At 34.5% G+C, this 275,823-nt stretch overlaps 4 protein-coding genes across 13 annotated transcripts in view; 1 reads left to right on the top strand and 3 right to left on the bottom strand.

The window, feature by feature from the left end:
• The window catches only part of Gpm6a (glycoprotein M6A), a 313,002-nt gene extending 297,789 nt beyond the window's left edge, over positions 1-15,213 (bottom strand). For both annotated transcript variants that reach the window (XM_026389725.2, XM_026389726.2), the window contains exon 1: positions 15,060-15,213. Coding sequence is in view for 1 of the 2 variants with exons in the window: in XM_026389726.2 (XP_026245511.1) it covers positions 15,060-15,063 (4 nt within the window). In the remaining variant the exon portion in view is untranslated. The remainder of the gene's footprint in view (positions 1-15,059) is intronic.
• Positions 15,214-75,100: 59,887 nt separating this feature from the next.
• On the top strand, positions 75,101-157,179 carry Wdr17 (WD repeat domain 17). 7 transcript variants are annotated; one of them, XM_077792598.1, is made up of 30 exons: positions 75,101-75,174; positions 89,962-90,090; positions 94,474-94,657; positions 97,309-97,539; positions 110,672-110,872; positions 112,812-112,934; positions 115,595-115,779; positions 119,468-119,636; positions 122,351-122,442; positions 124,863-124,945; positions 126,583-126,669; positions 128,990-129,154; positions 131,606-131,808; positions 132,854-133,003; positions 133,098-133,228; positions 133,525-133,650; positions 134,737-134,892; positions 137,520-137,584; positions 140,499-140,631; positions 141,096-141,187; positions 142,247-142,346; positions 143,261-143,400; positions 145,040-145,060; positions 146,934-147,045; positions 150,665-150,806; positions 151,092-151,194; positions 151,959-152,060; positions 154,316-154,414; positions 154,733-154,913; positions 157,060-157,179. In XM_077792598.1, exons 1-30 carry the CDS (start codon positions 75,109-75,111, stop codon positions 157,177-157,179), a joined length of 3,891 nt encoding a protein of 1,296 aa, XP_077648724.1. In that variant the 5' UTR covers positions 75,101-75,108. The 7 variants fall into 7 exon arrangements, with proteins under 7 accessions (XP_077648724.1, XP_077648722.1, XP_077648721.1 ...); XM_077792596.1 differs by having other exon boundaries at positions 110,621-110,872; XM_077792595.1 differs by having other exon boundaries at positions 110,621-110,872; positions 146,910-147,045.
• A 4,686-nt stretch (positions 157,180-161,865) lies between these two features.
• Spata4 (spermatogenesis associated 4) lies at positions 161,866-171,104 on the bottom strand. Its single transcript, XM_026382339.2, has 6 exons — positions 170,893-171,104; positions 169,936-170,065; positions 169,440-169,558; positions 169,115-169,335; positions 165,219-165,340; positions 161,866-161,970 (listed from the first exon to the last, which is right to left on the bottom strand). Exons 1-6 carry the CDS (start codon positions 171,102-171,104, stop codon positions 161,866-161,868), a joined length of 909 nt encoding a protein of 302 aa, XP_026238124.2.
• A 16,293-nt stretch (positions 171,105-187,397) lies between these two features.
• On the bottom strand, positions 187,398-230,742 carry Asb5 (ankyrin repeat and SOCS box containing 5). Of its 3 annotated transcripts, none has more exons than XM_077792610.1 (7): positions 230,424-230,742; positions 196,685-196,764; positions 193,021-193,128; positions 192,213-192,363; positions 191,913-192,047; positions 188,874-189,065; positions 187,398-188,055 (listed from the first exon to the last, which is right to left on the bottom strand). In XM_077792610.1, the coding sequence occupies exons 1-7, from the start codon at positions 230,617-230,619 to the stop codon at positions 187,928-187,930; spliced, it is 990 nt and encodes a 329-aa protein (XP_077648736.1). In that variant the 5' UTR covers positions 230,620-230,742; the 3' UTR covers positions 187,398-187,927. The 3 variants fall into 3 exon arrangements, with proteins under 3 accessions (XP_077648736.1, XP_077648737.1, XP_026238123.1); XM_077792611.1 differs by lacking the exon at positions 230,424-230,742 and adding an exon at positions 209,408-209,564; XM_026382338.2 differs by lacking the exon at positions 230,424-230,742 and adding an exon at positions 201,754-201,850.
• Positions 230,743-275,823: the final 45,081 nt, after the last annotated feature.

The following is a 275,823-nucleotide window of genomic DNA, read 5'->3' as shown; positions in this document are numbered from 1 at the left end:
CTCATTTCTAGTTGTTTGCAATCTCTTTAAGCTACTATGTAGACAAGTGTATAATCTTCATTAATGGAAGAATGGCCATTTCTTTCTAGTTTTTCCATTCGTAATTATTTTTTTTCCTTTTCTGATTCTCCTGGTTAGAAAATGAAGGATAGTGAGAGTAAACATGTTTAACCTGTTCTTAACATTTTTTTATGCTTTTAGTGTTTTGATGTTAAATTTAATGTTACTTATTGATTTATGTAGAAAACTTTAATCAGTTTATAAGTATCTATTCTTTTTTTTAATTTGCCTCTAATTTTTACCATATATTATTATAAAATTTCATTAATATTTTTTTCTGTATCTACTAAGATAATTATTGGGTATTTCTTCTTTAAACAGAAAATGAAATTTCAGACCTTTCACTACCCCTCGGTTCCAGTAACTTTTATTTGAAAATAATTACTAGAAAATATTTCTATATTTTTAGGATTTTGTTTGATAATTTAAAATCTGTTCTTAAAAATACTTTCTTATACTTTTTGTTGTTTCTAATATCCCACTCATCATATTCAGCTCCACTGCTGCTAAAACTGTTTCTAATTATCTTATCCATCCTGCAAATACCCAACAGCGCCTCCTCTGTCTAATTGCAGTAAAGGCCAACCAGTTAGTGCATCATTTCAGACTCCTTAACTATCTCTTGTTTACCTCTTCAGTCTTCTAAATCAGTGCACATCTGCCCCATTTCTATTCTTCAGTTAACTGTATTCAGCTTACAAATCATTAAACACTTCCTTTGTTGCTTTAATACTTTATTTGTACTACAATAGTCCCCTCTTATTCATGGGAGATACCTTCAAAGATCCCCCAGGTGGGTGGATGCCTAAAATCACCAACAGAACTGAACCCTATATATACTATGGTTTCTCCTACACATACATACCTATGATAGAGTTTAATTTACAAATAAGGCACATCAAGAGATAACAATGATGATAAAATGATGATAAAATAATACAGTGCTAGTCCACTACTAACCTTCTTATAGCTGAAATCACAGAGAGCAAAACCATAGGTAACGGAGGACTAATCTTCTTATCTGGCTAGAATGCTTTAACTCTGATCCATATGCCAGGCAAACCATCTTCAAGTTTTATAGGTCATCTCTAACAAAACTCTAGGCATCCCAAACCTACATTTTAGGAGAAATTTTAACTAGTCTCTTCTACTCATATACAATATATAAACTTCTACCTCAGCCTGTGTTATACCAGGTAACTCCTAATGTTTTCTTACAATATACCAGGTATCATATTTTAGCTTTGTATTGGCAATATCTAGCATTAAGTGTTCTGTCTAGCAGGCAGCAAGTTTAAAAATCACTTGATGAATGGATTATGTCTAAACCTTATAATTCTATGCCACAAAGAGATTTTTTTAATTGCTTTTATTTTTTAAATATATGACAACCGAATGCATCACTATTCTTATTACATATATAGAATAATTTTTCATATAAAGTATGCTCACACCAATTCATGTCTTCATATATGTACTTTGGATAATGACGTCCATCACATTCCTTCATCATTGCTAACTCTCTGACCCCTTCCTTCCTCTCCCACCCTTCTGCCCTTCTAGAGTTCATCAACTCCTCACATGCTCCCTCTCCCTACCCAACTATGAGTCAGCTTCCTTATATCAGAGAAAACATTCGCCATTTGTTTTTTTGGGATTGGCTAACTTCACTTAGCATTATCTTCTCCAACTGCATCCATTTACCTGCAAATGCCATGATTTTATTCTCTTTTATTGCTGAGTAATATTCCAATGTGTATATATGTCACATTTGTTTAATCCATTCATCTACTGAAGGGCATTTAGGTTGGTTCCACAGTTTAGGTATTGTGAATTGTGCTGCTATAAACTGTGTCCCTATAGTATGCTATTTTTAAGTCCTTATAAAGAGATTTTATATAGGGAGAAATTACAATTATTTGTGACTTGTAAAAAAGTGAAAAAAATCCACTTTTATTCACATTTTATATAGTAGTAAAATTTAATACAGGTTTTCTTCCTACATCTATCTTTCTCTAGAAAAATAAAGTAACCATAGCTATCATCTTTCTGTAATCAACTTTAATATATTTTTCTTGTTATTGATGAGTATGTTTAGCTTTGTAACCTAAGGAATGGCCCCAAACCACTTGGCAATTAATAATTTTAAAAATTAAAAGATTATATCCATTGAAAGTCTAATTACGAAAATTGGAAGGAAAAAAGGAAAGGAAGAAATACAAACAATTTCTAGCTTACTTGTTCAGAAATGAACACTAGAAAAGAATTCCTAATGAACTCTATGAAGTTGTTCTCCAATGAAAGGAAATATTCATCTTCCCCAGGAGATGAAACTTTTTTGTAGTTATATTTTCAAAGACTAAAGAAACTTAATTGAGATGCCTAAAAGATAGTAAGTAGGACCTGTTGCTATGACTTCCACAAGCAGCATGCAGCTAATCAGCATCCATTGCAACCACTGAAAAGGAACTGGCTATTTCGGTCCTTAGCATTACTTCTAAAGGATGCAATGATCAAAACTGAAATTTGACCTAGAAGCTGTCATGAGTCTAAAGATGCATGACAAAAGGTTTGGCAAATGTTAATAAGAATGGGAAAACAACAACCAACAAAGCAGTCAGATTTCTCAAACTTTCAGGATAGTGAAGTACAGCAAAACCAGCCAAGAACCTAACAGGCAAAGATTATACCCAATCTAGCGTGATGGGCAGGCTCATTACTCTGATTTGTTGTCGATGTTAAAAGACTAGATGTTTTTCCATACTAAACAGCCAATAAATAAACAGTGAGCTACAGCCACTGGGACCAAGGAAGAAAGCCAGTGACAAAGAAAACAGGACTCAACTCGAGGAGAGCAAATAGCTACTTGTACCTCAATTCTGAAATCCTTGCAAGAATTGGAAGACCATATTAAAGTTCTACCAGTAGGGACATACTCCCTGTGTACATCGGCTTCACAAAAATCCTCTGCACATAGCACTATGTATTAAGAAAACTTGAGTGAAAAATGAACAGGCATAATCACAAATATCCAATTAGATTTTTTTTTTCAATTACCTATTCAGAATGCTTTGTTTTAATTATGTTGTGTTTTATTTTAATTGTGCTATTTTGGATCAGTCCTTGACACAGAAGATAGGAGAGAACTGAATGAGTCTTTCAACCCCAAGATAATAGCCTTCTTCAAACATTCACCATCTGAATTTTAAAAGCCATCAAAAAGCAAGAAAGTGGGGGTGGGGGTGGGGGCAGGGTAGCAAAAAAAGAAAATGCAAGAGAAGGCTAGGATTATACAGACCTAAAGGTAAGAATGTGAATTTTTTTTAGTTGTATATGGACACAATATCTTTTTTTTTTCTTTTCTGATTTATTTATTTATTTTTATTTATTTCTTGCATACATGCTAATAGTGGAGTGTATTATTACATTCATAATTATCCATTCACAACAAAATTTTTCATAACTCTATATATAGAGTATGTTCACACCAAATTATGCCATTATACATGAGCTCTCTTATTTTTTTTTGCATCACAATTCTTAATACATCTTTATACCAAAATTTATCATATCTCTGTTTGTATAGAAGGTATGTTGACACCAAATTCACATCTTCAAACATGTATTTGATCTTTATTTATTCATTTGTATGTGGTGCTGAGGATCGAACCCAGTGCCTCACACGTGCTAGGCAAGTGCTCTACCACTGAGCCATAATCCCAGCCCAAGAATGTGAAATTTAAGTTGCTAAGAGAAAGGGATCTTTCTTCTTTGCCCTTCCTCCCAATTAAATCATGCGCATATTTCAGAAAAAAAGAAAATATTTTGAAATAACTGTTGATATCTTATTATTCATTATCATATTGGATTCTACCACATTTTCTGATAAGTGAAGTTTATAATTTTTATTTTTAAGACTTTTTCTGTAATACTGGCAATTAAGCTTAGAGATACTCAACCTTTGAACTGCATCCCCAATCCTTCTTTTTTATCTTATTTTGAGTCAATTTCTTCCTAAGTTGCCAGGTAAGCCTCAAATTTCCAATTCTCTTGCCTTGTTTGTGCTTATTCTAGGTGACTCCTTCCTCTCTGCCATAGGGAATACCCTATCTACTGGTTTTGCATTTTCTTCTCATTATTTTTAGTATTTCTTTCTTTTCTGTTAACATCTCTAACCGAATCTGTTCAGATGGCTATCCCTCAATGTTGGAAATGGGCAACCATGTAATAGAATGATTTTCTTAATCCTATGTCAAGCCTTCCTCCATAGTATGCTACCATAAGCCATGTGTTTTGGAACAAAGAACTAGAGAGTGAAGAATTCTTGTGTAAGAATGAAGCAAGAATTAAAGACAGGCAGTTATGTCAACAGGTGATCAGGTCAGATGGAGAAAATGGGAGATTGGAATGTTCATGTCTCCAGAGCCCTTTGATTACCAAGATTCCCTGCCTATACTACCTCTTCCAAAAGGATGTTAATGGAGCAGCTCCTGAGCAGACTGGGAGCTGCTAATTAAGGCCCCCTGGGCTGCCAATTCTCTTCCTGCCCAGCAGTCCACCTTGGCCCTTCCAGCCCACCTGCTCACCTTCTGGCCACCCCAGCATCCTTCAGTCATGTAAGCAGCATTGGGGGAAATGAACAAGATAAAGGACAAGAATGAAGGAGAACAAAGGAAACTTCAGATGTATAAAAGGGATGGGACTTCCTCATTCCACGGATTCCACCTTTGGATTCCCATCTTCCCCCTTGAGAAGTCTGTTTTACTACTCTTTAAATAAAACTTTTTATTTTCTACTCTATGCTTGCCTTGGTGTTTCTCTGGTGTTATACTTCAGTATTTCAGGAAGCAGACTTTTCAAGGTAACTGCCGCATCAAGAATAGCTGGATTGCTGACTAAGGTCTAATTGAACAGAAAGAAAGTCATGATGATCAGAGTACACACACAGCAAATAGAACAAGTCTGTAAGTGCTCTGTGGGGAAACAAGGAGACTTAGAGTTGGAGTATCAGGGTGAGAGAACAGGAAGAGTAAGGTGCTGGGGTTAGCAGAACCCCTCCTTTGCATACCACCAGGTCACTTTTTGCAAGGTTTCTACAATTTCTATAATAGTGTGGCCCCAAAACCATTTCCAGAAGATGGAAAAATTAGTAGCCTTTGAATAAGAGCTGGAGGGAAGCTAATTCAGATGGGTTCTGAAGACCATGTTCATCCCACCTCCACAGCTTGTCCCCTGCTCTTCTTGGGCTACTCCCACACCCCTACTTCCAAAGTCACAAGCCCTCCAGCTTCTCTTCAAGAGTCTCATTCAGAAAAAACTATGATTGTAACCTCCAATCCATTCCTGGCCAATGATTTTAGCAATTATTGTGTTTAATCATATCGTTTTCTGTGGTTATTTTGTTGTTTTGTTTTTTTGTGGTGCTTGGGATTGAACTCAGGCCCTTGTGCATGGTAGGCAAGTACTCTACCAACTGAGGTATACCCGCAGTCCCTCATATAGTTTTCTGTGTGCAAAGTTTTATATTTCCAAAAGAGCACAAAGTGCTATGGAATTAGAAATTATCCTTACTCTGTATCATTGTGTCATTTGGGGTAGAACCAGAGTGAGCATGTGGCTTGGAAATACCTGTCCAATCAAATCAACAGGCTGATATTTTCTGAGAGGAGTACTCTTCCACTATGGACTTGTTGGTGGCTCTACTATATACAAAAATTCTGCAACAACAGAATTTTAAGATGATGAAATGAGATTTGCGAATTATTATTGGTATTCTTAAATTTTTACCTGTTTTGAGTTGAATATCACTTTGCATCTTGGCTTATTGAAACCACAAATATTAGTTAAAGGGATGCCATTAAGGTAATTACTATGAGATGAATAAAATTAATTAAAGCTAATTTTTTCTAGTGATTTCTATATCATTTGTATATTAAAGATTCAAATTGTGCACTTGCATCAATAGCTGCTCTGACACTTTTCTCTCCAGGAATAGCATCTTGAGTTTGCTTTCTGATATCTAGTTTTAAGAATAAAATTGTATTCTTTTTCATTTTTTAAAAGAATGAAATAATGAAAACAGAAGATATTCTTTGTCACCCTCTCATATGTATAGTATGTAGACTTTTATTTTACCCTTTCTGTACTACTTAATAGAAAAATCAAAAAAGAATGCAGAAAGCTCCCTAAGTAGGCAGTGCTCGTAATCTGTTCTTCAAATATTGACTAGATGGTTGGCCTATCTTAATAGAAAATGCCTACTAAATATTATACAGTGTCCAGAATTTGTGAAAGCTCAGCACCATTTCAGCACTTTTCTTTTGAATATTTATGTTTTTCTTTACTAAAAGAAACAACAAACACAAAAAACTATATCCAAAAGGTATAAGTTGGCAATGAGTTATGTTCTATCAGATATCAATACCCTCTGTATGCCTTGATATTTATAATGAAAGCAATATATTTGTCTGGGATTTAGACTCCAGGATTTAACCAGGGAGGTAATTTTTACCATTAAAGAACAGAGAAAGTCCTTAAAAATACCATTTCTAGGACTTGTGAAATGATCCCTCTTGCATTATATTGGCTTCATAAGACACTGTCTTAGACTCACATATAAAAGTAAAAAAAAAAAAAATGTAAAAGAAGAAACTCTCTCCCACATACACAAACACAAGTATCAATAAACATTAACAGTTTAGGGTGCTAGCTACTGGCAAAAGAAATAGAAACTTACTTGTTAAAATATGGCAATTTATTCTCTCATATATGAAAAATAAATTGTTAGTACATGTTAATTGTTTATACAAAGTAATACACAATGAATTTAAAGTGAGCAATGTGTATGTGGACTAATGAAGCTTCAGATAATTCCAAGAAATATTGCATGCATGTTTGATTTTTTTTTCATTTCAGTTGATTTTTTTAATCCTCTTTGATATGAGTTATTTTTAAAAATCTACGGATACCAAAAAAAAAAAAAATAGAAGAAGAAAAATGCCAAATCTTGTGGTTGAGCACTAGGAGTCTCTGATTAAAAGTCAGGCTTGAAACCACAAAGCATTGCTAACAAGGAAAGATCTATATGGTGGTTTTGATACACATGCTATGAAAGTATCTCCTCATCATCTGATAAAGATGTGGGGCTGAACGTACTTTTTTTTTTTTAATTTAGTCAGTTAGGTACTAGTTTACAAGCAATTAGAGCTGACTAAACTCATGCTGAACATTTAATCCAAGTCCTTCATTTACACCTGTGGAAAAAGGTAGCACTTATCAATAATACAAAGTTACTGAAATACAAATGATCGTCATCTAACTTCTGGCCTAATGAAAGTTTAACCACAATATATTTAATCTCTGTTGACCCATTTGATAGTTTGAACACAGATCATGTATTGATCTGTATATTCCTACTATTCAAGGTATAACTACGCTCTATAAATAAAATAAAGAATAATAAAAAAAACAATACAGTTATCAAAATGGACATGATACCTCTCAACTGGGCAATTATAACATAATGTAAAACAACCAAAAAAACTATATGAATTTTAGTAGGCTTATATCAATTTTTAAAATTCCTTAAAGAAAAATAAGTTTTACTCTTCTCTGTTCTTTCTATTGTACTGAACTCTATAGGTCACATAGATCAAAACCCTTTCCTTCTTTGACTCTCTTGAAATTGCACTGTTTCTAAGATCCACATCTCAGTTGAATCTTCCAAGTCCTTCTTGTCTTAATGTTTCTTATTTCATAAAGGCCTCTGGTCTAGTGTCAAATCCTTCTCACAGTAGTATCCCTAACCTGTTCTGGACAGATACACTCACTCCACAGTCTTGCCCTCTTTTGTGTCTCCTGCCATTACTAAAGCTAAATGCATATTCTGTAAAAACACTCAAATTTTGTGTTTCTGAAACTTTCTACGTTAGCATGACACTCGACCTTAGACAAAATAGCATAACGGTATAGGTATTTGATGATTTCTTTGCTGTCTAGAAGTTACTGCCTTCGGAGTCTAGATGTGACCTCAAATAATGAAGAATAAAATACATATTAACAAATAACTACAACACAGAGAGGATAGCTGCCAGAACAGATGCCCAGGCAAGACATTGAGAGCATGCAGAAAAGGCAGAATTTCACTAGATGCAATGGTTACTAAACTCCAGGTGTTTGTGCTCTGTATTCTTGGCTTGACCATATTCTAACAATGTGTAAAAATTTAATTATCTCTTGAGCATTTATCACATTCAAATCATTTTCCCAGTGTCCCTTCTGCTGGGAGTTGCCCTGGCTCCAAAGACTAATTTCCCCATCCCCCAAGAAGAGCCTTCCAATGGTGACCCCTACTGGCTCACATGATCCTTACCCACAAATCAGACTAGCCCTGCTGGCTCACATGATCCTTACCCACCAATCAGACTAGCCCTTCTGGCTCACATGATCCTTACCCACCAATCAGACTAGCCCTGCTGACTCATATGATCCTTACCCACCAATCAGACTAGCCCTGCTAACTCACATGATCCTTACCCACCAATCAGAAAGCACCCATGCCAACTGTCAAACCCTTCAACCATTAAACTGTCATAAATGCCCAACCACCCCCGGCTCAATATGCAGAGCTGTTCCTCAATAAATGGGCATTTTCTCCGACGACGAGCCTTGATAGTTCTTTCACCTTCCTTTTTCTACTAGCACCTCTCTACAATAAGTATTGAAGAGGAAGGAGAGGGGATGGAGAATGGAGAGAGCTAGTCAGATCTTGGAAGGATGATTTCAGTTTTGAACATATTGATATTGAAGAACTAGAGGGACAACTAGGTGAAGACAGTTGACAGCTAAGCACAGAAAAACAGATCTAGAATTTACATAAACATAAATAATACTCAAAACCCTGAAGATAGAAGTTGTTAGTCATTTTCAGGAAAGACATTTCAGTATACTCTGGAGAGCATCACCCCATAAAGCTGATGGGTGACTTAGTAAGGACAAAGTGTCAGCAACTATAGAGACTTAGGAAGTTTATAGTGAAATGAAATAGAAATGTAAATGGAGCTTTTGATTATATTTTTTGAGTCCTAACCAAATAATGAATTTAAAACAATGTATTACAGATACAAGTAAAGGAATAACATTTAGCTTGTGAGGGAGACAAGCATTCTGGAGTTCCAATCTCAAAGCACACCCCAGACTTCCTGCCTGGAAATCAGTGGGACTGTACACTAACTAACATTATAGGGCCAGCTCTGCAGCCTCAGCCTTCTGAATCTGGAGCTTCAGAGTCAGGATCCAAGAATCAGTGTTTAATATATTCTGTAAGTTTTTTCAAGTATACAGTAAAATTACAGGTTCTAGGAAAAGAAGTTTTACAGAAATAGCAAAAGTATTTATTTAACTAATATATAGTTTAGGTATAGATCTCTTATAGTGAATGAATATCTTAACAAACTATAGATGAATTTCTCTTAACTACGTGTCATATTTCCTCCTGAATTTTCATATGTTATTCCAGTCATAGTGTTTACATAACTAGTTTTCATTTCTTGTTGGGATGCTGGGTTTGGGGCTTGTTATATTATGGACAGTGCATAATGAGTATATGGCTTCCCATCATCTATCCTCATTTTCTTACCTCTTTTCAAACAGTTGAAAATAGAATGACCTCAAGTCAAATGAGTTGAAACACAGTTAAGAATCTAATTTTTTTTAAGGCCTGTAAGTTTCTAGGTTGAAACTAATTCTGTCCTTAAATTTAAACCCAACTCATCCTAATTTTTTTTTATTTTGTTTTTCAATTGTCTCAGAAAGGACCTATATTTTTTCCTAATCAAATTGACACTTTTAATTGCCAATTAAAAATTACATGAAAAGTTTTATGAAGTTGAATCTTACCATAATTAACTATATCTTTTCCAAAAATAAGTATATTTAAGTCTCTAATGACTCCATACCCACTCAAATAATGTTATGTAAAAGTAGCCCATTCTTACAAAATAAAGCCAGCTCCTAAGCCGATCATTATAAAGCATTTATTTATTGTAACAAAAAATAGTTAATATAGATTTTTCATAATTCATCTATATTCCAATTTATGACACAAACTCAATTATAAATAAAATGAACAATAATTTATAATAGTCTTAAAACTTCAGATTTAAATGAAAATAGAAAGATTAACTGCTTTTATTTGAAACTATATTGAGCAGATTTTATCCCAGTATTCTACCAACACATTTCCTTCCACCCAGGCATGAATTTCCACACTGAAATGTTTTGCTGTGAGATTTTAGTGTGACATATTTCCTCATATTTGTAATTAAAAGTTCAGTCATTGATCATATGCATATGCAAAATTTCAGAGAAATTACAGAGATTTTAGTTGTAATGTGAAGCACACTTATGGGACATAACTTTTAGGAATGAGATCAATTAGTTGATTAATTAGTTAATTGCTTCTTTCCTCATGTAAGCATGCTACTCTTGATATCAAGAGGACAGGCCTAATCTCCCTACCCTTGAATCTTACTGCTTTTTGATGACTTTTGTGGCTAATGGCATGCAGCAAAAGTCATGTTCTGATGTTTCCCTGATGCTAAGTCCTAAGAATTCTTGTAGCTTCTGTTTAGGTTTCGTGGGATACTCATTCTTGAAGTGCTTGTTCTTGGAACCCTGCCATCATTTCACGAAGAAAAAAAAAAAAAAACAAAAGAGTAGGCCCAGATAAACTCCCAACACAAGCAGAGCAGCATCAACTACTAGCTGTATGTGCAAGCAATCTTTTTTTTGGTCCTGGGGATTGAATCCAGAGGGATTTTACCACTGAATCACATCCCCCAGTCCTCCCACCCCTCTTCTTTTATTTTGAGACAGGGTCTTACTAAGTTGCTTAGGGCCTTGCTAAATTGCTGATGCTGACCTTAAACTTGGCAATCCTCCTGTCTCAATCTCCTGAGTTGCTGGGATTATAGGCCTGTGCCACTGCCCCTGGTTTGTGTGAGCTATCTTAAAAGACCAGTTCAATCAAGTCTTCAGATGGCTGAATCCCCAGCCAACATCAGATGGTAACAGCATGAGACTTCAAATGAAAATTGTTCATCAGAGAGTCAGCCCACAAGAACCATGAGAGAGAATAATGAATCATTATAATCCACTTGTTTGGGGGATGTTATTATGCAGCAATAGATGCCTACATTAGTTTATCTTTCTCTCATTCAGAATATAATCAGATCATTATAATCATCTCAGAAAAGTAACATACTAGAGATCAAATGATCCTTTAAGTATTACCTAGTAGTCTAGAGTCATAAAAAATATGTTCAATTTTCTTAATAAAAATACTTCAACCTTATCTTTTGTCCATGTTTTTCCTCTAATTATTATTGAATTAAGATCTGATCTACAAAAATAAAAAAAAAGAGAGAGAAAACAAGATTTCAGAGGTTTGAGGGTCCATCCCGAAACACATGGGATTGTCCTCTGCCTCTCCTATTTCAAACCTAAGCACTTTGTACTTTATTCATGACTGCTTGTAAAGTGTCATATTTTTCCTGAAATAAAAGCATAAATTCAGGATAATATTGTATCTCATTAATTTTTACCTAAATTCGTAAACAATTTTATAGATCCACAACCAATCCACTTTTACTAAAGTTGAACAACCATTTCCATCTTGTTTTTTTCTTATCAAAATATATGGACTCTTGAATCTAATGTCAATCATATAAGATGTCACATTTCATTGTTCTAATTTGGGGGCAATTAGAACATATTAAGTAGCTTGTATTCTTCTTCTTCCTCCAAACTAGTTGAGAAAGGGTTTATCCTTTCTCAACTAGTATTTCCTATGCTCTCACCTTCAAACAGATAATTCAATAAGTGGCTTTAGCTCTCACTAAAGGTTGGTAATCCTCAAATCATATTTTTACTTTCTTATTCTTTTTCCTTTATTAAATTTAAATCTTTATTATGTGTTTCCAATCTACCAAAGATTTCACCTCTTCCCTTCCCAAATCCTTCTCATCTCCAAATCAAATTCAATATTACTCCCTTCATGAAACTTCTATAATAATACCTGTTAAACTAAATAATATTCAATATCATTTGATAAACAAAACAAAGATTAATGGTGTCAGAGTAAATATTTATGACATAAATGTGGTCAAGTAGGGCAGTGAGTATCATGGTTAGGAACTAAATTAAATATATTCCTTGACTCTATCTTTCTACTGGAGCCTAAAATTCCACAATTAAGCAGCTTGATGGTTAAAGTCAGTCTTATAGCTGACCTGTAAACACTCTTTGCAAATGGTGAGCTCTGCCTTTTTAATATGAAATACTTTGCTGTATCCTTTCAGGAAAGCCGAATTTTGGAGCAAAGGAAAACCTTCCTGCATACCCACACAAGCCAAGGGCATCACTGAGGAAAGAGAAGAGAACAAAAAGAAAAAGTAAGAGATGCCAAAAGAGATGCCTCTCAATATGCCTACTTTGCAAATAAGTTCTGTTGAGAATTGGCCATGTGCATTATAAATATGACTATAAATTATTCAGAAAGTTTGATTAACCAATTACTCTCACTCTTCCACAATGCTACAGGAGGAATTTCTTCTTCTTACACAAACAAGAAACATATTCACCCCATAGCACCATCTTTCTTTCTCTAAATGATAAATTTCAGTCAGCATAACAGGAAAAAGATGGATCCAGCATTCTCCTTCAGTTATTCCCCCTTTTTCAAGCAATCCTGACTCCAATTTTGAACCTCTACTATCCCTACCCTACTACCACTAAATAAAAGAGGTATGAAGTAATGAAATTCTGCTTTACACAGCAAATTTAAAGAAGAGTAATATGAATTTAATGACCAAATGTTCTCTTGTTTCTGGAGGTGTTTCCCTCCTTCTTTCTCTCATTCACCTCTCATCTGCTAATTGGCTCTTCCTAATTTATTTTGCACTGCTTTTCTGAGTCTCTGCCTGAGCCCTGACTTCAGGCTCCCACTATTCGTAGTTACCTGTTCTTTCCTTTACTTTCCTGACCTCTGATTTCTCACACATCCTCTGCACTCCCTTTCTCCCACTAGGTACCTGACATCTACATGAGTTTGGGTCACCTCAAGGACAAGAGGAAAAACATAATCCATTCCTGACAGAAGAAAGAATCAACAAATTTGGGGTATCTGTGAGATTATAGATAGTTTCTGAGAGTTACAGGCCAAGCTCCAGATTATTGTAACAACTCAGTTGTTAACTCCGCCCCCTTCCCAGGATACTTATCTGTAATTTGGCATGGACAATTTATCCGTAGAGATTGAAGCAAAATCCAGGACTAATTGCTCTTATTATAGTCTGGAAAAGCAACTTAAAGAAATCATTAACTATAAAATTGTGAGCAGTTTAAACCCTCAAGCTCAAGTTTATAAGGGTAAATTATGTCATTCTTTGTTGATACTTTATTATGTTGGATCCAAACAGCATCTTAATGCATTTAGTAATCAATTAATAGATTACATTGAGTTAATTATTTTGGCTTTCCATTTGTAAGAATCCCCCTCCCCATGTTATTCTAACAAGAGTTTATATGCTGAATTAAAAAAAAAAAAAGCCTAAAGTACAGTTCTGTCCCATTTGAGAGAATGTTTCTCTCTTATACCCTGAAAATATTGTTTCCTTTTTGGAAAACATCTTTAAAAAAATCTATTTTGTAGATCATTCCCAACAGTGTTTTATTCAAAGATCCTAAAAATGGTTCTTTCTAAGGCTCTTCCAGGGTCAAGCAAGAAGAGACTATGAATGTCTTGATCAGAGCTAACATTCATAGGCAAAAATGTCCTCAGCCTTCTCTTTTTTCCTTTCTGCCAAGTTGGCCAGTGTCTATAAACTCCACCGATTAGTAGTCAAAGCATCCCCTAACCCTCGAGCCTGTGGGAATTTAGGAATTTCAACAGGAGCACATCAGTCCCAAAGGCCTCCTTTACTCTTGAAGAAATCCCTCACAACAAAGGACAAGGGGGTTGCGGGGGAGGGGTGGGTAAAGGACTTGGACCGGAAGAAGTGAGTATTCTGGCGTTTGAATAGTAAACCCCAATCACTGGTGGATAGCTAATAAGTAACCGTGGAAATGCAGTATTGCCCGGGTACAGATACGCTGAACAAACCACACCAAGTCTTAAGGGAGTGGGTGATTTCTTCCCTCCGGCCTCTCTCTCGCTCTTCCCTGAACTTTTTCCACCACCTCCTCCTGCAGGGTTTGGATCCACCGACACCCAGTTCTCCGCCCCTCCAGCCCACCCCTCCAACATTCCTGGGACTTTTCCAAGCTGCGCTGCTGAACTCCCAGGAGGAGGACTCCTAGAAACGCCAGTGAATCTAAACGGCTTGGAGCTGTACCTTCCAGTGACCTGAGCCAGTCTGGACGTCCTTTAACCATAATGCTTATTTATCCAGGTCTAGCCCTGGGTGAATCAGCCTTAGGACTCCAAGCGTTTTATGCAAATGAGCACTCACTTGACGCGAGGGCTGCAACTTGTCCCCAATCTCAGCTCCCCTTGCCCCAGCGCCTCCCTCTACTCAACCTGTGCGAGCTGGAAGTTTTAGGAAGTTTCCATCTCTTGTGCCCGTCTCCACTTGCTCCCCAAACCCCACAACAAGTAAGAACGACGATCTTCCTGGAATCCATCCACTACTTCTAATCCTGTCTTTATTCCTCAGACACCGTCCAGAGCACTGAGCACCGTACACCGAACGCCCCCCGGGCTGCAGGATGATTGCCCTCGTCCATTTTAAATGGCCCAGCACCTGCCCCAGCCTCTAGCCGCCACCTTATCCCTTCCTCGCCTGCGGGAAAAGTCCGGAGGCAGGCTCTCCGCTGTGGGTGCGGGTTGGGGGGGCTCGGGTGCTCTGTGCAATCTGAGGACTGCAAACATTCACTTTCTCTAGCACTCGTCCCCACGCCCAGCCTTTAGGCTACTTATCCGCACCAGCTCGCACACTCACCCATGGCCAAAGGTCCTCCTTCTTCTGAGGTCCCCAGAGGAGTGAGAGTGACCAGATTCTCCGGAGGGCCAAGTTTTCCAAGCGCCTCTCCGGCTTCTAACGCCCCAGCGAGTGACAGCCTCGCCCCTCCCAGCGGAGACAGCTCACACGCTGCCTAGAGACTCTGTGCGCATGCAGACCCCTCCCTCTTTCCACCTGCCTGCCCTGGTTGAAACCTATTTCCCAGGCTTCAGAGCACCCCTCCCTAGAGGTCTCTACCCTGCCCCCTTTCACTTTCAGATTAGCCTCATGCAAATGTCTCCCTCTTCTACACATTAAGTACACATTCCACAACACATCTCAGAACCCCATGAATGACCCCTTATCCAAAATAATGATCCCTAAAGTGGGGTCTCAGAAAAGATTGTTCGGAAAGAAAAGATGGTTTGATAGGATGCTTTTATATTCCCTAAATTTTTCTCTTGTCTTCAGTACAACCAATTCTTCTTAATAATAATGTTAATAAAGATAAGTATAAGAGAAAAATCTCCCTTTACTTTATCCTTTATCATCTCTTCTTTCTCGTAAAGTTTGTTTCTGTTATCTCACAAGGCTGTGAAGTTCTAAAACACACACACACACACACACACACACACACACACACCCCATAATATGCAGATATCAACTGGAAAATAAAGCGACTCAATCTTGAAAGTGGGTGGATGCTGTTGAATGAGCACTGGGGCTTATCAGTTGCAAGGATGGATGGTGATTCTGTATCTGCCCCTGGTATGCTGGGACTCAGTTTCCTAATGTGTAAAATGAAGGATATGGAAAAAGTCATCTCTAAGGTCCCTTCAACCAAAAAAAAAAAAAAACATTATATAATTCTATGGGTTTTTGACCTAGTTCTTTTAGGATTCCTCCTGGAAAAGTTATTTCAGTAAGTCAGTCCCCAAAGTGTCTTAAGATTTTTTTTTTCTTGCAAAACACACCCTAAAGTATACAGATCTATACCATGCTATACCATGAGCAACCGGAAGAACAAAATAAAGTGGAAATGATTCTTAATTTGAGGGATATTGCTGTCTAATGAAGAAGAGTTGATAGGAAAAATAAAAATATCTTTAGTAGAATATATGGTTAAATGCAGATAATATTCATTAAAATGGCACAGAAACATTTGCACAATTATTTATCATGTAATGAAAGAAGTACACTCCCTGCAGGGATGTTGTAAATGCATTTCAGTTAAATGGAAACAGGAAGTCTTTCTTGTGGGAGGGGAAGGGAAGTAGTCCATAAAAGTTAAAAGTGTTCAACATATCATTCAGAAATGCATCACCATTCTAGAAACTAATAAACGTGAACTGTAACTGTAGCAAAGTATATCACTTATATGTTGGGTCAATAATGATGTTAGTAATTTTGGAGATTAATTTATAAAATCAAATTTAGAATTGCCTCCAACAATTTACTGCCTATTTATTAAGTGCCTATTCCAAGTTAATATTCTAATTCTGAAAGTTAGAACCATTCAAGACTTTTCCAGTGTAATTCTATCATGATTCTGAAATACAAAATAATAATAACAATAACACAAACTGAGTACAATTGGTTGTATCAGGCAATATTCCTAGGACTTTGTACCACCTCATATAATTTTCACAGCAAAAGAGAAATACTGTTATTTTCACTTTACAAATGAATAAACTAAGGCACTATAATATTAATCATTTTTCCAAATTCATATATGTAATAGAAAGGTGAGATTTATACCCAAACAGAAATGCTCCAGAATCCATGACCTTAATCAATTCAACACACTCACAGTCTCCAAGTGGAATGTCAGCTGCTTGAAAAAATATTGTGGAATCCTTCAACACTGAATATAATTCATAAATATTTTAAACATTCTCAATAAATAAGAATTTCAAAATTCAATAAAGCTATAAATCATATCCTGCCATCTAATAATCAAAACCATAATGTTATTTCTCTTTTGGACTATTGTAAGTGAATACTATCAAATTTTTGATATTTAAGTATTTATCTTACAGTAACCATATAAATTGGAAGCCATTATCTCGTCTGAGATTTTACAAATTATATAATTTTGAGATTTAATAGATATGCCAATTAATCCACTGTATCAGTGAGTGTATGCTCTTTTTATGACTCCAACTCTTTAGTATTTCTGCTTTCCATTCTTACCAATGAATTGTCCATTAAATCTGAAGGTTCTGCCTCTAAAACAACTTCATACATACCCTTCATCTCTAGTCCCATTGTTTATACCACCTTCCATCAAGTCCTATGGAGATACTATGAATACATCTTTTTTAGAATATTAAGTTCTTAACAACTATAAACTCAAAATTGAGGCTTTAACTGAAATTCTAAACTTCTGACATGAATGGAAATTTTTGATTACACAGCCAAATTACAGATTAAAGGGACTTCATCTAGGCACAGAGTAATGATGGGTTTCTTGAGCATTTTATGGCCCAGCTAGATATCATTTCAACATTACTAATGGTTTGATTCATTGAGGGAGAATGTCAAATAAGAAGAATACCAAAAAGTGAGAAATCAGAGCTCACAAACATTGAATAACTGTAGGCAAGAGGAGCTCATAAAAATCAGTACAAAAATAATTACGGGCTATGGTGAGAACCCAGAGAAAGTTATCTAAGGAAAATTTCAAGAAAAAAATAGTCAACTGGATTGCATACTGCAGAATGAGCAAATTAACATGAGGACTACCAAATTGCCTTTTGATTGGCAATTCAGAGGTCACTGGTAAAACATTAGCAAGAATATTGTCAAAGGAGAAGGAATAGAGAAATTCAGAAGAGAATGAGTAATGAGGAAGAGGAGGGTAGGAAGAGTGTAGACAACATCTTCATAGCTCATCAGGAAAGCAGTAGGGTGGTGCCCAGAATGTGTGTGGGGTAAAGGAAGTTTATTTTACAAAAATAAAAGAAATGGAGAATGTTTAATATGCTAATGAATATAGAAGATGATGCTTTTAGAAATAAGTTGACTAAGATGAAAGGACAGTGAAAATACTGAGAATATAAATGAAATTTAAGAGCAAATTCAGTGGAAATAAAGCATGAAAGAGGAGGATGGATGGAATAGATAAACCATTATTGCTATATTTGCATTTAAGATTATAGATATTGAATAAAAATGAAACCCAGAGTAAGACCAAAGGAGGAAATCAATAAAGGTGACAATCCTTGATATTGAGGCAAGTCTTTGGAAATGAGTATTAGGAGTGTCATCAACAAGGATACTAAAGTATAATACCATGATTGTAGGAAATGGTGAGAAAGAAAAAACAGTCTAAGTGCAATTAAAGTGACCTAATGCATTTAGAGACTGAAATGTTAATGAGTTACACAAACGTTAATCACAATTATAAATATTATTTGAGAGAATAAAATGGAAACACTCCATGGATGGCCATAAAATTCAATGATAAGTTGTCATCATCTACATATGGATAAACAATCAAGAGGAAATCACAGATCCTCAAGCAGGGTAACAAATGATAAAAGGGATACTGTAGAGATCAACCTGTTTTTTTAGAAAATGAAGTTTCCATCCTTAAGGCTTATGTCGTTTCATTGATGATAGGTTTTGTTTGCTTGGTTTCACTTTTGTTGAGTTGTTTTAGTCTTATAAATATTGTAGTGGTTATATGTTAGCTCCCATGCTGTGACAAATTACTTGAGCAAATAACTTATAGGAGGAAAGTTCTATTTTGGCTTAGTTTAAGAGGGTTCAGTACATGACCACTTGTACATTGGTTTTTGGACCCCTGGTGAGGCAGAACATCATGATGGTGAGCACATGGTAGAATAAATCGCTTACCTCATGACGTTCAGGAAACAAACAGAGAAGAGTGAAGGGACTAAGGTTTGAATATACTCTTTGGAGGGCACAACCCCAGTTACCTAACTTCCTTCCACTAGGCCCCACACCTTCTGAAGGTCCTAACACCTCCCAATTGGGCCAAGGCTGGCAACCAAACTTTTAACACATGAGACTTTGAGGGACACTCCAGATCCAAGCTACAATAGGCTGTTTCACAGCAATTTTGTCATACATATGTGACCCTCAGGGGCCTTTTTTACCCAGGAAGAAAAACTAACACCTCAGCTCCCAGATATAGTCCCCAATTATGATCCATTGGCATTTGTTCCATTCTTAAGGATGATTTCCTTTGAAGGAAGTGTTTTTTTTTTTTATTTTCAGTTTTGTTTTTCAATTGGGTCACAAGAGAATTTTTGAAAGAGTCAAGGCCTCCTCTTCAAAAAGATATAAGGAAGGATCTTATGAGAACTGTAACAATAAAGCGGGGATGTTTTTAAATTTCTTTCCTTGAAGTATTTAAACACAGCATGTTTTAAATTTTCTTTCTTTTTTTTTTTTATTTTTATGGAACAATCTTCTCTCCCTCATTTAAAAAAAAAAAAAAAAAAAAGACAAAGACAAAGAAGAGTAAAGGAGGGGAAAGTGCCTCAGAGAATAGTCCAGTATCTGAAATTTCACCCAGTTGGGGGCCAAAGAACCAAGCCTACAGGTATGGCCAGAAGTCTATTCTGTTAGCCTCTAATGGCTACTAGCAGCCCCTTAAGCTTAGAAGTTATTGGAGATAATGCTTTTGAAGACATTGAAGAGGCCGGATATCATATTAATTTGAACCCTGTAGAGAAGATGCCTTCCACAGAGTTTGCACACATTCATCCACCACTGCACAAAGCTCTATCTGTTGGATTTTACGTGCACAGCAACTTGTACCTCTTGCTCAACTTCATTTGCAGTTGTTTGCATCCAGCTCCTGACTGATCACCCATAGCATCACAGTGGGCTCCATGGCGCTCATGATCCTCACGCTTTTTGTAAAGCACAAGAGTGCAGCTTAGATTCCTGATATTGGTGTTGATTTTGTCACTGTCTTGTGTGCTTCTGCTGCCCACCATGTGATGTTTGATTGCTCTACTCTGCTCAATTAGAGAGATTAATTGTAGATATATAATATGGAGCTTCTTTTCATATGCTTATTTTACATACTATAATATCATCTTGGTGAGGTATCTGTTTGGATCTTTTGTCTATTTTTAACCAGGTTGTTTTCTAATTTTCCAGTTTTAAAAGTTCTTTGTATATTTTGGATAACAGTCCTTTATAAGATATATTTTTACAAATATTTTCTCCCACTGTGTGTCTTAAGAATCACATTTAGCATACTTTGATAATTAAATATGATTACACATTTAAACCAGACCACATAAAAGCTGCATAGTGAGTATTGCTTTGCTGGAAACAACTGCCACTGAAGTTTCTGCAATAGTGAAAATAAATATTCACTGGTCCCTTTAGTAGTAAGTGAATTGCATGAATTTGTAAAAGTATACGCATGAGACCAAGAGTTCCAGTTTCACAATTTCCACACATTAGCAAGATATTACATGTATGTTATCTTAAACATTGCCGAAATACAAATGTGCCAAGTATTAAGACTTTAACTCTACCAGTACTTTTTTTAAAAAAAAAATTATTTTTTAGTTGTAATTTGACACAATACCGTTATTTTATTTTATTTTATTTTATTGATTGTTCCAAACATTACAGAGCTCTTGATAAATCATCTTTCATACATTTGACTCTATTGGGTTTTGAACTCCCATTTCTACCCCAAATACAGATAGCAGAATCACATCTGTTACATACTCACATTTTTACATAATGGCATATTAGTGACTGTCTTAATCTGCTACCTTTCCTAACCCCTACTATCCCCCCTCCCCTCCCCTCCCACCTTCTCTCTCTGCCTCCTCAGCTGTTGTTCAATTCTCTCCCTTTTTTTTCCCCCCTCCCCCTTGCCCATCATAACCTCTTATACTTTTGTGTATCATTGAAGGTCTCCTACCATTTGCAAATCCTTTCCCTTCTCTTTCCCTTTCTCTCCCCCCATTCGTCTTTGTTTACAGTTAGTCTTTTCCTCATGCTCTTCCTTCCTGTTTTGTTCTTTGTTGCTCTCTTTATATCAAAGGAGACATTTGGCATTTGTTTTTTAGGGCTTGGCTAGCTTCACTTAGCATAATCTGCTCTAATGCCATCCATTTCCCTGCAAATTCTATGATTTTGTCATTTCTTATTGCTGCATAATACTCCATTGTATATAGATGCCACATTTTTTTTTATCCATTCATCTATTGAAGGGCATCTAGGTTGGTTCCACAGTCTAGCTATTGTGAATTGTGCCGCTATAATCATTGATGTGGCCGTATCCCTATAGTGTGCTCTTTTAAGGTCCTCAGGGAATAGTCCGAGAAGGGCTATAGCTGGGTCAAATGGTGGATCCATTCCCAGCTTTCCCAGGAATCTCCATACTGCTTTCCAAATTGGCCTCACCATTTTGCAGTCCCACCAGCAGTGTACAAGTGTACCCTTTTCCCGACATCCTCGCCTACACTTATTGTTATTTGACTTCATAATGGCTGCCAATCTTACTGGAGTGAGATGGTATCTTAGGGTAGTTTTGATTTGCATTTCTCTGATTGCTAATGATGGTGAGCATTTTTTCATGTACTTGTTGATTGATTGTATGTCCTCCTCTGAGAAATGTCTGTTCAGGTCCTTGGCCCATTTGTTGATTGGATTATTTGTTATCTTATTATTTAATTTTTTGAGTTCTTTGTACATTCTGGAAATTAGGGCTCTATCTGATGTGTGGGGGGTAAAAATTTGTTCCCAGGATGTAGGCTCTCTATTTACCTCTTTTATTGTTTCTCTTGCTGAGAAAAAACTTTTTAGTTTAAGTAAGTCCCATTTGTTTATTCTTGTTGTTAACTCTTGGGCTATGAGAGTCCTATTAAGGAATTTGGAGCCCGACCCCACAATATGTAGATCATAGCCAACTTTTTCTTCTATCAGACGCAGTGTCTCTGGTTTGATATCTAGCTCCTTGATCCATTTTGAGTTAACTTTTGTGGCTGGTGAGAGAAAGGGATTCAATTTCATTTTGCTGCATATGGATTTCCAATTTTCCCAGCACCATTTGTTGAAGATGCTATCCTTCCTCCATTGCATGTTTTTAGCCCCTTTATCAAATATAAGATAGTTGTAACTTTGTGGATTAGTCTCTGTATCTTCTATTCTGTACCATTGGTCTACCCGCCTGTTTTGGTACCAGTACCATGCTGTTTTTGTTACTATTGCTTTGTAATACAGTTTGAACTCTGGTATCGCTATACCTCCAGATTCACACTTCCTGCTTAGAATTGCTTTTGCTATTCTGGGTCTTTTGTTTTTCCATATGAATTTCATGATTGCTTTATCTATTTCTTCAAGAAATGCTGTAGGGATTTTGATTGGCATCGCATTAAACCTGTAGAGAACTTTTGGTAATATCGCCATTTTGATGATGTTAGTTCTGCCTATCCATGAACAGGGTACATTTTTCCATCTTCTGAGATCTTCTTCTAATTCTCTCTTTAGGGTTCTGTAGTTTTCATTGTATACATCTTTTACCTCTTTTGTTAGGTTGATTCCCAAGTATCTTATTTTCTTTGGGGATATTGTGAATGGAGTGGTTTTCCTTATTTCCATTTCAGAGGTTTTGTTGCTGATATACAAGAATGCCTTTGATTTATGCGTGTTGATTTTATATCCTGCCACTTTGCTGAATTCATTTATTAACTCTAGCAGCTTCTTTGTAGACCCTTTTGGGTCTGTTAAGTATATTATCATGTCATCCGCAAATAGCGATAATTTAACTTCTTCTTTTCCTATTTTTATGCCTTTAATTTCTTTTGTCTGTCTAATTGCTCTGGCTAGTACTTCGAGAACTAAATTGAATAGAAGTGGTGATAGAGGGCACCCCTGTCTTGTTCCAGATTTTAGGGGGAATGCCTTCAATTTTTCTCCATTTAGGATGATGCTAGCCTGAGGTTTAATTTTTTATGTGGTGCTGAGGCTCGAACCCAGGGCCTCACACGTGCTACTGCTGAACCACAACCCTAGCCCTCTACCAGTATCTCTGTATTGAGTTAACTGATTTAAAAACTAGATGTGTGTCCAGTGATCAAAAACAAGTCCTAGTAGAGTTGTAGACAATGCTGTATTTTTTTACCCAAGAATATTGGCTCCTCTTTGTACACATTATTACAGAGTTTAAATATCCAACTGGGAAAGGGAGTTTTCCAACATCTGCCTCTATGAAGACATTATCTGACAGATGTAAAACCATATTAGTACTTGCACTGAATCTGTCACATGTTCTAAGCACAAAGGGATTTGTAGCCTCCTCTTCTACTGATCAGTGTTAATAAACTCACTCCTAAGCTAATAGAATTCTTATGGTTTTTATTAATGATATTAATTTCTCCTTGAGTTTTCCACAATTGCTTTTAAAATCAAATTTTTATTATTCTCCACTCCTCATACGTTTAGTCTAGGAAGCAGACATATAATTGGAAAAGAACTGAAAGCATTTGTAAAAGCTAATGAAAATAGCCTTACATATTTTCAAAATAAATAGTTGACAATTTAGTTAAAGAATTTCTGATATTCCTTTTTTTACTACCATTGTTATTTTATGCATTGTGCTCTAGAAATTACTAACCATTATTTTGTACACTGATAAGTGTGTTGGTGGGCACTTAAAACCTGGCCTTTTATCTAAGTCTGAGGATGCTGACTTTCATATAAAACCAATTACAGCAAAGCACTCCTCTTTCACCTTTGGCTATACCAGTGGTTCTCAACCCTGGCCTCACTTGCCCCAGAACTTTTAAAATAATACCTGGAACTCACCACAGTTTAAATGTATTAGAATTTTGCATCATGAGCATTGTTTGATACTGGGAAAGGAACCTAGGAGTGCTTAACCACTGGATCACATCCCCAACCTTTTTATGGAGGGGGGGATTTTATTTAGAGGTAGGGTCTCCTAAGTTGCTTAGGGCCTCACTAAGTGGCGGAGGCTGGCTTTGAACATGTGATCCTCCTGCCTCAGCATTCCTGAGCCACTGGAATGACAGGTATGTGCCACTTTGCCTGGCTCATGGGTGTTTTTTTGTTTTCTCTTTTTGTTTTTTGAAAGCTTTCTAGTGCAACCAGGGTTGAGAGTCACTGTGCTAAACCACCTCACCTAGTTGGTAATGGTTTAGCCACTGTGCTTTGAGAGTTAGAAAGTTGATATTTGGTTTCCTGAGCATTACTTCCAGAATACATGCTGATAAATGTTTAGTCAGTAAGTTTTATTGAACATACTCCCTTAGCCTTTTTACATTTTTCATTTCTGAAAACCTTACAACAAAAGAGTAAGTAATGCATTAGCATAATTCACAATGCAGATGAAAACACTGAGATTCAAATATGTCAAGTGGTTCCCCAACATTATGCAGCTACTAAATTTCAGAGTAAGAACTGGCACAGAAATCATCATTCCTTCTCCTGAACAATGCTGACCCTAATCTAATTCAAATCTCTCAATGGTGACTTCATTCCTCTTTTGTGCTTGTTCCCATTATCCCTCTGTTCCCAGCTCTAGCTACTGAAATACTCCCCCATTAGTATCTGATCTGCTTCCAGAGATTTTGCAACCACACCACTCCAGTAGTTAAAGCTGATACTCTTAAGGGTCTTGAAATAGCAGACCTATTTTGCATTCATGCATATGTAAAGAATATACTATATTTCTTGCCTTGTCCTTGAGGCAGTAGACAATTATAATCATTTTAGATTCTCTTTCAAGTTAGTCTTATTTGTATAACTTTAAAATAAACTTTAAAAACCCCTGTGCAATATGATCCCTTCAATCATTTGGATCTGAAATGTCCCAGAAAGGCCCATGTGTTAAAGGTTTGGTTTCCAGCTTGGTGGTATTGGGAGTGGAAGGTGATAAAACCTTTAAGAGGTGGGTTTTCAGGGGGAGGGCTTCCTGTGTTTGGGAGTATGCCCTGAAAGGTGATAGTGAGAACCTGGGCCCTTTGCTTTCACACAATGAGGTAAGCAGCTTGGTTTGATCATGCACTCCCACCATGATATGCTTCTGGTCATGGATAAACCTTTTCTCTTTATAAAATTATTTGTCTAAGGTATTTTATATAGTAATAGAAAGCTGATTAACACAATCCCTTAGTATAAACTTCAGTCCTTTTTAAATTTCATGTATTGTTCAGACATTAAAACTAAAAATTATTTTCTAACTTTATTAGCTCCTTCCCTACCACACTTTGTGGGGGATAAAAATTTTTGAAATAATATCCTCTCACTATAACAATATCTATAGTTTCACCAAGCACCAACAACTGCCACTAAATGCTTCTCATAATATTTGTAATAAAACTTCAGAATACAGACTCTCTGTTTTGTTGTTGTTATTTTTAGGTTTTGTTTTGTTTTGTTTTTAGTGGTGCTGTGGATGGATCCCAGAGCCTTGTGCATGCAAGGCAAGAACTCTACCAACTAAGTCATATCCCAGCCCCTACAGAATGAATACAAGGTCTCTAAGAAATCACTTAGTATGGAGCAAGGCTACTGAAACTGTCATGTACATTGAATGAAGATCTAATTAAAGTACTATTCTAATACACTATACAAATTGTACCTGATTATAATTTCTTCTTTCCCATGTATTAATATGTACCATTTTATTTGCTAAGTACTTTGCCTGGATTACCTACCTTTTGTCGCAAAAAATAACCACACTATTCCCTTGTTGCAGATGAGAAAACTGAGACAAAGGAAATTTAAGTAACTTATACCAAGTTCACAAAGAAACCCAAAAAAGTCTGATTCCATCACTCACATTGAGTAAATACACTTAACTTGCTATGAACTTCAAAGTCAGATTGTCAACCATATCTAAAAATTACACAAGTCTTTTAGAATATTTTATCTATTTCTGCTCAATCTGGATGGAACATGTACCATCCCTGAGCCATGACTTGTAGGACCAAGGAATGGTAGCATATGATTTCATATTTGACAGTCTGATCAAAATGAAATGGATTAAGGGACTTAGCACTTTTTTAAAAAAAGCAGTCTTAGAAAGGTGTACATGATGGCTTACTGATAATTATTTAGAAGAGTTGCCAAAGGCCAGTGTATGTCTATACATTAATAATTTCAATAAATAATACTTTCAAATTTAAAATCTTTTATCCCAGACATGTAGGAAAAAAATAAGAAATATTTTTTGAGTGTTTGACACTCACTGACTTATAAGAAAAATTAGGAAATATGACCATGATCTATAATTTCATCCATAGGTGTTAGGTCACATAATGCATTAAAAATGTTCATGTATACTCCTAGTATAAATAAGTACAGCAAATAGTTTTCAAGTCACATAAAAATTTTTTAATAAATGACACAGAACCTCCAGATAACAAATGTGGAAGTGTGAAAGACAGAAGTTAGAATGATTTATGCAAGAAGAATTGTAGGTTCTGCATATAAAAAAGGCTTTTTAACAATATGTCATTCTGTATGCACCAAAGGATACAGGGAAACTTAAGAAACTTCACTTTAAATTTATTGTAAAATATGGCCCAATTACCAAAAGCAAATGAGACATAATTTTCTTTCTGCCAATAAAGCAGTTTTAAATGTTGTTCATTTTACTTTAGACACCATAAGGATAATTCCTGAAAATTTTTTGAAGAGTTTCACAAATCAAATGTATTTATGCTATAGTAAATTATTTCCAGGACACCAGAAATATGCAGCTAAAATACAATTCAAATGAGATCTACATTTAACGTACAAGAACTGGAAATCCTGTATCTATATCAACACCCATATCACTTCTGTGGACTATAAAATGACAAGGTTAATTTTTCGTGGCTATAGAGCCAGAATTCAAAGCCCCATTTAAGATACATCACTTAAGTCACACCTCATACATTTCTTTAATAAAGATAAGCACTTTCAAGTTTCTGTATTCATTTGCATCTTTGGAAATGCTGGATACTATATTTTTTTTTACTGCTGTATTTGAGTTTTCATTTTCTTTTATGTTGACAGACCTAAATATGGTAAGAAGTTATTTTGATTAGGCAACTGGGGAAACAAAAGAACACTCAAGATAAGATAAGATAAGGAACTCAAGAAAGGTCAGATAGGTTGAAAATAGTAAATATGTTTCATTGTAATGTCTTCTATGTGCCTGGTCCTTTTGTATGAACATAATAAAATATCCCAACAACCCTGAAATGGTTATATGTGTGTGTGTGTAGAGGGATACACAAATAGGAAAGAGAGGCTGATTCAGAGGAGTTTTTATATAACTAACTGAGTTTCAAATACTGAAGTTACTCCAAAGTTGTACTCTGTGAATGAGAATGATGGGTGGCATCTATGTCTCTAATCACTGAAGGTATCAGACTAAATCACTCATCTTCTAGCTTGTGTATCAAAGAAAACTGTTATCTAGAAACCTAAATAATTCTCTTGTGCTCATATATTAGGTAAAGCTTATTGATTATAAATCTCAGTCTATAAATACAGATATGCAAAAATATCACTTATTTTCTGAAAGTTAACTCTAATATCAACTTCAATCTAAACTGGAGTGGCTGAGCATTCAACCTTGGGAGTACCAGGGCTCCTCCCATCTCAGGGATATTGCAGTCTCTGGAGTCCTACTGGTATCCTTTAAGTCCTGTTCTCAGGCTTTCATATCTCGTAAACCCTCCAATCCAGCCACCTCTGTATCTTCCACATCATGCTTGGCTATGGTCTCTTTGGAATTCAGGGTCTTATTTCTCATAAAACACCACGCTGCCATTTCTTTTGAGGCACAACCACCTCCTCAGGGTACCTAACTAGAACAATATCAGATCCCTACTGATCTTTCATCCACTCTTCTTCCAATTTAAAGTCTGAGCAATGCCACTTTAATATTGCAGAAATCTTTCATTCTCTCTTCAGGTTTCTCACAGAGGGATTCTGTCCACTCACTTCAAGACCCTTGAACTTTGGTCCACAAAAGCCAAGAATAGAACGGAACTGCAGACTTTCTTAGCGTTCTGCTATTATTAGTTAAAGCCTTTCTGACTGCAAGTGAGCACAGCCCAATTCATACAACTTCATGCAAACAAATGGGTCACAACACTGAGAAAACCAAGGTATAGCTCCATCTTCCAGCAAGCAGGATTCCAGGGCTTGCATTATGTCAAAAAGGTATGGTTTTTCCTGTATTCAGCTTTTGGTTCTACTTTGTTTCATTCTATTTATCCTCTAACTGATTTTCTATTTATCATCTCTGGATAACAGAACCAACTTGCTTCAATTCCATTAAGAGAATGAGAGTCTCTTTCCCAAAACCAACATAAAAATAAACTTTATTCCACCTGCTTGATTTTCACAAGATCATGTTTTCATTCCTGAACTCAATGAGCCAGACAATATGTCATACCCTAACGGCCTTAAATTCAGGTTCCATACTTTGCATTTGCTCTAGGGACAGTACTTTATCCAAAGCACATGTACAGAGTGTAGAAAGAACAATTTTCTGATGGGGAATGATATTTGCTGAAAAACAAGAAAATTTAACCTGAATAACATAATAAGATAATTGCTTTCCTATAGAGAATTTAAGAAATTCGGTGCCAATATATTATCCCCTCCTTAGGTTCATGTAATATATTCATTGTACATATAAGTGGAGTCCATTTCTCCTGGTTTTTAATCAGGCTGATCTTGTGAAGTCTTATGCCCCCAAAAGTATAGTGGAAGTAGCACTCTGCCAGCCCACTACTTTGTTCCCTTGAATCCTTGGTTAAAATGTCCAGGGCATCCTGATGGAAAGAGGACCCATGTAGAATTAGACTACCTGGAAAATGAGATGCCTCAGACAACAGAAAGCACTACGGGCTTGGGATCTCCCAGCCCATATAGTTATCAGTGGAATGCAGTGATATTGAAGACCCTAGCCAACCCCTTATGGAAAGAAGAACAACTCAGGTGGTCAATCATGAGAAAGAAGAAATCATTGTTGAACTAACAAACTTTGAGGTGGTTGGCTACATATTGAAAGGTAAACAATCTATTTCTTTACTTCTTGAAAGAATATTCCACAGATAGAAGCACAGATTCTATCATCTGATAAAAGGAGAAGCAAAGGGAGAAAACCAACATGTCTAGTGTCCTTGTCAACTCATCTTCCTGGAATCACAGTGACTGCTGTCACCTGATCGGTTCACTGGGACAAGCATACACAACTGCTATATGTGATCTAGATTGAAAAAAAGGCCAATACCAAAATTTAGATTCTGACCAAAATAAATAAATAAATTGGAGAGCTAATGAGATCATTCAAGAAAAAAACTTGAAGTTTGACAAACATTGTATAACAAATTTGATATTTTTAATTGACCGGAGAAAACTGATAAAACTATATTCTGGTTTGTCTTACTTACAGAAAATAAATAAGATCAAAAGACAGTTGTGAGGCTATGGAGACCTGTCATTACTATGATGTTTCTTTTTGCTTCACTGATCTCTAAAAATCATATGAAAATAGCCTCAAGATCTACTAACAAATCATTTAATCAGAATAAGAGATGTCTTACCTGTTGGCTATAGTTACGTTAAAAATTACAATGAGCATATATTCTGAGTATATATTCTAAAGAACATTTAATTTGTTATATATTTTATATATATAAAAGACTATGTTATTTCAGGGCCAATGGTATACTTTAAGAATGAGATTGTTTAGAATTTGTGAAATGTGATTTTAAAAATAGAACTCTTTAAATACTTGCACTTAAATATATTTAAGGGTTTCTGTTAAATTTGAAAAATTTCTTGGTGATTGGAATAAAGATTCCATATTCTGTTCCATAAATATATTCAATCTGTGAAAAATTACATACTTCAAACATACATCTCTGAAAATAAAATCGATTCTAGTCAATTAACAGAGTAAAAATGCAACTCACAGGATGGGGAAAATATTTTAAAACATATATTTAATAAATACCCAGAATATAAAGAACTCCTAAACTCAATACCAAAATACAAACAACCTGATTCAAAATGGGGAAAGGACTTGAGTAGACATTTTTTAAAGAAAATACACACATAGCTAATAAGCACATGAAAGATGCTCAATGTTACTATTAGTGAAACACAAATGGAAATTAAAATGAGATACATCTCACACTTATTAGGATGGCTATTATTTTTTTATTTGTATTTGTTTCTTAAAGAAAAATTTAGTATAATCATAGTATCATATTTTTTAATATCTCCTCAAGTACAGAAAAGATACACAAAGAAAAGGAGATAAACTTCTTACAATAAACAAAAGCAATAGTTAAAGAAAAAAGTTTACATTTTTCTTCAGAAAAAGGAAATAAGAACACAATTATGCTCCTATCCAGTCTATAAACAATGATTTATGACTCTTCCTTCATTCTTTCTTTGCATATTTATGCTAAAATCCTGAAGTGCAAAAGAGAATAAAAAAAACTTTATTTCACATCTTTAGCTTATTATGTGATGATGTGTGAAAATAATCAGATTATAGTCATAAGTGTAAAGAAAGCTATTATAACTTACTATGCCACTCAGTTCATAAAATTGAAATGAAGACAAGATATGACACAGCAAATAGAGCCTAAGAACAGACTAAATAAATGCTAAATAAATTGCCAAATTAAGACTCCAAAAAAAATCAAAGTTCCATTACATATAACATGATTATTTAGAAAAATATCTGGTATTTTATTTTGCTGATTGATCCTTGCCTTCTTATACTTAATATTGTACTCAGTAAGTTAGTTCAATCTTTTTCCATCTTTTATAGTTCAAGGAGAAAATGTGCTTCAAGATTTTCAGATGCACCAAATCACAAGTAATATTAGTTCATATGTGGTAACAACGATAAAAGGATAAACCTTGATAGGAAAGTTTGGTATGTAATTTTTAAGAGAATAGTAATTTATTTTTTATTTATATGTGACAGTGGAATGCATTAAAATTCTTATTACACATATATAGCACAATTTTTCATATCTCTCATTGAATACAAAGTATATTCACACCAATTAGTGTCTTCATACATGTACTTTGGATAATAATGTCCATCACATTCCACCATCATTATTTTTAAAAAAGAAAAGATAAGAACAAGTGTTAGGATATAAAGGCATTGGAATCCTTGTGTACTATTGGTAGGAATGTAAAATAATACAGCTGCTGAAAAAAAACAATATGGTGGCTCCCTGCCCAATACTAAAAATATAATGACCACATGATACAGTAATGCCACTTTTGAGTATATATTCCAAAGAATTGAAAGCAGTGTATATAGAAGAGACACTTGTGATCCATGTTTATAGCATCAATATTAGCAATAGCTAATCCATTAAAGCAACCGGGATACTGACAGAAGAGAGGATAAGCAAAATGTGGTGAATATCCACGAGGGAATGCTATTTAGATTAAAAAAGAGTGAACATTCTGACATATGCTACAACATGGGTACAATTTGAAGACATTTTGCTAAGTGAAAGAGGCCACTCATAAATATAAGACAAAAGCTGTGTAATTACACTTATAAGACATAGTTATCATAGTCAAAACCATATAGGCAGAAAGTAGAATGGTGTTTTCTGGGGACTTGTGGTGAGGATAACGGTGAGTTATTGTCTAATGTGTATAGAGTTCAGTTTTACATGATGAAAAGGGTTTTGGAGGTAGATGGGTGGTAATTGTTATATAATATTATGAATGTGTTTAATACCACTGAAATGTAAGCCCCAAAATGGTTATGAAGACACATTTCATGTCATTTGTATTTTACCACAATAAAAAGAGGGGAAAACAAAGCTAGTTGTAGTTACACTATAAGAAAAGCAGATCAGGAATGTTTAGGAATTGAAAAAAATGATGGAAATGGAGTGGATATGCGGGGGGGGGGATGATATGGGACAGGGTTAACTATAAAAATCTTTATAAAGATATAAAGGAAGGAAAGAGAACATATACATGATTGCTATCCTCACAAAATTATGATTTGTCCTCTTTGCCATAAATATTATTTCCTCATTGGAATGTCATCCAATTTCATTTTGGACAAAAAAAGAAAGTTAACATCTTTTTGATAAATTTATTTCCTCAAACTTTGCAAAGCAAAGAAAGAAGAAACAAAAAGAGTAAATCTGAATTATCAAAAACCATGAAATGTATATCTAAGATGCTATAATTTAAATCATTATCCCCTTTAGATACATTTATAGTGACAATATGGTAGAGATTCAAAAGTATAACAAGTTATACAAAAAGTATAGACCTGAAAGTAATAACCAAGCATTCATCCGGGCATTGTTTGATGACTTAAAAATAAAATAGATATTAAATTTTATTATCAGTAAACCATGAATAAATGTCACTCCAGAGTTCCATGATAAGATTTTTTTTCCCATTTGTCACAAAATAATTTTCATTGTACAAAATTATATCTCATCTTAAAAATGAAGACTTATTCCATCCCTTTCAAATAATTCACTAAAATTTAGCAATTATCACATTTTAAAAACCAGAGGTAAAGTATATAAATTTAAAAATAATGTTTGTATATTGCTATGCATTATCTTTCCCCTTCATATCCCTATACTATGAGTAAATAAAGAGAAAAATTCCTAGAAAACAAAGAGAGTCTAGCTTTGGTTAGTAAATTTAAATGCTGCCATTGCTGTGTCTATTCAATGATACTTTCAAAAGTTTTTGCTCAGTGGTATTATTACTTAAGTGACATTTTCTTTAAACTATGATTCATAATATAAAAGTAAACTGTTGGTTGTATCATGCAATACTAACCACATGGTGCCACATTATTAAGAAAAAGAGACATATTAAACTGAACTACCAGGTGCTGTGGCTCACGCTTGTAATCCCAGTGATGCTGGGAACCTGAAGCAGGAGGACTGAAAGTTCAAGACCAGCCTCAGCAATGTAACGAGACCCTGTCTCAAAAAAAAAGTACAACAACAACAACAACAAAGACTAGGGATGTGGCTCAGTGGTTAAGAGTTCAATCACTGGTACCAAAAATAAAAATAAAATGGGGCTGGGGATGTAGCCCAGTGGCAGAAGACTTGCCTGAACTGAACATCATTTGTGAATTAAAAAAAAAAATCTTTTTATGGCTTCTGCTCTTCACTCTTATTATTATAATACTGTTTAAAAAACCTGACCCAGATGTGGTAAATTAAGATTTATGAAGAAATCTAACCCTAAGTCTAATGAAAAACATTCAACTGTCTCAAGAACATTCTGTTTTATATAAAAGTGTCACACTCTTAAGATATTAAGCATCATTACTTTAAAAATTATTAAAATAATACGGTTAATGGAAACAATTACTTATTGTATAAGAAGGAAATGAACTATAAAGTCAGTAGCTTTTTACCAAATGACCTGTGCAAATTTTAGAGAACTTTTAGATAAAACTAGCAGAGGAAAAGAAATAGGGATATAAAAATCCATTAAGAAAATAATTAAGCTACTAAAGGATAAAAACAATTATAGAATATATCTTTTTTTCTGATTAAAACAGAACTATCACAAAATAAGATAATCACCATTTGGCAGCCATTGTAGTAATAATTGATTCCAAAGAATAATTAGCAGATTCTTAAACCAGTGGAGGAAAGTCTGATGAGTAATAGGATATTTATACAACTAAATTTCAGATTATCCCACATAATATTCTTGTTAGTTACCAGGGAAAAATGTAACTTTGCATGGGGTCAATGGCAGACAGTAAAATCTTGAAATGATCAAAATTAATATCACTAGTAATCAGACAAACTGACATCATACACTTCCTGATAAAATGGACGGGGAATACAATGCACTTCTGTGATATTCCTACTCAAACACATGAACTGAATCTAGTGTAGAAGTGCCCCATATGCACAAGTTTCAGATTCTAAAAAATAATAGAGTTATATTCTTTAAAATTACTAAGTGCTGAAAGCCATAGCCAAGTAGGAATGACGCATGGCAATTTCCTTGTCAGCCTACCCAATGTTGCTTAGAGGGAGGACTCTCCATTATGGAAATGGGCTTGCCTTGGACCAAGGTCATTTGCAGCGACATTGCATGAATGTTTGAGAAAGGTGACCCTGCTCAAGGACCAGGGCGGATCCGGGTTTAGGGTGTGGATCCTGCTGGGAATAGGGCGTATCCTGCTGCCTCAGGCGCCCACTCCTTGAGTTCCAGTTGAGTTCTCGGGGGATTCAGAGAGTATTTGGGATGCAGAGCCCAGTAGAGGTGTGGATTTTTCCACAGAACATGCGTGTAGAGTGCCGGTGAGAGTTCGGGAATAAAGAGTTGCTGTTGGAATCTACAAGTTTTTGTGGTGGCTCGGTTATTTTGTGTCCAGCCAGACTGCGGCATTTGGTGGCCTGTATGGGGAATGTCTGAAGCTTGGAGGTAAGTGAAATTGCTCGCCCCTGAGGGAAGGCTAGAGAATGGGTGACCATTTCAAAAAACAATATGTTATTGTTTTGATTTATTTTGTTTTTATTTCAAGTTGCCTGTCCCTAGAACATTATCAGGCAAACTGGGGAAAATGGTTGGCTCAAAGTTTGAAGTTGTTCGCCTCTGAGGAAGAGAAATTGTTAGAGGAAGGAGGCACCCCAGTAAGACCAAGAATAATTAGGGCATATGTTGATACAATACAAAAAATGTAGCCCATGGCTTTTTAAAGATGAGTTATTAAGTATATCAATGGAACCATCATGGTATCCTGTAGAAGGATTTTTCTTCAACAAGAAAGAGATGGCTAATTCTGTTTACTACATTTGTCCAAGATCTTGGTTTTTACAGACATCTGATTAATTTACGAAGCTAAAGTGTTAAATATCAACCACTAAATATAAAATCAAGTACTCTTTACTTATTAAGATCCATAAGGTAATATATTTAAACATTATGTGTGTTTTCATAAATTGGTAAATGGAAAAAAAGTTTAATATTGCTTTGTGTCTATGTCTTTGCTGAAACAAGGTTACTAAGAGTTAAGATTCTCTCAGGTGAAATTTACATACAAAGAGTATAAGAAGTTTCAGTTGGGTTTCAATTATAGTATTATAGTACCATAAAAAAAACATGAAAGTATTTCATCTTATTAAAGTGGAGTAATTTGTCTAAATCAGAAATTTTATAAGAGTTTTTTTCAGAATGTGAATTTATAAAAAGGGTTAACAGCTAAAAAAGAGATATAAAAAGATTCAAGATGTGGAAATGTATTTTAATATAAGAAGTTAAAGAAAATAGAAATGTTTCTAGATGAGATAATCTCTGTGTGGTAAAGTAAAAAGTTGTAAAATGCCATTTAAAAAGATTTTGAGGAAACTAGACTTACTTTAAAAGCTTGAGAAAGGAAGAAAGAAGAAAAAGGTATTTGTACATGTCAGATTGAGACAAAGCTTCTTAATGGAGTAAAAAAAAAAGCCTTTAGTTGAAGGGCAGCCAGGTAAACTAACATTAAGTGTTTAAACAGAATTTAAGCTTCGTTTAAAAGAGTGAAACTGTAGGTAGTGAAAAGGTACATTTAAAAGTACAGTATAGATGATAATTGGAAGACTTTAAAAGGTTAAATTGAAGGTGGTTGAGATACCTTCATGGCAGAAAAAAGAAAATAGAGATATAAAGATTCAAGATGTGGAAATATATTTTAATATGGAAGGTTAAAAGAAAAAGAAATGTTTCTAGATGAGATAATCTTTGTGTGGTAAAGTAAAAAGTTGTAAAATGTCTAAGTAAGTTGCAAAAGGCTTTAAAAGGTTAAATTGAAGGTGGTTAAGATACCTTCATGACGGAAGAAAGATTGCATCATTCTAAGCCTAGTTAATCTTAAAAGCATTACTTAAGAAAAAACATGAAAATGGGAAGATAATAGGATAAAAGGAATTTGGGGAAAGAATATTAGAAATTTGAAGTGAAAAACTTTGAAGACAGAAGTATAGGAAGGTAAAAAAAAGAAAAGATGTAGGAAGATAGAGAAGATGTAGAAAGACAAGAATTTTAAACCCACAAAATGGGAAACAAAAGAAAACTAGGAGGAAAAAAAGCAACTAAGGGTGAATGTACAAACCTTAAAAAACAAACAAACAAACAATAAAAAACCTAGAAGATAGAAATAAGATAGAAAATGGTTGAAAATGTCAAATAAAGGTATTTCAGATAAAAAATACAAAAAGCTAAGACAATTATTAGATACAGACATTCAAGATAGAAAAAGGTAGAAGAGAGAAGTTTAAAGTCAAATATTGGATAAAATAGAAGAACAAGGAGATTATTAGTAATTTTTTTCAAAAAGCCCATTTCGACAATGGAGAGTCCTCCCTCTAAGCAACATTGGGTAGGCTGACAAGGAAATTGCCATGCATCATTCCTGCTTTGCTATGGCTCTCAGCAACTAAGGTTATAAAAACAAATCAAGAATCCCTAAGAATATTCCAGACTACATCTGATCAAAAAGACAGACAACAGAGAGCAATGTATAATTCAGGAATTTCATTTGCTATAATGAACATTATTGGGAAGACTGGTAAAATTTGAATGTCTTGAATGTCTGTAAATTAAGTAAATTTTTAATGTTAATTTCCTGATTTGGATAATTGTAATTGGGTCATATAAGATATTGTCTTTGAGTTTAGGAACTACTCACAGAAATATTTAGAAGGAACACCAAGTCTGCTACTTTGTCTCAATAGAGGGAAAAATTATGTAAAGAGAAAATTATATGTGTGTGTGTGTGTGTGTGTGTGAGAGAGAGAGAGAGAGAGAGAGAGAGAGAGAGAGAGAGAGAGAGAGAGAGAATTATATGAAAGAGAAAGAACAATAAAACAAAACATATGTGGCCAATGTTAACATATGGAGACATCTGGATAGAAGGTATGTGGAAGTTCTGTAGATATTCTCAAAGCTTTCTCATTGGTCTGAAACTGTCAAAGTAAAAACTTGAAAAAAAAAATCTTAAGAACAATTTTTTTTTATCTGTTTCAAGAACTATTAATTATGATCATCTCAGGCACATTTTTAGTTAAAAGTCCAAGATTCCATAAGTAAGTCCTGTTTAATCAAAGCATATTAACAAAGAAAATAGTTCTTATTTCCTCTCCAATATTAAAAGCATATGACATGGATTACTGTAAGGTTTGTTTGTATGTTTTCATGTCTACACACCAGGTATTTTTTGAAATGAGTAATAACAGTTAGAATATATAACAATGGTATTATTAATCTATATGAGGTAAACATAGTTTGAATAGCAAAATATGTGTGCCTAATAATATTCCAGGCTATTAAAAAGTTTTAATATGTATTCAGTATATTCAGATAAATGAGAAAAGACTCTGAAAATATTGTTTGACTTGATTTATAAAACAAAAAGTAGAAATGATAAAAATGAACACAAAATCTACAACCTTTCTATGAACAAAAATGCACAGAAAGCCCTGGTATTAACATGAACAAAAGAAAGAGTTTTCATCATTGTGCTTAAAGAGCTTTCCAACTGATTGAGATAACACATACTTATGAGCCATAACAATAAATATGCAAATTAATGTTGTGGCTCAGAAAAAGATACCCCCAAAGGATGAGGCATTCACATGCTGAGTAACTTGAACTGAAGAACATTGGAAAGGTCTTAGAAATAAGTCTCTCTTGGACCTTCTCCTGCCTTTCTTTCTTCTTCTCCCCTTTCTCCTCCAAGGCAGTCCGTAAAAAACTAAAAATTCCTCTTCCACAAGGCAAATCATAAAAACTAGAACCATGTTCCCCAAAGCCAGTCATAATACTAGAAATATTGCTCTAAAGGTCCCCTGACTTTCTTTGTCAGATCTACCCATAAAGAAATTCTCTGACCTACCTGGTCTGATTAGTAGGTCTAATTTGGGAAGAGGGAATGCTACATGGAGAAGTGAAGAATATTCCCAACAGAAAGGCCTTCCTGGGTTTCCCCTTGCTCAGTCTATTATCATGAGCTCATACCCTTTTTTGTCCAACCACATTTCTAGACAGATGTCCATTTTTTGTTGAAATTAAGCATAAAAATAGACCCTGAGTCTTAAGATTTTCACTTCTGAAGTCTCCCAAGTCATTGAACTTTTGATAAAATAAATGTCCTGTTTTTCTCTTGTTAACATGTCTTTGGTAAAGGGGCATTGGCCTTGACTCTTTTTTTTGTTTTTAATTTTTTTTTTTAGTTGTAGATGGACACAATACATTTAATTTATTTGTTTGTTTGTTTGTTTACTTATATAATGTGGTGCTGAGGATTGAATCCAGTGCTCACACATGCTAAGCAAGCACTCTTCCACTGAACCACAACCCCAGCCCAGCTTTGACTCTTACGTGGAAGAAAGGTATCACATCTTCTTGTCCCATATCTGTATATAAACAATTAATGAATACTCTGAAAATAAATATTGTCTCATTTGGATACCTGTGTTGGAATACAAGATTCTCTATTTAAACTGATATTCGAGGTGATCAATAATTGGTCCATGAAAATAAGTTTAACAATTGTTGCTTGAAATAACTCCAAAAGGTTATTTAATTTATTACCAGATTTCCAGTTATCGATATTATAAACCATTAGATGACACAGAACCATTTATAAAATCTTACTGTAATTAGTACAGCATAAAAATAATAAAATGTTGATCTACTGCAAAGCAGTTTTTTTGGTATGAGACCAAATAATTAATACAATTGATGATGAGGTCTACACAGAATATTTCTAGAAGGGACTTTAAACCAAATAGCAAACAAACAAAAAAATCCCCCCAAACCTGTGGATTATAAAATAGAAAAAAAACACATAATTTTATTATGGTAATTTGATTTTGAATAACTAAAAGAACATACACATGGATTCCCTGCTCATTTAAAAGAAGTTCAATAGGTGGTCTAAAGTGATAACATCTGTAAGTTTCAAAGCATATCTGCTTTTGTCTTCAACTAATAAATGAAAAAAGAATCTAAGAATCTTGTGGTGCTCTAGAGATGTGGTATGATCATATTTTCATATTTTACCATGCTGGTCTCTGATCATCTGGCCAATTGGGATATAGAGATATCAGGAAAGAATGGGAATGACTAAGTTAGCATTTGGAATGTTGAAAGTGGAGATTTCATGTGGAAGGTGCAGTGAGACACATATAGAATAGATTGGAATTTAATCAAATTTCTGATGCCATGAATTGCCCTAGTCATGTGTGATTTTTTTTTTTCCTTTGGTAACAGGGATTGAAGTCAGGGGCACTCAACCACTGAGTCACATCCCCAGCCCTATTTTGTATTTTATTTAGAGACAGGGTTTCACTGAGTTGCTTAATGCCTTGCCATTGCTGAGGCTGTCTTTGAACTTGCAATCCTTCTGCCTCAGCCTCCCAGGCCACTGGGATTACAGGTGGACTGAACCAGGCCTCATGTTTGGTATTTTAATGTGCCTAGACTATTTATATGCAACAACTACAACTTAAAATAAAACAGCACAGCTAACACTAAGTTCTTACAATGTGACAAATGTGTCTTTATAATAGATGATCTCACTTATTTATGGAGCATTATTATGAAGCAGTAAGTAAACTTGTCACATTTACATAGCTATTTAGTCCCTAAGCAACTGACCTCACACAGAAATGCTTCTGTGATTTGTCCAAACCATTATGGAGCCTGGCCTAATTGTCTTGCCCCTCTTTTTTTCTTCCTCTTTCCTAATTATTGATTTAGTTCATCCAGTTAACTTGGAACTTAATGTAGCTTTTCTAGCCCTGATCTCCTGATCTCTGGGCCCACATAATTTATAACTTACATGCAGTTTGTGGCCACTCAAGAAAAATATTTTAACAAGTCAGTCTTACATTTGGGGTCTTGTACAGTCTTCACAGTCAGCATGCCTCTGGGCTTGCATGAGTGACACGTTATCATTACCGCTCTAGCTACTTTTTTCAAATTAGGTAAATAGGTCATTTACTTCTGAAAGGGCAGTTTGCAGTGTGATTTCTTTTAACTAAAACTTTCTTTGCAAGGACTCAAGCATTGTGTGTAAGAGTTGATATAATGCTAATTAAAAGCTGACATTCATTTATTCATTCAATATATATGTGTACCTATTGGTACCTGAGTAGATGTGTTGTCCTAGATACAATGAATAATAGTAGATAATACAGTCAAAGTCCCTGACTTTATATTCTAATTGGAATAGTGAGAAATTGACAGATACCAAGATAGAAAGAAAGACAGACAAATGGATAACAGGTGTAGCTAGGTGTTCTTAAGAAGACTAAAGCAGTATGAAAATGAAAGAAAGCATCAGGGAAATATTTGTTATTAAATGCAATGATCACGAAGGAGTCTTTAACAGGTAACATTTGATCAAAGATCTGAAGGAAGCAAAAGAGAAATGCACGTGGAAATCTGGGAGAAAAGTCAAGGGCATGCCAAATGAGAAGACCAGTACTTAGAGTCTCAATTTTCAATTACCAATCCTGTTATGGATTTCACATTAAATAAGATTCTCCCTATTAATAACTAAGAACATAGGGTACTAATAACACCAATGAGTAATCTTTTCCCTATTCTTATTACATAGCATAGGCTCACAGCATGATAATATACATCTGCAGAATAACTACAGAACTTCCTCCATAAGTTTAATATTAAAGGAGAAACTTCATATGAAAAATATTTCATTCCTAACAGAAAAAATTAAAAGACAGAAAACTTTAAAGAATGATCAGAATCCAACTCATCCATAGTATCTGCTTTCAAATAATTGTAGTCGAAAGCACATTCCCACCAGAGGTCAGCCTAACCACAGAAAAGGATTGTTAACATTTTCAAAGCAAAGATTCTTTAGGAAATACAGTATTAGTGAAATTGTAACTTAAATCTCTTATTTTTCTTTCTTATTTACCAATGCCTATTTGAAAAACTAAGACCTTGTAAACATTGTGTGGTCTTGGTACAATAGCTAAATCTTCACAATATATTCTATTTATAGGGTGATTAACTACTCTAGAGAACTCCAAGGTCCAAGGTCATGGACTTTGCAGTATTAAAACCATGAAAGCCCTGGATAAACTAGGGGAAGTTGTTCACCTTATTGCAGTGACTCTTAAACTTTTGAGTTTGGCTAGTATATATATATATATATATATATATATATATATATATATATATATTTTAATTCATTTAGACATCTGGGCAATACAGAATATTGTTTCAGAAGGTAAAAATTTTAAAAAGCATCTTTTAATCATATTGATATAAATAGACCTTGAGTCAGAAGCAATATTGATAGAATTTTGTATTTACTTTCTCCCAAGAAAGGGTATGTAGTATTAGCTTAAGACTATAAACACACAGATTAATTGAATAAAATCATATATTATAATGACCTTGTTTCATCACCCCTAAAAAAATTTATTTTACTTGGTAACAAGAAGTTATTTATCCTTTACTAAATTGATTTCTTATAAAGATTAGTGTTTTATTTATTTTTTCAGAAGAGAAAATCAGTAATATAAAGATAGTATTGCTATCTAAATTATTATATAGTGATTATTTATTGATTGCCTACTTACTATGTATTATCTCTGTTAGCCACATTTTAGTCTTTTCTCATTTAATCCTTAAAATAATAAGTAGGTATAGTATAATTTTTTATAATTTACAAATTAGGATATTATAGTTCAAAGAAGATAAGTAAGTTTTTTACACCATACTAAAATAGCAATTTGAAACTTAGCATAGGTCTATGACTAAAGAACCCATTTTCGTTTTTCTAAAACAACCATTTCACCTCCAGACTAACCTTGTAACATGTCTCACTGTCTCTCCAGGCACTCGTGCAGAAGTTAAAGAAGCTGTATTTATTACAAAGTAAATCTCTAAAATATTTCTCCATAAGAAATCATTAGCCAGATACAGATTCTATACCTCTGGGAAAAAGTCTAAATCCAAACTCTCAAACTTGCTTACTGGTCTCCATTGACATAAGTCCAAGTGCTGTCTGTTTGAATTTCAGCCTTGAGGTATAAATGATCTCATTATTAGGTTTAAAAAGAAAAGTTAGATCTAAGACTATGCTGAGTTCAATCTAAACCAATGATGGTCAACATATAGATTATTGCCCATATAGAATTGACTCATTGGTTAAAGCTCATTATTACCAAGAAGTGGGTCTAAACAAAGAAGGAAATGCCAATGGACTCCTGCCTGGATTTTGTCTTCATAGTTGCCCACTCCATCCATGATATCTTTTGTTTTATCAAATTATTTATTTATTCTAACTTGCTATATATGATGGCAGAATGCAATTCATCTCATATTACACATATAGAGCACAATTTTTCAAGCCTCATTTGTATCTTCATATATGTATTTAGGGTAATGATGTCTAACATCCATGATATATTACAATTTATTTACTTATTTTAGATCATAATACTCCACTTTTATTTTGCTACTATAGTCTCTGTATCTGACTTTAATCTGTAGTCTATCCATCAAACCAAGACTCCATTCCACTCTGTATTAGTCAGGATTCTTTAGAGGAATAGAATCAACAGGAGATAGATAGATAGATGGATAGATAGATAGATAGATAGATAGATAGATAGATAGATAGATAGATTCTAAAATGGCTGTCTGCACAGTGAAGAGCTGGAGGAGCCAGTAGCTACTCAGTCAGAGAATCTGGAGCCTCAGAACAGGAGGGACCATTGAAGCATCCCCAGTTTGAGACTGAAGTTCCAGAACTCCTTGGAGAATTGCTCCAGGGAAGAGTGAAAAATCTGGAGTTCAATATCCAGGAGCGATGGCAGCAGCAATAGATGTACCTGCCCAAGAATCTAGTTTGGCGGTGGCTATTCCTATAATCCCAGTGATTTGGGAAGCTGAGGCAGGAGGACACAAGTTCCAGGGTCGTCTCAGCAATTTAGCAAGACCCTGTCTCAAAATAACAAATAAAAAGCAGGAGAAGGGGACACACAAAGGGAGCTTCCATGGAACATTCTATCCCTCCCAAACAAGAAAAAGGGATAGGATTACAAAAGAATAGGTGAGTGTAGCTCAACCCCAGGGGTATGCCTATTCAGAAGCCTGGCCTTGCTCTCCAAGCAGGGCAATACGCAAGTCACCATGAAATGTAGTGATGGATCAGAGCCTCCTGATTCAGGACTGGAAGTTATGGTCATTCAGAGTGGCTCCCTCTCAGTTTTCTACCCCATATGTCAGTCCTATATGGAACTACTCGTGGAGACACACCCACATGCCTCTCAGTCCTACGTGTATTCAGTCCACATTGACACTCCTGATAACTATTACACACTCGTTCTTGGAGTTGAGAATTTACCTTCATCTTGTCCAATTATATTATGCTAGGAGAGCTACCAGGTGCTACATGATATATGGGTATAGATTCTCCTTGAGATAGAAGTCTAGAGATACCATTTTTTGTCTGTTTCTATACAACTAACCTTTGTAGCTACATTGAGAAACTTCTTCATACTCTCAGAGAAGAGGTTAAAAAGTTATATTTTTCACCCTCTCCCTCAGGTCTTCCTTTTAAATTGTTTTTTTATTATTGTATTAGAATTATACTTAATAGTGGGATTTGTCATTACATATTTGTACACGTGCACAAAGAGTCTTACATTTTTTTAATCATCTGGCAGTTGGGAAGTATAGATCTGTTACCTGTATTTTCTTTTTCCCTTACACTGCAGTCTCTTTCCTCCCTATTTTTCTTGCTGTTCTCCCTGTAAGCCTGGCTCAAGAGTGGGGTGTGGTCTCTGCTACCCCTCATCCTCCATGGAAACCAGTATTTGGTATTTAGGAAATCACTGCTAATTGATTCTGTTCATGGAGTACCTAGTGTTTGAGACCTTTCATTTGGAGTTGGCAGAAATTTGATGGACCATTCTAGGGATCAGTAGAAGAGCTGGGTTCAGAGTCTATACCGTAGACCAAGGATATGCAAACTGTACCCAGGAACCTCTCAGGTTCCTGAGATCATTTCCATAACATCAAGATTTCCACACCAAAAAAAAATAATTTTTCTCTCATTTTTTCAAAATGTGTTCCAGAGGCCATGATGTGTGACATCACAAGATTGAATGCAAAGCAGATATTGGAATCTAAGTCATGTTCTATTAAAATGTTCATTAGGGGGATTTCAAACATGCTAAATTTGTTTGCTCTTCTCACTTTTGTTTTAAATTGGCAAAGATAACAATTTTAATAGAAACTATGTTATCCTATTTTTTATGTGTAACAAGTTTGTGTCTTAAAATAAGTTGATAAATAAAAATTTTAACTCTCAATTTTAATTTCTAACACTATAAATTTCAATAAACAAAGCCTACATATATACAGGCTCTTTGATTCCTCAATAAATTTAAGGATATAAAAGTCTATATATAAGACTAAAACCATGAGAACTGCCACTGTAGACCATTAGGGCAAATATTACTTAAAAAGGAAAAAGTAGGAAAAAAACACAGAATTAAAAATTAAACTTACAGTCAAATACAGTATTGATGCAAGAAAACCAGCCAGAAATAAGATAATATTAGAGCAACCAAGAATAGATTGAGCTGGTATAAAAATCAAACTACAATTGGCCTGAAAATGGTACAGTCTAGATTCAGGAAACTTGTTATGGTTTATTAGCCAGAGTTCTCCAAAGAAATAGAGCAGTAGGACATATATGGATAGATAGGAGGGCTGACAGGTAGACAGATGAAAAGACTTGATTTAGAGAATCGACTCACAGTTATAGAGGCTAGGTCCCATGATAGACTTGTCTGTAAGCTGGAGAACTGGGACCAGTAACATGATTCAGTCCAAATCCCAGAGCCTCAGAAACAGGGGAGCTAATTAGTATAAGTCCCAGTCTGAATCCAAAGGCCTGAGAAACCCGAGTGGGGGTGGGGGCACTGGTACATGTTGAGAAGTTCAAAGGCTATAGAACCTAAAATTCTTGTGTTCAAAGGCAGGAAAAGGGGGTTTCAGCTCCAAGGGGAGAGAAAACTTGCTTTCATCTCCCATGTTTTTCTAGCCAAGCCCCTAGCTGATTGGATGGTGCTTACAGACATTGAGAACAGATCTTCCTCATTCAGTTGACAGATGCACATATCAATCTTCTCTGGAAACATTCTCTCATATAAACCCTGAAATAATGCTTCACCAGTTATCTAGATATCCCTTAATCCAGCCAAGTGGACACCTGAAATTAACCATCACCCCTGGGTAACTATGGTCTCACTGCAGGGGGGGTAAAGAGCTATCACTTCCTGACAAACAATTACCATGATTACAAATAGAGCAGGTTTATAACCCAAGAAAGCCTCTAGTCTTGTGGTAAAATACTAAAAATTTTTTTCTAGGTAAGGATTACAGTTATGAATTAAAGTGAAAGCTGTTATTTCACTTCTGTGATTTTTTTTCCACCAAAATTAAAACACTTGAGTGCAGAGAGAAGGTTATTTAGGTGTTTGCAGGATAGAGGGAAGAATAGTAGAATTGAATATATTATAAGTGAGCAATGACAATGATGAGACATTATATTTAGGCTGAATTAAAAGAGAGGTGAAGGACATGTTGGGTTCAATAGTATTTATTTTAATCCTAACACAAAACAAACAAAACCACAGTGAATTAGACATCTTAAAGAAGACAAGAATGTTTGGAGTCCAGGTACTCGAAAGAGTAAGCTAGAAAACTGGAGCAGCTGATTGGAGAATGGGATGCTCAGAACTGCAGAGATTTTAGAGGTTGTATAGAAATTCGTTTTGGCAAGGCAGTCTTCCCTATGTTTCTGTAGGTTCCTCTTTTGTCAGGATCATTCTGAACAATGACATATTACAAAGCTAGAAACTATGCCCTCTCCCCTAGAGACAATTGCTCATCTTTTATGGATCGCTAAATCTAAGGACAGTTTTTTTAATCTTCCTCAGAGACAGTTGTTTACATTCCAGAGTAAAGGCTTTCCATCTTTCTCCAAGAGAAGATTTGTTTACATTCTAGAATAAAAATTCAAGTTGTTTTCCTATCCTCTGCCCCATCCCCAGCGGTTCTAAGGTTCTAATGCAAGTTCCCAGTTCCTTTCTTATGATACTCTCCCCTTCAGGTATATCTGACTCTTGCCAAATCTTCCCATGGGGATATGGAGCATGAAGAACAGATGTTCTGTGAGTAAACAAAAGATGCATTCTCAGATCCAGAGATTTCAGGTTTCTGTTTACTTGTGCGTACACATTTACGCAGAGAACTATATACTCAAATGTATGTCTGTATGAATGTGGCAAGGTAGCTTTTCACCTTGCAGGTAGGGTAACACCTTATACTCTTCACAGTTCCAGTTTTAACACTGATGACCCAAAGAGTCATGGAATGAAGCTGAGTGTGGTAGAGAAAAATATAGGAGATAAAGATGCTGAACTAGTAGGCCTGACTGCAGGTCATTCATAGCAGGTGGACATCATTGATTACAGAAGCAGATTTAGAAAGGAAGACCGTGTGCCAGGAGCTAAAGTCTTCAATGTGTCAGGAAACAGGAAAATTGACAAGTGAAAGCCAGATTGCCATATTAATTAAGGGCAAAGCTTCAAAAAGGTGTGATTTTTGTTCACCTCATTTTCTCCTCTGAGAGAATATGTGCTCCAGAAGTTTAGGGATACCAATATACTCATCTTTGTACATTGGTACTAAGACTAAGACTTCCAGAATGAGAATGGGGAGAGGCAAGGAAAGGAGAAGAGTTAGGAAAGGAAGACCCTCAGAGATGTAGCTAATATGGGTTATGCCTGTGGGGTCCACATGAGTGCAACAGGGGGTCAGTAGAAAAGTTTCAACTTTTCTAATGATATGAAATAAATTATATGAAATTAGACTAGTATTTAATGATACAAAATTAGAATTGTATTTCTGTTTGTATAAAAACCAGAGATGAAACCCAATTGTTCTGCATTACCCTTATTCTTAGATGTCTTTGTATCTCATTAAAACATTTAGAAAATAATGAAATTTTGACATGACAGTAATTTTCTTTATGAAGACATCCCTGATTCCCCGAATCCCCCTCCAATTCATGCTGATTCTATTAAAATGCTTACCATATTGTGTTAGAGTTGTTTTTCAGTGTTTCCATTAGATTGTGACATCTTAAGCCCAGGAAATTAGTCTTCCTGAGTTTATTATCTCAGAAACAAGCACAGACCTATGCCACAGTCACTAGTCAAAAGGTTTTTGAAGAAAAGAAAGAATGAATGAACATGACATCATGAAGTCAGCACTAATTAAAGCCAGCCCACTTTGTTTTACATCTTCAAAATAAACAAGTAGTTATTCTATTTAGTTTTTGCCCCTATATTTTTATTATAATTTATTATAATTTTATAAAGCTAGGTCCTCCAGTTGTTTTGTTTTAGAATTTCTACCAATTATTACTGGGGGAACCTGAATATATCCCTGAATGAGTTCCAGAGATGGTTTCAGGAAAATTGATTCAAGATATACATTTTATTCTATTCCTTTTGGTTTAACACAAAAAGATGACTGAAAGATGGTTCAAAAGGGGACTGAGGAACAATCACTTCTGACAACAGCTGGAATTTTTGTATGGCCACAATGTCAATCCATTAACCAATCATATCCAAGCATATCTCAGAAAACTGTAACATTTTCTATTTGCTACCTCTTAAAGCACCTACATAATATCCTCCCAATTTTGCCCCAGCAAGAATAGACATTTCTGTTGTTCATTCCATAGAAGCAATGTTTCCATATTGTATGACTTTGACACATCCATGAAAGAAAAAAAGAAAGCCAACAAGTTCTAAATATTACTATTTGTTCCAAATTTCTTGAAGCTAAACAACCTTACCAACCTTTTTGTTCTTCAAAATGGAAGGTAAGACTAAACTTTGCCACACAAAGAGTTCTCCAGTGTTGGTGGGAATGTCAAATGGGAGTAGCTTTAATCTTCGATACCACAGAAAGCCAAAGATATATCAGTCTTAAAGTTGCATAGAGTCATAAAGTTACAAAGGATGCAGGATCGTGTTTGAACCAAAGAAAACTGCATACTCACTAGCATAGCCACCAAGTTGTTGGTGAGCATATTAGATAAGGAGAAGAGCAGATTCTTTTGTTTTTGCTTTTCCACCCAACAATATACTATACTCCATACAACCCGCCTACAACTCTGAAGGCTTGGCAGGAAGAAATGGCTTTACCCAGAGGTGCCAAGACACGAAGGCCTACATTATGGTCTAGCATAGTCTCATTGTAAATACTGAATGTAGTCATCTTAACTATTACTTGTGTTTTACTGTACTCCTTTTCTCATAATTTGGTTTCAACTTGCCACAGTGGTGTTGCTGTTACAATCACCACAATGTTACAACAAGATATGCCACTGAAATTGCTCTCCTTGGTAGCACCTAAGACTAAGGCTATGGTATGCCATGGCCAGGCTGATGTTAATCTGCCTCTTCATGCAAAAATAGTGATGCTGAAGCAAAGGCTGATTCTATCAACATGTTGACAACCCTTGTATGGATTGTTGCTTAGAGGTCTAGCCTGAAATGTGCATATTGCTCTAGCCTTTGTGGTATGTAGATTGCAAAGCAACCAGGTTCCACCAGTTGGTTATTAATTAGTCACATCTTAGATTTTATTCTTCCTTCAGTTCTCCTTCTAGGAATGCAAAAATACTCAAATTACTTAAAATTCCATAATTGCAGCCATTACTCATTATTGATACTGGACACTCTGAGGCCAAGGCCATGTACTTGAACTTCCCTTATTTAGAATGTTTCTCAAGAAGTCCTTTATGCAGTGGCCTGTTTCTTAAAGTCCATTTATTTCCAAATCCAAGGATAAATAAAACTACAACATGTCACTTGGTAGATGAGAATAATGATCATTTGAAAGACTAGTTAATTATCCAAGATCACACAAACTTATGGCTGTGTAACCATAAGATAAAACACTTCACTTTTTTTAACTTCTACTTCAATATCAATAGGTTGTTCATACAACTAAGAGAAGAATCTTTTGAAATACATTGCTGAACAGTGGGTTTATACTCTTGCTTTACAGCAAAAAGTTATTAGGAAGAGTCACATGACTAGATCAGAGTTTGCAAACCTAAAAAAAAAAAAAAAACAAAAAAAAACAGTAGACCAGCAAATGTTGTAAACAGGTAGTGGGCCATAAAAAGACAGGATGGAATAATGGCTGGTGAGAGGGTGATTTGCCTCATCTTAAGAGTCAGTGACTACACAGCTCTGGTTGATTGATGCCATTGGAATAAGGGCCCACAATTGCCCATAGCTCTTATTTGTGTAGAGAAGCAGGAATCATGAAGTTCTATGGTCAAATAATCTGATTTTTACATGTTGGCTCATTTTAAAACAAATCACATAAGCCTGTAAGCTAAGCAGCATATATTATGTTGGCCAAAAATAGCCTGAGTAATTTCCAGTCTCTCCTTAACACTTTGCTGACTCTGCTAGTTGTTATTTGTCTTCAGAGATGTGCTTGTATCTTCCAAATATGCATGTTGTGCACCAGTGTTTGTTTTCTCTGTGACCCATTTGTCTATCTGAAGAAAGGAGCATTCCAACAAGTTCAGTGCTAAAAGATTGTGGATAAGGGGTAGACTTCCCTAGATACCGGGTAGAGAGTCTAACCACAGAATATGGAAGAAGGAAGTAATTATATGGGGTAGGCATTAGTGAGGAAGGAGTATCAACATTAGGAACTCTAGTGTACTCTTGAAGCAATACCCTAAACCTGCAAAATTTGATTTCTCTGATGTTTTGCCTTCTGATGGTAATGAAAGGCATATTTGGCATGCAGTTTGAAGTTTGCTTCCCTCCTATATTATAGTTACCTTGTTCTACCTGTTCATGAGAAAGTTTGATGTACCTTTCAGCATTAGGTAGAGGTGGTGAAATAGGAAGGGATAGAAAGGTCAAATGAACTCTGGATGCTCCATATTCACCTCTTGAAGCTGCTTCCAGAAAATAAGCAGCATCCTATTAGGGGCACTATGTCTGTGCATTCCAGGCAATGATCACAGCTGAGTGGCAAGCAATTGGAGGAGAACTGACAGGTAAGCACTAGCTAGCTGTGACAATACTACTTCTGCTTTGCATATATAGCAAGACATTTTCTGGAGGAAAACAGGCTAATACATGTGTTTCATTGATTTGACTCCAAATAACAAGGTAGAATTACAGTGGTGATATTGCCATATCGTTTCAGGGTCACAAAAACAACAAGTTTTCATTGATTGGTGGTGATCTGAGTGAAATTTCATGAACAAGCAAACAGGATTAAATGAAGGCGCTAGAAATCAAGCCTGTCCTGACAGAACTTGCATTTCCTTCACATTCACCAAACAGAAGAGAATCAACTACTACATTAACTCTACAAAGGAGGCAAGAGTGTCATCTAGTGGCAACTCAAAATTGTTGCTCACTTAAAATTCATTTGCTAGGATTGTCCTGCTAAAATGATCTATACATTATTTCAGAGCATATCAGAATCTTTATTTTATAAACTCCATGCCTTAACCAAGCAAAGAGTCACAATTTTTTATCACTGTTTCATGCTTTTCTCCTTAGAGAGTAATCATCATATTCTCTTCCCTGTTCCCTGTCACTTTCTCCCCGCAAAATATCTTAGCTAGGAACCACTTTAAGTTGGACAATAAATATTTGAAATAGCAGTGGTGAATAAATACACTAAAATCCTCTTAATAATTTTGATAGTTATTAGATGGTTCTAGTTTACAATTATGGCAATGTGCTATTTTAAGTTAAGCTTTAAATGCTGTTTCAGTCCATTTATATCCTGAGATTATCTTTTACCTCCAGTGAACCTGGGTTGATTAGAGTCTGCAAATTTGCCACCTCAGTGAGTATGCTATGTCCTAAGCTAGCTCCTCAAATACCACCTTAACCTATTGGAAAAACAATGGAATACTCGGCAATTATAGTGTACTATTCTGGCTGGCTGCATCTAGCCTGCCCATTGTCTGTGAGCAGTTAGAGAACTGTACTTTATTGTAATTATTATTTATTAAAATTATTTGATTTGATGTGTTATAATTATACATAATATTGGGATTCATTGTAACATATTCATACATGCACAAAACATAATTTGATCAATTTCATTCTCAGTCTTAGGTAACTGATGAATATGTAAATTCTGTCTTGTATGGTAAAGATTTAATTGACTTCTTCCCCTCTTCCCAAAAGACAGTTTTGCTTCCAATTAAAATTGATCTTAATATTCCCTCAAATATCATATGATATTTGGTCTGCTTAGAACATTTGCCTGATTCCTTCGTATAAGCATTAAAGACTTAGAACTCAGGAAATGGTATATAGGTTGAACAAGAAATCAAAATTAATCCATAGTTTTCAAATGAACTATAGAGAAAAGTACCTTTGCATAACAAAAATAATTACATTAAAATGCTCTAGCAATTAAAGAGTTAGACATATAAATCTATCCCTAGGGATCTTGTCTCATGATCATTCTCTAAGCTTCAACTTAAAAATAAAATACTATTCAATTCAAAGTCTTTAAAAGCTAAATATAACCATCTTCTTAAGTATTAATTGGTCAATGCAAAGTTAAAAGTTTTGACATTCATTTAAGAAAAATTTATGAGTGATTAATATTAGGTATTTACTGAATTACTTGCTTTTTAACTTATTTACTTAGATCACACTTTCCTTTTCAGGAAAAAAAAACACTGAATTTTAACTTTAACTTCTTCAGAAAATAATTTGGATCAGTTACTTATTTTTCTTTCGAACTCTAAGATAAACAAACAAACAAACAAAAACAACCATGATGAATAAAAGGAGTTAGGAACTAGAACTAGCTGGTGTGGACAAAAAAAAATATGAAAAATAAAAGACTTTTCTGTAACTTATTCTTAATGTAAACAATTTCACTCCTTTAAAAAACTCAGGGTCATAAAATCCATCTATTTATCATTTTGTCATTGAGAGAAACATAGTTAGCTGTATTACTTTCATTATTTTTGTGACAATATATACTGAAGTGATTTTCTTTTCTTTTTATTTTTCCTTTTTTTTTTTTTTTTTGGCAAGATTTCTATGAGTTGGGAACACAGTACACAGAGGAAACCCTCTGAGGTAAAGTTTTATAACTGCTCCCAAGAAGCATAGCCAAAGGGAATTTGGCCACGCCCCAAACAAGATTTTATGAAGGGGAGGTTTTTACTTATAATTGTTACTTAAAATTGTTTACAATCAAAAGTTTTTAAAATCAAGTGGTCCATTAACTGCCCTTCAACCTGGTATTAACAAAAGATTTAAACTTTGAAATAAAAATGGGTGCCAACAGTCAATTTGAAGCAAAAAAAAAAAAAAAAAAAAAAAGCCTTATTTTAGGGACTCAGAGTCTTCTGAAATGTTTTCTAGAGATTGCTCCACATGAGACTCCCATTCATAGCAACGTCTTGCCTTGTTTTCATAGCAAAGTGGCCTAAGGCATATTTTCTAGAACCAGAAATCTGAACTTCTCTAAGATCACACTTTCCTTTGCTTAGATCACACCTGGGCTCAACCTCCTTCACTATGCCAGTGTATTATATATACTTCATGAGATTTTAATAAATTTTATTGAAGTACCTAGTTACACACACAAACACACACACACACACACACACACACACACACACACGGGGTGGGGGTGGGAGAGGGAGGGAGGGAGGGAGAGAGAGAGAGAGAGAGAGAGAGAGAGAGAGAGAGAGAGAGAGAGAGAGAATGAATGCCCATATTGGAGAGTTTAGATCTAAGAAGTTAAATATCTCAGATAAAATTTGCCTGTACCTTATATCCTCAAATAATCAAATACATACATATATATTTGAGATATGATAAACTTTAATATGATGAACAGAGTCCAATTAAAAGCCTAAGCTCAGCAGCTGTCCAAGTAAACAAGAATTAATTTTCTCATTGTTTCTATTAACTTTCAAAATTCAACATAAATATATGTTCAAATAGGATTTTCCATGTTTTTATAAAGAAGTGTATTCCCATAACTTTCCTTTAATTTGATTGTATGGCTTTGTGATATTTGGATATTAATTGTGAAAAATTAGTTATTTTCCAAAGTCAAAAAAATTATGAAGATAAAATTTATGCAAAGTGTCGTTTTTGTCACAAATATGATGGTAGTAGATTCTGAGCATAGCAGCTAATGCTATCTATCCTTTATGCTTCCCACAGCTGCAGAGAAGTGGCAAATTTTTAAGGCCATGACAGGCAGATAGATTTCCAGATAGATGGATAGTAAATGGATCCATAACTGGTTTTAAAAACAACAAGTTTATAATGCATTCTTTGTATTTTAAGTCAAATTAATTTGCTCTTATTTTTGTAAAAAAAAAAGGTTATTTGGGGGCACAACCATACTCATTCATTTATGTGTTGTCTATGACAGATTTCACACTAGATACAGTTCTTGTCACAACAGAGTTGAGTGGTTGTGATAGAAATGGTATGATTTGCAAAACCTAGAATATTTACTATCTACCTCTTCAGAGAGAAAGTTTTCTGACTTCTGAACTCAGCAGAACTTACCAGTAAAACATTAGCAATAATGAAAATGTTCTTTATCTTTTATTTAATACAGTAATGGCTTAGCCACAGATGACTACTTAGTACTTGAAATAACTACTCCTACACTGGGGATTGAAACCAGCCAGGGACATTCTAATGCCAAGCTACATCCCCAGCTCTTTTTAAAATCTTTTCATTTTGAGACAGGATCTCCCTAGGTTGCCAAATCTGGCCTCAAACTTACTATCCTCTTGCCTGGGCCTTCAAGGCTTCTGGGATTTCAGGCATGTACTGCCACACCCAACTCTATTTCGTTTTAATTAGTATGTTTTTCTAGTAGCTACTTCACTAAATAGCTTAGGTCTAGATAGTTCCTCCCCCCCAAAAAAAAAAAAATTATCTCCTGATTTGTAGAATTTGCTAAGTTTCAAGGTGTAAATAAACTCACTATCACCAGTTTCAAGTACAAATGTTATATCACTGAACAAGGGAACAGTAGAGTAGAAGAAGGGAAACAGGGTGAGGGAGGAGGCAAGGGAAAGAGAGTACTAGGGACTAAATGGAACAAAATGTATTTCAAAGCATGTCAAAATGAGCCCCATTGTTATGTATAACTAAAATACACTAATAAAACCTTTTTAAAAAACAAAAAGAATAGTTAAGTTTTGAGTATTTATTATTTTCATTTTTATCTGATTTAATTATAAGTTTATATAATATATAATAACTATATTTTAATTTTTATTTGTTTATTTTAGTTACACATGACAATAGAATATATTTTGACATATTATACATACATGAAGTATAACTTCCCATTATACATCATGTGGAGTCATACTGGTCATGTATTCATATGTGAACATAGTAAAGTTATGTTTGATTCATTCTACTGTCTTTCCTTCCCATTTTCCCTCCCTTCATTCCCCTATCTAACCCAATGAACTTCTATTCTTCCTTCCTGGCCCCCTACCCTTATTGTGTGTTAGTATCCACATACCAGAGAGAACATTAGTCTTTGGTTTTGAGGGATTGGCTTATTTCACTTAGCATGATAGTCTCCAGTTTCATCTAATTACTGGCAAATGTCATCATTTCATTCCTCTTTATGGCTGAGTATACATACACATTTTCTTTAATGTGTTTAAAAATGGGTTTCAAAGATCCTGAAAAGTTGTCTTTATTAAACCAGTACAATCAGTTTCAAAAGACCATTAAGTGAAAACACCATGCTCTTTATTACTATACATAAAGTAAATTGAACATGGGAAAAAAAAGAGGTGATAAGGAACTAAAGTGAGTCAAAGAAAAAGTACAAAGAATGTATTTGCTTGACACTCAGTTTGGGAAAATAGATATTTTGTCAACGTGTAGGCATTGTTAGTAGTGCAAAAAAAATGTCACAGAATGGGTCAATACAGTCGGGATTTATAAATTAGGGTCACTGTATCCTTGATAAATTTTCAGAAGGTGAACCCTCTCAATTCATGTGGAAATTTTATGTGAACATAAACAAACATTTTCCTAGGCCTAAATCAACATTTCATGTGGGTTGGGGAATCATGATTTTTAAAATTTGAATACAAAATTTTTTGTTTCACTCAGAAATATCATAAGCATGTTTGTGGATTAAACTTGATGAGTTAGGGCTAAAACTACAAATCTGTTGAATTCTAATCTGCAGAAGGCAAAAGTGGCTAAGAGTTAGCACATGCAGAGAAATGATGCTTGAGCAAGAACAAGGATCCATGCTTGAACCAAACAATTTTATATGTTGGAATACAGTGCTGAGGGAATCATACAGAGGTCATATAGAATTCAACATGAAAGGACAAAGAGATTAAAGTATGGAAAAAAGTGATGAAGACATGACAATAGATTCAACAACTCTAGGTCCATTTTAAATTTTAGAAATGGAAAATAGAATAAATATTCAAATAAGTAATGACTGAGAATTTTCACAACTGAAGATGTGGAGAGGTTTGCAATGGATATATCTAACAACAATTAACACCTGAATCTGTAACAAACTACAAATCAATAAGGAAAATTTGAAGAAAAATAAAGGAAATGAACAATCAATTTATAAACACAAAAAAGATGTTCCATTTCAACAAATTCAGAAAATAAAAATTTAAAACATGTGGAGATGTTCATTGATTAGATTGGAAAAACTGATAATATGGCATTAGTGAGAACATTGAAAAACATTCCTGCATTGCTAGTTGCAATATAAATGAAGAGCGTTTTTGGTAATAGTGGTTATACTTAAAGATGCATATGTATAATTAACTAGAAATTTCATTTTATAATCTGAAAAACTCATAGACAAGATATATACAAAGAGGCTAGCTAGCTATATCTTTTTAATTAGGAAAAGTCTATACAACTAAATATTCATCAATACTTAAATATATATTTGTGATAGTGTTTTATATTTTTAATATGAGATATATATTAATTAAAATGAATAAACTATATCTACATATAACAACATGTATAAAATTTAAAAACTAATAAAAGGAAATATGCAAATTTTAAATGTTATGTTTTAACATAACAATTTCTAATTTTCAATTTAATCATGAAGAACCCCTTGTATTTGAAATGTTAAGAATAAGGATTGTCCTTAAACTATTGGCCTGAATGACTGACACTTTATTCCTCATGATATAAAAACTTCACATTAAATATTTGTTGCATAAAATATTACAGTGAAGAGACCTTTTTTTTTTTTTTTTTTTTTTTAGAGAGAGTGAGAGAGAGAGAGAGAGAGAGACAGAGAATTTTTTTAATATTTATTTTTTAGTTCTCGGCGGACACAACATCTTTGTTGGTATGTGGTGCTGAGGATCGAACCCGGGCCGCACGCATGCCAGGCGAGCGCGCTACCGCTGAGCCACATCTCCAGCCCCCAAGAGATGTTTTCTTTAGTTAGCTCATTTTTCCCGAGCTAACTGTAGTTGCAATTGTCAAAATATTCTGTTTAATATTAATAAAATAAATTATGGTAAAGGAGTAAAAGTACCGAAAGACTGGAATTATGGTATCAATTCTGTTACTGACATAGATGGATACACACACACACACACACACACACACTTACACACACACACAGAACAAATTATATAACTTTCTGGGCCTCAAAACCTTCTTCATCTTTACATTGTGAGTGCACAACCAGATGGTTTCTAATGTCTCACTTAGCTAACGTTCTTTATTTTTTTTTTTAATTGTTGATGGACCTTTAATCATTTATTTATCTGCGGTGCTAAGAATTGAACTCAGTGCCTCCCTCAAACATGTGAGGCAAACACTCTACCACTAAGCCACAACCGCAGCCCTGGTTGTATGTTCTTAATTAGAGTTTTCTCTTTAGGCCATCATGGACTCTGTAACTAGAAAATATCAGTTGTAAATCAAAGTTGTAGTACATTTCCACAGAGCTGTTTTTTTGTGATCTTCCTTCTTCACCATTCTTATTTTCCTTGTCTTAATTCGGACTGTAACCATCTTTTTTTTTCCATGAACCTTAACTTTTCTTCTAGGTAGTTATGCTTTTCATCTCTCTGCATCTGATGTGCTTCTATGTCCAAGGTATCTTTCCTCAAGTAATAAAAGCCTGATTTTACTAATTGAAACGTCTCCCCTTGGATTATAGTGTGAAGTCTTACCTAAATATGAAATTCTGTCTTCCCCAATTTACTTTTCTAGTTCAACCTTTTACCAGTTTCCATCCCCCTTCCAATCTTTAGATACTGAGCCTCACCTTCTCCAGAGAATTCAAGTCAGAATCAGTTAAATCAATTGTGTATTTCCCCACTTTGTGCTTTCCACAAGGTTGTTCTTGCTGCATAGTATGTAGTTTTTTCCTTTTCTATCAAGTGAAATCCTATTTATTTATTATATCCCCGTTCAAATACCACTGTGATTGAAAGTTTCCCTAAATAGCTAAGAAGAAAAAATTGCTCCCTCCTTCCTTCCCTTTCTCACCTGCTCATCTCTATTATAGTATTTTCATATTATCCTATTTTAGAATTTAATGTGCTGATACATTTATTTATTCATCCATAAAACAATTATTGAAGACCTGCTATTTATTAGACTGTTGAAATGCCGGGTACAGAATTATAAGTGCTGATCGTATCTTTTAACAAGTTTATTGTTTATGTGGAGACAACTTTTAATTTTAATGTACAAATGAGGATAAGCAATAGTCTCCGCAGGGAATACACTGGAAAAAAGCAAGAGAAAAATCCTCCACATACTGCAGAGGGAGGTAGAATCACGTCCAGGAAATTTCCTTAGTTAAGGTAGATCATTAATTTATAACTACTTAGAGCTTGGCATATAATTAAAACTTAATAAATGTTATTAAATACACTGTATTCCTAGTGTATGAATGCCTATTTTCTGTACTGTTGAATAAAGGTGGTTGGTAGTGAGGAGATTTCAGAGGTATATAGAATCCAACATCAATAACAGTATCAAATATTTCCATCTAACCGTATTCCACAGGGGAAGTGTCAGGTTTGCACGCTGTGAGAACAGATATTAACTACATACAACCTGAATAACAGAAAAAATCTCATCCACAGAGGTTCCCCAAAGAGCTCCTCAGGGCCCTGTAGGACACACAATAAGAAGTGCAGGAGTGACAGTGTTCTGCATTCCAGGTGATGATGGTTCAAGACAGTGCAACCCCGCCTTCGAAGGAGGCTCAACTTATTCCTCCAAGATTCCCAGAAGGAGAAAGGGTGATTTGTTCATTGTATAGTTGACTCATTTTCCTAGAAAGTACAGACTCGGTAGAGAATGTTAGGTGGTGAGACCGCTGGTGGCTCATACTTTTCCCCCACTTTCTTTTTTTTTTTTTTATTGTTGGTCGTTCAAAACATTACATAGTTCCTCATACATCATATTTCACAGTTTGATTCAAATGAGTTATGAACTCCCAATTTTATCCCGTATACAGATTGCTGTATCACATCGTCACTGCAGACCCTCTGTCTGAAGCCTGGTCCCAAAGCCGCCGCGGAACCACGTTTTCTGCACAGCCGCCCGCCCCGTTGCCAGGTAACCGCCTCACCCTCAGCCAAGTCTCCAGGGATCACGAGCCGCTTCGCCTCCCCTCCCAGACAGTCCAATCAGCGAGCAGTGTGGGTATCACGTGATCCCCAGGGCGGGACCTGGAGAGCGGCCCTCTCCAACCCGCTCCACAGAGGGCTTTGCGGAGGCCGCTTCCCCGCCCCTCAGAACTCGCAGCCGGGCCGCCCCGCCCCCGGGAGCCCCGGGCCGGAGGCGAGGAGGGCGGGGCGGGACCACGCACGGGCCGTGCTCGCACTCTCGCTGCCTGCTTCAGCACCTTCCGCTGTCCACAGCTGCAGCCACCTCCTTCTCCAGGTAAGGAGCCGGTGGGGCCAAGGGGTGTGAGACCTGGGCCAGCGCTGGGCTGAAGCGGGTGATTCTTGAATTGCTGTGGCGTCGTGTAAGGACGCCGCTGAGGGCCCTGTGATCGATCACAGGCTGGGCTTCTGTGCGTCCTACCAGGCTTTGCACACCTTGGAGCCTAATGGGCTAATCCCCTGAGTTTTAGAGTCACACACCTGATTGTTTCCAGGCTCAGTAGAAGCCAACATTTATGTGTGTGAACTATCACTGGAGTGTAAACTATGCCCATTTCGGGGACATTGTTTTATTTTTTAACGTTGTTAAGCATGTGTATGTCTTAGAGTCTAGATTGTTATTCTCACTAGTGTGCCGGCCAAACACCATACAGATTACTTATCCTGTTGAAGACAGTTTTAATATTAGGGTTATACCAAGAAAGCTTTGATCAATAAGGGAATCTGTTCTAGTAAAATGACAGTATCTTAAGTACTAAGTAAATTATAAAAATACACTTTCTTGTTCCATTTCCCAAATACCCAGACTATGCATGCAATGCAGATATTAAAAGGAACAAAAAATTTGAGCCACCTTTTATACTGTGCTAATTGAAAACAATTGATTGTAATGAAATTTAGTGAAAAGTTTGATCATGTATAAGAAATGAATCAGATTTGTTTCTGACGAGAAATACTACATTCCTAGTTCTTTCAGAAATATCCTTCCAAGAAAACTATCAAAAAAAAAAAGTAAGTTCATTATTTAATAGGTACAAAATAGAGGTAATTTAAAACTCAGCAACTTGAGATTATAATTGTTATTTTTAGCACTCTAATAGCATTTCTGTGTAGTAATGATCAGAAAATAGATAAAAAATGAATTTCAGTATTTATACATTTGAACTCAACAGGGGTTTAAACATTCTGTTTATTTTTAGATTCATGAATTGTCTTATTACCCTGCATGAAGGGAGCTTATACTGGACTAGTGCTTATTATAACCCACAGGGAAAAAGCATTCTCTTACATCCTTTGAAATTTTGCCTCACTGACCTAAATGTGCAAGGACATGGATGTAGTTGTACCTTATCCATTTGAAGGCAGAAGTCTGAAATAAGCCAAGAACTCCTGTTTTATGATCTAAAATTCAGTGTAGTAATTACATGATTATGAAAAAATCAGTTCAACAATATTAGGGAAAACATGATTTAGTAGATTAGAGATTAATTTAACAAATGGTAGCTTTATGTTATTTAATCAGGAGTTCCAGAGAAGTTTTCTAAACTGGAATAAAGCCATGACCTATTTCAAAGGGCATACATGGAAACAAAAATCATATATTTCTTAACTGAGCTCCAAGAACTTACGTTATATAAAAAGATGGGTTGAACTGTATTATTTGTATTGATATGACTTTCTCCTATGTCGATATTAATAGAAATGTTTAAAGAATCAAGGGTTGCTCTGAAAAAATATTAAATATGTATGCTTGAACGTTTTAAAATTCTTTATTCTTTTTGTTTTTATAATGAAGTACTGCTGCGTTAAAATTTTTAAGTTATCCACTAGTCACATAATGATGTCATGTATTAGAAAATCATACATTAGTTTTGCTTAGAAGAGCAAGTTTTTAAATTCCTCTGCTCCTAGGGCTAGACTATTTTTGTTGTTGCTGTTTTCTATAGATTCTACCTTGTAACCCTTAGCCTGAGCAAAAAGGGGCCAATGGTAGTTTCTGTTATTGAAAAAAGATGAAGAACTGTTTGTTTGTTTGTTTGTATGTTTGTTTTGCCCTGATGGATAGTAGAAGTTCAACTTCAAGAATGATTAAGTTGTCGCTATTAATAAAATATGTAGAAATTTTCCAGTTTTTATTTTCCTAAACATAATGAAGACTAAAATGAAATTTCCAACAATTTTGAAGGATTCACATTTTCTTTCTGTAGTCCAGAATTTATTTGAAATATATGTCAGATCAGTAACAGTTTTATCAGGTTACTGAATAACCAGTTTAACCAGCCTTTCATGGTAATGATATATATTATATTCAAGCATCACTGCTACGTCCTACAACTTTTGAGTTATTTTTAATATTTTGTGTATCTGTTCAATTTAACAGATCAAACTATTGAAGTCATATAACTTCAAGTTTGTCTTCAGGAACAAAAATTTCACTGATAGTATTTTAATTCTTAGAAGAATTTCTTATTAACTAAGGCTCCTTCTTTTGCAGTAGAAATGTGTTGAAATAAGAATTGGCTGGCACTTTTCAACATGCAAGACCATGCTTTATTCTATGATAATAACATAGTAATTATTCTCTTACTGTTGGACAGACTATTCCTTGGAGATTTGTGAGCAAGAAATAAGATGGATACCTGAAGAGAATTTTAGAAATTCCCAAAAGAATCTATTCTGTAGAGAAACAAAATCTAGAGGAAAACTTTTTGCTTATATGATTTTATTTAAGGACTTCTAACTTTGGTCATAAAAATTGGTAGGGAAATAGTATAATAAAATGACTAGCTTTGATCTATGCCATTATATTGAAAGAAAAAATATATATATAAAGAAAAAATCCAATAATTATTGATTAGAAAAAAGTTCACATGGTAAAATATGAGCTGTCGCAATAGAAGGTAGAGTTCAGGGTGTTTTCACATGATTTCAATGAATAGACAAATGGAATTCAAAAGAACTTGGAGCATTTCAATTAGGCTAGATTTTGCAAAACAAATACAACCCGAACTTGAAACCACATCTGGCATTTGCATTCCAGATATCATATTACCAACTAGTTGAGGAGAATAAATTTTTTGTGTATAATGATAAATGTCTTACTTATTACAAAGTACTGTTTTGTAGGCTAACTATCTCCTGAAGTTCTGGAATTCTGCACTCTGGAATTCTGCATTTTAAATTAAGAAATGTAGCATAGAAACAGAAATATAAATCTTCTACAGTAAAACAATATGTGATATAATTCATCCTTGTTATTTTTTATTATTAGGATGTTTAATAATTGGCATGTTCAGGGAAGGCCTGGCAAAAGATACACCAAATAAATTCCCATTGTGGTAAGGATGTTATAACATTCAATTCTTTCTTTCTTTCCTTTTTTTTTTTTTTTACAGATTAAAATGCTCAGATATGGAGAACTCACAAAACTCACAATGGAGTTCTTTAAACAATTTTCTTTATGCTTAGGTGTGTTGTTTTCTTTTTCCAAAGTCTTGACACTTTAAATTGTAACCAGGTATTTGTATTTCATTTACAATTATGTGTGATAAGTTCAATTCCACATCACTCATACAAAAAATTTTCCTTTCAAGTTGGAAATTGGAAAATAATTCTCAGTGCTCAGAACTCTCATGTTTAATGTGCTATGAAATAACCTTAATTTTCTAATGGAAACAGCTCCATATGGAGTCTTGAAAGTTTAATAGTTGCTTAATAGAAAACGGCTAATAGTTAATTTTTTAAGGTACATTTTGAATGTCTTTCAATGAAAAGTGTTATGAAGCATTTTCTTAAAGGTAAACATAATTGTAGGTTTGAAGGAGCCATTCAGAACTTAAGCTAGAAAAACCCTTAGAGTTGAAGTCAGCTTGTTAGACAAGCATGATATCAAGATAGACCCCTAAACATTCCTTCTGAGGAAGGGCCCGGGAATGTGTATGAACAATCTTCAAGTGAATCTTAGGCAGAATTGAGTTTGAGAAATACTGATAGAATGTACAGGACACTATTAGAGGCAGTCAACTCTCAAGCTCTTAATTTCCGTGTACAGTTCCACTTTTGAAGCTTTACTTGGTCATACCCTAAACTACTAAATAAATCAACTCCTTTCTAAAAATGTAATAGTGGATAGCTATATTACATTAGCATTTATATATCACTAGTAACTTTTTAAACATAATGTTTTACCTTTGTAATTAATCACATTAGTTCATGATTAGGGAGAATTTTATGTTGACTAAAACCAGTTTTTGACAGGTAGATTATCAAGTAGGTTAGCCACCTATCTAATCTATCCATTGGCCCCAAACTAGAGGATACAGTCCGTTCGTTACTTAGCAAATTTTAAGACCAATTTTAGGCCTCTGTCAGTATACTGTATACAAAATTGAAGTGCTTTTTAGTTATTTTAGGTAAGCTATTTCTATTAATTTTTGAGCTTGCAGGCTCCCATTTGATTTCCTTTTCTGTTTTTTTTTTTCCAACTGACTTGCAGAAACAAAATTTAACACCTTTGCTTAGAGTATGAAAATGTCAGCATGCCAAATGGGAGTGTAGATATTCAGACAGATACCTGAGAATGTTTACTCTATTTTAAAAAAATCATGTACATAACCCAGTTCACATTTATATTAATTAGAAGGGCATGTGGGGTTTCTTAGGTTTTCAGAACAATTTATGGCATAGGTCCTTGAGTCTTCCTTCATGAAAAATGATTCTATTTAGAAAATAAGCTTATACACTTTTTGTAACAATCTTTTAAAGAAATAATCTTATATATTTTCATGACAAATATTTACTTATTTCACAATACTTTCTCAAGAACATATTTACTTCTAGCTTTCTTAGTTTATGAATGAAAATATGTGATTTCCCTCTGCTGTAGTTTTCTTTGATTTTCAATCACACCGAAGGTATTATAAATGAGCCTGTTTAAGTAAAAGTGGATTAGTTCTTCAGTCAAATCAAAAAATCATTTCCATATTACAGCACAGAAGAGTTTGTGATCCTCTAAAGTTCTAGACAATCTAATTTCATAGTTCAAATGCATGTAATTTTAAAATTTTGATTGTTAAAAATAGGGATATAAAAACCTAAACATATGTAGATGGATGGCAAAGATTACTAAATTCACATTCCCACCTCTCTGAATTGGGATCTTGCTTTTCTGATGATATACAGTTTATGTGTGTACTAACATATGTCTCCTAGGTTTTGATGACCAAATTGGAACTTATACTGGCTAAGTGGTCATTTTGTGAGCCTAAATTAAAACTGCCACTTTGATCTTTTCTACATGCTACCTAATCCAGGATTTTAATGTAGGCTAATGCTGTACTTGTTGTGACCTATTTTATCATCTAAGCTTTTAAGAACATGATTTGACATATAGTGAGAATGCTTAGATAAAATTGCCCTGTTAAGCATGAGAAAAAGATAACCTCAGGAATAACATAAATTTAAGAGATTAATCTTTGTGAATAGATGATACCAGAGGTAATTTTTCTGCTAAATTATCTCTGTTGTTGTATAACTAGGTCAATAAATCTCTAGCTTTACTGTGCATATAAGTTATCTTGGGGTAATTTTGACAAGTTCTACTCCAAGATTCTTTTTCATTAGATTTAGGACCTGCTACAGAAATCTGCATTTGTAGCAAGTTTCTAAGTTATTCTGCTTTAAAATACCTGAAAAACATGTCTAAATGAACTGATTTAGAGATTTAAAAAATCCTATTTATGCTTAATAATCTATGACTCCACATATCACGATCAAAATAGTGTTCATATAGAATTACTAATATAGAAACAGGAAGATCTCAAGTGAGCCAGTGGCTGGCTGATGTGGGGGTTGCAGGAAAGTTCTTCAAATTTCCTGAAAAAAGTTTTTTACAAAATAATATAACCACACATTGATTACACAATTACAAAATATTTTTGTGTTAACTCTTAGCATAAAGTATATTCAAATTTTAAACCCTTTTAACAAGATATTTTGAAGGTTTTATTTTTTAATTAAAAAGGCAATATATGTTCTATTACACAGAAATTTCCAAATTCAGAAGAGTGTAAATGTGAGTTTAACAAACTTTCTTTAATCTCTGACTCTTGGTTCATCTCTGGTATTTTAATACACTTTTTAAGTACTTGGATTGATTTTTCTTACTATTTCTTAAACGTGTCAGGAACATATCAGAATCTTTGCTTTTGTTACTTCCTCTATTTCACAAACTTTTCCATCACCTTTCTTTATACTTTTGTTCTTTTGTTTCCTTCAAATATTTGCTTAATTTCAGTGTGGGGCATTCGTAGATTATCTTTTAAAGGATTCTACTATGAGCTGTATCTCTAGAACTTCTTTTTCTGCACCATTTTTCTCTACATTAAAAATTATCTTAAGGCTAGGGATATAGCTCAGTAGTAGAGTGCTTGCCTTGCATGCGCAAGGCCCTGGGTTCCATCCACAGCACCAAAAAAAAAAAAAATATATATATATATATATAATTTACTCATTTGTTTTGCTCATTTTCTGATTACCTGGTGTAAAAATAAAATCTCTGGGAAGACAGGGCTTTTATCTGTGTATTGAATACTTCTTTAATGCCTGTCTAGAACATAGTTATGAATCAATAAATATTTGTTGAACAAATAGAAGAAGTAATTGTTAAAATTATAAGTAATTATTAAAATTATAAAACATAAATTAGGTCAAAGGAATATTATGTTTCTATATTTCCCAAAATCTTACCATTCAGAAATAGCCAACTGTTTACCTTACATTGTTTTTTTTTGTTTTTAGTTTTTAAAGTATATCAATGTTTATAGGTGTATATATGTAAATTTTAAAATACACAAAAATGTAACGCGTCATTTAACTACATAGTTTTTCAAATCATTAACTTTTAATTCCTTGTATATTGATATTTTATATAAATTTTCATATCAGCATTGTTTATAATAAATTTTTAAATAATAAGATTTTTTATGATTTGTCTATTATTTAATGTTTTTTGTTATAAAAATGACTTTGAGTCAATTTCTCCCTAATATTTCTCCCTAAATATCAAGAAGCAATTTGTATCTATTGATTACATCTTTAAATATAAAATGGAAAAGTTTTTATATCTTTGTATTCTGCTCTTCTTTATCTAAATCCTAGTACCTGGAAAACAATCTGAGACTTTTAGTTTTATTTTAAATTAACATTTTATATTACCTATCTTTTTCATAAAATTATTTTATCATTTGCATTTTCAAAATCATACTCTGGTTTCTTTGCTTAATATATTTTAAAAATTACATTATCTTCTATAGTTGATTTCTTTTCTTTGGTTAATTTTTTGAAAGAATTTAATTTTCTTCAAGTAATCTTTTAGAAAGGTTAGGAAGGTAAATTGTCTTCTGAATCCTTACATTTATGAGAATACCTATGTTTTTTCTTCACATAGAATTCACTTGTCTATTTACAAAATTGTAATAACACAGCATTTCTTCAGTTTAATATAGTTATTATATGACTTATTTCTTAATAAGTGATAGGAATCTAACTTCTCTTCATTAGTACATACCATCTTAAATTTTTCTACTTGCTAAAAGAATTATAAAATATTAGTTTCTGAATTTGTCCGAATTTTATTTATGTTCCTGTGTATGTGTATGCATAACATGGATGATAACATTTAGGGAAATGTGAAAAAGTATTTCTTTGACTAATTTATATCTTTTTATGATTTTAACAATTACTTCTCCTTTTATTTGTTCAACAAATATTTATTGATTCATAATCATATTCTAGGCAGGCACTAAAGAAGCACTCAACAAACAGATAAAAGTCCTGTCTTCCCAGAGATTTTATTTTTACACCAGGTAATTAGAAAATGAGCAAAACAACCAGTAAATTACTTATTTGTTTTATATGCATATATAAATTTTTTTTTTGCTTGAAACAAAACAAGCAGTTTTGATCTCTTTTGGTTTATCTCATCAGCATCTTTTCTTTTCCAACTCAAGAAATATTTTGGGGCTGTATCTTGGACTGTTGCTTTGTTTTAGTTATTTTACTTGAACTTTAACATTCTCTAAAAATTTTTTAAATTAGTTCCAGTTTTCATCCCTTGTATAACATTTCTTTCAATTTTTCCCTAATCTAAAACAAAACAAATCTACTTTCCCACTGTGTTTTGGAAGAGTTTTGTTCTCTGAATGACTGATATGTTTGCATTGATTTATTTTTCCAATTTTCAATTCTGTCCTTTTTCGCTCTTTCATGTGGATTTTTATTCTGCTCTTGCCTTTTATTTTCTTCACAATCATTATTTCAGCATCTCATACTGCAGTCAATTTATCCTACCCACTGGTACACTCATTTCTGTTCTTGAATGAGAGGAGGCCCACATAGGCTATTCATTACCAAAAGAGAGAATCTGCAGATTTTTGCATACCCCCCCAATTTTTTCTTCTTGGGTACTAGATTAATTATATCACCATTTGGTCATAGCAAATTTTATATCAATATCAATAGAAATCTTACTTCAATGTCATAATGCCATTGTTTAAGACTTTTTATTATCTGCTATAATGCTGTGTTAGTGACATAGAATTTTCTTTCTTTCTTTCTTTCTTTTTTTTTTTTTTGTGTACTAGAGATTGAACTCACGGGCACTTTACCATTGAGCTACATCCCTAGCCCTTTTTTTAGATTTGATTTTTAGACAGAGTCTCACTAAGTTGCTGAGTCTGGCCTTGAACTTGCAGTCTTCCTGCCTCAGTCTTCTGATGTCAAATTTTCTTCTATTTACCGTGAACAAATTGATAGAGAAAATACCTGAAAAATAAAAATCCTGCTTCTTTTATGCCTCCATCTACAATGTATTGTGAAAAGTAGTACTTCCCTAGGGTATAGATATCTTATTTCATCTTTCTCTTATTTTTTGAGCTGTAGTCACTAAGTAGATAAAAGGAGGGACCATGAAGTAGGGTTAGAGAAAGATACAGTGCTATGGATTCCATGCCTATAAGCAGGAAAAGAGACAACTGAGCATAATTATTTGTTAGACAGCATAGTATATGCCATGTGCCTTGTTGGGTCTATCATCTTGTTTCTCTGTATGTTTAGTAACTAGCATTGGTGCCTACCCATGATAAATATGCAACATTTGCTGAAATGAATGAATAAAATGATATAGCAGATATACATGGATTAATATATTTTTACTAAATAATATATGGTTAATGAGATGAATACTGTATTTCTTTTGTTTAGAGAGACAGAATTTTTTAATATTTGTTTATTTATTTTTTTAATTTTCGGTGGACACAATATCTTTATTTTATTTTTATTTTATTTTTATGTGGTGCTGAGGATCGAACCCAGCACCCTGCACAAGCCAGGCAAGCACGCTACTGCTTGAACCACATCCCCAGCCCAATACTATATTTCTTTAGCCAAAGTAGTTAACACCAACCCTGGCTTTTTATATTACTATGAACAATAACAATGCAGTGTTTGTAATAGTATATCCCTGGGGTGATGAAAACATGATAATTAATTATATTTAAAGAAAATTAAAAAGGCTACATCTAATTAACATTATTGACTTCCCCTTTCACAAATGATTTGAAAGTATGCATTCTAGGAGTCTACTTGAGGTTTAGTAGCATATAAAAGGGAAACGCAAAGTAATAGTGGCTTAAAACAAAATAGAAGTTGATTTCTCTTTTTTTTTTTTTAAAGAGGGGGTATTAGTGTAGGAAGTTTTGAGGCATTCAGACTTCTCATTTATTTTTTTGCCATCCTTTGGGTGTAACCCTCATCCTTATGATCCAAAATATTTTCTAGAACCTCAAATGATAATATTAAGGCAAAGTTGCAGGAGGCAGAAAAAGGGTGAGTGGGGAAATGGTATTCCCTCTTTCTTAATGTGAGCAACATGTCCTAATGCTATTTATTGTCAGACTTTTTTTTTTTTGCAAATATAGTATTTAGTAATATGCTTTCTTATATCATTAAAATTGTTTTCTTTAATACTGTTTATCTGCATTTTACAAAATATTTTTCAGAAGACATTTGGAATTTTCCCTAGATTTTGTGAATTAGCAAAGGTAAAGATGAATTTTAGACAGAAAAATAAATATAAAAAATTAAAAATAAGTATATATTTTGACAACTTATTATACTTTGCTGCATCAAACCACTTTCATAAAAAAGATGCCAATTATATTTCTTAGAAATATAGTGTCTTTAGAAATTGCTTAAAATAGATTTCCTTGAAAAATCCAATTATATTAAATGGATTTACCTTGAACCCCTTTTTATATCCTAAAAAGTAGAAATGTTCAATTTATGGTACACCATAAGATGTTCTGGACATTTTAGACTTGTTAAATTACCCTAATACAAGTCATTTGTTTTTCCTTATTTGTAATTTAGAACAATTTAGAGATTCTGGTTAGGACTGTCATTTAAAATATCAGGAGATGGGGATTCAGTTTTAAATGAGAATGGGATAATATTTTTAAAGTGCTGAGAAAACGGTAACTATACATTCAGTAAAAATATTCTTCAAAAACTAAAGGCAAAATTACAATGTTTTTAAACAAACAACATCAAATGAATTCATTATTTGCAGGGAATTATTAGCAGGTGGTAGAAAAAGGGTGAGCTGAAAAATGGTACACCCTTTCTCTTAATGCAAATAGCACATCCTAATGCTATTTACTATTAGATTTTTGTGCAAAAATAGTATTTGATAATACACTTTTCTTGTGTCTTTAAATTTATTCTCTTTAATATTAGTTCATCTGCATTTTATAATATATATATATATATATATTTACAAAATAATTCATTTAGTTTATGGTATCCCAAAGCAGAATTTGATTGCAGTTTATCTCAGAGATAGAGAAGGTCTACTTCTCAGGGGAGATTTGGGTATGTTTTTCTGTACATCCTACTTTCATGACAGCCAGACTCTGCTTTGGATTCATGATTGTTATTGACTGGGAAAGAAAGTCTTGTACTTTCTTTGAGTAGTGGCAGACTTGTGCTTTGTTTTGGTACAGGATTGGGACCTGAGATGTTTTCCTCCTCAACTCCAGAGGCTGACAGCTTTCACTTCTTCCCTCCTCCCAGAAGCATTGATTTTTGCCTAATTCCTGGGATTAGCAAGGAGGATTTCCTTTCCCTCCCAGAGGCAAAGAGGTTTGCTTTCATTACTTTCTCATTTTCCCTGAGAGTGAGGGTGTTTGTTTCTCTGCTCCCTGCAATTGAAGGATTTTTCTTCATTTGAAATAAGAAGTATACCGTGTTTCATGCCTGTCAGCCATCTGATTGCCTCCTATATGATCAAGCCACTGAGGGGCTGATTCTCATCCAGTGTTTTTCCTGAGCACCCAATTGAAACCTGTGGAGGAGATTTTGCAAGTGAGTGCAAACTGAGTTTTTATCTGGACCTTCCAGTTATTCTAAACTAATATTCTAGTTCACACTTGGCTTTTAAGAATTAACTGCATTTCTAAAAATGGCTTTTCCCTACCATATTTTATGGTAGTTACCTTTTTTTTCCCCCATGCTTTGTCAAATGTAAAGAGGTAAACATTCCCTGTTTCTTTTTAGAGGGGTTCATCTTCTTCTTCCTTGATTGTTTTGCAACCTCAATTAGTTAAAGAAAAATTACACTTTTTACATTATTTCTTTTTTTCTTATTATAGTATAGGAGTGATATTTGTGGGTCCATACTAATGTACTTATAATTAAGTGGAAGTATAATTTCCAGTTTTTGTATTTTTGCCTACCTGGTCATTAGTTTATTGAATGCCAATGATTTAATGTTATCTTCCTCCAGAGAGATGTCCTTTTGCTTTCAGAAGATACTAAAATATGGTGGATTATCTTAATCCAGTCATTGAATCAATGTATTTGAAGCTGAATTTCACTCTTCAGAGGGGTGGTATATGTCCATTTCTTTCTTAATGTATAGACCCAGATGGTCCTTACTGGAGAACACCATTTTCCTTAGCAGTATCTGAATTCTAATTGTTGTCCCTCTAGCACCATGAAATTACCAGAAGTTCTTCTTAGCTTCTCAGGATTTCATTCACTACTTTTATGTAGGCACATTCTCCTGGAGAAAAAGTAGCATACATGTGCATGCATGCTCATGAGTGAGTGTGTGTAATGATTTTCTAATTCATCAAAATTCAGAATCATTCTGACTTCAAAGAGCACTGAATAAACTATACATTTACTCTCTAACTCAGACTTTCTTCGATATTTTTATGTGAGGTTTTGAGTATAGTTAAGATGGACAACTCCACAGAACTATGGTGATACATTACTGTTGATATCTATCTTCCTTTAATTCTGACTTCTCAAAAGGATCATCTATTTATATTAAAAGTAGACTGACAGGTGATCCCAGATCTGTATCAACTTGTGCAAGTAATCTTTGGCATAAGGAACATTTACACTTCCTAAGTCTCTCTTTCACAAGCTCTCCTCCTCTCAACTCACTTAACTGTGATTCAACACAGAATAAATACAAAAAATAAAGCAGATGATTTTAAATAATATCAAATATTCTATATTTGATTTATACCCTGGTTGTTGAAAAAGTTATGGCCTGTGCTTATTTTATATGTTCATCTAGTTTGTTAGGAAGTTTTAAATAAGTATCATTGCTCTTATAAGAACCAGGAGACAAGCCAGCTGGGCATGGTCATACACACCTGTAATCCCAGTGGCTTGGGAGCCTGAGGCAGGAGGATCTCGAGTTCAAGGTTCAAGGTCAGCCTCAGCAACTGAGTGAGACCTTAATCAACCCAGTGAGACCCTGTCTTTAAATAAAATACAAAAAGAGCTGGGGTGTGGCTCAGTGGTTTAGTGCCCCTGGGTTCAATCCCTGGTTCAAAAAAAAAAAAAAGATATAGGAGACAAAGCTGAGTCTAAGAACTATAGATAATATAGCAGGTAAGAACTTGGCAGGAAGGAATTTAATAGAAAAAAAGGGTAGCCTTCAAATGCCAACATTTCAGAGGATTAGGCCAACATTGTGATGTCAGGTATCAGGTAAAAACAGATGGAAAAATTTTAAGTGTAGAATCAAAGTATAAGTGACTCAGGATGAGTCTTAGAGAATAAGCAAAAATATCATTTTACTCAGGTTAAGAATTTTAATCACTTTTTATTTTCTCATCATTCTTGGACCAATTGGGTAGCTGTGAAATGTTCTTTCATTGATGTCAGCAGCACAAAGGAGTGAATGAAAATAGCCTTTGAATCTGGCCCTAGAATTGAAGCCTTTTAACTTCGGCCCATATATCCTTGAGCAAAGCAAGCTTCGTGGAAAGACCCAAAGATAATAAGCAAAAATACATAGTCTACCTATTATGAAGTTATGGCAAAGATATAGATGCAAAGATGGATATAAGAAAATAAGGATCAGTAACCAGACTATGCATGTTACTTGTGTTTCGATATTTAATGCCTGCAGTAAGTTGATTGTCATTTTCTTTATTTTACATGGTGATATCTAGCATTTGATTATTGCCATTTCCTTACATCACTAATTTTAATAGGTAATAAGTTCCATGGATTTAGTTAAGTTTGTGATTTTAATAAAATATTAATTAGATACACAGACATAGATATAGAGATGCGAAGATATGGAATAGGTGCCATCACAACTCTTTCCTCCTTGTCTTAGTTACTGCTAAGTGATCATGACATGCTTTCTCTCTGAGGTCAACTGAAGGTTTCAACTCTCCACCCCAGGGAGGTATGAAAGTTGAAACCTATTTACCATTATTACCTTAAATTATCAGATTCCCATCCACATTCAGATACTTGGAATACAACCAAGGTCCTGGAGTATAACCAAGAAATACATTTTTTAAAAGCAAGGTAACATTTAATCTTAGATGACATCATGTGAGATTTTCTTCTTTTTTTAATTCTTGGAAATATAGTGAAGAGTACTCATGAAAAAAATCAAGAAATAACTATTGTATGCCCTATAAACAAGGTATTAATTTTAATATTACTGGACTTTTAATAGTATAATAAATATACTCTTAGTGCTTAGAGTGATTACAAAATATTCTTACTAATTCAAGTTTGTATTTAGACCCTAAAAATATTTTCCAAATGATTTCCTTCCTAGAAGAAAGTATATAGTAAATTACTATGGGATTACTAACCCATTTCACTTGGATACATTACTTTGGATCCTTTCCAAGTTTCAAAAATATGTGCCTTAATTTCATATCAAATACCACTGGATGACAAATATTCTTAGCACTATATATGTCAATTCACTTATCATTTTGTATGTTTTATACAAAGATGAATAAAGCATGATTCTTTACATTTATAGTTAGCTACACAAATAATCATTATTCATTGCTTACAAATATGATATTAAGACACACAGATTAGGAGAATTTGAGCAAGACTTCAAAAATGGGTATTTAAGGAGGGTCTTAAAAAATAGGAAAAAACACATTCTTCACAGAAAAAAAGTAGAAAGGAAGTACAGTTTAGGCAAGAGCATTTCAAAGCTTCAAGGCATGAAGTCCAAAAGAATAGAACACCACATGTTTGGGAATTGAAATAAAAGCAGGAAACCAATAAGTAAACCATTTTGGTAGTCTGTACAAACACCATGAAAGGTTTCATTAGAAACACTGGCATGAGGGATGGAGATAGGTCTTTTGAAAAGATATTTTAAAGGTAGTTTAATAAGACTTCGTGATCAGTTGTAATAGGAAGGAAAGGTGACATTAATGAAAGAATCAAGGAGAGTTTGATGTTTTCATCTCAGGTTACTGTCTAGAGTATAGCAGTCATGGAAATAGGGCATGCAAGATAAAGAATAGTGGTGATAGAGAAGGAAATCTCCCTTGAAAAGATCTTAAATTTTACACGTTAATATTGGAATGAAGAAGTGAAAGTGTGAGGGAACTAGGTTTAGTAGGTAGCTTGAAATAGAGTTTAGGAGCTTGGCTTGAGTCAAATTAGGTTAAGTTTTATTAGGAGAGAAATGAACCAGTGAGGCAATGGCAAGGTGTTTAGAGTGTTTGTGTCAGGGCTCTCTCTAAGTTAAAAAGCATATGGCAGAACTGAGATCAAGAATTTCAAGTTAGTGTAGGATAAGCATTAGAACAGAGACAATAATGAGGAGATTGACAATTCCAGAAGATGGGGTAAAACTGAGCAGATAGGCAGGAACAAAGGGCTCTGCAAGAATTATAAGGACAGGGAAAATAGCCATGGTTCAAATTCAAGGAAGACATCAAAATGAAAGGAAATTGAGCAAGAGACTTTGCCAAAAGCAGAGCCAATTCCCAAGCATTTTGACCTGATGCTTCAAGCAGATATTAAAAATACTTCTAGAATATAAGAAATCTCAGTAGAGATAAGACCATTCTCAACTAACTACAGTGATACATATATTTCATACAAGTGTATCTTTCTATTCCAGAAGAAAAGTTGCCAGGCTTTTTTGATGTGAAGGGGAGACACTCAGATTTTTCTGTTTCTCCTGGGGTCCCTCCTTTCCTTCCTATTTTTGTTTCTTTCTTTTTTCCCCCACTCTTTCCCTGCTTCATTCCTTCCTCTCTTCCTCCCTCTTTCTCTCCTTCCTTTACTTCTTCCTTTTCTTTGATCTCTATAGCATTGTAAAGGTTTGAAGAGTTTGGTCAGGAAAAAACCTGTTAATTGTTGGGTGAAGCATCTAGACTTTATACAGGATATTCTGAAGTCCAACTGTTCTCATGTACACCTTTTAACCTAGAAGCTTTGTATATCCAACTTTGTGTCCAACTCCCAAGGTTGGAATTAGAACTAATCTTTTGCTTACTGTTTTATGATTTTTCTTTTAAAAAAACTCATTAAATTTTAGAAATCATTTGCTTATTTCTTACAAAAGCTATACTTAAGATGTTTTTAGAATTTAAACAGAAAGCCTAATAGAATATTTGATCTAGCATTCTCTAGAACTATGTAACAAATTAACTATTTGATTTTTTTTCCGTATTTTAATATAGTCTTTTCTAACTTAGCATTCTTTTCACAGATATTATTATGTGTAAATTACGAGAACTGTTTCAGCTGAAATTTTTTTGCAATATTAGCCTCTCCTTTTCACAAGGGAAATTTTGGTAAAGCTTGTTTGGTTGAAACACATTATTGTTACTTTAGGTGCTGATTATTCTGATGCCGAGTTTCCAATTGCCTTGATTAAAGTAGACACATTCTATGGCTTGGATGACTTACATTTCACATTGGTTTGAACAAGATGATTGGTATGAAGGACTACAAAGAGTAAGACATATTTATGTTGTAATTATGATTTTCTGTGATTTTTTCTGCTTTGCTTCTCATGTAGCTATATTATTTCAATCATATTTTGGACATTTTTGTATTCCAAAAATCTGAGGTTATGAATAAGATAGTTTTAAAGCAGAAGTAAGAATATGATTTATAAAGGTAATAAGTACTGAAGAAAAGACATTTTTTCCTATCCTGATTTCAGATGCATTCTTAATCATGTTTTCAGATTGCCTTCTGGCTTAAAATATAAAATAGCGTTTTGTATAATGAGATTAATGTGTTAAAATAGCAATAATTTGAAAAAAGTCATTTCATCTGAAGAAAAAGATTTAATGGAATAGAAGTTACATGCATGCTAATACCACGTTATAATAATATTATAAAAGGACATGCAAAAAGTTTCTGAGGAAATATGCCATATTGCATCTGATAAATTTTTAGACAATTATGTTTCAAAAGGAATTGCACTGTTACCACGGTAACTTTTGCATAGCATTTTGAAAATAGTATTCTGATCTCTTGTTGCAATAGTAAAAAAGAAAAGCTATTTTAAAATGTGCATGTAAAAATGGATTTAATTTAGAAAAATATGATCTCTTATTTTTTCATCTTTTTAATGGGAAATTTAGTATTATTTAAATGAAGACTGTGTGGATTTTTCTTTCACTTAATTCTCTACTAAAGAGCCAGAATATCTTTACACAGTTTGACCACATTTTTCCTCATTGTTGTTCCAAAGCATATGCTGTTAAAGAAATGCAGTAATTTATTTTTCTTCCTCCTTTTTCACATTTCCATTCTAATCATATTAATCACACAGAGATATTTTCTCCTTAGTTTGTTCATTTATAAATATAAATCCTTAGTATGGTGTAGCCTCTTTGATTTTTGTCCAGATACTTTTGCTTTTCCTTTTCTTCATTTTTTTCTTTAAATTGTGGAATGAGCTGGTAGACATCTCTGGAGCCAATAGATATCTGCCTCTGAAGAATGAAACTCATACTGTGAATTCTAAAGCATTCTTCAGAAAAGATGTTGAGAATTCGTGAGTAGCTTTTTATCCTGAATTTCAACCTTATCCATAATTGGTGGAAATATTTCAGCTTATAAGTTTAATAGTAGTGTTCCAAGCACCACTGATACGACTGATACACATACACACACTCTCTCTCTCTCTCTCACTCTCTCGCACGCACACACACACGCACACACACACACACACACACACACACTATAGTGCTGGTATCCTATGTGAGTACATTTTAAATGTAATAGCAAATACATTTTGATGTTTCAATACAGGAGATATATTTTGGTTTGTTTTTGTTTTATTCCCATGCATAGTCCATATATTTCTCCATCGAGGAGATAGGGGTGATAGTCTAATTTGGGAGTCAAAGGGGACTAATGTTAATAAAAATGCTTTGTACTAAAATGTATATTTCTTAGTGCCTTTGGAGCATCTTATGGAAATTATGAGGATTCAAAATCTTTCTTTCCTTGCCCTTTACTATTAATTTAGGCCTCTGTACATGAATTCCTGGTTTTGAGACATATTAAAAAAGGAGATATTCTTAAATATAGAAATAAAGTAGTCCTAAATTTCACATAATCTTTATGAGTTTGATCATCTTGCCCAAGTTTTGATAAGTTCTTACATAGACATACATGAGAATGAAGATCCTATTCTAAATGAAGAAAATTGGCACAAGAATATTAACTTTCATTTCATCTAAAAATCTAGATTATTATTTTTTAGTTTTGTGTTTATGCATTTATACATATGTATATACATTGTGTAATCATTGAGCATAGAGATGTTTTGAGTGCTTTTAAATGTTCACAAGATTCATTGTATTGATACACCACAGTGAATCTCATGATCTCGTATATCCAAAAGAAATTAATTAAAAAAAACAACTATGAGTAAATGGCAGAAAGATCAATAGAGGAAAGGGAGCTAGGAATGGTGAGGGGTAGGGGAAAACAGATGTACTCGAGTCTGAATTAGAACAAGATATATTCCATGCTTTTATAATTATGTCAAAATGGATTGTACTGTCATGTATAACTAAAGAGAACCAATAAAAATAAATAAAATGTTCATAAGAACAGACAAGTTGGACTTTTGAATTAAAAATTATAAATTAGCAATACAGTGTTTGAAAATCATATACAAATATGAATTTAATCTTTAGACTACCAAGTCCACATTTATATTCTAACATTATTAATATTTGTGGCATATTATATAATTATACAATCTATAAATATAAATTTTGATTTTAAATTTACTTCTGAAATTTGGTTTGGGCTATATTGTAACTCTACATTATATATATTTAAAATTTTAGTATGATCATTTCATATCATAATAATCTTGCATATTTAAAAGTGAGCTTTTTAAAACTATACAAAACTTATGAAGATGTTCTTCTATCACTTGTTTTTTAACCTTTTATTCACTTACTGTGTAAAACATATTTGCCATATATATTCTCTATTAAACCTAAGAATAACAGTATAATTTGTGTGTGTGTGTGTGTGTGTGTGTGTGTGTTTCATGTGGTATGAGATTGAAACCAAAAATAAATCTGAGTTAAAAAAAAATTAATTATGCTTGCAAAGAGGGGAGTTGCCAGGTTACTGACACTGTTAGTTACCTGTGGGATGACACAGTGTTCACGCTTTCTTCATGAATCCATTAAAAATATGCATTATTCAGTAAACTGCAATGTTCAGCACTTCATCAGTAAAGTACATGTGTTATTTCTGGGCCAAAAAGTTTAATTTCTGAAGAAATGTTTAAATAGACATGAAAATTCTTAAATGGAATTCTGAAATGAGCATAATGAAAGGTTCATAATTCATATGCAATATGTTACTTGTCATAATTAAATGTTTATTTATCTTTATATGTGACATATTTTGAAAATTACATACAAGTATGAATTTAATCTTTAGATTTATATTTAAAAATTATAAATATGTATTTCAAAATGTACCTTCAATTAAATATTTTCTATTTCCAGTAACGATGAATCATTAGTTATATAATCATTCATGCTGATAACAAAGATAGTCAAAGAAAACTTCTGGGCATTTCATCTCTTTGGCAACTGTAGATAATCACTGAATAAAAACTAGATATCTATATATTTCATAAACCTGTTGAAAATATATTCTAGAATTTTCAAATTCTGGCAGTCATTGAATATATAACGCACATTTTTAAATGCAGTGGAATTTGTATGTTTAATGATGCATGACCTGTTTTTATATTTTATTCAAAGTCATAGGTTCTTCATTTCCTTTTTGCTGAGTTTTATGCATTCTATGTAGATTTTAGATAAAAGCCCTTTATTAGGGTTTTTTTAAAAATAAATTGATACTTTATATTGTCCTATCTATTATTTTAATGACTGGTTTAGACAAGTTATTCATCTCTGAACTTTAAAAGGAATTTAAGTTCTTGAACTATAAGACCTATAAAAGCTTTTTAAGAACAAAAACATCCCAAATTTTGTGCCAGCATATACTAATTTAGAAAACTTAAAAATATTAGATAGGATAGTTTAAGTAAGAATAGTTTAAGAATGCATAGGTATAATATTTCCAAATACTTTATATGCTTATGATAAATAAGAATTTAGCAGAGGAACTTTGAGAGATCAGTCCAGTATGTTAGAAACATAGAAGTGGCCACTCTATCTTAACAAGGAGTAAAATCATAAGCAAACCGAAAAATTATCAGAGAAAACCAACTCCAGCCTGCTTTAGCTTTCCGCACTGAGCAAAGGGGAATACATAACTCTTGCTGCCTTCAGCCATCCTGTTCCACCTGAGGAGTGTGGTGTGGGGAACTGAGAAGCACTGGTTATGGGCATGGACTCATCAAAAGACTGAGACCTAATTATAGAACTAGAGAGTGCATTCCCTATCTCTGCACTTTACCATTGTATTGCTAAGAGCCTATTTAAAGCATTCCATTCACATGATACATCATGTCCCCTTCGCAAAAAGCTGCAAAGCATACTAGAAGGCAAAACACAGTTTGAAGAGACACGCATTAGAATCTGTTATTGTTTCACCCCAAAATGAATTATGTAGGTGTAAATTTAACAAAATGTGTATAAAATCTGCTTAAGGAAAACTATAAAACTGTGAAGAATAGAGTCAAAGAGCAGGTAAATAAAAGGACATTCCATGTTCATGGATAAGAAGATGCAATATTGTTAAGATTCCATTTCTTCCTAAATTGATCTAACAAACCCAATCAAAATACAGCTAGCTATTTTATAGATATCATAAATCTACAAATATCTACACAATAAAATGTCTACAAATATCTACATATATAAATTTACATAATCTAAAGTTTAAATATCCAGAATAGCTAACTTAATATTTAAGGAGAACAGAATTCTAGGATTAATATTACCTAACTTTAGACTTATTATAAAGACAGTGTGATATTTTGCAAAAGTATATGCAAATGGAAAAGAATAAGAAATCTAGAAATGCACACACACATAATTATACTCAACTGAGCTTTGCCAAAAGAACAAAAGTAATATTGTGGTGCAGAAAGAGCCTTCTCAATTAATGGTGCCAGAACAACTGAATATATTAAAAATCAATCTAGACACAGGCTTCACACCTTCCATAAAAACTAATTCAAAATGGATTATAGAACTACATTTAGAATAAAAAATGCTAAAAATTCAAGAACATACAAGAAACCTAGATGTCTATGGATTTAGCTGTGATTTTTTAGACACCAGAGGTGCATTCTGTGAAAGAGATTTTTAATAACCTGGATTTCTTTAAAGTGAAAAACTTCAACTTTGTAAAAGGTAAGATCAAGACAGTAAGACAAGCTACACACTGGGGAAAATGTTGCAAAAGACACATCTAATAAAGGGCTTTTATCCAAAATATACACAGAAGTCATAAAACTCAGCAATAAGGAAATGAAGAACCTGACTTAAAAATGAGCAAAAGGCCTGAGCAAATCAAAGAAGATATGTAGGTTTGGGGTTGTGGCTCAGTGTTAGAGTATTTACCTAGCATGTTTGAGGCACTGGGTTCGATTCTCAGCACCACATAAAAAAATAAAGACATTGTGTCCATCTACAACTAACAAAAATAAATAAAGATATGTGAATGGCAAGTGAACATATGAGAAGGCATTCAGAATCATCTGTCATTAGGTAATTGCATATTGAACAATGATGAATGACTACAAACAAATTAGAATACTCAAAATCTAAATATTAAATGTTGGCAGTGTGGAACAATAGGAGCTCTCATTCATTTCTGGTGGAAATACAAAATGAGTATAGACACTATAGAATAGTTTGGTAGTTTCTTATGAAAGTAAACATATTCTTATCATACAAACCAGCAGTTACACTCCTTGATATTTACTCAAATGAACTGAAAATTTACATTTATAGAAAAACCTGCATGTGGATGTTTATAGCAGATTTACACATAGTTGCCCAAATTGGAAAGCAGCCAATATGTCTTTCAGTAGATGGGCAGCTAAATAAACTGCACGAAGACAAAAGAATATTATTCTGTTAAAATGAAATGAGCCATCAAACCATGAAAAGCACTAGGAATCTCTTTACTTATCTGGACAACAGTTGCACTAACAGAATCTGTCTGTTGTGATTATTTGTAATTATTTTGGAAAACTGAAGTCTCTGCAACTTCCAGAGAATGGTTTGGATGTTAAATCTCAGTCAGTTTCAGCTCTTAACACAGTAGCAGCTACTTGTCCTCTACCTCAAGCCCTATAGTAGGGAACTGTGCATATATTATGGAAGTAGCTTGCATAAACAAAATACCCTGTCCTTTAAATATCAGGGATAACTGTTCTGATCACTAACTATTGCTTCTGATCATAGAGATAGAGACAGAAGCAGGCACTGCTGCAACCTTCCCCCATTGTTGTAAGCCCCCCCTATCTACCTAAAATGATCAAGAGGCTTTTTGTTTTAGTTTTTTTTTTTTTTTTTTTTTTGGACTGGTAGATATTAAACCCAGGGGTTATTTACCACTGAGCTACATCTCCAGCCTTTTAAATTTTTTTATTTTGACACAGGGTCTTACTATGCTTTGGGCCTCACGAAATTGCCAAGGCTGACTTTAAACTTGCCATCCTCCTGCCTCATCTTCCCAAGTCGCTGAGATTATAGGCCTGTGGCATACCACCTGGTTAAAGAGGATTTAAAGGGTTGACACCCTGCCCCACGGCCCCACTATTTTAACTGTTAGGTTTTTTTTTTTTTGTTTGTTTGTTTGTTTTCTTTTTACCATTTTGGGAGCCAGCTATTGCTGACTGGAGAATTGAAAAGCAGCCACATATGCAGAGAAAGTTAGAAAGATACTATGCATACCCAGGGAAAGCTACAAGCTTAGAAAAAACAGAGAGCCACTAAGTTTTCTGCTAAGGCTGATCCTTGACAAAGAGCGAAAACAAAAGCAATAATAAGAAAATAAATAATAACAATAATAAATAATAGCAAAAACAAAATAAGTAAACACTGGGGAGATGGAACATCTGATTTCTAGAGTTAACCACATTATTAGATTTAATTAACCCGTTTTCAACAATAATAAATCTTAAGTACTACAGAGAAGCAGGAAAGTATACTTCTTTTAATGGAAAAGAAAATAAATCAAGATAAAATTTTCCTGAAAAAGTTCTTATGACAGATCTATTAGACAAAGACTTTAAAACAATTGTTTTCAAGCTGTTCTAGGAAGTTGTGAAGAAAATCAAGAAAGAGTGTATGGACAAAATGGAAATACTAACAAAGATAGAAAACTGTATATGAAATTTCAGTGAACTCCAATAGGTCCACATTGGGACACATTATAACTACATAATCATGTACATGTTATGTAATTATAATTTAAAACCAAAGAAAAAGAGTGGATCTTGAAATCAGTAAGAAGCAACTCATCACATAAAGCTATCCTTGAGAAGATAATCAGCAGGTTTCTTATCAGACACTTTGAAGACTAGGATGTAGTAGGCCAGTTTATTCAAAGTGAGAGAAGAAAACAAATTGTTAACAAAATTTCATATATAAACAAACTACCTATCAAAAGTGAAGGAGACAAAGTAAGGGAGAAATTATGATACCCACACAAACATAAACTAAGAGAATTCATTACTGGGTGACATTTCTTGGAGTAGACATGCTCAAAGGAATCCATTTGAGGGAAATGAAACACAAAAGACAGTAACTCAAAAGCCCTACTGTCACGACCCAGGTGATGTTTATGCAGTTTCCCAGAGCTAGGATGATGGATGAGTCAGATTAGAAATATTAAAGGATCACATCGGTTACACATCCACTGTTTTACATATTGCCATACTAGTGTCTGATGTATTCTGTTGCCTTTCCTATTCTCTACCGATGTGATTCTGCAATCTGTATATGGGGTAAAAATGGGAGTTCATAACCCACTTGAATCAAATGTATGAAATATGATATTGTCAATAGCTTTGTAATGTTTTGAACAACCAATAACAAAAATTTAAAAAAAAGAAATATTAAAGGTATGAGAATTTTGAGAAATAAGGACAACTTGGAAATAAGTGAAAAGTGGGATCTGATGGGGACCAGCTCTGATGGATACCAGTTTTAACAAAGAATAAGAGCCTGTGTTTTATTTTTATAGGTAGGAACATCAAAAAGTTTTACTGTGACAGTCTTCTCGAGGAAAACAGAATATGGGAAAAAACATATTGTTTGGGGCTTGTCAGTTTATGCCTACCTCCTCTCTACCCCCGTGGATGGGCTGCATTTGAACCTAGGGCTGTCCAGCCAAGGCAGGGTGTTGGCATAATCTGAGCAGTCTCCATGGGTGGAATTTCACTTAGAGTTTTCAGAAAAGCAACACTCCTGTCTTGTGACGGCTCAAACATAGCCATAATTCATACACAGCCTCTGACACCCTACCAAAAAAACCAAAGATCTCAATAAAGGTGGACACAAGGGTAATTACAAAAGCTATTATTTTGAAACAGTGGTTTATAACTCCACTTTTTATGTTCTCCATGATTTATGAGCATAAACCTTAAAAATATAATATTAGTCTACAGGTAATATTGTTTAAACCTTTATTTGTGATTCTACATTTTGTTTCATACTAATTTAAAAGACTAATACATTTAAAACTATTTATGTTTTGTGGCACATAGGCATCTGCAACTGAAGGGCATAAAGGTAGAGTATCAAAGAACCCAAGTTATACATATATTATTGAAGTTAAGCCAGTAAAAATTCAAATTAGTTCCTTATACATTTAGAACATAAAATATAATCTTCATGGTATCCACAAAGAATATAGATGTATAATGTAACCAAAAGGAAGTGAAAAAGAAATTCAGAGTATCCCTCCAAAAATTAAATACAAAAGGCAACCGTAATGCAGGAAATGAGAGACAAAAACAAAAGATTATAAGGCATATAGAAAACAAATAAAAAATGAAAAAGGTAAGTCCCTCCTGATAAATAGACATAGTCAACCCCTCAGCATTCATGAGGGATTGTTTCCAGGACCCTCCAGGGATAACACAATCCATGGATGCTCAAATCTCTTATATAAAATGTCATAGTATTTGCATATAATGTACACACATCTTTCCATATACTTTTTTTGAATCTTATTTATTTTTGTGATACTGGGAATTTAACTCAGTGTCTTGCACATGCTAAGCAAGTACTCTATTACTGAGCTTCACTCCCATCACCTCCAGTACAGTTAAAAGCATCTGTCAGTGATTTATAATACCTAAGATGATGTAAATACTTTACTTAATAGTTATTTTACTATAATGTTTAGGGAATAATGACAAGAATGTTGTTCAGTAAATGTTCAGTAATATACTGTTCAATAAAAGCAAATTTTTAAAAATATATATATAAAAAATTATTCCATCTATGATTGAATTCACAGATGTGAGATCCATGGATACAGAGGGCCAGCTGTACTTGAAATGTGAATGGATTAAACTTTCTAAACAAAGACCGAGATTTGCAGAATGGATTAAAATGATTAAACTATATACTATCTACAATTAATACACTTTAAATTTGAAGACACAAATTAAAGAAAGTAAAAAGATATTTCACAAAAAAGTGACAAAGAAAGTAGGGTGGCTGCATTAATACAAGGTAAAATTAACTGTAGTTCAAAAAAAAAGTCTAGAAGAGACAAAGAACATTATAAATAAAAAGCTGAATATATAAGAAAGACATAACTATATGACATTTATCAAAACATTAAATAATAACTGACTGCAATAAGGAACAAATTCTATAATAAGAGTTGGAGAATTCAATATCACATTCTCAATGACCAGAACATAGATAATTAAGGAAATTAAGGATTCGACCATCAAATCAGTCCAGCTAGATCCTACAGACATGTACACAGAGCACCCTGCTTAACAACTTCATATACATTATTCTCAAGTACATATGGACATTTCTACTTTAAAATAGATGTTACACTATGAATAAAGTCTCAGTATATTCTTAAGAAATAGGTATTATACAATGTATCTCTGTAATCACAAAAGAGAAGGATAGAGTTAGAAGGCAATAACAAAAAAAATAACTGGAAAATTCTCAAATTCATGAAATTTAAGCAACATACCCTCAAAACAACTTATACGTGAAAGAAGAAATTACAAGGGAAAATAGAAGATACTTAGAGATGAAAAGCAAAAACATAACATACCAAAACATAATAAAAAAATAATAAATTTCAGAGTAAAAATAAATGAAATGGAGAATAGAAAAACAATGGAGAAAATCAATGAAACCAAAAGTTTATTCTTTGTAAAGATTAACACAATTGAAAAACCTTTATTAAGATAGATTAAGAAAAGGAATGAGTAGATTTGAATTATTAAAATCATAAGGAAAAGTGGGGATATTACCAAACAATACTAAGAAGTATACACCAACAAATTAGACAACTTTGATGAAATCAACAAACTCCTAGAAACAAACAATCAACCAAGACTATACCATAAAGAAATTAAGAATTTGAATAGTCCTATAAGTAGTAAGGAAACTAGATAAAATAATAGAAATTCAAATTGGTTTGATAGCTCAAGTCTTTTTTTCTTCAATTTTTTTATCGTGGTAAAATAAATATAACTTAAAATTTACTCTTAACAATTTTAAGTGTACACCTCAGTGTACTATACCTCAATAGTACTAAATGTACTTTATTATGCAACCACCAACCATTACTGCCATTCATTTCCAAAAATCTTTTCATTTTGTAAAACTGAAACTCAAAAGCCATAAACAATTATCCCTCACTGCCTCCTTCTTCAGCACCTTACAACTGCTATTCTAAAGAGTATATATGTAATATATATCTCAGAGTGTGGTGCGTGGTGTGTGTGTGTGTGTGTGTGTGTGTGTATCCTTGCATAAGGTTACCTGTTATTTAAAAAGGGTGCTGTGACTGTTTAATGGGGGATAGGACAGTTTTTTCACCAAATGAACAACAAAGGAATGATGACTCTTATAAAATATAATGTACAAAAATTAAAATGACTCAAAACCTGAATGTAAGACCCCAAACTATAAGTCTCTTAGAGGAAATAAGGGTAAAAGCTTTACAACATTGGATTTGACAATAATTTCTTACATATGATACCAAAGGCATAGGCATTCAAAGAAATAATAGATAAGTTGGATTTTATAAATATTAAAAAGTTGTTCATCAAGAAAAACAACCAACAGATCAAACAGGGAATCCACAGAATGAGAAAATAAGTTTGCAAAACATATCTGATGGGGCTGGGGATGTGGCTCAAGCGGTAGCGCGCTTGCCTGGCATGCGTGCGGCCCGGGTTCGATCCTCAGCACCACATACAAACGAAGATGCTGTGTCTGCCGAGAACTAAGAAAAAATAAATAAAATATTAAAAAATTCTCTCTCCCTCTCTGTCCCCCTCTCTCTCTCTCACTCTCTCTTTAAAAAAAAAAACATATCTGATAAGAGACTACTATCTCAAATATGTAGAGCACTTCTAAAGCCAACAGCCAAAAAAAAAAAAAACAAGACTTACTAGATTCAAAAATTGGCAAAGTATTCAAATAGACTTTTTTCCAAAGGAGATATGCAGATGACCAAATAAGCACATGAAAATATTGTCAGCATCACTAATCATTAGGGAAATGTGAGTCAAAGAAACATATCTTTAGAGTGGTTACTATTAAATAATAGAAAATAACAAGAGTTGGTAAAGATGTAAAGCAATCAGAACACTTCTGGTGGGAATGTAAAATGTAGCAGCTGATTTGGAAAATGTGAAAATTTATCAAAATATTAAAAATAGAATAACCACATAATACAGATATTTCCACTTTTGGACATATATCCCAAAGAATTAAAAGGAGCATCTTAAAGATCTCCCTCTGTCTCTCCCCACTCTACATATTCATAATAGCATATTTGCAATAGCTAATGTAGAAGCAATTCAGCCATCTATTCACTGATGAATGGATAAGCAAAATATCATGTATTGGATAAGCAAAATATCACATTACAATATTATCCAGCCTTTAAAAAATGGAAATTCTAAGATACATTACAATCTGGATTAAATCTAAGCATATTATGCCAAATGAAATAAGCCACTAACAACAAGACAGATATGTATTTTTTCACATATATAAGTTACTTTAGCAGTCAAAATCATAGACAGCTTTAGAATAGTGGTTGTAAAGGGCTGAAGAAGGGGAGAATGAGGGATAATTGTTTATGGATTTTGAGTTTCAGTTTTATAAAATGAAAAGTTTCCTGGAGATGAATAGCAGTGTTGGTTGATGGTTGCACAATAAGAATATATTTAATACTACTGATGTGTACACTTAAAATTGTTAAGAGTAAATTTTAAGTCATATTTATTTTACCATGATAAAAAAAAGATTCTAAGATTGAAGAAGAAAAGAATTGGGTTTTTTCAAACCATGAAAAACATAAAGGAAACTTAAATGTATATTGCTAACTGAAAGAAGCTAATCTGAAAAGGGTAGGTCCTGTATCATTGTAACTATATGACACTTTGGAAAGGCAAAAGTATAGAGAAAGTAAAAAGATTAGTTGTTACCAAATTGGCAAGGGACAGGAATGAATAGGCAGAGGTCAGAAGACATTTTAGGGCAGTAAAATCACTCTAAACAATATACTACAGTGTCATTGTACATTTGTCAGAACCAATAGTAGAATACTAAGACAGAACCCTAATGTAGATTATGGACTTTGAAAATGATACATTAGTATCACTTCATCCATTGTAATAAAAGTACGACCTCATACTGAATGTTGAAAGTTGGGGAGCTTGTGTTATAAGGAAAGGGAAGGCTACAAAGTGTATTTGGGGATGCTTTATATTTTTGCTCAATTTTGCCATGAACCTAAAACTGTTCTAAAAATGACTTATTTTTTAAAAATGTACAAATTTAGCAGAAAGTTAAACTTTTTAAATGACTCTGATTTACATTTGTTTTTAAAGATCTCTATATTTCCTTTCTAAATATAAACTCAATATTTTATTAAGCAAATCAGCAGTCATTTTTACTTACATAGAAATGGTATAATTGCTATATGTGTATATATATATATATATATATATATATATATATATATATATATATCAGATCTCTAGCACAATCTACAAACCTATTTCATTTATACTGAGGCTGAAATGACATTTTCAATGAAAAGAATATTACTGTAAAATAACCAATTGGAAAAAACCCACTATATATATTTAATTTATACTGAATGCTAGCTCCTGAAGAAATGTAGTGTCATTAGAGGAGGAAGAAATGATTTTTTCTGTAGAAGTTTTGGAATATTTGTAAGCACTCAAATATTGATAGTACTGCTTCTTTATCATGACAATTTTTCACTTCAAATAATTTATTTACTTCTGGTAAACTTTTCACTGGTTCTATCCAGATAAGGGGTTTTGTGGGACAAGAACAAAGAACTGGAGAAGAAAGTAGATTATTTCCAGATGCAGAAGCATGAAAGAGTAAAGATAAAAGAAAGTAGTGTTGTAAATTAATGTTAATGGTACATTGGAGAAGATATAACTGATTGACATTTACTAATTTCTTAACATTAAGGAAGAAGAGAGCTGGGAATGTATTCAGTGGTAGAGTGCTTTTGTAGCATGTGTGAAGCCCTGTGTTCTGTCCTCTGCAACACACACACAAGCACACACACACTGAAGAAGCTAATGAGAGACACCAAGAAAGCAGATAATAAAGAGACACTAAGTTATGGTTTCCATAACTGTATGAGCTATCAATGATTTGGGATAGCTTGCTTTAAATGTCTGGGTAGCAGAGTAGAAAGAGAAGACTATAGCTATTATTAAGTTTTAGGGTTCCAGGGAATACACTGAACAAGCACCTAGAAACTTTTACCCTACATCTTACATGGATATATTTTGTATATGTGATAATTTTACATATTTTGATTTTGACATTAACATTATTCTGTTAAAATAATATAAAGCTTTTGAACATCATAAACTAGATGTAGACTAGATATTGGCTATTAACTATATAATGATGGTATGAATTCTACCTTTTAAAGGAAGTTTTTTTTTGTCAATAATTTTTTTGTGGATGTCATTCATGAGATAACTATATATAGTAGTACTCTGCCTAGGTATGTTTTTGGCCTTAGTATTATTTTCCAGTTTGATGGATTTTCAATATGATCATAAAACTTACAATCAGACTCACTTCTATAAATATAAAACAACTATGGTGTTTATACTTTCTTCTCTCCAGTATTTTAGAAGAATCTTGAGTTTACACTTAAATTCATAGAATTTTTTGAACTGAGAGAACTCTTGTAGAAAATGCAGTTCAAAAGTATATTTTAGATTCAAGAAATGGAGACCTAAGGTTGATGGCTGACTCCAAATTGTATTCTATGCTTGATGCAAAGCTGGGTCTCATTTCTTATTTATTTAGTCTTGGCTTTGGGCTGCTTCTGCCATGCTTCATGGTCTGATTTCTGGGACTGGTAACTGAAACATCTTCTGCCTTGTGCCATAATCCATTCTTATTCAAATATAAAGTATTTTCCAACTTTTTTCTGACCCCTCTTTTAAAAGTGAGCAATGTTATTGATCCAGCTTCTATATCTATCTTGTGTACTTCAAATACTTTTTATGAGCATAAAGAGACAATGTAAAACGCATGTAGTTCTGTGACAAGAGGTCAGAATCCCACCAACACTAGCCCACACTGTTTTAAATTTGAATTTGCTGCCTTAAATGAATTACCAGTATTTAAAAATTGGTACATATAACAGAAAAATATGGATATTTCAGTTTTTCTCAGAAGTTTCATTTATCTGGCACATGGGATGGCTATTTCCAATGGCACTAAAATTGTTTACATAGGTAAAATGTGTGCCTTCTCTTCCACTATAGTTCCTATAACTCCTTATAGGTTTCTCAGCCTTTGGCCAAGTATCTCATGTAATTCATCATTTTATGATCTCTTGCTCCTGTAAAATGTTTTGAGGTCTACAAGTATTGGGGAATTTCAATTCCTTTTCTCTGAAAATGTATGGTGAGATCCATAGTAGTAACATTTTTTCAGGGCACAAAGGTGTGGATTAGAGAAGACATGAAAAATGATAGTGTTTGTCCAATAATGAGAATTACTGAAACTTTCTTCAAATTTGTTTTTCAAGGCAAGAATGTCCCAGGTAAGGCAAGTGGGATTGCTGGCTGCTGGATGTCAGCCGTGGAACAAAGATGTGTGTGCTGCCAATGGAGACAGGTTTGCATATTGTGCTACTCTGGCTATCTATATTTATCAGGTAACATAATGCTAATTCTTTTCAATTTTTAATTGTAACAGTTAAAATGATCATTTAATTCATAGTTGTTTAAGCTTTTTCACATGAAAAGCATAATTGCTATAATTTAGTTGCTATTTTTATTTTCTGTTTTTTATTGGGCTTTCAAATGCTCAGAAAATGTTTATATCATCTTATTAGTAAATTTGAAATGAGAAAATTATATCAGTTGAAGGATGTGGATAGTCTATTAGAAATCATCACATGAAAATTAGTGTGGATACATTTCAAAATATTTTTGGGAGAAAAATCTTTATAACTACTTCTTTAAAAAATTCCAGTTGTTGGGGCTGGGGATGTGGCTCAAGCGGTAGCGCGCTCGCCTGGCATGCTTGCGGCCCGGGTTCGATCCTCAGCACCACATGCCAACGGGGATGTTGTGTCCGCCGAGAACTAAAAAATGAATGTTGAGAATTCTCTCTCTCTCTCTCTCTCTCTCTCTCTCTCTCTCTCCCTCTCTCTCCTCTCTCTTTAAAAAAAAAAAAAAAAAAAATTCCAGTTGTCACTTATCAATTCCCAATGTACAAAGCCAGTGTCTTCATGAATTTCTCTAAATAGAGGAGCCATAAACATCTTAAATCCAAGTTTAGTCTTTCTCCTGAACCCCAGAGTCAAATTCTCAAAGGGCTAACCTTTCATCTAAACCAGAAATGTTAGTCAGAATGACTCACTTCTACGTACCTCCTTTGCCCTTGGAAACCAAGAGTAATGTGATATCTTGTATTTTTCAGTATTTTTCCTACCTGAACTATATAATATTCTCTTAATAGTCTCTCTTCCTTTCATTTGTTTTTTTCCATGATTTATGCAAATATCAATTTTAAAATCTTTAATTGCCATTCATACCATAATATTACATCTAAACTTCATATTATGACTTTTCCCCCCTGGTATCAGGAATTGAACCTAGGGGTGTTTAACCACTGAGCCACATCCCGATCCCTTTTTCCAATTTATTTAAAGAAAGGACCTTGATGAGTTGCTATTGATCTTGCCATCCTCCTGCCTCAGCCTACTGAGCTACTAGGATTTCATGACTTTTAACATCTTGTGTCCTTTTTCTTTTACTCTGTGCTGCAGACATACCAACCAATTGCATTTTATAAAACATCTTAAATTCCTGTCTCCTTTTCATTAATTTATCAGTTTGCCAACATTGCCTGTGGGAGGAACATTTTCTCATCTTTCAAATCTCACCTGAAATGTAAATTCTTTTTCATATTCTACTTTTCCCCCTTCCTTATGAGAGAGGATTTTCATAAAATGAACTCTATTTTTCCATTTATTATAAATGAGGCTGCCTTACCTTTGCATTCTTAAACATTTGTACACTCTCTAGCACTTCATAGATAATTTATTAAATGTCTTAGATGAATGAGACCACTGTCTTTTAATCTTCAAACATCAACTATTTCAGTTGACTGAAAAATAATGCTTTATTCTGAAGAATAAATAAGAGTAAAATAATGCTTTATTCTGGAAAATACTTTTTATTATTACATAAGTTTATTACAAATTGTGCAATGGTTTATTGAAAACTGAAGAAACAATAGCATTCATCCATAAAAACAATTCATTTCCACAATATAGAATAAAATTGTGTGTAGTCCACTTATGAAGACTGGAAATGTCTAGCAATGAAGGTGTGATTTTAATATCACTCACAATCTTTCACTTCCCATCCCTTCTCTATGTAAGACAATAGAAAGCTTCCTTTTTTTTCCCCCTCTCATCTATGTCCTTGAAACCCTGCATGTACTACCATGCTTCTCACTCCCAAATTCCTTCTATAACATTTTTTTGCCTAGCTAGTCTCAAGTCCCCCTCCTAAAGAAAAGAAGCATGTCAGGCAAAGCAGACTGTTCCTCTCAGAGGTAAGGATGCTAAGAAACTGAACAGGTTTAGGCAAGACAATTTTTTCAAGTTTTTATGCCTGAAATTTTATGATAGCATTTTGTGACAAATGTTTAGGAAGTTAAGCTAAAATTATGAACATAAACTTATGAATGAACTCAAAATTATGCTCATTTACAAATTAACTTGGGTGTCAGTTCATTACAATGTGCACTGAAGCAACTTGTTTCAAAATATTCCAGTAAACAATTGCATTACTAAATGATAATATTGACATTAAATTGATGTTAATATAAATTTATATTTTAAATTATATATAATTTATATTCACTTTCATGTGACCTAATTTATATAATTATACATATAAATTTATATAATAAATTAATATTGTGTTATGTGATCTAAAGAGATTTGAAAATTCTGCTACATAAATAGAAAATGTTATGATTTCAGAATAGATGTTTATTAAATAGTACCTTGTACAAACAGACTGAACAGTCAAAGTCCAAAAGTAATGTCAAATTCAAGATAATGACTGTGATGTATTATAAGATTTTTCTGAACATTAAGTAATATTCCTAAATGGCTTTTGAATTTTTACTTTATAATGCACCAATATATTGTATTAAAGTTCTTTAACATTAATTTATGCTCCCTCTCGATGTAACAGTACAGTTACAACACCAAATTGTAAATATCATAGGAATTCATTAATAATTTAATCCCTACAAGTAGTTCAGTATTCTCTAGTGTGCTTACAAATACTATTGGATACTTTGTGGTAAAATCAAAGAAGGTCACTGATTTTTATATTTTTATATTTATTGTATTTATAGATATTTATAGACTGAATTTCTAATATGTATATACCAGATTTTTCTGTTACATTGTATGTATTCACAGCATCTACCACGGCTAACATAAATTTCTGAATAATTTAAAACTTAAAAACCTGATCATTTGTAAATAGACAAAAAACACAATTATGTATTTAAATAGGCTCAAGTAAAATTATTATTGCTGTAGTGTCATTCAGATTAAAACCAGTAGTACTGGGTTATCTTTAATAATGCTTTCATCAAAGTTGTCTAAGAATATTTGAAACTATAAAAGAAAAAGAATTTATAGGAGACAATGCCTTAGGAAATAATTAGGACATTAGTCAAAATTTTATATATAAAGATGTTTACTGTACCATAAATGTGATAGCAAAAAGCAGAAGTTACTTAAGTGCAAAACCATAACATCAAGGTTTGTTCTTCAATATCAACTGACCCTCTTTTCATATCAGATTAGTTTGGCAAGATAGCAGAAGTTTGATCATATAGAGTACAAAGCATTACATGACACTAGAAATGCAACTGAGAACAAACCAGGCAAAATCTTATTGTGGGAACAGAGGACAGGGAGAGGTCATAAAATCAGTAAACAAATAATTAAGTAAATGTTTCAGGAAGTAATGTGTTCCATGAAAACTACAAAACAGATAATAAGATAATGGGATAGGTTCCGAGGAGAGTTATTATTTTAAATAGCATAGTCTGAAAACATCTCTCTAAAGTGGTACTTTTCAAATCAGACCTGAACAGGTAAATGAATAATCATGAGCAGATCAGTGGGGAGAATATTAGAAGAAAAGAAAACAGTGAGTATCAGGCTGTATGTAACATGGAAATGATTTTACTGGGAGGAATTTTATATCAGATTAGTTCGGCAAGATAGCAGAGGTTTGATCATGTAGAGTACTGAAGGTTCTGTCAGCAGTTAGGATTTTACTGCAAGTATATGGTTAAATAAATATTGGAGTAACATTTAAGATAATGATTTTTAAAACTTTCAATAACCCTGAAATGATCACTACAAGATAACACATATAGTACAATCCAAAACATGGTACAAAAGGTAGAGAAATTACTTAATCTACTAATTAATTCAGGCACATTTACAAATGAAACAGGAAAATATGGGCTATTCATTTTATTCACTTACATATAAAAATACAACCTAATTTAAAAAATGACACAAAAAGGGTCAAGGATTCATTGCTCTGGAAGAGTTGTATATCTTAATAATATAGGGATAAGCATTTGATTTATTTAAAATCCTAATTTTTTGTACAACATAGTTTAATTTTTAAATTTAAATATAAGTAAAAATGGCAGAAGAAAATTCCAAAGGGGTTTTTTACTCTTCATAAATGGATATAGCCATGGAAAATGTAATAAAGCTCTGAATTCTTGTGCATTTGAATGTAAAACATTTTTATTAATTTTAATTTATGTTTTATTTTTCATTCTCTCATTTTACCCCAAATGTTTTTTTCTGCTGATTGAATATACTTAAATAGACCAAGACTTAAAATTTGTTCATCTATTTATTACTAGGTGAAATAATTTTCATGTATGTAGCTTTTGTTTATATAACATGATTATTAATGGATAATGCATTATTTTTAAAAAGTACTAAAATGTTTTATTTATTTTGTTTTAGTTGGATCACCGTTATAATGAATTCAAACTTTATGCAATTATGTCTGAACATAAAAAAACAATTACAGCAATCTCTTGGTGTCCACATAATCCTGATCTGTTTGCAAGTGGCAGTACCGATAATTTAGTGATCATTTGGAATGTTGCAGAACAAAAAGTCATTGCTAAACTCGACAATACAAAAGGTACATTTATTATTGAAATTTATCTTACTGGATAAAACCTTTTATTTTAACAAGCACAATTAGTTTTATTAATTTAGGTTTTTAAAATTGTGTTTTAAAATTTCTAATAGTAACTGATATAAGAAATATATTTCACATGTTTGTACATGTGTGCAAAACTTGAAATAGAATTTCATGAAATAATTATACTTGGAACATAAGATAAAAACTTAGTACCAAATCATTTTATTAATTTTTAAATATAAAACTTTCAAAACTAATATGAAAACAATAATTAGAAAAGATATTCTTAATGGGACAAGTAAAAAGCCTTGCCTGTTTACTAGTGTATTTAATTTATTTCCTCCTAATAATGCAGACAATATTCTGAATTTATTTAATGTATTGTTTAACTGTTTTCATGCCTTTATGTGTAATTCAGTTCAAGGTAGAAAGTCCTAGTTAAAACAACAAATAAGATCATTGTGAATTTGGATAATGTCATATTCTTTCTAATTATCATTTGGAACTCCTATTTAATCTTAACCCATAATGATGATAATTGTCATAATAGTAAATGTCGTAATAATGTACTCTTTCTGAGCACCAAGCATGTAGCTCACTTGATGATGATTTTGTAAGATAATGCTGGATATGTTTTCTATATTAAGCTTTTTCTCTGCAATTAATGAAAATAAAGTAAATAAGTGAGATATGACAATTTTACTAACTTTATTTTATTCAAAATTTCTTTATAGTGGGTATGTAGCAATGATATTAGGAATTCGTAGGCAATTAAAATTTTGCTTCCATAATAAGAATAATGCCTCTTAAAACCTTTAGATATATTTAATATACTTGTTATGTTGCTTTTCTTGTCTTTTCAAATTTAGGTAATTAAATATGCTGAAAATTATCAGTTAAAAGATATCAATTTTGTTTTTCAGTCATCATCTTAAAATTATTTACCAAATGAGGTTGATTTTCATTTATAAAAAAATGTGCATTTAATTCCCAAATTCATATAACCTGTTTTTTTTTTAATTTTCAAATTCTCCTTTAAGTTTTTTAAAATTTTACATGAAATAAACTACAATGTTGCATATCATTATTTCCATTAAGTTGTAACCCCAAATCTACATCAGCCTATAATTGCAAATAAACATTTTTCTAAATATTATACAAAAGTACAGATTAGACAACCTATAATTGTATTATCACCTAGTTTAGCTAATGGTTTATCATGTCATCATACACATTATATCCTTTTATGAGGGAAATAATTTTTTTAAATTCATCAGTTGAGTGTATCATAATTTCCTTTGCCACCCAATATATAATTAAACAAGATTTTCAATTAACAGTGGTAGAATAATAAATTATTGTAGTAGCAATTTTGGTAAATAATTGCTTTCTTTGGAAAATTCAAAGATTAGTAATAACTTTCCCATGTTATTTACAATTACCTTTTTATTTGAAGACTGAAAGCTTCAATATTGTATTTAGAAAAAATATGAACATTTTTAGTCATTTTCATTTTAAATATCCCCTTTTGAATGTTAAGACACCTTTTTTTTTTTTTTTTTTTTTTTTAGAATTTAGGTTAAGCAAAATAGAAATTTGCATTAATTCACCTTTTTAACCTCTGCATGTAGTACTTGACCTTGATCTTTCCTCAGTAGTTTTCACTTCATTTTTCTTTTTCCTAATAAACAACAGGTTTAAAGAAAAATGAGTATTAGTTTGTCCAATTGTTAAAATGTTAAAATTGTCACCAGTTTTAAAAATGTCACATGTTGAGTGCCAAAGGAAAATATTAATTTTTACTTATCTCAGAATATTGTTGGGAGAATTAAATGTTGATATTTGCAAAACTCTTAAAAGTATTTGTACACAGTAAGTCACCACATAAGTATTTTCTTCTATTATTATTATTATTATTTGAAATTGTTAACAATTAACTTTTGTATTTTATTTATGATATAAAAGGTAATTTTACATACATTATTATATTTTCTTAACATTCATGTGAAATAAGTAGTCAATTTTATTATTATTTCCCTTTTATAGATGAGGTAACAAAAGTTTAGAGAAAGTAATTTCTTTAGCTCATCTGAGGCAAAGCTAGAATTTGAATCTAAATTCAATATAGACTGTAGCATTGTTTGTTATTATTAAATCTTTATAGTAGCATTGATCTCTTTATGCATTTATTTCATTCTCCTCAATTTATATTTCAGAACCTTTACTTTATTTCATACTGCATTGTATATCTAGGATGTCTAGAAATCTTAGATACACATAATAAGTATTTGTTGCTTTAATATATAGTGTACTAAATTAAGGGACTCTATAAATTTCTTTGAGTACATGAAACATGACAATTTTATTAATATTTGAACCAAAGTAGGTATTTTTCCTTTCATTCTGAAAGTTTCTACATATAGTCTCTGTAGTTTGGGGGATTAGTTTATAAATCCTATTCAAAAATAAGAAAGTAATGTATTTTTAAAATAATGAACATACTTTTGAATTTTTATTAGTTTTAAAAATGTACAGTACAAGGAATATTTAATGGTACAATCTTGTGCTATATCTTTCTATTAATTTAATTTATTAAATTAATAAATTTATTTATTAATTTATTAGTTTATTTATTTAATTTATTCCAGGAGTGCCTGCCTCTCTTAGCTGGTGCTGGAATGCAGATGATGCTGTAGCATTTGTTTCCCACAGAGGCCCACTATTCATTTGGACCATATCAGGACCAGATAGTGGAGTGACTGTACACAAGGAAGCCCATAGCTTCTTGTCTGATATCTGTATTTTCAGATGGCATACACAAAAAAAGGGGAAAGTTGTGTTTGGTCATATTGATGGAAGTCTATCAGTTTTCCAGCCAGGTAAGAATTTAATGAGTCTAGTTTCTTAATTATATATTTTATAGAAGATATGCTTTCTTATTTACATGCATGTATTAGTTTGCTTCCCATTACTATAACAAGTATCTGAGACAAATAAGCTTAAAAAGAAGAAAGGTGTATTTTGGCTTACAGTTTAAAAAGTTTCAGTTTATGACCAAATGACTCCATTGCTTGGTGACATAGTATATCCTAGTGGGAGCATCTGGAAACAAAAAGAGGGAAGTGTGATGTCCCACAAATATGTTTGTGAGTATGACTCATTGACCTTTTAGCTTCCCACAATGCCCCTCCTTCTAAAGGTTCCATTACCTCCTCATAATGCCATGGGTTGGGGGCCAAACCTTTAACACTCTCTATATTGTACAATATATAGAGTGAACAGTAACAAAATTTTAATTTTAAAATATTATTTCTGAAAATATTATTTAAAATTGGGGCTGACTCCAAATAGTCATTGAAGTAAATTTTATTTATAGGCATTGTAATTTCACTTGATTGTAAAAGTTTTGTTTTGAATTTATCCAAATCAGTCATTTTCCCCATATTTATAATTTTTAAGTCTTTATTAAGTCTTTATTTCTGACTAAGAAACTAACATGAACTAAATGAAACTAAATGAACAAGAACATGTTGCTGAAAGATATGACAATTTACTAAAACCCTCCAAAATATTTTCTTACCTGCTGATAAACATGTTGGTTCCATGGTTCCTTAAAAATGGATTTAAACCTATCATAAAAACACATAGTAACTCTTTGAACCCCTAATTAATTTAGCTGAATGAAAGGACTTGAGAAATTAGTTTTTATTCATTTTAAAAATTTAGACAGTAACAAAATGTATGATCTTAAAAATTACCTGAATTGCTCTATCCTCTAGATAAGCATTGTTAACTTTTTGGAAAAACTATTTTTAGCCTTCTGTCATCTCTGTTTCTGTATGTGACTATTGGATAGCTAGATAGATAAAAGAACTTTTTCAGGAAGCAATAATTACTTTTATAAAACATTACATTTCAAATTATTTGAAATTAATAGAAAAAGAAATTAAAATTGAACAGAAGGAATTGTGAAACTTTAAATAAATCTTTCTTTAGTAAATAACCTTTTTTAATTTAAGAAAGGATTATATAAAATATTGGTAAACTGAAGCCATTATATCTTAGTACCATTTAAACAGAATCTAAAATAGATACAAATATTTTTCTTTACCAATTTCCCCCTCTGTTCTTTGTACACACCCTCTGTTCTTTCTAGTTAAATGAATTGAACATAGGGAACATTTCATGTACTTGGTAGATTAGGTTGGGGAGAGTTCAATGGCTATTGCTTCATTTAAATTTTTGTCTTGAATACCTGAATCATCACTTCCTCACTATATCTTCTACATTGGGAGCAAAGTCTGTTGTAGAGTTGGTCATTAAGGCTCACAGTTAAATTAAGCAAGAAAACTAACATACTTTCTCTGCTTTGATCTTGTGAAGATCACTTTTCTCTCCTATGCTCTCTCTTCTGAGAATTTTAGGAGGTAATATATGTACAGCCAAATGGCTATATGCTGTGTGGTTTCTCCTCTTACCTCTCTGCTTTCTGAGTTATTTAACCAGATCTCATTAAGGATATTACCCAATTTAGCTTCTGGTGTCTTTAACCCAGAGATTTCATCAGTGTGGTGACACTTTTTTCTCAAGGAATCTCAATGCTGCCTAAGATCTGAAGAGGATTATGAACAGTGTTTTGTTTTGGTTTTTTTTGAGGGGAGGGTGTCTAAAATGCTGTCTCTGTTTTTCTTATATTTTGTGATTTGTCGTTATGGCCATCTCCTTTTTCATTGACTAAGGCTTTATTTTTTCTTATATTATTATTATTAGGCATCTTTAAAGGTATGAAAATCATAGATACTGAGACATTATTTTATATATCTAAGACATAAAACATTGAGACATCATATGCTTATTTTCACATAAGAAATGAGGGAAGAGTAAAGAGATCCCTTGTTTTTCTCTGACCTAGATTTATATCAGGATAGAAAGTAAAATATTTGAGCAGACTGATGTGGCTTCTTGAAGAGGTCACTGTTTTCCAATTTGTGCATCTGTACCTAAGTCATCAGGGTTGTTTTTCTTCATCTACCCATATGTTAACGTATTTGGGCTGATGTAAAAAAAAAAGTACCCAACTGAGTGGCTTAGAACAAGAAAAACTTACATATGAAAATGTGGTGTTATAGGACCATGCTTGCCTGATGATAAGGAAAATCTATTTTAGGCCTCTGAAAGTTTCTGATAGTTCCTTGACTATTGGCAACCTGACACCCATCTTCACATGGAGTCTTCCATTGTTTGCTAATATGTGTTTGTGTTCACATTTTCTTTTTTTACAAAGATGCAATCATCCTAAGGTCCTCCTCTTTACTTGGCCATTTGCAAAAAACCTATTTACAAAAATTTACAGGTATTAGAGTTAGGATTTCAACAATTTCATTTAGGGAGAGGGAATAAAAATTTGAACGCATACAGACTTTTTTTTGTAGTTATAGATGGACAACTACATATTTTTATTTATTTATTTATTTATTTATGTGTTTGTTTGTTTGTTTGTTTTGATACAAGGGATTGAACCCAGAGGCACTTAACCATCCAGCCACATCTCCAGTCCTTTTTTAAAAATGTTTTATTAGAGACAGGGTCTCACTGAGTTGCTTAGGGCCTTACTAAGTTGCTGATTCTGACTTTGAACTCGCAATCCTCCTGCCTCAGCCTACTGAGTCACTGGGATTACAGGCCTGTCCACTGTGCCCAGCCCTGTTTATTTTTTATGCAGTGCTGAGGACCCAACCCAGTGCCTCACAAGTGCTAGGCAAGTGCTCTGCCTAGCAGAGCTAAAGCCCCAGCAGTCTTTTTTTTCTTTTAATTTTTTTAGTTATACATGGACACAATATTTATTTTGTTTATTGAGTTTTATATGGTGCTAAAGATTGAACCCAGTGCCTCACATGTGCAAGGCAAGTGCTCTGCCACTGAGCCACAACCTCAGCACCCCCACAGAGTTCTTAACTTTATTTATTCTGTAGGATTTATTTAGCATAAAAATACATAAAACATTAACAAAAGATAAATCCTACTAGGTATTTTCCTTTTGTGTAGATATTGAGTTAATAGATCATGGGGAAGCTCTACCTTTTAATTCTGTCATTGAATTCTGGATTGTGACTTTGGAATTGTTAGCATTAATAGTTGTAAGGTTTTGTTAGGCTTCTTATTTTTATGAGACGTTGTCAACTATACCTTCTAAATGACTTTATGGCATCATAGATGATTCCCATTTTACAATATAGGATTTCTGTCTTCTAGGTTATTTCAGGACGTTATGATCTCAAGCTCTCTGTTGTCTGAAATTTCTATTAGAAAAATATTTATGGACTATTGTTCAATATAAAATGCATTTCATCTATCATTTTAAATATTTCACTTCTAAACGGTGTTTTGTATGTTTGTATATTTATGTGTACATTGGGGATAAGGGACTTGTTAGGAAATCCAGATGGACTCTAAGCCTTCTGTTCCCTTTCAGCCTAGAAAGCACCATTTTATTCTGATTTATATATTTTCATGTAAAAATTCTCTTAAAAAGTATTGTAGGAATGATGGGGTTGTGGCTCAGTTGTAGCATGCTTGCCTAGCATGTGTGAGGCAGTGGGTTTGATTCTCAGCACTGTTATGCTCGAATTCGGGACCCCCAAAAGACCACCAGAGACCAAGATCGATGTAAACAGCAAAGAGGTGTTTATTGCGAGCTAACTCAGTCCTCTGCGCACACACAGCAACTGATGACGCTGAGAGGCCCCGAGCCCAGGGTTTGCAGAAGTTTTATATATTCTTTGGAGAAGGCAGGGACTTCACATGCATCATAGCATCTCTTAGCAAATCAAACACCTTGGGAAAATCAAATAACAACTCTAAAACATGATTAGCACATTCACTGGCGGGAACAAGTTGGGTAAGGGTGATTGGTCATACAAAAGGGGTATTCATTTGAACTGACTGGTTTAAGCCAAGAGGGGTGTACGTGCTGAACTACGTGGTTTCCCAACATGTTATCAACCACCATAAACTACTGGAAGGGTCATCTGGCATCCCAGGTGTTTCCCTGTCTCATGCTGATTGGTGGCTGCTAGGGAGTTGCTATGGATCTCCACCTAGCCTGACTGAGTCAGGGACACCTGGCGCAGCAGATCTCTCCTGTTATTTGTAGATAAACTACTTATCAGGGTGGGAATGTGCCTAGGAGTGCTCTGTGGGTTTTTCCAAGGACAAAGGTGATGTCCCTTCCTTGGACAGGATTTGCTCTGAGGTAGAGGCTGGTTTTTCAAGCACTACATACAAATACATAAAATAAAGGTCTATCAATAACTAAAAAATATTTTTTAAAAAAGAGTATTGGAGGGCAGAAAAAGTTATAAACTTTTTTAGTTAATTCAAATTGTGTTTTTAGACCAAGTTCAGCAAAGAACTTCCTTTTTTAACATTCACTGTAGAGTGTTTAATTGGTCATTCATTTACTATTTCATGAATATGCATTAATAAGATTTATATGTTTTTAATTTTAGAAATGTTGTTAATGACATTATCCCTGTGTAACACTGTCTACCTTTTTAAAGCACACAGAAGATATTTCTGATCCCAAATGTAGGAAAAATTGTGCTTCTCCCAAGTATATTTTTTGTTTATTCTTTTTGTTTTTATCCTAGAGACATTGTGAATTGTACAACCTTTCATCATAATTTCCTCTTTGCTTTATCCACCTTATCTCAAAATCAAAATTTTGACAGCTATATGACTATATTATCCTTATATTTTAATCCCAATTTTTCCTTGCTTTCATTTTAAATTTTTCTGTAGAAATTGTCAAAATTATCTTCTTATTGATTTATTCATATCATACGCTTCTGTCCTTATCTAACAAATTACCTGATTTTGCATAATAAAATAGAGTATTAACATGATAACATAAAAGTAAAACAATTACCTGCTGTTCCCATGACTGCCTGCAAAATTTTATAGATTTATTTCTGTTTTACAATAAAAATACCAGCCTACCAGATAGAAAATGAAATAGGGAATATAATCCACTGTGATTTTGACTATAGGATAGGACTTTGAAGCAAGCTAATTTAGATGTTATAGGATTAAACTATAAATTCTCCCATTTTGTGTTGCTGTCATTTGATTGTTTTACATGTCAGAATATTTTTAATAAATCATAAATATTGACTGACAAGAAAGCCACAAATTTACTTAAGAAAGGGTAGGAGAGGGAAGATGGCGGCGAAGGGAGTGCATCACCCCGTGTGCCGAGTCACTGTGCGGGAGAATGACAAGGTGAAACAGCTGAAGGCTGTCTTGTTGGGAATTTACAGCGAAATTGAGGTGCTCCAGAATCTAGTGGAGGGATTTTCATCGCGCGAGGTTCGGCTGCGGGGGCTCAGACGTGGGCGATTTCTCCGCACGGAGGGTCGCATTGCTTGATCGGCAGATCGCCCCACGGCTGGAGTCTGCGGCGCGCTCTGGGAAGTGGCGAGGTGCCGGTGCGGGGGTGCAGCGATGCGGATTCTGGTGGCTCCTGCCAGCAGTGCAATGGCCGTGCTCAGTGCTGAGTTCTGGGTTTGAGACGGAGGAGGGAAGCGGTCCAGTTCGGTTCTCCACACCGGTCGGACCACAGAGGAGGCCAGCGGCTGCCATCTTGGAGAGCTGACGTAATCATCCCTGTTTTCTACTGATCTCAGCTCATTCAGCTACGGAACAGGTGATTTCAGGCTGGTATTTGCCTGCGTCTCGCAGACAGATCGCTCAGGCTCAGGGCTAGAGCACCCACGGAGACTACTTCTTGGGGCTTGCTCCTAGCAAAGCGTGCACCGAGCTCTGAGTGGCCAGGTTCTTGCTCCTGGAGCTGCTTTGGCCCAGGGCTGGGGAACCCTCGGAGACTGCCTCCTGGAGCCAGCTCCTAGTGGAGCGTGCACAAAGCTTGAAGCGGCTGGGTTCTGACTCCCGGAACTGTTTTGGCCCAGGGCTGGGGAACCCGCGGAGACTGCTTCTTTGAGCCTGCTCCCAGCAGAGCATGCACCAAGCTTGGAGAGCTTCGAGCGGCCAAGTTCTGGCTCCCAGAGCTGCTTTGGCCCAGGGCTGGGGAACCCACGGAGACTGATTCTTGGAGCCTGCTCCTAGCAGAGCGTGCACCGAGCTCAGAGCGGCCGGTTCTGGCTCCTGGTGCCGCTTTGGTCCAGAGCTGGGGAACCCACGGAGACTGCTTCTTGGAACCTGCTCCTAGCAGAGTGTGCACCGAGCTCGGAGCGGCTGGGTTCTGGCTCCCAGAGCTGCTTTGGCCCAGGGCTGGGGAACCCCGGAAACTGCTTCTCGGTCTGGGTCCTGCAGGGTGCTGTGGGGGCCAGAGGGGCAGAGTGGAGCTGCCGCCTGCGCCCAGAACAGGCCAAGCGACCCGACGGCATGGTAGTCAAGTCACCCCCTTTGGAGTAGGGGCCATGCAGAGCCGCCGCCCGAGCCTGCAAGGTAGGCAGACCTGCGACCCACTGGCAGGACAGGCCCGGTGGCCTGCCAGCGTGGTGGATACGTAGCACCGAGGCAGTCACATCACACTGGTTAGAGTGGGGGTGGAGCAGAGCCGCCGCCTATGTCCGGAAAAGGCCCAGCGACCCGCCGGAGTGGCAGTCAGGTAGCCCCATTTGGAGTGGGGGCCAAGCAGAACTGCCGCCCGAGCCCGCAAGGTAGGCAGACCTGCGACCCACCGGCGGAACAGGCCTAGAGGCCTGCCAGTGTGGTAGACACGTCACACCAATTGGAGTACGGGCCGAGCAGAGCCGCCGCCCGCATCCGGATCAGGCCCAACGACCCGAGGGCATGGTAGTCAAGTCACCACAATTGGAGTGGGGGCAGAGCAGAGCCGCCACCCGCGCCCGCAGGGTGGGCAGACCTGTGACCGACCGGCAGAGCAGGCCTAGCAGCCCACCAGCGTGGTAGACAGATCACCCCAATTAGAGGAGGAGCACAGCCACTACCCGCCCTGCAAGGGAGATTTTACAAGTATACAAGAGCAATATAAATAAATAGGGGGAAAATTTAAAAAACACAACAGTTTCACCAAGCAGAAAGAAATGCGAGCAGTATGAAAAGACAAGGAAAGAAAGGACCACAAGCAATGCAGGTCAACTCAACTTTAGAAGAGGTAATAGCTGCAACAGATGGAATGTCAGATAAAGAGTTCAGGATATACATGCTTCAGATGATCTGGAGTCTCAAGGAAGACATGAGACAGCAAAATCAGACAATGAAATATCACTTTGACAAGGAATTACATAAACAAATCCAGGAAGCAAAAGATCAATACACAGGGAGATAGAGGTAATAAAAAACAAACAAATATAAATCCTAGAAATGCAGGAAGCAATAAACCAACTTAAAAACTCAATTGAGAATACTACCAGCAGAGTAGATCACTTAGAAGAGAGAACATCAGACAATGAAGACAAAGTATTTCAACTTGAAAAGAACAAAGACAGCTCAGCAAGACTGCTAAGAAACCATGAGCAGAACATCCAAGAAATATGGGATAACATAAAGAGACCAAACTTAAGAGCCATTGGGATACAGGAAGGAATAGAGCTCCAAACCAAGGGAATAAACAATCTATTCAATGAAATAATATGAGAAAACTTCCCAGACTTGAAGAATGAGACAGAATCCCAAATCCTAGAAGCCTACAGGATGCCGAATGTGCAAAATAATAAGAGATCCACACCTAGACACATTATAATGAAGATGCCCAACATACAGAATAAGGAGAGAATTTTAAAAGCTACAAGAGAAAGGAAGCAGATTACATTTAGGGGTAAACCAATCAGGATAACAGCTGATCTTTCAACATAGACTCTGAAAGCTAGAAGATCCTGGAATAACATATTTCAAACACTGAAAGACTATGGGCTCCAACCAAGAATTGTGTATCCAGCAAAATTAAGCTTCAGGATGGAAGATGAAATTAAAACCTTCCACGATAAACAAAAGTTAAAAGAATTTGCAGCTAGAAAACCATCTCTTAAAAAATTCTTGGCAAAATATTACAGGAAGAGGGAATGGAAAATAACAATGAAAACCAACAGTGGGAGGTAGGACAGTAAAGGGGGGAAAGTAATCAAAGAGGAAAACAAATCAGGTTTAGTAACATTAATAAACAAATATGGCTGGAAGAACAAACCATATCTCCATAATAACCCTAAATGTTAATGGCTTAAACTCACCAATTAAGAGACACAGACTAGTTGAATGGATCACAAAACAAGACCCAACAATATGCTGCCTACAGGAGACGCATTTGATAGGAAAAGATATACATAGACTGAAGGTGAAAGGTTAGGAAAAATCATATCACTCATATGGACTGCGGAAACAAGCAGGAGTGTCCATACTCATATCAAATAAAATAGATTTCAAGCCAAAGTTAATCACAAGGGATAAAGAGGGACACTACATACTGCTCAAGGGAACCATACACCAACAAGACATAACAATCATAAATATATATGCCCCAAACAATGGTGCAGCTATGTTCATCAAGCAAACTCTTCTCAAGTTCAAGAGTCTAATAGACCACCATACAATAATCATGGGAGACTTCAACACACCTCTCTCACCACTGGACAGATCTTCCAAACAAAAGTTAAATAAGGAAACTATAGAACTCAATAACACAATTAATAACCTAGACTTAATTGACATATATAGAATATACCACCCAAGATCAAGTGGTTACACTTTTTTCTCAGCAGCACATGGATCCTTCTCAAAAATAGATCATATATTATGTCACAGGACAACTCTTAGATAATATAAAGGAGTAGAGATAATACCATGCATCTTATCTGATCATAATGGAATGAAACTGAAAATCAATGATAAAAGAAGGAAGGAAAAATCATGCATCACTTGGAGAATATGAACAATAGGCTACTGAATGATCAATGGGTTTTAGAAGACATCAAGGAGGAAATTAAAAACTTCTTAGAGTTAAATGAAAACACAGACACAACATATCGGAATCTATGAGACACAATGAAAGCAGTTCTAAGAGGAAAATTCTTTGCTTGGAGTTCATTCCTTAAAAAAAGAAAAAAAACCAACAAATAAATGATCTCATACTTCATCTCAAAATCCTAGAAAAAGAAGAGCAAAACAACAGCAAAAGAAGTAGAAGGCAATAAATAATTAAAATCAGAGCTGAAATTAATGAAATCGAAAAAAAAGAAACAATTGAAAAAATTGACAAAACTAAAAGTTGGTTCTTTGAAAAAATAAATAAAATCGACAGACCCTTAGCCATGCTAACGAAGAGAAGAAGAGAGAGAACTCAAATTACTAGCATACAGGATGAAAAAGGCAATATCACAACAGACACTTCAGAAATACAGAAGATAATCAGAAATTATTTTGAATCCTTATACTCCAATAAAATAGAAGATAGTGAAGGCATCGATAAATTTCTTAAGTCATATTATCTGCCCAGATTGAGTCAGGAGGATATAGACAACCTAAACAGACCAATAACAATAGAGGAAATAGAAGAAACCATCAAAAGACTACCAACTAAGAAAAGCCCAAGACCGGATGGGTATACAGCAGAGTTTTACAAAACCTTTAAAGAGGAACTAACACCAATACTTTTCAAGCTATTTCAGGAAATAGAAAAAGAGGGAGAACTTCCAAATACATTCTATGAGGCCAACATCACCCTGATGCCTAAAGGAGACAAAGACACTTCAAAGAAAGAAAACTACAGACCAATATCTCTAATCAACCTAGATGCAAAAATCCTCAATAAAATTCTGGCGAATCGGATTTAAAAGCATATCAGAAAAATTGTACACCATGATCAAGTAGGATTCATCCCTGGGAAGCAAGGCTGGTTCAATATACGGAAATCAATAAATGTTATTCACCACATCAATAGACTTAAAAATAAGAACCATATGATCATCTCAATAGATGCAGAAAAAGCATTTGACAAAGTACAGCATCCCTTTATGTTCAAAACTCTAGAAAAATTAGGGATAACAGGATCATACCTCAACATTATAAAAGCAATCTATGATAAACCACAGGCCAGCATCATTCTGAATGGAGAAAAATCGAAGGCATTCCCTCTAAAATCTGGAACAAGACAGGGATGCCCTCTCTCACCACTTCTGTTCAACATAGTCCTGGAAACACTGGCCAGAGCAAATAGACAGACGAAAGAAATTAAAGGCATAAAAATAGGAAAAGAAGAACTTAAATTTTCACTATTTGCAGATGACATGATTCTATACCGAGCAGACCCAAAAGGGTCTACAAAGAAGCTATTAGAGCTAATAAATAAATTCAGCAAAGTGGCAGGATATAAAATCAACACGCATAAATCAAAAGCATTCCTGTATATCAGCGACAAATCCTCTGAAATGGAAATGAGGACAACCACTCCATTCACAATATCCTCCAAAAAAAAATAAAATACTTGGGAATCAACCTAACAAAAGAGGTGAAAGACTAATACAATGAAAACCACAGAACCCTAAAGAGAGATATAGAAGATGATCTTAGAAGATGGAAAAATATACCCTGTTCATGGATAGGCAGAACTAACATCATCAAAATGGCGATATTACCAAAAGTTCTCTATAAGTTCAATGCAATGTCAATCAAAATCCCAACGGCATTTCTTGTATAAATAGATAAAACAATCATGAAATTCATATGGAAAAATAAAAGACCCAGAATAGCAAAAACAATGCTAAGCAGGAAGTGTGAATCAGGCGGTATAGCGATACCAGACTTCAAACTATACTACAGAGCAATAGTTACAAAAACAGCATGGTACTGGTACCAAAACAGGCGGGTGGACCAATGGTACAGAATAGAAGACACAGTAACCAATCCACAAAACTACAACTATATTATATTTGATAAAGGGGCTAAAAGCATGCAATGGAGGAAGGATAGCATCTTCAACAAATGGTGCTGGGAAAACTGGAAATCCATTTGCATCAAAATGAAACTGAATCCCTTTCTCTCACCATGCACAAAAGTTAACTCAAAATGGATCAAGGAGCTTGATATCAAATCAGAGACTCTTTGCCTGATAGAAGAAAAAGTTAGCTATGATCTACTTACTGTGGGGTCGGGCTCCAAATTCCTCAATAGGACACCCATAGCGCAAGAGTTAACAACTAGAATCAACAAATGGGACTTACTCAAACTAAAATGTTTTTTCTCAGCAAAAGAAACAATAAGAGAGGTAAACAGGGAGCCTACATCCTGGGAACAAATCTTTACTCCTCACACTTCAGATAGAGCCCTAATATCCAGAATATACAAAGAACTCAAAAAATTAGACAATAAGATAACAAATAACCTAATCAACAAATGGGCAAAGGACCTGAACAGACACTTCTCAGAGGAGGACATACAATCAATCAATAAGTACATGAAAAAATGCTCACCATCTCTAGCAGTCAGAGAAATGCAAATCAAAACCACCCTAAGATACCATCTCACTCCAGTAAGATTGGCAGCCATTATGAAGTCAAACAACAACAAGTGCTGGCAAGGATGTGGGGAAAAGGGTACACTTGTTCATTGTTGGTCGGACTGCAAATTGGTGCAGCCAATTTGGAAAGCAGTATGGAGATTTCTTGGAAAGCTGGGAGTGGAACCACCATTTGACCCAGCTATTCCCCTTCTCGGTCTATTCCCTAAAGACCTAATAAGAGCATGCTACAGGGACACTGCTACATCGATGTTCACAGCAGCACAATTCACGATAGCAAGATTGTGGAACCAACCTAGATGCCCTTCAATAGATGAATGGATAAAAAAAAATGTGGCATTTATACACAATGGAGTATTACTCTGCATTAAAAAATGACAAAATCATAGAATTTGGAGGGAAATGGATGGCATTAGAGCAGATTATGCTAAGTGAAGCTAGCCAATCCTTAAAAAACAAATGCCAAATGACTTCTTTGATATAAGGGGAGTAACTAAGGACAGAGTAGGGACGAAGAGCATGAGGAGAAGTTTAACATTAAACAGGGATTAGAGGTGGGAGGGAAAGGGAGAGAGAAAGGAAATTGCATAGAAATGGAAGGTGATCCTCAGGGTTATACAAAATTACATACAAGAGGAAGTGAGGGGTAAAGGAAGAATAATACAAGTGGAAGAAATGATTTACAGTAGAGGGGGTAGAGAGAGAAGAGGGGAGGGGAGGGGAGGGGGGATAGTAGAAGATAGGATAGACAGCAGAATACATCAGACACTAGAATGGCAATATGTAAATCAATGGAAGTATAACTGATGTGATTCTGCAATCTGTATATGGGGTAAAAATGGGAGTTCATAACCCACTTGAATCAAACTGTGAAATATGATATATTGAGAACTATGTAATGTTTTGAATGACCAACAATAAAAAAAGGAAAAAAAAAGATTAGAATGTAAAAAAAAAAGAAAGGGTAAAGCTTTGATTAATAAGTTCTTTTTTTCAATCACTCTCTACTTCGTAATAATTAACTATATTAATATGCATCACTCTTTATTATAGCAATTATCATCATCATCCTCTCATTCTCAAGGTCTATGCTTTTAATCACTGTTTGATATTCTTCATTTCTATAAGGACTTTCCTATTCCTTTGTAGTATTAATTAGGTGAAATTTTTGTTGAAAAGATTAAGTACATTATTTACCTGTGTCTTTTTCTTATAGCTTTTCATTCACAAATAGAAACATTTAAGGCACTAGAGATTTCCAAAGCAAAGCATTTCAGTCTGACCTTCATTATTTGGACAAACTAATTCCCCTGCATTTATATGTGAATTATACCTTCTGCATAAAAATGCCAGATTTGCATTCTCAGGCCTCCCCGAGATTGGTGGTACACTAGGAGAAAATTAACATGATTTAAATTATTGACCTTCTTGTGACTCTTTGAGAAATAATTTTCTTTATATTTTAATAGGTAATAAAAATCAGAAACATGTTTTGAGACCTGAATCTCTTGAAGGAACAGATGAAGAGGATCCAATTACAGCCCTGGAATGGGACCCACTCTCTACTGATTATCTTCTCGTGGCTAATTTGCATTATGGAATTCGCCTAGTAGATTCTGAATCACTTTATTGCATAACAACATTTAATTTTCCAAGTGTAGCAGCTTCTATACAGTGCTTAGCCTGGGTTCCCAGTGCTCCTGGCATGTTTATAACTGGAGGTATACTCATCCCTACTCCTCAAAATGTTATTTATGTATACATTCTTCAAATGAATAAGGGAAATTATAGTTAATTTAGTAGTTAATTTGTGTAAGACTTGTTAATTTCTCAAATATTTTCTTTAAATATAGTAAATGCTGAATTTACTTTTAATTTGTATGGTTATGTCATTTATATAATTACAAATAAAAATAAAATTAAGACCCAGTGTTCTAAGTATATGGAAATACAGTGTGATATATTATGTATGGGCACACATGTGTATCTGTGTTTATGTGTGTACAGAAGACAAAGTTTAACTTCAGGAATGGTAGGATGACCAGAAAAACAGTTTGCCTAGATAGGAGTTCCATTAGCCTCACTAATAATTTTGATAGCTCCTGACCAGATTCGCTTCGGCAGACCCAAAGGTTTTCAACCCAAATTGAAAATGGTTCAGAGAAAGAGGCCTCTGAAGAAATAGTACTTTCAGCTACTGTATAAATGTTTCTTATATTTGCTTAGTACAAAATAAATAAGATTTTTATCACCTCAACATTTTTTAAGAAATTCTTTACTTCTTTAGTACTTAATTTCCACATAGAAGTAGATGGAAGTAGATGTATGGATACACACACACACACACACACACACACACACACACACACACATCCTGTCATTTCACAGAACTTAATGAATAAAAGCATGTATCTATTGTTGTTATTTATGAGATATTTCACCTATCATAACATTTTCCAGTTTTGAAGGATACAATTCATTGGTTTCTAGTACATTTACAAAGTTGTACAACCATTATGACTATCCAATTCCAGAACATTTCATGACTCCCAGCAAACCCTGTACCCATTAACAGCCATGTTCCATTACTCCTTCTCAATAGCCCCTAACATACCAATGGACATATATAAACTGATCATCCACTTTCTATCTCTGTGGATTTGCCTACTCTGGACAATTAATATAAATGAAATCATTCCATTTGTGACCTTTTTTTGTCATGTTTTACTCAACATAAATATTTGAAGTTTTATGCATATTGTGGCATGTATCTGTACTTCATTCATTTTTATGGCTCAATAATATTCCATTATGTGGATTTGCCAGATTTTTATTCATAGATACTTAGTGTTTCTATTTTATGCTTTTATGAAAATATTGTCAAACATTTATGTATAAGTTTTAGTGTAGACATATATTTATAAATCTATTAAGTATATGCCTATGAGTGGAATTGCTGGGTCATATGGTAATTCTGTTTGAAAGTTTGGGGAACTTTTCAGATTCTTTATCAAAGTTTCTATTAAGGTAGGATATTTGGAAGGAAAACTTTCTGTTGGTCTTCAAGTATATTTGAAAATCCTTATTGAGATGAACATGGACAATGGAGCGATTTACAAACATTTCAAAATAGGAAGGATTATATAATGGTTAAAAGTAAATAGTTTTGGGACTGGGGTTGTAGCTCAGTGGTAGAGCACTTGCCTTGCACGTGCGACACACTGGGTTCGATCCTCAGCACCACATAAAAATAAGTAAATAAAACAAAGGTATTGTGTCCGTCTACAACTAAAACAAAAAATAAAAAAAAAGTAAATAGTTTTCTGTAGCTAACAGTTTCCTAGAATAAGTGTATGTCAATGGAATGGTTTTGTGATAAAACTGTTATAATGATCTTTACCACGGGAAGCTGAAAAAGTAGGCAGAGTCTAACCCTATGAAAGGGTTTGTAGCAGCGGAAAAATAGCTCCAGATTTAAAAATTGAATAACATTTTTGTAGTTTCTTTGATTGCAATACCATACTATATTATTGTTCAAACCATGTCAATAATCAGTGTTAAAATTTTGCAAATGGAAGTTTTTGTTTTTATTTTTACATCTGGACATTTTAAATTTTGAACAAAATTTGTTAACACTTGGTTTTTTCATCATCTGACTAGATTCTCAAGTGGGTGTTTTACGCATTTGGAATGTTTCAAGAACAACACCTATTGATAATTTTAAATTAAAGAAAACGGGATTTCACTGCTTACATGTACTTAATTCTCCTCCAAGAAAAAAGTGTAAGTAAAAAATATTATCAAAATGTTAATATTTTAAATTATATTTCTTATTAAAGTGATGTGTAGTGATATAAATGTATCAAATAATAAATGCAACTGAGATGCAATTTCTTAGAAATATTCTCTACAGATTTATATATATATTCTCTACAGATATATACGTGTGTGTATATATAGAGCAGTAAAGAAAATAAAGGAACTACCAAAGCTACAAAATAACTAATATTACTGACAATATATTTTTTCAACGAGTGTAAGATTCTTTTTTTAAATTTTGTTTTTTTACTTTTTATTTTTACATGGTGCTGAGGATAGAACCCAGTGTCTCACATGTGCTAGGCTAGTGTTCTACCACGGAGCCACAACCCCAGCCCTAGGTTTACAATATTTGGAGCCAAAGTGCTGTTAATTGTATTCAAATAATCTTAAATTATCTCTGTGAGGAAGATGAAATAATGATAGTGGTAAAAAAAAAGTTAGAAATATCAAGAATAATGGGATAAAACAAAATTGGTTTGACTAGGAGAATTTGTTTTAAACATGGCTCATTTACCATCTGTATAGTTTATAACAAAGATAAAATAACCTAAATATTCAAATTATGGAATCTAGAAAATATATTTCATGTTTGAAGCCTGTTTTTCACTGGATTAGTATTTAGAACTGGGCATTCTATATACTCTTCATTTATTTTCATATATTTTTTTCTGATTATCATTCATTGCTTCTATAATTAAGAAAAATAATAAAGCACACTTAAGTTATTATAAATGACAAGATAGGGAACGTAGAGGAAGTTCAGAATTGGAATTTTTATTAAAGGTAAGAGAAAATAAATTGACTTCCTCTTAGGTCTGTCATGATTAAACTATGCAAATGGTAATGTTTCCATTTGGCATGGATCATAAAAAACATGGAGGGGGGAAATTTGTGTTTGGAAAATCTACAGCTATTGATTCCTCCTTACTCAAGCCTTTTTACCTTTATAATATACTAATAATTAGTAGTGACTACTTAAAGTCATATTATTTTGGTATCTAATTTAGTTGACAGTGGTACATAGAGGAAAAAAACCTCTCTATTTGAATCCTTGGACTTTCCACAAATTTCAGCTTTTTTTTGGAGTTCTAATATTTCTAGACTGGAAACTTGAGAGTCTAGAAATATCAGGACTGATGAGGTGACATACCCAAAGCTGGCATATCATTTATATTTCATACATTTTTATGTCAGGATTTGTTACTTTGTTCAGTGGATGTGAATTTCCATATCACATAATGATTGAGATAGCTCAAATTCTTTTCATTGATATTTTTTTCTTATTCAAAAAGAAGTCTGTATCCATCAGACAAAAGTCAGAATATAAAATTAAGTCAATGTTGTTATTTTTGAGTATTGCCTTTTGGATGACCTATTGTTAGACATTTATGAAAATAAAATTTTAAAATATGGACATACTCACTGAATTCTAAAAGTAATAAATTATAAATTAATGTATAAATGTCATCAAGACCACTCATGATATCAAATAATAAAATTATTAGAAAAATAGTCATGGATCATATTAACTTTTAACTCAACTCTCAGAAATATTTTATCAAAACTATTGCTACCAAATGTCTCTTTTTTATTCATTGTTCAGTCTAATTTGGACTTCCTATCACTCTCAGGTTCAGAGAAATGAGTATTGCCTATAATGAATATGATAAGGAAAACTTTATTGTAGTTCAATTAAAAAAGAAAGATCTGATAATTTATAGTGGCATCATTATTTTGGATTCTGTTTGCAAGAAAATAGTCATACTCTTAAGAAAAATCTAGAAAGATAAAAATACAAAAAAATAACTGAACAAGGAGATATTTATATAATGGAAAATAAGAGAAACAGAAGTCAGAAAAATTAAAAAACTGAGGAAGAAAAAATAATAATTGAGGGCTGGGGATGTGGCTCAAGCGGTAGCACACTCACCTGGCATGCGTGCAGCCCGGGTTCGATCCTCAGCACCACATACAAACAAATATGTTGTGTCTGCCAAATACTAAAAAGTAAACATTAAAAAAAATTCTCTCTCTCTCTCTCTCTCTCTCTCTCTCTCTCACTGTCTCTCTTTAATAATAATTGAGATGCAAATGTAAGGCAGACACTCTTGTGATTCTTATTTTGAGTGCTGAATTATAAATAATCTCAAAAATAATTGTTTTTATTCACTTGGAATTTAGTGACAAAGAATTTTTAGCTTTAAGAAGAAAAAATCAATACATGTAGAATGTGGAGGGGAGAATATTAAAATGCTATGTCAATATTTTAAAGGGAGATTATATTTAAAAATAATCATGCTGTGCATTAATTTATGGGGAGATAAGAAACCAAATATTCACAACAGATTGTGATTCCTTGCACATTTACTTTCATCCATTTCAGTCCATCTGCTCTCCTATACACCTTTTCAAAATAAAATCCAGTTCTATGCTTATATTTCCACATTTTCTGGATAATGTTGCCAAAGTGCTCATGTAGCAGAAATTGTGATTATTGATATAGATTCTGGATTTTAAAACAAAATGAAGCAATGAAGCATCTTTAAATTAAGACCGTGGTTTCATTATACTGGGAAGCTATTGACATAGATGCTTACTTTTTTATTCATCTTCTTTTTTAGTTTCAATCCAGTCTTCAAACAAAAATCATTATACATCCTCAACAAGTGAAGCAGTTCCACCCCCTAGTTTGACACAGAATCAAGCATTTTCTCTTCCTCCTGGTCATGCAGTGTGCTGTTTCTTAGATGGTGGAGTTGGTCTCTATGATATGGGAGCCAAGAAGTGGGATTTTCTTAGGGACTTGGTATGTCTATGATCATTCCTTCTATTACACAAAACACTTAACTTTGCATAAATCTATCATGTTTACTTTTGCCTCTGTGTTGATATTCTTTAAAATTATTTTTGTAAGCAGTGATTTTTTAAGACTTTTTCTTAGTTGACTGAAACATTTGAAAATGCACAGAATAATGACAAAATTATTAAAATTATTTAAATGTTAATAAATAAACTTAAAAATATTAATGTCTGCTAACCATGTGTTTTATGTAGTGAAAAAATACAGAGCAGGAGCTTGAGATGTAGCTCAGTGGTAGAGTGTTTGCCTAGCATGAATGAGGCTCTAAGTTCTAGCCCCTGCAAAACAAGAGAAAAAAAAAGTTAGAAGCAAAATAAGACATAGAATATTGCTTCAGGAGGAAAGAAATCAATCCCTGTCAGTTATTCCAAACCTTATTGTTTTCATTTCCTCTATGAATTGAGTAAAATTGGATTAGGCGTTTTATAAGACTTATTTCTATGAATGAATGATAATAACTCTTCTATAATTCTATGAATTCTGTTCTTATCATCATTAAGCCCTGATATAAGATGCAATACAGTCTCTTTGTGTTTTTACACTTTTGCATCCCCACTACCCAGTACAGTGCCTAGCACATAGTAAGACTTAAGTTTTGTTGACTGAATGAATGAAAACATGCAATAATGGATTTTATGTTGTAATTCATTCATCAAGAATCATCTTCCTTCATCTGCCTTCATTATAAAAATAATCCTGTTACCACAGGTTTGAAATAGATTAATCTAGACACTTAAGAAACTTTGTTGTTAATTACTTTCCTGTGATCTTACTTAGGAATGGACTCTAGACTTAAATTGAGCTTTTAATAAAAGAAGAACTAAATAAGATTGGATCATTTTAATACTGCTCCTTTCATTTTGTTCCCAAATTTAAAAATTAAATTAAAAAATTAAATTGAACTCTATCAAAAATATTTCTGAAACAATATGTAGCTTAGTTATTTTAAAATATTTCTTTTTTAGATGTTTATTTGAAAATGATTTAATTTTATTTTTACTTTAACTTTTTTTTAAACTCTTTCCCAGTTTGAAACTTTTTCTATACTTTAAATTACCATTTATTTTCAAACAAATTTATAACAGGGAAGAGAGAAAAATGTAACACCTTGAAATATATAAAATGTGCTTTAGTAGAAGAGAAATCATGCAATTGAATTTAATAAATTTTCTATTAAGTATATAGGTTTAAATGTTTCATATTTAAACATTTTATTTGAAAACCTATGTTAAATTTGAAAATTTAATTAATACTAAAAGTTTTTGTTTTATTCTAGTGGCTTTTCTCCTTTTAAAAATATCTTTCAGTCAAAAGAGGCTGTCATTTTTCTCCTTATAACATTCTTTTAACACTGCTACAAATTTGAAACTACTAGGAATATTACTAGAAGAAATATTTCCTCCAAAGATTCCAGTTTACATAATCCCATTATACATTATAAAAGAATATTTCCATAATAATGTTTATCTGTTTAAATTCATAACTCACTTGAAACTAATGTTTGAAACATGATATGTCAAGAGCTCTGTAAGGTTTTGAACAACCAATAAAAAAAAATAAAATAAAATGCATCTCTTACAACTGCAAAAAAATAAAATAAAATAAATAAAACTACCAAAAAGAAAAAAGAAAAAAAAAAGCTATGTTTTCCTCTTTATCCTTACTTTCCTTTTGGTTAGAAGAATACAGAAAAAAATATTTCTATTTAATTTCTTCTAGGTGAATTTTCAGAATTTCAAAAATGGAATTTGAATGTGTAACATTAAAATAACATTTAAAAGTGCACATGTAGGGGGATAGTAGACAATAGGACAGACAGCAGAATACATCAGACACTAGAAAGGCAATATGTCAATCAATGGAAGGGTAACTGATGTGATACAGCAATTTGTATACGGGGTAAAAGCGGGAGGTCATAATCCACTTGATTCAAACCGTGTAATATGATGTATTAAGAACTATGTAATGTTATGAACGACCAATTAAAAAAAAAAGTGCACATGTAGACAATTACTGCCTTAAGTATGTTCTTATCATGAGAAAAGGCCAGCTAGAACAACTCCAGCCAGGTGAACCAGTGGCTATAACAATTTCATTTCGTTTTTTTCTAACCTTTAGGATTTTTCTTTTCAACACCTTTACCTAAGTGAGAGACCTTATAGAACTTCTGCATTTTCCTAAGGGTTGTGATTTCTGGTGTTAATAGAAATACATGGAGTAGAAAGGATGTCCTTTTCTAACTTTACAACATTGTTGAGGAATAGAAAGCCTTGTCCTTGTATTTTAACTCCCTCCCTCCATCCCAACATATTGCAGTTCTGCTTAAAGCAGGGATTTCAATTTCCATTTCCTAATATTTGGAGGAAGACAAAATATAAATCTGGCCATTTAATTTGGTTTTTAACAGATGTTGGATAGGCACATAGTGATTATTTGTCACTTTCCAGGTATATGTTTACATGTATCTGTTATATATACCACTTTACACTCTCGTGGGTGTTTGGAATCTGAATCACCCTGTAACATTAACAATTATTCCAAATCCCAAAGAGTAGACTTTAGAAATTTTTAGAAAAAATTCCATTAAAAATTGGAGCCATGTCTGATTCTATATCTGCTGAAATTCAAAATGCTTTTGGGGTATGTCATTTGTATAAAAAAGGAATATTTTCATTAATGGGCTTATAGCTTCAACATCCTTGTTGTCTTATGTTATACTGCAAGAATTATATATAATAACTATTAAGAGTTAATTACTTTAGGCTGGATAAAATGACATATGCCTATAATCCCAGAGACTTGAAAGGCTGAGGCAGGAGAATGGCAAGTTTGAGGCCAACCTCAGCAATTTAGCAAGGCCTAAGCAACTAGTTAGACCCTGTCTCAAAACAAAAAATAAAAAAGACTGAGGATGTGACTCAGAAGTTAACCCACTCCTGGATTAAATCTCTAGTACTGGGCAGAGGAGAAATGTCTAGCTTAGGATTCTGTACATTCAAAAATCAGAAGAATGTTTTGCATTTAATTAAAATTGAAAAATAAAACTTTTGAAAATCTTTGAATTTAGTTGCTGATTTGAAGAACTGTGGTTTAGTAAAATCCAGGTCTGTACAAAATCCAGGTTGAACATCCCTAACTGCAAAATCTGAAATCTGAAACTATTTTGAATGTTAATAAAATAATGCCTCAAGTGGAAAATCCCACAGTTGACAGGTCATCTGTGACTTGTAAGGTTACAGTAAAAAGTCACATGTGCTAGAAACATTCCATAAAATTATTTCAGCCTAAGCATATAAGGTGTTTATGAAACATAAATGAATTTCATACTTAGATTTGAATTGTATCCCAGAGATATCTCATTATGTATATGAAACATTTCAAAATCTGAAATCTGTAATACTTCTGGTCCAAGCATTTTGGTTAAGGGATATGCAACCTGGAATAAAACACCACAAAGAACATTAAACCCTAGCAATGATTCCACTTTATATTTTTTGTTTGCCTATGTATATTTGCATTAATATCTGGAAACCATATTATATGTATCATATACTTTGAATTATACATTATGGGTTGTTTTTTAGTAATGTAGATTTTCCTCAGTAGTTGTGACTTTTTTATACTGCATTCTCAGGGACATGTGGAAACTATCTTTGACTGCAAATTTAAACCTGATGATCCGAATCTTTTAGCAACAGCTTCATTTGATGGTACTATAAAAGTTTGGGATATAAACACATTAACAGCAATGTATACTTCCCCCGGTAATGAAGGGGTTATTTATTCCCTTTCATGGGCTCCAGGTAAGAAACATTTTATTAAAATAGGAATGCAATTAAGTGACTTTCCTAAACTTTATTTTCATTTGAATTATCTTTTTTCAACTCCAGATGTCTTTTGTTCCAAATGCTCATAGAGGCAAATTAGTACCAATGTTTGGTTAGTTCAGTTCATGTTAGGTTTTAAAATGAATATTGGCAGAGACACTTTGATTCCTGAGCCCTTTAAAATTATATAGTCATGGCTGAGGATATAGCTCACTTGGTAGAGTGCTTGCTTCACATGCCTAAAGTCCCTGAGTTGAACCCCAGCACCACAAAAAAAAAAAAAAGAGTCATACAGAGAAAAGCCACAGTAAAACTGAATGAGCTTGACTTTTACAATTTTTGTATAGCTATGTGGTTAAAGATATGATGTTTTACATGAAAAAAAGATTTCCTGAAATTTTTATGTGAACCAAATTTGTGAAAATAAAAACTTTTTTTTTCTTTTTTGGTACTTGGTACTGAACTCTAGAGTACTTAACCTTTGAGCCACTTCCCCAGCCCTTTTTATTTCTTTGGAGATTGAGGTCTCACACTAAGTTACTTAGGGTCTTGCTAAGTTGCTGAGGCTCTTCTTGAATTTGCAATCCTCCTGCCTCAGCCTTTCAAGTTGTTGTGATTACAGGTATGCACCACCAAGCCTGGCTCAAAAATTTATTTTCTAAAAATTATAAAAGACTATTGCACCTGTCACATCAGTTTTGTAAGTATGGGTGATTATATATCAAGTAATAATTCAATTGTAACAACTTAATTCTATATAAATTATACTTTTGTAATTTTGAAGAATTTTTATGCCTTAATGTGATTTTTCTTTAATCTTAGAAAGATGCTACCTTATACCTTCTTATTTATTAAGATACTGAGGATTGAACACAGAGGTGCTTTACTACTGAGCCATATTCCCAGCCCTTTTATGAGACAGGGTCTCACTAAGTTGCTTAGGGCCTCCCTAACTTGATGAGGCTGGCCAAACTCAGCCTCCTGAGTCATTGGGATGTAGCTGGGCACAACCATGGCCATACCTTCCTATTTATAAAGGAGAAGTATCTTACATAATCTGACACTTCTCCAAAGACATTATTTTTCCATAAAAATTATGTTTTACCTTTAAATGGATTTTCACTTTATACAATATATATGCTCACTTATTTGTCATAATATATTAATTTAATTATAATGTATAACCAGGATATAGCTTACCCTTTTTAAAAAAACTTATTTCATTATATAAGGGGATTCTGTAACCTTGAATTTATGTGTCCCCAAGGTATTTAGATGTCTTCAAGGAATCTGAAAATCTCTTGAGATTTTATGAATAATTTTTAGTTTGTGTTTGTGTGTGTGCGTGCACACACGCTTGCCTATATCTATCAAAAAATGTAATAGTAATCAGATTTTCAGAGGTTCATGACACAAAAAAGGTTAAGGACTTTCTGTATTTCTCATATACAATGAGATGTCTAGAAAAAAATATTTTACTTATAATTCTTCATGATAGTTGGTGTTTGTCTCTTTATTAAATAGAGTATACCTAAGCTTGTGTTCTTAATCATTTCAGTACACAACTGTGTGGCAGGTTCTCCTGGCCAGCAGTATGCAACTGGACCAGCCTATCAGCTGAACATACAAAATGTATATGTCTCAAACTTAAAACTTAAATAAAGATTTTGAATATGAGAACCATTGTTTCAAGTTATAACACAGACCTGCTCTTACCGAAAGCAGTCTTTCATTCTCTACATTGATAATTTGCATCAAGAAAGTAAAAAAATGTTAAAAATGGAAATTCTGTCATGTTTTACTGTGTGATTAGTTATGAATCATGGTTTTTAGGTAAGTGTGGATGAAATTTAAAAGATGAATGTTGACAGGAATGGAAATAGGATATTGATTATTACATAATTTCTTCCAAATTCTAGAATATATACCCCAAGAAAAGAAAAAAAATTGTAAAAAAGTTTGGAAGTGATTTGAGAACCCAAAGGGAGCAATAGAATAAAAATACTATAAATATGATGACTTTTAGTATTCATGATAATTTATCACAGGGTATTCCTGCATGTTCATACTTCCAGCTAGTAGATGACAGCTGTTCCTTCCTTCTAGTGGGAAGAAACCTCTACTTTCATTGTCTTGCAAAAAATACTTAGGTCCTTGACCATCTGCTAACTTAATAGTAGTTTTATTTTCACAGATATATTTTATTTCTTAAAAATAGAAGGTATTGTTTATGCTTTTGAAAAATATTTTTTCATGTGATTTGTTTACAAAAGTATTCTCCTCATTACTAAAATATTATTAAAGAAGAATGAATAGTCATTAAATATATGATAATATTGAGGAACTATTGATAATTTTTGTGGTTTAATTATGTTAGTTTGTTATTGATAATAAAACCATCCATGTCTTTTAGATATATTTATTTATTAACCAAATAATATGATATCAGATATGTTCCAAAGATGTCCAGTAAAGGATAGATGAAACAGGATTGACTATATTTTGATAATTGTTGAAGTTATATAGTGGATACATTCATTGTATTCTCCTCTCCAGATCTGATGCATTGATAAATATATGCAATTATAAATTACAAATCTCAAGTTTTACATTAAAAAATTACATATTTGAAAGGACTTACATTTGTGGCACATATTTAATATATAATGTCTAATGTATTATTTCCTAAGGAGGCTTGAATTGTATTGCTGGGGCAACTTCCCAAAATGGTGCTTTTATCTGGGATGTTCAAAAGGGCAAAATGATACAGCGATTTAATGAGGTAAGCTATGTCTACCACTACTAAATAGCATGGTATCTTATACTACCTATTTTGTAAATGTTTTCTTTCTTAATCAACAGATGATAGCCTGGTGGCATATTATTCTGTCAATTAGAGGAATATGCAAGGAAGTATTCACATGCTAAAATTCATTGTGAGAATTATAGCTAAGACATAAAAATTCACCTGAAGTCTCATTACAGATTCAAAAGACTGTTAAGTCATCCTCCACTAAAGCTAGACAAATATTAAATAATGAGAGGAAAACTAAACTCAGAAGTCCCAAATTATAGTCCTGGTTCTGTTTTATTGTCTTGAATCTGTTTTTCACCTATAAAATTATAAAGTTTTATTCCATAATTTCTTTAATTTCCTCAGTCCTAAATTCTGTTATTGCATGACATGCTCTAAAACTGGCCCTTTTCCTGTATGTAATGCCACAGATTGTATTTATCCTTAGGCTTAAATTATCATTCTGTGTTTTACTGAGTTCCATTAATACTTGAAAAATTTATATGATCTCATTGTAATGTTGTGTATGATTGGGACAACAGGAATAGGATCTAGCATTGTCTCAATATCTTGAAATTTAATTTATTTTAAACAATTTCTGTTGAAACTTATTAAATATATAATGCCTTGGGAAATTATTTATTTATTTGAAACTTTAAAACCATTTATACAAAAGACTGTTAATACCATTAAGGATGGCATTTCATAGCCTTGATCTCCCAGAGGATTCTATAGTAATGTAGCAAATGCATTTATGAGAAACTTTTCTAACCACCAGTAAGCAATTTTGTACTTAAACAAAGAAACTTTCATAAAGATGACATGGATTATAACCTTCCCTTTCTCTAAATATAATGAACAATATTCTTTCAGCTCAGCAATGCCCCAACCTGTTCCCATCACCAGAACAATCTATCCCATAACAAATAATGAGATAAAAGAAACGAGCAGGAAGATGAAAGTTTTGATCAAGATTTTAAAATGGTATCCTTGCTTAGCAGATTTGTTGATTTCTTCTTATTGCATCTTTTCACCTTTTGACCTATAATATCTACCCATTAGCACTTAAGAAGTTCCAATTGATTCTAACAACTCAGTCTCATAGTATCAAGCACATTTCTTAGGTTCATTCAGTATTTCCCCAGCACTCGATCACAGTTAAGACCAACATCAAAATTACCTCAAGCCCATGTTATAAATATGAGGAAATTTAAAGCTAGCTTTAATTAACTAAGCTATGTGAGTCCCCGCAAAAGAAATGCAAGGAATTAGACAGCCATAAATGCCCTTTTCATGGAAAAGAAAAATGAAGGCCTCTCTACCCCTCAAACTAAATAAATATGTGGATTATATTTTTCATGTTCACTTGTACAAATTTACCTTTCTTGATGCCCAAAGAGGTAAAGACAAACTGGACACTACCTTAAGAAGTGGAATCTGTATATTTTTAAAGCAACTTGAAAATGCAAAATAAAAAGCCACTTTAGCCAGGTGCATTGGTGCTCACCTATAATCCCTGTAGCTCAGGAGGCTGTAGAAGGAGGATCTCAAGTTCAAAGCCAGCTCAGAAACTTAGGACGTAAGCAACTCAGTGAGATCCTGTCTCTTACAAAAAAAAAAAAAAAAAAAAAAAATTGGCTGGGGATGCAGCTCAGTGGTTACATGCCCCTGGGTTCACTCCCCTGTACTAAAAAAATAAAAATAAAAAAAGCCACTTGAGTTTTTCCCTTCATGGCTGTCACAATTTAAATCCTACTTACATACATATAAAATAGAAATATTTTAAATTTATATTTAGAAATGGACCGATTATAATCTTTACTTATTCATTCATCACACAGTAGTGGATGGCATTCCTATGTATATTTGTGTTTTAAAATTCTCATCACACCCCTAGACTATTGCGTTGTCCCAGAATGCAGAGGAACAAGTAAACAGACTGATTTATTATAGGAATAACTTTAAGTCTCCTTTTGTAATTAGAAGTCCTTTTGGGACTTAGAAGGATGACCCAGTAATAACAGTTATTTGCAATATTTCTTATACTATAATTGTAGTAGCCTGTTTTTGAAAGCAGATACATATATATCTTCATCTACAGACTGGCATTCATATGAAAAGACATTAAGCACAGCTTAGTTCTGTGGATAACTGAAGAAGCAGATTTTGACTCTTCAGCTGTATTCAAAAAAAAAAAATAGAGCCACCCAATATGTGCCTTAAACACTGGATTTGTTTAAGTGTGACACCTGTACACATTTAAAGTATATATTCAGGTTTCTGATATCTACAAGAATGTCTTTTAGAGTAAGTTCCTAATAGAAAAGCAATACTTAGAAGAAGTAAATAAATAAGAGAAAAAAGAGGTGAATTATTTCTTATTGATAGGAATTTTGCATTTTTTGAAGCATGGAAAAAATGGAATATTCTGCATTGCCTGGAGTCACAAAGATTCCAAAAGAATAGCAACCTGCAGTGGTGATGGGTTCTGGTAAGTACTGTGTATGATATTATGAAATTATCCTATTTATGAAAGACCCAGTTTATCATTCCAATTGTGTATCAATGAGATCTTATTTGTATAGCTATACCAACTATCATAAATATTATTTACAGGTCAGTATAGGCACCTACTATATTGCTGTGATTTATCATTAACAAATAACAATCTAATGGTATTTTAAAAATGAACCAATCATTTGCGTGCTAAATGAAGATATTACATGAATTACAGCTAAAAGACTGAATTGCCTCAAGGAAACTTGAAGGACTCATCACATTTTTGGGGAAACTTTTGATCATTTGAGGGAAGTAGTTCAGGAGACATCAAGTGCTCTAGAAATTTGTTCACAGTTTTGTAGATTTATTATTTATAAAAGTTTAAAACATCTTTGTCAGGAGGAAAATGGTGATGCAAGTGAGAAGTTCATTTTTTTTTAAAGGAGCTAACTTCATTGATTCTGTTTTTCAGAAATATGTTCTTTCTTAATTCTGTTAAACCCCAGGAAAAAATTAATTTTTATGTAAAAAAATACAAAACTACATAAGAATTGCCGTGGTATTAAAACTTTTTTAAAAAAAATCATATTATGCTACCTTTGGCTATTAGCATAGTAATCTTTGACAGATATAGACACTCAGGGTTGCTAAGAAGATAGAAGTTTGTCTTGTTGGATTTTTCTAGACTTAATCCAACTTTCCTATCCTCAGTTTTGAATTTTCATAGAAAATACAAAAGCTGTGTAAACAAAGGATTCTTTACCAAGAAGTTAAAATTCTTAGAATTAATAACATTAGTTGATGGTTTTCATTAAAGGAACTATTTACAAATTGGAAGATACTAAACTGCAAAAGATACACATGAGAATTTTTGACTAAGCAATACATAGTTAAGTTTGTCATGTATTTTCAAGGCATTCGTTATTTGATAAATGACATATTCAATAACTAAATATTTCTAAGTCTTATTCACCTGACTCACCAGGAACCCCCAAAGTTTTGGGGGACCTAATGTCATTTAAGAGTGTCTTTTCCCTTTGGAACTTATAATACATTAATTTACACATAGCTTTTCCCCCCCCCAATGGAATTGATATTCCTTGCATTGTGACAATAGAATAGGGTACTAGAGCTTTTTAAAATAATTAAATAATGTAGACTCCTTTACAGGAGCTGAGAATTGGGGGTGTTCTCTGAATAGCTCATTATATAACTGAGAATATGCTATCAAAATGTTATAACTTATAGGTCTTAGTGTAATGGTGTATACAACCATCTTTATAAATGAATACTATAAATCTCAAACCACCTAATTATGAAGCTAAAAGTCTAATGCTCATGTTAGTTGCATCATTATATATTAAAATGTATTGTTATATTTTTCCTCAACTAAAAAATAATTCCCCAAATTTGTCACACAATTAATATTACCATGATTAATATTATCTGTGCAGATGTATTTGTAACTGACAATATTATTTATGTAGTACTTTTAAATGTTTCTTTTAATTTGCAAAAAACACTTCTATCCTAGAATTCCATCTTTGAAACTTACAATTTTGACTTTGTTCCCTCAAATAATGTATTTAGAATGTCCTTTTCCTATTAACATGTGATAATGAATTTCAGTATTATCCGAACAATTGATGGTAAAGTACTACACAAATACAAACATCCAGCTCCAGTGTTTGGTTGTGATTGGAGCCAAAACAACAAGTAAGTGTTTTTTTCCTGAAATAAGTAATAATCTTATATCACAGATTTTAAATTACCATGAAATTTAGTTTTATTTCCATAGATAATACTCATCTCTCTTTTTTGATATTTCCCTGCCTAGAAAATGAGAAAGAGCTTTGTAATTGCTAATTTATTTTAGCTGTTTTTATTTCATAAAGTTTTTACGTGGAAATTCTTATTTACTGCTCTCAAGACAACTTTCTGATACTTTGGAAAAAAGCATACTTCTAAATAAGAAAATGGAAATAAGTCCACTCTGTGTGTGGCTTCTACCATAGAAATGTGGTCCTTTCTCTAATTTCTTTTAGGTGTCTCTGTAATGGTATTGTTCCATCTTGGCTTTATATTGGTCTTCACCTCAGGTTAATGGCTCTGCATTGAGTAATTTCCCAAGATGCAGAACTTAAGTGGATGGGTTTTTTATTGTTGTTGTTGTTGGTGGTGATGGTACTAGGGATTGAACCCAGGACCTTGTGCATGTGAGGCAAACACTCTACCAACAGAGCTATGTCCCCAGCCTCCCAAGTGGATAGTTTTGAAAAGGCACCATTGCTTAAGAGCTGAGTATATATTATGTAAAAATAATCTAAGACTTAAATTAAATCCAAGTAAAATTTTACTAAAACTAGACCCTTAACTCACTTCACTTCAAGAATTTTGTGTTTCAAACCACTCTTTGATATGATATGGATTATATTTTAAAATCCAAACATTTGACATTTGTCAAACATCATGAATTATCTTATTTTTTTCATACTACATGTGGGTAATATATAGATAAATAAGAGCCAGATGCAGTGATGCACACCTGTAATCCCAGAAGTTAGGGAGGCTGAGGCAGGAGGATTGCAAGTTCAAAGCCAGGCACAGCAATTTAGCAAGGCCCTACACAACTCAGGGAGACCTTATCTCAAAATAAAAAGGGCTGGCTGGGGATGTGGTTCAGGGGTTAAGTGCCCCTGGGTTCAATCCCTGGCACAAAAAAACTTAAAGCTTTATTATTATTGTGTTCTGAATCAAATAATGGTATGATACAAAACAATTGCCATGTGTATTTGTTCCAGTAAATATTGAGGAATTTGTTAGCACCTTGTTAGGTTATACACAAAATAGGCTGGTGACCAGCACATTCCCCACTGAGCCAGAATTCTTGCCTCTTTCTACCTTATAACTTCTCAGTTTCTAGAAGCCATCAATGCCTGTCATACTCTTTCCAAACATCCCCCTGCCACTAAACCAATGATATTTATTTGCATTTTCCTTGCTTTTGGATGCCCTCAAAAGTCTTCTGAATCAATTCCAGAATTTACATTTTTGTTACCCCTTCTCCCCACCCACCTCTGTTTGCTGATATAACAGCCATTTAAAATATAGATCTAAGAATCCATTCTACTATTTAAATCCTTCAATAGTTTCCCAATAATTACAGGATAAAATACAAACACTTAGGCCCTATGAGGAACCACTATAAATTGGGGTTGGTGTACTTCATTAATCTCTTTCCAAGCCTTGCTCCCCCTTCTCCCTGCATCTACTCACATTAGCTTTCAGTTCTTTGTATTGTCCAGCTGATTTTCAGCTCAAGGCTTTCACTCAAGCTGTGCCTGTTAGCTAGGATTCTACTTCCCACCACATTCTACATACCACACACCCCACCTGGGCTGGACAAAGAACTGTCACCTATCCTTCAGCTCTGAGCTCAAAAACTTTTTACAAAAAAGTCTTCCCTGACCTCAATATTGTGCCTTTGGATTACTTATTATAATAAAATTGGATTTTGAATTGTGTGATTGTTTGCATATTAACTATCTCATATTCTATAATGTAAGTTCCGTGAGATAACTATGTTGTCTATGTTTAGCAGAATATTATTAACAAAACACTGGGTTGCAAAACTTTATTGTCCTTTGAAGAGATAATGTTCAATAAATATTTGTTAAATATGAATAGAATTGCATTATATCTGAAAAATAAAATAGTTCAATAGAATAGTTCCACATTCTTATTTGTCTCTTTTAAGCATTTGGGAAGTTGGAATAAAAATTAGATTTTCATGCAATATAATTAGTTGTTTAAGAAACACTGAGAAAGGAATTTTTTTCTATACTGGGACAGTTGCTGCAAATGAGCAGTTAGCATAATTATATATGATGTTTTTTTATATGTAAGGTTTTAGTCTTCACCAAAGAAGCAAACAATGATTTCTTTAGAAATTAGAACTGTTGTACATTTTTAAAATTATTAGTAGAGAATAATATCAAAGTTATCATATTTTAATGTTCCATGGATGACATTTCAGAGACATGATTGCCACTGGCTGTGAAGACAAAAATGTGCGTGTCTATTATGTAGCCACGAGCTCAGATCAACCATTGAAAGTCTTTAGTGGACATACAGCAAAAGTTTTTCATGTTAAATGGTCTCCCCTGAGAGAAGGAATTCTTTGCAGTGGATCTGATGATGGGTATGTATTTTTGGATTCTAATTTTCTAGTACTTAAAATCATAAACATATTTCCCAGAGATGCACATATTTATATGATCAAATTATATGTGGGTATACTTTAAATTTGTGCTTAAAATGCAGGCAGCCAACAACTAAAACTAAATTCAGTAAAAAATGTTAAATTCTTCCGTGCTTATGGTATCATTATAGTCATAGCTTTTATTTTCTTGTATATTTTGCTTATTATGAATGCTTATTTCTAGCATACTGGCAAGAAAATTAACAGAAACAAATTTTAAAAAAATACATAGGGAAAGGGAAGATCTGAAAAAAACTATAAAATATGAAGAGTTTTTAATAATGTTCTTATGTTTCATATGAAAACCAGCTATATTGTTTCATCAAGAATAGAATAAAAATTGATCATAAATTTTAGCATGAAAAGAACATTTTAGAAATGAGATAGACTTAAGATTTTTCTCTATTGGTGGCAGTTTCTAACATTTTGTCCATATTTTATATTCAAAAAAGATACATTTATACAGAATGGTATGTTTAATAATTACTTGAAGATGGGATAAATTTGGGTAAGAAAAAATCTTGCTTTTTATCAGTACAAGTCAGAGTGCATAGTATCCATGGGCTTAAAATTAAATAATTAAGCATTTTCATCTTAAATTTTTGGCATAAATTCAAATTTAATAGAAGAAACAATTATGAGGTTTTGTGGTTTATTACTTAAAATATTATTTCAAATATGGTTATTATGTAAAAGTGAATATTATTTATGAAATTATTCCAGTCTCTCAACTTAGACTTCAATGTCTAAATTCTGTTCCATATGGAAAAAGGCATAATCTTAATTATTATCTAAGGATTATTTTCAGAAAGACAGCAGTAAGCATTTTACTTATTTATGGTAGTGAAAATTGAAAGGCTTTATTAAGATTATTCTATCAGTAGTCACTGTTTATATATATAATTGTTATTCCTCACTAAATTTATCTAGCACTTTTAAATAAAGGTAAAAATGTAAGGAAACTATTAATTACTAATGTATTCATCATAGCTCACAAATACTATACCTCATCCTGGGAATCCTAGACAATTCTCATGTATAGTGGGACATATAAAAATCTTTCTAATGTTCATTCAGAAAACATATATGACTTCAAAACCTAACTGACTCCTTTCATGAAAGGAAGGACCCCATTCTAGTGAGTCCCCAACAATAGCATTTGATTATTTTGATGGAAATCATTTTAACATATTCTTATCTATGAAAGCATGATAGTAAACTGTAAATATTTAAATGTTAACATATATAGGAAACTAGCACTAAAACGTGTAGGTTATAATATGTTCAGATATACATTCATCCCTGAGTATTCATAGGAGATTGTTTCAGGATACCACATGCACACCAAACTCTGAATATTGAAGTCCCTCATAATCTATGGACATGTTCCAATTATACTTTAAGTCATGTATGGATTGCTTACAATATTCAATATACTATAAATATTATGTAAATAGTTGTTGGACTGTATTGTTTAGGGAATAATGACAATTAAAAGTCTGTTCATGTTCCATACAAATGCAGTTTTAAAAAATATTTTCTCTCCATACTTGATTGAATCTGTGGATGTAGAACCCATGGATTTGGAGAACTGATTTTATTATCTTGTACTAGGAAAATGGGAGAATGAAGGGAGCCTTTTTATATAAAGTACAAAGATATGCTTTAAAGAATACATATTGTATCTCCCTTATAGTGCAATATAATCTTTGACATACCAATGTTTTGATATTGTCAGGTTGGTATAAGTTTTCGACTAAAAACTTATTAGCATTTGGAGGTCTTAAATTGATTTTGAATTCAAACTTTGATTTCAGTAACGTTGTTTGTGGTTTGTGCAATTAGTAGATCCAAGTAATATCATGAACCTACTTATATTTAAATTTTTACTTGTCTGAGATTGACTCCACATTGACCAAGAAAGTTATTTTACTGACCCTAAGCCATAAAGGAATGATTTACTATATAGGTAAAAGCATAAATTTATAATGATTTTTCAGATAATATCCATCATCCTATATGTATTTTTATGATATGCAAATAATTTTCATGTTGTATTTCTGTTATCAGTCATAGTTTATTTTCAGTTATATCTGTTCTGGATATTTCATTTTAAGAGAGCAACTTTTTCATATATAAATTTTAAAGCAGTATATTTGATATTTATTGCTTTAAAATGACCAGTAAATATCAAAAAATTAAAAAATGTTGGAATAAGATAACTCTGGCACAGTTAAATGTTCATTTTCCTCTACTATAACAAAGAGAATTGATATATCTTGATCTATAAAATGCATTTTAAATCTGCTAATAATCATTATGATTCATTAAGAATGTTAATACTTTGGATAAATTATAATTTGAATTATATGCACAATATTCTATTTTCAGTTCTGTTCGAATCTGGGATTATACTCAAGATGCTTGCATAAATATTCTTAGTGGACACACTGCACCGGTGAGGGGATTAATGTGGAATACTGAGATTCCATATCTACTAATATCTGGCAGCTGGGACTATACTATAAAAGTGTGGGACACTCGGGAAGGAACTTGCTTGGATACTGTATATGATCATGGTGCAGATGTGTACGGTAAAGAGTTTTTCATGTATTTGTTATTTTGATATATTAATGATGCTTATAATTTATGATTAGTATGCTATTTTTAAAGAAGTGTTACAGCATTTCATTTTGGAAAAAATTCTCATTAGAAAATGTTTTTATTGAAATATTAGAATATATAAAAGAAAACTGAAGAAATTGTCAGAAATTATCAGAAGATGACTATTGTTAGCACTGTTTTTCTCTGTCTGCAGCTGTATGTTTCTGTGTACACACACATATGCACACACAATACATACATATACCCATGCACATATGTGAATATCTGGGCCAAATTTTCCCTCTTCCCTTCCCATCATTTCAGAGTTAAGTTGCAGAAAAGGAAATTAATAGTAGAATAGATAAAACTCACTTAGCCATTCCTCTATCTGGGGCACTAAGGGAAATTTTTAAAACATATAACACCAAGTTTTTTAGTACAATTGAGCTAAGTATAGAAAATCAAATTACTTATCTTTTGCATATCATTTTACTCTCTGTTGTATTAGTTAAGGAAAGAAATTCCTTAGAAAAAGTATCCCAAATCCGGTTATTCAGATCTATATGCTTTACCTCAGTGGCCTTTTAGCTGAGGCAATGTGGGACTTCGTGTAGGGGAGAAACCTATTTTTGATATTCTCAATTGAGATGTCTTCAATTCTGTTTTCATCTTGTTAACTAGAACTTTAATCTATCCTTCTATTAATTCATAGATACCATATGCCCTGTTGGTATTACTGTATACTTGCTGCTTATCCAAATGAAATATAATTTCAGCATTTTCACACAGGACTATTTGTTTTCTAATAATTATTTAATTTTATATTCATATTATAGAATATACTAATAATTTATTTAGTCTTCTATTATTGTCAGCCATATTAATTAAAAACAAGTTGAAGTTTCATTCTGATAATCTTTCAGTTATTCACCTTCTTCATGACTTCTATTCTGCAGATATTTTAAGAATCAACTATAAATAAGATTTTTTTCCAATGTTTACTTTAGTTAAAACAGGTTTATATTTTTCCATCAGGTTTAACATGCCATCCAAGTCGCCCCTTCACTATGGCTTCTTGCTCCCGTGATTCTACAGTGAGACTCTGGTCATTAACACCTTTAATCACTCCTTTACAAATAAATATTCTGGCAGACAGATCTTGGGAAGAAATTATCGGGAATACTGGTATTGAAAATATGCATGCATTTGATTTTATTTTTAAATAAATTTTTATTTTCAGATAATATTTTATAGGAAAATTTTTTTCTCTCTTCTTCAGATTGTGTCATAGAACAAGGCGCTCCTCCTCTGTTGTGTGGTAAAGTGTCAAGAGATATTAAACAGGAAATAGAAAAACTGGCTGGTAATCCTCGAGTGAAAAAATTAAGATGGTTTTCAGAATGTTTATCAGTAAGTATTATAGGAATTAAGTGTGATCCTTTAGACAAAATGAATCACTGTGGCTATTGCCAGTAAGTTGTCACATATTTAAATTCATCATCCTACTTCAGTGGATCCCTTTTAATAAAATCTCTACATTATAAGAAAGCAAATATGAAATCAGAAATAAGTGAGATAGTATGTACTTATTATTTGGCTAATTTTCAGTATAGATAATCTGAATTACAGTATTTTTGAAGATGCAAAATGCTGAAAGGATTTTTCTTCACCTTTTTATCTTTGGTTATTCTATATCAACATTTTAGCCTCCAGGTGGCAGTGACAATTTATGGAACTTGGTGGCTGTGATAAAAGGGCAAGATGATAGTTTACTTCCTCAGAGCTACTGCAAAGGAATAATGCATTTGAAGCACCTGATTAAATTTAGAACAGTAAGTAAAGTATGCAAATATAATATATTCAAGCAACTTTTCCCTTTTCACTATTAATGTAGGAAAATTACATTAATATACATAATGTAATTAATCACATTATGTATTATATGAGTATCTAATTAATCAGGTTAATAATTATTATATTATATGTTATATGATTACTTTAATCATAGAAATTATATTCATATTTATATGATTAGATTGGTAAACTAAAATAAATGAACACTGAGGAGATAAATCTTTTGTAAAACCAATCGTGAGAGCATGAATTATTTGAGAACAGATTAAGGTACCCATATTTTCATAGGTTGAATCTCATGACATTTTTTAAGGTCACTTGAAATTCCTTGAAATGCCTTATCTTTCTGCAATTACAAGATTATTGTGACACAATAATAATAATAAGTACTATGATTTTTAGCCTCAGATGATCTAAGAGACTATATGCCAAGGTATATTTTATTAAAACTGATCATGTTGGAGCTTTTAATGAATTTTAGTAGTATTATTAACTAACTCAAAACTAGGGCAATATGTAAGAAAGTAACTAGGGCAATATCTAGTATCAATAACAAAATCTATACAGGGTCAGGAAAAAAGAGATATATTATTTTTAATGAAATATCAGCAATTAACTATTAGAACATGGAGAAAATCATGTTAGGAAGGTGAAAGAATTATTTTCATAAAGAGGAAGCGCTTTCTTCAATCACAAACTAAACACCTAAAGACTATAGCTGAAAAATCTATTGACATTACAGGGGTCAAAGACTGCCAGTGATTATTTTGTTTTCATTCAAGATTTTTGAATTTTTATTTAAGATCTTTATCAGTAGTATGTCAATTTAGACTCCCCTTGACCCCCACTCTTTCACTTACCCACAATACCTGGAGAGTGTTAACAGGATGCAACTCTTCTCCCACACCACACTCCCATGCACATGCCAAAATATTATGTTTTTAAAAGTATCATATTTCATTGAAAAACATTATTTTTAATATTTAATTTCCAATGCTATGTGCTTTTAAAATGCCTGGCTCTTATATAACAAAATTTTAAAATATTTATTTTCTTTTAATCAGTCTGAAGCCCAAGAACTAACAACAGTCAAGATGTCTAAATTTGGTGGTGGTATTGGTGTACCTACTAAAGAGGAAAGACTGAAGGAAGCTGCTGAAATACACTTGAGATTAGGACAAATTCAGAGATACTGTGAACTTATGGTTGAACTTGGAGAGGTAATATGCCATTAAAGCAAAATTATTGAGTTTAACATAATACTCTAAGTATTAAGAATACAATTAATACTAAGTATTCAAATATGAAGCTATTTTTTTTCAGATCCAACTGATTTCCTGGCAGTCTGATATCAGCTATATATCCTAGGACAGTAATTAACAAAGTGAGTTCTCCAGGCTAGCAGCATTTACATCACTTGGTAGCATGCATGTCCTACCCCAGGCCTACAAAATCGTAAACTCAGGGGATAGAGCCCAATAATATGATTTAATAAGCCCTCCTGGTTGTTTTTATGCATGCTAAATTTTCAGAACCACTGCCATGAAACCCCAATTGGCTAATTTGCATGCAGTAAAATCCTCCTTCTAATAAACTCTGTCGTGACTAAATTCCACACTGACAAGAAGAGGGGTTTTCATTGAGGATCCTCTAGTGAAGAGTACTTAGAAAGCATATCATGGTTTTTATAGAGGACTATTTCAATAGAATAAATTTTTCAAAAAATGTTTGAATGAATCTATACTATTAAAATTCAGGACAATGGTTACCTTTAGTAGGTGGGTAGTGATTAGAATGGAACACAGGCTGGAGTGCTTGTTTCTTTGATCCTGGGTACAAGTTGTATGGTAGGTATACTTTGTAAAAATTCATTGATCTTTTCCCTTTTCTGTAAATATATTTTAGCTCAACAAAAATTCTCCACCTACCTACTCTGCTAAAACAAATGTTGGAATGGCGTGGACCCAATTATCACTTTCACAACCTCTAAGTTAGTTAATTTTGTAATTATAAGGTGTGATTTGAAGAATACTTGGAAATAATATGAAGTAAAACTAAACAATGCAGTTACATTAAAATGTATCAAAATCAAATTTAACTTACCTTTTTACTTTCCCACATATTTAGAGGCAATGAATTACTACTTGAAATAATAAAATATATCATTTAATATATTCAATAATATTTTTAATATTATTGAAAAGGCATTACACATTTAATGTGTTTAATAATTTAGAGTAATGTAAAAATTTTATTATCACATAAAAAAGTAACTTTTGAATCAAATCTTTAACAGCACATTACTAAGAAGAAAAATCTATCAAAAGGAGAAAAGGAATGAATGAGTTTTGGTAGAACAGTATAATTCTTTACTTTTCCAAGTTGTGTGTGTGTGTGTGTGTGTGTGTGTATAATTTTACACTATCTTAACTCAAAAACTTTCTAAATTAGGTATCTCTTAAGAAGCTTAATAATTTATTGTTATACAGATTCACTGATGGACTTAAGATTCATAGAACTGTTTATAGTTTTTTTTAGAAATATCGATGAGCTTATAACTGTTTATAATCACCTCCTCAAGAATAATTTCTGTTTCAATAAGCTTAAAACTATGGGTGAAGAAAACATTTCATCTTTTCACTTATATTTTTTATTTTGTTATTGTTCTTTCAAGTTATACATGACAGTAGACTATATTTTGACATAATTATACAAACATGGAGTTCATCTTATTCTAATTTGGAGCCCAGTCTTTTGTTTGTACATGATGTGGAGATTCACTGTTGTGTAGTCATATAGGTACATAGGAAGATTAAATGAGATTGACTCCACTGTCTTTCCTATTCCTGTGCCCCCTCCCTTCCCTTCATTCCCCTTTGTCTAATCCACTGAATTTCTATTCTTCCTCTACCCCTCACTGTGTGTTAGTATCCACATATCAGAGATAACTGATGTGTTTTTATTGAAAGAGCTTGGTGGATTCAAAGTTAATAATCTACATTCCAACATTTTTCTTCCACTTCCCCTACTATAATAAATACATTTCTCCTAAAACTTTCAGGTAACATGATTTTAAATATGTATTTTCAGAAATGAACTATTTAAAAGTCAATGTTATTTTAAGTTAATTACCAATTTTTAAGGCTTCATTGCAGTAGAACCCCATTATTTTGGAAAGCCTTAATTAAGTGAAAATTTTGATTCATGTAGTGATGTTTCAGTATATTTTCTCTTCATCTCCTTTTAGAACTTGAATTCAGAAAATTTCATATTTTCGAATTAGTCATAATTGGCCTTAACTGAATAATGAGCTCCTCAATAGCAGTCTAGTTTTTAAAATAAGACAAACATTATTGATTATAAAGATAGAAATGAGAATAAATTTTATAAAGTGAGTATGAAAAAAATAAAGAGAAGTAAATGGTGTATTTCTTCAATCAAATAATGTTAAAATTAAAAATTTCAGTATTATTTTGAATATAACCATCATAGAACAAATTATTTTGGTGTTGTGTTAGAGTATGAGTTCCAGTATTTTCTATACACCTTAGTTACTATCTTTTCATCCCCTTCCTGTCTCTATTTTGCTTCTTCTAGCCCTCCTTCCCTCTTCTCTGTCTCTAGGTTTGTGATTGGATTTTCCCTGTTAAATATTAAAATTTCACAGATTTTATTTTACAACATGGTAATATTTAGTCTGTGTGGAATGCATTAAATAGGATACAAAAATATTCCTGAAAATTCAAGAACTCTAAAAGTTCTGTATTATAATATGAATTCATTTAAAACCCTGATATAAGTATAATCAAAATAGGTATGTTTTTATCCTTCTTGCCTGTGATCCTAGTGGGACAAAGCCCTGTCAATTGCACCAGGGGTCTCTGTGAAATACTGGAAGAAGTTAATGCAGAGGTAAGACCAACTGTCTGCATCCAAGTAGATGTTTTAAAATCATATGCTAAAATAGAAGCAATATGTAAATGTGGTAGTCTTTTAAGATTTTTCTTAAGTTGTCTTATTTAATATATGAATTTTTCTATCTACTTATAAAAGATTAATAAATTGGTTACAAATCATTCTGATATTCTTATATTTGTCCTTTCCTCTGATGAAGACAGAAGACAAATTTCCCCATATAAATGAAGGCAAAGACAAACCAGAAAACATGCTTACTGATTAATATCACTATTGAAATATAAGTAAAAAGATTTTCTGAGGGCTATCAATATAATATTCTGTTATTTGTAGAATCTAATCTACAGTCTAGTAGGAGACATTGAATTCTGCCATTTCTTCTTGGGTATAAGGGAGGTACTGATGATAGAGAATGGATTGACCACTGAGAAAACGTACCTAAATGTCCTTGTTTTAGAATGCTATAAACCAACAGGATTTTTTCTCAGGTGGATCCATTTCCTAGGGTTGCTGTAACAACCCTAGGAAATGGATCCACCTGAGAATCTGCCAACAAACTGGATGGCATAAAACAGTAGAAATGTGTCCTTCATGGTTCTGGAGGTAAAAAGTCCATAATCAATTTGTTGGCAAAATTGGTTACAACTGGAAGCTCTGGGGAAGAATCAGTTCTTTGCTTCTCTCCCAACTTCTGGTAGCTACCACCAATCTTCAGTTCCTCCTGGTTTATAGCTTTAAAACCAGTCAAAGGATAAGCATGAAATCCAGAAGGATTTACATATTTTCCTGGGAAAGTAGACTGTTCCTCAGCACCTGCTGCCCCAAAAGAAAGCTAAGCAATAGGCTAACTCTCATTTTCAGACCATAGGCTCCCAGAATCACAGGTATTTATAGATTTCTCTACCCTCAAAACACACTTGCGAAAGTTACTGCTCCCACTGACTCATTAATAAAGTCTAGACAGCAGCAGAGACTTATTTCATAAAACACTGTTTCAACCTCAGCAAAAGCTTAATTTTATGCCATTTAGAATCTAAAAGGGTGTTAAGATAGCTAGAGTACAGAAGCCAGCATTGGGCGTGGTGCCAAGTGAAAGAGAAAAGGTAGTTAGGAGCTAAATGTTTGGGGGTTTTGTAACATGTTAAGCTTTTTCTTTTTTTCTTCTTTCTTTTTTATCCTATGAGCAAATGAAGACATTAAAAACTTTAAACAGAGTAGAAAGTGACCTGATCAGAATTTCATTTTGAAAGTTCACACAGACTAAACTATCAAGAACAGATTAGAGAAGGTCAATAACAAATATGAGGAGACGTTGAAGAGCATGAGAACAATAATGTCAGGAGACAACAGTGGCACAGTTAAATGGTAATGGGGGAGAAAAGTGGAAAAAATTGACATACATAGGATTTAAAATTAGCTGGACTTGGTAATAGTGGTGAGGAAGGTGTCACAAATAATTCCTCAGTTTTAGGTTTTGAAACACTGTTGCTATTCACTGGGATTTCAAAACAAAAAACCAACAACCCCAAAAAAGTGAAAATTAGGAGATTATTTCATTCAAAGGAGACATAAGATCCTTAGTTCTCTTTGGACATGATGAGTTATAGATTCCTTTGTGATTTTAATAGGAATGTCAAATAGATAATCTTGACTCGGTAACTCAGAGTAAATCTGTACAAATGGAAGGTATCCTTAACCTTAAGAGCTGCTTGGCCAGAAAGGAGACTGAGACAAGATTAGAAGGGGCTAAGGGAGGCAATGGGAGGGAGGAGAGGTTGCAGATGGGAATACAGACAACGCTTCCAATTGTATTTCATTGATCTTCACCAGCAAATACCCGATTTTTTTTTCTGCTCTTTACTCCAAATAATGGGCATAAAAGGATCTCCTCACAAATCCTGAGGTTTATATTTTATAGATCCAGCCCATTCAGGCCAGTCACGTAGAGAGTTTGATTGGAATTCTCTTGACTCTGCTTCCAAAATGTCCAGGAGAGTAGAGTGTTTTCTAAACATCTACTATGAGGAAATCAGGATGAGAAGTAAAGGCTGTTGAGGAGTACCTAGTTGAGTCTATGAACTAGAGATGGTTAACTGGAAGTTAGATGAACAATATGAAAATTATTTTCTCTATCAACCTAAAGATTAGAAGTTAAACTTCAGCATATTTCAAATGCCAACATAAATTAAATATTCCAGGTTAGTCTAGAACAAAACTTTAGTTAAATTTAGGATAGAATGAACTAGATTGATCATTGAGAAAATATTTAGGACTCAGGGAGACAGACAGTGATGAGTACGGAAATACAGATATACAGAAACAGATACATGTATACCATTCAGTATCCAGAATCTTGATCCCTGTTTTCCCCTCATATGTCTGGAATATTAATTTATCTTTAAAGATCTTTGCTTAGGTTACTTACAATATTTTGCATTTTATTATCAATATTTATGTTCTTGTATTATCCATTTTAATGATTTTTACACTACTTCAACTTAAGAGGCTCTCTGTTCATTGTTATTCTTACTAAAACACATAAGATTCTGTTTTTAACTATGTAGAATCCACATATTTGATTAATCCAATTGAGAGTAAATATACAATCATTTCCATTTTACAACTTGCTTTCAAATACATTGTTCATTTTAGTAAATAATTAAAATATAATGAAAATGTAGTGTTATAAGGCTAAATATATATCTGTAGTATTATCTTATATAACTTTTATGTCTTCTATATGTGAATTCATTATAAAATCTGTATTTCTTTAAATGATGTCCCCAAAAGCTTTATGAAATTTGCTACAAATTTTAGACATGCTTTCAGAAAATATCAGTCCAACTGAAAACCTTGAAATTAATAATTTGCTTTAATTTAATATAGTATAATAAAAATTTTATTTTATTAGGAGAGCTGACCAATTAATCCAGGAAGATAAGGATGATGTCATTCCTTACTGCATAGCCACTGGTGATGTGAAAAAGCTAGTAAATTTTTTTATGTCAAGAGGTCAGCTTAAAGAAGCTCTGCTTGTTGCACAGGTAAAACCACATAAATATAGCAGCCACATACTTTAGTGGGTGGGTATGAGGAATGGAGAATATTGTTCTCATAGGCAAGTGGTTGACAGTCATAGATAGCTTGGTTTCAACCCACCTCCCCAGCCTTCTGCTTCAACATTTTTATAATACTATCTTTGCTGTGGTCATACTGAACTTATTTTAGATTTTTAAATAGGCAAGCATCTCAGAACTCTGAACTTTTCACATGCTGTTCACTGTGATATACAATGTATTTGAACAACTTTTCTTTAGTAATCATTTACTTGAAGCTTCAAGTTGATATTCACAGTGGAGTTACATTTTATTTATTTTCAAATTCTAAGGTTCTTTCCAAATCTCATAAACTTTCAATATGATTTAAATGTAATTTGCTGCAAACAATATTTTTAAATTTGTCAGTTATATAGCTAAAGATTAATTAAAAGTTTAATTAAACCCCCTAGGCTGCATGCGAGGGGAATATGCAAAACTTGCATGTTTCTACACCTAAAGGAGCTTCATATTCTGATGATATCTACAAGGAAGGCTTTGATGAGTAAGTGATTTACTCTTTATTTTGGGTCAGAATTTTTTTATAGTTGGTTTTCTTTATAAGTTTTTGAGGTTATGTAGCACATCCTTCTCTGAGGACTTGCTGCCTTATGATCAACTGCATTTCTCAACATGGAGTTCCATGACAGCCTTCATCCCTGGATAATTAAGAAAATGTCAGGCATGTAGACACAATCTGCATGCATTTTATGTAACTTCCGGAAAAGTAGCATGCATTTCAGGAGAGAGAGAGAGAGAGCAATCAAAGCACCTAAATACTTAAAAAAATTGATTGAACCTGTTGGACAAAGTAGTAAAATAAGGTATGCTGTTTATTGATGATTCACTGTAAAGTGAGTATATGTAATGTCACCATAGTGTCTATAATCCCATGACACCAGTATTAGTGTGTAGAATAGAATAACACTTATTCCTCTTTTAAGTAGGATGTCCATACAGTTGGTTATATTATAAAAGAAGCAGAAATTAGAATTTTTCACCCTTAGTCTATCTTTCCCACCCTCTCTATTAGTGCCTATTATGGACCTCAACAATAAGATACTTAAACTTTTCAGACACTCAGAAACTACAGAAGGATTGTGAAATGTTAATGAGTAGTAATGTGCTGGGAGTCATATAGTCATTCCTGGATCTTTGCTCCTATTCTCTGCCATTTTTAAACTTGGCATTTTAAGACCTGACATAACACAAGTCATATCTTGGGCATCACCTAAATTTTGAAAAAAATCATTTCAACCTGTGATTCTTCTAAAGTTAAACATTATACATGCAAGTCATAATTTACCCATTAGAGAAAGGAAGCTTTAAAAATCAGGCTTTTCTTCTTAGAGTTTAGGTGCTGAGGCTGGAGAGGACTATCAGAGTATATATTTGAAGAGACTGCTTTCCTGAATTTTTTTCCTAAATAAGGTTTAGACCTAAATCAAGATGTCAAATTAAAACCTGTTTGGTCCCTTAATCCCCATTTGAAAAGGACATTATTCACACTTATGATGGAATTCTTGCATTAATAAAGAATATTTCTTTTTTTCTTTCATTCTAGACTCCTCCACAAAGTCAGTAAAGAACTGGCAGAATGGTATTTTCAGGATGGTCGAGCAGTACTAGCTGCATGTTGCCATCTAGCTGTAGATAATATTGAGGTACAACATTTCAAATTGGTGCTTGTGATTGAAAACCTCATTAGATGTGTCATGGTGTTTGAGGGGTGACTTCTACGTAAATTCTGGTTTGCATGCTTCCAAACCTGAGTGATTACTTGCCAAATTAGCACACACAAATGCTGCAGACTATGAGATCTCTTGATTAATTTTTAAAACATGGTATGTATTTTCATAATCTTGCTTTAAATAATTCATAGGTGAGAATTGATAAGTCTGATGAAGGAAAAAAAATCACTAGACATGGAATTCAAAGATCTTAGTTCTGTTTCTAACACAAATTGACTTTGATCAGATCACTTGATCTCTCAGAATCTCAGATGTCCTCAGCCCCCAAATGAAAAAGTGTAACTACCTTACATATTTCACTTGTAGTTATTAGGATTATGAGAACTGATACAAACTAAAGCACTTGTTTTTAAGTATACTTTTATATGTTCATCACAAATTTTATTTTTAAGGCACATTACACTTGACCCATTCACGTAAAAAGGAAAATACAGAGGTTCTATTTTGCACTTATCCTTAGATATACTGGCTTTAGGGAATGATTTAATATTATTGTACAATCTTGTAGAAACTTTTCAAATTTATATTTTTTTCTGAAAAACTGAAGGATGTGTTGAGGATATTGCCGAGTATTATTAAATGCAAAAATAAAAGCAAAAATTCTAAAGTCTTCAATTCTGACCTGGTCAATTTCTCATATGTCTCATTATCAAGATTTTTTATTTGAAAATTGCAATTACTCTTACTGTACAGGAATATAACAATACTTTATAAGAATAATTGATTTATAGGTTAATACTACTTTATCTACTTTATGAGCTTGGAGGGGAATGATGATCTTACCCAGCATCTATGCAACTGAAGAAATTATTTTCTTCTTGAGCAAGCTTGCTATGGCATACCTGATTCGTGGAAATGAACTGGAGTTGGCCGTCTGTGTGGGAATGGTACTAGGAGAATCTGCAGCACCAGCAACTCACTATGCCCTAGAATTACTGGCAAGAAAATGCATGATGATTCCAATATGGTAAGAACTTCCAAATTGAAAGAATAATTTTATAGTGATTACATGCATTTTTGAAATATTATAAATTACATTTGTTATGTATTAGGACACTATATGATGATGGTACAGGTGAGAACTACCATGGTTATATAATGAAATCCACCATGACCCCTTCTGAAGTAGTCAGGTGTAGCTCCATAATGTTTCAAGCACCTCAAGAGTTAGGGGACAACAAATGTGCACTTCTTAAATTCATCAAGACCACACAATCCCACCTCTTAAAACTTTGCACATCTATACCTATTCTTGTGAGATCTTGTATCCTAATGTAGGGAATGCAAATAAAGTTACTTTTCTAAGGGAAAACAATAAAAAAATATAGTTTTGATGAAGACTTAGAACAGGACCTCTCCCTGAACTCTAGAAGTCCTCTTAAGAGATGGACCCAGGGAATTCCCAGGGGAAACCTGGAATTCTAGATTAAAGCAGTTCTTACTCAGATCTGCAGAGCCTTGTTCTTAGTTCAGGGAGTCCATCATTAGAAAGACACCTTTAGGAAAGATGGGACGCTATCTGTCATTCAATACAGTTTGTTGAATAAAGATGAATTCAGAATTTTTTCTTCTCTTTCAACAAAATACTTAGGACCTCAAGAAGTTTCCAAATGAACCTATTTATCATGACTAATTAACATGTTATACTGCTTATTGTGTGCCAAGCACTATGTTAAACACTTTTTGTGTCATAAATCATTAAGTCCTGTGAGGCAAGTATTGGTTTGCCTGAGGTCTCTGTAAGTGGTAAAGCTGAGATTCAAAAGTACATAGACTGGCTCCAAAATGCGAGCTCTTAGCTACTACTGTATACCATCTCTTTCATCTGTGGCTGACTTGGTGTTGGAGGGCAGAGGAGAAAGCACACTTTCTATTATCCTTTTCAGTTGGGATCTAGGAATTTCACAGCAAATTAAGAATCCCATGGTTATTCTAATTTTTATGCACATCTTAGTGATGTAAGAACTCTCTTCCCCACCAAATGTGGCAGTACCCCACCATCAACTTCACACTTAAGTGTATTTAATAATGACTATCCTCAGAGAGAATTAAATCTTTCTGTCAAGAATTATGTAGTTATTATGACTTGATTTAGACCTGTCCCAAAGCATAAGTTTACTCAAATTATTTCCTTACAAATAAGGCTGACTTCGTGCCAAAAGGCCTAATGAAATCTGATGAAATGGAATTAATATTTTAAAAGTTAAGGTAAAACATAGCAAATGCATATTATATTAAAAATATCCTTAGAATCTTTCAACTAGCTATATTTTTAATTTAAAAAATAAATTTCTATTGCCTTGTTTACTATCCCCCACCAAGAGCTCTTCCTTTATAAAGCTCTAGATATGTGTAGAAACCAGGATAAAGTTCAAATTCTGAACTATGAGGTGCTGGTTAGGATAATTTCCAGAAGAAATCTGTAATCTTCATGACTATTAATGAAGTCCACAGATTAAAAACAAATAAAAATAGCTGCATGACTTAAAGACAATGCTCATAATTTTATAAACCATAAACACCCCATGTTTTTTTTACATTTACTGGTATAAATTTCCTTGATATTCACATATTTATAATATTCATGTTCAATATTTCCTTTTTAGCTTTCCATCTGTTGGATACAGGTATTAGTTTTATTTTTAAAGATTTTTATTTTTTTAAATTCTATACTGTTTTGAGTATTTAAGTACTATATCTATATTAAAAATGCTCAATAACTATTTTCACTTTGCTTTATAGCATGCCTTTTTATGTATATAATTTATATAAAATCTAACTACCAAGTTAATAAAGAATAGCTCCTATAACCTAGGCACAAAATCATTCATGATACTTAAAATATGTACAGTAAATGAACCATACCTTTCTACAGTAACAAACAATAGCTACTTTAGCTAAAGAAAAAGAAAAAAGAAATACTTGTTCTCATAGTGGCATTCAAGAGTTTATATAATTTGGTTGTTCTGTATCATTTTATACGTAAATATGTATATGCACGAGCACACGCCCCATCACCCCCATCAATGTACTCAATTTTAAAAAAATAGGGAAGTGAAGAATGAATAAAATTAGCTGGCCTTACTATAAATTTCTCTCTATTGATATAGAATTATACTCAAGAAATTCAAGATTTGTCTGAAGTTAGCAAGTTTAAGTACAGTTTTAGTACAGATACTTTATAGAGAACTAAAGTATTACATGGACATTATTTAAAACTGCTATAAAATTTTGGTATCACGAAATACATAAAGTCATTTATACTCTCTAGTAATAACAGGTAAACTTATTTGAAACTTATAAAAACATTCAAAAATTTATCTCACTAATGGTAATAGAAATATTGTCAGTTTGGGAAACATGTTTAATTATGAAGTGGCTAGGGGAAAATAATACATAAAAACATTGTAATCTTTTACCAATTCTCTATTGACATGATATAGAAAATTATTTATTTGTGGAATTTTGAATTATTAAAATATTTTATATAGAATTTTATGGTACCCCACTAAAGTTTTTTATTCTAAAACTTTACAGTATGCCTAATTTGTTATTGTTCTAGTAGTTTGTGGTGTGTATATGTATGTGAACATTTTTTAAATTAACTTTTGTATTTGACATCGGAAATATAAATCATTTCTATTTCTATTCTATACTCTGCATTCTTGATTAGGCAATAAATGACCAATGTATATTTTACTGAAGTCTTCAAAACCAAGATGAAGTCCCTGGTACCTAACTCTATAAATTCTCATTTGAAATATCCTCTATTTTAAATCATACATTATATATTAATTTGTTGATTTCTAAACATCTTGAATCAGCGAAAATTAGATGTTTTCTCAATTATGATGCATGCAGACCAAAACTCCTCACCTAGTGATTTGAAAAACTGGTTTTATAGGCAATATTTTCAGTGTAAGGCAGTGAAGCTCATAGCATTTTACATTTTTAAAACCCTTAAGTGTTTTATTCTGTTGATTAAATCTTTAACAAAAACTATATTTCTGTCTTCAATTTCTACTTAAAGTTTAAGAAATATGCATTATACTAAAATGTCTAAGCTTATAATAACTAAGTATTCTATAGAGTTCAGTGAACTGATAATAGATTTTCCATTGTTGGAAGGAAAATTGATGAGAGTTAGCTTTCATAAAATTTACTTTATAATTTGCTCCAAAGAACATACTCAATACTACTTAATTTAGTTAGAAAATTATTCTGTAATAATAATATTGATTATAAATATCTAGGGACTTGTGTATATAAAGTTTAGATTTTTAAAATTTATTTCGTAATTTTATAATGCATTTATCCTTTATACTGTTTGTTTTCTGTAACCTACATTTAGAGGAGTTTCATGACCAATTGGGAAATTAATAGTTTATATAAATAGAAAAACAAGGAAGGTTCATTATCTGAGTCTCCTACTATTGAAATCATTATATTATTTTTAGATCATTTACTCAATGACTTCATCCCCTTTTGTTACATGAACAGGAATTTGGCAGCCGATCTTCTCCTGATGATTCCTGATAATGAACTACATTTAGTAAAACTCTGTGCTTTCTACCCAGGGTCTATTGAAGAAATAAATGATATTCATGAGAAGGTATGGTGATGATTTTAGTGTGTATTGCAGTGTGATAATTTAATAAATTTCAGGTTCAAGCAAATAGAAATACATGAAGAAAAACAAATATCCCTTTGAGATACTTTAAACTTCAAAATAATTATAACAAAAAGAAATAATATTTATTGAACTTCTGTTATATGCCTATTACTATTCTAAATTCTTACACATATTTGTATATTACTAAAGTCTCATGAAACCATGAAATAAGGAATATTATCCTATTTTGCAAAAAAAAAAAAATAAACTCAGAAAAGGAAGGAACTTACCTAATAATTAAAAGTGTAGTGAGAATTTCAACTTTAGCAAGCCCAACTCCAAGTTCAAAGCCCTTTCCACTGTGTAACTTTGCATCTGAAGGTATGTGTACATTTTTTAAATAGACAATTCAAGATCTTTTCCAAATAAAATATAATGAAATTCATATGCATTATTCTAAAGTGCTTTAAAATGTTCATTTGCAGAACATAGAAATCTATATGCTAATGTTATATATAAAACACCAAAAATGGTTAACAGTTGTAAAAAAATGTTTATATAAGTCACATTACCTTTCTGTTTCAGTGCTATTAATCTATTAAAACACCTATTTTTGTTGGTATGCGAAGATGGCTTTAAAATGTAGTTAAAGAGAAAAATCACAAAACTATCAATATGCCATATGATTTCATTTTTAAATAACCATGTGTATTACTTATAGAATACTTGAGAAATTTTATATCAATAAAATATTTTCTCATCATTAACTTTCAAAATAACTGTTTTGTTTTTTTTTTTACTTACTTGAGAACTAAGTTTTTTGTTGTTGTTGTTTGTTTTTTTCGCTTACTTGACCCTTGAGTTTTCCCCCAGTGGGTGAATGGTCCCATTCATTCAACAATATATAATTATTGAGTATTGTTAATATAGATAGACCAAAAGTGTGAGTATGAGAATTTGTGTGTGGTATCAGAGAAATCACTGGTGAAAGAATAAATGTCCAGAATTACCAGTAGTTTGTTGTATTATGGGAGATTTTAGCTTATTTAAACACTTCACATTCTTTGAATTACTTTTTTTTTAAAGAGAGAGAGAATTTTTAATTTTTTTTGTAGTTTTTGGTGGACACAACATCTTTATTTTATTTTTATGTGGTGCTGAGGATCGAACCCAGTGCCCCGAGCATGCCAGGCGAGCGCGATACCTCTTGAGCCACATCCCCAGCCCCTGAATTACTTTTTTTTTTTTTTTTTTTTAAAGAGAGAGTGAGAGGAGAGAGAGAGAGAGAGAGAGAGAGAGAGAGAGAGAGAGAGAGAGAGAACTTCCAATATTTATTTATTTATTTATTTTTTAGTTCTCGGGGGACACAACACCTCCGTTGGCATGTGGTGCTGGGGATCGAACCCGGGCCGCACGCACGCCAGGCGAGCGCGCCACCACTTGAGCCACATCCCCAGCCCCCTGAATTACTTTTTAAAATAAGCTGTGCTTTTGCTTTTGCATTATTCAACTAAATGCTATTTTACATTGAAATTAAAGTGTATGTGGAAGGAGGCAAGAGAGTTATTTTTTAATATATCTTACATTTATTATGTAGTAGTTGGATGTATGCCAACAGATATCCTCTGGGGCAAGTGAGTAATATCAAGGATTGGAGAGGTTAAATGACTTAGATAAATTTATGTAGATATAGTTTTATTTATTTTTAATTGAAAAGTTGTATATGTTTATGGGTTCTAAGTGATATTTTGATTCATGTATGTACTGTAGAATAATCAAATCAAAATAATTAGCAATCACCTCGAATATTTATCATTTCTTTGTAGTAAGAAATTCTAATATCCTTTAATTATTTTGAAATTTTCAATATGTTGTTATTAAATGTGATCCTCTTGTTGTGCAGTAGAACACCAGAACTTTTTGTGGGGGGTTCGGGGGGCTGCTGGGGATTGAACTTCTAAGACCTTGTCCATGCAAGGCAAGCAATATACCAACTGAATTATATCCCCAGCCCCATAACTTATTTATCTTATCTAATTGCAACTTTTACCATTGACCTTGATAATGGGAGAAAGAGTGGTATTTACCTCACTTTCATCCCACATTCTAAAAGGATGTAACCACACTCTTAGTCTTTATTAGTAACTCTTTAGAAGGACTAGTGAATATTTGTAAAGGTGTTAATAACTCTAAACAATTTAAGAAGTAATATTAAAAACTATATTCAAACATTATGGTAACATATAATTTTATGAATTTTAAGATAGGACAAAAATATTCTTATTTAGGCAGGCACTATACCTAGCCCATATTAGTTGCTTAGTAAGTTACTGGCAACTCATGAATAACAATGGGGAAGCAAGCAATATGTAAAGCTGTACATGGGACCGTCACCTTAATTCGTTTTTTTTCTTACTTTCTTAGATATTGAAAGATCTAAAATGTTCATTCTACCTAATTGTTAAAACAGTGAGAAATACATAACTATTGAATAAATGCATAAATAAACAAATAAATTGAAAAAGCATTAAACTATCAACATTGCTTAGAAACAGACTTCAGCATTCTTAAGCTTTAAAAAATCATAAAAACATTAAAACTTGATATAAAAGGTAACGATCACTATTCATATTATGGTAGTAGAACAACTTAATTGAAGGTTATTTTAGCAAAAAAAAACAATAAGGAATGTAGTTTGGGGTATTTTTTTTCTTTTTTTCTTTATTTCATACATGACAATAGGGGAATGCATTACATTCACAATTATCTATTTACAGCCCATTTTTCATAACTCTGAATATAAAGTATGTTCACGCCAAATTATGCCATTATACATGAGCTCTTATTTTTTTGCATTACAATTCTTAATATACCTTTATACCACAATTTATCATATCTCTGTTTGTATAAAAGGTATATTTTATAATAATAAAACTTCATGAACCAAAATCTCAACTTTATGGGGGCATTTCAAAATGTCAGATTTTAGAACTTGTACATTTTTAGCCTCTTTGAAATAAGATCACTTGGTTCAAAGGCTAAGTGAATTGATAATGCAGAAAACATGTAATCAAGCACCTTCAATGTTTTGCTGTATATATTGTAGTTTTTGCCAATGGTCAGTATATATATTATGAAAAAAGTGATTTCAGGCTGGGGTTGTAGCTCAGTGGTAGACCGCTTGCCTAGTATATGTGAGCCACTGGGTTCAATTCTCAGCACTACATATAAATAAAATAAAGTTCCATGGACAACTAAAAAAGAAAAAAAACTGATTTTTAGTATTTTTTGCTAAATTGAATTTCTAGTTACTAATTTCAATATTACAATCAGGAAATTCAATTCTACCTCTTTTAATAGGTATTTGATGAAAAGCTAGTGGCTGAACTTATTGTTGTTAGATATTAAAGATTGATCTGTTATCTTTAGATCTTAAAAATTGTTTTAAATATCTTAAATATATTTATATAAATATATGCTCTTATTAAAATAATTTTAATTACATCTGTCTTGGCAATTTTAATAAATAAAACAGGTATATGTAAATAGTTGGTGTTTATACCATTGCTCTGTTTCTATAAATGTTAGTAACATTCTCATTAAATCAATTATTTCCTAGTGCAAACTCCCCACAGTAGAAGAATGTATGCAGTTAGCTGAGACGGCCCATGCAGATGGCAATGTATTTGAATCTATAAAGTATTATTTATTAAGTCAAGAACCTGAAAAAGCTCTTCCTATTGGTATTGACTTTGTCAAAGGTAAGTTTATCATTGGTAATATAAACTTTAAATCTACTTAATTTATCTGATCTGTTTGTTCATCTTGACAGCCTTAAAATCAAGCACTGACCATCCTGAATTTTAAAATGAGAAATATTATGTGGAGACCTGACGGATAGTGACTAGAAAAATACTTCTGATCTAGAAAATAAGATATATAGATATATAGGATTAACGATTAGAGAATTATGTAAATTAAAAATTAGATGAACAAATTTTGACATTATTATTTAGAGAATCTTGTATTTGATTTTGTTCTTCCAGACCACCTCAGTAGTTCAAATTGGACATTGGATACCATTTATCCTATTCTTGACCTGTTGAGTTATATTCGTACTGAAAACTTAGTCTTACATACATGTACTGAGTGAGTACTTTTTGTCTAAAATACAAAAGAATCAATGCAATGTTTTTAAATGGTTCTATTATTTTTGGTGTTTCTATCAGTAAATAGGATCCTCTTGGACAGACAGCTGTACTTCTAGAAAATTATACTTTTGTTATATTCTTTAAAAATATACAGTCATTGACTGAAATTAAATATTAACAGTCCCATTTAACACTATCCGGTGTGTGTATATATATTTACTTATGTGTACACACACACACACACACACACACACACCTGGCTCATTCAAAGTGTCCTGAAGTTTTAGACCTCAAGTCCTCAAGAAACTACAAGTGCCAGAAAGTAAAAAATAGACATCAACCCTAAATTCAAGTACCATTTTAAAACATTATCATCATATAACTTAAGCCTTCAGAGACTTGGGTATAATTTATAAGAAAGGCTTTGGCGGGGGGGGGTCTTTCTTTAATTGTATCTATGAAAGATGACTCTGCAGCCTGGGACACTGGCAGGTTCCCCTGCAGGAAATGTAGTTGATATTCTTTGTCCTGAATAAGAATTATTAACTAATGAATAAGTTATCTTCCTCAAGTTCAGAAAATTTTCTAAACATATTTTGTTACAAATGTTATCCTCAGAATATATATACAAGAACAGAATATATATGTGTGTGTGTATGTCCACACATACACATACAGATAATATATCCAAGAACTATATACAAAAGTAATGTTCTATGCCTCAAATTATAGAATTTGAAATGTATATATATTCTCTTTTAGAGCTCGAAATGAGTTGCTTATATTATGTGGTTATATTGGTGCATTATTGGCTATCAGAAGACAGTACCAAAGCATTGTTCCAGCACTTTATGAGTACACAAGGTAAAAGAAAAAATTCTTGTATCATGAAATTAGAGAAATTCTTTTTAAAATAGATAGTCTCTTAAGTGGATCAGAAGCATTGATTTATTTACTCAATATCTTCTTTTTAATAAAGCAGCAATAAGATATATGAGTTAAAATGCATTAGACTATAAATGATGGAAATCTTATGCTAGCTTAAGCACATAGGGTTTACTGGTTTTATGTGTCGGGACACTTTACAAAGGCATTACTGCAGTAGCTATGCATTGATTCCATCAAGACGTGAATCCTTTCCTTCCTTCAACTCTGACATTCTTGACTTCTTTCTCCTTGTATAGGTTTTCCATGGTTACAAGATAGCTACTAGCCCTGCATATATCATGTCTACAGTCTAAGTAAGAAAGAGAGACTAAGGGTAAAAGATAGACTTCAAAGAACTGTCTTCAAGCAAGGCAACTTTATACAAGAAAGAAAGCTCTCCTAGGGCTTCATGCCTACATCTCACTGGCCTTAATTGTATGACTCTACTTTTAAAATAAGCTAGGAGACTAGGTATATTCACTTTCCAATCTTTCAGAAAAATGTAATTTGTGAGTAACAGGTAACCTCTTATTTTATATTCAATTATAATATACTTCTGCATTTTCTAGCAGCTTCCTGAACTTCAGCCATTATGCTTAAAACTTATTACACTCAAAATAAAATTCATGGTCCCTTCTATAAAAATACATTTCAAGGGGCTGGGCATGGTAGCACATGCCTGTAATCCCAATGGCTTGGGCAGCTGAGAAAGGAGGATTATGAGTTCAAAGCCAGCCTCAGCAATGGTGAATCTCTAAGCAACTCAGTGAGACCCTGTGTCTAAATAAAATACAAAATAAGGCTGGGATGTGGCTCAGTGGTTGAGTGCCCCTGAGTTCAATCCCCAGTACACTTCCAAAATACATTTCAAAATCTATTAGTTTGCTAAATGGCACAGTAGGTTACCTTTTTAATTTATGGATGCTGAGAGCTTTGAGATAAGCAATTTTTCTGAGTACCCTTTAGATGAGGTAGAGGATCCTGAGAGAAATACCTTTCTTATTACTGACTACTTCACCCTTATGGTGTACATGAAGAAGTAACTGCTACCTAGTGCAACCTAAACAATTATATAGAACTAATACTGTTGGCATACTCAAGGAAAAATCTTTCTATGCAGGGAGCATAACCAAAATTCAAACAGTTTTAATAATATTAAAAGATATTATTTAAAAAGATACAGTAGGATGTATCACAGAATTAATGTTTAATGAAATATATTCAGCTAAATATGGCCTCAGTGATGATAAAGAAATGGAAATAATTGCTTAAATTAAGAATAAAAAGTATTTTTATTTAAGATTTAAGATTAGAATAAAAAGGATTTTTATTTATTTTTATTTAAGGATACACTTGAGAGAATATATCTAAGTTAAAGGAAACTTGTTAGTTTAAAAAGAGAGCTTCAAAAATTCTTAATTTTAAAGAACTTCTCTTTGACAATACCATCTTTGTTTTCTTGTCTGTTCCCTATGCTTGTTTCCCTAATCCACTAAATATGCAATTCCCAAAAGGCTTATTCCCTTTCATCCCCTGCTCTTTTTCCCTTTCCTGGCCCCCATCTCTGTTCCTCTTCTCTCCCCTCTCCTTTCCATACACTGTCCTCCAGAAATCTCATCATTTTTTAGCTTCACTTATCACTTCTATGAATATCTTCATAGATATTTATTCCAGACTAACCTGCTCTGCTAGTTCCTAAGGGTGTATTCCAGCAGCCTGCTAAGCTCCAGTCTCAAATTTAGTATGTTCAGAATTAAAATAATCTTTCTTCTCAAATCTACTCCTTCTTTTACATAGTGCCATTATATCTCTGTTGTATAGGATCAGATGATCAAAGTGATAATTAAGTATTCTCTCTCACTGTGTTATTCAAAATTGCTCAGCTAATCTATAGCCATTCTCCATACATTATGCAGTTCATTTATGTATTTACTGACAGTGATTTATGCAACCAGTGTTTCTGGAGCATCTTGGAACTTGAAAGTGATTTAAATTCTAAATATACAAGTGTATATACACACATGTACATACAATGTTGATATATATGTCTGTGTGTATATATCTGTATATAATTACATTTAGGTATATGTACATACATTTCTGAACAATTATTAAATCCAAAATTGAAGTGCACTTGTTTTTGCTGATATCTAAGTTTTTATGCCATATATTAATTTCTTTTCACATTTCAGCCAGCTATTAAAACGTCGAAAGGTATCAGTTCCCTTAAAAATTGAACATCTTTCCAAGGAACTGGATGCATGGAGAGCTTGCACACAGCCCACCAATCAGTGAGTGGATACAATATAAAAATTGAAATACTGAAGGAAGTGAATGTGATAGACAAAATTGTTGGAAAATGTGCATGGTCTCATCAGTTTTTGCAGAATGAATGAATATTTATTTAGCACATATTCAGTAATAATTTATAATGGTGTTTTTCCTGCCTTCTGAAAGTTTTTTGTTGTTGTTTTAACTTAAATCTAACATTGATTTCCTCTACCTATGATGGGGAGAGCTAAATAATCATCAGAGACTATTTCTAATCTAAACCTCAATAATTCTGTGATTCTATAAAAATGAAAATTTAATATTTGTTGAAAATATAGATCAGAGGAATCGCCATATACACCCCCTTCTGATTCACAAAGAATGGTTTATGCAACTTTATTAAAGAAACTAAAGGAAGAACCACTCAAAGGAATTATTGGACCAGATTATGTGACTGGATCAAATCTCCCAAGTCATTGTGACATTCACATGTCTTGTCTTACGGGATTAAAAATCCAGGTACAGCTTAATGTCAGACATAAAATGTTCATTTCAACTTTTTATGTATTTTTGAAATGTTATTTTAAAACAACTATGGATACCTATAATGAGGCATGGAGCCCCATAAGAAAATAGTGCCATGCTGCTTCTACAATAGTTAGCATAAATGGACTCTTCTCCCTAAAATAAATTCAGAGAAAGTCATTATATTATCATAAAAGCAATTCAAGTAATATATACACTAACAAATGATATGTATGCTTAGTAACAAATATATTTTAAAATACATACAGGTTATATCCTGAGGGAAGTTTAATAAGAGAGCCCAAGCAACAGTCAACAGTTACAAATGATTTTATCACAACAGATTAAATTTAACCTTCTAGTTTCCATTTGTGTTGTATAAACACAAAGCATTAAAACCTGATGGATGTGTATTTTTGATAATTGTGTTAAATTATTGGGATATTATGTTACAGTGATTTACTAAACTTTTCAAAAATTAAAAATTATTGGGATCAATCATGAGGGATGACTAATTCCCGAATAATTTCCCCTCGTGTACAAATTAACAATGATGAATGATGCTAGAGCCTCTCAATGTGACCCAATGGTGTCATTATCATGAAGAACTAGAGAAGTCTTCATCTTGGAGCCAGGACTAGTTGGAGGAGTCCTCCTGAAGGAAACAAAGCTGACTTCCATGAAATGCTAATTGAGATTACAAATTATACTAAAAGCCCCCATACATACATGCACATTTTAACAGTAAACTCTTATATTTTTAATGTAATGTTAAAACTTACAAATGTTGACATGCCAGCCAGAGAATGAGGTTATTTTTTGAGACAGCCACTCAAAATGAATGAAAGAGCTGGATACTAATATAGACCCCTACCTAAAGCTTAGCTTGCCACTGTAAACCAGAGTCTTCAAAACACACTGAAATGTTCAAAAGCACAGCATACATCATTGTCTACACCTTTATTACCCAATTCTATTCTGAAATAAAGAACCAAAGTAATAAGATCAATTCAATAACTTTTAATTAAGAGTAAAACATTGTGAAATATTTGGAGTATATTTCAGCACCACTTACTGCCCTTTATGTGCCATTATAGTACTTGCTACTTTCAGGTTCCTTTTTCTTCCTCTCTTAGCATTCATTTTCTCCATTCAGGATAGCAAGTGACCTGATAAATACCGTCTAATCTCTCTGTAGTTAAATCTACTTTGAGGAAGGGATCTGCTTATTATCTCAAATACACTAAGGCACGCCTGGCTAATATACATAATTTCCCTCCCAGGAAATTTCCATTTCACAAGAAAATTAATGTGCTTGAGCTATTATTTGAAATTTCAAGTACCAACTAAAATGAATCTATCTACCAACTTCTAATATCTAGAAATGATTCTGTAACAACAAATGTCATTTAAAATAAGTCTTAAAGCTATCAGGCTTTTGGTTATTAAGTTAAAGAAACTAAACTTTTTACTGTATTTTGTGATTTTTACATGTTGCCTTTCAAGTCAGGAAATAGAAATTTCCTAGGAAATACAGACTGAAAGGTTTTTTCCCCCCCAGTAGCTAAGCTGGGCATACATAATAACTGATGCAGGTAAAGTATAAATATGCCCTTAAGTGGCTTGATTAAATGTAATTTAATATTATATATGCATATATAGAGCAATATATATATTCTTCACCTTCTGTAAAGCATGATTGAAATTCTCAGCTTTAATAATTTCCCCCCAGCTATTTTGACATACGCTGCATGGTTAAAATAGTGAAGTATATTTAAGTATTTTTCTATGATATATGCTTTTAGAAAATAAGTTAACTTTGTGGCAACAAATAGATTTTTCAGTAATAATGATTATCCTTGGTAACACTACTGTATACAAAGAGTTAAAATTATAAAATGAAATTCTATTTTCACAGGCATCAAGAAATAAGAATATAATGAGATATTTGAAAAAGTGTTTTTATATTTGGTAGCAGTTCAGAACAAAAACAAATTTCTCTCATATTTTTTGAATTCCTATTTGCAGTGCCTGAATATCACCAGTGTTCTTATTGCAGTGATTCTGTTTCTGGAAGCTTGAAACAATGTTATGAATTTATAATCTAATATTTTCTTTTTTCAACTTTCACTATGTACAGGGCCCTGTATTTTTCCTTGAAGATGGGAAATCTGCTATTTCATTGAATGATGCTTTGATGTGGGCAAAGGTGAATCCATTCTCACCTTTAGGAACTGGACTACGACTCAATCCATTTTGATAGAAGATTTTTGTTCATGCTTAAATTATTTTTTAAAAGAAGAACTTTTGTAGATTAGTATTACCTTGGTCTTGATCATCCAAGAGCCAAAGGTTGGGAGGAGGAGTGGTGGTTGGGAAGAGTGGGAAACAGTAGTTACTTTGATTCATTAACTTTAAAAAATAAAATATTTATATAATTTAAAGGAAAACCAGATGTGTCTCCTTTATAAATTGTAACAGCAACATTAGGATGAAGTCATATTTAAATTATAAAGGACTGAATAATCTAAAAAGGATATAAATTTCACAAAGCATAAAAGGTACCAAAATATTACATCATTGAAACATACATAGTGCATCACCTAGAATAGTTCTTGGCATAAAGTAGTTAATGAATATTTGAATATCTCAATGAATATCTTGAAAGATCAAAATGTAAGGTATGCACACTTGATCTTCAAATAACAAACACTCATATTGTCCTTTATAAAAATGTATAGAAATCACCAATTCTAGCTCATCTTTCATAAGTTCTCATTTATAAATTTAGTAAATGTCAATAAATGGATACCAATCAATGGAGGTTCATTTATCTATCTATCATGGAATTTTGTATTAAACACAGGAGCACAATACCACTGAGCTACACCCCAGCCTTTTTAGTTTTGAGACAGGATCTCACCCAAGTTAGCCAGGCTACCCTCAGACTTGTGATTCTACTGCTTCAGTCTCCTGAGTAGCTGCACATTTGTTTTAGATAACATTATTTTAGAAGTTATTTGATATATATGGATATTAATTTTTTATTAATTCATTTAATATAAATATTTACATAAGAAACTGAGTTGTTAATTTTCTTTAGAACATAATTTGGTTTAAATCACTTTAAAATAAATTTCTGTAGATAGCATACTAGTTGAAATTTTGAATACATTATGTAAATTTAATTTTAAAATATTTATTAAAACTGTAAAGCTGTGAAGACACTATTACATGACTACAAATATTTCAGTTGGTCTAGAATTCTGAATTTGAAATTTATTAAATTAATTCGAACTACGAAGAATATTGCTTTGATACTCAAATTGACTTACTCAGTATTATAGATGTTTTTGTCTGACCAAAGAGTGTATTCAAAATAGGTTTTTATTATCTTCAAAGTTTTACATTTAAAATATTTTTAAAATCTTATTAAACATGCTTCTTAAAACTAAAGATGTATATTATGTATCTATATATTGTGTTTATCACATTAAGTTTCTAACTCCTCAAAAATTAAAAATATAGGCTGAAATTCTATTTTCTAAAATAAACTAATAAATAATAATTATAGAAGAAAATATATGTAACTCAGTGAGGCAGTGGTAAAGTATTACCTGAGAAGACTTTTTAACTCTTGGTATCTTAACTCAAATTTTTCTTAGGTGAGGAGAACTATTAATTGGCACATATGTACTAAAAACCCTCACATAAAAATTGTAGTCTAAGTCCGACTGTGTTATTATTTCAATTTTGTTTTAAAATAAATTGAATCTATCTTCTTATGTTTTAAATATTTCAAAGGATATTTCTGAGCTTCAATTATACATAGAAAACAATTATTAAATTCTATATTTATTGAATTTAGAAAAATAGTACTTTATGTATAAAATAAACATACACATCTTTAATACATCAATAGAAGAATAACCCAATTTCTGTCTTAAGTCTAAATTCAGTTGATTCAGCTACCATTATATTATTTGACTTATACAACATTCTACAATTTAATTATGATTATCAATTCTTCAGAATTATGTCATTTGACCATCTGTCTGAATATATTGTGCCTTAATATTGAAAACAAAATATTAATTTATAAATTATTCTTCATTTTTAGATTTCATATACATGAAAACTAAAATATGAAGTTATATTACTATTCGAATATGTCCATATTATTACCAATAATGTGGAAAAATTATTTTACAGCTTTAAATATGCCTTTGTGAAGGAAGTGTCTCTTTGGACAATTTTTTTTTTTTTTGGTAGCAGGAATTGAACTCCAGGGTAATCAACCACTCAACCACATCCCCAGCCCTATCTTGTATTTTATTTAGAGACAGGGTCTCACTGAGTTGCTTAGCACCTCGCTTTTGCTGAGGCTGGCTTTGAACTAGCTATCCTCCTGCCTCCGACTCAAGAACCACTTGGATTACAGGTGTGCTCTACCATACCTGGCTTGGACAATGATTATTAAAGCACTAGGAAAAAAGTTTGGCTATAAAAATTACAAGGTAATTAACAAAATTACAACATCAAGGTGAATTATATCTCAAAAATATAGTTTTATATCAAAAGTAATGATATATATAATTCTTTCCATGAAATTGCCCAGATGTGTTTAGGAATATGGTTGAATTGGAGCAATGATGTTATTTCGGTTTTTTGTTGTTGTTTATTTTTGGTTTTTATTTATTTTGTTGTTGTTGTTGACAGACCTGTATTTATATGTGGTGCTGAGAATCAAACCCAGTACCTTACACAGGGTAGGCAAGCACTCTACCACTGAGCTACAACCCCAGCCCTTATTGTTCTTAAAAACCAAAAAAGTGTAATTTTTTCTTGTTATAAGTCAAAAGGTATTCTGAATATAGGAAAAGACTTATTTGCAAAAATTATTTGCAAAATTTAGTGCTTCATATTATTGGACCAGTAATTGAGAGGACATCTTTATAGTCAACTTTAAATGCTTATTGTATCAAATCTTTGAGACATTTGTACCTAAATAATTGAAATATGTGTTTTCATGCTGAATTCAAATGCTGTATAATGGAGGTATAATACTACACGTCACATGTATTTATATGTATGTATGTATTTCAGGTCCCTTAAATTTTAATAAATGTTGCCATTAAAGCCTGAAATGACAGTTATCTTCTAAGATAAATAAAAGTTTTGTTACTAAAACCACCATTGAGAGAACTTGTTTCTCCACAAAATTCCAAGTCAGAATCATCAGAAGTATGACTTGTTATCCTACTCAGAAAACTGGGAAAATCATTTCATTGGATTTTTCCAAAAGCTGATTCTTCACTTGTAAGAAGCACTGATTTTAACAAATTCCAAAACTACTCTAAAAGGGGGAAAGTCCATAATACAAACACCATATCACAGTAACTTCTATTCCTGTGATAACTATTTTTCCAATGGATTGAGAAGGTTCTGTTGCTATAGGGGTTGTTGTATCTCCTAGAAAAGTTCATTGGTTCCTTCTGTCGAAGATCCCTTAGGAAGTAAATAGTCTTCCTCAGATATGCCTGTGTTATTGGCTTTGTTGACACAAGTCATACTCAAGAAATGCTTGAGGTTACCCACTTGACCAAACTTGCTGCCTTCATTCATTCATCCATTCCCAACTATTTAATATTTTCCACAGTCTCCATAAGTTCTACAGGAGTCTTGGGAACTTACCATATTCACATCATGGGTAATTAGTTTTTTGAGAAGACTGAACCCAAAACTAAGACAAGAAACGTATTACTGTTTATCCATACTTAATCCTTTTCTATGGACCTTTCCCCAAACCATCAGAGCCTTTTGAAAGCCCTTTTCTGAAGAACTATATTTTATCAGGTAAAAGTATTAATCTTATAAGATTATACTTCAGATTGTCCCATTGCAATGCAAGGCAACAGGTAAATTGCCTACATCTGTTTAGGATACCATTTGAAGCTGAACACGTAACTCAGATAAAACTGGATTCTAAACACATTCCCAAGAAGTTACCTATCATCAGGGCTCTCTTTAAGTTCTCTTCCTAATTATTATCTTTCCAAAAACTTAAAATTTAACAAGAAATTCTCTAGAGGTTGAATGCTTATAAAACATCTGAACCTTCAAAAAAGCAGAAAAATGGATAAGTGTAGCTAAAAACAGACACGCATATTGTAGGATTCAATGTTAGTAATATTCATCTTGAAAGTCAAATAAGGCTGCTAATGAGATAGCATTAGAACATGAATAATTCCATTTGGAGAAAATTTTGCACATATGAATATAAAATTACCAAGAATGTATGAAAGATAATTAGCCTTTCAGGATATCAATCTGCTTTTATTTCCCTTCAATAAAAATATGAGGCATGGTGGCAACCAGTAAAAAGTTTTTTGTTATTGTTTTTGTTTTTAATTTAACTAATTTGCTAAACACCAGAGCCAAATTCTAAGAAAAATATGATTTTCCTTCCCTACAACTCATTATAAACTGAGGGTCAGGGGGACCTAGTGTTTGAAAATAGTTTAAAGTAAGGCTACTCATGGAGTAAGCAAAAATTTCTATGGCCAACATATAAAAAAATCATTCATAATTTTTTTATTAATGAGTGTGATGAGTAAGTGTATAATATCTGGCAAAGTAGAAGCTTAATAATATCTAATGAATAAAATATCACAAAGTAGACTCATTAATCCTACAAAATGTATAAGAAATAATCAAATATTTTGCTCTATACTAATTTATTTAATTTTGTATTTTCAACAGTATCTGGCAGAGATGTTTAATAAGTGGTTGTTGAATTGAAAAGAAATTTTAACCCCAATTATAGATAGGACACCACTTCAAGTTACTTATTATTGAAATATATCCAAGATCAGGTGATTATTTCCCTATATTATGGAAAGAGATAGTGGCATCTCTTCTTCAACGCCATTTTGACAAGTACCTTTCAAGGTTTCTTTTCCGTGTTCTTGATAGGTTTCATTACAGAGTAATAATCTTTTTCAGCTTGCTTTACATGAATGTCTTTATGTGGATTGCCATCATTACCTGTCTTTGCTGAGATATTAAAATAAACAAAATTAAAATTGATTCACATTTATTAAACATTTACACAATTAATATGTATATAAATATTTTTGTGTATATATAAAATGTAAATAAATACAGAATGATTGGCATTAGATTAAGCACAGGTTAATTTAAATACCTGGCAAACAAAATATTTAAATCATGCATTATAGTAGTCATGGATAAAAAATATCTGAATGTCACCCACCTCCAAAAGCCATCAGCAGTGCCTAAAAATATCCAGGGCTTATTTTGGTGCATCTGATACTGAATATGACTCAACTATTTTTAGATATTGTTTCAGAAAGCAGCTGAGGCAACAGTGGCACGATTTTGTATTTAGATTTGGCAAATATACATGATTCATAATATGGTTTTTGGAACTCTGATTACACTGGCCACCCAGACTCCAGGTCACTCATCACTCAGTTTTAACATGAGGGGCAACTAAGAAATTTACCTTCTGTTGGCCCACAATTTTGCTAGACACTAAATTTAGGTAAACTACTAGAGGAACTTAAGTTAAAATATATACATATATATATTTTTAAAAGGTAACAGTCTACAATTAATTTTGTCCACTCTATTTGATTAGAAGAGTTTCAGATGAACAGCCTGTGGTTTCAGTGTCATGCAATATTTAATGATGAATCTAAATTCCTATAGTTTATTTTTTTGCCTCTCTTCTTTCCATTAACTTTCAAATTATAGTAGCTGGCCTGGAGGAATCAGGCCAGAAACAACTGAAATAGAATCCCTTTAACAAATTTAGAAAAAAAAGAAACACTTAACAAAATTAGTCTCACTCATAAAATTGCCAAAGTTGAATTCATACCATTCATTAATTCCAGGTGTGTCAACTACAAGAGGCCACATATAGGGAACAGGATTGAGAGAAGCCAAAAAAAAAAAAAAAGTGTGTTCACTGTTCCACTCACTCCTATCTGCCTTGTCCAGTGAAGGCTTCCTTCCATAAATCCATCACTCATTTTAAAAGTGGATAAAAAGACCACTGGAGTGAGAGAGAATCATAAAAGGGCATCCAGAGTATCATAAAAGAGAACATTGAGGGAATAAAATGGGAGAGGAGCTGTTTACAGCAGTTGATAGATACATTATTAAAACTGTAAAAGCAAAAATCCATTCAAATCCTGAAGTAATGGTAGCATACAGATTTCTGTACACTTGAGAGCTTTGAAAACTTCAAAATGATAACAGAAATGAGAAATATTCTTTAGCAATTCAAATAGTGGTAGACACGTTTTTTTTTTTTTATATTACATCCATTTCTTACAGAGGAAGGAATGACTCATTACCACTTGAAGCTTCCCACCTTTTCCCCCATAGGTCTCAAATCCCTTTCTGTCCCTAGTCAGATTCAATTAAGGGAAATTGGCAAGAAAATGAAAGACACAACATGAGAACTCTCCCAGCAGTCTCCTTCCCATGCCTCTCTTTGGATCATGACTCCTCTTCCTCCATGCTTTTGCTCCCACCCTACTGAAATTTTTATGGCAAATCACTAACAGAAGGCTGAGGCAAGTTGAAAGAGAATGTCTTACCATAATCTTAAAGAAAAACTACGGGTATGTTGTTTTCATAGGAAAATTGCTATTCACTTGTCATTAATTCTATTGTAAGTACTCTATGCATCAGGTACATAATGAGATAAAAGGGGTTTGATGGGCTGGCATCACGTCTGGATATTAAAAAAGTCAGCTCTGAAGAACACCCTTTCTACAAGACCATTAAACACAGCAAACCTGTATGATAGTAATGTGTGATAACACAGTTTGGAAAACACTTCATTATTTAATATTTGCGTGTATTAAAATATACAAGGCTCTAAGAAATTATGTCCAAAAAAGATCTGTTGACATAGCTCTACCAGAGCCAATATAAAACAAGAAGCATTAACACTACCCCAGTGAAATTCCTCTTAACACTTAAGGAAACATGCTCTTTGACAGAGATAACACAGTTTCTGTAATGGACCTAATAGTTAATATTTTAGTCTTTGTAGTAGGCTTGACAGATAAAATACAGGACACCTAGTTAAACTGGAATCCCAGATAAATGATAATTTTTAGTAAAATATATTCTAAATATGTCCTCCAAATTATTTAGTTGTGTTTCTCTGTGTTTTTATTTGATAAATCTAGCAACTCTCCTTTGAGAACCATAAAATCTCATTGGCAACTACCATACCTTGCTATTGTAAATGTTGCCAGAGATAAAGCAAAATTAGCATGCATGGCGATGTCCTGTGCTACTTGTGAATACAGAAACTTGAGCTTCATTTCTGTTTTAGTCAACTTTTTTTGCTGCTGTGATTAAAAGACCCAACCAGCACAATTGTAAAGGAGGAAAAGTTTATTTGAAGGCTCACCATTTTAGAAGTCTTAATTCATAGAAGGCCAGTTCCATGCCTTGGGGATCGAGGTAAGGCAGAAAATCACGATGAAAAAGTGTGGCTGAGGGAAGCAGCTCACATGGTGATCCAGAAGCAGAAAGACAGATCTTGGCTTGCCAAACATAAATATATACCTCATAGCCATGCCCCAATGAACCATTTCCTTCAGCCACATTCCACCTGCCTCCAGTTCCCATGGAGTTAATCCCATCAGGGATTAATTTACTGATTAGTTAAGGCTATACCCCAATCTTTTCCCCTCTGAACCTTCTTGCATTGTCTCACATGTGAACTTTTGCGGGAAACCATAGCAATATTATTTTGATAATATTTTTTTATAATTAAAAATGTAGAAACCATTCTTGAGGGCTATACAAAAGCAGGCCATGGGCTGAATTTGGCTCATGGGCTGTGGTTTGTTATAAGATAAATGCTTTCTAAATTAACAGGGTTTAAGCAAATGGCTTTTTGCTTGAATACCACTGATCAGGAAGTATCTGTGTATGTCTTAGGACTGACTTATCCTCCATCTGGGGAAGAATTGAGTTTTGAGCTCTGCCAACAAGCTTCATTTTTTTCAAGCTCATCTCCCTAAGCATAAATGAAAACTCAAATCCAATAGTAGCAGGAAGAATTGTGATGGACTAGATGCTCCCCAACCTATCAAAAAGCAAGCAGCATAAAAATTTAATGCATAATTTTAGATTGAAGGCTGGCCTAGACCAATACTTTAACTATATTAAAACTTTATTAAACAAATTAAAACAAAAAAATCCATTTTAACAAACAAAAAGTCAGAACAAAAACTTACATGAAACAAGAGCAACTTTGTTGTGAAACCTTTGCCTTGAAACCTTTGAATTATATCTGTGCCCAGAGCCTCGGGAAGGAAGATGATCAAGAGTAATTTCTCCCACTGTTGGTTTGACATCAAACCATGCTATAAAATGTAAACATAAAAGTTATTTTTAAAAAACTCACAATGCCCATTCTGAAACTAAGACATCATAATTTAAAAGGTAACCAAATTATTTGAACATCTGTTTTATCATAATCCTACAAGTAGTGGGAATACATAGGTTAATAACTCTTATCCCCACATTGTTCAGTCTTTGATGCACAAAATAGTTACTTTAAAAAGTTTATTTAAAGGTAAAATCTTTTTGTTCTTATTAGTTTTTGATACATTTTTAATAGCTTATATACAAAACAGTGAACAAATCATATTCACTCCAATGAAGTTTTGGAATGAATACAACTGGGGTACAATGTGGCAAATTAAAAAATGATATATCAGCAATACCCCAAACCTCTGTTGCTGCTCCCAGATAGAATCCTGAAGGAAATGCTATCCAACTGCTATCATCATATTTTTTTCTAATTTATATCTTACATAAATGAAATCATTCAGCACCTATTTCATTTTGCAAACATGTTTATACTACAAATGTGTGACTTAAAATCATTTTCACATTTCCCATATTACTTTTTAACGGATCCTCTAAATAGCAGTTCTTGGGAAATTTCCCTTTGCTTCTAAAGGTCATTTGGTCACTTCCTGTTCTGCAGTATGTCCTTCACTGAGACTTGAAGAGGTATCTAAGGTTGTTTCTAATCATAGGTCATGCTCTTTGGGAGCCAAACAAAACCTTGATTACTAATATTCCTAACTATAATTATCAACATTAAAATTACTTTGGCAACAGAGGAGAGACTTTTATAATCAGCAGTCCCAAGAATCAAGACTAGAGATGGAGCATTATTCAAGAATCAAAGAGTTGTGGTGATAGTGGATAAAGAGGTGAATTCAAAAGTAAACAACAGAGATACGGTTTAGCTCTACTGAGAAACAGACTTTTAAATATAAGAATAAAACAAGTAATAAGGGTCTGTGTTAGTCACCTGTTCACCACAGGTGAACAAAATACCTGACAAGAACAACTATGAGGAAGAAAAGTTCATTTTCGGCTCAGAGGTCTCTGTCTAACTCCATTTCTTTGGGCCTAAGGTGAGCCAGACCTTTATGGCAGAAGAGCATGGCAGAGGAAATCTCTACATCTCCTGGCAACCAGGAAGCAAGGAGAGAAAGAGCAAAACTCCAGAGACAAACTGCAGTCCAAGGGTGTGCCCCATGACCTACTACCTCCATCACACCCTACCTGCCCACAGGCACCACAGTTCAATAGTCCTTTTTAATTATTAATCCATCAAATGGATTAATCCATTGACTAAGTTACAGCTCTCACAATCTAACCATTTTATCACTGAACATTCCTACATGGTCTCACACATGAGCTTTCTGGGGACACTTCATATCCAAACCATAACAGATCTGATTTGTGGTTTTAAAAAATAACCTGACAGAGGGCTGGGATTGTGGCTCAGTGGTAGAGCGCTCGCCTAGCATGGGCAGGACCCGGGTTTGATTCTGAGCACCACATAAAAATCAAGGCATTGTGTTGTGTCCATCTATACCTAAAAAAATAATAATAAAATAACCTGACAGAACTATAATGCTGGGCAACAAAAAATGTGAAATGTAGCAAGAAGTGACCAAATTCCTTATGTCTAAGGTTCTGATAGTTTGAGGAAAAGAGAAAATATATTAATTTTACTAATTTAAAGATAAACGTGCATATTAAAATTTCTGGAGTAGCACTAAAAAGAGAATTTTCAAAACTGGTACTGGAAATGTCCTTGGAAAAACATTCAGTCCAAAGAAGGGGAAACAGATGAGACAAAAACAAGAAATAAAGAGAATAAATAAAAAACTTCCAAAATAAAATGCATGTTTATTTGCATATAAATGCAAAATATAACAATAGTATTAGTGAATTCAGAACAATAAGAATTGCTATACATTGAAAAGGCTCATTCTAAAGGACTACTTTATAGAAGAACAAATGGGGATTTTATGAAATGTGGACACTTAATTATAAAATAATAATAATTAAGACAATATGGGTGTTGAAGTGGCATGTGTGTAGACAAAGTTGAATAGAAGGCTAAGAAACAGACTCATACACAGAAACTTGAAACACAAGAGGGCATACAAACCAGTAGGGAAAGAATAGATTATTCAAAAAGTGATGCTAAAACAAACAATTAGGTCTTCATATGAACTGCAGATAAATTAAGAGTTTAAAAAGTAAAAGGCTCCATCTTATCAGTTTAAATACAAGAAAATACAATGTCAGGGCAGAAAAAGTATTAACTGCCAAGTTTGTATTCATTTTTAATTTTTGCCATAACAAATTACCATAACTCTTGTTATTTATAAAAACAGCTTTTTTTTTTTTTTTATCTCAGTACAGAAGTCTGAGTCCTCTGTTTAGATTCTCACAAGGCTGAAATAAAAGTATCAGCAGGGCTGCATTTCTTTCTAAAATCTTCGGGGGATGAATCTGCTGGCAAGCTCATTCAGGTTGTTGGCGGAATGCACTTCCTTGCATTTGTAGGCCTGAGATCCCTGCTTCTTTGCTGACTGGCTGCCAAAGATAGTTCTTTGCTCCTAGAAGCTGGGCCACATATCCTCTGATGCCTTCCACATCACCATTGCAGCAATGGCAAATTGAGAGCATATCACACTTCAAATCTCTCTTCTGCTGCATCTTTCTAACTCCAGTTGGAGAAAAATCTCTGCTTATAAGGACTTGTGATTGGGCATATACTTCTTAAGGTCCCTACCTCCATTACATCTGTGAAGGTTTTTTTGCAATATAACATAACATATTGAAAATTTCAAGGATAAAAAACATATAGATGATACATAGATAAAGCTAGTTTTTAATCAAGGAAATTATAAACAAAGACCAAAAGACAGAAGTTACCCTTGGAAGGTGGTGTGATGAGTACATTCAGAGGACATGCAGAGGAATGTAGAAATATTAGTGATATTCCATTTCTTAAACTGTGTAAGGTTACTATGTTAATCAGCTTTTCATCACTGTGACCAAAATACCTGACAGAGAAGTTAAAGTTTTCCTTTCCTTTCAGAGACACGAGATAAAACTTTTTTTTTTTTCCAGAAATTGGAGTTCAAAGGGGAAAGAAATCCCAATAGCCTACATCTGCTTCATTTCCTGAATGGAAATGATTATTTTTCTAAGTGTTTAGAATCAATATAAGTGGTGTTCTGAATAAAGCTAGAGAAACAAAAAGAAAAAGAGAAAAGGAAAGTGATACTGAAAGTTCACTTACTTTTTTGGCACCTGCCTACAATTCCTACAATCAAAGCAAGTGTTTTGGATGCTTTGACAGTTATTTCAGTGACACCTTTGGAAAGTGGCCATGAGTCACCCTGGTCTACCCTACCACCCACATACCAACCAGGCTGGTATAGAAAGAATAATACAGCCCACACTCTAGACTGCATCTAGAATGAATGATGGTAACCCAGGCTTTCCCCAAAGTAGGTATATCCAGGTTAACTGTTAAACATTCCCATCCTCTTTAAGTTAATATGGGAACTTTTTTCCCATAAAGGCTTAAATGAGTAGATTGAAAAGAACCCTATGTTAACCTGTGCTTTCCTCAGAAAGAATAATTATAGGCCACTTCAATGATAACTAATAATTCTACTGATAACATAAGAGAAATCTTTTCCCATTTAGCTAGTGACAGAAATGGGGCCAAGGCAGACTTTCTTTCATCTGTGCTCAAGAATAGCCTCAGTGAGTTCGGAAAAACTCAGCTATTTCCAAAGAAAACTTACTTGGATTCAATTTTCTGCTTAATTTTCTTTGCAACATGTGTAAAAGAAAGAGGAACTCTACTTTAAGTTCATTGTTGAGAATGTTGGGATTGCTTTTTAATTCTGATAACCTAATGTTATCCTTAATAGACCTTGAAGCCGTAGTCCTGGGAACCAGGGGTAAATTCATTTGGTAACTATAGTCTGTGAAATTCACGAAGTCCTCCTGGATACTTTTAATTCTGAAATAAGAAAATATTATTAACAAGTCACATGTTAGTAATGAGATTTATATCACCAAAAAATTTACATTGATTGTACTACTAGAAAATTTCAAATAACTTACTCTCGATGTGTTAATAAAGTATAAACCTCTTGTATCAATATTTCGGGTACTCCAGATTTACAATGGATTGTTCCATGGATTAGTTCTTTGGGTAACTTAAAATTTTTTTTGGCCAGAAACTTTAATAATAGAAAGAAAATATTTTAGTCATAAAAAATTTCACAAAAATCCTCAACTATTATGAATTCATTTTAATTTCTTTTGTCTAACTTTCTGATGTATAGCATTTTAATTATCAAAAGATAACATTATTATTCAAGCAAGAAAAACATCCAATATATCCCCACTCAGTGAACTGAGCATGCTCAATTTCACAGGTGACTCATGACATAAATGACTAAAGTTTAATCAAGTTTTTGATATATGAAATAGGCAGTCAACTCAGCAACATTGGATCATAGCACAGTCTCTGTCTCTCACACACACACAGATATCTATGACATTGGAAGTGCACCTTTAAAAACAAACTACTTAACTATAAAAATTGCTAATTTACCTTCTCTATTTGTGCCCAGTTATCCAACTTGACTTTTAAAGAGGTTCCATTTTCAAAGGATGATAATTTAAGGTCCCAGGGGTAATATATACTTAATATTTCTGCAATCAGGAAGCCATTTGAAAAATCTCTAATCCATAGCAATAAGGAAATGAAATATAGTTAAGTTTGTATTATTTTATAATTAATACTAATCTAATATTACAGACAGAAAATATGTTGTAAAATCTGTCTTGTTCCATTACTGCTCTGAGGAGACCTACTATGTAATAGCATTTTTCTAAGATTATGTACAAATCAAAGAGTTTGATGTTCTTTTAATGAACCCAAATTATAAATTTGTATTGCATCTTCATTTCAACAAGATCCCCAGGTGATTCATATGCACATTCAAAGTTTCAGATGCATCTTGTAAAAAATACCAAATAAGTAAACCAGAGACCTTCCTGCAAAAGACTCAGGGTCTTAATTTTTATAGAATTTAATTTGCATTACCAAAGCAAATATTAACTGCCAGTTATATTCAGGATGATGACAGTTAAGCAGCAACATTTTAAAATCCCTGACCACACTAAAAGCCATCTCTAAAGGAAGGAAAACTTAACCTCACTAGTATAACGCTTATTGTCCTTGAAAATTGAGTCTTGACTATTTTAATATTTTCATAGTACCAATGTTAATTCCACGTTAGCTTAAACCGACAATCAATTGGTTGTATAAGCAAACCAAGGAAATGCTTCATCATGTTTTCCTTAAACCTAGCTCCTAAATGTTTTCCTGTGTGTGCGAGGGTGCTGGGTGGGGATGGTAGGAGAGGAGGGTCTTGAATTGAACATAAATCAGGCCAGGGTGCCCTGTGCTGAGACCCAACAGGTCAAAAAAGAGGGGGTGCAGATCCTGGGCCCTTCAGGCAGAATGTGTCCTCTTAGCGGGCCTGGGCCTGGCTTGCTCCAGCACCTGTGGACGTTCCTGGGGAAGAAGCTGAGATTCAGGCCCTGGAGCCAACGCAGAACCGAACGAGACAGGTGGGAGCTCCTCGGGGGATGCGGATAGACTAAACACTTCTTGGGGTTCCCTCGCTTGGGAGCTGCTTGCCGTGGCGAAAGTGACAGGGATTTGGCTGAGGCTGCCGCCGGCAGATACTTTTCTTCCTGGCCGGCGGCAGCCATGATGCTTTCTGGGTTTCCATGGCAACCACGGCGGCGGGGTGGGGTCTTAGGTCGGAAGGGGCGGGGCCTCGGTGTCCAAGCTGGAACAGCCCAGGTCCCTGCCCTGAGCCTACTGTTTCTTGGAATTTAAGGGCACAAAGGTCTAGTTTAGGGTCGGAAATCTCCGGCCCCATTGGCCTTGGACAATCTGGGGGACTGTAAACCTTGGGCAGAGGTTTTAATCTCGGTTTTAGTTGGTTTCACTTGCAATCAATTTAAAAGCTTTATTTTTTCTTTTCTTTCCTCTCCTAAATTTTATATTTTAAATATTGTGGTTTCTGCCCAGCCAGAGGCCTATATTCAGTCAAGCATTTTGAAGAGGGATGTGAGAGAACAGACATAGTTTCTGTTCGGAAGTCAGAAGCAATAGGAGTTTTGTTTCAAAATGCCAAGGGAAAAAATTTCAAAAGTCAGCCTACCTGTTTTGTTAATTATCACATCAAGCATTCATAAAAATTACATAATATTGGGAAACGATTTGAAGGTTAGATTTTTACACGTCATCACGATTCCCTAGTATGCTTGATTCGTTCATTCATTCAATAAATATTTATTGAGTTCCTACTGTGGCTGGGAACTGCTTTAGTCACTGGACTTTTTCACTGAACCATTCAAGGGGGGGGGAAGAGCAGAGTGAGCATAGGCAACTATAAATTAAATATTTATACAAAGTTATTAAATTTCCTTTAAGAATTTTTACAATGAAAACACATTTTATGTGGAATGTGGATACAGATCACATAAACCAGGATGGATCTTGATGGTGGTACTATATGATGTTTTATTGACTATTTATTCATATACATGTTTATTATAAATTAAATAATATGAGTTTATATATGGTAAAAAATAAAAACTTAAATGATGCTCTCCAAATGTTTTCCTTTGTCCACTAAAATTTATCATAAATGATTCATTCATTCAATGAACTTTTTTTGAGGAAATAACCTGACCTATGTACTATTCAATATGGTAGTCACTAGCCACATATGACTATTTAAATTTAAGTTTATCAGTTTAAATTCAATAAATTCAGTAGTACTGGCAACATTTTAACTGCTCAAGAGCAATATGTGACTAGTGGCTCTCATACTGGACACACAGAGATCGATGGCCCTTTTCCATTGCTGCAGAAAGTTCTATTGGACAGCTTTACACTAGAATATTTGTAAAAGATACAGAGATATAAATCCAAATGGAAATATTACTCTATCATGTCAAAAATATGTTAGGAACAAGAATGAATCAAATAATTGGCCAGGGGGAATCTAGGAAGTCTTTTAGAGGAGTTTGAAAATTAGATCTTGTAAGGCAATATTTTGTGGTTAAGACACAAGCTATGGAGTGCTGATTCTACTTTTATTAGCTATGTATCTTTTGACAATCATTTTTATTATTAAAATATGGAAATAAATAGGGAAATCTTATAGCCTTTTTAGGAGGATTAAATAAGTTGAATACATAAAGGGTCTGGAGCAATATACAGCACCATGTGCTCATTGAGTATAAATCATTGTTTCTAAGATGATCATGGAAATCAGTTAGATAAGATAGGAGGGGACAATTCCATGCAGAATGACTAGTGTGAGCAAAGGCATAGAGATGTGAGAGTTTTTATGTGCATTCCACTAGGAGTTAGAGAAAGTGATTAAGTATTTGCATGAAGACTAACCAGACATCTAGCTGATAATTACTAGAGAGGCAGAGTAGGGCTATAGATTGAGGCTGTGAACAGTTTGCTATGCAGTTAGAACTTCTTTGTGCAGTCAGTGTAATTGTTAAATATATTTTTGTTAAAACCCTTTAATGCTCTTTGATGCTGAAGCTGGAACTCTGTAAAGTGATTTCTCCTTTCCTAGGCATTTGGTAAATTCTGCCAATTAATGGGACTAGAGAGAGCAGGAGGGCAGAGGAAGGGAAAAAGCTTTGCTGTTTCCCTTTTGCTTGCTGTTCATTTCTGTGTCGCCACAGCAACAAAACTTCACCTGGTACTGGCAGCTGGTTCCATTTTCCAACTTTTTTTTTAGCACTCCTAGCAGGTTTCATCATACACCCTCAGATATTTTAGCAACCACTGAGCAGCTGCCCTCTTTAAAAGTCTGAGACCTGGATTTTACTCTGGACCAGATCCTCTGCGCTCCTTAAGTTCAGCACCAGTCTTACTGATGTTGGGCAGAATAAACTGGGCACCTGAGGAATTAGTAGGAAGCACATTTATTGGCTGCAGCTGGCAGGTCCAGAGTGTGGCTCATGCCTGAGACATTCTCTGGACAGAGATTTTGGAAATTCTTTGAACTTTATACCCAATGTTCAAAGGGTGGGGGGACTTGGAGATTCACATGACAAGTGCTCTCTGTTCCATCCCCTAGACAAGATACAGGTTTCACAAGTATTTTTTTTTTAACCAAGAAACCACAGATAATATCTTTATGTACAACAAGTTTGAAGACTCTACTCTATCACACCTTTTATGTGCAAACCTGGCATTTACAAGAAAGAGGAAGCTTCAAACCTCACTGCCTTCTGCAGACATCCTGTCTGCTGATACTCTGTAAAAATCTTTCAAAGGAGAGGAGAAGCTTAATTATGGAGTCTTCTGGGTGGGGGTCGCTGGCCTGCTTCAGAATAGCCTCCCTTTCCTCAGGAGTCTGAGTCTATAGGGCTTTAAAGACCCAAGTCCTGGGTTCTTATATCCTCAGCATCCTCTACAGGTTGACAATTGATTCTGGAAGCATCTATTTCTATGTTAATTCGATGGACCCATTTTAGTTTTTCAGTTCATCAACTTCTATTTAATCAGTTCCTTACATTAAGTTGTAAGGAGTGATTTCTCTTTCCCTGACAGGATGCTGAATAATACCTGCTGTAGAGTCCTCCACCACTGGTGCACCTACATCTTACTAAGGGATCTAAGGAAATAGTTTCTTCCTGTTGAGGTCAAGTCAATATAAAATTATCAGTACAGAGATGAGTGTGATGTTCTGTGAGATGTTAAGATGCTCAAAAATCTCAGTTGATCTTGGGGCAGAGAGCAAAAACCTGGTTTGATCTGAGACAAAATCATGAATGTGTAACTACTGATCCCAAAAAATAAAATAAAAAAAAACTGTCTTTAATGGTCCTTGCAGATTGTTATAGAGGTGAAGCAGTTTCCAGATTAATTCATGACAGTTGCTAGAGATGATGACCTTTATTCTGCTTTGGAGTTGGCTGGATGTGGAGAGCAGGCTTTCACACTACTCACCTCCATCAGAGGCATCTGTACCTCTCAGAGAAATTTGCCCAGCCTCATTTTACCTACAAGCCCTCATACTGAGCTATATCCTCTAATTAGTCTGTATCCATATTGAAGTGATATTCTGGTTTTGACCTATAAATCTTTATTTTATTTTTCAACATAGTTAGAATTTGGTCAGGAAGAAGATACAGTTCCTGGATTCCTCCAAGATCCCAGTGTTTTTAAAGACAGAATATTAAAAAGAAAATGCACAATAAACCATGCATATTTTTTAATATGTAAGTCTGACAGCAGTCATGAATATTGATGACTTCTTTCAATTTTATATATTCTAAATACCAGCATATACCCTTTATTTTATAAATTGTAAATATTCACTCATTGAATTTCAACATAAATATTTTATCTATTTGTGCTATGTCAATAGTGTATGAATTGGCATTTGAAAAATTTGAGTCTTAAAATTTTGAGACTTCTATATCATTGTGTATAAAGTAAATATTTTACACAACATCATAATCACAATGTAAAATTAATTAAGATCTGCTTGTTTCATAAGCTTACTGAATATATAGACTTTCACTCATGAAAAAGCTAGTTTTGATGAATAATCATGGAAAATATATGGTACAATATTATTTTGAATGTACACGGAGTTTATTAGCTAATCGACTATTACACACAAGTTGAGGACTTTGGAAGTATTGTAACCTAGTTGTGTAGAACCACGGGTACCCAAAGACAGTTGGAGAAAGTAATGGTTAGTTGGTGGAATTTGCCTTTAACCCATTTTTTCTGTCTCAAAATACAAAGGAGTATGTGTCATTGTCATAAGGGTCACACTGATTTTATTGAGTGGGATGGAAGAACTTCACTGGATAAAGAAAGCAACATAGATTAATTTTAACACTTCTACTACCTCCTAATAGCCTTTTTAATATTGAAAGTCATAGCCATGAGAATGCACTAATTAGAAATATTTAAACAAACGGAAATAAAAATTAAGTAGGAATGCATGCACTACTATTTTTATGTTCTATATTACAATACTACAATCAACTTCTTAAAAGTGATGAAAGGTTTAATTATTTACTTAAGAATTTTGATATCTCAGATGTTAAACTTAGCTGTGATTAATTTTAAAGCCAAATAGTAGAGAATCCTCATTATTCATCACCTTCTAGCATGAGTTACTCTATCATATTTAGTCTAGTGCATATTAGAGTCATTTTCCTCAGAAGCATATTAAAAATATATTTGGCAATTTCATGTACAAATGAAACTGTGGATAATGTTCAGTAATGTAATTGTAATTACAGCAAATGGCAAGTCAGTTACAATTGATAATAACTCTGATGAGCTATAACTAGTACTTTACAAAGGAAGACTCCAATAGAAACAGATACTTTTTCTACTCCACATATACAAAGAGAAAATTAAATCTTTCAGATTACACTGTAAATTTGTACACTGTACAAATTTGTACATTGTGCAAATTTGGATGTGTCCCTAAAAAGTTCACGTGTGAGACAATGCAAGAGGAGAAATCATTGGGTTGTGAGAGTTTTAAATCAATCAGGGAATAGTCCCCTGATAGGGATTAACTGAGTGGTCACTGAAGTGGTAGGGTGTGGCTGGAAGAGGTGGGAATTGGGGGTGTGACTTTATAGAATATATTTGTATCTGGCAGGTAGAGACCTGTTTCTCTGCTTCCGGCTCACCATGCGAGCTGCTTTCCTCTGCCACACTCTTCCACCATGATGTTTCAGCCTCACCTTGTGCCCCAAGGAATGGAGTCTGCTGTCTGTGGATGGAGACCTCTGAAACTGTGAACCTTCAAATAAACTTTTCTTCCTCTACAGTTCTTCTGGTCAGGTCCTTTAGTCACAGCAGTGAAAAAGCTGTCTAAACTATACAGGAATGGGTCAAGAGCTACAAAGTGACAGAAAAAAAAAAAAAGTAAGGCCATTAGACCTTGCACTGATCACTGAAAGTTAAAATATAGGAAAATTAATGTATTCATCAAGGCAAGTAATCCTAACCACAGCACACAAACTTAAAAATATTGGTGGTTTAATACATCAAAGATTTACTTCTTTGCTAACATTTTCTGTATACTTTCAGCCAGTGGAATAGGTGGCAGTTTTTATATGCAGGGATCTAGGCTGATGCGAATGAAACCCCTAGATATATGACCTCTTAAGTTGCTGTGGCAAAGTCAGAGATGAAAGCCACACACTGATTAAGTATGCAAGTAACACCTGTCACTTCCACACATGTCCATCGCATGGTCTTTTCCTACCTGTGTGAAAATCCTAAGAAAACACAGTAACCCTTGGAATATTTGACATTTGATGTGCAAAATTTAGGAGATGAGAAAAGAAAGAGTTTTCTAAAGTTTGTCCAAGAAAATTCAGTGATAGATTCAACTTAGGGGATTCTAGGAAGGAAACGGTCTCAAAAATTTTACCTTTCATTAACTATCTCTTGATACCTTTCCCTTTTTGTCTTCTGGTTCATTAATCCAGAATTTTGACCTTATGTAACTGGAAGAATAAAGATGTTAAATTAGAAGCATTTCTTGCTAGTGAGATGACAACACTCCTACTTTCAGCTAACATTACCAATAGCAGACTTTATGTATCCCACACAGAATTGTAGGAGTTCCTCTCAATTCCTTATAAAATAAGAAAAAGCAAGAACTGAGAAGAAATAGGATGGAAATATTTATAAATCCCTGATATAAAATATCTATTTCTTATTGATACCGGTTGTTGTGTAATTGAACCGTCTTAACCTTAATGGCCTGAATTATTCAAAAATACTTTTTTCCCTCCTCACAATGACATGGAACAGCATTGGTCCAGCTCAGGTAGCTCTTCTGCTGGTCTTGCTTAGTGTCACTCATATGGCTTCAGTCCTCTGACTGCTGGACCCAAGCTCCCTCATCCAAGATGGCCTCACTCACATTGTTGGCAGCTGACTCTGGCTGTTGCCTGACTCTTCTTTCCATGTATTTTTTCATCTTTAAGGAGGCTAAGCTAGGCTATTTTCTCATGGTGGGTTCAAGCTTGCATTGAAAGCAGAAGCTGCAAGGTCTCTTGAGGCCCAGGGTCAAAATTAACCCAATATCACTTATTTCTATGCTTCTTAATCGCAGAAAGAAATAGGACCAGTCCAAATCCAAGGCAGGATAATAGAGTCCACCTCTTGATGGGTAGAGAGGGAAAGCTGTGTGCACAGGGATGGAAGGAATTCTTGTGGACATTTGGCAATCTACTGCAGTTCACCTTTGCCACTCATAATCAAATACAATTTGTCTTGGCACAGAAAACTTTCCCACAAAGGACTCAAGAGAACTGGAAGAAGTTAAAATGCCAAGGAGAAAAGTCAACGCTGTGTTTGCCTCAGGAGTGTCACCTTCTCTCCCTTATTTACTAAGTTCAAGCCTAGGGAAAGGAATTATCTGAAAAAAATTTCATCTGACTTAACCAAAGAGGAAGATGTTCCTCCATATGGATGTTGTTCAATGGTGCATGAACAGCTGCACAATAGGACCGGTTACATAATTTGTGGCTCATTGTTCAAAATTAATAACTTCAATGTGATGATAGCAAATCATTAAAGCAAGCCGAGGGGGCAATGTCCCTCTAAGTATGGGACATTATAGCAGAGTCCAGCTCAGTATTTTCAGAGAGGAGTGTGTGTGTGTGTGTGTGCATGCATGTGTGTGTGTATGCAGACCATGTAGGTTTTCCTGCATATTCATACAAAACTCAAGTTCATAGTTGATGAGGTTGTTTATGAGACTTTGATTTTTTTCCAAAGAGAATATAACTAAATGAAAAGATAAAATTACTGCCTTCTATTCCCTCAGACTGAGACTATTTGGCTGAGAATTAAATTGAGTTCTTCCTTTGAGGAGGAATGTCTTATCTAAGGCAATGTGTCATTATGTACCCAGTGGGTTTGATTCTGCATAATAATTTGAAATATAACAATGTGAAATGCCGACTTCACTTTGAGACAGATACCATGAAAATTATGAGGTAGTTAGGAAAGTCTTATTTCCTCCTTATATGTTTGAATTGTACTGTCCCTGAGAATTAATGTTTGTTCTTCCATAGTATAGAAATGGGGGAGGCATGTTTAACAGTCACCTTCTGGGCAATAGAGGTAATTTAAAAGGCTTTCAGAAAAATCATAAAGCCAGATCAGGGGACAGGCTGCATAGATGTGCAAATTGTGAAGTGTCATGAGGCTCCAGTACCTCAAGGGACTTCATGTTTGGGACCAATTACACAATCATTTCTATTCTGCAGTGGTACTATAAATTCAAACTTTCTTCACACCTGTCCCTATATGTCAAATATGTCTTCAGGTGTTTATGTATCAGAGGAGTTGTGTCAGTTCTAATGATGTCTCTGAGAGATTATTCTTCAGCATTGGTTCTTAGACAATTTTTTCCCCAGGGGACATTTGGTAATGAATGTCTAGAGACCTTTTTATTGTCACAACATTGTTGACGGTTAGAGTTCTGGTGTCTAGTGGGTAGAGCCTAGGGATAGTTCTGCATGTCCTATAATGCACAAAACAGATAGGTTTTTACAACAGAAATTATGTGGTCCCAATGCCCACAGTATTGAGGCCGAGAAACTCTGTCCCGGTTGACTTGATCCTGCAAGAGTCAGGTATAGGTTCTGAGGAAAATGCAGTGGGTAGAGAATGTGAGTTTCCTAAAAAGTACGTGAAAGGGGCTGCCTTCACAGACCTAAGGGCAGAAGGTTGGGTTTGGGGCTGACAATGTTAAAACTATGCACTACAAACTTATCTACCTTGAGAGATGGAGAAAGGAGCATAGGTGTAAGCACACCAGCACCCACACACACTGAGAACCATGATGAGAAGCGAAGGTTATAATTGTGCACCTGTCTTTTCAGGTCTTATGAATATTTAACTTTCCAGTGTTACTAAACACTGTTGTATCGAGATAAAGTAGTTAATGAAAAGTCAGCTCTAGTCGGGCATAGTGGTGCACGCCTACAATCCCAGCAACATGGGAGACTGAGTTAGAAGACTCAGCAGCTTGGCAAGGTCCTATGCAACTTAAAATAATAATAAAAAAAAAAAGGTGGGGATATAGCTCTGTGGCAAAACATCCTTAGGTTCAATTTCCAGTACCAAAAAAAAAAAAAAAATCAGCTCCTGCTTATGATAAATGGCCCTTAGGAGTAAGTTACTCACTGAAATATAAACAACATCAAACAAACAAACAAACAAAACCCCTCTTTTTCCTCCTGAGTTCTGAAACAATTCTTACAGAATAAAAAATAATGATTGAAACAATTGAGAAAAAAAGTATAACTCCAGATTACTCTGATAAAATCATCACATGAGAATATGGCTTATATCTGTGGGCAGGGGTCTTTCTAACATTGTACTGGGGTTAGAAGGAAGGGTCTCCAAAGCCCAAGTGTGCTGCACTTGGACAAGAATTGGAGCAACTGCTGTACATTGTGTGGTATAGAGAAGCAGAGTTGTTTGTTCCCTGTGGGTGGTACAATTCAGATAGGAAGAGAAAATGGCTATGCATGTCCACTTCTCCTTCCAACTTTACCGAATGTTATGGTTTAGATATGAAATGTCCCCCCAAAGCTTATGTGTGAGACAATGCAAGAGAGTTTAGAGATGAAATGATTGGGTAATGAGAGAGTCTTAACCTAATCAGCACATTTTTTCCCTGATAGGGATTAACTGGTAACTGGAGGCAGGTAGGGTGTGGCTGGAGGAGGTGGGTCCCTGGAGGCATGCTTTGGGGTATCTATTTTGTATCTGGTGAGTGGAATCTCTCTTTGCTTCTTGATTTACATGTGAGCTGCTTTCTTCCATCACACTCACCTCACCTGATCTGCCTCACCTCAGCCTTTAGGAATGGAGCCAGCTGTCTTTGGACTGAGACCTCTGAACCCTGAAATCGTGAGCCCCCAAATACATTTTTCCTCCTTAAAAGTGTTCTCATCAGGTCTTTTGGTCACAGTAGAGAAAAAGCTGACTAACACACCAGTCCCCACCAGGTTCTCCTTCTTTTGTGAGGTAGGCATTCGGGTGGCAGCTTGGGAGGATGGGGACTGGGTGAGGAAGACAGCACTTGGGAGTACTGTGGAGGTAGCAGAGCAGGAATGGGAGAAAGAAACCATGCAAACACCATCAGTGTGCAGTCTCTCCCTCGCTACCTCTTGCGAAAGAGACAGATAATCATCCAACTTTTCCTTTTAGTTAGAATGGAGGGGAAAGAGGTTGAAGGAGAGATAATTATTAGGTAAACTCCTTGCCGCAGATGTTAAGGTGTCCTGCTAAGGTATTCTGCTCTCACTTCCCAAACCCCTCTTGAATAAGCAGCTAAAGTTAGGGGCCCAAAATGTAGCAAGTCATGTCCAAAATGCTAGCTTCATTCACTCTGAGGAGGAATGAACTATAAGTATCTTGTCTGAGCACAAGAACAAGATTTGAAGAGATGGAGTCACCTCTTTCTTCTCCAACCATGCTATCTCCCACACCTCCATAAAACCCAAACCTTTCTTTTTAAAAACCAAGGATAAGGGGAAGGAAAGTAGTTCAGAGGTACAGCACTTGCCTAGCATGATTGAGGCCCTGAGTTCAATCCCCAGAACACCACACACATACACACACTTAAAAAAAAAAAAACTAGAATGTTAATTCCATTTTTATATAGGTAAGGGAAGATGGGGGACAGTGTGTGCTCCGTGTTCTTTATTTCTTTGATCTAATTCAGACATGATCACACAGTGACAAAGTAAGTTTGAAGGGCTGTCCTACCATTCAATCCAGCCTGGGATACTCCTGCAGGGAGGAACTGCTGTTTCTCATTCATAAATGAGGAATGCAAAAATTTCACATTTTCTCTCCCTACATGCCTCACATGGGATGTTTTGCAGAATACATGCTAGAGATCCATGATGGGACCTGTCCTGATATTGACTGTCCTTACTGATGACTTCTGCCTTTTAAAATCTTTTCTTGGTTAATATGAAGTCATATGCCCATTGATTCCAGTCCTCTTCTTCCTTGAGTCTTGGGGAATCATCATTGTGTGGTGAATTGCTAGCATACTCTGTTAGGGTGCCAGAACAAAAACACTAACATTTCATATTTCTAGGAACTGAGGATTTATTTGTATGATGCAGAATGAATGAATCCAGTTAGAATAGCAATACTAGCAAATGTGTGTGTGTGTGTGTGTGTGTGTGTGTGTGTGTTTCATATTCCTATAGTGCTCCTTTTGATGTGAAAAGTTCTCTCTTGGGTTTTTATTTTGGGAGGATGTCAAAGGTAAAGATATTGATATGTCAGCTTCAAAAAATATTATTATTGACCTGCAAAAGACAGCTATTTTAGAGCTGTACCCTGAACAAATTCAACATTTTAATTGCCTTATCTCTGGAGCTATTAAAGATAATGACTGTTGGCAGTATGATTTGCTGGGTCACCATTATCAGTATCAACTACAGAAACATTACTGCTTAGCTCTCTTGCAAGAGGGTGAAATTCACAACAAGGCACATTCTGATGACTTAGTCTTGGGAAATTGCTTTAAAGATTTAAATATTTTAATTGCTTAGTGTTAATTGCTCTGTATAACCCATGACAAGGACCTCAATGCCAGAACTAATTAAGCAGGTTAATAAATCCCAAACTATAGCATTGGAACAATGGGATGATGGATTTCCTCTGGGCTGTTCTTTTAGATACTTATGGATTTGTTTTCATAAGAAGGATCATAAGGAATTATCACAGGAGAAAAAAATTAATAGCCTTCCTAATACAAAGATTTCCACAATGGATTGCCTCATATATCTCCCCCACTTTCTCCTATCTTTAGTATGGATATTTTCGATATACTAAAAATGACCATTTACCACCACTCTATTCTTTGACATTCATTTTTAGGATCGAAGGGAACTAGTGATCAATGTATAAAGACCAACAGGTTTTCAATGTTATCTCTGTTGATAACCTTTTACTGACTTAAAACTAGTTAAGCAGGTGTATCCATTCAGGATTTTCTTTTGTGAGGGGATATGGAGGATTTTATCTTATCTACTCATTTTGATTGCATGCTTTAGTTATCTATTTTTGTTTCAAGAGAGAATCACTAACAATACTTCTAGCAATTGAAGAGAATAGGATGTCATATAAAATGCTAAAGAGTTTGTATTTAGTGCTCAGATATTCTGTCATCTAGTGAGCTCTGGAAGTTCTGAGATTCTTTTTATTGTTGCTGTGGCTATTGATCTCAGGTTGTGTTGCTTCAGAATAGTGGAACAGGTAGGTAAGTCCATGAAAAGTCTGCTCTCGGGTAAATTTTTTTTCCCATATAGAAGCATAAATCTTAGCCCCTCTCCCTCTTTCCCTGCTCCTTACAATCTTATTCCCATAAGGTCTATATCTCAGATCAATTGCTTTGGTTTGGGGCATATTTTTTCGGCATCTTAGATCGAGACTCTCACTGGCTCTGCTCATCATTCAATCTGCACTGCAAGTCACCCTGCTGCCTGTTGTGTGCTCTTGGGAAAAACGCCAGTCAACTGTAGGAGGGGATTGCGCATGGTTCACATTGTGTGTGCTGAACTTGATAGTGGCTATAGGACTGACAAATTTTCAAGATAGAGGTTATGTTGTTCAGTGAAGCTGAACAGCTCTGAGATGGATTTATTGTTTAAGAGCATCCCTGGGAAGGTCATCCTGGTCTGATTATGTGTCACCCGCTCATGCAGTATGGGCGGGATGGCCATCTGACATCAAATGCAGTGGGCAGGGAGTCAGGGAGAGCGCCAAGGTAACTAACTGTTCTGAAGGTTCCAGTGTCAGGGATCACTAATTGTTCTGATGTTCCTTTCCAAATGACGGAGTTGCAGTCTTGGTTAATGAAGTACTTTCCTTCAATCTTTGAAGTAAAGAGCATGATTAAATGATTAAAGAAGCAGTAGAATTAGTTCAGCCTCACCTTTCTCTGATTCCCACTCTAGGAGAAAGGTTGCTATATCTTTCCACCTATCTCGAGTGGGCAGGGAGGAAGCAGCTTTTGCGTTTCAAGCTAACTGAAGAGGCAGGCATACAGTACTCTCCAAGGGGAAGGAGATGGAAAGGAGTCTTTGAGGAGGAGGAAGGTGCGAATATGACACAGCACAGCCTGCTGTGAACTCACAATCCATGGGGAAGACAGACAAGCAAACCAAACTTTGCTTGAGAGTGTAAATAGAAGTCTGCACAGGGTCCCAAAGAGAGCAGATGGACACACTAGCAGACTGAGGAGTTTGAATTATTTCTTCAAAGAGTTGTTTTTTTCAGCTAACTGTTGGTGGAAATGCAGTAGTTATAAAGTCTCAGAAGGGCGGGTTCCAGAGAGAACAACATTTGCAAAGACTGAGGAGGCATATGAGTTCTGAGATTCTATTTTATGATTTTCATATTATGAGCTCTCTTAAATCAATGTAAAGATACTTTGTGATCTGACCAAATCCCTGCCCCCCTATCACCTGCCAAATGCTCACTCTCCTGACACACTTGAGTCCCTACATGGGGACAGATGCTGGCAGATACTCAGTCCCACTGAAAATGGATTTCATAGAACTCTTCTGAAATTTAAACACCATCCCAGGAATAAAGGAGGAGAGAGGCTGAGTTCATCTGGAATGTTTACCTGAAGAGCCTGAGAAGCACTGGATTGAAAGGAGTTTTTCCAGAAACAGCCAGACTTCACTTGGTGAGAGGCAAACTGTAGATAAAAACTGAGTTCCCTCTGAGATGAGTTTTTCAAATGTGAATGTGTGGTTCCTTTGATTTGTACTCATGATACATGCTTCTCTGCCGGGTTTCTGTTCTCGCAACTAAGAGGTTCATGGGTCACTCCAGTTAAACTGGGCTAATTGGGCTGTGCAAAATAACCACACAAGAGACACAAATACCTTTTTCTTTGGGGTCGCTGTGATGGCTCCTCTGACTTTAAGAGTCCACAGGAAGAGAGAGAGAGCAAGAGCACCCCCTGAGCCCTTTTATTGAGGAGAAGCTATTCAAATGAGGCAAGGGGTCAGGTTTCAGGGGGCTGAATCTATCTTCATGATGTCCACTGTCAGCAGGTTGACTGACATCTGGGTAGGCCACACCCAAGGGCACAGTAAGAGAAGGGGACACACACAAGGGACTTCCATGGAAGATTCTATCCTAAACAGGGCAAGGGGTTAGATTACAAAGGAACAGGTGAGCATAGCTCCACCCATGGGGCTGTAGCAAGACACACCCATGCAGGAGACACCATCCCTCGAACCCAAGAAGGGTGGAGAAAGTTCTGCCACATTTCTGCGACTGAGCGCCTCAGCACCCAGCTGGGGAGTGTGACTCAGTCACATACAAGGTTGGTCTCCACACTTCTCATAGATTATTATTTTAAAACATGTTTGAACCCCCAAAAGTTACTTGTTAAAAAGACTCATTGAATTTCAATGTGAATTAAAATGGAAAGAAACCCATCATTTAAAAAGCTGAAAAAAAATGAGACCCAGTCACTGACCCAGACACTGATACAACTTTTTAAGGTCACACAGCAGATAAGGAGCTAATAATCTTCTGAATAAACTTTCTTCCATCAATCCTGAAAGCCAGAAATGTTTACTTGTATTTTTAAGTGAGAAGGTAAGCCTTAAGAAAAGCTAATCATAAGTGACAAAAAAAGAAAAAATAGAGTTACAAAAAGTGTAATATGCGAGGAAGGGGATAGTTTTTTAGTTATTTTGTGGACAGAGAACCACAGTTAGTTGGGCACAGTGGCATTATGGAAAATTAAAACATCAATAGATAAGTCCAAAACTTCATTTCTTTTTTAAAAAAAATTTAGTTGCTGATGGACCTTTATTTTATTTATTTGTATGTGGTGCTGAGGATTGAACCCAGTACCTTGCAAGTACTGGACGAGCACTCTATCGCTGAGCCACAACCCCAGCCCCTCACTGTATTTTATCTTTAATCTCATACTATATAGAGTAAGTTACTATATATAGTAATTTTTTTTGTTCTTTGCCTTTGTGGAGTTTTACCCTCGGGTGTGTGTGTGTGTGTGTGTGTGTGTGTGTATGAGAGAGAGAGAGAGAGAGAGAGAGAGAGAGAGAGAGAGAGAGAGAAATATGTTTGGATTAGAAGACCCCTGAGATACTGATTTTTTTCTCTGCACTACTCTACCTCAATGCCCATGATATAATGATTTGAAAAATATTTTTGCCATGGAGTCCTATCTTCATTACCTTCAATTGTAAAATAAGATACTATTTGGAACAGAAAAGTGTTTTCTTCTAAGAGCTAATACTCAGACTTGATGTGAACAAATGTATGATACAGTTAAATTAGAGTATTTATTTTATAAAACAATCATACTGAAGTTAACATACAAGACATAAATATAATGAAAAAATTTAAGTGTCATTTTAATTTCCTATATTTATTTCTCTTATTGAAACAAGACTAATGAAGAGAGGTATGTAATATTACTTTTACAATCTAAGACTTTACTGCTAGTTTTGGAAAAATCTAGCAAAACCCTGTTTCTATTAAAAAAAAAAGCTTTAATATCTAATTATGTTTAAGGGAGTTATTCTTTAATAAAAATCCATTAAAGGCACATTATTCATGAGGACAGTACAAATATATTAGACTGAGATATCTGTAAAACAGACATTTAAAGGTACCTAGCCTTTAATATAGGAGATATTATTCAACAAACAAGTTGCAGTTATATTTTCAAAAAGCTTAACAAATGTTTTTATTTACAGCTGATATTTTTCCAAAATGCAAACTTAGTGACTCTGAGATTATACAGTATGAGTTTATTTCCCCATAATTTTTAAGTTGGCCAGGGACTAAGGGGAGAGTAAAATAAGTCCTGGGTTAATAAAATAGTGGACAAAACACTTTAATCAAAATTTGATAAATCTATGAAACTTATCAAAATATTTTCCTTTACAGAGTTCTAAGTATTTTTATTATCTTATTTCTAAATCCATAATAAGTCCAACTCTAGTGTGGCTTAGAAAGGATGCTCAACATTTTATTATGTTTCCTTTTGCACTCAAATACAGTTAAAACAAAAGGGAATAAAAATAGTATTCCCCTTGCAGAGGACTAGCTTAGTAATTAAATTCTTTTATACAACACTCTCTTCTTTTTTTGTTATCATTTGCAAGTACAGTATACGGAACCCTTATTTCGTGTAAAATGAATCTGAGATGCTGCTATTAAGGTCTACACTAGAAACTAGAATTACAAAAAGTACAAGGAATGAGATATAGGGTAAATTTTCTTTTTTACAGTTTCTAAGTATGCTAAGTGATACTCTATTTTAATTTTCCTTAAAAACTCCACAACTTGAGGTTTTTTTTAATCCTTGGTCTGACATGATGATCCCTAGAATATAATCCAGGTCCTCTTTATCAGTTGGCTATAAAGTGCATTTACTCCAGTTCAGGTATGATGGGTATTGACAACTTCTGACATGGAAGAGGGCTGAAGTAATATGAAAGCATTGAAGAGAGACCTTAAGAAGCCACTCTGGTCTTCAAATAGTGTTAGCAGGAGTATGATCTAAAGATCTTAGCGTGAGAGAGGAGTGTTAACTTTTTTTTTGGAGCGGGAGAGTACTGAACTCAGGAGCACTCAACCACTGAGCCACATCCCCAGCCCTATTTTGTATTTTATTTAGAGACAGGGTCTCACTGAGTTGCTTAGCTCCTTGCTTTTGCTGAGGCTGGCTTTGAACTCACCCTCCTCCTGCCTCAGCCTCCCGAACCACTGGAATTACAGGCGTGCCCAGCCAGTATTAACTTTTAGTCTTATTAGTTTTTATTCAGGTCCATTTACTCTGGAGAAATGACTTGTGAGTTCTTTGCAGGGAGGAATGCAATTTACTTTGTGAATTAATCACTCTAATGACATGTACACATTCAACATAGTAGATTTCCTGAAAGAGAATCATCTTTATTTCAAAAAGCACATTTACTCTTTTCTAAATTATATTCATGTTTTGAGTCAATATCAAAAACACACAGATAACCAATTACCATAGCCAAAATTAAAGTTAAACCATTATTTGGAGAACACAGATCTTTTTGAATATAATACAGTATATGAAATTTATAATTACAATTTTAGTAAAAGTCCACATTTATTCTTCTCCACTTTGGAAATATAGAGGATGAAATGGCAAATTTCTTATTTTTTCCCTAAATCAAAAATGGATATATTGGGATAGCTAAAATGTATGGATATGTTAAATGTATTATAATTCAAAGCACAGTAAAAATTTCTAAAACAAAAGTACTAAGTAGTACACTAAAAATGGAAATTGATATCTTACTGCTTCCCTGGATGATCGCATACTCAACGTTTACCCTGGATTTAGCAACTTTTAATATGAAATATTCATTATGAAAATTAAATAGAAATTTTTAATTTTCAAAGAATTTAGAGATATTTTACTGCTTTATCGATACTGCAAGAAATTCTGCAATAATGTTGGCAACTGGAGCTGTGGGATAAGATGTAATCTTGGTCTTCCTATGCAATTTCGGATACAGAGTCGGCAGAGTTGGCAGAGAGAACTTGGGGTAGCTACAAAAAGACATGAACGTTTCTGTTAATTAAAATCCAAATGAGTTTTTATATATGGCAAGAGAGATGAAACAAAACCATAAGACACTACAAAGCTTATTAGGAAATAAAGATAGTATGACCAGCATACTAGGAAACTTTATGTAAGCATTTATGTTGCTTTTACTTATGAGATCTTGTAATTAAGATATATGCCATGCATGTTCATTAAAACATTATCATCTTCAATATTATGAAACAATCATTGCATTAAGAGCCTAAGAAAGAAATTGGCCTTTTTTTAGGAGATATAAATCAAAAGCCACAAGAAGCATTATATACTAAAGGTGAAATTTAAAAATTATGTTTTCCCTCAAGTTAGTTTTAATATTTAAGCTAAAGTAAACTTTATTATAGTCTCTGAACCAGACTTAATAAATTCTGTTTAGAACAAGAGTCTTAAGTGTTAAAATCATTCCTTATTATGTTTCTTCAATATGTTACAGAAGGCACATGCCCTTATAAAACAGGGCATGTTTCCAAATATAAATGATAATTTAACAGATATTATATCAGAATACATGTTATGCATTGTCAAAACAAGCTGAATATATTTGACTAGAGGAATATGAAGGTTTAGATATGATGAAAAAAGAGTATTAAAATCATCATGCTATCTTCTTTGTAGACATATTAGAAATATTTCTACTTCCACAAAAAATGTTCCAAATTATACGCCATTATTATTTTACATGCCAACAAAAGGTCTTTCAATTTCATTTGTTTGGAGCAAATATACTTTTGTATTTATACATGTTCATATTCACATCTGTCCTTACCTTCATGTTGAAGCAGTATTCTCTCTACCATACTGTTAGATGTAGATACATCTATAGGTCGCAGAAGCTCTGTATTTTTGGCATTGATATCTGCTCCAAATTCTAATAGTAAATTTACAATTTCTGTACTGGATTGTTGAGCAGCAGCATGTAATGGAGTATCCCAATATTTGCCTTTTTGTACATCAGCGCCTACATGTGAATAAGGAGTCATGAAAAAAACAATCAAAAATTATTAGATGAGTTAATTCCTAAGTGGGGAAGAAAGAGAAAGTCCTTAAAGAGGGGGACAGAAGGGACCTCAACTTTGTAATGGCTTATGATTTCATATATACATATATTATATATATTTTATATCTTTTTATCCTTGTATATGCACAAATATCTTTATATATACATATATTAATGTATATTATATATTTCTCATATGTACATATAAAATCTTAAACTTAGTATGTTTGGATGGGGAGGTACACACCCACAGTATATTTTTCTCAAATTTTTTTGTATTCTTGAAAGATATCGTAATAAAGAGATTTTAAATGATTAAAAAATTAATTGTATTAATTATTATAAACAGTACATGATTAAATGCATACATATCTATTTTCATGATAGATATGGCTCTTAAGATTATTCAAGGGCTTATTACATTTTTTTCTTTTCACTTATTTAAGGCAATAGAGGTCTTTGATTTCTTAGAAAACTCATGAATCTAGACATGTGATCCATCTAGGTAAAATGGATATAGACTTTCCTGGTACTTTTCACTCACATAGATTTAATCAATAAATATATGAAGACACCAAGCCTCTCAAGTGGGAAAGCACATCAATGATATCTGCATGCAAAGTAATTTTTTTAAAAAAGTACTCACACTAAAAAACCCAACCCTAAAATGTGAAATTATCTATTGCATAATTATTATATTCTGGTGTAGAGCCTGGCATATTTAATTTAATTCATGTACAATAAATAAGTGATGTTTAAAATTCTAATATTATAATCCCATTTTCTGGTACATAAATGGTTACAACACCAGGAAATGTCTACCAGTAAAAATGCGTAAGTTCTTTTCAACTCTGTTTTCTGAAGCTGTTTGAAAAATTAATGATGTACATGGGAAACAGTAAATTTTCAGAGTTTCTTTATGGCCCTTCTGCTATTTTCAATTTCAGTATTTTTTAAAGCAAATATAAAACATTTAGTGGGAAAATTACATGCCATAGCAAAATTTCTATAGAGAAAACAGACTCTTGGTTATAACAATCATATGAGATAATAATAATCAATCAACAATTACTAACAACACTTTCTTGATATTTTTAAGCCCATTATAAAATGTTCCTAGCAAATTGCATGGAAATGGAAGGCGATCCTCAGGGTTATACAAAATGTCATATAAGAGGAAAGGAGGGGTAAGACAAGATAATACAAATGGAAGAAAGGATGTACAGTAGAAGGGGTAGAGAGAGAAAAGGGGAGGGGAGGGGAGGGGAGGGGAGGGGAGGGGAGGGGGGACAGTAGAGAATAGGACAGACAGCAGAATACATCAGACACTAGAAAGGCAATATGTCAATTAATGGAAGGGAAACTGGTGTGATACAGCAATCTGTATATGGGGTAAAAGCGGGAGTTCATAATCCACTTGAATCAAACCGTGTAATATGATGTATTAAGAACCATATAGTGTTATGAACGACCAATAAAAAAAAATAAAATAAAATAAAAAAATAAAAAAAAATAAAAAAAAAGAAATGTAAAGAACCATTTTGTTCCGATTTATTATGCTTCTGCCCACACATCTTTATAGCACTGATTTTATGTTCATCTACCAGACAAACAAGAGAGCTAAATTCAGTGTTTTCCATGAAATAAATAAAAGCTTTGAATATCAAAAAAAAAAAAAAAAAAAAAAGAAATACCTAACCTTTATTTTTCCACAATAAAGTTGCCACATTTTTCTATCTTTAATTTCTATCATATGTAAATGATGGTTTCCAAGCTCTAAATAAATACTTGTTCCCAAAAAAAAAATAAAAAAAAAAATAAAATGTTCCTAGCAAAAAAAAAAAAAACAGGGATGTTTTATTATTAAAGCACAAGTCCAATGGTTATACCAAATTTATGGGAGAACATGGCTAGAAAATAACAGTCTGCCAACTATCATTAACAAAACTCATGTTTAAGATTCTAGGTGTAATGAGAATAAAATAGTAGAAGCTGACTCAGCTTGTAAGATATTTATAAATAAGCTAAGATAATGTGAGTAATATATAAAAGATTTATTATTAAAATATTTCTGAATGTATTTAGGAGATCAAATGACTATCATAAACAATAGTAGCAAGAAATAAATCCATTTAGGTTTTTTTTTTTTTTTTTTGGTATATTCTAAGCATCTACCACATGAGAGGGACCCTGCTAGATAGATGATGTGGGAGGGGACATAATCTACATCCTAATGGAGCTCCTAGTCCTTTGGTGGTAGAGACCACTATGGTCTCAACAGAATAGGAATGTTTCTCAGAGGGCTACAACTGAACCTTGCGTCATTTCACATAAGTAGAAAAGAGTATTAATTCTTTTGGAGTAAACAGGACAAAACAAAGAATCAGGGAAAAATGTGTGAGTTTTTATGGTTGGTAGCATATAAGGCCATCCAAGCAGTTACTATCCCTAAAATTTCTTTTCATGGATTTATTCACAGATATATACATACTCAGCAACATTATATTAAACCTTGAGGATCTTAATTTTATGATCTTTTATAAGGAGGGCTTTCAGGCTCCATTACATACCCAAATGTCAGTTAATGCTGTGTGTGTAAAATATAGATAGCATATTAATCTGTGAGCTTCAAAGTATTCTCATCAAGCGTGAGATTCTTTTATTAGTTATATACTTATAAGGGACTTATAAGGGAGAATGTTTGCAATGAAAATGTTATTAGCAATGAGTTATAATTTTTAGATGCTTAGCTAGGAAAATAAATGCTTATGTAAGGAACAGAATGGAAAATGTTTTAAAGAAAAGTACCGGCATAAAGAAGTCTCCAGATGCAATGGAATTGCTGTGACATGCAAGCTACATAGAGAGGAGTTCCCAAATGAGGAACATCTTGGTCAACATCTACGCCCCAGGATATCAGTATGTCGAGACATTCATGGTGACCTGCCAACACAAGTAGAGATGAGTTTACTTTAGCTTTCACTAGTCTCCAACACACGTGCACCTCAACCCATGTGTCCCCTAAAATTTAATTTACTAAATGGTAAATGGAACACTGAATGTCAAGGAACTCTCTTCCCTTTTGACTTTATCCCCTAACTAAGTTACCTTTACTGGCAGCCTCATGTGTGGGAGATGGAAGACAGGACTCCAGCTGGGCCTTCGCACCATATTCCAAAAGAAGTTCTGTACAGCTGGCACTGCCTTGCGAGCATGCATTGAATAACGGAGTCACACCATCTATTGTGATTGCATTTACCTAAATCAAACCCAAAACCTAAGAATAAGATTTATGAATCATACATGACTGACTTAGTTATGCATTTTCAAGTTATGTGATTGCTAACCAAAGTAACTGGGAATCTGTGTGCTGTAAATATGACAAAGTATATTTAGTTCTTATAGATTGATAAGAACGCTTTAATACTTCAAGAGGTAAATAAATAGAAATACAATATGGCAGATAATTCCCAGGAATAGATGTACAACTAGTGAAAAGCATGAAAGAAAATCTCAATTATTGAACAAAAACTAATTCAATGATTAGGTAAATTTCAGTGAGGGAAACAAATGAAGAAAAAAATGTAATGTTGATGAAAGTTGGGCTGAAGCCACTTTACTGGTGGTTGTTTAAAATGGTAAAATTGGTCATTCTATTTCTGAGAACTTATCTGAGGAAAATTATTCAAAAGATGAGCCATTGTTATAGGCCTGAAGATAATCCTCTAGAGGCATGAAAGCAGAAAATAACCTAAAGAATATTTTATATTATTATGCCGCATGCCACTCATTCATAGGATTGTTGGAAGTCCTTTTGAGAGTGAAATGAGAAGGAAAACGCAATTCAAGGGCTTTATTTTTATTCTATTATTTTTGAAACTACTCAGAAAGAATGACAGAAAAGCAAAATGCTTACATTAGCTCCAGCTTCCAGAAGAGCTCTGGCACAGGCCACGTGATCTCCCAGGCAGGCTTCGTGTAATGGGGTGACATGGTCTATAGTGACTGCATTCACATTATAACCCTAGGCATGGCAAACAATTTTGAAAGGTGAGCAAAGAGTTGTAGAAAAATCATCTCCCTAAATGTCATTAGAGAATGCCACATTTTAAATATCAAAGAATCTCATGCAAATCAGTTTCCAGTTTAATAGGCATGGCCAATTTGAATGCCATGGAGTCAATCAGTTGCCAAAAGGCCTTAGCTCTTCTCTTCTAGTTATTCATGATGTGAATTACAGAGATTGTGAACTAAAGTCACTCCACTGTCATCTAGAGCACTAGAACTCACCTATGTTCTGTGCCTGTTATACAATCTCCCTCTATTTTCCCTCTCCCTAATCTTTTCTGTCTCTATAATCATTATTCCACATTCAGATTGAAGGTTTAGCTTTTTTACATGCAGTATTTGTCTTTCTGTGTCTGACTTATTTCTCTTAATACATAATATCCTCCAGTCTCTCCATTCTATTACAACTGACAAGATATCATTCTTTTTATAATCCAATAATATCCCAATGTACCACATCTTCTTTCTCCATTCATTTATTAATAGGCTTCTAGGTTGATTCTGTATCTTTGCTACTGTGAAAAGTTCTGCAATAAACATGAAAGTGTAGATATTTCTTTGATATGCTGATTTCATTTCCTTTGGAGCAGGAAGTTTCCAAATATAGAGTAATGATAAAGAGATGGAATGCTAATTACTCCTGATTTAATCAGTATACAGTATATGCATGAATTAAAATTTCACACTGTACTCCATAAATATGCATGATTATTGTTATTCAGAAATTGTTTAAAATATTTAAGGAAATGAAAACACTACCTTGATTTGCTTATTATATACTGTATACATATGTTGAATTATCACACTGTAGCCCATAAATATGTATAATTAAAATTTTTTTAAAAATCTTCTTAGCCACAATGTTGTAGTACCATCATGCCTTGAGATAATAATACCTTAAGCAGTTTGTTCAACAGATTCTGGTATTTTTTAAAATTTTGCTCTCTTAACTGTTTTGGGGGTGGTTTTTATTTTGTTTGGATTTTTGTGTGTGTAAAATTAAAGACTATTGATAAGCTGGATCACTTCTCTTTTTTTTAAGAGAGAAAGAGAATTTTCTTTTAATATTTATTTTTAGTTTTTGGCGGACATAACATCTTTGTATGTGGCGCTGAGGATCAAACCCGGGGCCCCACGCATACCAGGCGAACACGCTACTGCTTGAGCCACATCCCCAGCCCAAAGGATCACTTGTTTTGAGTAGTCCAGACCGGGGGGAAAAATACTTTAAAATTTAATAAACTGCTTTGTAAATTTCTATCACTAGAAAGATATGGCTAAAATACAGACTAGGATTAAGAACTGTCACTATAAAGCCAGTTAGACAGTTTAAAACCTAGCTCCATTAAGCAGTAACTTTGCAATTTGGACAAATACCTTATCTTTTCAAGTTTAGGGTTATCATGAGAATTAAATGAGGTAATGCCTCTGGGCACAGTGGTGCAAGCCTGTAATCCCAGTGGCTAGGGAGCCTGAGGTAGGAGGATCTCGAGTTCAAAGCCAGACTCAGCAACAGCAAGGTGCTAAGCAACTCAGTAAGACCCTGTCTCTAAATAAAATACAAAATAGGGCTGAGGATGTGGCTCAATAGTCGAGTGCCCCTGAGTTCAATCCCTGGTATGTCCCCCCAACACAAACACACAAAAATGAGGTGATGTTTGTAAAGCAATTATTATCATAGCACCCAGTGTACAGGAAATATTAGATTTTATTATTTATTTTAAATATTAGAATTTATTTTTCAGTCAATACTAAATACTTTTTAATTTTAGCTCAATGAAACCTACATTATAAGACTAAAATAGTTAAATATTAGGGCATGAGATCCTTTGCAATCTTGATGTCACTAAGTAATTCATTATCTATTGACACTAATACTAAGCACTACTATTTAAGGAAGAATTTCAAGACAAATACTCCTAACATATTACAGATTGCCAATATTCTATAACTAGAGATTACTAATCTTTAATACCAGAATGGACACGAAGCATCATACAATGAAGGCACACGTAGAGAATAACACCAAATCTTTGTCATTAGTGAGTGGGAATTTTTAAGATCCTTTAATTATCCCTGCAAAGATTTCAAGTTGCTAGCCAGCAGATTTGGAGAGCTGCCCTAGACTGCAGTGGAGTGGCCAGATGACACAAGCAATTGAGAAGGTGGAGGTTCCCTCCCACATGGTGCTCTGGGGCAGCCTCTCTCTCTTCTTGGCTGGCCTGCCTGTGGATAGGAGATACACGTTGAGAAATAACTTAGGACTGCCCGCTTCGCAGAGAACCGCATGACACTCTGAGGGATTACCATTTGGAATTACTGACCTTTTGATAGGGCATTTTTTTCCCCCTCATCAAGTGATAAGCAAAACAAAATAGTCACATGGTTGTCACAGAACTGGTTGGCACCAAGGGAGCGTCTCATGCATATCTTCATTTTGCAGATGTGAAAATGGAGCTCGGACAGAAGGTGGGTCAGCCCTAGTGCCAGCCCAGAATGCAGGTCTCCTGAGCCCCAGGCAGTGCCATTTAAACTGGGCCACAGGACTCTTCCTTTCTCAGCCATTCCTTGTCCTGCGATACTGGGAAACACTAGTACAGTGACTCCTAGAACCGGCTGTATATTTAAATCTGAATGGAATCTTAAAAAATAAATGCACAGGCCCATGCCACATACTCTGTTTCAAGAAGGAATATGTTTTTCACTTTTCCTCTGGTGAGTCTGATGAGCAGGCAGGTGTAGAAATGAGCATTCTGTGCCCCCGTAGACAACTCCCCACATTAGAATACCATGTCACAAAAAGATTGTTTCAGAATCTATTCTAATCACTCTTTATGGTTATTATGTGACCAAGTCTCCAATTAGCTATACACATTAGACAGAGGTAAGCATATTTAGAATAATTAATAATAGCCGGGAGCTTCGGTTGTGGCTCAGAGATAGAGCACTCGCTTGGCATGTGATTCTCAGCACCACATAAAAGTAAAAAAAAAGATATTGTGTCTGCCTATAGCTAAAAAATAAATATGAAAAATAAATAAATAGCTGGGTGCAGTGGTGCAAGCTTGTATTCCCAGGAGGCTGAGTTAGGAGGATCGCAAGTTCAAAGCCAGCCCCAGCAAAAGTGAGGTGCTAAGCAATTCAGTGAGACCAAATTTCTAAATAAAATACACAATAGTGCTGGGATGTGGCTCAGTGCTTGAGTGCTCTTCAGTTCAACTCCCAGTATCTCCCCCCAAAAAAGAATAATTAATAATACATACAATTATTTATTGCTTAAATTTCTATCAATGAACAAACATATACTGAATGAGAAATTTAAAATGCCCAAACAAAGGATTATACCAAAATATTTGTAAAGTAATTTCAAAGATAAATGAGAAACTATTGACTAGCCCACAGTTATAAAGGTAGTAAATTTAAGCAATTTTAGTAGTTTTGAATTGATTTGTTTTCACAGTGTTCTATGCTGATGGGAAGGGGGCGTGTCTAAGCTATATGTAATATTTTACCTGTGATAATAATGTTCTCAGAGCGAGAAGACGACCTTGACTTGCAGCTTCATGTAGTGGTGATCGATCTGCCCAGGAACCTGTCAAAAAGAAAGAAAACCAAAATTAGTGAGTCAAAGCAAAGCCTAATAGGCTCAATCAATTCCTGTGTCATAAATTATTCACATTCAGCATTCCACAAGGTGACCCGGATACTTATCCTACCTGGTAGGAAATTTGATTTTTACCAGAAGTATCCAAATAAGTAGTTTGCAAATCTACTTATAATGCATGTTCTGCAATTGACCTACCTCAGACTCAACTGCACCTATTGAGTTGTCTTCCAAAGAGGACAATGATTAGGATACCACATTGATCACCAAAAAAAAAAAAAAAAAAAAAAAAAACAAAAAAAAACCTCTATATCATGATTTTTTCAGACAGAACCAGATTTATTTATTTATTTATTTTTTATTTAATTTACCAATGACAGCAGCCAAAATATTCACTTCCCCACACTCCCCACCTGCCATGCCCCTGAGGTACACAATATGTGGCCAAGGAGGCAAATGACTGAGCCCCAAGTATGAAATAATGGAACAGTCAAGGTGGGCCCTAAAGAGAGAGCTCACAGGCTGGGAGGGACACAGGGCCACCACATTTGAAATGGTGTTGATGGTGGAGAACATGACTCTCCATGTGCCAGGTGTGGATGACCCCTCCACCCCACGCTTTGGTGATACCACACTCACTCATCATGAGCTCCCAAATTTTTGACTTACATGTTTTTTTGCACCTTCGGTCTCTTCATGTGAGAAAGCCACCTTTCCTTTACCCTAGTACTTTTTGGCAGTCAGCCACTACCCAAAGACACAGCCTCCACTCCCATTTCCCTCACACTGTGGCTGCACAGTTTTTTTCGTTTTTTTTTTTTTTTTAAATATGTCAAGTTGGTGCACAGTGAATTCACTGTAATTTAAACAAGACCAGCACCGTTGGTTCAATTTACTAGACATAAGAAATAATATTAGAGGTTTTGATGTGATTAAATGAGCAGGTTATGCACGCCAGAAACAAATTTCACTCAAAGGATACTACTGGCTAATAAAGCAACATTAGCTAGAGAGAAAGTTGTCCCCACATAAGATGGTTATGGTTGGTATCTGCCTTCCTGTCTACTACCTCGTTTCCTCCCTTTTTAAATCCACAGGATGCAATAAATTAAAATATTTTTAACTGCTGATTGATTCTAGCACAATAAATAGATTCACTTAACTGGTACTCAGAAATATCAGTTTTATGAAAAGCATTTCTAATGTTGGTTTAAATAGGCTAAGCAAATTATTGGAAACACAGCTGCAGTAGAATACTGTACTTTAGAAACTGTCTCCTATCCCCACCTTTCTGTGCTTTGAAACAATCTACACGTGATTCTTCCTATGATTCTATATTATAGTCTTACCGCAGAGCTTTGCCACTACACTGTAGGTGATACTTAAATTAATTCTATTAAATAAAATGCAGGGCACATATCACAAGGTAAATGCAGCCACCAAGTGAGCTTGGTGCAGAGAGCAGAAGTTAATTGCCAATCACCAATCTTTTTACGTCTAATGATACTATAGGATTTTACTAGAAATACAAATCCTAAGGGAGAGGAGGTAGAGTACAACTTCTTACCATTGATTTACCAGTAATGATCATAATAGCTAATGTTGAATAGCATTTACTGTGTTGCATAGACTAAACCCTATGCACAAGTAAATTCTATACACAGTAAAATCACTATGTGTAGTATCTCATTTAGTTCTCACAATGATTTGAGGTACATAAATTACTACTTCTATTTTAAAGTTGAGGAAATAAAATCTAGAAAAACATGAAGTAATATAGAAGTCCACATATTCTAAGCACACAGCTGATAATCCTAGCCAAAACCCTGCTCACTGATCTGGACATTGTTTGTCTGTGGGCTTATGCAGAGTGATTTACTGTAAGGAAAGTAATTAGCTGCCTCCAAGGTCTTCCTGAAACAATGGTGATACACAGAAACCAGAAGTAGAAGCCTCAGCCAGTAACTTGGTGATAGTGAATTCCTGGGAACTTGGGTCTAGAAGGAGTAGGACTCAATTTTCAGGGTTTTGCAAATGCCAGAAAACTAGTATGAATCATATTGATTAAGTATAATTTACAATGTGTAAAACTTTCTCTGTAAGAATGAAAAAGATCTTCAAAAATCTGTTGATGCACTGAGTAGAAACTTAGCTGAATACTTTTCAGTCTTATCACACACATCTAAGGATCTGAGTTATGGAGTGTCTCTTCTCTGAGTTCTTTCAGGTTTCCAGAGTGATTATTTGACAATGTTTGAATTCTTCCTTTAGCCTCAAATACTTTAAAGCTTATTTTTAAAATAACCTTAGTTTTCTTATCATTCTGAAAATTCTGGAGTGCATATAAGAAAATTGTCTTCAGCCATTAGGCTTGTCTTTATCTCATGGTTATATGTGGGTCAGAGAGACCCAATCTAAGGATAAGGCACAAGCATAAAATGACCTGCCTTCCCTGACAGATTTGCAGACTTGAAGTTGTGCTGAATGTATTTAGATTATTACTCTTTTTCTTTTTTTAAAAAAAAACAATATCTGGTTGTGTTGTCGAGGCTGACCTTGAACTCCTGGGTGCTATCAATATCCCTATTCAGCCTCCCAAGTAGCTGGGACTACAGGAACACATCACTGTACCCTGCTGGATTATAATTTTCAAGTGTATGTGATTAATGAAACTAATACCTGTGACAGGTTTCTGGTTGTGATGTATTTTCTCCTTCAAAAGATACTGAAACTATAGCTATTATCAGCTAGAGACTTTAATCTTGTTCAGAAAGGGTTCCTTATGCAATGGGTAAAAAAGTTCTGGAAATACCTTAAAGTGCTATTGGCAACCTTTGCAGTAACAGCTTCAGAGCTGAGCAAAACTAGTTTCTTCATGGATAACCTGACTAAATAAAAACAAAAAAATACTGTTATGGTTTGGATGTGAGGTGTCCCCCAAGAGCTCATGTTTGAGACAATGCTAGAAGATCTATGAGAAATGATTGTGTTATGAGAGCCTCAATTCAATCAGTGAAGTGATAACTTGAGTTTCCCACAGAGTTTCATACACACGTTTATCTTAAGTCCCAAAATAAGTGTAAAATTTGACTAAAGTGTAAAACTTAACACACTATAAGTCTCAAAGGAATACTGAATTATATGTTTTCTGTTTATAATTAGATACATATTTTAAAGTGTCCGTCTAGCATGATTACTTGCTTATCTAGAAAAATTAGTAAGCCAGACACTGACTTGAGTCTTGAGTTGCAATAGGAATTACCAGTATTAGTTTTTGTATATTTTTAATTTGCTGTGTACAACAGTGCTGTCTTATATTCAAAGCAGAATTATAATCATGCACAGCATTAAATAAATATGTGTTCACAGGATGAAATTTGGGGGCAAATAAAAAATCTATAAAAATTGGAATATTATGTTCTCACTAAGTAAAATGTAAAATACATCATCATAAATAATGTTCTTTGGGGGAATGACCATGTTTTGAGTTCCAGTTTCTAAGATGAAATCTGATGTTTACATATCATGCACATTTATTTTATCATTAAGAATCTTGATTTCAAAGAGAAAATCTAAAGAACTATAGAATATATATCCATTTTCATTGTGAATATTTAAGCAAAAAAAATGAGAATTATAATACTAATTTTCCAAATATATTAAATTTGAGAAACCACTAGGCTCAGTTTAATCAGCAATAGCAAATTAATAAAAATTTAAATAACCAATGCTTAAATATATGTTTTAAATTAAGTAATCACTTGCAACATTTGTAATGATCAGATTTTCCCTTCCTGCATAATGATTTAATAAAGTTTATCACCTTTATCTCTAAAAACTATATGCTGAATATACAATGCTGAGTTATTGTCACTGCTGTTATTTCACTGTCACCAGCTAACATGATAATTAGCCAGAGGTAGGCATTGGCAGAAGCCGACAGAAATGGACTTTTTGATTAATTTTGGATCCATTTCTTCAGTATGTTATGAAGACCTTTAAGGGCCAACAAAGCTAGCAATATTTGCAGCCGAGGGCTACTTGGTATTCCTCCCAGCCAGCTCTCCGCCTTTGCATTCTAATGTGTTTGTTCTTCAAAATGATTGTATTAGCCTTCTGAACAATTTTTGCATTACTTGCCAGTGTTTCAGAGGGGCAGAGAGAGAAAGAAAAGGAAAATGATCATTTTGCAAACGGTCACACAGAGGCCAAAATACATCTTTTCTTTCTGAAATAATAAGAAATAAAGCCATATCAATCATGAAAGGAATAATTTATACAGCATCTCTGCCACCCAATGAAGAAAACCTTTTGCTTTGAATTCTGCTTGTTCAACTCCCAAGCAATCTCACCTCATTTTGCTTCTTTGTAATTTCTTCAAATAATTTCTGAAATCTGGTAACATGAGAATCAAAATATACTTGGTCATTTTCCAAGTTCTGTTTTGAAGTTAAGTTTTCAACCTAACCTGTGTCTCCCCTTCAAAATCTGAAATTTAGCAACTACAGGTTTCTATTCACATATGCGCAATAATAAATATCTTACCTTTCAATAGAGATGTGGCTTTATATCAGATTAATAAGCTTTATCAAGATCAAAAAAATATAAATCTCTCTATGTATAACTGTTTAGTAGATTTACAATTGTGTTAGATTGGAATAGAGTATCTAGGATAAAAGAAACAAAAGCCCTTCCTTATAAAAAAATATCCAATTTAACTCTTTAGGATAAATTATTCACTGTGAAATTGTTTTACAAATTATCTGCAACTTTCATCACGTTAATCAAATGCCTACTGCTACGGCTCTGTAGCTACACAGGAGGTGACTTGGCCTATATTTAGAAACACTAGTTCCCAGACATCTGGTATATAATTTACAGGGTGAGAGCCTGTGCTGTTTTGTAAATATCACATTGCTCTAGCGAAAACATTCATGATTTAAAATATGCATAGTTTTGTAAAGTTCTATATCATACCTAAATCACCATCTCCCCATGGCACTTCAAGCCAGCCACTGTTGAGGTAGATCCGACTCATGTCTTTTTTTATCAGCACGAAAAATAAAATCACTTGTCATTAGCTGGTCTGCTACGGCCATCTCAAGGAGCCCTAAGCTCCTTGTAATATGACCGTTCACCTCCAAAAGGAAAAACAGCTTTTGAAAATCTGACTTATTTTCCAAATTGAAGCCACACTTTTCTAATTGATTGTTCTTCTTTATTTGACAAATTACTGATCCAATTTATTTTTCCTCCTTACAATATGACCCCCTCACCCCTGCAAGGAAATAAAATCATTTCAATTCAATCTGTGTTTGTGTCTATGGTGAAACCATTTCATTATTAAGAGAGCCTTTACTTGTTCTAAAGCTTAGCACCATCAATGGAAGCAAGATGTGAACACATTCAGCAACTAACAGCACCCATGCTGAGGTATTTGGGGGGTTTTGTCACCTTTTCCTTAGTGTTCTCAAAATAGGAAACACAGGACACCCATCTCAAACAAGGAATTAAAGGAGGTGGGAAACATTGACATTTTCCTATAACATTTTCTTTTCAGTGAAAAATGCTAGTACATTTTATAGCTCTCTTAGCTCTAAAATATTAAATCATATCTTCTTTACAGTGGAAATAGATTTACTATGAAGCAAATGCAACTTAAGTTCAAGCCCCCTAACTTGCATGGATCCTTTCTTAAGACAGTATGCAATTTCATGTCTTCTTTTTCTTACAGAAGTCCCCCAAATGTATAGCATAGAAACTTCAGGCCCAACAACATTTGGCCCATCCTTACTCCCAAGTTTACAAATAAGTCACCAGGTATTTATTGACGTGAGCTTTCAGTAGAGCTACAGGAATCCTTAAGGAACATGATTAGTAAGGGGGAAGTAATATGTTTTCAAAGTCAGTGACTGTCGTTTTCTTTCTCAGCTCTTTGAATGCTCCTCAGAAAAAAATGGTAGGCCACATGTGAAATCACCAGATTGAGCTGTCCCCAGTTGCTACAGGAAGATACACAGAATTATACAGACATGCAACTTACCCTAATTAATTTCTTATGGTTCATTGTTTATGAGCCCTTCAGACAGAAAAAAAAAAAAAAGATAATACACTGCTGTAATTTATCTCAAGAAAAATAATTAAATTTTCAACAAGTAAAGATAGTAGTTTCTCCCATGAATATCCAAAATTCAATAAAACAGAGTTTTAAAATCCTTTTCAGAAAGTAGGGCTACTTTTGGAGGGAGATCATTCTGTCATTCCAAATACCCATTATTGATCATTGGTGTTGTGAGCAAAATGTACTGAACTTGGTTGAAAGATAGCTCTGAGTTCCCGTCTTAGGGTAGATGATTACCACTTATGTGACCCTTGACAGTTAACATTTTGAAACTCAATTTTCTTAACTGTTAAAATAAAGAAAATTCTATTCCATAAGGTTGTGGTCAATGTAAATAAAGTACTTATTCAGCATAGTATCAAACACATTTGAGATATCACATGTACAACCCAAATTCCATTTTAAACAATTATTTTCATATGTCTTCCCATGACCTTTTAATTATATCTTATAAGCAGAAGAATGAATAACTTATTTAGGACTGTGAAATTTTACCTTATCCTTTCCTCTTGCCTACAGCCTGTAGGAGATAGAAATAGGTAGGGAATGGTCCAAATTTGGGGACATTATCACATCCATATGGACAACCATATAATCTAGAGCTCTTACTTTGCTATCTCCCTGGGATAGGGATGTATTTTAGTGGTAGAGTGCTTGCCCGGCATGCATGAGGCCCTGGGTTTGATCCCAAATCAAATGAACAAACAAAAAGAAAATCCTGATATTCCCCCAAAGTTCAGTTCTCCTATTTTAAATTTACTTCTGAGCATTTGCCTACATATTTTGCTGGCTTCTCAACATTATTTCTAAAAGAAAACTCATCAGTTCTTTTTTTTGGCTTCTCTATTGGTTCTAACAGTGTTGTCATTCCCTCTATCACCTGGCAGTAATAATACGGTTTTACACTTAAGCATAATAATTTTCAAGGAAACCTCATATAGATTGACTGGTTCCTGTATGAAAGGAGGGGGTTACTATCGGCCCAGCTGTTCTTTTCCTCCAAGCTCAGTCCCCACGTCTACCTACAGGCACTCTTGAGGAAATCTTTTCTACTCCATTGATACAAATATTATCTACATGATGATTACCCTACTTATATTTCTGCAGACCAGTCATCTCTGAACTTGAGACTTTCAGTTACAGTTCTACTTGTCAACTTTTCCACTTAACAAGTAGACCTAACATGTCCCACACTAAACTTTTAATTTTTCTTTTGTTTTTAATAGGCAGAATTCTCTTTTGTATTTTTCCATATTTTATTGGTGCATTACAACTATACATAATAGTGGGGTTCATTGCTACATATTCATATATGCACATGATATAACAATACAATTTGGTCACTATTGTTTCCTACTACTTCCCTTTTCCTTTCCCTCTTTTCTTCTCTTGGTCCCTCTTTCCTCTATTTTAATAGTCTTCCTTCTATTTTCATGAGATCCAACCCCTTTCTTCTCCTTTTTCCTTTCTAGCTTCCATGTATGAGAGAAAACATACAACCCTTGATGTTAGCTTTTTTCACTTAACACATACTCTCAAGCTCCATTCATTTTCCTGAAAATAACATATTTTCTTCTTTTTGGCTGAATAAAACTCCTGTGTGTGTGTGTGTGTGTGTGTGTGTGTGTGTGTGAGAGAGAGAGAGAGAGAGAGAGAGAGAGAGAGAGAGAGAGATCTATCTCACATTTTCTTTATCCATTTATCCATTGACAGACACCTAGTCTGGTTCCGTAGTTTGGCTATTGTGTATTGTACTGCTATAAACATGGGTCTGCATGTATTGCTGTTGTATGATGACTTTGATTCTTTAGGATAAATACTGAGGATTGATATAGTTGGGTCATCTGCTGGTTCCATGCCTAGTCTTTTGAGGAAACTCCTTATTGATTTTCATAGTGGTTGTACTAATTTAAATTCCCACCAACAGTGTAAAAGTTGACCTTTTGATTTGATACTCCCCAAATCTCCTTGTCTCCTCAATGGCAATTTCACTCACTCGGGTGTAAAAATCTATTACATATTTCTTGTCTTCTCTCACTCCATAGGCCAACACTAGTAAACACATTTTCCTCTACCACTCAAATGCAATCCAAACTCTAACTGTATCTCAACCTCCACTGCTGCTATCCACATCACAATTATTCTCACTTTTTTTTTTTTTTTTGGTACTGGGGATTGAACTCAGGGGCACTTGAGCACTAAGCCACATCCCCAGCCCTATTTTGTAATTTGTTTAAAGACAAGGTCTCACTGAGTTGCTTAGCACCTCGCCATTGCTGAGGCTGGCTTTGAACTTGCTATCCTTCTGTCTCAGCCTCTGAGCTGCTGATTACAGGCATGTGTCACCATGCCCAGTATCACCTGACTTTTTATAAAAGCCTCCTAACTGGTCAGTGTGTTTACCACTGTGCTCTTCCAACAGTCAGTACCAAACACAGGAGTCAGAGACTCTTTTTTAAGTTTAGTCAGTTAAACTCCAGTGGCTTCTGTTCTCATCCAGGTTATCACCCAAAAAATACTTTGAATGGCTTGATTCTTTTTCTGCTTAGGTTAGACCATAACCTCCTAAATGATTTCCTGACATCAGTATACCCTCCCTTTCTTGTCTATATACTGCTTCTGAATTAAACTTCAATAAGCACCTAGAGTCCCAGATAGTCTATATGGTGCCATATGGTAAACCAGGGAAAGGCACCCCTTTCCTTTCACAGGCCCCACACTGGGTGCACATCCAGCCTGCACAATAGCATATGGCTGCCCTGAAATCACCACGAGGACCTTTGGATTTTCAGGCTCAAAATTGCTCATGGCTCCTGACTATGGTCTAGCATGCTTTCTCTGTAATTAGAGATTGTCTCTTATATGTGTTAGATCTTTTTCTTTTCTAATAGTATCTTCACATATCCCCTGTTTAAGCTAAATTGGACTGTTTTGCATGTTCCCTCAAACAACTTTTTTTTTCTTTCTAGCTTCATATTATTTTCCCTCCACTGGATTCTTTTTCCTATGTTGCACAATGATTTATTGAGGTGTACCTGTGTTTTCTATCTGTTTTTCCTGCTTGGTTTATAGGAGATTATGAAGTCTGAACAGCTGAAGTGGCTTCAAGATAGTTTCTTCTGTGTCCCGAGGCTCCGGTTAGGAAGAAGTTACATAAGTAGGGAAAGAAGGAAAGAGAGAAGGGAAAGAAGAATGACATGGTAGGAGAGAAAATGTGAGAGGGGAAGAATAAAGGGCAGAAAGAGAGATAGAGAGAGCAATTCAGACTTTTCATATTGGTCCTGAGTGATAGGAAGAATCTAGTCTATTGCTAGGTCATACCCCTGAGAGTTAACAATACCTCAAGGAATAAGACAAGGAACAAGGAACAAGGAACAAGACAGGCTCTTGTGTCTACATATTTGGGACAGAATCATATGCCTTAAGATTGGAATGGAGGCAACAAATTTGTTGAACTTTTTTTCCAAAGGAAAAAAGTAGGTGTATCAAATTTGTTTATCAGTAGGAAGCCTGTAGAATGAAGGCCAGTTGTGCTACCTAAATATATCAACATTCACTCTAACTTTTCCACAAGCTCTAAGGGAGATGGGAGAAAATATCATTGAAAAGATAAGTTCCCAGTCAGCCTGATAGAATGAGAGCTGAGGCCATATTTAAATTGGATGCTAGGGGCTAGGTTTGTTGGCTCAGTGGTCCAGCACTTGCTTAGTATGCACAAGGCCCTGGGTTCGATACCGCTCCCACCCTCTGCTTCGGCACTTAAAAAAATTAGATACTAAACAAACCTGTCATAATTTTAACCATATCAATTTTTGAGTAAAATTCTTTCCACCAAAATGCAAAATGGTTTCTCTTGAGTCTCCAACCTGCCCATGTGGCAAAGCCCATCTCAAAAGCCTTCTTTCCAAGAAACCTTCTGATAGTTCTATAGAAGTGCTCCCTCCTATAATCCTCAGGTCCTTTATGTGTGAGCACTGAGAGAATGAGGCCTTCTAGTGCTGCAAGTATACAGTCTGCAAACTCTTGGATTGTTTAAAATCACAGCTTTCTAATACTGATAACTCCAAAAAACAGAGGCTGTGGAGGAAGGCATAAGTGAGTTGGACTCTAACACATATTGACTGTTAACATTCAGTATGTTTTAAAAATTGCTAAATATATGGTCTTTACATCTATAAATGAAGTCAATACCACCCATATTTTCTGCTTGTTGTAGGGGGTTATATGGGCCCATGTGTGATGTCTAACACAAAGTAATATCCTTAATAAAGTCATTATTGTTTCCATGGTACTAACCTTCCAAGAGAATAAATGACTTGCTTCAAGTTACAAAGAATAAAGAATAAATGATGAAGCCAGGAAGCAAACTCAGTTCTTTTGAATGCCCAATGAAGTTTCACAATACAATATTCTCTTAAATCCCAAAGCTCATAATGTACTTAGTGAACTGCTAACCCATAAAGGTTCCATAATGAATAATGAATAAGCAATGAACTAAACAAGTGAAGCATATTACCTGTTAAAAATGAGAAGACTAGGCTGGGGACATAGCTCAGTTGGTAGAGTGCCTGCCTCGAATGCACAAGACCCTGGGTTCAATCCCCAGCACCACAAAAAGAAAAAAAAAAAGACCTGCAAAATTTTGTTTTCCACATTTTTATATAACAGAATGCATATCTGAAAGAGTAAAAAATATACTACAACACAGAAACAATATCTGCTTGTTATGGTGTTTGTAAAGGTGATTTTATGTATCAGATAAAAAATGGCAAATTCACAAGAAATCATAATACATATTCCTAAAACAGCCATTTTAAATATTTTAGTGTATCTTCTACCTAACTTTTTTATAAACACACAAATTTTTAAATCAAGATGCAGCCATACTATTCATTTTTTTAATCTATTTGTTTTTATTTAATAATATCTCATAGTCATTGTTCCATGTCACAAAATGATTACTTTATGGTATGTATTCCATTGTATAATTGTACCATTATTTATTTAATTGATCACCTTTCAAACGTTTAAGTGAGTTTTAGTTTTAAGAAATCAATGTTAATTGCTTATTTTGTGAATATGTCTAATTATTTACTTAGAGTAAATTCCTAAAATTTTTATGCATGTTATCAAGTCACCTCTAGTAGGATTAGGCCTATTTACATTCTCATTAACACTGCTGGGAAAATTTGAAAGTAAACTAAATCAAAGTTTGTGAAGTCTTGTCCTTTTGAATTTTTTTAAATCAAAGGATGAATCATTTCTCCTTTATTATATCTTCAATAATCAAGCAATGTAAAAAAAAGATTACATAAAAATGGATTGTCTTTACACAAAATTAGACTTTGAACATTATTTTATGACTTATTTTCAACATCTACTGTCTCTGTGTTGAAGATGTAGGAGAATCACTCAGGCAAATTCATTTACTTTTCTTTTCTTAATTTTGTTTTGCCAAGTCCCACAAATCTATCCTTCCTAATATCTGTGGCCTACTGCATAATTAGGCAATTTACCCTTCATTTGAGAAAATGACAAGATTCTCTTTATTTCTACAATAATTGCCTGTATTCCTCCAGGACTTTAAGGGCCAGGAGGTGATGAGCCTATTTATTTCAGCTTCCCAGCATCTAGGGCACTGCCTAGAACACAGCAAACCAAGCGTTGGTTGAATTGTTAATTTGTTTTCTTTGTGGTCAACTTATTTTCATTCATGCTAGTGTGCTCTCAGTTATTGTTAAAAAAACAATAAAAAGGAACTGTGTTTGGGCTTAGAAGAGAGAATCCAATCTTGTAAAGAAATGTTAATATTTGATCCTGTTTTAAACTATGCTTTGTTTTTAAAATTTATAATCATTTATAAATAATATTCTTCAAACCACAACCATCCCATAGCCAATATAATTATTCTTATTTTGAAAGGGGAGATCATTCATTATCTCTAAATCTGCATTTCCAACATTTATGTCTTCCATGGCCCAAAAAATGATGCTCTACTACAATTTACCGTACTTTTCCTTTAAAAAATAATTCCCTTACATAACTCCTCTTTGGTACTGTGCATATTTTTCTCCTCTTATAATTTTCTATTATTAAAGTTAATAACTTTGTGTCAGAGCATTTTAAGGAAGCTGTCCTATTCATTTTCTTGCCTAAATCATCCCTTTTAGCTGCTGGTTTAATTCATATGATTTAAAATTTCCATAGAAGCAGTCTTTTTCCTCCCTTAATATCCTGTTTCCGTTTCCATACCAATTTAGAAACACCTGCTGAAACAGAAAAGTGAACACAAAAATCTAAAAGTTTACCATCATCCAGTCATAAAAAATGAGACAGCAGCTGCCTTTTGCATGTACTAAAAGGTGAAAACAGTGCTGTCTTGTGACATGCCATACATTTCAGAATCCACATTCTGGAAAGCACCCACAGTTTAAAGTTAGTATTTGCAAAAACAGGTCTATATATTTTATTTCCGGTCACCAACAGATTTGCAAAGGCTGCTGTACTAACCTTGACTGGTCAGAATACCCCAGCTAGCTTTTCGTTTAGAAGAATATTCCTCTATACTGGCTATCCTTCTTTTCGTGAGGATCTGCTTAATGCAGTTCCCTTCAACAGCAATATCTGCGGACATAGTTTGGTTGACGTCTCTGCCTGTGACAAGCAGGTATCATGAGTGCAAGTGCTCTAGCCAGAAGGAACATTTGCATCTGGATTTCTACCTACTTTTTCCTTCCGTTCAGACTTTCTCAAAGGTGCCTGTGTGCTGACTGGAGAATGGCTTCACAGTGAACTCTATTCAGAAACCCTGGGAGCAGGGCTGGTTGATGTAGTGTGGGGGATGGGCCAGAAATGCTGTAGCATTTTCTATTTTTAAAGTGGAGACTCCCTACTGCCTGAAGTCTTTAACTATTTGTGTGATATAGAAAGAAAAACATGGGTAAAACTGCTTTTCCTGGGTGAAACTGTATAGGGTTGAGCTTTGTCTTTAAAATATAAATGACTATCTAAATCATCTACAAATCGTTCAAATGTGAAATGGCCCATTGATAGTTGCTGCAAGGAGAATATCACAGAAAGCCCCAAAGTGATCAGTGATGAGGTAGTCTTTTTCCTTCATCCTCAAGAATAAATACTCAGTGTGCATTAGGGGCAGCCAGTAGCTAGCTCGATGTTTTAATTTTGTAAGGATCTAAGTTTAGATCTGGCTTCAGTACAAAAATCACAGCCCTTATTTATATAGGCACAGCTCACAATTGTGATTTTGGGGGGGAGGTCACTTCTAAGCCAAAAGACGTCAGCAAGCAGTTTAAGGGCAGCTGAGATTTTTCACCCTAAAAGGCAGAGGAAAGGGTAGCTGGAAAGAGGAGAGGAAAAACCAAACATGTGCCTGTTATTTTTTGCTGGCATGTAGAGCTGAATTAAGCACACAGTCCATGATGGAGTCAGGAGCAGTGACTGAGCTGTGTTGGTCTCCAGGGATTAACTGAGCTGGTGATCAAGTTACTGGTATTAACATATTGAGATTTGTCTGGATGATATATGGCGACAGATTCTGTTATCTGTCTGTGCTTTTTTTTTCTGTCTTTACTTTTTAGTCACTGTTTTTAATGTTCTAGCTTCTGTTGGTATGTATGTACAGGGAACAAAACTGGGAGGTAGCAAATTGAATAGTAGAAAAGAGCATTCCTCCTACAAAATGATTTTCCATGTGCTACCTTATTAATGTACGCTGCTCCATTATGTTGCTGCTGCTGACCTCAAAGACAACATCACTAATGAACACCCAGAATATGTTTTCCTCATCTTGAATTAAGTTCTAAAGTTTGTGTGACCCAGGGCAAGTAAGCTTAACAATACCGCAGCTTCCTCTTCCATAAAATGAAGAGCTTTGACATAATCATTTTCTGGCTCTAACATGCTTTGGTTCAAATTTTATCACTAACACACAAAAGGCAATTTAGTATATGAGTTTTAATCACATTATAGTCCCCCAAAATTTAGAGCCAGCTCAGCCTGGTAATTTGCTTAGGTGGCATATTCCCAAGTAGTTAGAAAAGACTTAGAAGGGGGAGTTAAGAGGATCACATGTCCCAGGACTGTCTCAGCAACTTATTGAGACCCTGTCTCAAAAAATAAAATAAAAAGGCTGGAAATATAGCCCACTAGTACAGCACCCCTGGGTTCAATCCCCAAGTATCAAAAGAAAAAAGACAAAAGGATCTATATAGGTCCAGTAAATTTACTTGAACCAATTGTCATTAACGTTTGACTCATTGTTCCCTAGTTTGTAATTATTGAGGGAACATGACAATCTACACTAGCTATACAATAACACTAAATTATATTTTTTGTTTAAAATGAATTAAATCAATTAAAAGAAAATTAAATTTTAAGCTTATCTGACTTTTCAGCTTTATGCTTTTATTATGGTAAAATAAATATAGGAAGCTTTACTATAAGTATTGGGAATGATTTTTGTTTTTAAAACAATTTTAGATGCCTTGTATTGTGATGATCTACTTCTGTGTCTGTATCTCCCACTAGACTGTGCACTCTTATTACAGGGACTGAATCTGTTTCTCCTTTGTTTCACAGTGCAACTCTTAGATAGGGACATTCAAAAAAGCATCAGTTTAAAGAGTAATTCAAATATGGGGGCTGGGACTATAGCTCAGTAGCTCAGTTGGTAGAGTGCTTTCCTCACATGCATAAGGCCCTGAGTTCAATCCCCAGCACCACACACACACACACACAAAATAAAGGAACTTGAAAATACTTCAAGAAGGATTTTCGTAGTTGTTGGTGATGATAAATGAATTTTCAGTGCAGTGGGGAAAGAAAAAAGAAAAGAGACTATTGGCTTTGACCTTGACTACAGAGTTAACTGAGATGTGTGCGAGACTGTGGGTTGGTAAGTTTTATTCTCTCAAAAATTTTAAATAGATCAAAAGCAAAAGTAACTTTCAACAGTGATCCCATGAAATTGAAGGAAAATGTCATGGTTAATTCACTAGGGAAAAAAGGAACAAAATGTTGTATAAATTGAGTATACTCAAGTGCATGACTTCATAAAAACAATATACAATGAAGTGAACAGGTTTGGGGCAGAATCCTTTAGATGTTGGGTATCTGTAATTAAATAAAGGTGCACTGTGGAATCTTTAGACATATAGAAGAATGTGGCATCTTCCCTAGTGTACAAACAAAACAAATTGGATAAATTACAGGATATCATTAAGTCCTCCTGTAAATGGGACAGAAGTTTTAAAGAGAACCCATATCACATACGACATGAGGGAAAATAATCAAAATTAAATGTCATAGGAGATATTATTTTATATGTTGCAGAAAAACTTCAAAGATGTACTATAGATCAGAGCTGGACTGTTATTACTACTTACAAAGGCTGGAATAAAATGCTAAGCCTTGTAGGAAGGATAAGGGATATAAAAATCACAATAAGAGGAAATATGGTTGGGATAACAAGAAAACTACATATAAAAACATATCAGGGACTGAACACTGTGTGCAGGGGGTTGAGATGTAAAAAGGTCTTTTCAACTTTACCAACTTTGGTACAATGAAGAATAATTTCCCTTTAACTGTTGGTTAAAGATGATTTCTATCTACTATATTCAAAGAGTTGTTAATACTGACAGCTAAAAAACTTCTCAAAACATGACACACATAATGTCTACACACAGAATGAAAATAACATAATACAATTTTAATCCCAGGGCCTAAATGCCTAAAACATGAAAGACTACCTTAAGCTCCATCTACTAAAGTATAGTAATTTTCAGTTGTGTAAATGAATGAACAAGATGGTGAAATATTGATTCATTCATTCACTCATCCAGTGTTCATTGTGTGCCTACCAGGTGTCATGTCCTCCAGACAATTGTTGCCCACTTGAACACCAAACTCTAGTGAGGGATTTGAGAGGCATTGTAGAATGCACAAAGCTCAGTCATAGTAAGCAAACTCATAGCGAAATGCTCACAGCTAGGTTGCAGGACTGGCCTAAACTGCTAAAATAGACTGTAAAATATCTAACTTCCATATAAGTTTTACTGGAGTTAAGTAATTTTTCAAGTAGGGCTCTAAATCAGTGATTCTCAATATAGAGGGCATGGCATTATCATAGATAATACATTTCCATTACTAAAATTTTTATAAACAACAAAATAATCTGTGGAAGAGTAAGGTCAAAACTATTTTTAGTATTGTTATTGTTATTTTCTTTTCAGTTCTGGGGATGGAACCCAGGATGCTATGGAACCCATGCTAGGCCAGCCACTGAGCTATGGCCCCAGTCCTTTCTGTTATTCTTAAGATATCCTTGAAAGTATTTGGCTAGCATGTAAACTGTGAAATTAACAGTGGAAAGATATCAAACAGAAAGATGTCACTATAAAAGAAAAAAATAAACAAGGAAAATCTAACCAAAATATTGATTCATTTTTCAAAATAGAACTTTTTTTTTTACAGACTTCGCTAAATATATATTGAGAAGAAAACACATACTGCTTTAAAGTACATATATAAAATATACACAAGTATATACATTTATCTACACTAATTTTACTTTTTAACTGCACTACATCGAAATAAAACATTTTAAACTTGCATTGATAAGACCATTTTTTATAAATGCTACTTGGTCAGGAGTTTATCTACATTTGAATTCAGGACCTCAGAAGAAATGCTTAGGGAATATACTAGTTAGGAGTCTCAGCTCTCTAATCAAAAACCACCAAAATAAGGTCTATAGTCCAGCTCATTCAAATACTAATTTGCTATCTTGGGAAAGCTAATTCATAATTTTGTCCCTCAGTTTCCTCATCTAGAAAATGGATGACACTAGCACCTGCTTCACAGGATGTCTGAATTGCTAAATAATTTCATAAACAATATATAAATAGGAGCAATGCCCAGTACACAGCTAGCTCCAATTAATGTTAGCTTGTCATGGCGTTATTCATAATCGTATATTATGTAGATATTAATGCACTATTCACACATTCTTCATTGAATCTTGCCTTCTTACCAAGGGATAAAGTTAAAAAGCAAATTTAAAAACCTCACCTCAAGCACTCCAGTTATTGGTAACTTCAGATATTTATGGTTCATTACTTGCTTGCCCAACTTTGAGACAGTTCTTGGCAGACTATGTGTAAATTTGCCTCTTTGTAAGGGAGACCAAACCAAACCAAACCAAAGAAAAACTCCAAACAGGAGCAAACAAAAACAGTCCATGCAAAGGAAGTAACAAGAAAGCAAAGACTAACAGAGCCATTGATTCAAAAATATATCAAAAACTGTGGCACTGGTAAGTCTATTGGTTGCAAAGAAATAAATGCTGGTAGATACAATATATAATAGCCCTGTCAATATGATGTAAAATAGAAAAAATAGGAAAAGTACTTAATATATTAGAATAAAGAATATATCCACAATAGAGGGAAGGGAGCAGAGGGTGGAAGGAGGGAGGGGGAAGGAGAGGTACTGGGGACTGAATTAGAGCAAGATACATTCCATGCTTTTATAATTATGTCAAAGTGGATTCTACTGTCATGTATAACTAAAAAGAACCAATTAAAAACAAAGTCTAAAGGATCAGGAAGAAGCCACAGAGTTTGAAGTAATTCAAAGAAATAATACTCTTTTCTTTTTTGCCCTGGAAATTTAACCCAGGGATACTCTCTACCTCTGAACCCTTTTCATTTTTATTTTTTTAGATAGGATCTTGCTAATTTACTCAGGCTGGCCTTGAACTTGTGATCCTCCCGTTTCAGACTCCCAATTCACTGGGATTGAGGTGTGTACCACTGAGCAATACTCTTGAAGCACAGAAATCTCCAAAATATCCTTATTGACAGTCTCCAGGTTCTTGTCCATGGTGATAAACATCTAATCTGAACAATTTCTCTCTGCAGGTTTACTGAGCTGAAGTGAATATGTAAATTCCAGAGTCCTGGACAAAGAACTGATGACATTTCTTAAATGTATAATAATGCAGCATCATGTGTTCCACTGAAAGTTTATTAATAAATTTAATTGTCGTTACCCTCATGACTTTCAAATGTTGATATGGAAGTATGCATAGTCCAATCCATTGCTTCATCATGTCAATTCTCTACCCTCAAATTTCCCTTGATTATGTCAATATTCTTTCAGTTGTAATATCACCATTGAGATAAAGGCCCAGACTAAGCTATTGGAAATATTGTCATCATTGCTAATGGTTCTCCCCACATCATTCTGGTCACCATCTTATCCATTTCCTTATTATTGATTAAAAGTCTGAGATTTTCTTCAAAATAATCTGCAGGTAACTTTTGCAGGTTTGATTATATTCTGCAAAACAAGATTGTATCTCCTAATAGAGTACTTACTCTTTCTGATCAATTTATGGGTCAGAATGCTATGTAAAACAGAAATCCTTATTATGCTATATTTCTTAGAACCTCATGCTAGATTTGGTTTACTGATAGTTATTTTTTGTAGCTATATCAGTAAGTGAGATTGATCTGTAATTTTCTTATGATGACCAGTTCAGTCAGATATCAGTAATGTATCAATTAAGTTTTTTTCTTTATTGGTGTGTTTTTGGTTTTTTTTTAATTGTACCTGGACATAATACCTTTATTTTATTTATTTATTTTTATGTGGTGTTAAGGATCGAACCCAGTGCCTCACACGTGCTAGGCAAGCGCTCTACCACTGAGCTACAACCCCAGCCCCATAAGTTAAGGTTTGATCACTCTGAATGTTCAGGAGAAGGGACATATTATGCCAACCATATCTTGTTGCATTGCAGGATCTGGTTAAATCTCTGCCCCTGGTACCAGCAAGGAGAACTGATGTCAAGTAGAGGAGGGTAAAGCTGGAATGATGTCTATCAACATTTCCATTCTCAGTGATGTGGATCATCGGAGCAGAAGCTGTTGTCCTTCATCACAGAACTGCACTTGTTCCTGGCCTAGGACTCAGGACAAAAGGGGAGACCTGATGGAGCAGAACTAGCTGTGGAGCTGGGTATTACAAAATGACCTGTGTGACCAACCACAGCTCCTGGTGCCCTACACCAAGCTTCAGCATGTACAACTGGCAGCTCCTCACACTGCCATCCAAATCTTATACTCACTTCTCTTCTGGTCAACTCCACCCAGAACAACACAGGGAAGGGAAGCAGTTCTGGCATAACTAAGTTGACCAGCACAAAGCCATCACAGGTGGCTAATCCATAGAAAGTGCCCCAGCTAGAAAGATTTTAAAATAGAGGAATGGGTTAACAGAAAACATCACACTCCAACAGGAGAAGGGATACATGTGGCTCTTCTTCTCCCCTTGATGTTCTTTATTCCATTCTGTAGTGCTATTTGGACCTCCTGCTCTCCCTAATTGCCCAAATCTGCAGAATCTCTATCTGTTCTACCACTGAGAGCAGTGAGAGATTTTATTTCTCCCATTTGTGCTGAAAAAGTAACTGTTCATCTTTATGGAACAAATAAAGCACCCAACCTTGGAACTTTCTCCTAGTACTAGGAACGTGCACAGTGGAGAGGACAAGAACCTTTGCAGATAGAAGAGTACTCCAGAGTGACTGGGGAGCAAAATTGCCCATAGTGTACTCCAAATGACCTTGGATGGCCCTGGAAAGAAGTGAATAAATAAAATACCATTTGCAAGGACACAGAGAGTGAGCGCTTTAAAATAATTGTCGGTGCATGTTAGTTTGTGACTTGAGGCAGTTGTTCTGGGCAGTTCTGTTTATTACATTCTTCAAGTTCTGGAATGAGGTAGCTGAGGTCATGGGTGCACTAAAGTCACAAAAGGTAACTTGGGTTCGCTGTGCTAAAAGCTTCTCTGGGACAAAAAATGATTCACCAGAAATCGAAATAGCATGAAAGAATCAGCGTTTCAGAACTAAAAGTGGACATAGATGTCATCTACTTTAGTGATTTACAAATGGCTTCAGAGAGCCTTATTAGTTCAATAGAGCCACTGCAGAGTGTGCTGGCAAAGTGTGGGGCTGTCTTCAAACAGTGCAGTTTCTACTCCATCAGCTTACAAATTGAGCCTTCAAATCATTGCAAAAGAAAGGGCCAGTGGCTTTTAAGACAGAGACTGAAAATCCCCTGATCCTAACTTCTTTCTTTTACAGAGGCAGAAACTGAGGTTGAGAGAGGGTAGACTGTATCCTCAAAGTCACCCAGGGGGTGAAGGGCAAAGCAACACTGGAACAGAGATCGCCAGCTTTTACCTTGTGCTCTTTCTGATGTACTCTTTTGCTACCCAAAACCACATGCAAACAAATCTGAGCCAGTGGATATAAAATAAGGAAGGCAAAAAAAAATCTAATGATCAATAGCACCTACATCACAAGATTTTTGACAGGATCAAATGAGTTTTGCAATGTCACATTTTAGAATAGCCCCTGAAACATGTATAATAACAAGAAGTTCTCTATTCTCCTAATATGAAACTTTTTTTTTTTTGCTTCTTATGCATTTCTCTTGCTTTTCCACATACTGTTCTTTCTCTACCAACTTCCTGCTTGAAATTCATACAAGAAAAGAAGTCAGCAACCCTTGTTCTCTAGTCTTAGGGCAACAGCTGTTGGGGAGAAAATCTGATATGTATCACAGATAAGGGTCTAATATAAGAACAGTTTTACCCATAATCTTTCTCCTCTCTATAGTTCTAGCCACAAATAGCTTTATCACCACTAACCACATGTTTATGGAAGGTTTACACACCAATAGCAGAGTGTGTTATGCTGATATTTTTCATGAAAATTAAGTGTACTTGTAAAAGTAGCAAAGAAAGTCAGGGGTCCCAGAGATGCCTCAACAACAGTGTTACATATCAGCTGGGGAACATCCATATTGGCAGAATAGCCTGGGTGTCCTGCAGGACTCTGCCTTGGCTTAACCCACTGGGAGAGGAGGGGGATGTTACTTTCTCATTGCTTGTTGTTATATCAACAATGGGAAAATTGTTGGTGGTACTGGACACAGAACATTCCTTTCAGTGTGGTCCTCTAGAAGCCCGTGGATGAATTAGCCAGTTGTGTGCATGGCAAAGGCAAGACTTCTTAATTTTACTTGTTTAATCATTTCTATCACTTTGCTAGATAAAACACATACTACAAAATGTGGGGCTCAGGTGTGATGTACATAGTGGAATGAAGGGTCAAGATTTAAAGTTCAGGGGTCTTGTTTTCAGCGGGTTCTGATTCTCAGTTTTCTATCAGCCATATCCCTTCCTGTGACCCTAGCTAATACTTGACAATGTTATGATCTGCTTTAGGGAAAAAAGATAATAACTGCACCCTCCTTCCAGTTATTATTCAGGTATCTGGTATTTGTGGGAGTTTCTGTTTGCTGCACACACTTTGAAGTACCATGTTGAGTGTTTAAGTTCAAATGAATAAAGAGACAACATTTAATAATATTTGAAGATTGGCTCAGAAAGTATAAAGCTTTAAGAATTCAAGTATATTCACTCAAGATGAAATATCAAAGGTGAACGAGCAATGTTCCTCACCAAAGGAAAGAATCTTTGAGTTAATAAGGATGAAGAATATACTTGAATATATTAACATCCATTAACTGATCCCAGTTAAAAAGAAATACAAAAAAATATTTCTTTTATTTGGGGAGGGGACTAAGGATGATTTCATGAGGATAAAAGGTGTTGAGAAAAGTGACAATAACACTGATCAAGGATGAAGGAATTACCTATAGATTCAACTTCAGGACAGTATTTACTGTCTTTATTTGTTCTTGGAGATTCCCAGAGTCATTATCCATTAACAATTATTTGAATGCATATGATTTCACAACATTGAATCAGACATGATTAGAGTAACCACCACCCTGCATTGAAGTTGAATGTGGTAATAAAATCCATTTATTTAAGTTGAATCCTATCACTTTCTCCCTTCCTTGTTTCCTTCTTCCTGTATTACTTCCAACCTTGAATATTTATTATGTAGCTTCTGTTTGCCAGGCACTTTTCTAAGGATGAAATGAGTCCTCGTCTTGGTGAGATTTATAAGCTCTTAAATATACCAACCTGACAGTATAGCATGTTGAATTTGTTCAGGCTATCATAATACAAAACAAAGAAGCAAAACCTCAGGATGGTAAGTCACGAGTGATATGAGAAGCAACCTCAGAAGACCCAGGCTTACATTTTCACTTTCCTCTAAGTAGATCAATAACCTGAGTAAGCTCCTCTATGTTTTTAAGCTTCTGTTTCCTTCTCTGCAAAAGATATGCAATACCATTGACTTACAGGACAGTTATAAGGATGAATATGGGTAATATATGTGCAAAAACTTCATGAATTACAAAATAAATATAATGTTTTATCAATAGGAAATGTGAGGTGGGGCATGCCAAGTCAAAGCCTAGGTTTGGGTAATATCAAGAGCCTGGATAATCACTCTATTAAGTTCAATTATAGGGAATTTAAACAAGGGATTCACTCTATGCTGAAGAGGATGTTTATTTCTTTCCAAGTTTCATTTTCTCCTCTGTCTAAAATATTAACCGCATAGTATTTACTAGAAAGACAACACATGGAGTTACCTCAATTTAAGAAAATGTAGTACATTAAATGAATAAATTGTTTATTTTAGATGGGACTCTTTTAAATAAAAAGTTTATATAGTGTAACAAAAATTCAGTAATTTAAGCCATTTTATATACTACATATAAAAGACAGCTGTACACATATTCTGGCATATATATTTGATTGGAATTTTAGCAAATTTTAAACATAAATTTTTACAGCATCTAGCATTTAACTATTATGAAAAACAGCAATTCTGTTAAAATACTACTGTTCTAATATCATCACATGGAACTGGATTTCTATCACCTCAATGAACAAATGGTCGGTACCAATATCAGTATTATCCTTAAGAGTCTACCAAAGGGCTGGGGATGTGGCTTAATGGTAGAATGCTTCCCGGTTATGTGTGAGGTTTCAAGTTCAATCTCCACCAGTGCCCAAACAAGCAAAACAAACAAACAGGGGTCTAGTTAAAAAAAAAAAAAAAGATAAACTGAGCCACATCCTGAAAATTTTGGAGGTTGCCACAGACTGTTATTACTCAGACGTGCTACTCTTAAATTTGGGAAGTCACCATAATACATTCCACTTTAAGAAAGTTCTTTGTCATTCATCATATTCCTGCCAAGCTTTCAGTAGTAAAACTTCAATTTTGACTCTAGGCTGAGATTTGCACTTACCCATATTGTAGGAAAATGCTAGCTTCTCAGATTTTTCAACTCTCAACCTTAATTTTCCTATTAGTTCAATTGTCACTTTTCCCCAATTGTAATATTTATAGTTTAATGGTCTCAAACTGAAGATTGAAGACAAAAATTATTTTAAAAATAATCTTCTAGAAAGAGGCATGCCCACTCCCCCATAGACTTTGCAGTGTCATGATAAAGCAGCAATGGCCCAGGGAGTCATAGCTCTAGAAAGGACACTTTCAAGCCTGTCATAAAGCCCTAGGTAATTTAAAATATGGACCAGAGTTGAGGCTTATTGATTACATGAGATAATTCTGTATCCATATATATTGTTCATTTTAAAAACGTATTTTTCTCCTGTCTCAAAAAAAAAAAAAAAGAAGAAGAATTTTTGTGAGTTAGTCTTAGTGGATAAATTATATTTTGGTCACTTCCTGGAGAAGTGACCTGGCAGAAAAGAGCAGAGAAAAAAAAAAAAAGAAAAAGAAAAAGCCAAATAGCTGAACTGGCTGACTCAGCTCTTCACTAATGTTGTCATTATTTTTTGTCTTCTCTTTTCAGCTGCTGGGGATTAAGAGAAAAGAAAATAAAAGACCAAGAGGCTTTTAAGAAGCATGGCTTGGCAGAGGATGTTAATATCCATCCGGTGCTTTGGTATGTTGGAGGTTAAGCAGCTCCAACTCTTTCTATGACGGTGACTGTAAGAAAGAAGCCAGAAATTTGCCATTACATGTCATTGTGACAGACTGCTACAAATTTGTCAAAGAATTTCTACAAAGAAAAGTTCCTTTGATATATAATATGGTAGAAGAAATATCTCCAAGTAATTTTATAACTCCCAACTTCTGAAATAGGTTTCCCACCATATCATTCTGCCTAGGATCTTGGCCATAGGAGTCAATAAGCATGGCTTTGCTCCAATCCTGTAAGGCCTTACTTTGTTTCATAAAGTATACCAAAGAGAGTATCTGAATAACATAAATAACTTAGTCTTTTTGAAATTTTTTGTTGTTGTTGTTGATGGACCTTTATGTATTTATTTATATGTGGTGCTGAGACTTGAACCCAGTGCCTCACACATGCTAGGCAAGTGCTCTGCCACTGAACCACAACCCCAGCCCATGAATAACTTTGTTTTAAAGGCATAAAATTCATGGATTATTTTGGTTGTCTGTTATAAACATTTCAAATAGTTAAAAACCTCTTCTATTAAAAAAGCCAGTAGACAAAGTACATGGATGGTAGAGACCTGATGAACTTGATTTAGCTGCCCACACTTGGTGTCCTCAGAATGAAAGACCATGGAGCGAGAGACGTCACTGACCAAGAGCGAAAAGCTCAGCCCCAACAGGGTCTCTTTGGAAATTCTGCTCCTTCCTAAACCTTCTAGAGCTCCAATTCCCTACCTAATGGATAGCCATGATGCTAGAACCCAGCCCATGCATAGTAGATTCATCCTGGTATTCTTACATGTTTGTAGCAACTCCTTGGCAAACACAGTTAATTATCTTTTCTTATTGATGATTTTCTGTGTTACTAAATTTTAGCCAGTTCTATTTTGTCTATTAAAAAATTTATTATATAAAAAGCTAACACGGAGTGTGAACTAGATGCTAGACACTGTGGGGAGTGGTTGAGGTAATAAATTGTATCTCATGTAAGACTGACATTAATCCTTTATAAAGTACCAATATCTCCATTTTGCTGCTGCTGAAATTGAGGCCTACAGAGGTCATGCAACTTTTCTAGGATCACACAGCTAAAATGTGCCAAGCGAGTTTGAATAATGTGTGTCCCAGTAAGTCATTAGGTTACATGCCATGTGATCTTAACCTCCATTTTCTCCTAGATAAGGGTTTTTTTTTTCATTCTACAAATATTTGCTGACTTTCTTCAATATCCAAAGCAAGCGTTTTTTTTCCTGTATGCCACAGACAGTTATTTCAAGGACCAATTGACTTTATGTCTAGTAAACTGTCATTTCCTGCTCCAGAATGACAGCATCTTTGAAAGATCTGCTTTAGCTGTCATACCGTACAATTCAGTCTCCATTCAAGTATTTAGCATAAATTGCATTTGCCCCATGAACTTTAGGTTAATTCCAAACTACTTCTTCCCCTTTTTACTTAACTGCTTTGCCTTTCAAATTAATCAAATAATAAAAATATTCATTATAGTGCTGTAAAACCAGATCTGTGATTATAAGTGCATACTTCTTAAAATGAAGCTTTAAATGATCATAAAAATCTCTATCATTAAATCCAATTAACTTTCATAAGCAAAAATTAAAAAAAATAAACAGTATCACTATTGCCCATGAATCCAAAATATTGTGCTTATTTAAACAGATTTCTCTTTCTTACATATTCTTGAAGTATCTTCCCAATTACATAATGCAAGTATTATTTAGGACTACATTCATTATTCTTGTTTTTTCTCCACAAAAACCAGCCTTGCTTTGTGGACTTCTCTGAATAGAACTTTGCTCCTACCCTATTTTTACTAGATGAGCAATTTCATCATAACCATGTGGGGGGGGCAGGGGTTGAGGGGTTGAGAGAGAGAATGAGATGCTCAAATTTTCATTTGTCTTTCATTTATTTATTTTTTCTTTTGTACTAGGGATTGAATCCTTGGGCACCAAACCACTGAGCCACATTCCCAGCCCCACTTTCTTTTTTTTTTTTTTTAATTTTGAGACAGGGTCTTGCTAAGTTGCTTAGGGCCTCTCTATTTGCTGAGGCTAGCCTCAAACTTAGGATCCTATTGCCTCAGCATCCTGAGTTGCTGGGACTTTGGCCGACTCAGCTCCTTGTCTTTTAGTTCTTGGAATGTCACTATGAAGAAGTACTTGTTCTTTCTAAGAAAATGAATCTATGATTCTGTGTATCTCAACTCAAAAGGACCAGCATTTTTTCCTTTTCTACATTTGCCCTTCTGGATCATAGTTCAAGCAGGAAAGAAGACATCTAGCTTCCGGATTCAGAAAAACATTTGGTGCAACATTTTATTCTAAAAGTTAATTTTACTTAATGGGTGATAGAAATGATCGTTTCTTAGTGAGTGAGGTAGAATTTGGAAAACATGAGTGTTCACAGATCTTCTGGGTGGTCATCAAAGATGGGTTTGGTTGTCACTGAGGAGCTGAGTCAGTCCTTACTCTTGGTGGTCATTATTTAACTGCTACTGGAGTGTGTTGAAACCTTTTTGGAGAAAGATGACTTCCTCTCACATTTTGGTAGCCTTACCTGATTTGCTCTAATAACAAGGGACTTTGCAGCATTATGATAGTGAAGAGTGGATTTTCAATGGATGAGGCTTGACTTTAATTTTACCATTGTCAGTTTTCATTTAAACCTGCACACTTGACAGCTGAGGCAATCCAGTGCTTCTATTTAAGAACACGAGTGGCATTTCAGTATTAAATTTCAGTTTGTTTGTACCGTGCCCATAGTTTAAGACTATAAGCCTTCTGGAAAGAGCCTACGTATTTCTGAAGGTTTCTATTTTACTCAGTAGGTAATGGTGACATGGAAATTTTAGCTGCCTAATGGAGACAGGATGCCCTTGTGCCATTTCACATAGTTATGCACATTCCTGACAGGCCCCAAATGTTAACTGTTCTTCTAATCCCTAGGAAAGAATGTCGAAAAGATGTTCAGTATATGACTCATAGAGTGAAGGTCTGTAACACGATGCACATAACTTAAATAATATTTTAAATAAACTGGGACAGTTTAGTTTTAAACATTATTTTATCTCTTCCTTTGAAGAAAATTTCTCCTAACGTCCAGCTTATAGAGATTCATGAAAGCAGAGTTGATCTATATAAAGAGGAGAAAGAGGGCCATGAGAACTTTTCCCCTCACACCACTCAAGCCTGTCAATCCCCAAGACTCTTCTAGAAAACTCTTACATCTATTTAGAAGACACATTTTCAAAATCCTGTCCCACAGAAACCAATGGGGCTTTGTAGGACTGAAAAAAATTACTAATTATTCTAAAATGTCTGCTCTTAATCTAAATTCCACAGAGCGGGCTTGTTTACTCACAGACCACAGGGAAGTTTCTTTTGGAACTAACAATTTGACAATTATGAAACCCTTTAGCATCTCCCTTCCTGACTTGATAGTATTTTGAGTATTTTCATTCTAAAAAGCCAATGGTCTGCTTTATAGCATTGCAGGGGGAAGGCTAGAAGAAATGAATCATTGTTCCCTATGCAGCTGGTGAAGAGGAAATGCCAAAAGTTCTATACATAAGGAGTAAGAAAACCCCTCTGTTCCTTCCTCCTCCTTTCCTTTTTCCACCCTTTCTTCCTCTTTCCTTCTTCCCTCACTCCCTTCCATCCATACTTCCTTCCTTCCCTCCTTTTCTTTCTCTACCCTTCCTCTCTCCCTCCCTCCCTTTCTTTTTTTAATTCTAAACACCCCACCTATTTTTTATACCTTTATTTATTTTATTTGTATGTGGTGCTGAGGATCAAACCCAGAGCCTTGCACGTGCCAGGCAAGCACTCTACCACTGAGCCACAATTCCAGCCCCTCCACCTATTTTTTAATAACATGGTTTATCTGTTACTGGGAATAATCTTTCTCCAGTTTAGAAAGCGTGCCAAAATTCTTGCAGAGATCCATGAAACTGCCATGGAGCCACCCAGGATGTGCACCACTGAGCCAGTGTCAGTGAGGTATTCCATCTTCTCTGACATGTAGTTGATGAAATGCACATAATAGCTTATTAAATACTTACATCAAGGATTGTATAAAATATTTATAGCAGTAATTATTTCCATCATTGGCTCATGACTCATACACTGAATTCAGTAAAAGCATTAGAGTGTTCTTTACTAGGAACTTTTGGATGCATGATTGTGAAAGATGTGTCCATTAGTACACAGTTGACCACTCAACTGTGTATCTTCATCTTTAGCAGGCATGCTCCAAAGGGACCAGACTTCTTTAATTCCACATTCTAAACTTTTACTTTCTTTCTTTTTTTAGTCTGTGCATTCAATTTTGTTTCATCTCTACTTCTTGCGTAAAAACCTGTGCCCTGACTTTGAATTTCTGCCTTCAGTTCTGCCTTCTCTATGAAGTGCCTTATATCTCGGCTGAACTCAGTTTCTTCCCTTCCTGACTTCTAAGAGAACAACTGTTGCAAAACTTGACTGACTTCAATTCAGCACGTATGCTTTTATTCTTTGCTGTTTGGTTGTTTTACATGTGCAAGGTTTGACTCACCTCATCCAAGTTCTTCTCCTTTCACTCAGAAAGCAAGCCATCAGCAGCAAATATAAATTTTTGTAACTTATTATATGTGTCCAAATTATATTGAGGCTATTTTTGTACATTCATATAATGAAAACCATCAAAGAGGTCATCTTGCAGATTTGACTCCTGAGATTTTGAGAAATGTTCCTACCATAATTAATCTTGTGCACAGTCAATATGGTAGCACCAAAAATCATATAAAGTAAATTCTTCCTTAGAAACGCCTGAAATTGCTGGCAATGGCCTTCGAGTTGAATTCCTAAAGTTGATTTTAATCCTAGGATGGACTTTAGTGATGGAGGGGAAAAAAAGATATTTTGTCATATAAAATTATAGACACTTTTCTACCCAGGTCACACTACTCCCTCAAACTAAAAGTTTTTTTTTTTAACTTGAGGTGGCATGTTTACACCATATCCTACTTCCAGGTGTCAATTGCAGTTGAAACAAAAAATAATTATGCGCTTAATGTCAACCTTAAAACCCAACTTACAAAAATAACAAGCAAAAGCATTATATTGGAATGTTCTACATATATTCTATGATCCACATAGAATAATTTCAACCATAAAAGGAGTGCCTGGTGAGGCCGAGTGTCAACAGAATGCTTCTCAAGTGGCCTCATAGATACATATTACCTTGAGGAATTTTCCACAATCCAAAATTTGGCCCAGGGCCTTGCAGACTCTGAAACCTGATCTATTAGCAAAGCTGGTAAAAATCTACCAGAGATAGATAGATTTATAGCTCAAAGAGCACAGGACACTAAAAACTGGTATCAAGATGCTAACATACTAATTTACAATAAGCACTAAAAGTCTCAGAAGGACTAGAACTCTCTGGTGGGTAAGTCAGCACATTCATTTTTAGTGAGGGAAAAAATCGTAACCAGAAGGCTGGCTACCTGGGAACAGGAAAGTGGAGCAAAGGAAATACACTAAATAAATCAACTGTAAGACTAGAATTCAGATTCTAGTTACCACTTTCTGTTTAGCTTGGTTTGTCACAGTAGAGATAGGTAGGTGACCTTCTATATACACCAAGTAGCTGAAGGTCTGCCTCCCCCAGGTGGCCTTGCCTGGGAGCTGTACATTGACCTGGGTGGCTGATCAATCCCTCTTCTGACTGTCTTGTTAACACCTCCTGGAAACCCTCAGTTACCTACAGTAATGATTGCTCACTCTGCTAATGCTCTGTAAAGTCATCATCAGATTCATTCTTTTTTCTTTCCTTTTCTCTTTATTTATTTTTTTGTGGTTATTCTTGATTTTCTGTTCACACCAATATCATCAAATCAGTTTAGCCTCATCTTATGGCAAGGTTCTAACTGACCCACTTACTGCAAATCTGTTCCATTGTCTAATCCCAAAGATGACTACTATATTAATCTACCTTGCATTATGGTTTCCTACATATTTTTTCCTATCTTCCCAACTTATTCCTACCAAAAACTCTTAGTGACTTCAACTGCTTTCAAAGTCAAGTCCAAATTGCATAGCTTGCCATTCAAATTCTTTCATATCTGAGTCCAAGTTATTATTTCTTTCTACTGCATGAACTTTCAGCTCTAGCCATACTCTTTGTTTCACAATACACCACAAGCACCCCCAAATCCATGCTTTCACTCATTTCTGAGGTCAACTCAACATTTGTCTTCTCCATAAAGATATCCCTGAAAGTCCACATCTGAAATTGATCCTTTCATTCTTTAATTTGTTTGCCATTTAAATGGTAGGTCTAAAAGTGAGTATCATATGTGGATGTCTCATCTCCTCAATAAGGATACAAACTACTTAAGAATAATAACAATACATTTTGCATTTTTTTTGTATCCTATATCTTCATTATCTTGATAATCAAAGATGTTCAAGAAACAGATGCTAAAAATTGGCCCCGTCTGCTTGAAGGTAAAACTGCCAAATCCTTTCAGAGCCTAAGATGGAATTTGGAAAGTATTGCCCTTAACAAAAGTACTGCCTCTTAATATTCTTGGGATATTTGTAGTTCATGGCTTTGGAGTATTTCTATGCCTTCAGAGTGATTTCACCAAATGAACATCTTCCTCAACATCTATATTTGTCCTCTGTACTGTTTAATATTACATTGAAAACACCTCTCAATTCTATTGAATCCCACTGTTGTTCTCAAAGTATAGTGCTAGCTTTAAAAATAGACTTGACCTCTGATATATAGAGACATTTAACAGCAAGAATGATACCAGAGATGGTTAAATAGAAAAGCATAACAAAGAATAAGTCCCTTTAATATGACGGTGGGGTTGATAAATCTTCAGAGGTTAAAAAAATAGGTTTGTAAAATGTATTCGAATCACAAAGGGATCAAGAAGGAAATGTTTTAAGCTATTTTAACTACCACATAGCTTTTCGGCATTCTGGTATATAATCATACCTAGGTCTCAGCTGGTTGGAAATTTCTTTAAAAACTACATTTGTCTGCTACTGTGAACTGTAATTATATTAGTACTGAGAAAAACCAACAGCCTCTTTTATTTCAAACCAAAGTAGTTCTGCCCAGGAGGAGGACATCTAGAATGTCAACAAGGTCTTTGATTATGAAAGACATGAAAACATGTACATCGTATTTTACTCCATGGAATTTGGCAACTGCTCACAGATATTTTGGGGAGCAATCTGGCTAATCCTTGAGAGTAGGAATGAGAAACCTAATTCAAAGTGAAATGAAGGTGATAATCTTTCCAAGGAAGAAGGAAATTGCTGGATTAAACAAAGATAACTGAACCTGAATAGTCAACCTGGAAGATACAAACAAAATAAAATTAGTTTAATTATAGTAAAAAAAAAAGGGGGGGTGGGGTGGAGAGAGAAAGACAAAAATTTATGCTAAATGGAGGAAATAATTTCCTGGGCAAGGAAGAATTTTTTTCTTAGCAGTAAGAGACTAAGAGTTTTTGTAAGTACTTGATTTAGTCTTCTAATACTAAAATAAAATCATATACTAATTGTGCTTGTGCTGAATAAAAATTACATTTTCTATTGTTAAATATATAGATTAATGTATGATATTGTTAAGTAGAGTTTCGTTAAATAGGCCTAACATTAAAAACAACACAAAGCTTTTATAACTTCATTCCCATTTTAGATTTCCAGGAAAAAATATTTTCTACTAGTGAGTATTGATTTCCTTCCTGACTCTGTGTTGAGACAAAATCCTACAGGTCTAATATATCCTAAGATGAAATCAAAAGAGTTAATGGGAACACGGGAGCTATTTCCTGTATAAGCCCACTAAGATCATTTTAAAGGGAGATGTCTTTGTTGTTATCTCTGTTTCTCTCTCTCTCTCTCTCTCTCTCTCTCTCTCTCTCTCTCTCTCTCTCATCATGCTGGAAATTGAACTCAAGCATTTTGCTTGTACTAGGCACATACTCTACCACTGAACTACAACTCCAAGCAGAACTGTCTTTTTATTTGTAAATATGAACAAAAAGGAGTTTTTAAAACATCCTCCAAAACCCTTGCCAATAACTTTTAAAAAAATTCTTTTTAGCAAGTATTCCAGTGTTTTATGTAAGTTAATACTCATTGTGCATATATAAGATTTCACTATGAAGTAATGACCTATAGGCTGCCAACAAGAGTAAATTTTATCACCTCAAAATCTTACCTGTTTTAAGTTTAATTTTCTGTGTTTGCTGTTTTCACACAGAAGTATCCCATTTGTCAACTGAACTTGTTATTTTCAGTTGGATGACATAGTAAACAAGTCTTATTTAAATATTTATGCCTGTTTTGAAGCAGAGTTATTAGGTAAAGGATTGAATTTTTCCTATTTCCTCTGGATTTCATGTTTCCTATTACAGTTTCCTATTGGCATTATGATTTTCCTCACTTTGAGTATATAAATTCCTCACTTTCCACAAAAGCAATCTTCCTCAGAAAAAAATACTCTATCTTCTTCACACATCACAAAATATTTTCTACTCAAGTTTCCATATATTGATAGAGTAAGATAGATTTTAAGATGAATTATGGAACAAATTGACAAGTAGCGTTTAAGAAGTCAAACTTTCTACTCTAAGTGTTCCTTTTTTGAATTCTGTATTTTCTAATTATGTGACACTAAATTTTGATAATGAAAATTTAAATTGCTCTAGAGGTATTTGGGCTATAAAATGTTCATGCATGCCTTGATTCATTTCAAATCAGAAATGAGCTGAAAGACTATAAGAAATTAAAATGTCATTTTTAAGCTCACCATCTGAATCATTTTTACTGTATAGAATATTGGTCGAAAAGAATATAAATGGTTTTACGGCCTTTAAAGCATATGATTAATATTGCAGTTTTTCATTTCACCACACATTTCAATTTCTTCTAACAAACATGGATGCGCTTGGCTGCACCCATAGAAAATTTGCTAATTCATGTTCCTATCCTTTTATAATCCATTTTTCACAAACTGAGCAAAGCAATAACAATCCCTTTAGGAAAACACATGCCATAAATCTTCCCTTTTTTTGTGTTTTGCTTTAGAATTGAATTATAAAATTGTGTGAAATAAAATTTTGAATTCTCTTTTGAATAAAAATTCTTTTAACTACTAAATATTTGATTTCAACTATTATAATGCAGGTGCAGGTCAAAGCACACTTGAAATGCAATCCGTTACTTTTAAAACCATGACTTGGCAAGAGAAATGTTTAAAGTTTTTAAACACTTATTAATAGAAAGAGATACACATGAATAACAGTGTATTTCCATCAACCAATTTTGCAAGGATACCTTGATTTTAACCCAAACATGCACACTGAAAAGTAATTTTCTTCTTCATGATGCTATGAAATGAGTGACAAGAATTTTTCTTAACAGAAGTTTACAAAATATTTACTTTGAAGCTGTCCATAAAGAAAACATGTGATGTTTTCTTGGGATTACAAATCAGATGATAGTTAAATTCAACTTGAAACGGGAGAGCGAATCGCAAACGTACCTTGTCCTTGGGTTACTCCATAAAACTCAGCTGCTATCCTCGCCGCTTCCTTGCGGTTCCCTTTCACAATGTAGAAGTGACTGAGGATGGCAAGGCTGATTTTCACAAAAAGTTTAAAACAGAAAAGTGAAAGTATTGTAAAGTAGACATTGGATAACTGTTGAGCAAACGGTCGACTTTCTTCTAACACCGACATTGCTGCAGAAGAATCCGCAGCGGTCTTTAGTGAGATCCAAGTCTCAACTGTGCCTGGCTCTAGTCCGGGATGCTCCTGAACAGCTGGTCCTAAGGGAAGAAAATATCAGCTGGTAATGATGCCCACGGCTCAAAATATTTATACTGTCCATAAAAGTTCTTCGCAATCTCCTATTGGTCTGACAATATTCCATGGAAGCAACTGCATCACGTTTCACAAGACTCCTGACTTTCCGTTCTCAAGATAAAATGATACTGCCACCTCTCTGCCCTGAATTTCAAGACCTAGATATTGAAATATAATCATGCCTATTGTTTCCTTTTTTGCTATCTAGTCATCACGAACAATTTAAAGGTGTGTATTTGGGGTCTCCGTGGTTCATGTAAATAGTATCAAAATATTGAAAAGTCCTTCGATTCAAAGCTTTAAAATGGTACTATTTATGGACCATGAGCTAAATCAGCAAATAGGCCATAACTTGGATCTTAATGCCTGCTCATCAAGTTAGTCAATTGTATTGTTTTTCATTGTTGGTAGGAAAACGTATTTTTCTTACAAGTTGTTAACCTGGATCCTAGATTAAGAACTTGACGCTGTTCCTTTATTCAGTGAATGCTTTTAAAGTATCTTCTACAAACAAGCATTTTTATACATGTTTGGGGGAGACAAAGATGAATATAATAGTTCCTGCTTCAAGGATCTCATAGTTTGTAGGAAAAAACAGACAAGAAATCAGAAAAATACAATATAGGTAAGGACAAGGTATTCTGTGAGCAAAAAGAGGAAGACCCTAACCCTGATTAAAAAAAAAAATGTCAAAAATGGCTTCCTGGGGAAAGTAGAACACACAGAGGAATTATTGTGTGAATGGGTATCTCATCAAGAATGGCTAAAACCAACAAAACAATATACTTTTTAGACCTATAAACTTTGATTACCCCAATGGATTTATTCATGAAAGAAATGTAATTGTATGTGCAGCTATCCTTAAATGAACTAGACTTGAAAAAAAATAGAGTAAAATTATTATGAAAAATAATGCAGAATGGCAGTATTTTGACATTTAAGTAAAAACAATATCAAAGTATAAAATATGTTATAGAGGGATTTTACTTATTTATTTATATGAGCAGGTTTGGAGCCTGTTCCTTGTTGTACTCCCAAATTCTGAGAATTTTCAAAGTAACAAGTAACCAAGTTACAAGAAAACAGCAGTGGCTCTTCTTGAGAAAAGGAGTGCATCTATGATGGGTGCAAATGAGATGAGCTATGTGCTTGTCTGCCTTGGTATATACTTGTTATCCTGTGTGACTTCTCCAATTAGGTTGACTTACATGAAATATTCCTATGACAAGGGACAGATAGCTGTTAATGAATTTGTCAAAAGAGGCAGGCTGCTTCTTTCCCCAGTGAATGAATGGCTCCCAGTAAAATAAATCAGACTAACACGGTAGAAGAAAATCATCAAACTCTTCATGAAAATGGCCCTTGGTATTGTTTTCAATACTAGCTGAACGGTTGAACGGTCCAGGATGCCATTTCATATGCACTTTGGAAATCAGTGAAAACTGTCTTCAAAGTATTGGAGATAAATGAACTGCATGTTCCTCTCTCTCACCAGTGTTGACACTGTGTCGGGTAGATGAGTACAGATGACTGCACTGCAGTGAGTGTTCCCTCTGGCACAGTGATGCCTGACCACACACTGGAGAGGCATTCCTGTGGACAGCTGGGTCGTCACAATGCTCTGAGTCACCGTGTGACTTCCACTCCAGTGCTTTAGAATCAGAAATAAACCCGCCTTAGTCACACATCTAAGTGCCTGGCTAAGGTTTCAACTCCTTTCTCTTTACCAGTAAGTGCTATTATAAATAATTATCTCCACATCAGCTCATCAGGAGCCTAGATTCTTTGGGGCTAAGAAACACTTCTATTTCACTAAAGCTGCTGTCATTGGTGCATTAAGTATAAATCTTTGCCAGAAAAAATACTACCGTACAATCTTCAGGATTTCACATCAAGATGCTGGCTTTTGCCAGGCACGATGGTACACACCTGTAATCCCATCGGGTCTGGAGGCTGAGACAAGAGTATCACAAGTTCAAAGCCAGCCTCAGCAAAAGCAAAGTACTAAGCAAACTCAGTGAGACCCTGTCTCTAAATAAATACAAAATAGGGCTGGGGATGTGGCTCAGTGGTCAAGTATTCCTGAGTTCAATCCACAGTACAAAAAAAAAAAATTTAGATTTTGTTTTCATGAATTCCTTGATTCCCACTTCAATTTTTCTGTGGTGGCACTCTTCTTCAGCTAATTATACCATCTATAAGCCTGTTAATTAAATTTAAGGCCAAATCAAATAAGTCATAGTAAATGAACTCAATCAAATACAAATCAGATGCTATGTTTTAGTATTTAGGAACCTTCCAAATAAATAACATATTCAATAACTCTGTTAATACTTACAAAACACACAAAAATTATTGTGCATCTATTTTCCTGACATAAGCATTTTTTTTCTTTCTTTGTACCAGGGATTGAACCCAAAGGTATTTAACCATGACTGAACCACATCACCAACTCTTTTTAAAAAATTTCTTTTTAGTTATAGATGAACACAATATCTTTATTTTTATTTATTTATTTTCATGTGGTGCTGAGAATTTAACCCAGTGCCTCATGCATGAGAGGCAAGCATGTTACCACTCAGCTACAACCCCAGCCCTCTTTTTAAAAAATGAATGTTTTTTACCTTTATTTATATGCGGTGCTAAGAATCGAACACAGTGTGTCCACACATGCCAGGCAAGTGCACTACCTCTGAGCCACAGCCTTAGCATACCCAGGTCTTTTGATATTTTCTTTTGAGACAGAACTTTCCTGAATTGCTCAGACTGGCTGTGAACTTGTGGACCTCCTGCCTCAGCCTCCTGAGCCACTGATATTACAGGTGTATGCCACCCCCTGGCCTGAATTAGTATTCTCTTTAAAAATAAAGTAATTATTAGTAATTTAAGTAATTATAAATGCTCTTATAATTTGCCATTTTGAGAGAATATTGTAGAGGGATTTTAGTGATAAATGTCATAAATCCCAACTTTCCTAATAGTTCAGTTTTATTCAATCAAACCTAAATGTAGAAATTGAGCACAATATTGTGCTTACTAGAATTAATGGCCTGGGGAAAATTTAAAATATAGGAAGAAATAATTTCTTGAGGGTCATTGTATGATATATACACACATACATACATATATATATATATATATACAAATATGTGTGTATGTATATATGTGTGTACACACATTTCTATTTGATTACATCTTAGGAGGGTCTTGCTGTTATTTATGTTTTAAAGATGGAAAAACTGAGGCTATAGAATTTTAGTGACTCACAAACATTGATTATGGGCCACAATACTATTTGTACATGGTTGTATCTCTAAATCAGATGCTCAAGTTGCATTTAACGTTTTCTCTGTTTAAGCACTTACAATTTGACTGAGCAAAAACAATTCAAACCTATAGAGATTGAGACAGTCACACAGATTCTCACACAAGTGCGTGCATGCACACACAGTAGATCAATATTATGCACCTAAATTAGTGAGGCAGGCTATATACATGCTATGATGATTAAGAGAGACAGAACCTTGTATGTGTTCAACAAATGAGAATGTTTCATAACGTGACTAATATTTTTGGACCATTCAAAGCTAAGAGTTGGTGTGTGGCCCCCATTAGAACGACAGAGAGGAAACCAAAAGGGAGTGAAAGGGCCATACATTAAACATACAGCGTCTGAAGTAGGGTCAAATGACAAAGCAAGAACTCAGAGGATAAGAATAAAGAAAAGAATATTATGTCTGGCCAGGAGTTCAGGGATGACATTTAACTCAGTATTCTGATAGATAATGGAGTAGCAATCAGGACATCAGTGTCGAGAGGGTAAGCCTTTAAAGCCATTTCCAAAAAAAAAAAGGCTCTTTGGCTTCCTCCTGATCTGCCCTTTCTGTGCATGTTTTCTGTTTCTTATAGGTGTCAGAGAAGTCACTATTAGGTCTCCTGTTACTCTTCTCCTTTAACATCCTAGGGTATTACAAAAATTGGCCATTTATATATTGAGAGACTTAGTTTCATGTCTCTCACAAGTTGAATAGAATAACATTTTTCAAATGTGGCTAGATTATCCTGTAAATTCTCATTTTTTTAAAAAAGCATTTTATCATCTGAGATTGTAGGGCTTCTTTGACTTAACTACAGTATTGATCCAAGTTATTATATTGAAAACGTTAATGTAAAACAATGCATCATAATAATAATTTTAATAATAATAATTGCCTGTTACTATTGCTTTATGATCTATAAGTCATAGTATAAGCAAAATGTGTGACTCCACTGAGATGACTACTTAAAAGAAAATAAGAAATGTGATCATCTATTCTCCGGTAGAAATGCAAAGTCTCTGATTTAATTTTTAAACCTTAATATCCACTCCTGCCAAAAAACACAGGAACACATTTCAAACAGCAAGGTTGATAATGTTCAGTACCAATGCAAGGATCGCCCCAGGTCCAGAACAGGGCTGCCGAGAATGACTTATTCATAGTGAATGCAAACTGAGAAAAGTCATTTTCCCATAAATTGTGAAGGTCAATCAGCTAAGTTATTACTGGCAACCAAATAGGTCATAATTGGTCTTAATTCATCATTGGGGAAAACAAAACAAAACAACAACAACAAAAAAAAACCACTTCTTTTGGTTGTTTTGTGAAATCGCTGAGAGAAAACAAAAGCAAATGAGACCCTTAGATATTTAGAATACACTGGAACCTTCGATGTTTAGGATGCATGGGAGTTTGAAATAAAAGCACAAGTGTTTACACGTCAAGTGGAGTTTCTTCAAGGATATTAATAACTGGCTTTTAGTCTTATCTACATTTGATATATTGTGTTTATCTTAACTTACCCAAAAGCTGTGCTCATGGAAATACCTTGCTTCAGAAAGATAAACCAAAGCAGATTATCATAATTCCTGGTACAGATTTAGACATGACATCATGCTTCTGTCATAAACAATATTCGAAGCAGAAGTATAGACAACAAAGCCTTAGGTTCCTATTAGTTATCCTTAATTATTCATGAAGGACACACTGTCATAGAGATAGTAAATGTCATAATAATTATTATTTATGTTGCTTGTGGGGAGAGTATGGATAAGACTATTCTACTTTGTTTGACTAAACCTCTTGGGAATGAATGCTTGTTTTTAGCCAATGGCCATAGTTTTTGTATAATGGAACAAAACAATAATTTCTGTTAGCATTATGATATTCCTTAAAAAACATTTATCCACAAAGTTGTCATTAACAGCTTTCCATTGCATTCAGATTCTTTGGGGAAACTCATTGACTTTCTCCAAATGACAAAACAGCCTCTATCCTAAAAATGGAGTCCTATAAAACATCACACATTGTGATCTGCCCTACCTGAATGTTGCCCCCAGGTTAAACAGGCTCTAGTCCTCTATGTGTAGTCCAGGAAAACTTGACTGAAAGCTAGTAGCTCTTCCTATTTAAGGAGTTTAATAGCTGGATTCTATTTCTATTTATTTTATACTATTTAATATACACTTATTAAATACCTATTATGTGCCACACACTGTTTTAGACATTTCACCTACTATAAGGTTTATTGAAAACCCTTTATTTCTTTTATTTTTTTTTTTTTGGTTGGTACTAGAGATTGAACCCAGGAGCACTATACCACTTATCTATATCCCAAGTCCTTTTATAATTTTTATTTTGAGACAGGTTCTTGCTAAATTGCTGAGGTTGGCCTCGAACTAGCAATCCACCTCAGCCTCTGGAGTAGCTGAGATTACAGGTATGTGCCACCTATCCCAGTCCAGAATTTCTTTAAACTTCATCTCCTGGCTCCAGGGAGGGATGCTTGACCAAATCAGGCCAGTGAAAGATATACCTGATGGAGTTTTAGAAAAGGTCCTCTTAGTCTGTAGGGAATGAGAAGATGAAAGTCCTAAGCTAAAAGATGCTAGGAGCTCTCCTTGATAGTAAAGAAATAGCTTGCTGAGGAATTAAGCCAATACAAAGGAAAGTGCAGTCAAGATGTGGACAGGCACAATCATGGTACCGTCATTTAAGCACCTGTATCTAGTTGAACTTGAAACAGCTGGATTTGACGCCTTTATGAATTTGACAGTAATGTAAAGTAATAAATCCCTTTTACATTGTCAAGCCAATTTGAATTCAGAATTTTCTCACTTGTACAGAAAATGTCTTGATATATTTTCTGGAGTACTTATATATTTCTTTATAAAGAAATTATTATTGTTATCCCTTCTAATAGATGAGAAAACAGACCTTTAAAGAAAACAAGTGATTTGCAAGAGATTATACATCCTGGCGTGGATGTATGAGGATTCCAACCCAGATTTTTCTCACTCTGATTCTTCCCAGGTTATTTTTCAAACATTAGAGCTGAAACATTCATGTTGTCTGGTTTACCACTGTCCTCCTGTTGGACCACACCCTGTGATTCACAGCTCACAATTGTGCCATGTGTGGCTTATAAATAGCTTTTGGCTAAATGCTTATGTATTTCATTTGGCTGAAGCTAATGGACTCCACTTATGTCTTTTGTGACTAAGAATTTGTTCTAATGATCTCACTTTAACTAGCAAGATATTTAAAATACCACATAAAGGAAAACCTTTTGGTATGCCACATGTTGAAGATCAAAGCATGGGACCACATTAGCAGAGGAATGATGTCACAATGATCCTTCAAGATCTTGCAGCAGAGAAATTAGATAAGTATTTTTAGACACTTAGAAATTAATAATTATCATTTCCACTAAGTGATAAAACATATCATTTACCCTAGAATGTGGTGAATTGGCTACTAAAATTGGAGTCTGTGAATGACCCCATTTAGGATTTTAAGATTAGAGTTGCTCTGATATCATAGGTACTACCTATGTGTGCTGTTTGTTCAAGTCTATTCATAATTTCAGTAATGAACTTCAGAGGAAAAATCACATTTTAAATATATTCTCACTAGACTTAAAAATTTTATACTCTTCTTGTAAAAAAAAAGTAATACTAATATGTAGTTCACCTTTTACCAGTGACTTATATAGTCAGCTTTGTATTCTCTATATCCCACTTTGCTCCAGCCTTCAATCTCATAGAAAATGAGCCTCAGAACATGTGAGGAGGCCATAGTCATCACCTGCCAGTGGACCAACATCCAGCCTCTATGTAGCCTCTGCTAGTCTCTGGTGCTTCTGGCCTGGAAAAGCAAAGGAAGTACTATTCATGTCTTGGCTGGTGATATTCACAATGTGCCTTCTGACCATCTTCATATTTGTAGGCAATAATATAAACATGGACACGGGAAGCATGTCAGTTTCGTGGGGCAGGCACTATCTGGCTGATTCACTTCCTTAATCCCATTAAACTCAGGTGACAAGAAGGCAAAATTAATTGGTCACCTGTTAATAGAGAAAATGAGCTGGTTTCATCTTTCCCCTGATTAGTAAGATGCAATTGTATGTGAAAAGGACATTAAATATCCAATCTTCCTCTATCTAATATTAGATAAGTTACCCAGGATAGTAGCATATAACTTAAGTTCAAGTACTATCTTTACCAAAGTTAAGTAATCTTAAATGAATCAATAATGTCCTTGTGCCTCAATTTGCTCATCTGTTTGAAAAGTCTCATATGCTTATAATCCCAGCAATTTGGGAGGTTGAGGTAGGAGGATGGCAAATTTGGGGCCATCCTTAGCAAATCAGTGAGATCCTGAACAACTTAGACTTGTCTTAAAAGTAAATAAGTAGAACTGGGGAATGTAGTTCCATGGTATATTTCCCCTGGCTCAAACTTTAGTACTGAAAATTAAAATAAAATTTAAATTTAAAAACCTCACAATTAAAAGATTTACTTCATACGTTGTGAGGTTTAAACGCAATAATTTATATAAAGCACTGCCATAGGTACAAGCTCAGAAAGTATTAACTATATCGTAATGATTTCATTACTTTTTTACTCAAGTTTTTAAGTTAGACTTTTGCATACCAGGCACTAAAATTTTGCTGTGTGCTTGTTTAATGAAATGTGCAACTTGCAGTAACACTATAACCACTGCCTATTGTAGACACGTAGTTACAGAAATCTATCAGACCCCTCGGTGTTAGACACTGTGTCCATTTCTACAACCAAATTAATAACCAATATTGTATACAAAAGGAATGATAGATCATTTACTTTCATGATATGAAAGATGATTATAACTTTTAGGGAATTTAATCATCACACATATATTAAAATATTTTATTTTACACACACACACACACACACACACACACACACACATATAGATTTTACTCTTCCAGGGCTCAGGACAAAGATACTTAGCAGTTTGGGATACATGAGGAAGATAGCAGATATAAAGTTTAGAAATGAAGCTGATTTCATACTGGCATTCATGGCTTCTAGTTTAAGAAATTAAGTTTCTAGGATTACAAAACCTTACCTGAAGATGTGACAATAGCCATAATAATAAAAATGGTATGATACAACATGTATTTTGTTAAATATTATTATGACTCTAATCTGACCCATGAATTAATTGAAATTATACCAGTAGGCAATTGAACACAAGGGAACCTGCAAGGCCATCTTAAAGCTGAGTCATTTGCTCCAATGAGCATCTAGGAACTGACATTTGGTATGTCCCAGGATAATCAAGGTAAGTTGGCAGAGGTGCTATTATAAGGTTCTTATTAGTTGCTCTAATAATAATCTATGTTGACATGGGTGCTTTTTAAAATTTCTCTGACCCTGTTTTCTCATTTATAAAAAACAGAATAAGTGTTATCTCACAGACTTGTAAGAGTGTATGAAAATTTGCCTTTTTATTTTGTTTAATTTCTTCTTAAAGGTAACTCCTCAACTTGTGAACCCCTGATTTTATTGCCCTCCCCCATCCAGTAATAACTCAGACTTTTACTGCTACTAAAGAAGTGCAACCTTCTCTGACTGGCAAGTCAAGATGTGGCCCCTTCTTTTATCTAGGCTTCCTAAGTACTTCCCATGTGCCAGGCACTGTTGGGTTCCGAGGACACAACCATGAGCAGGCAGGTGCTTTGATGACGTTAAACTTGACATCACTTGACTTAGTCTGGACTTGGAACAAAAAAATATTTAGTTTTTTAACAATTGGTTTTTCTCTCAATTTTGCTAGTTTGCTCTTTGATGCCTAGAATGCCAAATCAACAAAAAAAATCAAGAGGTTTCTTGTAACCACTAACCTCAGCATTAGTTTGTCATTTATATTGTCTCCTTGTCTTTCTCATTTGGTGCTAGAAAAATTCTCAAGTCTCTCTCTCTCTCTCTCTCTCTCTCTCTCTCTCTCTCTCTCTCTTTTTTTTTTTTTTTTTTTTTTTTTTTTGCCTCCACTTAAGAGTTGAGTTTTGCTTTTTCATGGAAACTGCCTCCTGGATTGGTCTGGGTCAAACTTTCTATGGACAGCTCCCCCACCTGGTCTTGGTCTGTAATGTCACCAGAGGCAGTAGTGAGCCTTAAAGTATTTGCCAAGATAAATATGCATTACAGCGAAGTCTGTGAAACCAAGATCAGATTATTCTTAGAAATTATAGAAAGCCAACTTTCACAAGAATACTGAGGATACATGAGGTCACCTTTAGACCTTCCATATATTTGTAATATGCATTTGGAAAAATCATAGAGAAAATGGAAGATAGCTCTCTGAATAAGTGAGCAAATTTTAGTGCAGACTTGATTGGGGTCTGCAGGTATTCAAATTGCTTCTTTGTTTAATCCTTGGCTTGCAATGAGTCTTTTTTGTTTGACAACATTGCTACTCAAAAAGGCACATTTATGTTTTCTCAATTTTTGTACAGTACTGTACTATAATGAACATCTGCAGCATTTTTAGTGAACCTGGTTATATACAGCAAGGTTAGATGAGGACACATTGAAGGAACACCCTGTTTGAATATGAATACTCCAGAAAGACAACATTGCCTCTGGAACCAGGTAGTATGGGTTCAAATCCTGACTCTCCTCCTCTAGTACTGTGACCTCAGAAACTTAGCTTCTCTGTACCTGCTTCTTCATTCATGAAATGTGAAGGCTAATAATACCTATCCCAATTGGTTTTCAGAATTATTATAAATAAGTTAATATTTTAAAGTATTTGGTGCAGTGTCTAGCACACACTGAGATCCTTGTAAGAGAATTTTTAAATTTTAAAATTAAAAAATGACAACTAAAACCAACTAATGAACGCTAAGTGGGGGATGGAGATTGGTGTAAAAAAACTCCAAAAATATAGCTACACCTTAAATTTAAATATGACTGCCCTCTCATTTCCTATAACAAATTAGATTCAAAGGAGCAGTCCTGAGAATGGTCATAAAAGAATATGAATTTAAACGGGAAACAACATAAATGTCCATCAGCAGGAATTGGATGAATAAACTATGGTTTCTTTAACAACATATTATAGCTGAATAATAAAAGGAATAAGTTACTGATATGTGTGAAAAAATGGATGAACCTCAAAAACAAGTTGAACAAAAATATATATATTATATGATTTTATTAAATGAACTTGAAGGTCAATAATATAATGAAAGAAATTAAACAACTGATTGTTGGGGTGGGGTAAAGCAGGAGAGCTCACTGGAAAGGTAAATGATGTGATTCTCCAGGAAGATGTGAATGGTATCTTTACTCAAGTGATAGGAACTCAGTAACATACATTTGGGAAGAAAATACCAGAATAAAATCTCAACTGCTTTTTTAGGATCTGTGCATTTTACTCGATGTAAATTAAACCTTAATGAAATAAAAGCAACACAGAAAGAATAAATACATCCTGGTAGTTTCTGAAATGGCTGTCTAATTAGTTTAGAACAAACCTCCCTTTGGATACAACCACAATTTCTGAATGAAGTATAAATTTTCCTAGGAGCATCAACAAGCTATGAAGAAAGTGAGAAATCACTAAACCAAGAATCTTGGAGCAGAGGAAAATCCGAAGAGAAAGTGTGGAACATAGGACCATATTTGCCCTAGTAACAGTTTCCCATCAGGAACAGATGGCAGAGAGATTAAGCAATCCTTCCAAAAGTCTCATAGAGGAAAAAAGACATAAAAGTTGAAGTACAAGGTCAATCAAGATTAGGATCATGGCAAAGAAAATGGAAAAATAAACTATGGTATATTTAAGAACACACTATATTTGAACAATAAAAATAATAAGTTACTGATATGTGCAGAAAATAGTTGAATTTCAAAAACAGCAAAAATTTTTAAAAATGTGTTTAGATTTGATATCCATAGGAGATAATTATCTTAAATAAGGATAAATGAGAAGTAAAACAGTCCTTAAACGATTATGGATTATGCAGTCTATGTGGTCTAGAAAACTTTAATCCTTCAAATTGAATTAAGGTGCCTCAAGATTGCTAGAGATGCATGGCCACCTGATGGAAAGAAATAAACAATGCTTTCTGGAGAAAAAAAAATCTAGCCCTTAAATTATTTCTATACATATTTTTCAAAAGTGTCTAGCAGTCATTCAAACATAAGGAAACACAAAAATACATGTCAATATGAGTGAGGACCAGAGCAAACAAAAACAGAGTTGTAGACATGCCAAATGGTGAAATTTTCAGAACAATAATATGCATCAGCTATTTTACTAAGCTTATAAAGATAGAAGTCAAACTTTAACATCTTAACAGGAAGCCAGAATATTTAAAAAAGACATCACAGATCTGAAAGCAAACCAAATCATAGAACTAAAAAATGGTATTTAAAATTAGTAACCCAATGACTGGGTATATCACCAGATTAGATGGAATGAAAGGTTAGTTATTGCTAAAGATAAGTCAAAATAAACTATTCAGGTTGACATAGGCAGAAGGAAGGACAAAAGGACTAGACAATATAATTAGAAAACTAACATTTAATTGAATTCTTAGGTAGAAAAGAAAAAGTGAATAAAAGCAAAATTTGATAGATGATGACTGAGAATTTTCCAAAACTAATAAAAGACATCCATCAATAAATTTTAAAAGCCCAGTAACTCCCAAGCAGGCATAATATATATACACACACACACACACACACACACACACACACACACATATAAAGCAAACACCCAAATCTTTCCTTCCAGCAGGAAAGATCTAAAATTTTACACTACTTGAGGTATAAAAAGTTAGCAAATCATTGTTTCATGACTGTTAATAGAACATAGGAACCTCCTAGGTCAAAGATTTTATTTCAAGTGAAAAAATTTTATATTCATGGTACAATAAGCAGCATTTATTTAGTGTTTATATCAATTTCTCTTTCTCTCAGGGACAACATGAAGGGGTTACAGGTATGTGCTACACATGCATGAGATTTGTGTCATAACTGAGGAACTCCACACTTTAGGAACACAGATCTTTTATGATGGATGGTAAACCTAGCTTTACCTCTACTTTACTCTATGCTTTAAGAACCTAGACCTTTTATAATGGGCATAAGTATACCTTTACTTTACTTTTCATTATTCTGTAGAATAAGCCACTTACCTGTATCACCCAAGCTATTTGCTATACAAATATCCTGGAAAAGATAATCTAGAAAAAAATGTTCAAGTGCTTTGGCTTACAAGAAGAACACATCTATAAGAATTCCACAGAGAGTTATCTGCAAACAATATCCAATTTTCCTTTTTATTTCATTTTACCTTATTACAATCTTTCCTATTAAGTCTATCAATCTTTCAGCCACCATTATTAGTCTGATCAACAGAGGTTAGAACCAATTTTTTTGAATTTGTCTTATACAGAGTGTAGTAAAGCTACTATTTAAGCAGGATGAGGACAATCTGCAGTTTTAATTTTAACCACTCCTCTCAGAGACCTGGACCCAATCAGTTGGACAATTCTCATAAACTCAGCACCCACTTTCCAGTGCTGAGGTGGTTTCATTGATCATCTGACAAGTTAGAGACAAATTTTACACCAACTTTTCTGCAAGAAGGACTCTCACTATAGGGATAATTACTCTCAGAATATGCATAAGTTTCTCTGGGGAGCAATTCCAAGAAACCAAGGCAGTCTCATTCTGGAGAGATCTTTGCAGTCAACAGGACTTGTGATCTATTGATGGTATTTTCTAAATCATTCCTTAGATTTTGTTTTCAGGATGGAGGAAAGTTAATGTCTGGTTTCCACTCAAGATGTGCAACCCTACCATAATCATGATGTCTCTGGAAAGAAAATATTGTTTGTAATTATTGGGCTATCTACATTATGTGTGGTTAGAGGGACACAGACTGACAGTGCCTCTAACAAAACAGCTTCCTGATGTATCTTAGGATTCCTGTTTGGTTTGATAATTGAGTCTGGTTCATAATTTTTATGGGACTGACTGAGGCCAGTCAGTGCAACGGATCCAATTTGTTCACATTACAGTGGATGGCATTCACCCACCCCTGGAAAAGCTGACTGATGAATTAGTGATGGGAATGCAGAAGACTTCTGGATGAATTGACTGGAGCACAGGAAATGAAGCTGTGCCCCGCTACTTCCTGTAGACTTCCCTCTACAATTAATAGATTGACAATCAAATTGTGGTTAGAGTCATTTGGCTGAAGATGTCAGATTCACCATCTGAATGCTCCCTGAAACTGAAAACTCTCCAGAGGCCATATTTCTCTGTGAGGAGTGGATTAGATGAGCAAAGATCATTAATGCAGGGACTACATGTGTAGCTCAATAGTACAGCCTGTGTTTATACACACACTCTGGGACCAAAAAAGAAAGAAGACAAATAAGGAAGGACCATTAATGACTCTTCCTTACTAAACCTCCCATGGTCAAAAGTATTTCTTCTTCATGTTCCCTGCTCATAGTGTCCCCCCAACACTGCTACAAAAATTGTCATAGCTTATTCTCATAGTCAAAACTTTACACTTATTTAAATTATCTTCTATTTACACTCAGACATTTTGTCCAGAAGGATCAAATTCAATGGGAATAAAGTAATTTTTATAACACCTGGATACCCACCATCACCCTCATGATCTAGGACCTCCAATGAACTAATTAAATAAAGTGGCATAAGTATCAGTCTGCAAGAGCTCCTTCGGGCTGGGCTACTACCAAGAGTGCTGATTACTGTGCTGGCCTGGATTGCTATGAGGCAGAAAGAAAGGTGCATCATTCTCAGCAATGGTCAAGACAGAATCCCTAAATTTCAGGATCCAGATAACTCTCTACCCCATTCACTCTAGTTATTACTCAGGAATTAGAGGAAGGAGATGCTCCTTTCCTGGAGACAGACACACTGAGCCAGTATTCTGCTGGTGTGGATCAGGAGGAGGAGAAGGAGGTAAAGTCAGAAGTTTTTCTTAGTTGATCTTTGAGGTAGCTGTTTCAAAGTTCATCAATATTAGCTTCCATTACATAGTGAGGAATATGAGGTGTATCAAATGCCTTCACTATCTATCCACTGTTGAGTACCTTCTGAAGTAAAAAGCACATATTGTCAGGCTAGAAATGCTCCAGAAAGATGAGCACATTATACACATTACACTACTTTCAAGGAGCTACAGTGGTCAACTGACTTGACTGTATTATTGTCTGAAAGCCCCACCCTCCATAAAAACTCATGTTGAAATTTAATTGGCAATGTAATGGTATAGGTAATTGGGGCCTTTAAGAAGTGATTAGGTGATAAGACCTCCACCCTTGTGGGTTTAATGCCTTAATAAAAAAGGTTCTGGAATAGAGTTTCTCCCCCTCTGGAGGATACAGTGATCAAGGCACCATCTTGGAAGCAGACAGGCTCCTACTACCAATCACCAACCTGCCAGCACTTTGACCTTGGACTTTCTAGCTTTCAGAACTATAAGGAATAAATTTCTGTTTATTAATAATTAATCTGTGGTATTCTATCACAGCAGCAAAAGCAGATTAAATCAGACAGGAAAAACAATACCATAAGCAGAAAAACATATTAACAGTGGCCAGGCTCTACAGACAGCACCAGGGGGGGGTCAAAGGTCTGCCAGAAGTGGGCAGGGACTCTCCCCCTGACAGGAAGCCTTATTCACTGGATGTCACACAAATCAACAGCCGACAGAAGCCACATATCTGAGGCAGTGGTAGCTCTGCATCAAAAATATATAAAGTTCTTTGTTTCCTGTGTATCATGGTGAACATACTGCATGTTCAGAGTGATGATGAATCCAGGCAGCCATGTTTGCAAACTGAGTGACACAGACTTAGCAGCTTGACTCCGTCTCAGCTCGTTTCATCAGAATTGGCCCTTACCATGGGCGTTGACATGAGTGACCCAGATGGTTCACTTAATAGTTGTGATTTGTTTCCAGACCTTGTGCCCCAAAGAGAAGTACCTTGAATGTGCCACAGTGCAGTTTGCCAAGTGGCAGACCAAACAGCCAGGCTGTTGGCTACAGCCCAGGAATCAATAAACTCTAACAAGGTTCATCAAGGTGACTATTGGCTAGAATTCTGAAAATGGCATTAAATTCTACCCACTGAGTGGAGCAACCACATCCATTTTTAATTCTGTGTTGTTGGCACCAAGGTTGAACAGACTCAGCAGCCCCAATGGTTACCATCTGGTTTCAGCTTAGCCAAACCATCAGTGAACCAGGTTATAAAACCAAGCACAGCTACACATGTATGACTTTCACAAACATCATGTTGAAGAAATTATTCTATATACCAAAAACCAAACAAACAAAAAAAGGTAAAGGTTCTATGTAATTACATATATAAAATAGCTCATATAAAGGTAAAAGTGAACCTTTGTGGTTAGAAACTCATAGATGATAAAAGCATAATAGAGTTCATTATTTAGGATAGTAGTTACCTTTGGAGGGAGGGACATGAGATGTGAGAAAACATGTCCTATTTCTTGAACCTGGGTGATCACTCTGTAAGAATTTTTTAAGATATACATTCATTTTGTGCATTTTAAATATATTCATTTTTTAAAAAATGAATATATTCTCTAGTATGTTAATTTAGGAATTAACTTAGTTTAAAGGAGGCGAGTCCAAAATCAAGTTCACTTGCTTTGTGAGATAAAATTAAAAAAAAAAAAAACTTCAGCAAAATTAAATTAAAATCCAAACATGATTTTTCTAATTTCTATTTTGCTTAGTCTCTGTCTAAAGGATTCCCAGGAAAGGGGTAGAGTTAAAAAAAAAAACTGCAACAGCCCCAGCTGAGGTTCTCATTGAAACCCTTAGGTCCTCAAAAGTCACATTTCAATGCCAGGTGCTTGGTGATTCTCACTTGTCGAAGAGCTCAAAGAGATCATAGGACATGTGAGGTTATCAATAGCCCTGGCCCCATACCCAACAATTACAGAAAACAAGCCAGTACCCTTTTGCTGGAAATTATCCCAGGAAAAATTACATTTCTATAACACAGTATTAGTATTGCCAAAAGCTATAGCAGAAACTCAATAGTGTCTGAGTGTAGGCGGGTGAATAAAAAAAAAAAAATTGGCTTTTATCTTCACCAGATTGTCTATCAAAAGATGCCAATGGTACAGTGTCTGCAACTGTGAACTTAAAGAGAAGAATTTATCAGTAGGAGTTTAATTTCAGTGCTACAAATTTACTATATGTGGAAAGGGAAACCCACCCATACATATACTATCTCCTCTCAGAAAGTGACGTTTGTGACAGAAGTCTTGTGGCAAAGCTTCTAATGCAGTGAAGATGTTTCCAGTCACCAGGTCTTGTTTGAGGTACTTTTCTTTTCATCCTGTAAAACATCTCAATTTCCATTTCCTATTTGAGCCTCATTTTCTAACACAGTTGTGAATGAGCTCCCTAAGCCAAAAGGGCCTCCAGGGCATCCTATAAGTAGTCATTTTTAGTCTTGTGCCAAAGAGGTTGTTGCCACTGCCTTTTATTGTGGAGTTGCTTAGGTTTAAGAAACTAACGTATTGGAGAAAATATACATGAAATTCCCTATATTTGTTCTAACTGGAAAATCACCCTCAGTGAACTCCTGAACTGAAGCTGGGAGTTTTAATGCCTGTTCCCCAAGAGACCCAGCGATGCCTCGCTCTCCAGATACTGTTTTACAACTTTGAATTCAGAAATCTTCTCAAGAATATTCTCTCAATCTGGATTGGAGCAAGTTTGAACAGCAGCTTGTTTCTAGCCTTAATGTTCACTCTCACTTAGATGTTTATCTATTGATTCTTTTTAGTACTCTCATATATGATTTGATGGAGAAGACACATGGATTCAAGTTCATTATTCCAGAGTGCAACTTGTGCCTGCATGCAGAATTTAAGAACTTTAGTAGTGTTTGGTAGGAATGAAGCAATCAGCCACTTGGCATTGTAAAAGTTAACAAAAAATATTCTGCATCCTATTATCTAAAAGATTCATAGACAGAAAGATGTTTCCCTAAAAAAAAATCTTGTTCCAGCTCTTTTCATACTAGCATCTGTTGAGATCCCTTGCTCCAAAAATGTATGCCAAGTGTACCTTTAGTGCAAGCTGTAGCAACCTGTGCCCTGAGACTGCACTCTTGCTGATGACCTTGTCCTTCTGCTCAAGTGCTGTTTGCTTAATTCTACCTTCATTAGGAATAATCACTCACCTGTGGACAGAACAGAGTGACCATTACTTGCTTGCACCCATCAGGGTCAACATCTACGGGAACACTTAACAGAGTTCAAAGCAATTAATGTCAACTGAGCTGCTTTAATCAACTGACCAACCTAACAAAATATGTTACAGACTATTGAGCAGAGCCATATTACAGGTTGTTTTTTTTTTTTTGTGGGTCCTGGGCACTTCTGCTATTAGGAGATTCTTTCATTAAAAAAAATTAAAAAGCTGTTAAAATATTTAAAATTTTATTTTATGACTGTTTTACTATAAAGACAACCCAAGATAGATTATATGTATTTCTTATCATCAGAATTTAAAAAAATAAAAAAAGTTTCTGAGAGTCTAAATGTATCATAGGCCTTAATCACTGTGCCTACTGTGACTACAGGTTAGTCATCCCTGATATCAGGTCTACATGCCCTCAATACATGAAAATCTAAGCACCAGTCTTAGGTGACCAGTTCATTTTGGGCTTAGTTTCTTACAACATTTCTTAGTAATCTTGGCCAATGTAACAAAATGTGAAGTGTTGAGGAATCCCAGTAGATGACATCTTTATCTTCCCACAGAGAAGACCAATATGAAAAATGAGGGTCAAAATATCACCTTAATTATCAATAGGTACCAGATGAAATAGGAAACATCCATTGACTCTTGCATTTATTGTAAGAGTTAGAAAAATGTATCCACCCCTTTGTAAGCAAGGCTGGACTGAATCAGACTGCTCCATGAGTCAGACAAGAGCTTTCTTGTGCAGGAATAGCAGAGAACACCTCCTCTTGGTGAGATGGGAGCTCCTGGGAGCTAGAACATGGAAGGGAAAAGCTACCTACCCCCCTAACATTTATCAATCATATAAGTTACTTCATGCCTGCAGGAGGAAAGAAGGAAAGCCAACCAAGAAGTGGAGAGAGATACTGCTTGAGTCTCTCCATACACAAGTGCTTGAGTCTCTATGCACAAGTGCTTGAGTCTCTTTACCCAAGAATAGACATCAATTCAGAAGATATGGTCCCCTCAAAGGAGTCTATGTTAGATGTTAAGAATGTTCAGGAGCTTTCAAAGGATTGGAAAGGTAGGAGAGGAATTATGCTCAATGTTATTTTGAGTTTTAAAGAATGTTTTATAAGCAGAAAAATGGAGGGATGTGATTAAGTTTATGTCACATACTGAATAAATCAATTCAGTTTATTAAAATTTGGTTATGAGCCAGGCACATTGATGAGTGCCTATAATCCCAGTAGTTGGGGAGGCTAAGGCAGGAGAATCATGAGTTCAAAGCCAACCTTAGCAACTTAGTGAGTCCTTAAGCAACTAAATGAGACTCTGTCTCAAAAAAAAAAAAAAAAAAAAGGCTGTGGGGATGTGGCTCAGTGGTTAAGCAATCCTGGTACACCTAAAAACAAATAAAAGGATTATCATCAAGTTTATTAGAAGAAAAGGGGTTAAAAACATTCTAAGCATTTTTCAATGCATGATTGAAGAATATTCATTAATTCGCAGTAGTCAAATTAACAATTACAATATAGATAAAGAGGACGAACATGACTCCTTGTACTTGAGTTTCTATTGCTAGGTTGAGTAGCACTAAATAAATGCAAAGCAGAAATGTCATAAATAAAATCAACCTTTGCTGTTATGGAAGGATTTTGGTCTAACTCCATTCTCAAATCCCTGTGATGTTCATTATTCAATTAAAAAAAAACACTTTCAGTGTCTTCTGTTTTTAACTATGAATACAGTAATTTTTTAAAAAGGTAGCCTTTGTCTTCATGGAACTTACATTTTTTTATCCCCACATTTTTTATTGGGGAATTATAGTTGTACATATTGATGGGATCTGTTGTTACATATTCATACATGCATATAATATAACAATATAATCGGCCAATATCACGCCCCAGTACTTTTCCCTCCCTCCCCACCTCCCATCCCTTGGTCCTTTTCCTCTACTTATCTTCCTTTGATTTTTAGGAGATCTACCTCCACCTTTATTTGCCTATTTTCTCTCTAACTTCCACATATGAAATTCTAGTCTTCTGAGTTTTCCTTATTTCGCTTAACATGATGGTCTCTACTTCAATCCATTTTCCTGCAAATTACATAACTCCATTTTTCTTTATGGCTTAATAAAACTTCATTGTGTATATATAACACAATTTTTTATCCATTAATCTGTTGATGGACACAGAGGCTAGTTCCATGGTTTAGCTCTTGAATTGTGCTGCTATAAAAATGGGTATTCATATATCACTGTAGTAAGATGACTTTAATTTGAGGGGATATATACCAAGAAGTGATATAGCTGGGTCATATGGTGGTCCCACACCTAGTCTTTTTGAGAAGCCTCTGAACTAATTTCCATAGTGGTTATATTAATTAACAGTCCTATCAACAGTGTAAAAGTGTTCCTCATTCTCTACATCCTCTCCAGCATTATTTGTGTTCTTGATGACTGCCATTTTGACTGGTGTGGGATGAAATCTGTGTGGTTTTGATTTGTTTCCATAATTGCTAATGATGTTGAACATTTTTTTCACTTATTCGTTGGCCATATGTATTTCTTGTTTTGAGAAATGTCTGTTTAGTTCATTTGTCCATTTATTGATTGGGTTATTTGATTTTTTGGTACTATGTTTTTTTGAGCTCTTTATATATTCTACATATTAACTGGTTGTCAAGAGAGTAGCTAGCAAAGATTTTTCTCTTTATATTTCTAATTGTGGGTTTTCTCTTCATATTTCTAATTGTTTCCTTTGCTATGCAAAAACTTTTTGATGCCATCCCATTCATTAGCTCTTGACATTATTTCCTGAGCTTTATGGGTCCTGTGCCTAAAAGTTGGAGTGTTGACCCTATGTTTTATTCTAGGAGTTGCATAGTTTCTGGTCTAATTCCTAGGTTTTGGATCCATTTTGAGTTGATTTTTGTGTAGAGTGAGAGATAAGTGTCTAGTTTTCTATCTTCTACATGTGAATAATCAGTTTTCCCAGCATCATTTGTTAAAAAGGCTCTCTTTTCTCCAGTGTACGTTTTTGACACATTGTCAAGAATCAGATGACTGTATCTGCGTGGGAACTTACATACTTGTATCTTAAAACAAAGGAACTCAAAAGGTTCAAACACTAAAAGGAAATTATACCCAAATGTTGATCTATAGTTCCTTAATGTGAACAAAACCCCCCAAATATTATTGATAAAAAACTGAAAAGATAGAGTAGCCTTTGAATTCTTGAGATTACTATGACTAGTGAAAAATAATATTTATTGGTCATATATATTATTAATTGCCAACTATTCCTGTCTCTCACACTATGTGTAGATATAAGAAAGTATATCCTTATAATCAAAGAGCAGAAAATTACCATAATCAATTATTAGTCAAGCAGGAGGCAGCTTTGTTCAATGGTGATTTTTAAAAATTATTTTTTAGTTGTAGATGGATACAATACCTTTATTTATTTATATGTGGTGCTGAGGATTGAACCCAGGGCCTTACACATGCTAGGCAAGTGCTCTACCACTGAGCCACAACCCCAGCCCTCAATGGTGATTTAATTCAAATAACTATCCAACAATATTTCCTTTATTCTATTTTAAGTCTTGAGGCTTTTTGCTTTCTCAGTTTTATTTCATGATAAGCCACTTTATCAATTAATGTCCATCTTGGTCAAGATAACATTTAGACTTAATGAAGTGGTGCTCTGTTTCATCAATAATTGTCTAGTAAAGTTTTCTAATTAAGCTTACATTATAGGCCTTGTATAGTTGTTTGTGGTAATCTCTTATAAGGTGATTATCGTTTAAATTTTGTTCAACCACATAGCTTTCCAGTAACCACACACCTGGATAGCAGGCGGTCTTTAAAACTCATTTCCTTTGTCATTTTAATCTTATCCCTGAATAGCCCCTTAGTAGGGATAGCTCAGTTTTAATTTACTTATCATCATTATATTATGGTAACAATATTGTGCTTTTCTAGGATGAGCATTGCTGTAATATACTTTTAAAAATCACATGAAAGCTGTTTGATGTGTTATTGGTGTTAATAATTGCAATTCTCTGACTGATAAACACATAATCAATTTGATCAGTCCAGACTGCACAATCATGAAGTTTCCATAATGCCAAAATATGGGGTGAAGATTTATATTCATTCATTCAATAAAAATTTATCAAATGTTTATCATGTACCAGCTCTGTATTTGATGTTGGCAAAATAAGTTTGAGCAGATTGATGTCTATTTTGTCATAGAGCTTTTTCTTGTGGAAAAGTCAAATAATAATCATTAAAAAGATAAACAGACTGTGATGAGTGTAATGTGGGAGATAAAAAGCAGTGTTGTGATGAAGCATGTCAGTGGTGACCCAGTTTTGGAAGTGGGGGATGCCTTTTGGAGAAAGTAATTTACACAAAGACCTAAAGATCAAGAGAACCAGCCAGGTGAAGAGCTGGGAAAGAGTATTCCAGGCACTGGAAAGAAGGTGCGAGGATCTGGGTTTCCTGGGAGCTGGCAGAAGGCCAACATACCTGAAGCATGAGTGAAGGAACAGTTGTCTGGGATGCTACTTGAGAAGTGAGCACTTTTTCATGAGTGACAGATATACATGAGAGATGTCGATTGTGATTAGCATTCTAAAATCTTCCCTTGTAGTTAAGCTCAACTGATAATATCTATGAATTCAGTTTTTCACTGAATAACATACACTGAAGAAACAAACAGCAACGAAAAATAATGAATATATGTGTAATTTAGGATGTTTATTTTAAATAACAATTATTTGAGAATCTGCCTGATATCTGTAGCAATGGGTCAGCTGCTTACTTCCTTTTTGACAAAATTGGGAATTAAAAAGATTTTTAAGAAAGCTTTAATTGGGCAGGAGTTATAGCTCAGTGGTAGAGCAATTGCCTAGAATGTGTAAAGCACTGGATTCAATTCTTAGTACCATATATAAATAAATAAAAAATACTTTTTTAAAAAAAAAGAAAGCTATAATTGATTATTTGCACTCACTATATAGGATTACTTTTTAAGAGAGTTATTTACAATGTGTTAGATCTAAAAATGACTGATAATAGTAATGAAATACTTCTTTTGTAATTTCACAAGGTCTTTGAATAACTTACTGCAGGAGATAGTGAGGCAGCTGGGCTGGGCTGACTCTGGGCTCTGTCTACTTAGTGGCCTTAGCACAGCCCACTAGAGAGAAGGGTTCTATTTTCTTTGTTTCCACAATTGATTTTTCTCTCAGCATATGAATTTGCAGAAGGGGCTGGCTGACGTCAGTCCTTTTAGCATCCTTGTCCAAAGCAGCTTTTTGAATAGAGTATATGCTAGAGTTTCCAGTAGGAGTAGAAGGATCTATTTGAATCCACCCCTTAGTAATAGAGCATTGGCCTGCCATTGTTCAACTTCCTTTTCAACAGATTCTCTTCTTTGTTACCCAAAATCACTGTGTTGGACAGCAATTAAGCAGAGGATGAACACATCTTTATCAAAGCAATATTATGTAAAGACAAAAACCCTCTGGTAAAATGACCCTAAATTAGATATAAAAAAGAAACAAAATACAAACATTATACCACTGTTTCATGGCCTATAAAACAGACTCCTCTCACACAGCTGATTTAACTGAAAAAAAAAAAATCGTTTTGCTTTGCCCAGTCTAGTGATATACAATTATATTTGTAGAAAAATAATTATACTAGCTTACATATATAGCAGTACATAAACTACATACATGTATATGTATTTGAATAGTTTCCAGATCTTATTTTTAAAATACATTATCTTATTTAATTTTATAGCACATAGCACATTAATTGAACAAAAGCACTGTGTGGGCTACATGGAGACTCCAAATAACAATGGCAATTTATTTAATCTTATGCTACATTATCTAAAAAGTGGCTTTCAATCATTTGAAATCATTAAATTATTTTTGGTTTTATGTAGGCAATGAAGACAGGCACTAGCAATTATTTCTTATTTTGAGGTCTCTACCAAAAAGCTCTACTTAAAATAATAGTAGTTTAATCAACATCTAAAAATACATTATGAAACTTTGAGCAAAAGATCTCAAAAATGTTAAACATCAAAAAGATGCTTTAAAAGATTGGTGAGAGCATACAACAAATTAGAAAGTAAGCATCTATCTCTATTCTTTCTTCATAATACTTTTGCCAAAAAACAAATATTTCACACAGCTATTCTGTACTTTTACACTGATGAATATGTTTTGATAACACCTATTTTTCATCGTGACACAAAGCTATTGAATGTTTAATAGCTATTGTAAATAAACAGGAATTTAACAGAGAGTATTTGTCCAGCTCTTGGTATTAAAAAAAAAAAAAAAAAAGCAATGTCTATTTTCTTTGCTGCCTGGGTCAGTTTCCCTTGCTGACCCTTTCTTTGAAGACTACAGTTTGGCTTTGAAAGTTCTGTTCACTATCCATCTGTTTTTCTTTCTTCATATTTTTGGTAAAATATAGGTTTTCAGTTGGAAGCAAATAGCAAGAAGATCCCTAGGTATCACCAGCACAGGGACAGCTGTGTTTATTACCTTTAAGAGTCGGTTCCTAACAATGGCTCTTTCTGTATCAGAAAGGGACTCAGTCTTTTATTTGGCCCCTTTCTTTCGTCCTTCTAGATATCTCCAAGTATTTACACAGTAAGCAGTTCTATGGAAGCTCTGTTAGCCCATTTTAATATGTCAGAACTGGTGTGGGATGACCTACTATTACTAATAATGCATAATCCTGTATTCTAATAATAATGTACAATTAATAATACTGTATTCTCTACTGTGGCTTAGACCACTCAAGAGGCTTGGATGCCCTCTTGCTTCCAGTACCCTTTTGGCATCTTTCTTTATACCTTCACCTGCTCCCTAACCCCTACCTCAACTGCCCCTAGAGCTGAGTCATCATTTTCACTTCTATCACCATTAGGTAGGAAAACACTTTATATTTCTTAAACATCATTCTTGGCAACGCATTGTGGGGACATGTTGGTTTTTAAATCCTTTTTTTTCTTTTCTGATATCTGGGATAGAACCCAGAGGCGCTTTACTACTGAGCTACATCCTCAAACCTTATTTTATTTATTTTTTATTTTGAAACAGGGTTTTCCTAAGTTGCTTAGGACCTCACTAAATTGCTGAGGATAGCTTTGAACTTGTGATCCTCCAGTCTTAGCCTTTCAAGTTGCTAGGATTACAGGTGTGAACCCCTACCCCAGCTCAATATTCATTCTTATTCATTCATCATGAATGCCCATGTGGGATGGCCTAAATCAGAGACAGCTTTATGTTTACCTAAAGTAAATAATACATTCATTGGATCCCTTTCCCTCTAACTTACCCCTGGGGCAAAGGGATAAAAGAGGGTGAAAACATCTTCACAAGTTGCCAGACACTCCCTAGGTGATGGACAGGGAATAACAGAATTTCTGTTATTGAAACTGATGAAAAAGCCTGCCCACTCCTTACCCAAAGAGACACAGAGAAAAACAAAAGCAAATTTTTCTTCCTTTGAAATGGAGTAGTGAAAAACTGATGTGACTCCAGTTTTGAGAAACCAGCTTCTACCTCAAGGCCTGTCCTAAGGAAGGGGGCATGACCCTTGTCCTGGGAAAAAGACACAGAGCACTCCTAAGCACATACCCACCCTGCTGAGTTGTTTGTCTGCAAATAACAGGAGAGATCTGCTGCGGCACCAGGTGTCCCTGACTCAGTCAGGCTAGGTGAAGACCCATAGCAACCCCCTCGCAGCAACCAATCAGCATGAGACAGGAAATACCTGGTGTTAGGTCGGTGGCAGTGACTTGGTGGCCACTTAGTGGCAACTTAGAACAAAGCAGCCCCCGCTGCTTTGAACATCCAGTATGGACATACATAACTCTCTTCATATTGGCCCCAAGCCCCTTTTTCAGTTTTTACAACCCCTCTTCTACTTTCCAGGAATGAGAACCACTCTCCAACAGGTTCACTTGGCTTGTTCTGTCTGCTCTACAGCATCCCCACAAGGGGGCATCAAACCTAAACTCCCCACACATCAGATGAGAGGCCACCAACCAGGCGAAGACTGGCAGATCGACTTCACTCACATGCCTAGGCACAAAAAGCTGTGCTACCTACTTACTTGGGTTGATAATTCATGCAAGGTTCAGGTTGGATAGAAGCCTTCCCTATATCCAGGGAAACTGCTGACACCGTCACCTCCATCCTCATTGAGCAGATCATTCCCAGGGTTGGACTTCCCACTTCCATCCAGTGAGATGACGGTCCGGCCTTCACTTCTCAGGTTGTTCAACTAGTTTCCAAAGGCCTCAGTATCACTTGGAGGCTCCACATCCCCCACTGACCCCAATCCTCGGGTAAGGTTGAGAGGGCTAATGGCATTCTTAAGGATCATCTCACCAAACTTGCTATTGAACTCAGACTGTCCTGGCCCAATCTTTTGCCATCGGCTCTCACCCGCATTTGGGCAACCCTAGAGCCCCCTCAGGCCTTAGCTCCTTTGAACTGCTCTATGGGCGCCCTTTCTTAATCAACCAAAACTTTCCTCCTCCCCTTGTGTCCTACCTGCCCTATCTCACACTTCTATACAAACTCCTAAGGGAACACGCAGACGGGTATCTTCCTATACCACCTGTTACTTCTGTCCCAATACAACCAGGGAAGGAATCGGACCCTCTTCAACCGGGTGATGCAGTCTTACTTCGAGAGCTACATTCTCAGTTATTGAAACCTCGCTGGACAGAACCCCATACAGTCATACTTACCACTCCAACAGCAGCCAAGCTCTTGGGCCACTCCCCCTGGTACCATGTCTCTCGCCTTAAAAGAGCACCTGTTTCAAATGTTCAGTCCTGGACTTCCACCACGTTGGGGCCTACCAAACTCAAGATTTCTTGCCAACCCTCTCCTTTTGTCACTAATCATTAATCTCCCTCAAGCTTCTATCCCAACCCATAGATGGCGCTTCTACATCCAAGTGACATGGCAACAGGATGGCACCACCCACTCTCAGTTTATGGGCCAAGGCGATTGCCCTTTCACTGGTTGTAATAGGGCTGTCACCCTTAATGTTACTGGATTCAACCTGGCCACCTCATCCCACTTATGTTCAGCAATGCTATGCTTCATATCAGACCAAACTGAGGAATCTTGTAAGCGCTGGCCTGACACCTATAGCGGGTGCCCTTATAATTCATGCAAGAGACGCTTCCTAGATAAGCCTTGCTATGAGAATCAAGCATACACTAAATTAACTATTTGGGACCCATGGAACCCAAGATGGGCCTCTGCTGTTGATGGTAAATTTTATTCATGGCGTTTTGCCAAACACCCCTCAGCCTCTATCAGGATATGGAGAACTTACATACAAGTGCTCCCTCAAATTCACATAACCATCCAGGAGCAAGAGAGGGAACTCCCAACACCAGCTGGATGCAGTTGCCCATCCTAAAGCTGACCCTTTCTCATGGGTGGCCCTAATACGTCAGGGCCTTCAGCTTCTCAATTTGTTCAAAGTGAATAACATTTCAGACTGTTTCTTCTGCGCAGGTTTGGATCGTACTCCATTGACTGTGATTCCCATTGATTTTCCACTCAATACCTCATCTAGACCCCAAGGACCTCCCTCTCCAGCCATTTGAGGAAGTACCTCTTTTTCATAACTCATCAGGGAATTTCTCTTGCTGCTACACTTCCTCAGGTTCTGCACCCTGTGACCAGATTGTTCAAATTTCTTCCTTAACCTTTGCTCCGCCTGGGTTCTTTTTCTGGTGCAATAGTACCCTAACAAAAAATCTAAGTCTCAACATGCCGTTTGCTTTTTGTGTTCCTTCCACCTTGGTTCCCCAATTAACTCTGTACAGTGAGGCTGAGTTAACATGGCTTGTTACTACCTCCCTTTCCAGGACAAGAAGGGCTATCTTTCTACCAGTAGTTGTTGGACTCTCCCTGGCCTCCTCCCTCGCTGCCTCTGGACTCGGGGCAGGAGGACTTGGTTATGCAGTAACAGCTACTCAAAAGCTTGAACAACAACTTCGGGAAGCAGTAGAGGCATTAGCCACTTCTCTTGCTTCCCTACAAAGGCAAATAACATCTCTTGCCCAAGTCTCATTGCAGAACCGTTGACCTCTAGACCTCCTCACAGCAAATAAAGGAGGAACCTGTCTGTTCCTGAAAGAAGAATACTGCTATTATATCAGTGAAACTGGATTGGTCGAAGAGAATTTTGGGTGAAAGGCTTAAACAGCAACCATCAAATGACCCCTGGCCAGGCTGGCTAAATTCAACCCTTATTGCTGGCTGACTCCCATTCTCACTCCTATTTTAGTAATAGGGCTTCTACTAATGATTGCTCCCTGCCTCCTCGGGTTTGCTCGAAAGTGCGAGTGAAATTGCCAGAGTGACCTACAACCAGATGCTCCTACACCCCTACAGTCGCCTCCCCACTGAACCTACGTCCGAGCCACTCCCCCCCACTACTATGCCTCAAAACAAGCAGGAAGTAGCTAGACGAAATTCGCCGCCCTATATCACCAAAAAGGCTGGAATGTTAGGTCGGTGGTGGCGACTTAGTGGCAACTTAGAACAAAGCAGCCCGCGCTGCTTTGAACATCAATCAGATGCGGGTGGAAACGCCTGTCAATCAGCCAGATCTCCTGACTAATGCCTGTCAATCAGCAGGACCCCCTGGCCAATCCTGGAGTTCAGCCAACTCCCCTGACCAACTCCAAGGGGGCAAGGGACCCTAGAGACACCTTTTCCTGTTCCAAGCCCTTCCGTTCCTGCTGTAAGCCCCATAAAAGTCCAGTCCGGTCGAGCTTCCACTCGGTTTCTCCTCAGGCCCTTCCCCTGTCCCCTCTGTGGGTCTGATAGAGTTCCACCCGGGAGTGATATCTCAATAAAGCCTGTTCAGTGGCCCTTTTAAATCTGCCAACTTTGGTTGCTGTCTGCCCATCCTGTTGTGACACCTGGGATGCCAGATGACCCCCCCCCCAGTAGTTGATGGTGGTTGATAACATGTTGGGAAACCATGTAGTTCAGCACGTACACCCCTCGTGGCTTAAACCAATCAGTTCAAAGGAATCCCCCTCTTTTACTAACCAATCACCCCTACCCAACTTGTTCCTGCCAGTGAATGTGCTAATCAATGTTAAGAGTTGTTGTTTGGTTTTCCGGCGGTATGAAATGGTTTGCTGTATGATGTTGTGACACATAGTGTATCCCCCCAAAACCTATAAAATCTCACTGAACAAAGGACCCGGACTCACTCCCTGGGACCAGTGCATCAGAAAGGTTGTGAGTCCAGGCTCGAGCTTGTAATAAAGACCTTTGTGTGATTGCATAGGATTTGGCTCCTGGAGGTCTATTGGGGTCCCACAAATCTGGCATTACAGTAGAAAGGATGGTGGTTTCTCACTCTTACCTCAGGAAAGTAAATACAGCTTTCTAGATAAACCCAGGCCCAGGTGTTTGCAATTTAAAGAGGGCTCTAGGATTGAGCTTTGTGTGTTTTTTGGTTTTTTTTTTTTTTTTTTTTTTTTTTTGGTGCAATGTAATTGCCTAAGGGAAACTTCTCTAGGCATCCTGATACCAGGGGATGTGACCTACTCTGTGGTATTCTATTGGTTCTCTCCAGAGATCTGAAGAATATTATCTCTTCAAATCAGAGCAATTGACTAAGCCAAATAGATGGAGATATCACCCTCCTGGTATGTGAAGGGTACAATGTTTTGCAGAAAGTCAAAGCAACATTCCATATCTGTATATCAGTTTTATTTCCAAGCCTTAGGTGCATAGGATGTTTTATAGGAGCACTGAAAAACCAGGGACATTTTATTTCCCATCTGGGAGTAGGGGACACAGGGAAGGGGACAGTGTCCTGTTCTCAAAGCAGAGTTGCTTAAATCCCAGTGATAGAAGTTTTGGTGGTGGTGATTTGCATTTGTTCTGTGATATCCCATTCTCTTCCCCTCCCCCACCTCTTCCCCCTCCTCCTCCTTTTTCTTCTTCTTCACTGTGTTGCCATGGTTGACCAAGAACTCCTGAACTCAAGTGATCCTCCTGCCTCAGCCTCCAGAGTACCTGGCACTAGTCAGGATGAGTTTTTTATTTTTATGTTTTAAAGACTTTCCATCCACATATCTTTCTACTACCTCAGAAATTGAAATGTGAAGGGGTGGTAGTATTTCTGGTTTACCCTTACTAAATAGGTAGATGTCACTTAATGACCAGGAGAACTTCTCAGAACTGTGTCAGTATAGTATACTTATACAGACCTAGATGGTCCAGGCCAGTCACTTGATGTGGACTCCAGATGCAATCAAGAGAGATGGTGAGCTAGGTGCCATGGTGCATGCCTGTAATCCCAGAGACTCGGAGGCTGAGGCAAGAAAACTGCAAGTTCGGGCCGGGGATGTGGCTCAAGCGGTAGCGCGCTCGCCTGGCATGCGTGCGGCCCGGGTTCGATCCTCAGCACCACATACCAACAAAGATGTTGTGTCCACCGAGAACTAAAAAATAAAATATTAAAATTCTCTCTCTCTCTCTCTCTTCCCTCTCTCACTCTCTCTTTAAAAAAAAAAAAAAAAAAAAAAAAAGAAAACTGCAAGTTCAAAGCCAGCCTCAGCAACTTAGTGAGGCCCTAACCAACTCAGTGAGACCTGTAGCTAAGTAAAATACAAAAAAGTGCTGGCCATGTGGCTCAATGGTTAACCGCCTCTGGGTTCAATCCCTGGTATCAAAAAAAAAATAAAATAAAAAGAGATATGGCGAACATGAGATGCATGAAACTGCTGCTGGTATAGCATGACAAATTATTTAACAATAAACTTTTTTCTTATCAGTATCAGGAGTACACTCTAAAGTAACCATTAAGAGCATAGTAACTGCATAAAACAGTAGCAGAGCATTTATTGTCATCATCAAGTATCACACGCTGTACCTAAATTTATTTTTATAGGACTGGTAGTGCAGTGGGTTTGTTCATAACAGTATCACCACAAGCATGTGAGAAATGTGTTGCACACAAAGTTATGGTAACTGCAGTGTTATTAGGTGATAGGAATTTTCAGGTCAATTATGATCTTTCAAGACTATCACCATATATCTGTTATTGACCAAAATGTCATTAAGCAGCATGTGACTGTATTATAACTTTCATCAACATCTTCTGAAACCTTCTTTCCTGCTGTCTACAAACCACAATTATGGGTAAGATTCAAGTTGTAGCCATTAAAATTCCTACGTTTTAATATGGTGGTGAGTTACCAATCCATACCTGCTGGTGTCCGAGAGCTTTAGTTCAAGAGCTGTCACTTATGTACAGTTACTATTTACAACCCAGAGATGATGTAGAAGATGAATGTGGTTGATAATAAAACACACAGCCTGCATATATCATCACTCATCTGCTGCATTGAAGGCAGTAAAAAATAAGTTTTTTTTTTTTCTTTTCTGCATTGACAGGTACTAATCAAACATGTTGTTTGGATTGAATTATTCTTTCAGACAATACTTAGGATGACTTTTGCCAAAGATAATGTTTTCTTCCCCATTCATTTTGTATAAAATAATGCTGCCCTATAGCCTGGCACAATAAAGCAACTAAATTATATTGCAAGTTTTTATTTTCTTGTAGATGATTATGATATATGCAACTTTGCTATTTTTTCATGAATTCTATTCATTTTATTCATCATCTCTAGATTTTAAATACTAACTACACTGGTAATGCAGTTAAATGCTATTTTAGATCTCCATAAAATGTTATATGTAAACATAGAGATTATAAAGACTTATTCTAAGTGCTTTTCATAGTAGCTCCCTTATTACTCATTTATACCCCTATTATGGACTTAATTGTGTCCCCTGAAAATTCACATACTGAAGTCCTCCCCAATGTGATTGCATTTGAAGATATCGCCTAAAAAAAGGAATTAAGATTAAGTGATATCATAAGAGTGGCGCTTGATCCAATAGGACTGGTGTCCTTATATGAGGAGAAAGAAACACAAGAGACTTTCTCTGTCTGCATGTGTACAGGGAAAAGGCCATGTGAGGACACAGTGAGAAGGTAGCCATCTATAAACCAGGAAGGGAGGCCTCGCCAGAAACCAGTCTCAATGGTGCTTTGATCTTTGTATACTAAAATTGTGACAAAACAGACTTCTGTTGTTTAAAGCACTCAGTCTGTAATGTTTTGTTTTGGCATTCTTAGTTAAGTAATATAAGCCTACAAGGTAACAATATTAATAGCTTCATTTTACAAGTAAGGAAAAAGGCCTAGGAAATGTTCAGTAACTTATTCAAGGTCACAAACCACACAGTATATTAATTTTTAGCAGAATAGATGGCTACAAGATCAGTTTAAATAAGCTAAAAAGATATGAGGTGGTGTAAGCAAGAATATTTAAAACACAGATACAATTTATAACAACAAAGCAAGTATAAGCAAGATTGCTTATACCGTGATTATTATTGCTGAAAGAGAAATATGGGCAAAGAGACATAATCTTGAAGGGAATATCAGGGGACTCAGAAAAGAAAGAAATGGGTTTTATTTTTATTTTTATTTTTTTGAGGCTGGATAACCTTTGGAGCAAATTCAGAAAGAATTTTCTAGGTTGACCCGGAAAAACAAACAAGGGGGAGATAAAGACTGAGTCAATTGTAAAAGCTTGCTGTCCACACTAACCAAAAAGAGGAAAAATCTGCTGAAAATCATATTTAGGGTAAAGGCCAAATTCCTTAACATGGGCTACATTTGTAGTATAATGCCAGGATTTATTATGCAAGCCAGAACGTTTTTCAAAGTGACAATAATTTTGCAATCTTTTTCTAGGAAAATGTTTTAAACTAGGACAGTCTAAGCACACATTTCTATAAAGTTACCCTTGTCTTATATCATTTTCTCCCTTCATGTATCAAACTCATTCTTGTTCAGAAACACAACACATACTTTCAGCTCATATATGCAACCTTCTCTTTTCACTTGGGTGACTTATAACCTCAGGAGGGCAGTTACTCAGCCATTGTTACCTTCTAATTCCCTCTTCATTCAACCTTGATTATCTCTGATCCTCCCTCACAAACCTGTCACCCTGGGAACTCTGCTATCACATCCTTGATCAGGGAGAAATACTGAATAAGTCAACCAGCTATGGCAGTCCTCTGGGCACTGACTTAAGGAGGAGGTACCAGTTTAGAGCTGCATATGGCAGAAAAAAAAAATCCCTATTAGTGGCTTGAACAAACAAGAAATTTATTTGACCCTCACTGCAGAGAAGGGAGAAGAGAGATAGAAGGTCGAGGGCTGATGTGGCACTACAGCTGTCGGGCACTCATCATCCATGTTGCTTTGTCCCCTTCAGTATGTGCCTCCAGATCTCAGCCATCATGCTTATGTTCCAGAAGCAGGAAGGAAGGAGTGTCGAGGAAGGACAGGTTCCCTCTCTGGAAGTCTATACTCCCAAATTACTTCCACTTACATCCCATTGATAAAACAGTCACAAGGCCACATTTAGTTATTAGGTACGCTGAAAATGTCATCTTTATTTCAGATGGCCGTGTGTCCAATTCGCCTGAAGGAAAGGACTTAGTCTATGAGCTTAGTTAGTTTTCTCTCCCCTGATGGATATCAACTAGAATCCTAGCTGCAACAATATTTAAGTGAGAGAGAAAAAAAATCTTTTAAGTGTTGGAAACAGAACCACAAAAAGAGCAAGGTTTAAGAGGAAACTGATGCTATGGATAATAGAGCAAAAGGTAGAACCCAAGACCATGAAGATGTAGTTGAGTCACTAAATCCAACAACCAGGAAAGCTGCTCTACCTTTACAGGTCCTATGTCCTAATATGAAGCAATTTCTTTCTTTTTTTCTTTTCTTTCTCCCCTTCCCTTCCTTTCCTTTCCTTTCCCTTCCCTTCCCTTCCCTTCCCTTCCCTTCCCTTCCCTTCCCTTCCCTTCCCTTCCCTTCCCTTCCCTTCCCTTCCCTTCCCTTCCCTTCCCTTCCCTTCCCTTCCCTTCCCTTCCCTTCCCTTCCCTTCCCTTCCCTTCCCTTCCCTTCCCTTCCCTTCCCTTCCCTTCCCTTCCCTTCCCTTCCCTTCCCTTCCCTTCCCTCTCTTGTGATGGTGTTGGGGCAAGGTCTCCTGCCAGCTGGCAGATGATCTACCACTCAGCCAAACCCCCAGCCTGAGAAGTAGTTTCTTTATTGTATAAGCCACTTAGGTTCAGAGTTTCTTCTTCTGCCTGAAATCATCTGAAATGAACTCCCTGTAAGCCTTCCTGAACCCTCAATCTCCTTAGAGTCGATCTTTTCCTTTGCAGCACTTATTACAATTTTGTAATGTAAGGTTAGGAGTTTATTTCTCTCTCACTGAAAGACAGTTATGGCTAGGATGACTGGCACTCTTGTTCCCATCCTGCAGGAAAGGGAAAAAGAAATAAGGTAATAGAACAAGTCCTTCCCTTCAGTCTAATTGGGCTAGTGTGGCAGAGATGCTGCTAGTTGTCCTCCAGGATCCATTATTATCCTCAATTTTTAGTGGAGCACAGAGCCTCCTGGAATTCAGATTGCATTTCTACACTTTTCTTATAACAAGATGTGGCTCTGTGAATAGGTTAGAGCCCTGGGATGTAAGAGGAAGTAATTACAAGTTTGAATCATTTATCTGTTACTTATTTAAAAATCTGTCTGCTTTACTGGGGTGTAAGTCGTGACCTTTAGAACTCTGTCTGTTTTGTCCATTATTGTGTACCTAGTGAGTGAAATGAAATGGCTAGCACACCACAGGCTTGTAAGTCTATAGTAGCTATCATAAAAATGATGCTGAATGAAAGCTTCATTCCTTAAAGGTAGAGCTAAAACCACACAAAGTCCTCGGCAAGAATAGCTTTGGGGCTAATTCTCTCCTTTACTCTTTAGGTTTTTGTCATATATTATTTACTATTTTGACTACATCAAACATCTGTTTTATAGCTTGATGAGACCTTGCATTTTGAATATTGGGGTACTGACAGCTGTGGCTTGGTCTGAAAAGGAGCTACAGCAAAGACAAGAGCACAGAGGACAGTTGCAGCTGCAGCCTTGATGTCTGTGCTGTTAATGTCACTTGGGCTCCACAGGCACAGAGGGTGCATAAATGGAAATAATTCTAACAGTCTCTTCCCTCATAACAGTGTAGAAGCCACATCTTTCCAAACACTGGGGACCTTGACTGCCCTGCAGGTGGCAATCCTAGTCACGTCTAGGAGTTGAAACTCCTTTCAAAAATATATATTTGTAGAAGAGTATATTTTAGATTTGAAAGTATCCTCCTATTAAAAAGGGTTTTGAGATTTAATTCATATATATTACCTAATCATGGATATTTTGTTTTGAAATGGAGATAAAAATATACAAAATCAGCCTTCTCACCCCTATACCTTCTCTCTCTGGTCCCATGTTTTCTAGCTTTTTAGTGCAATAATTCATGACCTCCCCCTTAACTTCTAAGCCACAGGTTCAATGCTATAGCTATAGTCAATCCTGTCTATAGCAAGGAACATGTGGTGTGAGCAGCATCAATACCCTCACACCCTGGAACTCAGCAGAGTCAATCAAAGATCCCTATTTGGGATCTGGGAACAGAAATATGACATCTTAGCTCCTTGAGCCTCTCTACTGAGTAGCCATGTTTGCTCACAAAGTATAATTTTTCCCATCCCATTCCTCTTACCATCCCTTTCATTCCTATCTTACATAGGACTGAGAGGCTTCCTTGGTCTTTATTTCTGACTTTAACCAGATCATTTAATGAGTACTCTGGGACTACCCAGTGATATCTCATGGTCTGCATGGACGCATCTTACTAAATTACCACCATTCACCTTCCTAATCCTAAATATTGCCTCTATTTTAAGTTTCTCAACACTGGGTTCTGCTCTAATACACCAATTAATGCCTGTGAAATAGAACTTCAAAGAATGACCAAGAATTACTTTTGTATGAATTGTTGTAAATAGCCAAGATATTTTCTTGGATCTCCATTATCTATATGTTGTATTGTAGCAACTCTCTCTCCAGGCTCTTGAATAACTTCTAAAACCTGTTATAAACATAAGAAATAATTCTCAAAAATGTGAATTCTAGGCTTCATAGGAGAATTGTAAGTTCTCTCTAAACTGTCAAACCAGTGCAAGTGTCATCTATGTCTCTCTCTGTGTTTTAATTTATATCCAAAGGCTCAACGAAATGAAAAAGAATACTTTTAGGATTGACTAAAGGTTACACTTTCTTTATCCATGTGAAAATAGAGAAGAAACTCATGATTCTTGGTCATGATGTCAAGAATCACTTGAATTCTCTGATATATTGTCTGATTCTTTAACCATCTGATAATTTATATGACACATGTCTCACAGAAATGAACAATATAGATAGGCATCCACAGAGTTCATGTGTGACTCAGTCCTCATTGCTGATTGCTCCCAAATTACAACTGTTCTTACATGACTCTTAGGCACTGGGTCTTGCCAGCCTACATGGTAAAATCAGTGCACACAGCAAGATCCATATTCTTGGCAACAGAACACATTCCAGGCTACAAGTTCTTTTCTTCCCCACCCACTCCTAGAATATCATATACCTTATGACTGATTTCTATAATATGACACATGATTAAACCACCAACGCAGAATTTGTGCTTTAATAATTTCAGTTTTAGTACTATATTCACATGATTCCAATAGTAACTTGTACTTTCTTCCAATATAATGATTTGCAGACATGTAATAGTGATTCACAGAAGTTTATTATTATAAGAAAAAATTTAAACATATTCCAGCATCCAGATGCGAAAAATTACTCTAAAATAATTTTTTTCCAGAGTAGACTTTTCCAAGTAAGATATGAACAATTTGGATATTTTGTTATGCTTTTTTTTCTACAGTTACCAAGTAGAATAAATAAGAATTTCATGTGGATTTTTATCTTTGTAGGTATTCTATGTAATAAAAAAGCATATGTAAGATTTTCTAATCTTCTCTGTTTAATATTGATTTTAACTTCATTTCAGCTTTACAAACATAAATGAGGAGGATGAAAGTGGCAATAAATCTAAACAAAGAACATACCTGTCTATCACAGTAGATTGTGCCTGATTTTTTTTTTTCCTTTGTAGAAGTCAGATGGGCCCATGAAGCCACTGAGTGGCTCAGTCATTAAGAATGAGCAATCAAAGCACTTCCCATCAAATGCTGGGAATGGGTATCCAAACAGAAGAATGAAAATCAAGACTGAGCAGGTAACACAAGGTCAAGAATTTAGGAAAATATGTCCATATGAGTTCACATGACAAATGGGCCCAAGATGGTCAGTGAGAACTGAAGAAAGCAGACAGGGAATCCAAGCACTGGGCATAAAAAATGTCTGTACAACAGGTCCATATAGCAATCTGAGCAAAAGATTGAGTTTATATTAATAGGAATTAGGATTAAAAGAAACAAAACAATAAAAAGAGACTCTTCCCCTTAGAGAGTAAGACAGGGCTAAGTTTCCCTAGCTTTTATAGCAATCCTTAAGATATTCTTAAGATGAAAGTTTATGAAATAGGAAATAGTCTTTGCCAAAGGAGTTCCCATGACCACCCTATTAGCAGGATTAGAAGGACTCAGAGGACTCAGTACAGCTAAGGTTAGCATATTGAAGGGATACAAAGTGACATCAGCAAAAGAAGTGCTGCAGGAAACCACCACATGCCCCCAAGAGTCCGTTCCCAGTGGATCACATAAGGAACACTTAATTCTTCCTGCAATGGATTCTGACATGTAACTGTTGTCAACCAGGGAAGCTTATTAGAGTCTCGGTGCCCAGGAGTTTTATTGGGGGTGGTCTGCCTAGCAAGAACCAAAATTCCAGATGCCCAGAACAGCAGAAAACCATATGTATGGCAGTCACTCTTCTCATTTATAGAACATTTTATGTCTTCAGCACAGGGAACAGTAACTTTTTTACAATAAAGAGAACTCAAATGAATAAAAGAAGGTAACAAATCTCACCAGGCAAAATCTGAATTGCTGAATCTTACTCATTCTAGAGCTTTGCTTATTTGAATGTTATATAAAGGAGGATGGGCTCAGCTCTATGTAGTATGTAACATCCAGCCTTGATGCTAAGAACTCTTTCATAGATCCGTTTACTTGAGCTGGGACTAGTTTCTCTGGAATGTATATGAAGTGATACAAATTAGAACCTGAGCTACAGTTTCCACAGCGAGTTTCTGGGAGAGTCCGAAGAGGCCAGGGAGAGAGAGAGAGAGAAGCTGACTAGGTTCTTCAACTAAGAGAATGCCATAGGCTTCACCAGGAGCAAGACAAACTGTCTTTCTCAAAAAGGATGTTTGTCCAGATGATATCAGCAGAGAAGTTGAATGTTAATTGTCTTAACTATTTAAAGAATCTCATTAATTTTTGGATATTTTTGACTGACTAGAGAAATGGCAGGGCTTCTTATCCATTTTCCTTGGGAAGGCGAGGTATCAATCTTCAGAAACCAATGGCCTCTGGTAAAGTTTGGTTCTTCTTCTAAGGCAATATACATATAGTTGGCATATACATGTGGGGTAGGCAGCCATGAATACCTCAGATAATTTTTCAAGCAAGCTAATAATGAAGTACAGGTGGGGCAGTGATAGTGTGTCAGATGGCCAGGTTCAAAAATGAAGTCTGGGCTGGGTGTCATGGCACATGCCTTTAATCCTAGAAACTTTAGGCTGAGGCAGGAGGAGCCCAAGTTTGAGGCCAGCCTCAGCGAGACACAAAGCAACTTTGGGAGACTTTGCCTCTGAATAAAAATTAAAAATACCCAGTACCCCTTCCTCAAAATAAAAAAAAAGTGGGTGGGGGGCTGAGATGGGAATAAAGAATTAGAGTGCAAAGATAAGATTAAAAAAAGTAACATGGGCTGGGGATGTGGCTCAAGCGGTAGCGTGCTCGCCTGGCTTGCGAGGGGCACTGGGTTCGATCATCAGAACCACATAAAAATAAAATAAAGATGTTGTGTCCACCGAAAACTAAAAAATAAATATTAAAAAACTCTCTCTCTCTCTCTCTCTCTCTCTCTCTCTCTCTCTCTCTCTCTCTTAAAAAAAGTAACATAATGGGAGGATGAAAATATGGAATAGAAATTAGTTAGAGAACATTATAGAGACCCATGGCTGATAATGGGCTTTTATGAGCTCTCTAGACTTTGGAGTGAATAAATTAGCTTTATCTGAAAGGTTTCGGGTCAAATAGACAATTTCAGTGTAAAGAAAAAAAAAAGGAAAATACATGAAGGAAATACACTGTTACAAAAATTAAAATATATTATTAAATTTTAATGTATTCTGTAGGAATCATTCTTAGAAAAACTTAAAAAAGGATAAAATGACCTGAAAGTCATAAGGTTTTTTTTTGTTGTTGTTGTTGTTTGTTTTAATTTTCTTTAGACTTCGGTGCTGACAATCCAACTCAGTGCCACACATTCTAGGCAAGCATTCTACCACTGAGCCTCAACCCCAGCCCAATGATAAGTTTGTAAACTACTTTGACAGGCCACAGACTTCTATCTATAGAACAGCCTGCCCTGGGGGCATCTGGGAACTTGACTGGTAAACAGTTCCCTGAATTTTCCCTAAGTGATGAGTGGCCTGCTGTGCCTAAATTGTAGAAAGATATTTTATGCGCAACACCTGTTTTCTTTGTGGGAGTTTGGAGTTTTGATATGTGCTTGGCAGAAAACGGTTCTCCTTTTTGCTTAACTCTGTGTGTGTGTGTGTGTGTGTGTGTGTGTGTGTGTGTGTGTTTGTGTATGTGTGTGTGTGTTTGTTTGTTTCCTGGTTTTCTCTCATTCAGAAGATTCACAAACCTAGGACTCCTAGAATTATTACAGTGGCACAGTCTATTTACCAGTCTTGAGGGACAGCTAATTCAATTAATGAAACAAATATCTTCAAAGCAACCACCATCACCACAACCACCACCACAACAAAACCTCCTGTGACGATATCTCATCTGGTCTACTGGTGGGAGGTCTCATTCTTTGCTATGAAACTACTTACCTACCTAGAGCCTATGTGGTCATGATACAATTAATCTAAAATCCCCAAAGTTTCCTTGTCTCCTGAATGATGTTCACACTTAATAGCATGTCATTTGATTTTTCTACAATTTGTCCTTGGCTTACATATCCAATTTGGCTTTACATTTTGGCATTTTATCAATTACCTTTTCAAATGTTTGTCACTTGTGCATGATGTGCATTCTTTACATGAAAATTTCAGAAACATCATAGTCTATGTATTTAGGGTATCTCAATTCAAAAAAGATTTTTCAATACTCTTTATTTTTTGAGCATCTACAATGTACGCAGTTCAGCATCCTGACCACTGAAAGAGGTTAGAAAGTGTACAAGACATCATTTTGACTCTCCATGGGGACAGTATGATTTATAATCCCTGTCTGAAAGCCATCTCAAACTTGAGTCCTTAACGAGCCAGACCTAAAACATGCTCCATTGCAAGAACTTCCTTACATAGCTTAGTGCTTCGTGGACTCTTTAGATATTCTTAGCAACAACATATTTGATTGGAATGTGAGCTCTTTAGGTTTATCCCCTTAACTGTTTAACCATTTGCACACAGATTTACTTAAAGTATTTCCTCACAAATATAATTTATTCTTCTTCCATATCCTTAGTTGCATGTTACAAAAGAAAAAATATTTGCAAATAAGATCAAAACTTCACCTTCATCCTATGTTTCTTCCTATTCTTCAAAAATACAGTTAGGGATGTCTTCCCCATTTGACCATGTCCTACTTATTTGAGTGCTGGTAAAGCATACCAATTGCTCCTCTCTTCATTGCCATTAGGTTCTGAGTATAGACTATCTAAGTGTACAAGGATATTTAATTTAAAAGTCCTAAATTTTAATTGGAGGTCTGTGGTATTATTCTACATAAATCACAGCCTCAATTTCCATCTGTGCAATCTTGATGTCTGACAAGTGAGAATTTGGAGCAAAAAACACTAAAAAATGGATATTTTATAATGCTTAAGATTAGCATTCATGATGAACATGTCACAAATATTTAATAATTTTTATAAAGCAGACACTGTAGGAAATGCAAGAAACAGACAAAAACACATTAATACTGGAGAGTTTAGCAACCCTTTTAATCCAAGAAAATCAAGATTATAAAAAACTACTAAGGATATGAATGATGTAAATAACACAATAAGGCAGATCTCATATATATATATTTGTGTATATATACATATATCAAACTCTGTGTGTTATTAATAGAAAATGCATCATCTTCCAAATGTACCCTGAATACAGTAACTGAATACTCTTATTCAGGGTTTCTCTTTTCATCATTTCATTTACCTGATGTTAACCAAGTTCCCAAAATATTAAATGAAAAATTTCAGAAATAAACAATTTGTAAGTTTTTAAATTGCACACCATTCTGTGCAGCATGGGACGAAATCTTATGCTATTCCCTTCCTTCTTGCCCAAGACATGAACCATCTTTCACCTAGTTATACACACTGTGTACACTACCCACTCCTTAGTCACTTACTGGCCATCTTGGTTATCAGACACTAGTGCTGGTGTTCGAATAGCCCTTGTTTTACTTAATAATGGTCCCAAAGCACAAAAGAAGTGATACTGGAAATTCAGACATGCCAAAGAGCAGATATAAAGTGCTTTAAGTGAAAGGGACAAGTAAAAGAAGCTACCTTGAGAAAGACTACATCCATATAACTTTTATTGCAATATTGTTATTATTGTTCTATTTTATTATTAATTATTGTTGTTAATCCCTTACTGTTCCCAATTTATAAATTCAACTTAACCATAAATATATGTACAGAAAAACATAGAGCATATATGGGGTCTGCTATTATTTCTGGTTTTGGCCATCCACGCAGAGGTCTTGGACTATACCCTCTATGGACAAGAAGGGGAACCACTGTATTCACAAAGGAACTTTTTTAGGGTACAAGAAGACCCTGATAATCCAAAGAAAGCTACAAATAGCTTTCTCTACCTAAATTAATCACATTAATTTAAAACAATCAAAAGGAAATCCTGCAAACCCCTCACCGCCCCCCCCCACAATTAACTCTTTAGTCAAAGGAGAAATACAAAAGTTTAAGCACAACATATCAGAAGTTTTAGGATATAAGTAGTGCAGTCATTAAAGCAGTAAAAATTTAAAAATATATTAACTAAATATACCATACTCAATGCTAACAACTTAAGGAAAAATCGGATGTTAAATACAAAAATTAATCAAAAAACAAAGAACAGTAGAGTTAATTAGTAAACACAAAATTTAGTTCTTAGAAAAACAATTTTTTGGTAACCTGACAGCATTATCTTTCTATCCATAAATGTGGAATATTTCTTCCAATTTATTTAGTTTGGATTTATTTCACTGAAATTTTATAGTTTTCCTCATAAAGATTTTGTATATATTTTGTCAGATTTATGCTTAAGTATTTCTTTATTGGTGGGGTGGTAATGTAAATGGTAATGTCTTTTTAATTTCAATTTTCAATGTATTCATTGCTTGTTCATTGTAATAGAAGAATGATAGATGTTTATTAACCTTGCATGGTGAAACCTTGTTATAATGGCTTATTAGTTGCAGGAGACTTTCTTTATATTCTTTCAGATTTTCTAAATAAATGACTATCATCTATGGGGGAAAAATTTTACATATAATTAAAACAATATAAAAGGTTGAAAGCACACACATAATGAGAATTACAATCAACAGTCATTAAAACAAAAGAATAGCATCTCCTGGGAATTTCTATCAAAATTTTAAAGACAAGATGATCCAAATGCTAATTGAAACATTTTAGGACAGTAAATATAAGGAAAACTTGAAAATTTATTTTCTAATTTGAGTATATCACAAGGAACAATGAAAGACACATATCAATTCAACTATTAATATTGATGACAAATTTTAAAAAGAAAACAATTAGCAAAGAACATCCCAGAGCATATTGTTAGGGGACAGACAGATGAGGATGGTGGGAAAAAGATGAGAATAATTCTATGAAGTGGGACTGCTCTTCTGCCCACCACAATGCATTCTTTGCTAAAAAGCAATTTACCTGCATCCCTGCCTGGCCCAGGTAGACAGGATATGTAACATTCCTTAGTAAACTACCTATTACCTGCAGATGAAATGCAGGCCTGAGATAATGTGGATGGGAGGAACCCAGGAGACTTTGGTGACCAGATCCTGATACTCAAGGATATAAGAATAATTCCTTATAACCATAAAATCTGTAAGAATGTATGATTAAGAACCCAATTAGAACAGGTCAACATGGGTCAAAATGATCTACAGTTGCCATGGCAGTGGGTACTTACGTCTGATGTCATCTTGCCAGTCAGTCAAAAGTCAAGAGATAGACCTGGTCAGGACTCTCTGGAAACTTCTCTTGGATCCCCAATAAAATTGGAGTGTAGGCGAGGCACCTTGTCCCTCTCCTCTCTGAGAACCTGCTCTCTCCCTTGAGAGCATCTCCTTTGAAAATAATAAACCCCAGAGAGAAAAGAAAAACAATGGGCTCTGGGCTTTCACAATTTCCCATATCTACAAACTGTTTCCCTGACTGTCTGACCAACATATTCTGCTATGACTTAGTCTCACCCATCTAGTCCTATAAAACTCAGACTCCTATCATAACCAGTTGCCATTTTCCTCTTGAAAATGTGCCCCTCTCTGCTTAATAAAGCATTCATGATCTGTTGAGGTCTATCTCCATTCCTTTTTCTTTCTCTTTCATTTGCTCTCACCCTGTCCCTATCCCTTCAATAAACTCACTCCTATTACTCTGAGACACAAGTCTGAAATCGTTCTGACTTGATAACAAGAATTGGGGTTTGAAGGGTGGTTCTTTGAGGTGCCTCAGTTTCCCAGAAGGCCTCAGCTCTGTAACGATATTACAGACTGATTCAAGTGGAGCCATTAATGCTTAGTGGTTCAATGTATGAAATCTATTCATATAACCTGTCATATTAGAAGAGAAAAATTATATGATTGCCTCCAGAGATACAGAAAATGCATTTGAAAATAATTCAGTACTTGTTCATGTTTTAAGAATCCTGAAATAGGAATTAATGAATAGTTCCTTAATATTATCATGTGCTTCATATTACACAATGATATATGTATACATACCTTTCCATCTCAGAACTAGAGTTTCCCCTGTTGAAGAAATGAAACTTCTCTTAAATCAAGAACAAGACAAAGATAACAGATAACTTTAATGACTGTTATTGTGTGTTGGAAACAATGAGCACTGAAATTAACAAAACAATAAAAGTATAATAATTGAAAAGAAAAGGGCAAAATGATGTCTAATGTAGATGATATGATTAAATAGCCAGAAAATGAAGAGAAACATTTGGGAAAATACAATAGAATAAGATAATTTCTTATTCCATTCTGGTCCTGTTTTTTTTTTTTTTTTTTTTTTTTTTTTTTTTTTTTTTTGTTAACTTCTATGTATTTTTGGCTTTCCTGACACAGACTGAAAATGAGGTGGGGGCATGGTTGGGGATAGGCTCTGAACTGAGAGTAACTTCCTCTGGTAGATAAAAGGAAACAAAAGCACTACAACCTCCATCTTGACAGGTACCAAAGAAGCACAGAATGGAGACTGTCCCCTTAAACCTGTCTCACACAGGATTATTAGGCATATATACATTTCCTGCCTTTGTTTCGTTTTTCCTTTTTTTCCTTACTGTTGTCCTTCCTCCCCTGCTTCTTCTTTAAAAAGTTCTCAATTTCATGGATTTCAAATGTGGAATATTTTGAAACAGTTTTCTTGTTTCTTCAAAGCTGAGTCTGAATAAAACCTATTTTCCTACCAATTGGACTCTGAATATATCATGGAGCAGTTAGCATTGTGGCCTACCCCATTCCTCCACAGATGGTATCAGAGTCATTCTGTAACACTCTGTTTACTAAAGTTCAAAACTGTGGTGTCATAACAATACTATTAATCCCACTTGTGCTTTCACAATCTGCTTCTATTTTATATTTTGCCAAGAGAACCCTTATCTAAGCAGTTGCTAAGTCATGTACATTTTGTCTTTGAAATGTCCATTCTAGCAATCATCTTTTTTTCTGTTCCATTGCCAACACTCTCAATTGTTTACCCTTCTCATATATCTTATCAATGGCTGGCTGCCTACTTGCTTGGTGAGGCTACTCTTGTTTAATATGTAAATTCCTTGATATAAAGTCCCAACTTCATGACCTGTTTTTCTAGAGTGGGCCCTTATTTTAGGTTTCCAGATATACTTCTGCCTAATCTTTTAATAGCACATTGTTTAGCTGGACCAGACTAATGGGTGTTTCTTATATGCCTGTACTTGCAACGCAGTATATTTTGGAA

This window comes from Urocitellus parryii, chromosome 14 (genome assembly GCF_045843805.1).
Source record: "Urocitellus parryii isolate mUroPar1 chromosome 14, mUroPar1.hap1, whole genome shotgun sequence".
NCBI lineage: Eukaryota > Metazoa > Chordata > Mammalia > Rodentia > Sciuridae > Urocitellus > Urocitellus parryii.
Note: the sequence above shows the minus strand (reverse complement) of the source record. Positions and strands in the feature narration are given on the sequence as shown.

Excerpts from the sequence above, each read along its gene's own strand:
- Wdr17 (XM_077792595.1), top strand. The coding sequence starts at position 75,109 with ATGGCTTGGATGACTTACATTTCACATTGGTTTGAACAAGATGATTGG. Across the intron at positions 124,946-126,582 it reads TGCAGTGGTGATGGGTTCTG|TATTATCCGAACAATTGATG; the intron begins GTAAGTACTGTG and ends AATGAATTTCAG. Across the intron at positions 152,061-154,315 it reads GCACTTTATGAGTACACAAG|CCAGCTATTAAAACGTCGAA; the intron begins GTAAAAGAAAAA and ends TTCACATTTCAG.
- Asb5 (XM_077792610.1), bottom strand. The coding sequence starts at position 230,619 with ATGTCGGTGTTAGAAGAAAGTCGACCGTTTGCTCAACAGTTATCCAAT. Across the intron at positions 196,765-230,423 it reads TGGAGTAACCCAAGGACAAG|GTTCCTGGGCAGATCGATCA; the intron begins GTACGTTTGCGA and ends TCTTTTTGACAG. Across the intron at positions 192,364-193,020 it reads TTCTGGAAGCTGGAGCTAAT|GTAAATGCAATCACAATAGA; the intron begins GTAAGCATTTTG and ends GGTTTGATTTAG.
- Spata4 (XM_026382339.2), bottom strand. The coding sequence starts at position 171,104 with ATGGCTGCCGCCGGCCAGGAAGAAAAGTATCTGCCGGCGGCAGCCTCA. Across the intron at positions 170,066-170,892 it reads TTCCCCAGGAACGTCCACAG|AGATTTTTCAAATGGCTTCC; the intron begins GTGCTGGAGCAA and ends GCTATGGATTAG. Across the intron at positions 169,336-169,439 it reads ACTTTATTAACACATCGAGA|AATTAAAAGTATCCAGGAGG; the intron begins GTAAGTTATTTG and ends TTCTTATTTCAG.